This window comes from Moschus berezovskii, chromosome 24, assembly GCF_049115385.1.
Source record: "Moschus berezovskii isolate FMDL1 chromosome 24, NW_MosBer_1.0, whole genome shotgun sequence".
Taxonomy (NCBI): domain Eukaryota; kingdom Metazoa; phylum Chordata; class Mammalia; order Artiodactyla; family Moschidae; genus Moschus; species Moschus berezovskii.
Genome location: NC_142483.1, coordinates 807144 through 1089378, shown reverse-complemented (window position 1 = coordinate 1089378; position 282235 = coordinate 807144). Strand labels below are relative to the sequence as shown.

Here is a 282235-nt window from a genome sequence, read left to right as displayed (position 1 = left end):
GTGAGTGCTCAGTCGTGTCTGACTCTCTGGGACCCTGTGGACTACAGCCAGCCAGACTCCTCTGTCCATGGAATTCTCCAGGCAAGAATACTGGAGTGGGTCGCCATTTCCAGATCCAGGATTCTTTTCCTGACCCAGAAACTGAACCCACGGCTCCTGCATTGCAGACAGCTTCTGTACCACTGAGCCCCTGGGGAAGGCCCCCATGGAGGTCTAGTTGGGAGCCTAACTCCCACTCCTGCTCAGCAGTCACGAGGTCTTCCCCCACACTGGAGGGGTCAGTAGAGGCTGAGTATGGCACTTGCTGTAAGAAGGTTAAATCCTCACTCCCTCACCAGCAGCAGGGGAGGCTTCCTGCAAACGGGAGTGATGTAAGATCCAGAGGCTCATAACATAACAGGCAAAATGTCCAGGACACAATAAAAAACCACGAATCATTCCAAGAACCAGGAAAATGTCAACTTGAATGACAAAGGACGATCAACAGACAGCAAGACCATAATAATACAAATGTTGCAGTCTTCTGCCATGGGTTTAAGCCAGCCGCCATAAAAAACGCTTCAGTGAGCAGTTGAAAATGTGCTTGAAACAACTGAGAACATACACAGTCTCAGCAGAATGTAGAAGGCACACAGAACCAAATGAAAACACGGAACTGCAAAATACAATCAGAAAAACAAGTGGGCGGGCTAAATGGGAATGGAGAAGGCAACGACAAGAGTCTGTACACTCGGAGCTACAGGCGAGCGATTACTCAGTCTGGAGAGCAGAGAGGATGGACTGGAATAACGTGCAGACCCTGGGGCACCGGAAGATCATCCTAGGAGACCTAACGTTGTGTCTCTGAAGTTCCAGAAGGAAAGGAGGAAGAAGATGCACCTGAAGAAGCACTCAAAGAAAAGTGGCTCAAACATTTCCTAATTTGGCAAAATGCATCAGCCTACAGATCCAAGAAGCTGAGGAAACCCCTAACAGAATAAACCCAAAGAAATCCATGCCAAGATGCGTGGTTTGTGTGTGTCTGAAACAAAACCCCGAAAACTAAACATTAAAAATCTTGAAAGCAGTGAGAGACAAATGGCACCTTATCTATGTGGGAAATAATCTGAGAGTGAATTTCTCGAAAAACCCTGATGGCCCCAAAAAAAACAAAGCCATCAATACTGAATTCTATATCCAGCAAACATCTTTCAGGGAAATTAAGATATGCTCAGATGAAGGAAAACTCAGAGAATATGTTGCCAGTTAAAAAAATAGCAAGAGAGACTTCTTGAAACAGGAAGGAAAGGAAACTGGGGAGCGTCAGGAAGGAAGAGGAAACGAAACAAGGGTCAATAGGGCGAGGGCCGTAGATTCTCCTTCTCCTCTCCTTTTAGCTCTTTTCCATTTTGTTTATTCGTCTTAATTGGAGTGTAACTGCTTTACAATGTTGAGTTGGTTTCTGCCGTAAACACAGCATGAGTCAGCCGTGTGTGGACACAGATCCCTTCCTCTGCAGCCTCCCTCCCACCCTCCCTTCTCCTTTTTAGTTTCCCAAATTACGTTTGATGACTGGAAGAAAAGTTAAAACCATGTTTGATGTGGCTCCCCAATTTTGTAGGGTATATAAAATACGTAAAACAGTCGTGGACGGGGAATATGAGCAAGGTTGGGTTTCTACAGTTCACTCGAACGAGTCACGTGTCAGCACTGTAGACTGATAGCTCGTGTATATAATCTAATCCAACCACTGAAAAAGCTGATGTCAAGTGATGCACTTAAGATAGTCTAGATAGGGAACTCCTTGGCAGTCCATTGGGTAGGACTTGGTGCTTTCACTGCTGAGGGCCTGGGTTCAGTCCCTGGTTGGGGAGCTCAGATCCCATAAGCCTTGTGGTGTGGTAAAAAAAAAAAATAGCATCGATACATTTAAATGGAATTCTGGAAAACATCAGTAAGTCAGGAAAGAGAAGGTAAGAATGGAGAGGAAACCAACAGAAAACATTTCTACGCCCCAATTCCAGACTTAATCCATGGTGTACCAAAAGTATACCAAACGGAAATGGTCTAAATACAGAAGTCAACAGAGACTCAGAGGGTACATAAATACACACCCAACTGTACTGCGTCTAAGAATCTCCCTTTGACTACAAGGATGTATATAGGCTAAAACTAATTAAAGCCTGGAAAAGCATACCACGCAAACGTTAATCAAACGAAGGCAGGCGTGGCTGTACTAATATCAGATAAAGCAGACTCCAGAGCAACAACCACGAGAGACTACCACAGACAGACAGGGACATTACATAACTCAGCGAGATGAAGGAGCAGTCCCAGATGTGTCTGCACACCAACGCTAGAGTTGCAAAACACGGGAGGCAGAGACAGTAGGGCTGGAAGCGGTGAGGCTGGTTCTTCTCTGCGCGGGCGTGGCTGAGAACTCCCGAGGTTTCCAAGGATGGCTGAACTCTCAGAGCCAGACCTGGGAGGCAGCTCTAGGTCTCGTGTGCGTAGGAGGCCCTGATCTGGGAACCCCACAGGTACTACTTAGGGGAGTGCTTCTTGCCCACCTGAAAAGAGAAACCGTGTGCGTTGTAGTGCAGAGCCTCCCCCGTCCCGTGGTTTCTTCAGCCGTTTTCTTCTGTGTAAATTCAGAACTCTGCTCCAGCTGAACTCTGTCTTCTATCTGACTAGTCTACCAACTTCCTGACGTCTTTCTCAGAATGCATTTGGGTAAAATATGAATTATTTTTCACAGTTCAGTGTTCTGTGGAAATATGAATATCATGGTATCCTTTTTGTTATCCGTGTTTCATTGATCTAGTTAGACATTTTCATGAGTGTCATAGCTGAGAGTCAAGTCCAGAACTTTGAGAACTTCACTGTAGTTTGAAATTAGCCATCGAAGCCTTTCTCTGAATTCAACGAGGTTTGAATCATCCGTGTAATTGTCATTCATTGTGTGTCTCTGTCCACAGAATGTATTGTATGTAGTATATTATACTGTCCACAAGTATATTATAATTTGTGACTTTAGATTATGATTTATGAGTATTCCTTAAACAACCTTCATACAACCTCATCCTAAACATGTAGGAAAGGTCCAACTTGACCTCAGAAAGGAGGCCACTTTCCCTGATAAGCCGCACTCAGCACTGCCATAGTGATTGTAGGGGCCCTGACCCTCAAGCTTGAATTTTCCTTGGCAGTATTTTTCCCATTCATTTAGGGGTGCGTTTGCACTCAGTCATGTCCACCCTTTGTGACTCCATGGACTGCAGCCTGCCAGGCTTCTCTGTGCGTAGAATTCTCCAGGCAAGAATACTGGAGTGGGTTGCTATTTCCTTCTCCAGGGAATCTTCCCAAGCGGGGGTCGAACCTGCCTCTTGCGTCTCCTGCACTGGCAGGGGCATTTATTTACTCAGTATTATAGAAATAAAACTTCACACTGTGAAGAAGGCTGAGAAGTAGGAAGCAAAAGCCCTGTGGGCCCACACAGTTTTCATACCCGAAGAATTGCCAGGAACGTGTGACCGTTTCTTCCGGATCCATCCAGACGGTCGCCACTGGGTGAGCTGTATCGGTGCTGGGACTCAGGCGGGCCCCTCCTGGAGCACGAAAGGCAGGAAGGTAAGTCCATTCTGGTGGCTGGAGAACCTGGAGGTGGGTCTCGTTTTGTGTGAGGCCTGACTGGGGAGCTCAGGACTCTCACTAAGCCCCGCCTTCTCCCCCCTTTCTGCTCTGCTCTGGAGGGGGTCTCCTTCTGTCTCTTCTGTCTTGTCAGGGACCCCCTGACCCCTTATTCACATCCAGCAGGAGAGAGAGGGCCTGCTGTTTGTCCTGTGTTTACAGGAGAAGCCCAGAGATTGCTCGGAATGGACCAGCTAAGATGGCGATCCCCAAAACACTGATGACTGGACTTGTTCTCTGCAGGTATTCAGCCGCTTGTGTTTTCATTTAATGTAACTTGGACATCTTCACTGCATGCAGCTCTGAGCAGCCAGCTCTGGAACATGGAGACACAGGAGGAAACGTGCTAAGTTACACATCATGGGCCACTGGGCAGGTTACCAGGCTGGGAGCTATGGCTTCTCATTTTAAGGTTGCTCAGCTGGTGCTAGCAGTGAAGCACACACCAATGCGGGAGACGTAAGAGATGCAGGTTCAGCCCCAGGGTCGGGAAGATCCCCTGGAGGAGGGCATGGCTGCCCACGCCAGTGTTCTTGCCTGGGGAATCCCCTGGACAGAGGAGCCTGGTGGACTACGGTCCATGGGGTCACACAGAGTCGGACACGGCTGAGTGACTGAGCACGCACGCACGCTTGTACTGTTCCAGGACACTTCAAGGCTTGGCAGCTGGATTTTATCCAGCCTCCCCCATCTCGTGGACATAAATCCACTCTGGCTGTGGTGGGTATGTTTTCTCATGGACTGAAGGCTTCCTTTAGGGATAAGCTACTGCTTCTGCTGTGGCCCAGGTCCAGGTGGAGACCACTCCTGCCTAGGGAACCTCTCTTGAAAGTCAGCGACCGGGGAACTCACTTTACCAGCCAAATACTGCAGCACGTCTGTAGTGAAGACCCCACTTCCCAATGACTGAAGTGTCTTAGCACGCATGAACCTGGCAACCCTCTGTACCTTGGTTTCCCTGGCCCAAAATGAAGGGATTCCAACACAGAGTTACCTCAGAGAAGCTCATTATTAGTAAAAACTTCAGTCTCGTAGAAGAGAGAAATTATCTGGGGCATGGGCTACAGTTCACGTGTAATCATAAACTGTAATAATATGTCACACTAGACAGTGGATCTTGTCTCTATTTCACTAAAATGCAGTTTCCAATGCTCCAGATGCCCTCCTGTTAGGAGAGGGAATTCATTGCTTTCCTTTCAAGGACTGAGATGTTGTCAGAACATCTTGCTTGATATTTTGGCTCCTCTTGGGAATAATTTCTATCCTGAACTATTTTTCCTTCAGAAGCTCTGGACTCTTACCAAAGAGGAGCTGTTTTATTTACAGTCCAGGACTTAAAGCCATTGACCTGAGACTCAGCACATCTAGTAAATAGTTCTGGTTCCAACTTCTTGGGAAACTAGGCTCTTGCAATCCCTGGGACCTTTCCCCAGAGTCCCTCCTTCTTTCTCCAATTTAGGGTAATAGGGCCTGATTGCAAAAGATCTGTGCAGAGGACTCCTTCCTTCCCTGGAGGCGGAAGGGAGAGTCTCATGGGTCCAGGAGAAGAACGGTGGTTCTGACTCCCAAAGGGCTAGGAATCAGTTTTAAAGGAAGTCCATGCTCATTAAGGATCAGTTCCGTTCAGTTGCTCAGTCGTGTCTGACTCTTTGCGACCCCATGGACTGTAGCATGCCAGGCCTCCCTGTCCGTCACCAACTCATGGAACTTGCTCAAACTCATGTCCATCGAGTCGGTGATGCCGTCCAACTATCTCGTCTTCTGTCATCCCCTCCTCCTCCCGCCTTCAATCTTTCCTAGTGTCGGGGTCTTTTCTAGTAAGTCAGTTCTTCACATCTGGTGGCCAAAGTATTGGAGCCTCAGCATCAGTCCTTCCGATGAATATTCATGACTGATTTCCTTTAGGAAGGACTGGTTGGATCTCCTTGCAGTCCAAGGGACTCTCAAGAGTCTTCTCCAGCACCACAGTTCAAAAGCATCAATTCTTCGGTGCTCAGCTTTCTTTATAGTCCAACTCTCACATCCATACATGACCATTGGAAAAACCATGCCTTGACTAGACAGACCTTTGTTGACAAGGTAATGTCTCTGCTTTTTAATGTGCTGTCTAGGTTGGTCACAGCTTTCTTCAAGGAGCAAGTGTCTTTCAATTTCATGGCTTCAGTCACCGTCTGCAGTGATTTTTGAGCCCAAGAAAATAAAGTCATCCACTGTTTCCACTGTTTTCCCGCCTATTTGCCGTGAAGTGATGGGACCGGACGCCATGATCTTGCTTTTAGAATGCTGAGTTTTAAGCCAGCTTTTCCCTCTTTCGCTTTCATCAGAGGCTCTCTAGTGCCTCTTCACTTTGTGCCATAAGAGTGGTGGCATCTGAGTAACAGGTTATTGATATTTCTCCCGGCAATCTTGATTCCAGCTGTGCTTCATCCAGCCTGCGTTTCGCATGATGTACTCTGCGTGTAAGTTAAATAGGTAGTGACTGTATACAGCCTTGATATACTCCTTTCCCAATTTGGAACCAGTCTGTTGTTCCATGTCCAGTTCTAACTGTTCCCTCTTGACCTGCATACAGGTTTCTCAGGAGGCAGGTCAGGTGGTCTGGTATTCCCATCTCTTTCAGAATTTTCCACAGTTTGTTGTGATCCACAGAGTCAAGGCATTAGTGTAGTCAATGAAGCAGAAGTAGATGTTTTTCTGAAACTCTCTTGTTTTTTTCTATGGATGTTGGCAATTTGATCTCTGGTTCCTCTGCCTTTTCTAAATCCAGCCTGAACGTCTGGAAGTTCATAGTTCGTGTACTGCTGAAGCCTGCCTTGGGGAATTTTGAGGATTATTTTGCTAGCATGAGAAATGAGTACAATTGTGTGGTAGTTTGAGTATTCTTTGGCATTGTCCTTCTTTGGGATTGGAATGAAAACTGACCCTTTCCAGTCCTGTGGCCATTGCTGAGTTTTCAGTATTTGCTTGCATATTGAGTGCAGCACTTTCACAGCATCATCTTTTAGGATTTGAAATAGCTCAGCTGAAATTTAGGATTTGAAATAGCTCAGCTGGAACATCTCCACTAGCTTTGTTTGTAGTGATGCTTCCTGAGGCCCACTTGACTTCACGCTCCAGAATGTCTGGCTCTAGGTGAGTGATCACACCATGGAGGTTATCTGGGTCATTGAGATCTTTTATGTACAGTTCTTCTGTTTATTCTTGCCACCTCTTCTTAATATCTTCTACTTCTGTTAGTTCCATACCGTGATGCTACGCTAAGTCACTTTAGTCTTGTCCAGCTCTGTGTGACCCCATGGACGGCAGCCTACCAGGCTCCCCTGTCCCTGGGATCCTCCAGGCAAGATTACTGGAGTGGGTTGCCATTGCCTTCTCCGCCATACCGTGATACTTATAATCAATTGTTCCAGTCTCAAGTGTTTGTATTAACTTTCTGAGAATTTTCTTTACACGCTATATGTAAAACCTCAAAGCCTGAATTTGTGTGTGCTTATGGTGATGTATTGAGAAGCCTCATTTCATGCATTAAGCCTTGTGTGTGTGTTCCCAGGTGGCGCTAGCGGTACAGAATCCTCCCGCCAACGCAGGAGACAGGAGAATATGGGTTCGATCCCCGGGTCGGGAAGATCCCCTGGAGAAGGACATGGCACCCACTCCAGTGTTCTTGCCTGGAGAAGCCCCTTGGACAGAGGAGCCTGGCGGGCTAGTCCATGGGGTTGCAAAGTTAGATATGACCAAACTTAGCAGCATATATGTGTGTGTAGACACACACACACACATTCGTATGTTTTCTGAAATATAAATCAGTTAGACATGCTTGGCTGCAGTTAACAGAAAACCTAACGTGGATTTGTTTAAACAAGAAGGACATGTGAGGGTTCCGATCCCTGGAGGTCCAGGTTTACACCCGACTCTGGAGTGGGGAAATGGCAACCCACTGCAGTATTCTGGCCAGGAGAATCCTGTAGACAGAGGAGCCTGGTGGGCTGCTGTCCATAGGGTCGCATAGGGTCGGGCATGACTGAAGCAACGTAGCAGCAGCTGGAGTGGGGTCCCTGTGCGGTCCACCCTCATGTCACTGTTGGTCCCCACTGCATGTGCCGGTTCCCACCAATATTCAGAGGAAGAGCGGGCGTCTCGTCTGGGACGTCTTCCTGCTGGTCCACAGCGACCACCGCCCCCTTGTGCTGTGGGTTTGGCTCCGTCCCTGCACCCGTGGGGGAGGCGGTGGCGAGGCGACTGACCAGTCGCATGGCCCTTCCTGCACCCTGGCTGCAACCTGGGAATGCCAGGCCCCGACTGGCTCGGGCACAGGGCACAGGGTGAGCCTGGCCACCTCCTGGGGACGGCGGCCCCTGTCGGACCCAGATGAAGCTGGAGGCAGGCTCTGAGAGAGGCCAGGCCTGCGAGGCAGGGCAGGGAGGGGTGCTTGGAGCCCACCGCGTCCCCCCCAGTCAAGGGTCCCAGCGGAAGCCAGGTGCCTGCAGGAAGCAGCACGTAGAGGGGTTCTCTGCTTCGAGCTGCTGGCAAATGGCCAGCGCGTCTGTCCTTGCGAATTGTAGCAAAAATAAAAATCTATTTCTGATTGAGTTGGGTCACTGCATTGTGTCATCTGTTCATTTTGCTGAGCCTGACTGTGCGGGTCTCTGGTTTGAGCCCCCCGGGACCCTGGCTGCTGTGGGGCACTGGCTCCCTGTGCCAGCAGCCGCTTGGACTGTGGCCCCGTTTGTGGGAGGCTCCCAGCCACAGTGGCCCCCACTCAGTTGGGACCAGCTGCTGGGTGCTAAGCAACACCCCCCCCCCCCCTCACCAGCTCTGTGACTCTGGGCAAGTCGCTCGACCTCTGTGTGTGTCTCTCCGTTTTGTGTGTCTAGATAGATGTATGTATACACTCAGAAAACTAAAAGCACCTTCTTCATGAGGGTGTGGTGATTAAATGTGTTAATACATGTGTTTGGAACAGCGAGCGATATTAGCAAGTGTTCCTGATGTGTCTGCTGTTTTTCTCATTGTTGTTTTATCATAATTAGTGAAGGGATTCTTTACCTATGAGACCAAGATGTCTGGTTTTAGCAGTGGTTGGAGAACTGTGTGTGGAGAATGGGGAGTGGGGCACGTGACCCTCTTTCTGTCCCCCGTAAAATTCCTCCTCGTGTTGATGGGACAGTGTATTTCTCTCTTTTTACTGTGCTAAATACACATAACATAGAAATTACCCTTTTAACCATTTTAAAGTCTCCAATTCCGTGTCTTTACATACGTTCACAACGTTGTCTAGTCATCACCTCCATCGTCTCCAGAACCTTCTCATCTTCCCGGAAGGCATCTCCTTCCGTCAGACACTGACTCCCCTCCCCCACCCCTAACCGCTCATCTACTTCCTATCTATGAAGTCGCCTATTCTGAGTTATCCATGTGCGTGGAATCCTACAGCATTTGTCCTCTGGCATCTGACTTGCCGCTTAAGCACAGTGTCTTCTGCATCATCCACGCGGTCGTAGGGGTCAGAGCCCTGTTCCTGTTGGACTGGGTTGGACACACACACGGTCTGCAGTGCAGACTACATTTCGTTTCTGGTGGTCTGTGGGTGGAAACTCATTTCTGCACTTCGGCTCTTGTGACCAGTGCTGCAGTGTACACAGGAGCAGATACCTGTCCCCGCAGAAACCCAGCGCTCCCCTTTCAAAGCTGTACCCATTTCTTGCAGCACATCCAAAAGTAGGCTGGCGTTTTCAGAAAGACCTCATTAAATATCGAGGAGAAGAGAAGAGCAAACCATGACATGTGAGAAGCAAGCGACGGGTTCCGCTCCCACGAGACCGTGGTGACCTTGGTGGGGACACGGGTCCCGTGTGGTCCCTGCTTCCCTGCAGGCCCCCGGGGGCTGGCCCCACCAGACGGGCCCGCGTCCCTGCGGAAGCCACTGCCCACGGCCCACGACTCATCCTCACGCACGTGATGTGTTACCCGTTGCCTGGCCAAGACTGATTCTGCTTCGTCCGCCTCTGAGCTGGGTCCATGTAGCTCTTGTTCGGGGACAGACTCGTCTCAGGCCCCAGGTGGCAGGTAAAACTTCAATAATCATGGCTGTCCTCATGTAAGAGCTGGCCCGAGGGACTCAGGTCCGACAGGTGCCAGCATCCACTGGAGGAGCAGTGAGCTCGTCGCGATGGTGGGCCCGCCTGCAAGCATCTGGTGCAGACGTGAGCCAGGATGTCCCCCCGCTGGTCTCTGACGTTGCTTCACAGGGTGACAGACCACCCTGAGGCAGCAGTCTGAAAAGGAGCCCCTGTCCATTGTGCCCAGGAGTCTGGGCTTTGACTGAGTCAGCTGGGCAGTCCTTGCTTGGGGTCTCTCGTAAGGTGAAAGGCGGCGGGTGACTGGCTGGGCTATCTGAAAGTCTCACTTGTCACGTGTCTGGCACATGGACGGTCGAGCAGCCGGGGCCCCGTGGACATCTCCACCTCCATCTGTCGTCTTTCCATGAGTGTCTCTCCAGCGTGGCCAGGCTTCTTATGTAGCCTCCTTCGACTAGAGGCTTGCAAGCCTCTGCATTTCCTGTTCCACTTCAGCCTCGGGGATGAAGAACTGCTGATGCTCAGATACACATATGGTCTTTGATCAAGGCCATAGCAGTTTAAAAATCTATATAGGCAGAAAGAGAAACTTCAGCAAGCCCCACTGTGTGTCCGATGCAGACAGTCCCGACCGTCTCAGGCTTCTGACGTCCACTGTCTGCTTGTGAGCCAGGAGCCCGTGCTGCCTCCTGGCAGGGCTGGAAGGAGGGTCTGAACCTCCTGGGTCCTGGGAGCTGGTGGTGACCCCCACGGGAGGCAGGAGGGCAAGGCAGGGACCTGGGCTCCGGCGGCCTGAACTTAACTCCAGCTCCACCATGTCTGTAGTGGCAACTTTCTCAAGCCCTCTGACCGCCTCACCATCTTCTGGAAAGGGAGAATCCTAGTGGTACCACCTTGTGACTGGCATGAAGATGAGATTAGCCATTTTTTGTTTTTACCAAAAGCCCTGAGAAACTGGTCTGTCCCTGAGTAATGCTCAGAAAAGCCATTAGCTAGTCTTACCATTCACACGAGATCTTAGAATGTTCACCATGAAGCAGAGCATTTTTATTGACAAGATTTTGGCCCAGAAAACGTTGACGCGTGTATACATGAGTAGACCCAAATAGAAAGAGGAATAAAAATGTTCCGATGGGTTGGACACAAAGGCAGCCCTCCTTGGGCAATTATGAGGCTATAAAAAGGATGAAAGCAGTGCGTCCCCTCAACCCGTTCCCAGAACAACTTGGCTTGGGGGCAAATTACAGTACAGATGAGCACTGAGTACCCTGGGAGCTCCTTTGCTCAGCCCCATGGAGGTTTTGGGGCTGAATGCATTTGTTTTTTTGGCAGCAAGAAAATCTGTCAAGCAGGAGTGTGAAAATGGGGATCGCCAAGACTGAAATGAAAAGCAAACACATTTCACCGTTTTGAGAAGGCATCAAGGCTGGACCCTACAGCTGTTGTCCTCAATGAGAGAGAATAGATGCCCCGGCTGGGAAAAAAATGGAACGTAATGATGTTATGATGAGCTGGGAGAGGGCGGCGAGGAGCAATTGCAATGCAGAGCATGACGGATGCTGTTCTGTCGGTCGGAACTGCCGGAACGCGCTGGACGGTGGAGCCGCACAATGGCTTGCTTTCTCCCTTCCAATTTGGCAAGCAGAGACGCGGCAGCACACCATGCCTTTTGTTTTGCATTTTTTTCCCCCCTTGACATAATTATGTCAGGTTTGTAGAACAGCTTGGAAGTAAAGTGGACGAACCCCTTGGAGGCGCAGAGCTGTACTTCTATCCAGGAGAGGTTTCCTCTTGCTGACTTATACTTGGCAAATCACATTGGAGTCTTCTCTTGGGGTCGTTGACATGATGGCCAACTATTCGTCTCTGCCAACATGGCTTCCAGGAAGTGTGGATTTTGTTTACATCATTGCTAATCACATTTTATGGAGAAGGAAATGGCAACCCACTCCAGTGTTCTTGCTGGAGAATCCCAGGGACGGGGGACCCTGGTGGGCTTCTGTCTATGGGGTCACACAGAGTCGGACACGACTGAAGTGACGCAGCAGCAGCAGCAATCACATTTTAAATCAGGATTTATGTCACAGGCAGGAAGATTCGACTCAGATCATCCATCAAGGAGACTCAATTTGCTGTTGGCTTCTTCTGCAGTCTAGAGGCTTGGTCTGGTGGGAAGTTAATGTTCTTCACGGAGGCAGGAGTTGTATTCTATCTTCCTGCCATCTTTTAATGTCATATCCTTTCAAATTCGATAATTTTGTAGCTGAGAAAAATGAGTGGTGATTCAGATGTCTCAAGCAAACTATTCAAAGCATATTCTTTTATTTACTGGGAAATTAATAACCTCTAACTTAACAGAACTATCATGGATATGTGGAGAATGTACTCTGCCATACCATATGAAAGAAAAGCGACGTGTAAGAAACATTTTGTTTAGCAGAAATGACAAGTATTATGACACACGCAGGTGTATGCTTTTAAAAGTAATGTTGGAGTCCAGCATGTGGGTTGAACTGGCAGCTGAAGACCTGGGTGAGCAAAGACCAGCTTGGATATTATTACAGCGGCCCAGCGAGGAGGTGAGCAGCACCCGGCCCCAGGAAGAGTGGCCAGCTGGGGGCAAGGGCACCACTCTGATGGACGAAATGGAGAGACTCCCGAGTAGAGGGGTGATGAGTGTCGGAACAAGTCAAGGGACAGCGTGTTTTACACAGGACGGCAGTCAGACTGAAATCTTGTTTCCAGGATCACTTTATTTTCCACTGAAAGTTGCTGTGTGATGCGTGTGTGCTCAGTCGTGTCCAACTCTTTGCCACCCTTTGGACTGTAGCCCGCCAGGCTCCTCTGTCTGTGGGATTCTCCAGGCAAGAAGACTGGCGTGGGTTGCCATTGCCTCCTCCGGGGGGTCTTCCCAACCCAGGGATCGAACCCAGGTCTCTTGAGTCTGCTGCATTGGCAGGCAGGTTCTTTACCGCTGTACCACCTAGGAAGCTCTGAAAGGGTTGCTGCTGTACTTGAGTCAAGTCACCGATTTGACAGAACTGAGAGCCCTGACTGTCCAGTTGCTCTCATGCATGCAGTGTTCACTGTGTGCTTTTCCCACTTGGTGACAGACCTTTCGTCAGTTCATTGAGAACGCCAGCATTTTTAAAAATCATACAGATATAGTTTCCTTGACTATTTGCATAAAAGCATTCACATTTTATGTGTATGTGAAATGTATTTGCATATAAAACACTGCAAGGAGAAATAAAGATCTAAGTGGAGAAATATACTCAACTTATAAACAGGAAGACTTGATTTAGCTAAAATGTAAAATCTCCCTCCAGTTAATCTACAGATTTAATGTGATTCTAATCAAAAGTGCAGCAGACCCTTGGCAAAAATTGATAAATTCTCAAAACAATCTTGAAAAAACTCAGCAAAGCTGAAGACTCACGCAGGATGATTTCATAGCTTACCACAGAGCTAAAGAGATCAAAAGGCAGCATTCTACGGCCATAAACATGGACCAGTGGGTCACTGGAAGAGACCAGGCAATCCAGAAATAGACTCGTACATAGTCAGTTGATTTTTCATCAAATGTTGCTGGCAGATACTTCCTAAAGAAGAATTCAAATAGCCAACAAGCACGTGAAGAGATGCTCACATCTTCATCATCCGAGAAATGCTATTTAAAACCAAAATGAGACCCTGTTGTTTACCCACAGAACGGCTAACGTTAAGACAGTGTCAAGTGTTGGCAGAGATGAGGCACAGCTGGACGACCCTCCATTTCTTGTGGGAGTATACAGTGGCACAGCAGCTTTGGACAACTGGTGTTTTCCTACGAAGTTGAGTACGCACCTGCCAGAGATTCCACCTCTGAGTTCTACCCAAATGAAACAAAAATGTTTGTTCACAAGAAGACACATAAAAAAAATGGTTAAAACCTGGAAATAGCATAAAGGTCTAGCAAAAAGAGAATAAACGACTTGCAATGTATGCATGCCACAGAATACTGATCAGTAATGAAAAGGCAGAAACTAGCGATGCACACAACAGCACAGAAATGATGAGCCAGAGGCCAAAACCAAAGAGCCTGACTGCGCGATTCCTTTCACAGGGAGCTCCAAACAGGCAGAGTGTCTGCAATGAAAGTCAGAGCAGTAGCTGCTTGGAATGGGAGGGAGGAGCAGAGGAGCGTACAAGGGAACTTTCTGGGGATTCTAGAGAGGTTCTATATCTTGGTTGTTGGTTACGTGGGTGGAGACATTTTTTGACATGTATTGAATTGCATTCTAAGATCTGTGCAGTTCACTGTATGTAAATTTTACTTCAATTAAAAAATGCAAAATCCCCAATGAATAATAGTTTTATCTAATATTTACATATGAAAGGTCTTTAGAAGTCTTCTGATGTAGATTCCACATGAATAATTTAGCAAGCCCCGATAATAACAATTCCACATATCAAGACTAAGAAAACATGGGTGTGATGCAAACTGTTTCAAGGAAAGCCTGTAACTTGTTACTGAACGTTCACAGCTCTGTGTCGGTACAGTTGACAGTGCTGTATGCCCAGTGAATGCCCGCCCCCCCCCCCCGCCCCGTCTTCCTGTGGCTGGTAAGAAAACTGGAAACCTGCTTTCCCAGCCGACATTTTCAGGGCTTAATACGGGGACTAAGCCTCTTGATCATTCCTGCCTTTAAGACGTCTGCCGGTTTTCTGATCTGTGTTCTGGACTTCGCTTCCTTTGTTTCACTGCTGGTTTCTTTTTCTTGGACACTCCCCATAACACCATAGCTTCCCTGATGGCTCAGTTGGTAATGAATCCGCCTACAATGCAGGAGACCCCAGTTCAATTCCTGGGTCAGGAAGACCCTCTGGAGAAGGGATAGGCTACCCACTCCAGTATTCTTGGGCTTTCCTTGTGGCTCAGCTGGTAAAGAATCCCCTTGCAATGTGGGACACTGGGCTCAATCCCTAGGTTGGGAAGATCCCCTGGAGAAGGGAATGGCTCCCCACCCCAGTATTCTGACCTGGAGAATTCCAGGGACTGTATAGTCCATGGGGTCACAAAGAGTCAGACACGACTGAGCGACTTTCGCTTTCATAACACCAGCAGAATATTGTCGTTCTAAGTACCGCTGATTCAAGGTTGCGTCTCAACCCTATTTGGGATTTTGAAGCCTTGGAGTAAGTAGTTCAATATCGCAACACAGCACATCAAATGATAAATAGGCTCCGTTGGATCTTTTACTGGTCATTTTCTACATTTTGTATCCAGTATCTGGCCGTGTAGCCAGGCTCTCCCCTTTCTGCTTTTAGTATCTTGTCATCTTGTCCTTAGCTGGCTGCAGTCCCCAGCTCCCTGTTGCGGAGTCTTTCTTATCAATCTATGCTTGGTTCTGAGGTCCAACTTCTGACATGTCAAATGGTCCACTAAAATGTTTTACTGAAATCCCCCCAGAGGTACTTGAAACGATGAATATCCTCTGCTTCACCTCCTCCCACAGAAAGAAGTGTAGAAAATTTCACAAACACCCTCCAATTGGAAGGAAAATGGATGGAGTGGTAGCTAGGAAGCCCTGGGGAGGAGAGGATGGAAACCTTACAAGTGGGAAATGATACGAATCACCCCCAGGTTACAGAGAGGCCACTGTCTCAGAGAAACGGCTCAAAGCCCCCAGGAGGGAGGGAGGGTGTTTCAGAGTCAAGACCCCAGATGAATGCTCAGGAGACAGCCAGCGCCCTGACAAGGGCTGCTAACAACTCCAGCTGACTCTGCACGGACCCCATCCACACCACGTGCCCTCAAGTCACACAAAATGCAACATAAACTGAGTCTTGGGAAGAATATCAAGGAGAACTTATCCACACGATAGCAGAGCAAATAGAAGTTCTGGGCAGAAGGGTACCATCATAAGAGTGTGCGAGATGAAGGGAACGGCTCGCAGCTAGGCAAGTTTACAACAAGATGCGCGAAAGACTGCTAGAAGTCTCAAAGAGCCCAGTCTGGAGGAAGGCGTCGTCTAAGGAACGGGAGAATACTTCCAGGTGTGCTTCCTGACACGGAGCAACTAGAGAGGATATGAACTCAGTAAAACCCAGCTCAGAGTTGAGGTGATAAAACAGATGAAAGACGAGACTCCACACTGTCACAGATCTAATACACAATTTGGAAAGAGCCAGAAGTCAGATTCCTGTATAGAACCTCTGAGATAACACAGTAATTTCAGAAGGAAAATACAAAGAGGCCGTATCGGTTAAGGTGATGGATTTGAAGGGATGATCGAATGAGCCAACGTGAGGATAACCGGAGTAGCTCAAAATCAGAACCCAAGACACTGGACGGAAAGAGTGTTCATGAATACAACAGTCAAGGAGCCCTGTGATGAAGAAACCGTTAAGTCTTTGGCTCAAAGGAACACATAGTGTTTTGGGGGAAATTTATACAGAAGAATCAATACCTTCACTGTAGTTGCTGTTCAGTTCAATTCAGTTCAGTCGCTCAGTCGTGTCCGACTCTCCACGACCCCATGAATCACAGCACGCCAGGCCTCCCTGTCCATCACCAACTCCCAGAGTTCACTCAAACGCATGTCCACAGAGTTGGTGATGCCATCCAGCCATCTCATTCTCCGTCGTCCCCTTCTCCTCCCGCCCCCAACCTTTCCCAGCATCAGAGTCTTTTCCAGTGAGTCAACGCGTAGCATAGTTGCTGAGTCGGGTCTAAATCTCTGTGACCCCATGGACTGTAGCCCGCCGGCTCCCCTGTCCATGGGATTCTCCAGGCAAGAACACTGGAGTGGGTTGCCACTGCCTCCTCCAGGGGGTCTTCCCGACCCAGGGTCGTACCCACATCCCCTGCATTGGCAGGTTCTTCATCAGCAAGCCGCCAGTGGAGCCCCTGACTCTGAGTTTCTATTCTGCCTGTGCGCTCACTGGCACTGCTTGTCAGTTGCACCTGACTGATGCCACACAGCGTCATGCAGGCCTCTTCTCCACTCTTGGCTGCCCTAAACCCAGGGCAGTGCTTGGCGTGGAGGTGACAAAGCGTTACCAGTAGACAGCGGGGTCACTCCCAGGAAAGCCATCAGTGTTGCCTCCCAGTGGGCAGTCGTGACCGCTGAGTGTAGGCTGCAGCGTATGAGCAGGGCTCTTGAGGAGGGGAGGGGGGCGCAGGGACAGAGGGTGGGCGAGGTGTCCTCTGAGCTCCCGAAGCTGGGTTGGAGGGGAAGGAGGGTTATGGTGACCAGACTCCCTTTGTCCTGAAATGGGCGACCTGACCCTGAATCCCACATACTTGTCCACTGCTGGGAGCTGATAATTGGAAGACACACCCTCCCTGTGCCTCAAATTCCTCCCTAGAAATGGTCCGTCTGCTGCCTGGAGACGGCCCTGTGTCCCCCACGCTGTTACCACCCCAGACTCCACCCCAGCCCTGTCCTCCTTAGCTGCACTCATGAGGCGCTTTCTCCAGTGTGAGCCCTCTGATGACCAAAGAAACCTGATCTGCTACTAAAAGATTTCCCACATTCACTGCACTCAAAGGCCTTGCTCCAGTGTGGATTCTCTGATGATCAAAAAGACTGGATTTATTAATAAAAGATATCCTGCATTCACTGCACTCCTAAGGCCTTTCTCCCCCGTGAATTCTCTGTTGATACTGAAGGCCAGAGCCAGCAGTAAGAGATTTCCCACGTTCACTGCACTCATAAGGCTTTTCTCTAGTGTGCATTTTCCCACTGGAACCGAGGGGGTGCATTTGATTAAAGGTGGTGCGTTTGATTGAATACCTTAGACCTTGTTAAATTATTGAAACTTAAGACTGAACACAAAATCCTTCCAGCATCTAGGTGGATAAAGAAGTCATTTATCAGGGAGGAGATCAGCAGCATTTGTGACCAGTAAACATTGGGGGCAGGGGGCTTCCCTTGTAGCTCAGTTGATAAAGAGACTGCCCCCAGTGCAGGAGACCTGGGTTCAATTCCTGGGTTGAGAAGATCCCCTGGAGAAGGGAATGGGAACCCACTGCAGTATTCTTGCTTGGAGAATCCCATGGACAGAGGAACCTGGCAGGTTACAGTCCATGGCGTTGCAAAAATTGGACACAACTTAGCGACTAAACCACCACCGCCAAACATTGTGGCGGGGGGGCAATATTAGTAATGTTTGGGGGAAGAAAGTGGGACCCTGGATGCTTGTCACCAGCCAAGAAAGGAAACAGGAAGCCACACAGCAGCATATGGCACTTCTTGTAAAAAAAAAAAAAAAATGACAAGAAATAGAACCAATGATGAGAAGAAAATATTATAAAAATTTTTATGCAGTAAAGAAAGAGAAAAGGTCAGTGTTATGTGTTAAATTCATATAAACACAGATTAAAACTACTCAACTGGAGAAATGTTTGTAAGCTAAACGTGTTATAACACTCGCCGAAGTGAAATGAGAATATAAGTGACAAAGCACGAGTGGAGAAAGAAGTTTAAGAACACAAGCCTCCTTCTGCACAGCAAGGAGCCCACAGCTTATCTGAAACAGACGTGTTGGTACCAGCATATAATAAATTCAAGTTTCTAATTGTTTTATAACCTCACAGAAGTACTTTAGGGACATCTTATTTTTAAAAGCCCCTTTTTTCTGAAGTTCAGAGATTTTTTTCAGTTTCACACAAGTTTTCGTTCTTCTCTTATGGTTAAAAATTCAACAAAATCCTTTGATTTGTATACAGCTTTAGACATATGTTTGGAATGATATTCATCCCATATTTAACACTATTTTCTTTCCTGCTTGGTAGCATTTTGGGTCATTTATTTAGACTTCCTTTTATAAGATTTTCTTTCTTTCTTATTTAATTTTTAGTTTTTTGCTTTCAATTTAAAGAAACTAATAATGTTTTAAAGAATACAGAAATGGACAATACAACTTGGAAAGGGCAGTGGTGAAGAGAACTGACTTGACTGATCAAATATTGAAACATTAATTTTTCAACAGAGAACATTTTTATTCATTTAATTGATAATATTAATTAATTTCAGTAGAGAAAGTAAAACAGTGTATTACTGAAAGAAAAATAGGTACTATTTCACTGGGAATGGATGTAGTCCATAAACTGCCTCATGTTTATGTGGGAATTTGGTATCTACAGAAAAATCATGTCTAACAAGAAAACTCTGTCTGTATCAATGTGTGAAGATCTCCAGGGCCATGTGACTAAATGAGAAAAAAAAAAGAAAGCAGGACAGTATTACAGTGTTGTGGGTTAAATTTTGTCTTCCTCCAAATTTGCGTGTTGACATGGCCAAAAATAGAATAATAAAAAATTTAAAAAGAGGTGGCCAAGTGACAGTGAGGTTGTTCAGGGGCCCTAACCCAGGATGACTTGCGCCCTTAGAGAGGGTGGACACGTGGACGCAGCCGGGTGTGCCGGGCGGCTGGGCTGCCTGCCGGCCGAGGGGCGGCTCCTGGAGCGGAGTCCAGCCTGGCCTCAGGCAGAGCCTATTCTGCTGGTACCCTGATGCCAAACCTCCAGCCTCCAGACCCGCCCAGCGTGCAGTGCTCTGTTACAGCAGCCCAGGTGAGCTCACACACACAGCCCGCCATGCTCCATGCAAGCCAGGCAGGGAGATTCGGAGATGCCCGTATACCTGCCTGCAGTTTCACAAGAAACTGACACGCGTGGTCGCCTGGTGGGTGGGGAGGGACGAGGCTGAGGGGCAAAGTGGGGGTGAGGCTTCTGAAGGCGGTGTCTGTCTCCCTTTGATTTGTGAATTGTGCTGGTACAGATTTTTTAAATAAAAGACTAAAGCGAAATTAAAAGTTAAAATTAATGTAAGGATTAATTTAGGGACTTCCTTGTGGCTCAGACGGTAAAGCATCTGCCTCCAATGTGGGAGACCTGGGTTCCATCCCTGGGTTGGGAAGATCCCCTGGAGAAGGAAATGGCAACCCACTCCAGTACTCTTGCCTGGAGAATCCCATGGATGGAGGAGCCTGGTGGGCTACGGTCCATGGGGTCGCAAAAATCAGACACAGCCGAGCAACGTCACTGGATCACTTAAGTGGTCTAGAGGCTGAAACTTGCGCTCCCAAGGCTCAGGGGCTCAGGTTTGATCTGGTCGGGGAACTAGATCCCACATGCCACGACCAAGCACCAGCACAGCTGAATAAATGCGTTAATTTATTTTAATTAATTGATTAACATATTAATTTAACATAAGCTGACATAGTTTAAAAGAAACCAAACAAAGTTCAAGGTGTTTATTTCTCCTTTGGCGTCACTGAATCGTCTCCGATGCTTTGGCGTCCTGAGGCGTCTCCGATGCTTTGACGTCTCCGATGCTTTGGCGTCTCCGACGCTTTGGCGTCCTGAGTCGTGTCCGATGCTTTGACGTCACTGAGGCGTCTCCGACGCTTTGGCGTCACTGACCTGCTTCCAGTTTCTTTCGGTCTTTGTGGTGGCGGTCGAGGTTGTTCAGTCACGTGGTCGAGGTTGTTCAGTCACGCGGTCGCGTCCAGCCCTCTGGGACCCCACGGACTGTAACCCACCATGGGATTCTCCGGGCCAGAATACTGGAGTGGGTGCCGTTCCCTCCTCTGGAGGGTCTTCCCGACCCAGGGATGGAACCCGGGCCTCCCGCGTTGGCCGGCAGGTTCTTTACCGCTTGGCCACCGGGGAAGGCCAGACTTGCTGCTGGTCTCACTCTTGGGCACCAGGTGCGTTTGTCAAGGAAGCGCTGTCCTGCTCAGCGCCGGGCCCTCTGCTGTGGCCTCTGCCCCCCAGTGCCGCCCCCGGCCCCCGTGGAGGCCGCTGCGTGTGAAGGGGGAGGCCCCCTGCAGGATTCAGCTCCCTGTGCTGACTGCAGGCCTCCCCCAGCCCCAGGCACCGTGGCAGGAAGCCTGTGTCCCTGGCAGCCCTGCCCTTGGCTGAGCCCCGTCCTCCATATGTCTCCCTGTGCTCTGCTCTGCCTCTGCGCCGAGGACCTCCGCTGGGGCCTGCCCGCCCTCGCTGCCGGGGGCTGTGTCTGCAGAGGACGGAAGACCCCACTCCATCTGGAGGCAACTGCACACCGCCAGGGGCTCCAGCTCCCTGCACCTGGGGAGCCCAGCAAAGACGCCTCAGGGCTTCCTTATGAGCGTCAGCTTCATCCTCTGCCCTGGCTCCTCCGCTGTGCTCTTCCTTCCTGGCACTCCTCTACATTTCTGGTCTGCAGGGGGCACCCTCTTGTGTTTTCTAACTCCACAGCTCACGAAACTACAAGTGTTAGTCGCTCAGTTGTGTCCAACTCTGCAACCCCATGGACTGTAACCTGCCAGGCCCCTCTGTCCATGGGATTCTCCAGGCAAGAATGCTGGAGTGGGTTGCCATGACCTTCTCCAGGGGATCTTTCCAACCCAGGGATCAAACCCAGATCTCCTTCATTGCAGGCAGAATCTTTACCATGTAAGCCATAAAGGAAGCCCCGTTTATAGCTCATAAACAATTTTTTTTTCTCATCCCATCATTACAAAGTGATCCTGTGAAGCAGAGCTGGCAGGGGCATGTGCCCTTTCAATGGGTCTCAAGGACCTCACCGTTACAGCACTGTGATGAACTTTGGACATCAAGTCAAGGATACACATGTCATTAAATTCATTTGAGAAGGCAGGAAAATGTTACATATTTAAGTAAGATGGCAGAATCAGTCAGCACTCAAGGAAAAAGGTGATCTGTATATTTTAAGAGAAGGACTTTAAGAAAGGAAACTAGTTTTCAACTAAGGCCGGAAGGGGTGCCTCAGGAGGGTCATAAGGGGTGAGCTCTTGGTGCCCAGACAGCAGGGGGTAAATGGAGATGCTGCCCCACCCCATCCGTCCACATGCCATCTGGGAGCATCTTTAGCATGTGGGTCCATGAGCACCTCCCACTGGAAAGACCCAGCTGGAGCCCCACTGTTAGGGACGAATGCTTCCATCCCATAAGGAGAGAAAAAAGGATTACATTGAAAGACCAAAAAGGACAGACTCACCTGAAGCAACACAGTTCCCTATGGAATTAACAGCAAGACATCTCGAGCGGATTGCTTTGTGGGTTCAGGAACAGCCCAGCAGCCAGACGGCTGGGCTCAGACTTCGCCTCTTAGCACTGCAGGCACTTCTGCGCCGAGCTCTTCGCTGGAGCAGGGAGCCTCTTGGGGTTGTTAGGGGATGTGAGTTAACACAGACTCGGATTTTGCAGCTGAGCTTAGAATGTCCACTCTTCGGTGCTTTGTCAATAGCTGGGCATTCAGAGAGAACATCCAGTTTAAAGAGTTTCTTCTCGTTTGGTGGAACTTGCCTTTTTGAGGGATATTTTGATACTCATTAATTTAATAGGTCATATTTTCAAACTCCGTAAAGCCCTAGGAAGTTTCTGTCCGCAGAGACCCACGTGAAATGTACATGACAGAATTATCCCATGGACCTTGAGTTTTAACCACTTTGAGTTATTTTTCCTCAAACATTTTTCCTACAAAACCTTTAAAATAATAGAAATGTTTAACATTGTAACTTTAATTCTTATTTATACCTTCTCTCAAGAAAAGTAAAATACTATGGATTAAGGAAAAAGAGAGTGGTGAAGGGCGTGTGACAGTCAAGTTATGTGTAGAACGAAGCTCCGAGTCTCAGCCTTTGCTGTTCTCTGTTCATGAACTGCTGAAGCCCAGCCTGAAGGCTTTTGAGCACAACTGTGCGGTAGTTTGAGCATTCTTCGGCATTGCCCTTCTTTGGGATTGAAATGAAAACTGACCTTTCCCACTCCTGGGGCCACTGCTGCATCTTCCAGATTTGCTGGCACATTGAGTGCAGCACTTTAACAGCATCATCTTTTAGGATTTGAAACAGCTCCGCTGGAATTCCATCACCTCCTCTCGCTTTGCTCATAGTTTCAGCCTCACTTTCTCCTAGTAATGGCTGTGTGACTCCAACTCACTTAGCGTAGTTTGGTTTTGTCGGCTTTCACGATGAATTGAGGGGGTTTGGACCAAGAGATCCCTACAGCTCTCCTAGTCAGGTTAGGCTGTGGCTCTGTGTTAAACTATTACATCTTTACACAGAGACTGAATTGATTCAACTGTGAGTTACAGCCGCATGTGTGTGCATGCTCACTTAAAGACCACTGGAGGGTCAGGGGTCTTGATGTGAGTCTCAGACTCGCTGCTGGTACAGACGTTACCCCCTCGTCGTTTTCTGGCTCTGGACCACACCATCTCCTGACCTGAACCCTCCACTGTTGGGAACTGTCTGTGAACGGGGTGAGTTTTGTAATTAGTTAGTATGTTTCCCTTTAAAGCAAGTATAGCATACATTTGCAAATCTTAAATTTTTTAAAAAGTAAAAACTGATTTTCAATGTAAAATAATCTTCATCTCCAGAAGATCTCCCGTGTAAATGTTTTGAGTCAGCACGTCCTGCTTCCCTGCTGTTGCTCGGTCACTGACTTGTGTCTGACTCCTTGAGACCCCGTGGACTGCAGGACGCCAGGCTCCTCCCTCCTCCACTGTCTCCCATAGTTTGCGCAAAGCCGGGTCCTGTGAGTCCAGAATGCCGTCCAAGCACCTCATCCTCTGTCGTCCCCTTCTCCTCCTGCCCGCTTTCCCAGCTTCACGGTCTTTTCCAGTGAGTTGACTCTTCGCATCAGGTGGCCAAAGTACTGGAGCTTCAGCGTCAGTCCTTCCAGTGAATATTCAGGACTGATCTCCTTTAGGATTGTCTGGTTGGATCTCCTTGCAGTCCAAGGGACTCTCAAGAGTCGTCTCCAACGCCGCTGTTCAAAAGCATCAATTCTCCAGTTTTCAGCCTTATTTAAGATCCAGCTCTCACAACAGTACATGACTACTGGAAGAACCAAAACTTTGACTATAAGGGCCTTTGTCAGCAAAGTGCTGTCTCTGCTTTTCAATATGCTGTCTAGGTTGGTCACAACTTTCCTTCCAAGGAGCCAGCATCTTTTAATTTCATGGCTGCAGTCACTGTTCATGGTCATTTTGGAGCCCAAGAAAATAAAATCTGTCACTGTTTCCACCTTTTACCCATCTATTTGCCATGAAGTGATGGGACTGGATGCCGTGATCTTAGTTTTCTGAAAGCTGAGTTTTAAGCCAGCTTTTTACTCTCCTCTTTCATACTCATCAAGAAGTTCTTTAGTTCCCCTTCACTTTCTGCCATTAGAGTGGTGTCATCTGCATATCTGAGGTTGTTGCTATTTCTCCCGGCAATCTTGATTCCAGCTTGTGCTTCTTCCAGCCCAGCGTTCCTCATGATGTGCTCTGCATGTAAGTTAAATAAGCCGGGTGACAACATACAGGCTTGACGCACTCCTTTTCCTGTTTTGGGCCAGTCTGTTGCTCCATGTCTGGCTCTGGCTGTTGCCGCCTGGCCTGCACACACGTCTCTCAGGAGGCAGGCCAGGCGGTCTGGTGTCCCCACCTCTTTCAGAACTCCCAGTTTGTGCCTGTGATCCACACCGTGACAGGCATTAGTGTAGTCAGTGAAGCAGAGGTAGGTGTTTTTCTGGAATTCCCTTGATTTCTCTATGATCCAATAGATGCTGGCAATTTCATCTCTGGTTTCTCTGCCTTTTCTAAACCCAGCTTGTACATCTGGAAGTTCTTGATTCGTGTACTGTTGAACCCTGGTTGGAAGAATTTTGAGCATTGCCTTGCTAGCATGTGAAATGAACACAACTGTGCGGTCGTTTGAGCATTCTTTGGCTTTGCCCTTCTTTGGGATTGGAATGAAAACTGACCTTTTCCAGTCCTGTTGCCACTGCTGAGTTTTCCACTTTCACAGCATCGTCTTTTAGGATTTTAAATAGCTCAGCTCGAATTCCATCACCCCCACTAGCTTTGCTCATCGTGATACTTCCCAGCGCCCTTGACTTCACACTCCAGGAAGCCTGTCTCTAGGTGAGTGACCATGCCATCGCGGTTATTCGGGTCATTAAGGTCTTTTTTGCGCAGTTGTTCCATGCATTCTTGCTGTCTCTTCTCAATCTCTTCTTCTTCTGTTAGGTCCATGCTGTTTCTGCCCTTTATCGTGACCATCCTCGCATGAGATGTTCCCTTGATAACTCCAGTGTTCTTGGAAGGGTCTCTAGTCTTTCCTGCTCTGTTGTTTTCCTCTACTTCTTCGCATTGTTCGTTTAAGAAGGCTTTCTTATCTCTCCTTGCTAGTCTCTGGAACTCTGCGTTCAGTAGGATCTACCTTTCCCTGACTTTCACTTCATGAATTGACCCAAGTTTATACTGAAGATGTTTGTTAGTAATAGCCTTCCTGAGATGTAATTCGCACGCCACGCGGTCCACCTGTGTAAAGTACGCAGTTCAGAGGTTTTAGTGTATTCGCAGAGCCGTGCAGTCATTGCCACCATCTCTGTGTTCCAGAGCGCTTGCATCACCTCACAAGAAATCTCGCACCCACTGGCCATCGCCTCCCCTGCCCGCCCCAGCTCCTGGCACTTTCTCACCTACTTTCTGACTGTTGCTGTGCCTGTGTTAGATGTTTCACACATTGTTTTTTAAATTTCAAAATCTTTGGGCATTTTGGTAAAATGTTTGAAATGTGATAGGACTTATACCCAACTTTTCAGGAGGGCTCAGAGAGCTCTGTAGCTTTTAGAACAGAACTCAAACCTCTTAGCAGCTGTAGGAGATGAGATCAGGATCCAGCCCCTGCTCTCCATCCTTACCCCTCCACCCCTCCCCCACGTCCAGAGCCTCCCATCCGGCCCCTAAGGCATCCCTAAGGACCCTTTCTTAAGGACCCTCCGCACCCCACTGTCAGCACCCAGTATCAGCGATGTCTGTTAACGTGCGTCTCAACTCTGCTGTGACTTGGACAAACAGATGTCCCCAGAGAGAGCTGTCTTCACGGGACAGAGGGCTTAGGAAGACTGTGGGTGTCGCCAAGGGCTGCCAGGCACCTTGGCCTGGGCGGGTGGCTTCAGGGAGAGGTGCCCCAGGCTGCGCGGGGGCAGCGTGACCCGGGGGGGGGAGGGAAGCATGTCAGACTGGCTGCAGGTGTGAGGGCCCGAGCCACCGACACCCGGCCAGGAGCTGGGGCAGCAGGGCCCAGGGTGAGGTCCTGGGAACTCCTGCCCACGCCGATGCGGTTTTATCAGCAGATCTTTCCTCAGCGTGTCATTATGCAGAGGTTTACAGAAAAGATGAATGTTACAGCCAGCTCCTATTTACCTGTCACCTGGATCCTGTAATATTGCTGGATGCTTGCTTCTCACCCATCTGTCTATCTTTCCATTCCTGTAACCAAGTCCAGTTTATAAGGATGTCTTTCAAAGTGGGTCACAGACATCAGGGCTTCACCCCTAAACGCTTCAGCATGAATATCGTTAAGTAGAGTTCCATGTTCACTTACTTTTTTCTGTGGAGGTAACATTTGCTTGGGCTTTCCTGGTGGCTCAGAGGTAAAGAATCTGCCTGCAATGCAGGAGACACAGGTTTGATCCCTGGGTGGGGAGGATCCCCTGGAGAAGGAAATGGCAACCTGCTCTAGTACTCTTGCTTGGAAAATCCCACGGATAGAAGAACCTGATGGGTTACAGTCTATGGGGTTGCAAAGAATCAGACACCACTTAGCAACCAAGCATCAGCAACATTTACTTATAATGATGTGACCCAATTTCAAGCTCATGATGTGTCATTTCTGACAAGCACACAGACCTGTGTAGCCCGGACCCTTTTCAGGACACCCTAACCTAGAGAGTCAAGACGTACAGCCGTTCAGCTCTAAAGGACAAACGAATCCTGGGAGTGGAAGGTGCAGCGTGGCGGCAGTAGTCGATCATTCTGGGTTGTGTGTATGTGTTTAAACATTTATCTGTGTGTTTGGCTGTATCAGCTCTTAGCTGCAGCACTAAGGATCCTTGTTGCGTCATGGGGGGCCGTTGCGGTCCAGACTCTCTAGTTGGGATGCAAGGGCTTACTTGCTCCTTGGCACGTGGGTTCTTAGTTCGCTGACCAGGGATGGAACCCGAGACCCCTGCATTGCAAGGCAGATGCTTAACCACTGGACTGCCAGGGAAGTCCCTGCACTGTGTGTCTGAAAGCTGTTGAGAGTAGATCTTGAAAGTTCTCATCACAAGAAGAAACTTCTGTAGCTGGACAATGACACGTGTTGACTAGTCTTATTATGGTGATCATTTCACAGTATATTCAACTATCTGGCCATTGCGGCGTATGCCTGGGACTAACATGATATTTCATGTCGATTATGCCTTGTGGTTCTGACCACCCACCCAGACGGCATATTGAAAGCAGAGATGTTACTTTGCCAACAAAGACCCGTCTAGTCAAGGCTGGTTTTTCCAGTGGTCATGTATGGATGTGAGAGTTGGACTGTGAAGAAAGCTGATCGCCGAAGAATTGATGCTTTTGAACTGTGGTGTTGGAGAAGACTCTTGAGAGTCCCTTGGACTGCAAGGAGATCCAACCAGCCCATCCTAAAGGAAATCAATCCCAAATATTCATTGGAAGGACTGATGCTGAGGCCAATACTTTTCCAATACTTTGGGCACCTCATGTGAAGAGCTGACTCACTGGAAAAGACTCTGATGCTGGGAGGGATTGGGGGCAGGAGGAGATGGGGACGACAGAGAATGAGATGGCTGCATGGCATCACCGACTCTGTGGACATGAGTTTGAGTGAACTCCGGGAGTTGGTGATGGACAGGGAGGCCTGCAGTGCTGCGGTTCATGGGGTCGCAAAGAGTCAGACACGACTGAGCGACTAAACTCCACTGAACTGATACCTCTGTAGAGAAAAAGGTAGCGTCACCCCAGAGATTCCTTGCCATCTGCTCACAGTCCGGAGGCAAGCAGTGTTCTGATTTCCCTGCACAGTTTAGTTTTGCCTGTCCTAGAACAGCTTTAGAGGGACTCGCAGTGCTTGCCTGCTCACGGCTTGTTTCTCTGGCCGTCGCGTGAGGTTCACCCACACTCCTGTGCGTGTTGGCAGTCCTCGCCGCGCGGTACTACCTTGCACAAGGGGCAGCCCAGGGGTGCGCATCCAGTCACTGGCCCAGAGACACATGGGTGGTTTCCAGCTTGGGGCGAGTAAGGGTGGAGCTGCTGTGAACATTCTTGCACAAGTCACTGTGTGGCCATGTTTTCATTTCTCTTGAGCAAAGCTGCAGGTGTGATATTTCCAGGTGGGAGGTGGAGCGCATGTTTCGTTTTGTAAGGATCTGATACTGACCAGCCTTCTTCGCCTGATCCAGTCAGTGGAAACTGACCAGAGGCCAGACAAGAAATTCAGGACAGGCTTTGCTGGGGTCCCTCCTGCCTTGGCGGCAGTGAGAACGGGCACCAGGTCCCCTTACCTGCCAGCTTCCTGAGACAGGGCAAGCTTGTTCCTTATACGGGCTGAGAATAGGGTCGTGTCCAGGGGTCAGGCCGGAAGGGCAGCTTCGGTTGTCTGCCCACCACTCCAGTGGTTTTGTGGGCAGGGGGCATGCACAGTACCCTGCTTTTGCTCCTGGTATCCTGTGTTTTAAATTATTTTATTAACTCCTTGTTTTGTTATTTGCTTTTGGCCGTGCTGGGTCTTTACCGCCGTGTGGGCTTTGCTCGGTTATGGCCAGTGGGGGCAGCGTGCTGGCGTCTCATCGCAGGGGCATCTCTTTTGTGGCGCATGGGCTCAGGCACTTGGGCTTCAGTCGCTGTGGCCCACGGGTTTAGTTGCTCTGCAGCATGTGGGATCTTCCCAGACCAGGGATCAAACCTGTGTCCCCTGCATCGGCAGGTGGATTCTTTACCACTGAGCTTCAGGGAAGCCCCCAACATCCTGCTTTTGCTTTTGGCTCTTCAGAAGTGGCAGTGGGGCTTCTCAGTATCTTTTCCCCAGAATTTGCCCTAACTGTGTATGCATGCGGTTGTCTTTAGCCCCAGATGGTTCCTTTGTATTTTGCTGCTGGGAGAGACCTTTGTCCGGGTGCAAGCATTGCAGCGAGGTGTCCCAGATTGCAATCTGTCTCAGAGCCATCAGATATTTTTTCCAAGTGAAAGGTGAAAGCATTAGTCGCTCAATCATATCCGACTCTTTGGGACCCCATGGACTGTATACCCATCAGGCTCCTCTGTCCATGGAATTCTTCAGGCAAGAATACTGGAGTGGGTTGCCATTTCCTCCTCCCAGGATCGTCCTGACCCAGGGATCGAACCTGGGTCTCCCACATTGCAAGCAGATTCTTAACTGTTTGAGTAGTTGTGCGGTTTACACTCTAACCAACACTTAGGGAGAGTCCCATTCATCCTGTGCCCTGACTGGCACTGTGTGCTGTCTGTCCGTTAAATCTCAACCGTTCTGGTAGACAGGCCTGTAGGTTTGGGACAAGACAATGTCTGGAAGGTTCTGGGGGAGAAGACGAGGCAGCTGGGTTGGGCGTGCGCTCTTGGGCAGCTCAAGTAAACAGCTGTTTCCTAACTGATGCGGTAGGACTGACCCTCTAACAATCTTGGGGTGCCCATGCCCGGGGGTCTGCCCCAGCTTCAGATCAGGTCCCTCTGAGTCGAGGGACCCCCGATCATCCTTACCCCGCCACCAACTTGGGGTGTCACCTTGAGACTTCCTTCTGACATGTGAGGGGATAGACAATTTCCAAGGTTCCCCTCTGCTTTAACTCCCATGAGATGAAGTCAGAGGTGGTGGGGTGCAGACTCGCCGCTCAGCAGGATTCTGGGGGGTTGCACATCCAGGTGCCCCGCCCACCTCCACAGACACTCGTGGTCACCGGCATGGATCACATCTCCTCTGACTGAGAGTTGAATAAATACTACGGAATGCAAATCTTTGGTCCCGGCACTTCTTATATTATTGAAGTTGCAGATCTGGACACTTACATTTTACAAGGAGCAAACTAGGAAGTATATTGTTGAACTTTATGGGGTAAAGTTTGCCTTTAATTCACTGGTTAGCATTAATTTTATTTACTATTTTTGTTGTTTTTGTTTTAGTTGCTAAGTCGTGTCCAACTCTTTTTTTTTTAATTTTTTTATTGAAGGATAATTGCTTTACAGAATTTTGTTGTTTTCTCTTTGCAACCCCAGCAATAGCCTGCCAGACTGCTCTGTCCGTGGGATTTCCCAGGCAGGAATACTGGAGTGGGTTGCCATTTCCTTCTCCAGGGAATCTAGACAACCTACGTATTAGGCAATCTTCTCTTTTCCCAATGAAAGGATAAAAATAAGAAGCTTCGTTTTTGCTACTTTGAATATGCAAACTTTCAGGCAGGAATACAGAGTAAATAATCAGTGGCCTAATTATACTATTTATGGCTTCAGTTGCACACTTAAAATTACATATTGTGCAAGATATTAATTTGAAATGCTCCTATTTTCCTACTCTCTCATCTTATGAAAACAGTTTTTTTTTCAAACTTTTCACATGCACCGCTGACTTCATCTCTGCTCTAAAGTTGCTTATGTCACCCAAAGCAGATTTCCAGAAATATGCCATCCTTCATAGGCTGTGTGAATAGCTCTTCCTGAGCGCATGCAGTGAGCTGTGACTAGAACACCTTCAATCGTTTCAGAAACTTCTATTTGGGAAGATTTTGAACATATATAAAAGAACAGAGAGTAAAAAGTGACTGGCTTCATGAATTATTAATTAATGGTCTGTTTTGTTCTACCTGTCCCTCTTCCACCTTGCAGTAATAACTTTAGTATTCCCATTGAAGGATAGTTGATTTACAGTGCTGTGCCAATCTCTGCTATACAGCGAAGTGACTCAGTTATACACGTATACACATTCTTCTGAGATATTCGTTTCCATCACGGTTTCTCCCAGGAGACTGGGTGTCGTTCCCCGTGCTGTGCAGGAGGCGCTTGTAGCTTAACCGTTCTGTCTGCAGCGCTTTGCGCCAGCTGATCCCACACCCCAGCCCTCCCCTCCCCCGTGGCAGCCGCAAGTCTGACCTCTGTGTCTGCGAGCTCGCTTCCGCTCCGTCCTTAGGCTCCTTTGTGTGGCATTTTAGATCCCACACGCAAGTGGCGTCAGATGGGGTCTGTCTTTCTCCGTCTTAGTACAGTCGTCTCTGAGTCCATCCACATTGCTGCAAATGGCGTTACTGAGTTCTTTCTCGTGGCCGAGTCGTATTCCGCTGCGTGGGTGTATTCCATCGTCATCCATTGCTCTGTCGGCGGACGTTCAGGTTGCTTCCACGTCTTGGATATTGTAACTAGTGTGGTGGCGATCATTGGCTGGGTGTCTCTTGTTGAACCATGTTTTCCTCTGGATATGCGCCCAGGAGAGAGGTTGCTCAGTCACATGGCAGTTCTGTGTTTAGCTTTTGAGGAGCCACACTGTTCTCCACAGTGGCTGCACCAGTTTTCATCCCTTTTCTCCACACCCTCTCCAGCATTTGACACTTGGAGACTTTTCAGTGGTGGCCACTCTGACCATGTGAGGTGGTGCAGTAATGTTTTTGAAGTGAGTCTCAAGCGTCCGTCAGTCACTTAATCCATCAACATCATCACCACTCCACGTTCCTTTCCCCTCACTGACTCGTAAGCGGTTTTCATGGCTCGTTCATGTGACTCAGGATCCAGATTTCTGTGTTGCATTTGGTTGTTCAGTTCAGTTCAGTCGCTCGATGGGTCCTTAAATCTCTTAATTTATGGATTCTCCCTCTGCCTTTCCATCTTTTTCTCGGAGTTTACTTAGTGAGGAAATCAGCTCTCTTGTCCTGCAGAGTTTCCCACGTCGTGTGCTTTGCTGAGTCCAGCATGTTCTTTCATCACCTTCACGTCTGGTCAGCCAGTGTTTCGACCACGAGGACTCGGATGGGCAGCCTGGTCCATTGTGTCCACCACTGGCCAGTGGCCTTCTGGGTTCAGGAGCTGCGATGATCTTTGCCCAGATCCATTGTGTGACAAGGAGGCAAAACGGCAAAGTTCTAATTCTGTCCTTCTTTTTATTTACTGGATATTTTTTCCCCGCAAGAAGATTTTTCTCTCTTTGATTGTATAATTATTCTAGGGCAGAGTTCCTTCGATGTCTGATTTTTTTCCTTCATGTTTACCAGTTTTCAGAATAATAATTAGTTTCTAAACATCCTCCAGAGACGACAGAGAAGACTTTTAGTTTTAGCTTCACTTTGAACCTGTGGGTGAGGGGCTCCAATTCCCTGCAGTTCCTCCTTCTGACGATCAAACTGCCTCATCTGCGGCTTGTCTGAGCCCCTTTCAGTTTCCTCTTGAGTCCTTTTGACGTAACCCTAGGAAGGATAGGTGTTTCAGGCTTACCTTCTGTGTTTCCTGCCCAATATCTGGAATTAACTGCATTCCGTGGACCTTGGTGGCCTCTTAGCAGGACAGGCCCTTAAAAACCACAACCTGGGTGCTGGGGTGCTCGTAGCTCCTGGGTCCACTGTGGTTTCTAGATGTTGCTGGGAAATAGTTTATTCTTCTGAAGAGTGTGCTGACGTTATATTGGTATTTTTCGTTCAAATGAAGGCTGACAGAGTTTTCCTTCAATTGTTAGATTTTACATTTCTTCAGCAGTAACAGCAAAAAGCTCTGTTCCTGGTGGTATGTGTTGCCTACTTCTTACTTGCTATGTGTGTGTGTGTTTCAGAACTACACTGTCAGTACCCACCGTGCATGATTATTGAAAACGCTTTAAGATTTCCTAGCATTTCTCTGGTCTTTAGAGCACCTCTCGCAGGGGGTGCAAATGACTCTTTCTAAGTCAAATCTCAAAACCCTCTGTGTGTCTAACTTCCCTTCCTGTCCCTTCCAACTCATCCTGTCTCGGCTTCACCGGGACCCTGTTGCAGGGGTGTCCCTGCTGCCTCTGTGGGAATGGGCTGGAGAGTTTGCGCTCTGTCTTCTCGTCTCCCTGCGAACAAGTCCCCCATGTGCTCCAAGCTGTGACTCCCCTCTTAAGCTGCATCCATCCCCCCTGACAAGGCACCTTTCAGGGCACCCCCCACTGTCCCTCTGCACCCCCTTCTCGGCCATGTCTGTGTCTCATTGCTCACGAGTTCCGGGAGCCCAGGTGTGCTGCTCTGGCATGCTCGAGTCTCCCACAGCATCTGGGGGAGGGGGACCAGGGGCTTCCTGCCAGCCGAACAGGGACTGACGGGTCACAGATACGGATTGTCTGGGGAAGGGCCTGCCCAGTGAGAGCTTCATTTCAGGGGCCTGCATGTTGCCCTGAGCTGTGTGAATATGCGCTAATATAGCACGTTATCAACCTGCTGGAACGTCGCACATGAGGTGGTGCTGCTGGTGGAGTTCAGTCACTCAGTCGTGCTCAACTCCTTGTGACCCCAAGGACTGCAGCACACCAGGCTCCTCTGTCCTCCACTGTCTCCTGGAGCTTGCTCAAACTCACGTCCATCGAGTCCGTGATGCCATCCAACCATCTCATCCTCCATCGTCCCCTTCTCCTCCTGCCTTCAGTCTTTCCCAGCATCAGGGTCTTTTCCAATGAGTCAGCTCTTCGCATCAGGAGTTTTAGCTTTAGCACCAGTCCTTCCAATGAATATTCAGGACTGATTTCCTTTCAGATTGACTGGCTTGATCTCCTTGCAGTCCGTGGGGTATTATAACATCGTATTATTATAGAGGAGGTGAGGAGTACACGGGTCAGAAATCTGGTCTGTATGGAACACGGCAGCTCCTCAGCATGTGCCAGCCGTGCGCCAGGGTGGTGGGCCTCTCCAGGACCCCGAGAGCCCTGGTCTGGGCAGGAGTGGCTGCACTGTAACACAGCACCTTCTCGCCTTCCCACCGGGGCTCGCTCTCCTGAGAACCCAGGCTCGCCAGGGACAGCTCTGCGTTTGTTTCTCAAGCTGCCTTTGCTGGGAGGAAGACTTGGCAACTCACTGGCGTGAACCCTGCAGTACTCTTCACGCTTGCGCTTAGAGTTTTTTTTTTTAAAGAGGGCTTATTTTTTCAATTATAAAAATGATACATGCTTATAACAAAAAATTGGGCAGTATTAAAAAACTAGAAAGGAGGAGATAATTATCCATGATTTCCCTGCCTGGAACCCCCGCTGTTAGCACCCTAGTGGATTTCCTTCAGTCATTTTCCATGAATATTTATGTAGCGGGATTCAGTTTCTGGGTACGCTCTTTTCTCTTGCACTTTTAACTTAGAGTTGCAACCTGACTGTTTCTCTGTTATAGATACATATTGCAGCTATTTACTACCTAGCTCTTGAACTCTTTATAAACATCAGTAAAATTAAATGTGTGTGCATTTTTCTGTTGACCATAGCCATAATTCAGGGCTTCCCTGGTGGCTCAGACAATAAAGAGTCCGCCTGCAATGCAGGATTCCTGGATTTGACCTGGGTCAGAAAGATCCCTTGGAGAAGGAAATGGAAACCCACTCCAGTACTCTTGCCTGGAGAATTCCATGGACAGAGGAGCCTGGAGAGCTACGGTCCCTGTGGTCGCAAAGAGTCGGACACGACTGAGCAGCTGTCACTTTCTTTCATAAGCATAGCTAATTGTAGTGAGATTGTCAGAGGGGGCCGGCGGGCGTGGTCTGGAGAGAAACATCTCCTTCAGCCCGTCCTCTGTCAGTCAGCCAGCCTCCTTGTTTCCTGTGCCTGTGTTAACATTTGTTTATGTATGTGGGCATGCAACTTTGTTTTGTATCGGGGTAGAGCTGATTAACAATGCTGTGATAGTTCCAGGTGAACAGCGGAGGGACTCAGCCATACATGTACTTGTATCCATTCCCCCTCAAACTCCCCTCCCATCAGGCCCCCACATAACCCTGAGCAGAGTTCGCTGTTGGTTTTCCGTTTGAAGCAGAGCAGCGTGCACACAGGCACTTTTGCGATCTTTATTCTTAATCAGAGCTCTGTGCAGTCACCACGGAAGGTGAGGCTGCAGAGTGAGCTGTGGACGTCTTCTGTGCCCAGCCTCAGCCCCGTCCCAGAGCAGTAACCGTGAGGACTCGGGGTCTTCTGGCTCTTTCCCGGGTGGCCTGTGGTCGGGTGTGTTCATCTTCGCTCTGCTGGCAGCTCTTGTGCTGGAGGACAGAAGCCAGTTCCGGTGACAGAGGCAGTGTGACCTTCCCGTCGGTGTGACCTTCCCGTCGGCGTGACCTTCCCCGTCTCTGTGCCCTTCCCGTCAGTGTGACCTTCCCCATCGGTGTGACCTTCCCCATCGGTGTGACCTTCCCCGTCTGTTACCTGTCACCATGGTACTTTGCTTGACAAAGGGGCTTTGCAGATGGGATTAAGGTTGCTAATCAGTGGATCTTAAAATAAGGTCCCGGGGTCGTCTGGGTGGGCCCTTAAAACCAGAAGAGGGAAGCAGGCCGAGCAGAAGCGCACGAGGCCTTGAGCTTAGAGGGGCCACCGAGCAGGAAGGGGGCCCTTGGTCCTACAAGCGCCAGGACCCAGAAGCTGCCAGCTTGGGGGGGCAGCTTCTTCCCCAGGGTCTTCAGGCAAGGAGGAGCCCCCTGGCACCTTGATTTCTGCACGTGAGCAGCAAGCAGAGAATTCAGCCAACCTGTGCCAGGTTCTGACCTACAGACCTGACGGCTAAGAAATGGTGTTGAGTCACCACATTTGTGACTATCTGCTATTCGGCCAGAAAATGAATCCAGAGGAGGCCTGTACGGCTAGCTCTTTGCAGGAAAGGCTTGCTGGCCCTGTAGCCGGCCGTCCCCATTTCTCTTTCTCACCCAAACGTCTCTCCACCTTCACTTGTCGCCTCCCTGGTGGCTCAGTGGTAAAGAATTCACCTGCCAATGCAGGAGACATGGGTTTGATTCCTGGGTTGGGAAGATCCCCTAAAGAAGGAAATGGCAACTCATCTAGTATTCTTGGCTGGAAAATCCCATGGACAGAGGAGCCAGGTGGGGGTCGCAAAGAGTCGGACAGGACGTAGTGACTAAACCCCTAAAAACTCCGTCCCGTTTTTCAGTTTTTCTCCGTATCTCTGATCGTCACTCAAGCTTGAGGCTGGCCCTGTTTCCCACTCCAGCCCTGCTCACTCACCCCACCATGGTTGTTTTAGGTTGGTTTTGGCAAACCAGATGATTAATACCCACATTTTCAGGGCTAGGAAATACTGTTTGCAGCTATGAAACTGCCAAAAGTAGTAACCGATGGTTCAGCTTTCTTTTCCTGCACAACCTTTGTTTCCCTTGGAGTAAATCACTGCTTTTACACTCATGTGCCTGGCTCTCTGTGAGCTCACAGTTAGCTCAGGTGCAGACTGCTCACCCGTCATCCGTACGCACGCACGGTAAGCTCACATGCATCGCACAGCGTCGGTGCATCTTCCCCAGGGAGCAACTCTGGACCTTCTGAGCCCCTCGACTCTGGGCGGCCCTGCCCTGTCCCCCTGCAGTGTGTCTTCAGCACTTTTGCCAACACCGTTTCTCCCCGCTCCTGCACTGACACTTTCCTGTAAGCCCAGCGCCTTCTCATGCTTGGTTGAGTCATTTGTTTGAGAACATCCTCCAGGAGTTTCTTGAGAGAGAATGTGTGGGACGTGAATCTTTTGAGAGTTTACTTTGGATAATGTCTTCATTTTACCCTCCCACTTGATTGATAGTTTGGTGGAGGAGAGAAAGCAGAAAGTGATTTTGGTGCTAAGTGGAGTGGGGTGCTGGCTGCCAGCTGTGTTCCAGGCTGCTCTTCAGACATCCAGTGCTGGCTGGGGCACCAAATAACTCCTCTGCCCCTAGAGATGCACAGTCGTAATCCTGGAGCCTGTGAACGTGTTGCTTTGCATGACAGAAGGGGCTCTGCAGGCGGGACTGTGTTACGGTTGTTGGAATAGGGGGACTCTCCTTGTGGGCTGAATGGAGTCGCACGGGTCCTTATAAGTGGGAGGCAGCAGGGTCAGAGTTGCAGGAGCTGGGAGAATGCAAGTAGAGTTGGGGGGTGGTTGGCAGGTGAAGGGGAAAAGAGACACTTGAAAATGCTGGCTTTGAAGCTAGAGGGGCCACAAGTCAAAGAGCGTGGTGATCCCCAGAAGCTGGAAAAGGCAGAGAAGCAGACTGTCCCATCAGAGTCTCCAAAAAACAGATAGCTGAGCCTACAGCCTTGACCTCAGCCCTGTACGGCCCACGTGGCATTTCTGACCGCAGATGCTGACTGTGCGCTGTTGTTAGCTGTTGCATTTGTGGTCGTTATTTACAATAGCGACGAGAAACGAATAAAAGGCCAGCCCATCCGTCTGATTCTTGCTCCTTTCTTCTTGGTCATTCTCGGTCTCTGAAAGCCTGTGCTGGCTTTTCTTTTTTTTTTTTTAAGTAATTAATTTATTTTTTATTGGAGGCAAATTATTTTACAATATTATATTGGTTGGTTTTGCCATACATTGACATGAATTCGCCCCGGGTTTACATAAGTTCCCCCTCCTGAACCCCCCTCCCACCTCCCTCTTCCCTTTATCCTCCCTCTGGGTCATCCCCGCACGCCAGCCCCGAGCATCCTATAACATGCATCGACCCTGAACTAGTGATTCGTTTCACATATGACAACATACGTGTTTCAATGCCATTCTCCCAAATCATCCCACCCTCACCCTCTCCCACAGAGTCCCAAAGACTGTTCTATACATCTGTGTCTCTTTTGCTGTCTCGTATACAGGGTTATCATTTGCATTTTTCTAAATTCCATATATATGCGTTAGTATACTGTATTGGTGTTTTTCTTTCTGGCTTACTTTACTCTGTATAATAGGCTCCAGTTTCATCCACCTCATTAGAACTGATTCAAATGTATTCTTTTTAATGGCTGAATAATACTCCATTGTGTATATGTACCAAAGCTTTCTTATCCATCCGTCTGCAGATGGACATCTAGGTTGCTTCCATGTCCTGGCTATTATAAACAGTGCTGCGATGAACATTGAAGTACATGTGTCTCTTTCAATTCTGGTTTTGTGCTGGCTTTTCTGTCTCCAGTGTTTTGAGGGTTCGTGGTTGTGTGCCCCGGTGGGCACTTGGTGGGCCTTTGCAGCAGGGCAACCTGTCTTCCGGGGAGGCTTTTAGACACCCTCCCCGATCTGTCCCCACCTACCCTTTATTTGATTCTTGTTTCTCTGAAACTCTTCTTACTTGAATTCTGAACTTCGTGGACCAGTCCTTAAATTTTCTTAATTTTTCTCCTTTATTTTCCAACTCTTTATCTCATTGTCAACTTTCTGTTCTCACGTTCATCTCCTAAACCTTCTCCTGAGCGTTCTGTTTCCACTGTCATGATCTTAATTACCGAAATTATTCTTTTGCTCTCTGAATGCTAACTTTTATTGCAGCCCGTCTGTTTCATGATCACAGTATCATCTTTCTGAGGACACTGCTGCTGCTGCTGCTGCTGCTAAGTCACTTCAGTCGTGTCCGACTCTGTGTGACCCCATAGATGGAAGCCCACCAGGCTACCCCGTCCCTGGGATTCTCCAGGCAAGAACACTGGAGTGGGTTGCCATTTCCTTCTCCAATGTGTGAAAGTGAAAAGAGAAAGTGAAGTCGCTCAGTCTGTTCAACCCTTAGCGACCCCATGGACTGCAGCCTACCAGGCTCCTCCATCCATGGGATTTTCTAGGCAAGAGTACTGGAGTGGCTTGCCATTGCCTTCAGTGATCTTTTTTAAGCTTTCTTCTCTTGCAAAATCCCCGTTTTCTCCACGTTGCTGCTGTTCCCATCTTGGTGCATCTGCATTTTGGTCCCCGTCTTTCTGGTCAGAACCTCTCCTCCGATGTCTGCTGACCCTTGGTCTCTTAATGTTCAAGAATGGGAAACTAAGTGTCGACTGGAAACCGAGGGGTGAGTTTGAACTTTGGTGCAGGGGTGGTGTGGCCGGCTCATTTGGTTGGAACATCCCGATGGGATTCCTCAGATTCCATCTGGAAAACTCCTCCAGTCTCCTGACTCAAGGGGGAGACTCCTGGAGACTGAGCTGAGGAGAGGTCTGGGGTGTTCACCATCCAGGACACACACACGTTCTTGCTGTTTCAGTATCACAGCACTGACCTCAATTGTGCCTCAAGTCCCCCAGTCCAGAGACTCACTTTCATATCCCCCTGAATAAATCTCATCTTCTGCTAGGCTGGGGGAGGGGCGGCCGCCGGTCACGCAGAGGGGGAAGGGGTCCTCAAGGCACCCCAGCCTCTAGAGGCCCCTGGCGCCTCTCAGCCTGCATGCTTGGGGCTCTGCGGGGCGAGTCTGGTTGGTGCTCCAGCTTCCAACCCCACCGTGCACTCCCCTCCCCTCCTGCCACCTCTGAGAGCAGATGACATCTTTAAAGCAACCCTTGTGTTTATCTTAAAGGGTTTTGGGGGTGAAAGAGTTGTGTGGGCTCACTCTGCTGTGTCCACCTGGCACACCTAACATATCTGGCACCACAAGAGGACACTTTGTTAAACATCTTGTCTCTTACACAACAAAATTCTTTACAATAATCATGAAATAATAATAATGAAGAAGGAGGTTGTCTAGAGGAGACAGACTGATCCTCGTCCGTTGCGGATCCCCTTCCTTGAGCTTTGTATTTATAATCACGTGAGTGAATAAAAACACGCAGATGTACACACATGTCTGGAAAGGAACAGCAATGGATTACAATTTTAATTACACTAATTTTCAAGAGGGAGATCTATCCTGCATTCACATTTGATTTCAAGGTTTTAAATTTTCAACAGAAGTAGAAAACCCCAAGTCGTCATGTAAATCAACAGAAATTTAAAAAGAGAAGAATTAATGGATCTGAAGCAACTCAGGTTCCCTCTGTTCCTCTGTGAGGTCAGTGTGCCGTTATTTCTTTATGCTGAATCTGCTGTTTGGAAACAGGAGCATGCAGTGTCCATGCCAGACACAGGCTGGAGACAGGAGCCCCCAGAGAGCAAGACGAGTGCGAACACGGTGGACACGCAGGACGGGCCCTCCTGCGTGGGGAGCCAGCTGTGCGTCCGGGATTCTCCATGCTAACTGGGCAAGCTGTGCCCCCCACAGTGCCTGTACGATGTGCGTTCCATCTTGGAAGTTTCTCAGTTGCTTTTAACGTGAAGTTTATTGGATGCCTACTGCACTCCAGGAACAGCTGGGAGCATTCGCCTGTTTCCTCCTGATACGCATTCTTTTTCTTAAACTTTTTATTTTGTGTTGGGATGTAACTAGTTAATGTTGAGATAGTTTCAGGTGAACAGGGAAGGGACTCAGCCGTACATGTATCCATGCTCCCAACTCCCCTCCCATCCAGGCTGCCCCATGGCACTGAGCAGAGTCCCCTGTGCTGGACAGTAGGCCCTTGTGGGCTGTCCAGTTTAAATACAGCAGAGTGCACACGTCCACCCCAAACTCCCTGGCTCTCCCTTCCCCCTCCCTCCCGCAGCCCAGGCCCCACCGACCGTGAGTTCAGTCTGTGAGTCCCCTTCTGTCTCGTAAGTTCATTTGTCCTGATGAACAAATGATGATGTACATCCTTAGCCAAGTCCTCTTCCAGGTCCTGCAGGCCACGCTCCCTGCTGCCGGCTAGGCCGTTCCCTTCAGCCGTGCCCCTGACCCCCTGAGACGGCAAGTCCTGCTCTAAGGAGATGGAGTTACTCCACCTTCCCACTGCTTGAGAGCAAACCATTTCTACAAACGCCTGCGAAAATAGGGGGAGGGATTCCAAGTGTCCCCAGACGCCTTTGCATTCCTCGGTTCTACCCCATCCCCCCACAGCCAGAATCCCCAACTTGTTAATAAGCTTCTGTTCTCGGCTTAACGTGCCAGCTGCCGCTTGATGGGTTTTGATCTAGTGTGGAATTCATGTCTGTGTGAATATGTCTTACAAGACAGTCATCCCCTTTCCTGCCCCAGTAGGTGACAAGATTTCATGTGTTGTTACCAGTGGCAACGTGATGAAGCCCCAGAGGGTGGGGAGAAGCCCTGTGTCCATCCGGCTTCACCCGCTGTCCACTGACCGTGCTGGGCCTGCCCTGCGCCGGAGACCCCTGTGTTGGGGCGGAACGCTTGTGTCTCCCCAGATCCGTGTGTTAGAACCTAACTGCCAGGGCGACAGGACTAGGAGGTGGGGCCTTTGGGAGGTGATTGGCTGATGAGGGTGGGGCGCCATGGCTGGGGTTAGTGCCCCAGGGGGAACCCCAGAGGCGAGTCCGTGCTCTCTCCACCTCTGGCAGCACAGGACATTATCATCTGAAACCCAGAAAAGGGCTCTCCCCCTCCTGACCTCAGCCTCGCAGCCTCCAGCTGCTGCTGCTGCTAAGTCGCTTCAGTCGTGTCCGACTCTGTGCGACCCCATAGATGGCAGCCTACCAGGCTCCCGCATTCCTGGGATTCTCCAGGCAAGAGTACTGGAGTGGGTTGCCATTTCCTTCTCCAATGCAGGAAAGTGAAAAGTGAAAGTGAAGTCGCTCAGTCGTGTCCGACTCTTCATGACCCCATGGACTGCAGCCCACCAGGCTCCTCCGTCCATGGGATTCTCCAGGCAAGAGTACTGGAACGGGGTGCCATTGCCTTCTCCAGCAGCCTCCAGAGATGCAAGAAATAACTTTCTGTTGCTTCTAAGCCACCTAGCCTGTAGTTACTCTGTTATGGTGGCCTTAATGGACGACACAACTTGCTGTTTTTTAAATGTAAATATTTTATTATTTTTTACATTGTCCCTGGTAGAAGCAATAGGCCAGTAGAGTAAGAATTTCTCTTCACCTTTTTTATATGATTGAGATTTGTTTCCTTCACAGCACCTTATTTTTCTTCTCCAACTTTGACTTGAAAATTTTCAAAGCCACCCACAACGTTAAAAGAATAGCAGAGTGAGAAATTATGCAGCCTGTCCCCACTCGCTGACTGCTAACATTTTGCTGGGTTTTGTCTTACATTTTCTGCCTTTCTCCACATGCACTTACAGACCCACACTCACATTTTAAAAATCATTTGAAAGTAGATTTCAGTCACCATGCTGCTGCACCTTTAAATAAATCTACATTTATTTCCTAAGAGGAAGAGCATTCCCCTGCTTAACCAACGCAACAGTCTCTCGGTCAACGAATGTTACATTGAGACGCATTATTACTCATTATGTAGTTTACGTTCAATGTTCCCCAATTGCTCCAACAGTATCTTTACGGGGTTTTGTGATTTATTTATTAAGATTCATTCAGACGTGTGTTCGTTCGTTCTGCTTCTTCACCTCCTTTGCTGCTGCTGAGTCGCTTCAGTCGTGTCAGACTCTGCGACCCCATAGACGGCAGCCCACCAGGCTCGCCCGTCCCTGGGATTCTCCAGGCAAGAACACTGGAGTGGGCTGCCATTTCCCTCTCCTGTGTGTGCCCGCTGGCACACGCTCTGTAACACTGAGGCTTTTGCGTACACTTTCTCAAATGTTCCTCGATCTAGCTTTGTCTGCATTTCTTTATAATTAGCCTCAGATCACGCGTTCTTGGAAGGAACGTGGTAGAGCTGATGCTGCGTCCCCGGTGCGACACAGAAGGACGTGATGTCACAGGGTGTCACTGCCCTTTTGTGTCTGTTAGGACTCATCACCCAGCTAACGCATCACTAGATACGTGTCCTCGACTCTTTACAAGAAACCAGGCTTTTACGTCCTTTCTTGGAGTGTGGTTTCCGGTGCCGCAGTGCGGCCTCTGTTCACCAGAGCCGAGCAGAAGTGCGGGGACAGAGTTTGGGTGAAACAGCAAAGAGGCACTTCTGTTGCGTTGCCAGGTCCAGGGGCCACAGTGGGCTTGTGCCCTCAGGACTGTGGGTCCCACCTAGGGGGGGTAGCGAGGAGCTTTATGGGGTTCAAGGAGCAGGCTGTGGTCAGCTTGTGGACAGCTCTTGGACTGGTTGTCATCAAGGTGACATTCTGAGCATCTTAACTTTCTGGTTTCGATGTCTGGGCTCTGCCTGCTTGCCATCAGCGGCTTTTGTCTGAGGGGGAGTCTGCTTCCTGAAACCCAGCTTAGGCACACGCGTCAGGGCTTTATTGCGTCCTTTAGGGAACCAGGAGTTCGATGATTCTGCTCTATGGCAGAATCATTGTCTAAAGCGCTACCAGTTTCTCAGCCCAGCAGCTGTTCCTTGTTGTTAAGTTGCTAAGTTGTCTCTCTTTGTGGCCCTGTGGACGGCAGCACACCAGGCTCCTCTGTCCACCACTGTCTCCTCGAGTTTGCTCAAACTCATGTCCATTGAGTCAGTGATGCTGTCTAACCATCTCATTCTCTGCTGCCCACTTCTCCTTTAACCTTCAATCCTGCCCAGCATCAGGGTCCTTTCCAAGGAGTCGGCTCTTCGCATCAGGTGGCCAAAGTATTAGAACCTCAGCTTCAGCATCAGTCCTACCAATGAATATTCAGGACTGGTCTCCTTTAGGATGGACTGGTTGTATTTCCCTGCTGTCCAAGGGACTCTCAACAGTCTTCTCCAACACCACAGTTCAAAAGCCTCAATTCTTCAGTGCTCAGCCTTATTTATGGTCCAGCTCCCACATCCATACTGAACAAACCGTAGCTTGGACAGACCTTTTTGGTGAAGTGATGTCTCTGCTTTCTAATCCCCTGTGCAGGTTTGTCACAGCTTTATTCTTTGTTTCTGTATCTTCTCATTTCCCGATCATTAACTCTTGAGCCAGCCTTTTATTTCAGAAGACCAAGACACAGGAGCTCACAGCGTTTCCTGTCTACCCCCGCCCTCTGCACACGGCTGATGCCCTGAGTGAGAAGGAAGTGGTTGTTCGTTGCGCTGCCTCTGAGGGTTGTGTAATACCTCATTCTGGCCGAATAGAGTCACCATCGACCCCATTTTGCAGATGAGGTCGTCGAGGCCAAGAAAAGTGAATGATTTGTCCCAAGCAGCACTTCGAGTGGTCCGCTGGGATTCTGACCCAAGACCAGAAAGCTGACTCCCGCCTCATTTCCCTGGCCTGTGTCCTTGGTCTGGGCACTCGTCCTCTGGACTTGTTCCTACAAACCCGGGCAGTGGATCCACACCTGAGGTTCAGCAGTGTGCTCAGAAATGGTGTCTGAATCCGTGCCTCCTCAGCACGTGTGCGGGGGTCAGGGCTCATTCATTACTGTCTGGTGTTGAGTTGCCGCTCACATCTTGACAGGTCTAGTTTTGAGGATTTGAAAGATCACGACTGAGCCAGCACGTCAGAATAAATCAAGCAGAAAACGCCAGGCTGTTGCATCTGTTTCTCCAGGCAGCTTACTGCAGAGATTGCTGGTACCGCTTGCAAAGCAGAACCTGCTGATGGGGCCCCGGCAGGCTCCTTACCCCCCTTGGTTCCCCTGGAAACAGGGTGTCCCACAATTAACCTGGCCCGCGGCCGCCCAGAGCAAGGACTGCGTTTCCCTGGCTTCCATGGGGTTCTCCATGTGAGCGCCAAGTGCAGTTTCCAGGTTGCCCCAAGAGGGAAGTGGTTTGTTTTCTCCTTCCCGCTTCCAGCCAGAATGTAGAAGGGGAGCATATAAAAGCAATACGGGTGAATTTGGGATGTGCTGTGAACATCCGAGTGGTAGGGGTGGATAGGGCCTGCGTGGAGCGTGAGCTGTCACTTCAGCCATGGCGAAGACGGGGTGCAGGGGTGTGGGTGAGCCTTGCTGGGCCATGTGGACGAGGGCCATTAGTTTGCATTTTAGAAAGGTTTCTGTTTACAGAAAGTTTGGGGAGGTAGTTCAGAGAGTTCCCATATGCTGGCACTGGCCGCCCTCTTACTAGCATCTCAGGCTAGAAATAGCGCGTTTGTTACAATGCGTCAGTGGTGCCCTGCTCACTCAAGCGCATCCTTGATGCCGCTGGTCCTGTTCTCTGGACCACAGTACCTTCAGTCAGCTCCCCGTGTGACAGCTCCTCAGACTCTCTTTGAGCAAAGTCTTTACTTGGGTTTAAAATGTGTGTCTTTGTTTTCGGCGGTACTGAGTCTTCGTTGCTGTCTCTAAGCAGGGCCCCCTGTCTAGCTGGGCTGCGCGGGCTTCTCGGGGGCGGCTTCTCTCCTTCTGGAGCGTGGTCCCTCCGGCCTGAGGGCTTCAGGAGCTGCGGGGCACAGGCTAAGTCTCTCCATACGCGGACTCTTCCCAGACCAGGGATGGAATCTGTGTCCCCTGCAATGGCAGGTGGATTCTTAACCACTGGGCCACCAGAAAGTCCTTTAGAAAAGACAACTTTCTGTTTAAAGCCACAGCTATTTAGGGACATTTTTATGACGGCAGCTGAACCCACGTCCACACCGACCCCTAGGCCACAGTCGGCTTCCCCTCCCCGCTGTCCTCGCTCTGTCTGCACGGAAGCCTTTAAGGCCCCTCGGAGCTTCCCCAGCGCTCATCCACCAGCACACCCCTCCTCACCCTACAATGCTCCTCTCAGACACCCTCTCCTCCACGAGCCCCCGGACACTGTCTTCCTCTAGGCAGGGGCCATCATCTCTCTTCTTCAAGCCCACAGGAACGTGTTCAAACCTCTGTTGCACTCACCTCATGGAGCCCTAATTATCTGCTCACACGTGGATCTCTTGAACCTAGACTGTGGTTTTCTTGAAGTCAGGGGCCATATTTTATTCATTTTTGTGTCCCCAAAACCAAATTTGCAAGAGGCACTTCAAGATCTTTGGTGAAAGGATGAATGAACTCAGATGAGGTAATTACATATAGGCCCATAAATCCTCATCTTAAAAGACTTGTTTCCTTTCTGACTAAGACATCGCTTGTGAATAGTACAGCCGTCCCTCCTACAGAAATTCATTGAGCTTCAGTACATAATTCATAAAGCGGGGCCCGAACGCACTCTGCCTGAAAGCCGACATCACCGATTCATCAGGCCTCCTTTGCTGAGCAACTCTGCAAATGGGCTCCCTGCCTTGGGGCTGGGGTGGCTGCAGAATGTTAAATCAGCACCCTGCCTCCTTTCAGCTCAGAGCTGGGTTTTCTGGGCTGAAGTACTGGCAGTTTCCAGAAGGTGCTGGGGTGTGCTCAGAGCCTTTCCTGCCCTGGAGCACAGTGGAGTTCAGGTCTTTTTCAGGCGAGCGAGCTCAGTGCCAACGAGTGTCGTGGTCTGCTTCCCTTTCATCCTTTGCCGAGTCTCACAGCCACACTAACAAGTCTGCAGGTGCAGCTGGTACTACTTTTGTACTAACGCTAACACTGGTGTTAAAATGATTTTTCCCTCTCTAGAAATGCAGCTTTAGCATTTTCTAGGCTTCAGTATGCCCCATGTGTGACAGTCTTGGAGCTGTCCTGTATGAGTGACACTCAGCCAGCGATAAATTCTCCTTCCACCGTGTTCTGAAATCTTGCCTGGCGTTTATTTGTGCAGAGATTTATCTTAAATATCCTTAGTTTGTGAAGTCGTAAAATTATTTGCTCTTGTTCAGTTCCCGAGTCGTGTACAACGCTTCATGAACCCATGGACTGCAGCACGCCTGGCCTCCCCATCCCTCACCATGTCCTGGAGTTTGCCCAAGTTCGTGTCCATTGAGTCAGTGATGCCATCCAACCGTCTCATCCCCTTCTGCCCTCTTCTCCTCCTGCCTTCAGTCTTTCCCAGCACCAGGGTCTTTTCCAGTGAGTTGGCTGTTTGCGTTACCTAAAATTATACCCTGAAACAACCAGTTCAGTTCAGTTCTGCTCAGTCACTCAGCCTTGCCCGACTCTGCGACCCCATGGACTGCAGCACGCCAGGCTTCCCTGTCCATCACCAACTCCCAGAGCTTGCTCAAACTCACGTCCATCGAGTCGCTGATGCCATCCAGCCAGCTCATCCTCTGTCGCCCCCTTCTCCTCCCGCCTTCAGTCTTTCCCAGCATCAGGGTCTTTTCCAATGAGTCAGTTCTTCACATCAGGTGGCCACAGTATTGGAGCTTCATCAGTCCTTCCAATGAATATTCACGGTTGATCTCCTTTAGGATGGACTGGTTGGATCTCCTTGCAGTCCAAGGGACTTTGAAGAGTCTTCTCCAACACCACAGTTCAAAAGCATCAATTCTTCGGTGCTCAGCTTTTTTTGTGATCCAACTCTCACAGCCATAACATGACTACTGGGAAAACATAGCTTTGACAAGACGGACCTGTGTTGACAAAGTAATGTCACTGGTTTTTAATATGCTGTCTAGATGGTCACAGTTTTTCTTCCAAGGAGCAAGCATCTTTTCATTTCATGGCTGCAGTCACCATCTGCAGTGATTTTGGAGCCTGAGAAAATAAAATCTGTCATTGTTTCCATTGTTTCCCCATCTATTTGCCATGAAATGATGGAACTGGATCCCATGATCTTAGCTTTTTGAATGTTGAGTTTTAGGCCAACTTTTTCACTCTCCTCTTTCCCTTTCAACAAGAGGCTCTTTACTTCTTATTTGCTTTCTGCCATAAGGGTGGTGTCATCTGCATAGGTTATTGATATTTCTCGCAGCAAACTTGATTCCAGCTTGTCCGGCAATTCGCATGATGTACTCTGCATATAAATTAAATAAGCAGGGTGACAATATACAGCCTTGACGTACTCCTTTCCTGATTTGGAACCAGCCTGTTGTTCCATGTCCAGTTCTGACTGTTGCTTCTTGACCTGCACACAGGTTTCTCAGGAGACAGGTCAGGTGGTCTGGTGTTCCCATCTCTTTCAGAATTTCCTGCCATTTGTTGTGATCCACAAGGCCAAAGGCTCTGGCACAGTCAATGCAGCAGAAGCAGATGTTTCTCTGAAACTCCCTTGCTTTTCTGTGATTCAGTGGATTTTGCCAGTTTGATCTCTGGTGCCTCTGCCTTTTCTAAATCCAGTTTGTACATTTGGGAGTTCTTGGTTCACGTACTATTAAAGCCTGGCTTGGAGAATTTTGAGCATTACTTTGCTAGTGAGTGAGATGAGTGCAATTGTGCGGTAGTTTGAGCATTCTTTGGCATTGCCCTTCTTTGGGATTGGAGTGAAAACTGACCTTTTCCAGTCCTGTGGCCGCTGCTGAGTTTTCCAAATTTGCTGACATATTGAGTGCAGCAGTTTAGCAGCAGCTTCTTCTAGGATTTGAAATAACTCAGCTGGAGTTCCTCTGAAACTATGCTACTGCCCAACTTTATGCATTACATTGTGGGATTTTGAAATTGCATTGAGAGCATGGCTTCCGTTCTCTGAGTGTACAGTGATGAAGTGTATCGAATACACATATATTTACGTGCTAATTTGTTCATTTTCTGTCTCCGTCACACAAAATATAGGCTCCAGCAAGAGCCCCTGTGTGTTTTATTGTGGCGGTGTCCCCGGTGCTGGTGCTTAGGACGTGCTCAGTGATTCTGTGGAGTGACTTCAGTAGGTCGCGTCTCTCCTTACATAGATGTCTTTGCTGCCCTGAGCGGGACCCGCCTGCCCGGGGCTGGGGGGGCGGAGGCTGGTCCTCAGTGCCTGTCCCCTCCTGGCCTCACCGCCAAGGACACTCCTTTCCTGCTCGGGCGTCTGCACCTCTCTGACGGCCGGCCGGCCGGCTCTCGAAGCCACGGCCCGCACATCTCCCGAGGGTGATGCATTTCTCTGTTTTTCTTTCCCTTTCTTCCAGGTGTTCTTTCAGGGTAATTACATTCATTTATCCACAAGACGGGCTCTTCAAAATGCAGTGCCTCTTCTGGAAAAGAATGAAGGCTCTTTTCAGAAGATGGTGTTTTAAAAACACGTTTTAAGACCTAACCAAGAAGGAAGCACATCGGGACGGGGCTCAGTTAAGCAGACGTGGAAGGGTGTTCACGTCCTGTGTGACACTGGGGGTCAGGGATTGCCAGAGATACTGAGGGTGGAGGGGTCGGATGCGGTGACCGCAGGGTCCTGCTCACCGCTGGCTGCCCTGCCTGACCTGTGCACCGGGTGCCCTGCTGGACGCCAGGACAAGACAAAGTCCATGCTCTCCTGGGGTGTTCATCCTACACGGGAACGTGACGGAAATCACAAACGCAAACCACATATGGAAGTTAAAATGTCCTGTAGACACATCGGCAAAGTGTTATTAAATGAAGTAAATGAAATTAATTTCAGTACTACATTGTGGGTAGTATCTTGAGTTAATCCGAAACATACTGTTTCAACATGTAATCAACACAAAAATTACTAGTGAGATCCTTTACCTTCTCTTTTGATGCTCAGTCTTCTAAATCCAGCTTGCATTTGACCTTTGCTGCTGTTTAGCCTCTCAGTTGTGTCCAGCTCTTTGTGACCCCAGAGACTGCAGCACCCCAGACCTCCCTGTCCTTCACTGTCTCCGGGAGTCTGCTCAGACTCACGTCCATCGAGTCGGTGATGCCATCCAGCCATCTCGTCCTCCGTCATCCCCTTCTCCTCTTGTCTTCAATCTTTCCCAGCATCAGGGTCTTTGCCAATGAGTCAGTGCTTTGCGTGTCGTGGCCAAAGTATTGGAGCTTCAGCATCAGTCCGTCCAATGAGTATTGAGGGTTGATGCTTGCAGAACTCCTCAGTTCAGGCTGACTGTACCCCAAGTGCAGCTCGGGGCTGCCATGCTGGACCATAGCACCCCGGACAATTAGCCAGTGAAGGAACAGATTTAACGTGTACTGAGTCCGTTCATAAATAACGTAACTTCGGCATCGAGCATCGCGAGCCATTAGGAAGGGCTCAGAATATCGAGGGAGTCGCGAAGGAACCCGAAAGAGCTCAGGCGGGAAGGGAGGGGGCTGCTTGGTGGCGGGGGGCGCGGCTGTCTGGAGCTGACCCCTGGGCAGAGCCGGAGGGGGCGAGGGCCAGTCCTCCTGACGCTGCTCACGGGGTCTCTGGTGCAGCACGGCCCTGAGGCGGGCACGCGGGGCGTGTTCAAGGTGGGGGTGGATGGGGGCAGCGGAAGGGTGAGGATGGGGTGGACACTGCAGAGCCTCACCAGCCGGGCGAGGAGCTTGTTTCTGCAGGAGGTGAATCGCGCTCCTAGGTGCTCAGCCCTCTGCCTTGTCACAGGCTGCTGTCTGGGACATCGACCTTCAATGCAGCTGCTAGCGTGTCTTGCTGTCAGCGTCCCTGGTGTTTGTGTGGCGCCTGCTGTGAATCCTCTGTGCCGGGATGTGAGGTCTGGGGTCCGAGGGGTTCGGGTGCCAGCACCCCCATGAGAAGGCATTTTGTCCCTGCGGGTGTCGCAAGTCACCAGCACGCCCTTTGAACGTACGTATTCCACGCGTGTCATGGCCATGCTTCTGAAGGGTTATGGGTGCATGCCAGCCTTTCTCTAGGACCAGATGTTTGGAGGGGGTTTCCTTCCCCTGGATGGAGGGAGCCAGCCTGCCCCGTCCTGGGAGTCAGGCTGAGCCCTATGCTCTGAATGCGCAGTGGTGTCGGGGTCCTGGGGGCTGGACCACGCATCCCCACGAGGCTGACCATTCGCTCCCTCTGCAGCCTGCCGTCGCTTCAATCATCTCCAACTCCTTGAGACCCCAGGGACTGTAGCCTGCCAGGCTCCTCTGTCCATGGGATTCTCCAGGCAAGAACACTGGAGTGGGCTGCCATGCCCTCCTCCAGGGGATCTTCCCGACCTGGGGACCTAACCTGTGTCTTTTACATCTCTTGCATTGGCAGGTGGGTTCTTTACCACTGGTGCCACGTGGGAAGCCCCCTCCAGAACCCCCCGTCCCCTGGTATTAGATACCCTCCCCTTTCCCAGCCCCTCCCTGCCAGGCCCAGAGGCTCCTTCTCTGGGGTTGGAGGCCAGTTGTGGGCCGTGGGGAGTCAGCCAAGTCAAGCTTGTCACTCTCGGAGGGTGATTTAAGATCTCGCTGGGCCGTGTGCGTCCCTGTTCCTGTTGCAGCAGGTGTGGGGTGGCTGGCTTTCTGAAAACGGCTCCTTTGGGCCCTGTTAGAGACGTTCTGAATGGTGCTGCTCCCAGAATAGCCTGGCCTGCCTGGGGGCCCCCTTCTCACCCAGACCACAAGCTCCCAGGTCTGACGTGGCCGTGTTTCTCCAGCTCAGCACCCCATGGGGGCTGTGGTGATGATGGTTAATTTTCAAACAAGCTCCGGAGCATTTTCACTTAGAGAGAAAGTCACGTGTTATCTCCGACAGTTTTGACCTTGGTCCTCATGGTCTGGTTCAGGGGTGTCTGGGAAGTGTTTGGCGGGTACCGTGGGCTGGAGCTCAGGTAACCTCCACACAGTGTGTCTGTAAGACCCCCGTGCCTCACAGCTACGCGGTGGGCGGGCCCGGTGGTCCAAAAAGCACAGCGCACGTAAGTGTTCTCGCGGGGACCCTCTGCCTTCAGTTCCCTTGCTGAGGAGTTGAAATCGCAGCCTCTGAGAGCCGGGAGGGACCGCAGGATCCTGGTTTTCTGGTGGCTCTGTTTTTAACGCCTGGATCTCTGACCCATTTGGAATTTGTTCCCATGCAAGGTATGCGCTGTAGAGCTAAGGTTGTTTTTTCCCAGATAACTAATCTCTTGTTTGTTATCAAGTCCATCCTGCCCCAGTGACTTGAGATGCCACCTTTATCAAACGCCAAATTCCTCTGTCTGCCTGCGGCTATTTTTGGACTTTCCATGGGTTCCTCTGACGTTTCCATGCCAGTACCGTGCTGCCTGTAAAGGTGGCTTTGGTGTCTGGCCAGGCCTTCTTGCCTCTCAGATATTAAATTCGACTCTTGCATTTTTAAGCTTAAGATCTTTGAAGTGAAGTGAAGTTGCTCAGTTGTGTCCGACTCTTTGCGACCACGTGGACTGTAGCCTACCATGCTCCTCTGTCCACAGGAATTTCCAGGCAAGAGTACTGGAGTGGGTTGCCATTTCCTTCTCCAGGGGATCTTCCCAAGAGCTTTAGTATTAGCATATTATTGACAGGGGGATTTTTGCAAAAACTATTGCCTGTGACTGGTGATTTGTTATGTAAGTGAATTTTGAAACACTCCGGTCCATAACATTCGGGTAACAGGAGATACATTAACACGTCTCTGGTTGATAAGTTGTTAATAATCTAACTTCACAAGGAAGCTTGTTGCTATTTTTACTGGGATCGTTTAAACTTCATAAATTGATTTAAGGAAAACTGGGAGCTGTACGATGATGTCATTCTAAGAAGCAAGAATGTCTTTGCATTTGTTCGCATATATTTACTGTGTCTTCCAAAGGTGTTTACTGTAGGTTTTGCATACTTATTATTAAGTTTATCCCCAAATATCTTCTTTGCTTTTATCATACAAGGGATTTCATTTTCCTGATGTCCTCTGAGATATATTTTTAAGGCTGTTTATTTCTGTATGCCGATTTTACCGTTTGTTCCTTTGCTTTATTGCAGACTAGTGTTTATAGTAAAATTCTATATTATTATAGTAATATAGTAATATTCTATATTCCATATTATTGATTCATAGTTAGAATGACATGAACAAAGCAGACACAGCCTCACCAAGTCTTCTCTGGCTAAGCAGTGGCAGCGTGTGCCGATTTTCAAGCCTGTCTTACAGTCAGAAAAAACCACAAAAGCCACTGTTTTCCACCTGTGAAGTTTGTCAGAGCCACCTAAGAAATGTCTTCAAGTAGAGGGGCTGACACTCCCTCCCCGTCCAAGGTTGTGGAGGCGGTCAGAGGGGGACGTCCTGGGGGCCCTCCGCCCCTCTGGTCAAGACCCAGAGTGTGAGCACTCAGATGGATGAGTCAGGCCATGGGGCTGGCTCAGCAGTGGGTTCACCCCCCGCAAGGGACGGCATTTTCCCGGGAAGCCGCAGACTGCGCCCCCTCTCCGCGGGGGAGCAGGGTGTCCGCCTGCAGCCCACGGCCGGGAAGGACCTGGTGGCCGGGGCTCCTGCGGGTCGGAGCCACGGAGGCCATGGAGTGAGCCCCATTGTTCCTTATTGACACGTTTGCTTCTGGCCTTCCCGAGCAGGGGTGGGGGTGGGCGTGGGCTGGGACTGCCCCTGGGACTCCCGCTCATTTAATGCTACTCGGCGCGGGGCTCTTTCCTCTTTCATCTCGGTTGTGCGTTTCCTCCTTATCTGACTGCTTGCTCTCTATTTCCGTTGGTTTTCTCACTTAACATTTTCTGCATCTCCAAATCCCTGTCCCTGTTCTTCCGAGCAAACGCGCCTTTTCCCTCCTGGACGACTCGTGACTGTGCTGTGTTCAGGCTGCCTATGTTTTCAAGTACACGGGGATGGAAGTGTGTGACAGGTTTGTTCTGTCTTCCACTTTGGTCATGAAGCGCTCAGCAGGCTCACCTGTTCTTTTGGGGGGTGTCTGGCCATCGCTTTGCGATTCTGATGACTTTTCAGGGTGCGTCCACACTGCCCCAGCAATGGCCACTCAGGGCGCATGACGGCTGCCCCCAAAGGACCGTGGTGTCCCCCCTGGAGCTCTGTGAGAACGGGACCAGGAGGTGCTGGCCAGGCCTGCACGGCCGTCCGCTGCCCCCAGCCGGGCACAGCTCTCCACAGCCCCTCCCTGCCCGCAGCCTTCCCGCGTCGGCCCGCAGGCTGCTCGGGCTTGTCCAGAGCACGGTGTCAGCACTGTTTGGCTGCACGTTTCTCTGATCACTGAGTGTCTCTTCAATATACTTTCTGGTCCTCTGGCCTTCTGTTTCTGTTATAAATTCCCCATCTATATTCTCTGCCCATTTTTCCCCTTGGGGGTCAGCTGACTTTTTCTTGTTGATTTTCAGGAGTTCCTTGTGCCTTTGATGAATGAGCCCCTGATTTGTCTTTGGTGAACAGCTCCACCTTCTCCTCGTTTCCCTGTTTATCTTTGGCATCCTTTGTTGAAAGGAAATCCTGAAATTTGACGTAATCAAATTCCTGTTTTGTTTTGTTTTTTCCTTTTTTCGTCTTATGGTCTCTGTGTGTGTGTGTTTACTTTTGTTTATCTGCCTGAGCTGGGTCTTCATTTCTGCTCCGGCTTCTCTCTAGCTGTGAGTAGCTGGGGGCTCCTCTTTGTTGAGGTATGCGGGCTTCTCATCACAGGGCCTTCCCTTCTCATGCAGGGCAGGCTCTAGGCGTGTGGGCTCCAGTGGTTACAGTTCCCAGGCTCTAGAGCACTGACTGGGTAGTGATGGCGTGTGGGCTTAGTTGGCCCACGGCATGCTGGGTCTTCCGAGACCAGGGACCAAAACTGTGTCTCCTGTGTTGGCAGGTGGAGTCTTTGTCACTGAGCCAAAGTGAAGCCCCCCTGATTCGTGGCTTTTAAAATTTAAGCTGTCTTCTCTCCACCTGGGTAACAAAGACATTCTGCAGCACCTTTTAAAGTCTGTCTTTTACCTTTGGGTCTATAAAATTGTGAGGTATCAGGTAGAAATTCATCTTTATTTTCCCAACAGTTCAGTTCAGTTCAGTCGCTCAGTCGGGTCCGACTCTTTGCGACCCCATGAACCACAGCACGCCAGGCCTCCCTGTCCATCACCAACTCTCAGAGTTCACTCAAACTCATGTCCATTGAGTCGGTGATGCCATCCAGCCATCTCATCCTCTGTCATCCCCTTCTCCTGCCTTCAATCTTTCCAGCATCAGAGTCTTTTCCAGTGAGTCAGCTCTTTGCATCAGGTGGCCGAAGTATTGGAGTTTCAGCTTCAGCATCAGTCCTTCCAGGGAACACCCAGGACTTCACTAAACCCCCTGCCACTTCTCTGGCTCAGATGGTAAACAATCCACCTGCAGTGTGGGAGATTTGGTTCCGATGCCTGGGTTGGAAGGTCCCTTGGAGAAGAGGGTGGCAGCCCCCTGCAGTATGCTGGCCTGGAGAACCCCATGGGCAGACGGCCTGGCGGCCGCAGCCCTCAAACCACACGGAGTCGGATGCGACTGAGCAAGTCACACTGTCACCTTCACTGCCACCTCTTTTGTGGGGAGAAACTGGTGATTCGCCGACATTCATTTCTGTGTTAAAAATAGTTCAATTATCCTCATGTCCCTTTATTTAAGCCTCTCATTCTGCTCTTTTGGTGGTTCTTAATGAATCCTTTGTATTAATAGTTTCAAGCCCTTTTAAATGTTGAGAGTTAACTGGATCCTGGTAGCCTGGAGTTGTCAGATTTATACAAATAGAAACACAGCATGCCCAGTTCCATTTGAGTTTCAGACAGGCAATGGATAAAACTGTGCCATAACCATGTCTCAAATATTACATGGGACACAGTCATACTGAAAATTAATCCATTCTTTACTGAAAGTGTTAAACTATTTGACTGTGCCGTATGGCTTGCAGGATCTTAGTTCCCCAACCAGGGACGGAATGTGTGCCCCATGCAGTGGAAGCGTGGGGTCCTTAGGACTGCCAGGGAAATCCCCATCGGAATTTTTTTTATAATTTTATTATTCATTTTCATTTTGGGCTGTACCGGGTCTGCACTGCTGCGTGCGGGCTGTCTCCAGCTGGGACCGGTGGGGACTGCTCTCAGCTGCGGGGCGTGGCCTTCTCACAGTGGAGGCTTTTCTCGCCCTGGAGCACAGGCTCTAGGCAGCCAGGCTCAGTAGAGGTGTTGCAGGAAGGGGGACCCCTTCCAGGCCCCGAAACCGGGCTCTTGTCTAACACTTGGAAATGAATTGTCAGAGGAGACACACGTGCTGACAGAGAAAGAGACTTTATTGGGAAAGGTGCCGGGTGGAGAGCAGCAGGGTGAGGGAACCCAGGAGGACCGCTCTGTGGTCTCCGGGTTTATGGTGATGGGATTAGCTTCCCGGTCGTCTCAGCCAATCTCCTGACTCAGAGCCCTTCCTGGTGGTGCACGCCCTGTTCGGCCAAGGTGGATGCCGGAGAGGATTCTGGGAGGTGGGCGGACACACGGTGTCTCCTTTTGATCTTTCCTGAGCGCTTCCGGTTAGTGGTGGCTCGTTAGTTCCGTGTTCCTCACCAGGACCTCCTGTGGTAAAGTGACTCATGCAGGTGGTTACCCCGGTGCCTGGCCAGGGTGGGCGGTTTCAGTGTGTGCTCCCCAGGCTGAGAAGACAGGCTCAGTAGCAGTGGTGCGGGGGTCTAGTTGCCCCGTGGGCATGTGAGAGCTTCCTGGACCAGGCGCTTTACCACTGAGCCACCAGGGAAGCCCACCCCTCTGCTCATCTGGAGTTTAAATGGAGCCTGACGTATGCATCTCAGCAGGCGGCCCTCTGCTGCATCTATCCCTCGGGCACTTGTCTGGACGAAACCTTGCCCCATCCGCCACCCTTCTGCACGGTCCCCACAGGTAGCAAGGACGCCGGTCACTCACTGCTGACCCATCCTTCCAGATAACCTGCTCGTAGGTGAAAGTCTCAGGGCCTCCCCTAAGGGTTTTACTAGACTGGTGCTTCTCAAGGGTCCACATGCTCGGGAATCACCTGCGAACCTTCTTAGAAAGCAGACTGTGGTTCTGAGGGTCTGGGTCAGGGCCTGGAATTCTGCGTTTCTAACAGGCTCCCAAGAGAGGATGCGGCTGCTCCCTGGACCATGTTTTGGTCCCCTGGGGCCTGGGTGCCACTGTCAGGCCTTTGGGAGCAGAGCGAAGCCCACCTTGGCCCAGCCACGCTCCTTCCGTCCATGTGAGAGCTGCGGGGGGATGAGTTGGAGGAAAGAGAAAGAGCAGGTCGTGCTCTATTTATAGGAGCGCTCCTGGGTCTTCCTGCATCTTCCTCCACCTGTTGAAGACGTGCTTCCATCACGTGATTGCTCATCAGCTCAGTTCAGCCGCTCAGTCGTGTCCGACTCTCCGCGACCCCATGAATCACAGCACGCCAGGCCTCCCTGTCCATCACCAACTCCCGGAGTTCACTCAAACTCATGTCCACAGAGTCGGTGATGCCATCCAGCCATCTCATTCTCCGTCGTCCCCTTCTCCTCCCGCCCCCAACCTTTCCCAGCATCAGAGTCTTTTCCAGTGAGTCAACTCTTCGCATGAGGTGGCCAAAGTATTGCAGTTTCAGCTTTAGCATCAGTCCTTCCAATGAACACCCAGGACTGATCTCCTTTAGGATGGACTGGTTGGATCTCCTTGCAGTATAAGGGACTCTCAAGAGTCTTCTCCAGCACCACAGTTCAAAAGCATCGATTCTTCGGCGATCAGCTTTCTTCACAGTCCAACTCTCACATCCATACATGACCACAGGAAAAACCATAGCCTTGACTAGACGGACCTTGGTTGGCAAAGTAATGTCTCTGATTTTTAATATACTATCAAGGTTGGTCATAACTTTCCTTCCAAGGAGTAAGCGTCTTTTAATTTCATGGCTGCAATTAGCATCCAGAGTGATTTTGGAGCCCAAAAAAATAAAGTCTGACACTGTTTCCACTGTTTTTCCATCTATTTCCCATGAAGTGATGGGACCAGATGCCATGATCTTAATTTTCTGAATGTTGAGCTTCAAGCCAACCTTTTCACTCTCCTCTTTCACTTTCATCAAGAGGCTTTTGAGTTCCTCTTCACTTTCTGCCATAAGGGTAGTGTCATCTGCATATCTGAGGTTATTGATATTTCTCCCAGCAATCTTGATTCCAGCTTGTGCTTCTTCCAGCCCAGCGTTTTTTACAATGTACTCTGCATATAAGTTAAATAAGCAGGGTGACAGTATACAGCCTTGACGTACTCCTTTTCCTATTTGGAACCAGTCTGTTGTTCCATGACCGGTTCTAACTGTTGCTTCCTGACCTGCATACAGGTTTCTCAAGAGGCAGGTCAGGTGGTCTGGGATTCCCATCTCTTTCAGAATGTTCCACAGTTGATTGTGATCCACACAGTCAAAGGCTTTGGCATAGTCAATGAAGCAGAAATAGATGTTTTTCTGGAACTCTCTTGCTTTCTCCATGATCCAGCGGATGTTGGCAATTTGATCTCTGGTGCCTCTGCCTTTTCTAAAACGTGCTTGAACCTCTGGGAGTTCACGGTTCACATATTGCTGAAGCCTGGCTTGGAGAATTTTGAGCATCACTTTACTAGCGTGTGAGATGAGTGCAATTGTGCGGTAGTTTGAGCATTCTTTGGCATTGCCTTTCTTTGGGATTGGAATGAAGACTGACCTTTTCCAGTCCTGTGGCCACTGCTGAGTTTTCCAAATTTGCTGGCATATTGAGTGCAGCACTTTCACAGCGTCATCTTTCAGGATTTGAACTAGCTCCACTGGAATTCCATCACCTCCACTAGCTTTGTTCGTTGTGATGCTCTCTGAGGCCACTTGAGGAACCATTAAAGTTGGCCTTCCTTATCCTCAGGGTTTTGCGTCTGCAGATTCAACCAGCCGCAGATGGGACACATGTATGTTTTTCGTTCCGGGAAGTTCCAAAAGCAAAACTTGCATTTGCTGCACAGTGGAAACTATTTGCATAGCATTTGCAATGTTTTCATCACTATTTACATAACATTTACATTGTATTTACAGCCGTTTGCATGGCATTTATATTTATGATTATTTGCATAGAATTTACACCTATTTACATAGCACTTCGGAGAAGGCAATGGCAAGCCACTCCAGTACTATTGCCTAGAAAATCCCATGAATGGAGGAGCCTGGTAGGCTGCAGTCCATGGGGTTGCTAAGGGTTGGACACGACTGATCGACTTCACTTTTCAGTTTCACACATTGGAGAAGGAAATGGCAACCCACTCCAGTGTTCTTGCCTGGAGAATCCCAGGGACGGGGGAGCCTGGTGGGCTTCCGTCTATGGGGTCACACAGAGTCGGACACGACTGAAGTGACTTAGCAGCAGCAGCAGCAGCAACATAGCACTTGCATTCTATTTAGTATTATAAGTAACCTAGAGATGATTGAAAGCACCTGGGAAAATGCGTGCTTCGCAACTACTACGCCTTTTTTGTGTGAGACTTGAACATCCGTGCGTGTTGGTATCAACAGGGCTCGGGAGCCAATCCTAGCTGACGGGGGAGCGGGGGGCGGGGGGGTGGCTGTCCCTTGTCCTTTGTACCCTACCCCCAGGTGTGCCCTGCCCCGGCTGTGATCGTGGGGTTCCTCGTCTGTCTGTCTGTCTGCTTCTCTCTGGCCCTTCACCATGTGAGGGGAGGGTGGCGGTGTTTAGCACCGTACCCCGGCACTGGGCCCTGCGTCCACTCACAAATGCAAGTAGAATGAAAGAAAGCAGTGAGTACCAACTTCCGATCATCGAGACTGTCCTTGAAACGGCGTTGATTTCGCTTCAAAGGGCCCCTACACAGGACTGCGTAGCTGTGGCCGTGGGTGGACTTTGGCTTTCCTGGGAGAGGATCGCGTCCTGGAACTTTTCTGCCCCAGGTTCTCACTGTGTCCGTCTCCAGGTTTGCCAGCCAGAGCGTGCTGCCTGCCTTGCCCACTCTTGGGGACTAAACACACAGAACTCTTGCCCTGATGTAATTCCTTGTTCCCAGTCTCCCGCTGCCAGCCTGCTCTGTGCTGGGCTGAAGGGGTAGCTCAGTTGAACCGCTCTCAACCCTCCTCCCCTCCTCCCCAGGGTCCTCATCTAGAGCACACCCCCTCCTCCCATCTCCATGGGCCAACCACCCTTCTGCCTGTCCAGAGTTGCACCAAGCAGTTCAGTCAACAGGTTAGGTCATCAGCAGGTTAAGACGGGTCGGCAGGCTAAGTCGTCTCTATCAAGCTTGTTTGATCACAAACAATGGGAATCAAAGCTGGCTGACTTGAGCCAAAGGGGCGTGGCTTGGAGACCTGTTGGATCACTCCTGGGGCGCCCCAGAGCCTGGAAGGCAGGGCTTGGAAACAGCAGATCAGGGCCCAGGATGCTCACTGGGCTTCCTGCAGCAGGGACACGCTCTGCCCACTGCCTTGCCACACACACACACAAACACACACACTGGATGCCCGGAGTGTATTGGTGTGAGTGAGCTCTACAAGTGCCTTCCCTCTGTGTCACTCTGTGCAAGGGTCAGGGAGGGTCTGGCGGCCTTCCTTGGGCCCTGGGCCAGCCCCTGGCTGGAGGGAGGCACATGCTTTGATTGACAGTTGCCTGAAGAATTCACCCAGTGCTGGAGAATTCCTTAAAAGGAAATACAGGTGTTGCTTAGGAAAGAGGAAGTATTGCCTGGTGGTCAAACATTAAATCAGGGAAAACACCCGTCCACAGAGACCTCTTGTGGATTTGAAGGAAGCAAGGGGAAAGTCCGACACAAGCCAGCAGCAGCCTGTGTGTGCGGGACCCCGGACACCCTCGTCCCTGGTTCCCAGTTGCTTTTCTTGCCTGAACCACTGAGAGGCCCCTGGGGCTGAAATCAGATGATATCAGTGATTTCCAAGGTGCAAAAGGAGGGGCCCAGGCCCTTTTCGGATTCACACTTTACGGCCACCTCGCTGCGCAGCCTTGGACAAGTTATCTCACCTCTCTGGTCTCAGTAATTTCAGGCAAAAATGGAGGCTTTTGCTTGATGTACAGGGAGATATTCTCAAGGCAAGGATGCTGAAGTGGTTTGCCGTTCCCTTCCCCAGGGGACCGTGTTTTGTCGGAAGTCTCCACCGTGACCCGTCCGTCTTGGGTGCCCTGTGCCGTGTGGCTCATAGTCTCATTAAGTTACACGAAGCTGGGACCCATGTGGTCAGTTTGGTTAGTTTTCTGTGACTGTGGCTTTAATTCTGTCTGCTCTCTGATGGAGAAGGGTAAGAGGCTTGTGCGGGCTTCCCGAGGGGAGGGACTGGCTGTGGGGAAAACTGGGTCTTGCTCTAGTGGGCAGGGCCTTGCTCAGTGAATCCTTAATCCAATTTTCTGCTGATGGGTGGGGCTACACTCACACCCTGTAGTTTGGCCTGAGGCCGAACGGTGGTGGGGTATTGGTGACTTCCTCCAAAAGGACTTATGCCAGCATGCCGCGCCTCCTAGAACTGCTGCTGCCACTGCCCCGACCCCGCAGCAGACCACTTTGCCAACAGAGGTCCGTCTGCTCAGGGCTGCGGTTCTTCCAGTCGTCGTGTTCGGATGTGCGAGTTGCACCATAAAGAAGGCTGAGCGCCGAAGAATAGTGAGTGTTAGAAAGTGTTAGTTGCTCAGTCGTGCCCGACTCTTTGAGACCCCATGGACTGCAGCCCACCAGGCTTCTCTGTCCACGAGATTTTCTGCTTTTGAACTGTGGTGTTGGAGAAGACTCTTGAGAGTCCCTTGGACAGCAAGGAAATAAAGCCAGTCAATCGTAAAGGAGATCAACCATGAATATTCATTGGAAAGACTGATGATGAAGCTGAAACTCCAGTACTGTGGCCACCTGATGCAAAGAGCTGACTCATTGGAAAAGACCCTGATGCTGGGAAAGATTGAGGTCAGGAGAAGGGGACAACAGGATGAGCTGGTTGGATGGCATCACTGACTCAATGGATGTGAATTTGAGCAAACTCTGGGAGACAGTGAAGGACAGGGAAGCCTGGTGTTATGCAGTCCATGGGGTCGCAAAGAGTCAGACACGACTGAGCGACTGAACAGCAGCAGCAGTAGGGAAATGTACATTTAACAACGTGGATGGTAACACGATTTCATGAGACACGGGTTCTCAGGCATGTGGTATTTACAAAGGCAATTTGGGGGATTTCCCTGGTGATCCAGGGGCTAAGACGCAATGTCCCCATGCAGGGGACCCTGGTTCAATCCCTGATTGGGGGCCTAGATCACACATGCCACAACTAAAAATCCTGCATATAAGACCCGGAGCAGCTAAATAAACAAATATTAAAACAACAACAACTAAAGAAACGCAAAGGGATTTGGAGAGCAGAGTTTATGCTGTTTTATGAGTGAAAGTCACTCTACACAGTCCACGGGATTCTCCAGCCAGAACACTGGAGCGGGCAGCCTTCCCTTCTCCAGGGGATCCTCCCAACCCGGGATCGAACCCAGGTCTCCCGCACTGCAGGCGGATTCTTTACCAGCTGAGCCCCCAAGGGAAATTGTTTTATGAATAATAGTAATACTGGGTCTCACACATAAAGCATTTACTGTATGTCTAGCATTGGTGGGTCAGCACTTGCACGTGTCAGTCCATGTAACCTTCACAGTCCTTCTATGAAGCACAAAGTTATCACCTCCCTGTTACTGGTGATGAAGCTGAAGCGCAGCGAGGTCAAGCAACTTGCTCAAGAACACAGAGCCTGCAGTCCAAGAGCTGAGTCAGACCCCAGGGTATGTGCCCTTCACAAGCCTCTCTGACTAAAACCAACCAGTTAAAAACCGACCAGGAAACAAAATGCTATGGCTTTAGAAGAGCTGAGAGCTGTGACCCTGCTCCACCGCCCACCTCCCGCAGACTGCCTGGAAATGTCACACACACGCAGGACTTTCTGCAGTTACTCAGCCATTACTGGGTTTTCCCAGCCTGAGCACAGCTGAGACTGCATCTGCCTTCAGAGTCCAAGTTCAGTGCTAGGGCGGTGGCATCTATTTCAAGAGAAGTTGAAAAAAAAATTTTTTTTTAAATTTAAATAAAGATGTACTTGTGTGACCCGCCGCGGTTCCTGGCTGGCAGAGTCCGTTTCAGTTGTGCTGAGAGTGGCCCCAGTGGAATGTTTTTCAGTGTGCACATCTTTAACTGCTCCATTAACCAGATTAGTCCGTGGGAGCGTTCTCCTTCACCGCTGAGTGCAAATCTCATTACAGCGATTGGGCCCAGTTACTAATTGCTGACATTCTGGACCTGCCAGATGCATTTGAAGGGGGGTGGCATGTGGGTGGGAACCTGTATGCTCATCTTAGTGGATTGGATTGTACCTAATGGCCTTTCCCAGTAGGCCTGCCCTGGTTCCTGAATACATAGCAAAAAGAGCCCTCCACAGAATGACTTTCTGAGGATGACCTTGGAGACCATCTGGGCCCACTGTTACCCGGACCCGCAGGCTGGTGTGGAGGGGACTGGAGCCAGGATGCGCTGTCGGCAGGCTGGAGCCAGGCAACCCCCCACCCGGATCCTCCGTGGGCGTCCCTGATTGAGCTACGGCCACGCCACTGACACTGCAACTTCACCGTGTCTATGGAACACGTGCTCTGTATTGAATGTCTTTCTTGACAATGACCTGTGTTTTAAACTTCATTTATTTTCAAGGCTTCTCTAAATAGAAGATGAACGGTGGGCTGTGCTTAGTCGCTCCATCATGTCCAGCTCTTTGGGACCCCGTGCACGGTAGCCCACCAGGCTCCACTGTCCATTGGATTCTCCAGGCAAGAACACTGGAGTGGGTTGCCATACCTTCCTCCAGGAGATCTTCCTGACCCAGGGATCGAACCCAGGTCTCCCGTGCTGCAGGCGGATTCTTTACCATCTGAGCCACCAGGGAATGAACACTTGCCATGGAGTTGAGGGAACCCTGCAAATAAAATGGATGACAACAAAGCCAAGGGGCTAAATTCCAGATGTGTGGTTGCCTTTATCAGAAAGGAAGATGGGTGACGATGGAGAGACCCAAACGCGTGGAGGCCTGACGCGTTTTCCGCAGAAAGACGAAGACCTGAAGGGGCGCTCCCACAGGGCAGCTGAGCGGCACGCAGTCTGTGAACACCCACGTCCATCCTCCCCAGGACCCTCTGGCCGTGCCAGCCTGCAGGAGAGGAGAGGGTAAGGGGCATGGACAGGCGAGGCCCAGGGTCTGCCTCTGCCTCCCCGCCGTGGATGCGGGAAATGGGCTGGTTTCCTCAGCTGTGACATCGCACCTGTTAATTCACCTCCCTTGATCCCAGCTGATGCAACTTCTGGGGGAACCACACTAAAGGGATTAAAATTCCACTGTTTTTTCTTCCTTCGTGACTCCTAGTCAAGAAAAGGAAGGGACGTGCCTTGACCATCACACCACCCTGCTGGTATTAGCACCTCCAGCAACATCGACAGCAGTGTCCTTGTGGAGGGTCGCGGAGGCTGAGGCACCTCAGCAGCCCTTCTGTGCCCACACACGTCCTAGGACTTGGACGTACATTTAACACGCAGCAGCCCTCTCTCAGGGCTTCCCTTGTAGCTCAGTTGGTAAAGAATCTGCCTGCAGTGCAGAAGACCTGGGTTGGGAAGATTCCCTGGAGAAGGAAATGGCAACCCACTCCAGTATCCTTGCCTGCAAAGTCTCAAGGACACAGGAGCCTGGTGGGCTGCAGTCCGTGGGGTCACAGAGTCGGGCACGACTGAGCGACTAACACTTTCTCAACACCAGTGAGTGTTCATGGCCCCATGTCTCCTATGAACAAAGAATTTATGAAGAAGGAACTTCAGACCATGGGAAAAATAAAGAAAGGCGGCCAAGGCAGAAATGATGTGAGGAAATTTTAAAAGACATTTCCATAAGACAGAACAGAACCAGCATCCCCTGTCATAGCAAGAGCAGGAATACTTAACGACACTTTTAGTTACAGCGTTGGGTAACTCATGTAACTGTTTTAGTTATATCCTGTCAACCTGTTCTGTCATTTGTAGTTTTTTCCACAGAGAGCATGTACAGTAGAAAATGTTGCCTTTCCCTCCCTCCGTCTGCATTCCCAGTGATTTTAAGAAGGTTTAGGCTTCCAGTTCAAGATGGCGAAGTGGAAGCAAGGGCACCCATCCCCTCCTGTGAGAGCACCAAAGCTGCAGCTAGCTGTTGAAGAGCCATCGACAGGAGGATGCTGGAACCCACCAAAAGCAGACACCCCACATCCAAGCTGCAACAAGACAGTAGGATGGGTGCGATAAAATCAAATCCCTGTGGAGGCGTGGGTCGGCAGAGGGTCCCCAAAGGGGAGGACGCTGGCAGCAGCAGTCCTGGAGGGTCCTCTTTGGTGTAAGTCCTCTGGAGGTCACCATGAACCCTACCATAGAGGCTGTGGACCCTAGGGCTGGGTCAGACAACCAACAGGGAGGGAGTGCAACCCCACCCATCAGCAGGTGATTGGGTTAAAGCTTCAGGGACCAAGGCCCTGCCCACCAGAGCAAGACCCAGGTTTTCCCATCAGGAAGCTCCTAGCCTCTTGGCCTCCTCCATCAGAGGGCAGACAGAAGCAGCAAGAAGAAACACAATCGCACAGCGGCTAAAACAAAAGCCACGTTGGAAAGAGTTCCTTACGATGAAGAAGCAAACAGTCATGTTCCAGATGAAGGGACAAGACAAAACCCCCAAAACAACTAAATGAAGTGGAGATAAGCAACCTTCCAGGAAAAGAATTCAGAATAACAATCGTGAAGGATCTGGGGAAAACAATGGAGAAGATGCAAGAAATGTGTATCAAAAACTTAGGAGAACCAAAGAGCAAACAAACAGAGATGAATCATACACTGGACGATCAATAGCAGAAGAACAGATAAATGACCTGGAGGACACAATGGGTGCAATCCCCGCCACAGAACGGATTCAGAAAAAGGAGCGAAAAGAGACAAAAGCGGCCTGAGACTCAGAAAGACCTCTGGGACAACACTACATCCAGCAGTGTCCACAGAGCGGTCTCAGAGGAGAAGAAAGAGCCTGAGAAAAGCTGTGGAGAGGTCACAGCTGAAAACTTCCCTAACACGGGAGAGGAAATAGTCAACCAAGTCCAGGAAGCAGAGAGTCCCAGGCAGGGTAGACCCAAGGAGGAGCACCCCGAGACCCATAGTGATCAGAGGGACAAAAACTAAAGACAAACAAAAAAAACTAAAAGCAACAAAGGGAAAAGGACAGATACACACAAGGGAACGCCCATCAGGCCATCAGCTGATTTCTCAACAGAAACGCTACAAGTCAGAAGGAAATGGCATGATATATCTAAAGTGATGAAAGGGAAAAACCTACAACCAAGAATACTCAACCCAGCAAGACTCCTTCAGAGTCGATGGAGAAATCAAAAACCTTCCAGACAAGCAAAAGTCAACAGAATTCAGCACCACCAAACCAGCTTCACAACAAATACTAAAGGGACTTCTCTAGGCAGGAAACACAAGAGAAGGAAAAGACCTACAGAAAAGAAACCCAAAATAGTTAAGAAAATGGTAATAGGATCATATATATTGATAATTACCTTAAATGTAAATGGATTAAATTCACCAACCAAAAATCATAGACTGGCGGATGAAAACATGTGCAAGTATGCTCTCCAGCTTACCACATCACTCTGCTTCACCCCCAAATTGTATGTAATTATTTTATATTGTTAGGTTTATCACATTCCCATTATGGTTTGCAACTATAATTATCTCCTATTTTTTTGTTTGGCTTTTGATTGAGAAAACTGATAAACATCTTTTACTATTGTGATTTTGTAGCTGTTACTCACTTAATACCCTTGTATCATGATTGGTCAACAGAAATCTACATCACCAAAACTCTGATTTAATAGATAATCACTTTTTAATATTTAGGTGCATATCAGAATTATCTTGGAAGTTTTTGAAAAATGCAAATACCCAGGTATTGCTTTTTTTCCTCCAGAGCTCCAGATCTGTTTCTAATGACCAGCCATGTTTAAAAACACCTGGACTATATGATCATCTTTTACTTTTATCTGGTTTGTTTCACTTTTTCTATTTTATATTCAGTGGTCCTATAATTTGTTTTCTGATTTCTCCATCTCTTTTTTTTTATGTTCTTGCTCAAGCTTTTATCAAGCATAGTAGAAAACCTTTTGTATACATGTACATAAATAGTACGTATAATATATATATTATAGAAAACTTAAGAATTTTTACCTAACTAAAAAATTTATGACATTTTGATTCCACTTGTTTGACTTAGTATGACTAGAATGCTAAATTTTTAATTTAAAGAAATAGATACAAAGACGCAACAAAGGTTTATAGCCCAAGGAACTATAGTCAATGTCTTGTAATGACCTATAATGGAAAAGAACCTCAAAAATAATAAATGTCACCTTCAGTTCAGTTCAGTCAGTTCATTGACTCAGTCATGACCAACTCTTTGCGACCCCATGAATCACAGCACGTCAGGCCTCCCTGTCCATCGCCAAATCCCGGAGTTCACTCAAACTCATGTCCACAGAGTCGGTGATGCCATCCAGCCATCTCATTCTCTGTCATCCCCTTCTCCTTCCGCCCCCAGTCCTTCCCAGCATCAGAGTCTTTTCCAGTGAGTCAACTCGTCGCATGAGGTGGCCAAAGTATTGGAGTTTCAGCTTCAGCATCAGTCCTCCCAATGAACATCCAGGACTGATCTCCTTTAGAATGGACTGGTTGGATCTCCTTGCAGTCCAAGGGACTCTCAAGAGTCTTCTCCAGCACCACAGTTCAAAAGCATCAATTCTTTGGTGATCAGCTTTCTTCACAGTCCAACTCTCAGGTCCATACATGACCACGGGAAAAAACCATAGCCTTGACTAGATGGACCTTACTGTGCACCTAAAACACTGTGAGTCAACTACACTTCATAAGATATGTATCTATTAAGGAAAATACTTTAAATAGAGAAAAAATAAAAGAGGTTTAGACTTGGAACCATTGAACCCATGTTTCAGGCTCCACTGTGTTGAAAGAGAAAGGAACCTGTGAGAGTGGAAGAGGCAGATATAATGGGGAACCAGTTGTATCACAGAATTTATGTCACCCCAGAACTTATGGCGTAAAGCAGCTGCCAGTCACTGAGCTTGGGACTCCGGACTGTCCCAGCCAGGCTCCCGCAGGCATATAGCCAACCGCAGGTCAGCAGGGCGCAGCTGCCGGTGAGCTGGCAGCCGCCTCCCCACGCCTCGTCCTCCCTGCTCTGTGGCCCTTCCCCTGGAGCTGCCCGAGCTGGTTGACACAGCAGTGGGAAGCGAGAAGGAGGGGAAGGGTGCCTGGCCCCTTGGAGCGGGCACAGCGCTCTATCCACCCCATTCTATTGGGCGGAGCAGCTCGTGGAGCCGGTCCAATCCAGGGCAGGGGAGCAGGGCTGCGTGCGTCCTCAGAAGAGCTGCGGTCACAGTGCAGATGGCGTGGGCACCGAGCGGCCCCCACCAGGGCTGTTGGTGCCACAAACCCTCATGCACACCGAGGACAAGTTTCTTGGGCTGTGTCCTGGGCAACCACACCAGGCAGTTGGTCCTACTTCTTTAAGGAGCCCCTAGAGAGTCGGTTACTCTCAATCCCCTTTGGCACCCCGCCTGCTTCCTCCCTTCCTCCGGCAGATGTTTCCAGCCTTTCCGCCCTCCTCAGACCTCAGGGGTGTCACACAGGACACACAGGAGCCTGCCGGGCGGTTACCTCTGGGGGCAAAAGTGGGAAGGAGGCTTGCCCTTCCCTGATAACTTGTTGGTTCTCATCAGCATTTTTGAAGCAGTTTTATGCATCATTTTTGGCTGTGCGGGGTCTTCGTGGCCGTGCGGGCTTCTCTCTGGCTGTGGTTGGAGGCCTCTCCTCGTGGGGGCTTCTCTCGTTGTGGAGTACAGGCTCAGAGGCTGTACAGGCTTTGTTGTCCCACAGCATGTGCGATCTTCCCAGATCAGGGACTGAACCCAGGTCTCCTGCACTGGCGGGCAGTCTCTATCCCTGAGCCACCAGGGAAGCCCATGCTGGCATTTTCCACACATGAACCTGTGCGCCTTAACTTGGAAATGGTGAGATATGAGAGTGGAAGGTGCTGCCCTGAGTCCTTGCTCCGTTCAGCCCCCAGCCCCTGCCCCAAGTCGTGAGCTCCGAGTCCAGGCTGTCAGGCCCCCAATCCATCGACTTCACCCCTGCTCCACGGCCTCTGGTTCTGAAAATATCCAGAAACTTTTCTCCACCTGCCACCTCACTCATGTTCCACTCACTTCCTAGCTCAGCTCAGGCTGTCTTCTGCCCGGTTACCGTGACCTGGGTTCTCTCCAGGGGCACACATGGCTGCCTTGTCGTCAGGGCTGTTGGTCACACCTCAGGCCTCTTGGTTGGCTCCTGGACGGTGGTGTTAGGCTGTCGGTCCTCTCTTCTCCCAGAACCTTTGGATTCCCTTGAGATGATCCAGGTCCTCTGTCTCCATCATCTTTGCAAACGGTCCCGCCACCCCCGTCGTGTTTCCCTCTGGCCCACGTCTCCTGGCAGTGAGCTCCATTCTCACGGACGCGGTCGCTTCTAGATGTCTGAGACACATTCTGCACCTGCCACTGCCCGTCGGGCCTCTTCCTGGACGTCCCAGAGGACTCAAAGTGGCTAGAATTGCCACCCCACCATCAAGACCTGCCTTCCCTTCTTTCTGTTCCAACCCAGCAACACAGACCCCGAAACCTCAGGACTGGCTCTTCTGGAGGCAGGCGTGGCAGAGGGGCTGGCCACAGGGCAGATACTTGCATCACGTGAAATAAAACACCCAAGAGATGGGTTCAAAGGCAGAATGGAAGCGATAGAGGAAGAGAATCAGTGAAGTGGGAGACAGCACACTAGAAATTATCCAGTCTGGACAACAAGAGAGAAACTGTGCTGGGAAAGAGCGAGCAGTCTCTGGAGCTACTCTGGGGCCTATGGAGCTGTAATGAGAAACCCAGCATTCATAGGGCTTCCCGGGAGGCTCGGTGGTTGCAGGGATGCTGGCTTAGTCCCTGGGTTGGGAAGGCCCCCTCTGGCAGCCCACGCCAGTGCTCTTGCCTGGAGAGTCGCACAGGCAGAGGAAGCTGGCGGGCTACAGTCCATGGGGTCGCGAAGAGTGGGACACGACTGAGCGACTGAACCACAAGATTCAGGTCATCGGGGCCCCAAAGAGGGAGGAGAGAAGACGTTGCAGTTAAAGAAGCCAAAGGCTGAAAGCTCACTGGATTCCCCGAGGGACATAAAGGGACACGCCCAAGAAGCTGGACACACTTCGGATGATACATACTTGGGGAAAGCCAGGCTAAGACACTTTTCCACCAAACTTCTAAGAACTAAAGACAGAAGTCCTGCAAGCAGTGACGGAGAAATGATGTGTGGCGTGTAAGAGAAACAGCTCGAGCGGCAGTGGGTGTCTCCTCAGACTCCACGCGGACACGGGAGAGCGGAAAACCCGTTTCAGGTGCTGCGAGAGAAGAACTGTGAGCCAGAATCTGACTCCCAGCAAACATACCCTTCAGGAATGAAGGAGAAGCGAGACATTCTCAAATGAAGGGATGTAGATGGAATTCTTTCCCCAGAAGACCTATTCTCAAAGAATGGCTAAAGGAAGTTCTCCAAACAGAAACAAAATGATAAAACAAAATGATCCTTGGACTACCAGGAAGGAATAAAGAATGTGGTGAGCAAAAATATGAGGAAATAAAGTAGGTTTTGCTCGAGTTTTCTAAATTACATCTGACGAGCAAAGCAAAAATCCTAACAATCTGATGTGGTTCTCAATGTATGTAGAGGGAATATTTGACAATTGTAGTATAAATGGGGGAGAGTGAATGGACATAAGGAGATATTAGGTTTTTATATTTCACTAAAACTGGCAAATGACGTCAGTCAGCCTGGATCTGTGTGTGTGTGAGTGTGTGTAGATGTGTATCCAGTCTCGGGGCGACTGCTGAAAGTTTGTACAGAGACACTCAAACACAGTATAGACAAATAAACACAATTATACAACGGTCCTGTCCAGTAACCCACAGGAGGGCACAAGAAGACACAGAAAAATGAAAAACAGAGGTAACGGGAAACAAGCAAAGCGGTTGCTTAAGCCTAACGGTCATTCAGGAAAGGCACTAAGCTCAGCAGTTAGAAAACAGAGACTAGCAGACTTCTTTGCTGTTGCTCTTGTTGGCCACGTGGCGTTTGGGGTCTTAACTCCCTGACCAGGGTTTGAACCTGCACCAGCTGCATTGGGAGGGCAGAGTCTTAACCACTGGACGACCAGTGAAGCAGCGGCTGACTTTACTTTCCTGGGCTCCAAAGTCACTGCAGATGGTGCCTGCAGCCATGAGATTAAAAGATGCTTGCTCCCTGGAAGAAACGCTATGACAGACCTAGACAGTGCGTTAAAAAGCAGAGACATTGCTGACAAAGGTCCGTCTAGGCAAAGCTTTAGTTTTCCGGTAGTCATTTATAGCTATGAGGGTTGGATCATAAAGGAGGCTGAGCACCCAAGAATTGATTCTTCCAAACTGTGGTGTTGGAGAAGATCCTCGAGAGTCCCTTGGACTGCAAGGAGATCCAACCTGTCAGTCCTAAAGGAGATCAACCCTGAATATTCATTCGGGGGACTGATGATGAAGCTCCAGTACTTTGGCCACCTGATACAAAGAGCCGACTCATTGGGAAAGACTCTGATGCTGGGAAAGATTGAAGGCAGGAGAAGGGGACAACAGAGGATGAGATGGTTGGATGGCATCGCTGACTGAATGGCCATGAGTTTGAGCAAGCTCCAGGAGATGGTGGGGGTCAGGGAGGCCTGGCGCGCTGTGGTCCACGGGGTCGCAGAGAGTCGGACACGACCGAGAGACTGAACAGAAACAGCCAGGGGAGTTCCCAGAATGATTTATTTTTAAGCGACTCAGCTCTGCTGCTATAAGAGACTCACTCAAGGTGTGATGCCAGTCCACAGGGACAATCCCAAGAAAGCTACAAAAACAAACAGCAACAAACACCTCCTGAATCTAATGAGTGATTTCAGCAAGGCCACAGGATGCAAAATCAACATTCGAAAGTCAGCTGTATTTCCAGTCACCGGAAGTGAACACACAGAACCAAAATTTAAAATACATTTAATTTTAATACATTTACAGAGAAACCCAAATAAGACGGTAGGTATTGCTAGGGGGCACCAGAGGGCAGACAAACTGAAATCATAATCACGGGAAACTAGCCGATCTGATCACATGGACCACAGCCGAATGTGGTCCACTGGAGAAGGGAATGGCAAACCACTTCAGTATACTTGCCTTGAGAACCCCATGAACAGTATCAAAAGGCAAAATGATAGGATACTGAAAGAGGAATTCCCCAGGTCGGTAGGTGCCCAGTATGCTACTGGAGCTCAGTGGAGAAGTAACTCTAGAAGGAATGAAGGGATGGAGCAAAAGCAAAACCAATACCCAGTTGTGGATGTGACCAGTGATAGAAGCAAGGTCCGGTGCTGTAAAGAGCAGTATTGCATAGGAACCTGGAATGTTAGGTCCATGAATCAAGGCAAATTGGAAGTGGTCAAACAGGAGATGGCAAGAGTGAACATAGACATTCTAGGAATCAGTGAATTAAAATGGACTGGAATGGGTGAATTTAACTCGGATGACCATTATATCTACTATTGTGGGCAGGAATCCCTTAGAAGAAATGGAGTAGCCATCATGGTCAACAAAAGAGTCCGAAATGCAGTACTTGGATGCAATCTTAAAAATGACAGGATGATTTCTGTTCGTTTCCAAGGCAAACCATTCAATATTACAGTAATCCAGGTCTATGCTCCAACCAGTAATGCTGAAGAAGCCGAAGTTAATCGGTTCTATGAAGACCTACAAGACCTTTTAGAACTAACACCCAAAAAAGATGTCCTTTTCATTATAGGGGACTGGAATGCAAAAGTAGGAGGTCAAGAAACACCTGGAGTAACTGGCAAATTTGGCCTTGGAGCACGGAATGAAGCAGGGCAAAGGCTAATAGAGTTTTGTCAAGAGAACGCACTGGTCATAGCAAACACCCTCTTCCAACAACACAAGAGAAGACTCTACACATGGACATCACCAGATGGTCAACACCGAAATCAGATTGATTATATTCTTTGCAACCAAAGATGGAGAAGCTGTATACAGTTAGCGAAAACAAGACCAGGAGCTGACTGTGGCTCAGATCATGAACTCCTTATTGCGAAGTTCAGACTTAAATTGAAGAAAGTAGGGAAAACCACTAGACCATTCAGATATGACCTCAATCAAATCCCTTATGATTATACAGTGGAAGTGAGAAATAGATTTAAGGGACTAGATCTGATTGATAGAGTGCCTGATGAACTCTGGACAGAGGTTCATGACATTGTACAGGAGACAGGGACCAAGACCATCCCCATGGAAAAGAAATGCAAAAGAGCGAAATGGCTGTCTGAGGAGGCCTTACAAATAGCTGTGAAAAGAAGAGAGGCGAAAAGCAAAGGAGAAAAGGAAAGATATAAGCATCTGAATGCAGAGTTCCAAAGAATAGCAAGGAGAGATAAGAAAGCCTTCCTCAGTGATCAATGCAAAGAAATAGAGGAAAACAACAGAATAGGAAAAACAAGAGACCTCTTCAAGAAAATTAGAGATTCCAAGGGAACATTTCATGCAAAGATGGGCTCGATAAAGGACAGAAATGGTATGGACCTAACAGAAGCAGAAGATATTAAGAAGAGGTGGCAAGAATACACAGAAGAACTGTACAAAAAAGATCTTCACGACCAAGATAGTCACGATAATGTGATCACTGACCTAGAGCCAGACATTTTGGAATGTGAAGTCAAGTGGGCCTTAGAAAGCATCACTACGAACAAAGCTAGTGGAGGTGATGGAATTCCAGTTGAGCTATTTCAAGTCTTGAAAGATGATGCTGTGAAAGTGCTGCACTCAATATGCCAGCAGATTTGGAAAACTCAGCAGTGGCCACAGGACTGGAAGAGGTCAGTCTTCATTCCAATCCCAAAGAAAGGCAATGCCAAAGAATGCTCAAACTACGGCACAATTGCACTCATCTCACACGCTAGTAAAGTCATGCTCAAAATTCTCCAAGCCAGGCTTCAGCAGTATGTAAACCGTGAACTCCCAGATGTTCAAGCAGGTTTTAGAAAAGGCAAAGGCACCAGAGATCAAATTGCCAACATCCGCTGGATCATGGAGAAAGCAAGAGAGTTCCAGAAGAGCATCTATTTCTGCTTCATTGACTATGCCAAAGCCTTTGACTGTGTCAATCACAATAAACTGTGGAACATTCTGAAAGAGATGGGAATCCCAGACCACCTCACCTGCCTCTTGAGAAACCTGTATGCAGGTCAGGAAGCAACTGTTAGAACTGTACATGGAACAACAGACTGGTTCCAAATAGGAAAAGGTGTACGTCAAGGTTGTATATTGTCACCTTGCTTATTTAACTTATATGCAGAGTACATCATGAGGAACGCTGGGCTGGAAGAGGCACAAGCTGGAATCAAGATTGCTGGGAGAAATATCAATAACCTCAGATATGCAGATGACACTACCCTTATGGCAGAAAGTGAAGAGGAACTCAAAAACCTCTTGATGAAAGTGAAAGAGGAGAGTGAAAAGGTTGGCTTGAAGCTCAACATTCAGAAAACAAAGATCATGGCATCTGGTCCCATCACTTCATGGGAAATAGATGGAAAAACAGTGGAAACAGTGTCAGACTTTATTTTTTTGGGCTCCAAAATCACTGCAGATGCTGATTGCAGCCATGAAATTAAAAGACGCTTGCTCCTTGGAAGGAAAGTTATGACCAACCTTGATAGTATATTAAAAAGCAGAGACATTACTTTGCCAACCAAGGTCCGTCTAGTCAAGGCAATGGTTTTTCCCGTGGTCATGTATGGATGTGAGAGTTGGACTGTGAAGAAGGCTGATCGCCGAAGAATCGATGCTTTTGAACTGTGGTGTTGGAGAAGACTCTTGAGAGTCCCTTATACTGCAAGGAGATCCAACCAGTCCATTCTAAAGGAGATCAACCCTGGATGTTCATTGGAGGGACTGATGCTAAAGCTGAAACTGCAATACTTTGGCCACCTCATGCGACGAGTTGACTCACTGGAAAAGACTCTGATGCTGGGAAAGGTTGGGGGCGGGAGGAGAAGGGGACGACGGAGAATGAGATGGCTGGATGGCATCACCGACTCTGTGGACATGAGTTTGAGTGTACTCCGGGGGTTGGTGATGGACAGGGAGGCCTGGCGTGCTGTGATTCATGGGGTCGCGGAGAGTCGGACACGACTGAGCGACTGAACTGAACTGAACTGAACAGTTATTTGAAAAAAGAAAGGTGTAAATCTGACAAAGCATGTAACCCCTCGTCTACTGAGAACCTCGCAACAGTGAGAGGGACAGACATGAATGGGGCGACAGGCCACGGTCATGAGCTGCCCCGGCGGCTTGGATGGCGGAGCGTCTGCCTGCAAGGCGGAAGGCCCGGGTTCAGTCCCTGGGTCAGGAAGATCCCCTGGAGGAGGGCGCGGCAACACACTCCAGTACTCTTGCCTGGAGAATCCCATGGACAGAGGAGCCTGGTGGGCTACAGTCCACGGGGTCGCAAAGAGTCGGACACGAATGAGCGACTTCACTTTCACCATGTTCATGGAGTAAAGGAATCGACATCATAAAAATATCAATCACCAGGAAACTGACATACATGTTTAACACAGTTCCTATCAAAATCGTGCCAAGATTTTTTACAGATATAGTCAAGATTGTTCAAAAATTTACATTGAAAGGTAAAGGAACTTATCTTTAGCTTAAAAAATTATAAATAAGCAGAAAGTGGGAGGAATCAATTTAATACTTAAGGAATCAATAGATACAATATTGATGACTGCTGCTGCTGCTAAGTCACTTCAGTCGTGTCCGACTCTGTGTGACCCCATAGACGGAAGCCCACCAGGCTCCCCCTTCCCTGGGATTCTCCAGGCAAGAACACTGGAATGGGTTGCCATTTCCTTCTCCAGTGTGTGAAAGTGAAAAGTGAAAGTGAAGTCGCTCAGTCGTGTCCGACCCTTAGCGACCCCACGGACTGCAGCCCACCAGGCTCCTCCATCCATGGGGTTTTCTAGGCAAGAGTACTGAAGTGGGTGCCATTGCCTCCTCAGCCATATTGATGACTAGGAGGTGCTGATAAAGAAATGGACACGGACCCCTGGGCCAGAATAGAGAATTCAGAAATAGATCTAACAGGTTTGGCAAACTGAATCTTGACAAGGACACAAAACAATTCAAAGCTTCTGGGGGAGGCAGCCTATTCTGCAAACTGTGCTGGAGCAGTTGGACAACAGAAAAAAAACCAAAAACACTCTGATCTTCATCTCACACCTCATACAACAGCCCAGACGAGATGAGGACTGAAATGTGAAACATGAGGGAGGAACAGAAGCCCTTCAGAGGCGGTCCTCGGCAAAGGGCTTTTAGCCTTGACACCAAAAGCACATCCCATAAAATAAAACACTTATACGTTGTATTTTATAAAAATGAAAAACTTTTACTTCGTGATAGACCATGCTGACGAATGAAAAGACAAGCCACAAGTGAAAATAGTTGCAAATCACATATCCAACAGAGGATTAGTATCTAAAATATATAAAGAACTCTCAGGACTCAACAGTAAAAACAAAAAGTCCAATTAGAAAACGGTCAAAAGCCAAAAAGAAGCATTTCAATAAACTGGATACATAGATGGCAAATAAGTATACAGAAGAAAATCAGCGATGCGAGCCATTTGCTGCTGGCGTTTAGTCACTAATTCACGTCTGACTCTTTGCGACCCCATGGCCTGTAGCCCGCCAGGCTCCTCTGTCCACAGCATTCTCCAGGCCAGAATACTGGAGTGGGTTGCCATGCCCTCCTCCAGGGGATCTTCCCGACCCAGGGACCAAACCTGCATCTCCTGCTTTGGCAGGTGGATTCCTTACCACTGAGCCTCCTGGGAAGCCCACCACGAGCCATCAGACAAGTGCAAATTAAAACCACAATGAGATACCACTGCATATCTAACAGAGACACTGCGTGCTGATGGAGGAGCCTGAGAGACCAAATCTCAAGCGTGTTTCTGGCAGGAATAAGAAATGGCGCAACCATTTCTGCTCTGGAACCCATTTCAGAGCAATCGCTTACAAAACCCAACAGGCAACTTCCATAGGGCCCAGGAGTGTAAGTCCTGGGCTTATCCCAGAGAAATAAAGATTTACATTCATGCATGAATATTTACAGAAGTTTCATTCGTAGCAGCCAGACACTGAAACAACCCAGATGTCGTTCACCTGCTCAATAGCGTGGTCTGTCCGTACCGTCGGATACTACATGGCAGCCTGGGAATGCTGAAAGAAAAGGGAATCCTAAGAGTCGGACACGACCGAGCGACTGAACTGAAGAGGCTACACAATCTGCAATTCAACTGATAAAACTTCTTGAAATCACAAAACTTTACAGTTGGAGAGCGTCTTAAAGTGGCTGCCAGGGGTTATGGAGGGAATCGGGGCAGGAGAGGAGAGGGTGTGGCCATGAGGGATCTTTGTGGGGTTGGAAGGTTATGTGGTTTGTCAACACCCACATCCCACTTGCGCTGTTGCCCTAGAGTTTTGCAAGACTTTGCCACTGGAGCAAAGGGCACACTCCGTCTCTATTATTTCTGAATCGAATCTACGTTTATATAGTTGAATATGAGTCTGCAACCTTCTCAGAATAAAAGGTTTAATTAAAAAAGCCAGTACAGAAGAGCACAACCTCACCGGTCCCCCAGAGCCCCACCCCCCAACCACCCCCCACGCCCTCCCAGATGTTGGTAAGCAAACTAGGAGAAACTAGTCTAGAACATAGCATTCTTATTTTTCTTGATCTTTGACTGTCCCGGGCCTTTGTTGCTGCGTGGGTTTTCTCCGGCCGTGGCGAGGGGGCTTCTCATTGCAGCGGCTTCTCTTGTCGCAGGGCTCATGGGCACATGGGCTTCAGTGGTTGCGACAGCCAGGCTCAGTAGCTGTGGCGCATGGGCTTAGCTCCTTAGACATGGGACCTTCCTAGCCCAGGAAGGTGGACTCTTCTCCACTAAGCCACCCGGGAAGCCCTCTCCAAGCCCTGAACCCGCATTTCCGCTGGAGTTCTGTGAACAACTGTCCCCCAGACCTCCACACTGTGTATTTAAAGTCCTGAAATGCTGGAGCTGGCAAACTCTGAAACAGCTATAATAAAAGGGGGCTTGCCTGGTAGCCCAGCTGGTAAAGAATCCGCCTGTAAAGCCTGAGACCCCGGTTCAATCCCTGGATTGGGAAGATCAGCTGGAGAAGGGATAGGCTACCCACTCCAGTATTCTTGGGCTTCCCTGGTGGCTCAGCTGGTAAAGAATCCGCCTGCAATGCGGGAGACGTGGTTTGATCCCTGGGTTGGGAAGATCCACTGGAGAAGGGAAAGGCTACCCATTCCAGTATTCTGGCCTGGAGAATTCCATGGGCAGAGGAGTCTGGTGGGCTACAGTCCATGGGGTCAGAGTTGGACACAACTGAGCAACTTTCACTTGACTTCATATTAAAGGGGGCTTGGTGTGCTTTGGGGTCCCTCACAACATCCCTTGGACCCCAACCTGGCTCTGGAATGAATTCCAGTCTTGTGCCAGCCCCTGGCTCCCTGGTTGGACACGGCTGCCTCCAGGACTGGCCTTGCCTGGGGCCTGTCGCTTGGCCAGCCCCGCTCCATCAGAGGCCTGTGACCTGCCACCAGGCAGGGCTCACACCCCAGCTGTTGTTTGCTTTAAGTTAGCTCGTAGGCCTTAAGCAGCCGGGGCCTCTCCCCACACACGGGCCGTGTGACTCTGGAGGACAGTGGCTCTTTTCAGCACTGCTGTGGTGTCAACTTGTTTGTGACCGAGGGAAGGACGCGGGGAGGTCACTGTGAGCAGGGGACACCTGCCCGTCCTGGGGGCGGAGGTCCTGTCCTGGGCTGCCAGTGAGGAGAAAGGCTCCCAGGGTGAGCGCAGGAGCTGGTGCTGGGCCCCCGGGGGTTCTAGGCTCTGGTCCAGACGCCCCCACCCCCGCCCGCCACATGGACAGCTGCACCCAAGGGTGTTCAGACCGTCCTGCACCTGACCGTGAGGTTTTGTGTGACCCCAGGGAGGGTCTCTGGGGCCAGGCCTGCCCTTGTCAGCCTGGCCCCCACCTCCTGGAAACTGTACACACGTCCCCCCGCCGCGCCCCAGCTTTTCATGTGTGTCTGACTGTGTGCTGTGTGTGTCTGCGCCAGGCGCCTCTCCGTGTTCTGCGTGTACCGAGTGTGTGCGCGGTGTCCACGTGTGCGATCCTGGAGGGGGGCCGCCCGGGCGCCTGTGTCGCTCCTGCATGCGTGTCTGTGCGGCGGGTGTGCGCGCGTGGGTGTGGCGTGTCCTCCCGCAGCGCGGCTCGCTCGGGCGCGCAGTCCCCGGGCGCCACCCCGGGGCGCGGCCGCCGGCGGGGAGGAGCGCGCGGCGGGCCAGCCGGCCGCACACGTGGGCCCGGCGCCGCCCCCCGCGGCCCACCCCCGCGCCCCCGCCGGGAGGGAGCCGGGATAAGTGGCGGCGCGGACGCCGCGCCCTGTCTCCGGAGCGGCGGCGCGCAGCTCTCCGCCCCGGCTGCAGACGAGGACTCGGCGCTCGCGGCAGGTAACTGCCTGCGTCCCCGCCCCAGCCGGCCCTGACCCCCGGGCGCGGCCGCCCCGCGGCCCGCGGTCCCCGCGTCCCCGCCTCGGCGTGGGCTCCCGCGCCCCTGTGCGCGTGTGCACGAGCGCGCGTGTCTGCGTGTGCCCGGCGCGTGCGCCCCGCTCCCTGGCGCGGCCCCGAACCAACTTGCCGCCGCCGTCAACTCCGTGTCCGCGTGTCCGTCCCCCGCTGGCAGCCCTGCCGGCGGGGTGCGCTCCCGGCGCCGGCGGACGCGGGCCGGCGGCAAAGTTTTTTGGGGAGCCTGGCTGACTTTCCTGGGGTTCCCGCGCTCGTGCGTGTCCGGGGCTGGGGGTCGGGGCGCGCGGAGCTGGTGCCCGGCCTCCCGGGAACCCTTCTCCCAGCCGCGGGGGTTTGTTTAGGAAGGGCGATGGGGGGCTAGCGCTGGGTGGCTCCGCCCGCAGACGGCGGCAGCCCTGGGCTCCGGGCCGCCGAAGCCAGGCAGGGTCTGGGGCCGGGCGCTGGCTGGGAAGCTGGGGGCCGCGTGGGGGGCGCCCCCCGCCTGGATGAGGGGGCTGCCGGGGCGGGCCTGGCGCTGACGCTCGGGGCTGTGTGCTGGCGGACCGCAGAAGCCCGGACGTGATGCAGACAGGTTTGTGGCGGCACCTTTAGAATTTCGGGCAGGAGGAATTAACCAGAGCGTCATCCGCCCGGTGCCGCGCCCCTGTGAAACTTCCTTGGGGGTTTTAGCGTGGATGGGTGTTTCGCAGCTGGGTCTTTATGCCCACAGAGCTATCATCCCCACTTGATTACAGCTAAAATAGTCTTTAAGATGAAGTTTCCTGAAATGATTTAAAATAAACACAGATGGGAAGGGAGGGGGAGAAAGCTGTGACGAGGGACTTAAAAGATAAAGTGAGCATTTTTCTTAAGAACAAATGGGGTTTTCAGTCTTAAGAAATATATGTATCTGTAAAATTTTTGAAGTGGAAGGGTTTTGTTTAAAAAAAAAAAACTTTAAAAAAATGTTAGTGACTCTGAACAAGGTTTCCCTCCTGATGTCTCTGTGCTGTGCCATCTCTCTGACCTTCCACCATTCCCTTTTTCCTTCCCAGCACCTGAAGATCCTTTCAGAATGCCAGAGGAACGTTCCCCCAGGCTGACCCCACAGAACATTCCCTACCAGGACCTCCCTCACCTGGTCAACGCTGACGGACAGTACCTCTTCTGCCGGTACTGGAAACCCTCGGGCGCGCCCAGGTCAGTCCGCCCCCTCCCAGTGGTGCTGAGGTTGGCCCCCAGGGGCGTGGGGGGCCGTGCCCCTCCGCCTTCCAACGCAGCCCCTGCGAGGGCGCTTTCTCCATGACCTACTTCACAAGCCGTGCTAACGTCGAGCCCAGCAGGCTAGCAGAGCTGAGGGCTTATGCTTCGTTCTGTTTAAAATTAAGAAGCAGGAGTTCTGTTTCCAATATGACAAGTAGGATGTGAGTTCTACTGTGTGGCAGTTTTCACAGGACTTTATTTTTTGTGCTGGAGTTGATTTCGTGTTGTGTAGGCATGCCTTTAAAAGCCAACCCAACAGTGAACGAAAACCACCTGATCAGATAAAATCAAAATGATGTGTATATATAGTAACTTTTGTTCTCTGTCCAGTTTGACCGTGAGCCTCAGAGGGTGTCGTTCGTGTGTCATAGAAGGAAGGGGCCTGCCTGTCTCCTGAATTCTTGCCAGCTCAGTTACTTGGTACATTTCCCATCAAGGATTATGTCTTGCTGTTAGAAACAGGCATTGGGACAACACACAATAAGACAGCTGGTCTCCTGCTACTTACCTCCGCGCGTATGAAATGGGGAAAACCCTGCTTGTTTGTGTTGTTCAGGGAAGGAAACAATTTGGGGTAGCCAGCTGGCCTAGCGGCCAGTGAACATCTCCTGTTCCGTGGACGTGTTACCTGTTCCAACAGGCCTCTGGTCCCCCGAGGCCCACGTGCGGTGTGGGGTGTGGGGTGGGTTGTAGGATTATGTCTCTCCTATTTCAGTCGTTACCCAACCCGAGCACAGGTATAAAATTTCTCCTACGGTTTCAGCAAGGTGTGTATAATCCAGGTAGCTGCACGTTCAAGACAAGAAAAGCAACAGCAAAAAAGCAGAGACGTGAACTGTAAAGGCCTGGTTTAGAATCACAGCTTCAGGGCAGCCGGGTAAACTGGCTCTTAAGGGGCGGTTAATAGTCCTAAGGCCTGGTGTTGTCTTTCCTAAAGCTCTCTGGAGGAGAGCGCTGGAGGGGGCGCAGGTGGGTGTCAGATGGGGCGTGTGGGGTCGTCACATGTCCTCAGCTCCCACTTCTGGCTTGCTGTGGCCCACTGTGGCTTTAATCTCTAACCACCCTGTGGTGTGCGGCATGTTTATTTGCTCAGTGTGCACGAAGAGGACGAAACTGGAGTGCACTTGGTGATTTTGAGCCTCAGACTTCGGGGGCTTCCTTCGTGGGTCGGGAGGCTGTCCTCACTGGAGGTCAGTGGGACAGAGAGCCTGCAGGCTTCCGACGGGGCGTGGCCGCCCTTCCCTGAGCTGCGCTGGTCTCACAGTCCCCACCCTCGTGGCCCTGGGCCCGCTTCCTTGCTTTTGCTCCAGTTAGAGATGGCAACCTCCCCCCCCACCTCCGCCAGTTGTGTTTAAATCTCTTGGGGCCAGTATTTATCTCCTGCTGGGAATGAGAATGGGGTGGGTGGGGGCTGCACTGGGGTTCCGGGCTTTGCCAGAGAGGACCACCCCCCGCCTGCCTGCTCACCACCCCCTCAGATGACGCAGGTTCATGAGCTCCCCCAGGTTGGAGGACCTTTAAAACCCATCCTCACCAGCCCTGACTCCTGTGGTGACAGACGCTGCTGCATCCTGGGGTCCCGGAGGGATCAAGCCAGGCTGAGTGGGGGTGGGCCAGGGGGGTTCTTGGGGCAGAATCTGTGCCCACTGGTGGGGCCGCATCTCCGTGCCTGGACCCAGCCGCTCTGTCAGACTGACCGCCCTGCCCTCCTGTGGGTGGGCGACAGGCCTGCTGCCTCCGGGAGCGGAGCAGCCTGCTGGGCTCAGCCCACCCTTCCAGGGAACATCCTCCAGGGTCTTACCCCCGGGTAGCTCAGAGTCTTCTGTGCTCCGATCCTCGGGGAAAATACCACCAAATGTCCCTTCTCTCCTCTCCTTTTTAAAAATGTTTCCCGTGGAGGCCCTTGGGACCTCAGAAGCCCCTGCCTTGTAGACAGTGGCTGATAGAGGGGTCTTATTCGTCGTGAGTCCGAGGCTGAAAGCCCACTCTTGGTTTTTGCAGAGGCCGTTTTGTGCTTGTCTGGTGGCAGAGCTTTGCGGTGACGGCGGATACTGACCGTCCTTAGGATGCAGCAGAATGGTCTCCCGTGAAGGGGTCTCGGCCTGCTCTGGCCTCTGGACGGATCTCTTAGACGTGATCGTAGTTTTATCTTCCATCAGCCCGCGAGGCAGGTGCTGACCCTGTGGACCCTTTCAGAAGCTGGTCCAGCTGCATTTTGTCCACATTCCTCTGGCTCTAGTGAGCACAACAAGACTTCTGTCTGAGGACTGTCTTCCTGATAGATGTGCGTGTTTTTGTTAGGATGAAGGCCACTCCTTTCGGAAAGGAGTGATAGCAGCTTTCATTGTGATCGTGCTCAGTCGTGTCCCCGTGGACGGTAGCCCTCCAGGCTCCTCTGTCCATGAGCTTCTCCAGGCAAGAACACTGGAGTGGGTTGCCATTTCCTCCTCCAGGAAATCATCCCCACCCGGGGATCAAAGCCTCATCTCCTGCATTGGCAGGAGGATTCTTAACCACTGAGCCACTTGGGAAGCCAACAGGATCATTATTCTTACTAATTGTTTGCTGGCAGTAGGTTAAAATATGATCTGTTCTGAAACCCCAAACCTTCATATGCCTCTGGGGACTGGCTGCCTTATCAAGACCCGGAACTTTGGAATTTTTAAAATCCTGGTTCTGTGGCAGAGTTCCCCGACGGTGTTCTCGGGGCATGGAACCGGATGGGTGGGACGTGAGCTGCCCTGTCATGGCTTTCGGGCTCTGGGATGGTATTCCACACCTTTGGATTCAGGTTACCACTCAGTCCACCTAAAGAGAAGCTTTGAATTACCTTCTGAACTTACTCAGCCATCCTGGCCCCGGAGGATGGCTGACAGGTCAGCAGCATTGGGGCCCCGAGGGGCTGATGGACGCAGCACCCAGTTGGATGGTTTGGCTCCGAGGAAGTCCTCCCGTGGTTCTGCCAAATGAGGAGGGCTGCAGCCCGCCTGGGTGTTCAGGGCCCGGTGTGGACGCGTCACGCCTATCTGCCTGGGGCTGACCGGGCAGTCTGAAGCAGACCCTTATGGGATAAAGGCCTGGATGCCCTGCGACTCCCCTCAGAGCAGGGGGCTTCCTCGTGCCCAGCCCACGCTCCGTCTCTGGGGAGCCTCCCACCCCAACACCGTGGAGCTGAGCAGGCTCTGTTCCTGTCACTTCATTGTCGCGACAGCTGGGGTCCCTGGGGGGCCGCTTCAAAGAGCGCTGTTCCTCCGCTGGCCGGGGGCCTGATGCAGACACCCGGTGACTCCCTGTTGAGAAAGTTCCAGATCCGGGTCCTCTGCAGGGACCCCCCCACCCCCAGGCCAGGACCCTGAAGCCCCTTCCCCTTTCCTGCCTCCTCTCGGGGGCTGGCCTTCCTCCGAAGGAGGGTGGCACAGCATCCTTTCTGGGCTCAGAGGCTTGGCCGCTGTTGGTGGGCCTGGAGTCCACAAGCCGAGGCCACCGCCTCTTCCCTCTCCGACATGCCCTGCTCTGCCCTGGGTCACGTTGAGCCGCGTCTCCATGAGGCCCTTGGTGTCTGCCTTGGGAGTTGCGGCCAGAGCTGTCTCAGGACGCTTCCTCCCACCTATGCAAATTTACCTGAAGAACAAGCAGCACTTGCCAGGCGCTGGGATATATTTAAAGGCTGGAGAACACCCTCCCTTCCTGCCGCCCTCGTACCGTCCTCCCATCAGCCACCAGCCCCTTGGGTCTGGCACCTGGGCCTCTGGAGATGGAGCTTGTCCTGGCCAACTGGGTGCAGACTGTAGAATGCAGAGCCTCCGCCATCTGGCCAGACCCCACTGCCCTCTGAGATCCCTTTCCCCTGGGTCAGCTCGTCTCTGAGTCCTTCCCTCTGCCTCCAGTTTGCTCGCCGGGTTGTGTGCCCCCTGTGTAGGGTGTGGGCACCGTGCTCTGGGCGGCGCTCCCCGGGGTTCTGTGTGTCCGGGGGGGGTCTGCCTCCCTGGGGCCCCTGCTGCTCCCTGTCCTTCATGGCCCTCCCCCCGAACTCCTACCACCTGTGTGACTAGGCGTGACCACATCGCTACCTTTGGTTGGCGTGTCCCCAGGGCCAACCAAATTCCACCCCTTGTTGTTCAGTCGCTCAGTAGTGTCTGACTCTGTGTGACCCCATGAGCCGCAGCACGCCAGGCCTCCCTGTCCATCACCAACTCCCGGAGTCCACCCAAACCCATGTCCATGGAGTCGGTGATGCCATCCAGCCATCTCATCCCCTGTCGTCCCCTTCTCCTCCTGCCTTCAGTCTTTCCCAACATCGGGGTCTTTTCTAATGAGTCAGCTCTCCAAATCAGGTGGCCAAACTACTGGGGCTTCAGCTTCAGCCTCCGTCCTTCCAGTGAACACTCAGGGCTGATCTCCCTTAGGATGGACTGGCTGGATCTCCGTGCAGTCAGGGGTGTCCCACCCCTCAGGTCCCACCCCTTACTCTTCCCTGAAAGTGGCCCTGGGCGCCCAGTTCTGGGTGTGTCCACTCTTCCCACTCAGCTGTGGTCACACTTCCGCCCAAAAAGCCAGTCAGGAGACACTTGTTTACTGATGCCGGGGAGCTGGCACCAGGGTGGGGAGACAGTGGTGAAGACCTCTGCGTCTGAGGAAGAGGGGGTGGTTACCGTACAATGGGGAGGTACCTCAGGACTGGGGAGGAGGTGGCTCCCTGGTGGCTCAGTGGTCAAGAATCCACCTGTGATGCCAGAGACCTGGGTTTCATCCCTGGGTCGGGAAGATCCCCTGGAGAAGGGAATGGCAACCCACTCCAGTATTTTTGCCTAGAGAATCGCATGGACAGAGGAGCCTGGTGGGCTACAGTCCATGGAGTTGCAAAGAATCAGACACGACTGAACGACTGAACGACACTGACCTAGGGACGGGACGACTGCCAGGCATGGTGCAAATTAGAAAAAGGGTTGCCTGCGGGAGACACGGCCCCTCAGGCGGGAGGCTTGGTGAGCAGAGCCCAGGCTCCCACTCACCCTTCCAGCCAGCACCCTTGAACGAACAGTATCGCCCTGGTGAGAAGGCTGCGCAGGGCCGGGAACCACGGGAAGCTGCAGACGGGGGAGAGGCCAGGCCCTGGGGTCCTGCTGGCCAGGCTACGGGCTTGAGTTTGTGCCTTGGTGGGTGGGCAGCCATGGACCGGCTTCAGGCCCAAAGGTCATGCAGTTGGGCTTGGGGCTTGAGCTCAGCTGGCGGGAGCTGTTTGCCGTGATGCGGGGTGCAGGCGAAGGGGCTGAGTCAGCCCTTGAGGTGCTGGGGCCGGATCTTGCCGGGTGGCGATGGAGGGTTCCCAGGGGTTTCCCCGGATGCACGGGGAACGTGGGGTCCCCTGCATAGCACACCTTCAGCTCACTCCCCTCCAGAGACGCCGGGGCTGCTCTCTGATGGGCGAGGACCTGCAGACCACCAGGCTGTGGGGCCTCCCGCTGGAGCGTTCCCGAGACGCCAGTGGGGAAGCAAGGGGCGGCAGGGCGGCTGCGAACCTCCCCAGTGAAATCCTGGCGCGGGGGCGGCCAGTTTCCCAAAGGCGAGAGAGGAATCCTGTCTCCCTTTGTCTCCCCACCACACGAATCAGGAAGGGCCTTAGACGTCTCTGCGTGGGTTCCTGAAATGTCCACCTGAACGCAGAGACTGCGGTCCTTACTCTGCGTTGCATGGCAGTGACATGGTTTTCATTCCCACCGCTGCCTTCCGGGCCCACCTCAGCTTTCTCTTGCCTATTTTAAGAATTTCCCAAAGTTCCTTCCCCGTGGATGGAGCCGCTGGCCCCCCGCCTGGTGCTTCCGCCTTTGTTGCAGCAAACTGCCTGATTTTTAAATAGGGCATCTCTTCTGGGCTTTTTTTTTTAGACTCTTCGAATAGCAGAGATCTTTCTGACGGCAAGAGGAAAGGCCACTGCTGTTCTTGCGGCACTCTTGCAGTTGATCTTTCCAACAGCTTCGTTAAGGCATAATTTTTTCCAGTTGCTATAAGAATGTTCTGTGGATACAAGTTGGGCTTTGTTTTCAGTGGAGTTGAAGAAAAAAAATTGCAAAATAAGCGGCTCCCTGAAAGGCGGCCATTGTCCACCGTTGTGCGTTGCTCAGCACCTTTTAGGTGGAGATGCCCATCCAGGCGCACTTTGTTCCCGAGCACCAACCAAACGGCGGCTCTCCTGTCAACGACCCTTCGTGTGTGACTCTGCAGCTGAGATTGCACTGTGACCCTTGTCCCACATTTAGGGTCGGCCAAGTCTTCCTCTGGGGGTGGCGCTTTCATTTTACACAGGCCTACTTGCGGGGGTGGAGGTGGGGAGGCGGATTCAGTTCAGTTCAGTCGCTCAGTCGTGTCCGACTCTTTGCGACCCCATGGACCGCAGCACGCCAGGCCTCCCTGTCCATCACCAGCTCCTGGAGCTTGCTCAAACTCATGTCCACCCAGTTGGTGATGCCATCCAACCATCTCATCCTCTGTCGTCCCCTTCTCCTCCTGTGTTCAACCTTTCCCAGCATCAGGGTCTTTTCCAGTGAGTCAGTTCTTCGCATCAGGTGGCCAAAGGATTGGAGTTTCAGCTTCAGCATCAGTCCTTCCAGTGAACATTCAGGACTAATCTCCTTTAGGATGGACTGGTTGGCTGCCTTACCTTCTGCAAAAAGGCTCAGAGGCGCTCCTATCGTGGAGTCGCCGCTCTGTCAGCGCTGGGAAGGAAGAGGGCAGGACGGTGGACGGGAGGGCGGAGCAGAAGGAAAGAGAGAGGGTTTGGGAGCTGCCTCCTCAGGGGACGTTAGGGTGAAGGGGAATTGGACCTCCCTTCCCTTGAGCAGAGTCCGGAGACGGCTCCACGGGCAGGATGGACACACAGAAGGGACCCCCTGCGCCCTTCAGGGCTCTCATGTCCGCGGTCGTGGGGCGCAGCCCCTGGAGAGCAGTCTCGGGGGGCTGACCAGAGGAGGGCCTGGGTCTCTGAGCTCTGGGAGTGCTTGGGCCCCCTGTACACACGCGTGTCGCTGGTGCCGAGATCTGGGCCGCCCTCGGTGGGAGCTCAGAACCGTGCGTCCCCCGGGGGCCTGGGCGTCTGAGCATGTGGCTGGCGGGGCTGAGCGTAAGGGGACCCTCGGAGGCAGCAGCCCTCTCCAGCTGCCGGGGCTTCCTGGGGGAGGTGGAGGCTTTGGGGGGTGGGCTCTGTGGACCTTGGAGCGTCATGGGACGTGAATGTCCCCCCTGCCTCGGAAAGCATGGTGGGTCACCCACTCCCCAGACTCTCAAGGCGGGGGCAGCCCAGGACCCCAACGCTCAGTGCCAACCGCATCTCCTACAGTGGGAAGATGGTGTCAGAGGGTGAGCACACCCCCAGGGGCTGGCATGGGGCTGCAGGGGCATCCCCAGGGCTAGCAGCCTTCGTCCCCGCACCTCCCCCTGTGGGTGTAGACCGCGGGGCAGCTTTCCCAGGAGGCATTCAAGCAGACATCCTGCCCGGGACTGGGCTCTCAGAGGGCCTCGCTGGTCCCCGCTTCCCTCAGAGGCCCGCCTCCTGTGTCTCCATCTGGGCAGTCATGTTTTCAGTGGTGTGAAGCATGTGGGCACCTCTGCAAAGACCAGGGAGGCTGAGGACCAGGGAAGCCCGACCTCAGGAAGATGCAGGAGACTGACGTAGGACCTGGGGGCACAGTGGGGCCCAGGGAGGCCGAGAAGGCCTCGAGAAACAGAAGCAGCAGAGGGTGTGGGGTGGGAGTGCTCCCCGTGGAGGGGGAGGAGGGACGAGGGGATGGGGCGGGGAGGACCCGGAGCAGGGAGCCGGGGCAGGCTGGCCTGGTCTGAGCAGGGCGGTTTGCCCCGGGCCGTCCGTGTGGCTGGGTTAGAGGTGAGAGGGCCCTGCTTGAGAAACCGGCCTTTAGCTGTTCTGGGTGCTTCGCTGTGTTTGTGCTGTTCAGTCTGTCGTGCCGAGATATTTTTCAGGGGAGACTGGTGTCTTGGGGACGCACGGCAGGATGGTGCCGTGGACAGTGGTGGACCTTGGCAATGGTAAAGCAAATGGCAGGCCTTGGAGGTAGACCCAGAACCAGCCTGAGTCCACACGGTTGGGGTGGGGCTGGAGGCTGTCCCTGGGCCCTAGAGTCAGTCTTCTTGTGCTTAAGCAGGGGCTGCTTTCACCTGGGGGTCGTTGAGTCAGATGCTGGGTGTCCGTGGGGTCAGTGCCTGGCACCCGTCACGAGATGCGAGCATGTGGGTCGTCTTGGGCTTCCCCACCGTCCACCCGGTGGGCTCTGGGGACCACCGTGGGCTCGTCTGTCACCCACCATGCTCACTCCAACTTCCCCACCAGCATCAGTCACAGGCACCCCGCGTGCGGGTGATGACCTTCCTGCCGTCCGTCTTGACCTCCCCCCCCCCACTCCGTGATGCAGGCTGTGTGCTTTCCCCAGCCTCCGGGCTAGTTACTTAGCAGTTCGAGCCACTTCTGTGAGATCTCAGACACCGCGAAACCATCCATTCTACGGGTGCTCGGTTTACAAAGTCACGGGGAAGCCGTGGGCTGTGCAGTTTTCTCTGAGGTAACACGCAGTTAGCAAACTCGATGCTTCGTTCAATGTCGCGTGAAGACCTCTGTGCCCATGTTGGAGCTGTGACCCTGACCCGCTGGACCCGAGTGACCCTTAGGGAGGGGACCTGGGGGTCAGCCCCAGGGGTCTACCTCTAAGGCCCGCCATTTGGTTTACCATTGTCTGCAGCGGCCTCAGTGCTTGGCGTCTGTTTTCTTCCCAGGCCCTGATGGCGTGCTCGGGTGTGTGGAGGTGCTGGCGCTTGGGCTGGGCTCGTGCTGCGAGGGCCGCCCCGGCCCCTGGCACATCTGCAAGGGCAGCATATCCGGGCGTCAGGAGGTCTCTGGTTGGCAGCCTGTGCTGGGCTCCGCGGCTGTCTCTGTGCGTCTCTGGTCAGCTGCTTCCCCTGCAGGGCAGGCGGCCGGCCGGGGCCTGCTGGCCTCGAGCGTCTGCCCTGGCAGGCTGTTGGTCTGTTTTTCCCCACTTCCCCTGGGGCATCAGGGTGGCAGTGTTTCAAGGGCAATGAGAGAGCAGCAACACGCTTTCCAAGTCTCTGCTTGGGTCAAGTTTGCAAGTGTTCCACGGGCAAAGTGAGTCAGCCCAGAGGTGTTGGAGGCCCGTCCACTGAGCAAGGGCGGGGGAGGATGTTTCGTGGCCGTTTTTGACTCCGTTGCTGGGAAGAGACTTTGGTGCTGAGAGCTGGGACACCAGGGTTGGAATTTTGTTTCTGCCTCTGAGTGGCTGTAGATAAGATGCCATCAGGTAGGCTTTCCAGCGGGTTCCCAGAGTTTGTGATGTTATATGACTTTGGGGCAGTTTGCATCTCACGCTGGTGACACAACCTGAGCTTCTCCAGGGCAGAACTCACGCTTCACGTTATCCTGTCTTCCTCGGCTCTCAGCCCTGGTAGAGTTTCATGCCTAGGACAAACCCAGAGATCCGAACATGTTTGTTAATTGAACGAGTGAACTTCCTGTGTTTATAGGGTAAGACAGTTGGGCGGGTTGGTTCTCAAAAGTCCCAGCCAGCGCGGTTTTCTAGGCAAGGAACAGCATTTCCACCGAGTGTAGACTCTGTGCAGGAGTCAGGGTGCCTAGAGTTCAGAAGCAGCCGTGAAGGGAGTTAGCAACAGCTGAGAAGAGAACACTCCCTGCCGGCAGGGAGCCCCCTGACTACTGGGTGGCTGGGCTTAACCACTTTAACTTTGAAGTAACATTTGAAAACGCCCGCGAGTGGGAACTGCAGGACGGCAGAGGGTGTTTTCTGTTAGTGCAGAGGTCAGCACGGGCGCCAGAATCTGTGGTGGGGTCAGCTTCCTCTTAAGTGCGGCCGGTTCAGCAGGTGCTAACTGAGCTGCAGGTGTAACTCAGCACCAGGGTGGAAAGCGGTGGGGTCCTCCGCGCGGCCTGAAGACTCGGGGTCGGCTTGACCGCAGACCCCGCTCGCGTGAGCTCTTTGTGAGCGTCTGGTGCGTGCCGGGCCTCATTCCGGTGTGGAGACCCCGAGGTGGTTCAGCACCCCCTCTGCCTTGCAAGGCCGCTCCCCTCGGGTCAGGGAGTCCGCGCCAAGCACCGTAGCAGTTTGCTTGTGAGGGCCATGCATGCTGAGGAGGTGGGGGCGGGCGTTCAGGGAAGAGTTTCGGTGACTTTAAACCGACCCTTGAAGGTGTTGAAGGTGACTGGCAGAACCACTTTCGCATGCGCAGGGAGGCGTGTTCTGAAACAACAGGAAGTCTTCGGTCTGACGGCTGCGGTGCATGGCGGGAGATGCGTTCGGAACGGCTGGTCCTGGAGCTGGGATTCAGACGGCCATCGTGTTAGCCTGCTGCAAAGTGCCACAGACCTGCTGGCTTAACAACAGAAACCTTTCTCCTGGTGCTGAGGGCTGAGGCCCGGGTCCGGGAGCCGGCGGGTTGGCGTCCAGTGAGAGCTGTGTCCAGTCCTCACTGCGTGTCCGTGTGACCTGTCTGCCGTCTTTCCTCCGACGGGGTAAATGCTCCGTGGCTGGACGAGCCCCCTGACTTTTCACGCTTCTGCTTCTCTGTGGTTTCATGGCAGACGCCCCAGCCCGTCTGAAGTTGCTGTGGGTTTAGCCCTTGCCTTGGTGTCTTGTGTCTTAAGACCACCTGCTGTCAGCAAGCCGCACTGGCTGCTGGCCTGAGGCAGGCTCAGCCATGAGAGTGGGCGATGCCAAGGGTCAGCTCTGTCCGCGCCCTGTAGACCCAGCAGCCGCCTGCTCTGTAGCCATTCCTCCGCCTTCCTTACTAACTTTTGTCCCTCGGGGTACCACTCATGGTTGTTTTTAACCAGGTGTGAATATTCCCTTTTCCCAGGAGCTGCAAATAATAGTCTATTATGAAAAGACTGTTAAAATAAGAGTCTTCAACAAATGGTGCTGGAACAGTTGGATGCGTGTGTGTGTTGCTCAGTCATGTCTGACTCTTTGCAACACCGTGGACTGTAACCCACCAGGCTCCTCTGTCCATCGGCTTCTCCAGGCAAGAATACTGGGGTGGGTTGCCATTTCCTCCTCCAGTCTTCCCAACCCAGAGACTGAACCCGTGTCTCTTATGCCTCCTGCATTGGCAGGTGGGTTCTTTACCACTGGCGCCACCTGGGAGGCCCTGGAACAGTTGCATATCTACATACAAAAGGATGAAGGTGGACCGCTTCCGCACAGCAGGCACGTCAGTAACAAAGGGCCTAAATGCAAAGGCTAGGACTGTAAGACTCTCAGAAGAAAACAGGAGTGAACGTGCACAACCTTGGATCTGACCGTGGTTTCTTAGATATGACCCCAAGGACAAGCAACGAAAGAAAACAAAAATGACATCGTGGGCTTCATCAGAATGAAAAATGTTTGTGCTTTAAAGGACACTTTGAAGAAAACGAGACGATGGTTCACAGAATGGGAGCGAACGCTTGCAGAACATCCGTGTGATAAGGGAGTCGTATCTGGGATGTGAAGGGAATGCTCGTAATTCAGTGATAGAAAGATAGCATCCCTGGAAAAATGGGCAAGAGACTCGAGTAACATTTCCCCAGACGAGACATACTGATGGCTGACGAGCATATGAAAAGATGCTCAGCATTAGCTGTCATCGGGAGATGATGACCTACCAGAGCCACGATGAGGTTCCAATTCCCAGCCACGCGGATGGCTGTGATAAGGACAGGTGACGAGACGGTGGGATGTGGAGACGTCTGGGCCCTCGTGGCCTGCTGAGGGGATTTAAAGTGGCGGAGCCGCCTGGGAAAGCAGGCTGACAGTTACTCAGAGGTTAAACACTGTTACCCCACGACCCTTCGGTTCCATCCCTGTATGTATTGAAAGCAACTGGGGACTAACAGATCATACTAGTACATTTAAAACAGGTAAACAGGGGCCTGTGTTGTTTGCTGGGGAACCTTAGTCAACGTGTTTTAATCACCCATCATGGAAAAGAACCTGGAAAGGATACGTGTCACTGAATCGCTTTGCTCTACACCTGAAACACTGAATGGTTTATGCTTCAATTTTTTAAACACTGAACACATGTCCACACACTTGTACACAAATGTTCGTGACAGTGTTATTCCTAATAGTCAAAGTGTGGGAGCAAGCCAGATGCCCATAACCGGTGAATGGATGAATGTGGCATGTCCATACAGAGGGATATTTGGCCATAAAAACGACGGAAATACTCGTACATTGATGGACCCGAAACAGCTATGCTGAGCGAAGCGAGTCACGAAAGACGGCCTGTTAATGTGACCCCCTTTTCGTGGTGTGTCCAGCCTAGGCCAGTCTTTGGAGAAGGAAGGCGTATTCATGGTTTTCGTGAGCTGGGGTGGAGGTTGAGACAGTTGAGGGTGACAGCTAACAGTAGGGGTTTCTTTTCAGGGTGATGGAAATGCTCCACATTGATTACGGGGTTGGTTATACTACTCTGTAAATACGTGAAAAACCACTGAATTGTGTAGTTTAACAGAGCAGATTATATAATCTATGAATTATATCCCATGAAAGCTCTTACGAAAAAAACCCACAGATACGTAAGCAAATGAGTTAAGAGGCATCAGGCAAACGTTTTTAATGATGTTTACCAAAGAAACCTAGTGACACAGAGTTACTTAGGATATGATGCTGCAAGGGAAAAACAGGGTGTAAGGCGGTGATCTCAGTCGTATTAAAGGTACAGTCATGGAAAAGAGATTAGAAATATGACTATAAAAATGGAATGCATATCCTCAAGCCTTGCACCATCTTCGGAAAGGCCCACGCTCAAGTCTGACACCTCGCTGGATCCCTCCTGGGCTTCACCTCCATGAATCTCACACCATCACATGAGGCTGACGTCATGCTTGCTGTTTCACTGACGTGGAAACTGGCCCCAGAGAATCACGTGCTAATGAACGCGGAGCCGGGATCTGAACTCGCGTCTCTGCTCTAAAGGCACTGCTCTCTCCAGCACCCACCTCTGCCTTGTAAACACGTACAGAGCTGTCCGTAGTGCCCGGATGTGTGTACAGGGGCCCTGTAAATCCCCCCGACGGATGGGAAGACTGAGGCTCGGCCAGGGGCTCCGACCAGGGGCCTGGGTGGAGCAACAAGGAGTGGAGAGAGCCCATGGTGCCAGGTCCCTCCCCTCCAACCCACGTCCAGCTCCAGCAGCTCTGAGGACACTCGCCTGGCTGGCGCTGCCCAGCAAGGTCTCAGCAGAGCTCCGAGGCCTGAGCTCTGTCCCCACAGAGTGGCGAGCCTGCCCCTAAGCTCATCTCTCTGCTCCTCTTCCCTCTCCTGCATTCTCAATAAATTCCCGATTGTTTATTGCCATCCGCTTGGCATTTCACCACCCAGAAGGACTTGGAGCCATCTGCAGATTTGGAAAGTTCATGCTGTTCTCCTTCCAGGAAAAAAAAAAAAAAAAGACTGTTACATAAGATGGGGCCGAGCACATTCTTGCAGAAGGTTGGGAGCTGCTTGTCAGACCGCAGGCCCCCACTCTCTCCACCGTGCTGCCTCATCGAGGTGCAAAGTCACACGCCGCTGTCAGAACCCCTCGCAGGGCCGTCAAGCAGGATCCAAGTGTCGCCCGACGTCCACGAACAACTTCAGGTGCCCCTTCGGGTCTGAGGAGAGGTTCCTCCTGGGAACATGCAGGCCTTCCTCTTGGGGTGTGTGTCAGTCACCCTGTTCTGTGCCCTTCCAGCAGGGAGGGGGGTCATCTCCGGGGCAGGGGTCCCCGTGGACCCGCCCCACCTCCCCCCAGCATCTTTCCAGCTGCAGCCATCTCTGCTTCAGCCTCCAGGCTCTCCCCTGCTCGCTCACCTTGGGTCTTTGAATTTTGTTGTCGTAAATGAAATTTGCTGTTTTTGCGTGAGCATGTTCATGGCAAGACACTGAGAAATGAAGGGAAAGCAGGGAGCTTGGACGACTGACCCCACCCCCAGGACGGGCCTTGGCGACACTCTCGGACTCTGAGGAATTGGAAACCGCTGTGCAGATAGATGGTCAGTCTCCTGGCTCTGCAGATGGGGGGCACAGAGGAGCTGGGACTGTTCGCTCCCTCGCAGGGATGGGATGGCTGGGGCAGGACCCGGAGATCTGAGCCTAGTGAGAGGCGAAGGCCCACCTGCAAGGAGCCAGGTGGCCGAGGCAGTGAGGGACGGGTGACCGGTGGCACAGGGTGTTAGCTCACCCTGCCGGACCGGCTCTGAGCCGAGGTGACCTTGGCCTGGTCTGGACGGAAGCCTGCTGTCCGGGGAGGAGGCAGCATGCACCCGCCTGCCATCCACACCCTCCTGCTCTCAGCCACTCTCTTGCTGGCCTCCCTGGAAATGGGGCTTTCTTTTATAAAAAAATCTTGTTCACTTTTGGCTGCGCGGGCTTTTCTCTAGTCGCAGAGGCGGTTCCGCGGCTGTGGTGCACAGGCTCCTCCGTGGAGAGCCTTCTCTTGTTGCCGACCACCGGCTCCAGAGCATGTGGGCCCGTAGCAGTTGGGTGCACGGGCTTAGTTGCTCCGTTGCGTGTGGCATCTTCCTGGCTCGGGGATCAGACCCGCGTCTCCACACTGGCAGGCGGGTTCTTCACTGCTGAGCCGCCAGGGAGGCCCACGCTGGGGCTTTCCTTACCCCCCAGGTCCACTTGGAGGTTGGCCTCCTAACTGACCACCTCTTACAGGGGTCTCCTCTGTCTGCGGCCTCGCTCCTCTGGGTGAGTCTTCAGACGTCCAGTGGTGAGCGGGGCCTGGTGACCCCCGCCCATCGGGGGAAGGACCCCGGGGAACTGCATTCCAGTTCTGTGCAGGCCACGTGTGTGGTGTTGGCCGCAGCGTCCAACTTGAGAGTCCTGTCTTCGCTGTTCTCTTGGACTGGACCTTCTTTTTCATTGCATGTCCATTTTGAGCGGAAAGTTTCTTCTAACTTGGGGGCTGGAGAGCCAGTCTGAGATGCCCTCAGCAGAAGGGGAGCACGGGGCACAGGAACACCCCCAGGCTGTGTGTCAGCTCCGGCTTCTCTCGGCCCAGAAACTGGAGCTGGCTTGTGCTGGGGAGCTGTTTCAGACAGACCAGCACCTCGCTGAGGCCTCCCTACCCACCCAGAGGACGTGATGGGGGGATTAGGTGATCCTAATGACCCAGTGTCCATCACTTAACGCCGGGCCTCCAGCATTGGGCCCGGGCGCCCGTCTGCGTGGGAGCCCGTGAGACAGGAGTGCCCGCCCTGTGACATGTCGCACTGCCCGGGGAGCGCTGAGGTTTCTCCTGTCCCTTCCAGAGACCAATGGTCTGGCTTCTGCAATGTGCACACGCCTGCAATCACAAATCCTCCCCGCTGCCTGTCCCCTGCCGAGAGCCTGCCGCTCTGTTCTTTGTGGGACGGGACACCACGTCCCAGCACCCCGACGACGCGGACCCGCAGCGTCCCTGCTGCTGTGTGTCCAGCTGAGACCCTGGGAAGTGGCGGAGGCCGGAGCACTCCCTGGGGCCTCTGACGGGCAGGCGGCCCATGGCTGGGAACCAGAGCCCACGCAGGTCCTTCTCTGTGCAGAGAGGAGGGTACCTGGGCTTGGGACGGAGCCCAGAGCTCTCCTGAGAGAAGCCGGTCCGTCAGCCCAACCCCTGGCCTCGGTTTTCCTCATCACAGACGCTGGTGCAGCTATAATGCTCGCCATTAACGGACCATCCTGAACATCAGGCTGTGTGCTTCTGTGGGCAGGCCGTTAGTGATTTCCCTGAGGGCCGGTTCCAAATATTGATTGGACTCCAGCCCCTTTGGTGTGAGGACCTTTTCAGGGCGGCAGGCGGGCGGTGGCTGCAAGGAGACACCTCTGAAGACATCACACTCTTGGTGTCAACGAAGGGCCGTGTTTTCCTGGCCGCTTACACACAGACTGCTTTGCCATGGAACATAAACCACTCCCCGAGGCCACACCCCAAAAGCACAGGAAATCCTTTTCGGGAAGGAGCTGTCTTGATGGAGGAGTGCGTTTCCGTGTGCATTTCCTGCTTGGTTTACGGGAGGCAGGTATGTGCCTCTCATCCCTGGAGTTCTCGTGTGTTCTTCACGCCCAGCTGATCCTGGGGGCCTGGTCGAGCGTGGCCCGGGCCTCCAGACCCGCTTGCTCATCGCATTTTGAGCACGAGCGCTGCTGGCAGCAGTGCAGAAAGGCCCCCTCTGTCCACACCCTCTCCAGCGCTTGTTGTTTGTGGACTCTGGCGATGGTCACTCTGCACGAGGTGGCACCCCATGGTAGTTTCGATTTGCGCTTCCCTGGTGGCTAGTGGCGTGGACCATCTTTTCACGTGCCTGTTGCCCATTCGTGCGTCTTCTTTGGAGAATCCTGACCCCGACCTCAACCTGGGTCTAGAGGGCCTGGGGCTGCAGGAAGCAACTCCACGCTGGGGGAGGGGGGCGCGGCATCCCTTGGCCCCCTAGTCCTGACCGTTCTCTCCACGGCGCTTCACGGGGCCTGACATGTATTCACTTACTGATTATTCTGGCTCCGGCCAGGGACGTGAAGCTCCATCAGGGTAGGGACTCTGTCTAATTCAGGTGTGTCCTCAGAGCCTAAGCCAGACCCCGAACTCAGTCAGCCTCTGTCACTGAAGGAACTAGTGGGCCGTGGCAGGCGGTCCCGCCACAGGTGTGTGTCCCGTCGTGTGACCGTGGGGTCTGAGCAGCCTCCCGGGAGAAACAGGTCTGTGTCTATGTCTGTATCTGTCTGCGTGTAGGCGGACGACGGATGGGTGGATAGATAGATGCGTGCATGCATGCTCAGTCCTGTCCGGCTCTTTGCAACCCCATGGACTGTAGCCCACAGGCTGCTCTGCCCATGGGATTCTACAGGCAAGAATACTGGAGTGGGTTGCCATGCCCTCCTCCAGGGGATCTTCCCAACCCCGAGAGGGAACCTGAGCCTTCAGCAGGAGGATTCTTTACCACTGAGCCACTGGGAAGGCCAGATGAATACATAGGATTGGATAAGCAGTGTTTTTCTTTCTTAATAAAGCAGGTGTTCTTAGAAACTCGCCGGAGCCTTGCAGCATCGGAACTAAGCGCCGCAGGTCTCGCCGCCCTGCTTGTTAGGAGCTTGCCTTAGCGTGGACGTGAGGGCAGAAGCATCAGTTGTGGCAGAAAGATAGTGGCAAACCACACGGGCCTCACATAGCACCTGCTTCCTGCTGCCAAGAATGACCGACGGGGCCGTGCGGCAAGAGGCGTTGTGTAGCACGCTCCGTGTCGGCCTCACGGCTGGCCCTGTGTGGTTCCCGCTTCCCAGGAAAGGAAACGGGATTCAGCAATGGGCCACGGGCACGGTTAAGGAACCACAGAGGTGGGTCTGCACCCACACCCTCTGGCCTCTGCCTGCGTGACGGGCTTGTCCATGAGGGTCCATGGTCGTTACGGTTCAGCCTGAGCTTTGTGAACAAGAAACCCCACAGCGTGATGCTCATGTGAGACCTATGTCTGGGTCTGTCTCCTGCACCAGTCCAGGGGGCCATGTGGTCAGGCGGGTGCCCAGCCCCTTCCACCTTGTTGCCCCCCACCCCGAGGGTTGGGCTAGTGACCACAGCCAGGTCCTTGGTGTCCGGGCTGCAGGGCGTGGGGAGGAGGAAGAAAGAGCCAGTGCGATGCGGGTGTCGTGGAGACCGTACACGGCAGTTGTGTCCATGCCCATGGTCACGTGGCCACGCCTCGCTGTGGGACGCGGGCTCTGTGGCCTCCGCCTGGCGCCGTGTGTGCGGGTGAAGCTCCCGGGAGCGGGGGTGGAGCCTGGGGCCAAGCAGGGGACGCGCTGTCTGCCCGTCACTATGCTGTGATCGCTTGTTCATTTCACAGCAACTGTTAACCTGTCTGGGGGCTGCCAAGAAGCCCGGTGACGTGGCTGGGAGAGGAGCCGTTGGCTGTGGAACGGGGACGAGCCTGGGGCTGGGCCACAGTTTCTCGTGACTGCCGCTCCCGTCCGTTTGCCCCATGGCCCCCAAGACAGGGCGTGAGGCGGGGAACTGCAGAGAGGGTGGGTGGGTTCACCGTGGGTGAGGCTGGAGCCAGGAGCGGAAGCTGGGCCCCCGGGTCCTGGTGGGAGGGGCGGTCGCTGGGTACCAGTTCTACTTGCACCTCTTCTGATGGCGTGTGTGTGACCTCAGCCCTGTCAGGCTCGGTTTAGTCATCTTTATGTTACAGGGCTCCTGGGCAGGGCCCGCTGGGGTAACAGGTCCGGTTTGGGGTGATGGATGCTCCCAGCTGTGTCTCCCATCCCTCCGGCCGCTTCCCTTGGGCCCCTGCTCCCTGATAATTAGTCCTGGGTGTTGGATGGTGTCCGACCTGGCCCTGCCTGCCCCCCACCCTCGTGGGAACTCTGCCGCCCCTCATCCTGAGCCTTGTTACCTGTGACCCCAAGCTGCTTCCCTGCTTCCCGGCTCAGCTGGGTCATCTGTGGTCTCTGCCGCCCTGACCACCCGCACCCTCCAGAGACCTTCGTGGCCTGACGGCTCTGGGGGAGCCTGAGCGCAGAGCCTCAGGACAGGCAGGGGTGTGGAGCATGTGCCGGACGGCCTGGCAGGGAGGGAGGGGGGGCCCGGGAGGTGTGGGGCTGAGAGCAAGTCAGCTGCCGGAGCATCGCGGGGACGACTCTTGGCGTCAGCAGGATGGGAAGCTGCACAGATTGGAGTGGGAGGGGCTGGGGGCGGGGTGTGGAGCCGGGAGGCTGTTGCGATCCTCAGGTCCCGGGTAGCGGGGGCTGGGGGCGGCAGCAGACGGGTGCAGGGGACGCACGTGAGTGGCGCGGCCTTCTGGGGAGCGGGCCCCGGGCTCCGTGTCCAGAAGCTGCAGGCTGGGCCGCAGTGGTGGACCTGGGGCTGCCTGCAACGCAGCTGGAGGCTCCGAGCTGGTGAGGAGCCCTGCCTGTCCTATCACGCACATCCTCACGTCCCGCCCAAGACCAGAGTGCTCTCTGCTGGGAGGAAAAGTTTTCCTGCAAACCCCACGAACCCATCAACCCACTGAGCAGCCTGGTGTCTGCTGGGCGAGGTTCCGGGCGATAGAGACTGCAAGGTGTCACTTAACTGCCTGAAAAGCAAAGAAGCAGGTTTTTCTAGCCCAGGGTGACCAGGGCCTGTCACACAACCACGCCCGGAGACTGGGAACCCAGGAGGAAGTGTGACTGATGCTGGCTGGGGTTCGGTGTGGCTCGGGCGCCACCAGAGGGGCAGGAGCCCCCCGGACAGGTGGGAGGTGGGCGCGGGTCGTGGCACACAAACATGGCCCGGAAGGCTCACGGTGGATGAAGCCACCGCCCTACCGATGATCAGGGCAATGGGAATAAAAGCCACAGTGAGGTTCTTTCTCCCAGCCGTTCAGCTGGCGGATCTGAATGCTGATGTTGCTATGTGTGCAGAGGAGGGCTGAGCGCTGTCGGTGAGAAGGTGAGCCGGGCCTGCCTGGTGGAGCTGACGGTCCTCACCCGCCGGGCCGTGACTCTGCCACCAGACAGGGACACCCTGGCCCATGAGTGCCAGGGGCCTCACACAACAACGGCCAGGGCAGGACTCGCCGCATCCGCCGGTGGAGCCAGTCCAGACGCCTGTCCGCAGGGGACTCTGCTGTGTCTCTGCCACGTCCCCGTGGCTGAAGCCCCACAGCTCCAAAGCCAAAGAAACAAGACCAGAAAAACCGTGAGGATGGGTCTGTTCAGTATGAGTTGGGACATACTTGGAACAGACTGGTGTTTACGCAGCACGCACGTGGTTACGTGACGAAGAGGAGGAGCCGTGGGGGCCGCAGGAGTGAGGGCAAGCGGTGCCCCCGGGGTCAGAGACACACGCTCTGGCCTTCGGCTTTCCGTCGTGTGCCCGCTGCACCGTGTGTGCTTACCCGCCCAGGGCAGCTCACAGCGAGGGGCCACAGGGCCTCGCTGACCTTGGCACGGCCCACGCTGAGGCTGGGGTCAGCCGAGGACGAGGCTGGGTGCTCTCGGGAGGCTCTCCTGGGCGCGTGTTGCTGTTCTTGCTCAGTTGGGTCTGACTCTTTGCGACCCCATGGGCTGGGCACGCCAGGCCTCCCTGTCCTTTCCTGTCTCCCGGAGTTTACTCAGACTCAAGTCTGTTGAGTCAGTGTTGCCATCCAGCCATCTCATCCTCTGTCATCCCCTTCTTCTCCTGTCTTCAATCTTTCCCAGCATCAGGGTCTCTTCCAGTGAGTCAGTTTTTCCCATCAGGTGGCCACAGTGTTGGAGCTTCGACTTCAGCATCAGTCCTTCCAATGAATATTCAGGACTGATTTCCTTTGTATTGACTGGTTGGATCTCCCTGCAGTCCACGGGACTCTCAAGAGTCTTCTCCAGCACCACAGTTCAAAAGCATCAATTTGTAGGTGCTCAGCCTTCTTTATGGTCCCGACTCTCATATCCATACATGACCACTGGAAAAACCATAGCTTTGACTAGACGGATTTTTGTTGGCAAACTAACGTCTCTGCTTTTTAATCTGCTGTCTAGGTTGGTCATCGCTGTTCTTCCAAGGAGCAAGCGTCTTTTAGTTTCCTGGCTGCAGTCACCATCTGCAGGGATTTTGGAGCCCAGGGAAATAGCGCCTGTCCCTGTTTCCACTGTTTCCCTCTATTTGCAAGCAGTGCATGAGGAGCTTCAGTTTGTATTGTTGTCAGTTCTACTTTGTTTTCCAAGCCGGCATATCTTAGGAAATCAGTGGTGTTCAGAATACACGCAGTCTGAGGCGTCTGAGCAGGGAGTGAAGACAGTCACGGTGGAAAGGGCGGTGCGGGGCTCGTTCTTTCTGCCCCAGTTCTGCTCCAGAGGGCTTCCGGCTCAGAGAATGGCCGTATACTGAGCCAGACCAGATCAAGGCTTGGCAGGCCGGGGGGCAGTCCCTCTGTGGGCCGAGACAGCCCCGTGCACTGAGGACGCTTTTCTTTGCCTGCAGACGCCATGGCTGTGGGCTGGGGAAGAGCCTCGGCCTTGCTGTGGGCCCAGTCTTCCTGGGGATGGCCACGTGGGGTGGGGGGTGGTGGGGGGCGAGCCAGAGAAGCTGGCAGAGACCCAGGAGTGCGGTGCACCGGCCGGTCCAGCCCCCTCTGCTTGCAGCTGGTTGCTGCTGAACTGCTTTTGCGTGTTTGTATAGAAACACACCTTCGCTGTGGCCTGTGGTTTCCTGGTGGACGGCTTGCATCATCCCTGCACAGGGAGGCTGTGCTGCATGCGGCTCAGGGCTGGTAGACCAGGCGTCCTGTGACACCTCCCCACTGGGGCCCCATGGGCCTCTGTGTGTCTTGAGGGCTGTGTGACAGCTTCCCTTTGATGGCCCAGGAGTCAAGGAGGCCTGGGCTCAGACTGGAGCTGCCCTATCCCTGCCACATCCATGTCCCTCACCTGCTGGTTTCCCAGAGGGCGTGAGGCCACGCACGGTGGCTCCTCGGTGCTCACTGGTGAAGGGTCAGCTGTGGTCCCCTGAGTGCCCGAGCCTCGATACTCCACGTGCAAGTGACCTTGTCCTGAGGTGTGGAGCTGGGGATGGAAGCGGATCAGCACCAGCCTTTTCTAACCTGCCGCCCAGCGTGAATGCAGTGTGAATCCAGAGTGTGGGGCTGGGAAGGGTCAGGCCTCCTGGGCTGGTGACGTCTGCTCTGTGTGCAGCAGGCGTGTGTGTCCCCCGCACCATTTCTGGGGCGCCTCCTGGTGCAGGGGCTCTGCTCGGGCGTTCCGTCCGCTCACCCACCACAGCTCTGAAGCAGGCGGTGCTGGCCTGCTCCTCCAGTGGGAAACTCTTCCTGGAAAGAGGTCAGTGAATCCAAAGAAGGACCTCAGATGAAGCATTAGGTGTGGTTACAGTTGTAAGCTGTGGTTATAAGTTCATAATTAAAGTGTAAGTCGTAACAAACTGAATTTAGTGCATTTGGAAGGAAACCCCGCGGCCCCGGCAGCGGCCCTGGGTGGGGCGCTTACATGCAGGTTTTAGTTTTTCTTGATGCCTGTCTGCGTTTTTCCCTTTTCCAGAAGGAGCCGTATTCCTTCTTCAGACTTTCATGAGTGAGGTGTGGGCCTGAGCGTTTTCGTGTCGTACCTGTGGAGGTTCGGTGACCTGCTTTGTCACTTCCTAAGTTCACCAGGAGCCTTAATCACTGTTGCCCCAGGAGTCCTGGTGACGTCCTGGGGGCCATCCCGTGCCTTCTGCTGCATCAGGACTGTGGGATCTGGGCAGACCCTCAGTCACCTCTAAGTCCCTCAAACTAGACACATCTTGACTTCCAAAAAAGATGAGCGGAAGATGAAAATCACCAGAATTTCAAAAGAGTTTTAGCAGCCCCACCAGAGGACATAGTTCTGAGGACTCAAGAAAACATCTCATTAGGAGATAGCTTTGCTACAAGAACTTTGGGAACTTTCCAATAACTTCAATAGGGTTTGAGAAGACTTATCTATAGAATGTTCTATAAAGAACAGGCCCTTACGAAGAAGGAGCAAATTGACATCTGAAAAGAGTCCCTGAGATCCAGAGCTTTTCCAGCCTAGGGGACACAGTGCAGAGCCCAGCACACAGGCTCTCAAAGCATGCCAATCTCAGAATTTTTTAGATAGAATTACATTTGTGTTTGGCTTCCCTGGTGGCTCAGAGGGTAAAGAATCCACTTGCAATGCAGGAGACCTGGGTTCTATCCCTGTGTTGGGAAGATCCCCTGGAGGAGGGCACGGCAACCCACTCCAGTGTTCTTGCCTGGAGAATCCCACGGACAGAGGAGCCTGGAGGGCTACTGTCCACGGGGTGGCAGAGAGTCGGACGGGACTGAGCGACTTCACTTCACTCACTTTGCGTTTGTGTCATAACCTGCACACACAGCCCTGGTTTTTCTGATATCTCAGTGCCGTTGGCTTGTGAAGAGTTAGCTTAGTGGGGTTTTGAAACCGTCCAGGTTGTGCAAGCCTGCCAGGCCAGGCCTTCTCCTTCCGGTGGACACACAGGTTGCAGCAGAGACTCAGAGGGGCCGGGGCAGACCCCAGCTGAGGTGCAGGGTGGCCATCGTCCTGCTCAGTACCTGCTTCCGCTCCGACTCCCTTACTTCTGCGGTGGGAGCCGTTGTGGTCAGCCTGTGGAGCCAGGGGACACGCAGGGAATTCCTGCGGACTTGGGCAGGCTGCTGGCCAGCTGCAGTGCTCCTGAGTGAAAGTCTGTTTCTGGTACAGGGGGCCTGCTTGCGTGTGTAAAAACCCAGATACAAAGACCCGAAGGCGAGGTGGTGCCTGGGCTCGTAACCATTTGGCTGAGTGCAGCAGTCCTTCCCCGCACACGCACGCGTGTTCTCAGCTGAGTTGATCTACCCAGTCCTGACGCAGGCTTCCCGGGGCCAGGAAGCCACATGCCGTGGGCCGGGCACTTGGAGAACACGGTCGCTTACTCCTCACGATGCCCCCGTGAGGCCAGATGGGTCTTCCTCTTTTACACCTGCCTACCTGAGTCCGGGAGTGACTTCCTCAGATGCCAGAAGTGGGGTCTCAATCCGGGGAGAACCGATTTTTAAAGCATGCCCCTTTTTGGCAACTCTTAAGTTTTTTTCTGTGCCTCTTCCCATCAAGTCTTAAGATGTTTGTGGGCCATCGCATGTTGTCAAGGTGAATGAATGCGTTGATCTCATTCAAGTGCCTTAAAGCCAGATCCACGGTTGTCGGTCTCCGTGGAGAGAGAGGCGTGGGCTTGGACCCACGCGTGGCCCTGGGCACAATGCCTGAGAAAGGTCGGGGATCCTGACTCTCCCTCCCACGGGGACAAAGCATCAGTGACGGGAGCCGCTTGCAGAATTTCCGTGCAAGGGAGGTGGACGGTCCTGGCCTCGGAGTTCACAGGTGGGATGAGTGGCCCCAGGGTGTCTTGGGGGGGCAGTGGCCAAGTAGCTTATTGAGCGGGATGAGGCACCCTCGCTCAGCAGATCGGAATCTGTCCACGTCCACCGGCCAGGGCAGCTCGGGGACGTGAACATGGTTGTGGCCGCCTGCCACTGTGTGGGGTGATCGGCGTGGATGTGGCTGCCGTGGGGGCTGCAAGGTGTGAACCAGGCGGGTGGGCTGGGCAGCTGTGTGGGGATGAACTTGGAATGGATCTGCCCTTGCAGACGCCGCAGGAGCAGGCTCCTGACGAGGGCTGCAGCGCGGAACATGGGGAGTGGGGGAGCCCAGTGGTCTCTCTGCTCAGCTGTCCTCTGTTTTGGGGTGCCTCTCGACTTTGGGTGGGAGACGTGCCCCTCGCTGAGAGGAGGCGGGAGAGGGCCTCCGGGGGCCTGGCAGCCACGCCCTCAGCAGGCAGTCTGGGGGCGCCGGCCACGCTGTGCCGCCATGCAGGGAAGAGTGGGCAGCCACGAGGACCAGGGCCTTGCCTGGCTGGGTCCCAGCAGAGCAGGAGGCCATGTCCTCATCCCCACGGGGGCCCCGGGGCAGGTGGGCCGTGGGACCTGGTGCGGGAGGAGGCAGCCAGGCGTCCCCTGGGAGTGGGCCTCCCCAGGAGGGACGTGGAGCAGCACCCGGGTCGTTCATGGGACCGCCCCTGCCCCCCGGCCGAGTTTGCATTGGAGAGCCCAGTGACCACTGCAGGGTGGAGGTGCTCGGGCAGAGATTTCAGGTCATGGACTCAGAGCCGACCTCTGTGGAGGACCTCAGGCTCCAGCTGCTTCCTGGGGTGAGGGCTTCTGGGACGCCGCCTGACCGCTCCCCGGGGCATGGCCATGCAGGATGTCTCCCCCTTACCACGTGGCCCCACGTGGCCCAGAGTTCACGACCTCCAGCCGGGCGACCCCCAGGAACGCGGGTTGGCTCCCTCTGGGCCCACACTGGCCATGCCCACCTCCAGGCCACTGTGAGTGCCTGGCAAGCTGGTGCCCAGCACGCTTGGGCCGGAATCTGGGCCGCAACAAGTACCAGCTGCCAGTCCTGGTTGTTATGTAACGGCTCACTGCCCCCAGCGTCCCTCTGGGTTATTTTCCATAAATTCTCTCAATCAGGCCTCACGAGGCCCAGGAGATGGGCAGTTATCTGTCTGTTTTACAAATGAGAGGTCTATTTCGAGCTCCCTCTGAGATTTTTAGACCCCTCACCAGCTCTGTTCTATTCTCATCCCCGTTGCACGCTGTTGGTGCCTTGGGAGCCCCGCCAGGGAGGGATGCGCCGGTCCTCGGCTCTGGGAGGTGGCCAGGCACTGGGTTTGTGTCCTGCCGGGCCTGGCGCGCTCCGCTTACCGGAGGGGGCCCCAGCCACCCTCACAGTCCCACTTTCGGGTCTGATGGCAGATGCGCCAGGGAGGCGGGGCATGGATTTTTTTCAAGTCACGCAATTCCGCAAGTTAGGAGCAGGGTGGATGCGGACGATGCTGTAACCAGCTGGTTTCCTGAGGGGGAGGCCTTGGAAATAAGCAAGCGCAGCTCCCCAGGAGGCAGGCGAACCCCATCCCCTGCCTCACTGGAGGACCCTACAGGGGTTGGTGGGGCTGGCGTCCACGATGGCTGCTGCCTTCTGGGTCAGCGGACCCCCCAGCCCCTGCCCCGAGCTGCTCCTGCTGATCCCTCCCACCAGACTTGTCATCCTTGGTCTTTCTGACTTTTTCTGATGACACGAGTGCTCAGATTTCCTGTGATGAGGCGGGGCGGCCAGGAAAGGGTGAGCGGGGAGGGACTGGCGCTGTCTCCCCTGGCCGGGCCTCGCCGAGTATCTCAGTCTGCCCTCTTGGTCTCCCGACAGCCACTTGCCTCCCCCGCAGGTGTGCAGACAGATGTGGGAGCGGGTCCCAGCCGAGGCCAGAGGCCTGCCAGTGACGTGGGGGTAAACGCTGTGCCCCCCATCCCTGGTCTGTGTCTCGGAAGCAGGTGGCCCACCCTTCCAGGGGTCCCTGGGCAGTGTGGGTCCAGGAGGGGATCACCATCCAGTGCGTGACGGTCAGTAGAGCAGGTGGCGGGAGCCGCAGACCATCCACGACGGATTGTGTGTCAGTTCTCTCCTTTCATCCCCAAACCCTGTCGAGGGGCGCAGTGGTCCTTTTCACAGGTGGAGAAACTGAGGCCCACAGAGCTGTAGGAACCTGTTTAAGGGGGTGGCGGAGGCTGCACGTGGACCCCCCTGTGCCGCCGAAATAGCAGGCTCTCCTGGGACAGCCAGGGAAGACCTCGAACCCCGTCCACACCTGTCTCCCTGTTTACCTCATGAAGCCTCTGTGCTCGGTGGTTTTAGGACTGTCCCCATTTTACAGGTGAGCACACTGAGACCCAGAGAGGTCTGTCCCACGGATAAACAAGACTGAAGAGAATCGGTTTGTTGGGTGGAGGGGAGTCCTGCTCCGTCAGACCTGGGCTCAGAGGCGGCTTGTGACTCTGAGTGTGCATGTCGAGGGTGGCATATGTTTCCCCGGGAGCAGCCCCACCTCCCTGGGGCTGCGTGCCAGGCCGGCCATCTGCTCTGGAGCCGGGCCTCCCCTCCAATAGTCACCTTGTCCCAGAACGACCGGCTCCCAGCGGGCTGCAGCCGGTGAAGAAGCTGCAGGAAGCAGCCCTGCCAGCCCCTCCTGCAACCTGCTTTGTGCCTTGTCTGCGTGAACAGCCTGCTGGGTTTCTGCAGCCGTTCCTCCTGGGAGTGTGCGGGCCAGGGGAGGCGGGAGTGCATGGCTGTCCTGGACTCCTGCTGAGGGTCTGGCCACTGGGGCTCCTGGGCAGACCCTGTCCCCTGCATCCCGCTCTGTTACAGCAGCCCCTGGGGCTTCAGGAGGTCAGACCAGATCACTGCCCAGCTTGCCTCTCCTCTGCGTGGACCCCCCCCCACTGCTCAGGACTGGCCCCCCTTCTTGCTGGCCAGGGGTGGGCAGGGCCCCGCACAGGACGGCCCTCCTCGCCCCCGTGCGAGTCTCGTTCTCAGCCTGCCTTCCTGTCTGCTCCCTGCACTCCCGCCCCATGGCCCCCACTCTGTTCCCGGCGCTTCTTGTAACTCGCGCCGACAGCCGTGTTCTCTGCCGGGGCCTGTCTCCCCCGTGGATGGTCGGCTCTGCAAGGGCAGGGCGGGGCTGGGTGTCCCTCTCCCGCTCCTCGCGTTGGTATTTCTGGATGATCCCAGTGGAAGGACTGCCGTCCCCGCACCCTGAGAGTGCCTGGGACTTTGCCCAGGTGTCGTGCCTGGTGATGCCGGGGCTCCTGCCGCGTTGGCCCGGCCTCACCTTTGCTCACTGTCCTCAGCTTCCCAGCTTCGCTGGTGTTTGCTTACTGGCCCTCTTGGGTGCTGTTCCCAGAGCCGAAATGGTGTCTTGTGAAACCCTAGGCCAACAGGGCTGCGGGCGGGCAGCAGGCGGGGAGAATGTTCCAGGGGCTGGGGTGGTGTGCCCTTTTCCCAGAAGACACAGGGTACACACTCAGGCCAGGAACGGCTGGATGTGTGTGTGTGTGTGTGAACAGGGTGGGGGCCTGGGAGGGCAGGGGGACGGCTGGGCCTCAGATGTGGCCCTCGGATGGACCGGTGAGCAGAGGCTCCACCCACAGCAGGTGTGGGGAGACGGGAGAGGCTGCCTGTGGAGGTGGTGCCCCAACGGGCGGGTGGGAGTAGGGGAGCCCCACCCTGGGCCGAAGGTCTGAGCCTGGGGTCTGCGGTGGGTGGAGGGATCATATAGTCTGCCCTTCCCAGGCTCCTGCTATGTGTCGGCATCTAACTCAGCTGAGCGCATCCTTGGAGACGAGACCCACAGACCCACGAGGCTTCTGCCCTGGAGGGACCTTCCAGTCGAGGGAGGAGGAACAGGGCTGACTGTGGATGAGCCGTTTGGGCGGCAACGCGCACTGAAGGCCCTATCCCGGGGGCAGTTAGAAGCAGCCTGAGACCCAGGGCATAGCCAAGCAGGGTCAGGAACGGGTGCCCATGTGGCCTGCCCTCAGGAGCTGACTGTGTGCACCCCTCCCTTGGGCCCTGTCCCCTGGTATCATGTTAGTAACTTGAAATCTGTTGTGTTGACAGCATTTACACCATGGAAATTGGCAGACAGTACAAATCAGGTCCATCTAGTGCGGTTATTAAATGCTTAGCAGCACACCACCGTCCATATATCTCAGCACTGAGAAGGGGAACCCTCGGCTGAGGAGGGAAGGATGAGGACGTGATCATGGGGCAGCAGCAGCTTCGTTGTGATGCAGTGGAAAGAGCAGAGGGCTCTGTGGCTTGGGTCCAGGGAACAGTAAATGTGGGAGCCCTTGGGGGAGCTGATGCATCAGGATTGGGGTTCAGGTAAGAGCTGGATCCAGGAGCCAAGGACACCCCCCACACATACACACACAGCGGCGGCAGCTCAGATCCAGACAAGGCCAGTGCAGAGCACGTGTCTATGGAGAAGCCTGACCTGGGCCGGGGGAGGTGAGCCTGCAGGTGCGTCCACCTATGGGGAGAGGGCTGCAGAGCCTGAGCTTCCCGCAGTGGATGGCCGCGTGGGTCTGCTTTGTTTCCGAAAGGGTGGCGACAGCACGCCCCAGAAGCTTCCACGTCAGTTCAGAGGAGCCTGTGGTTTCCCCAGCACATCCCCCTGGGAGTCTAGTGGCTCCACAGTGGCTGCAAGTCTCCACCCCCAAAGGGCAGCCTTCCCGCCCCTGGAATCCCACACGACTTCTGAGCAGCATTGCTCCCGATGGAGGTACCTCTCCACCTTGGCCGCCCTGTGGGACCTCTGGGCCCTCCCTGACCATTATCCACCCGTTAACCAGAGGTGCGTCTGGGGTGGGACGTGCCCAGGCATGGTCGAAAGCTCCCCGGGTGACTCCCAGAGAGAGAGCCGCCGGATGAGACGTCCTTCTGGCCTAAGAGCAGTGTCTTTCACACTGCTGGCTCCGGGGTGGGCTGTCTTAGCAGGCTGTTCCAGGCAGCAGTGCGGAGCACCACTCCCGGGGACGTGAACGGAGCCCCTGAGGTCCTCGTGTGCCCCGTGGGCCCCGACCGCAGGGAGAGGCTGGCTGTCGTGTGACCGGGCTTGTCCACCTGCATTAACCACGGGCTGAATTAATTCAGCTGCTGCCACGCTCCCCAAGGACTGGAAAGTGCTTCAGCTGCTCGTTCTGGGAGCGCAGCCCCTGGTGCAGCTGGAGGTGACGGCTCCAACACACGCCGGGGGAGCTGAGACAATCCCGTCCGCTGACCCCGAGGGCTGGGGGGCAGGTGAATCGGCCCAGACCGATGTCCGATCAAGCGGAGGGTGCTGGATGTGGTGTGCTGCAGTAAAGAGGGTGGAAGATGTCTCCTGTATTTTAGGAGAAGGGCGGGGAGGACAGATGACAGAGTCAGGTGAGGTCCGCAGTGCTGCTTCATGCGCTGCTCAGAGCGGAACATCCGCATCCTGGCAGATGGGCGCTGCAGAGGGAACACAGGAGCCGGGTCACCTGCCACATACATACACGCTGGCTGCTGCAGAGCGCCGCTAGGCTGGCACAGCTCGGGGTTCTGCTGGCAACGTGATGGGCAAGGCTCCTGGCCTGTCGAGCTGACCTCAGGGGGGAGGAGGGAGACAGGAAGCAAGCCCACAAGTGAGTAGCAAAGCAGTGCGAGCTGAGGTGAGCCCGGAGGGCTCAGTGCAACCTGTGAAGTCGGTGAGGGCCCAGAGCAGGTCAGAAAGGCCCAAGGTGGGGAGGCTGTCGCAGGGAGGTCTGCAGTGCGCCCAAGCATGAGGAGCAACCAGGGGAGATCCAGGAGACAGTGCTCTGGGGAGAGGGGACCAAAGGCCCTGAGCCGGGATGAGCTGCTGCTGCTGAGGAGCCTGGAAGCCCCGCGTGAGGACGGGTTAGGAGCCGGGAGGCGCTGGAGGTCTGGAGAGACGGGGTGGGAGCAGGTGACTTGTCCTCTCAGCCCCTGGAGGCCCACTGGAGACCTGAGAGCCGGGCCGGGGGCACTCTGATCCGCATTGTGCCAGCTTGCCGTGTGGCTTCCCCGGTTTGTCTTGGCTGTGAAGAAGGTCAAGTGTAGGGTGATAACGAGGATCCGAAATCCTGTGTGTGGGCTTAAGGGAGGGACCCACACTTAGTGCTCAGCGGGACGGCAGCTGCTGTCCCGCTCCCTTCCCTCGTCCCCTGCCCCTCCCAGTTCATCTCAGCGTCCCCCTCCCCGTCCCCCTTCTCTTGCTGGCTCCTGTGAGTCCCTGCCTTGCCTGGAGGGGAGTCTAGTTGCACAGTCCAGCATCTGAGCGCCCCCTGTAACCCCCTCCCCACACTGGGTGACTCTGGGGCCCCATGTGGCCCCGGATGGGCTCACCACGTCGCAGGCTTTCGGGCGGGCTGGGTGCTCTGCTGCCAGTCCCGTGGCTTCCTCTGCCTGGGCTTTGGGTGCAGGCTGCCCGTTTATTTCAGAGCCTCACACCTTCCTCCTTGCTTCCTTCATTCGAGCCCCGTTCGCAGTGTGCCCAGCACAGCTCAGAGCTGTGCCAGGCGCAGAGGAGCAGAGAGAGAGTGCGTGTGTCCTCAGGGAGGCTGTGGGGGTGGGGACGGGCGTGCTCGTGTGGAATGAACCGAGGCACGCGACCTGGGGGGGTGGTGTCTGTGTGCAAGTGACAGGCCGCCCCGTGTCCCCACCACTCAGCCAGCGCAGGGCCAGGAGCTGTGGCTTCAGGGCCCAAACGGCAGCCTTAGGCCTGGGGTCCCCCATCCATGCAGCTCTCCTCTCTGGGGTCACCTGCCCTCTAGGGCCGGCTCCCCTGGGTCTGGAGGCTCGGCTGGGGTCCCCTGACCACAGTGCTCCGCTTGCCTCCGACCCGGGAGGCGCCCTCAGAGGCCGTGCCGGCCCGCAGCCTGGGACCCCTCCAGGCCTCCCTCACCGCCGTCTCTCGTCCCACAGGGCGCTGGTGTTCATGTCCCACGGAGCCGGTGAGCATTGCGGCCGCTACGACGAGCTCGCGCAGATGCTGGTGGGGCTGGGCCTGCTGGTCTTCGCCCACGACCACAGTGAGTACCGGCCCACCCCGGGCCCCGTCCGCCTCATCCCTCCCTGCTCCCTCCTTGGGCACTCCGCTCTGCTTCCTGCCCTGAGACCAGAGAAAGGCGTTCTCCATGGGCTGTTTTTAAGTGACAAACCGTTCTGTAAGCAGAAAAAAAAAGTGTCTGGCCCGCAGTTTCTTTTACGCCGGGACTGAATGCAGGCTGATTGGAAGTCTCCGCTGAAAAGCCCCAGGGTCGGGATACCTTTGTGCGCGAGCTCGTCCCAGGCCACGTCGCCCTCTCTGCCTCCGTGAAAGTCGGGCCCTGGTTTCCCCCAGGGGGCTGCGGACGGCGCTGCACTCAGTGCAAGCCGGCTCCAGGCCCCCTGGGGCCTCCAGGCATGTCCAGGGCGCTGCAGACCAGGGGCACAGTCAGGGTCTCGAGGGCCATGCGGGCCTGAGAGAGCCCACAACACGGGGCTCGTTCACACGCACACACAGCCGCACATGCGCACGGCCGCAGGCCAAGCCTTTAATTCTTTCTCAGTGATGAAATTCACAGTGACCATCAAAGCGCAGCGTCTGTTACCGGAGTCTGTCTGTAGCTCCTGCTCTGGTCGGGCGCTGTTCTCCGTGTCTGGGACGGCCCCCAGCCGAGATCTTTCTTTGCCTGAAAATATTAAGATGGAAGAGTTCTCGTGAGAGAAGGTGGTTATTTCTGTGCCCCTGCAAGGCAGAAATCTATCATTGTCGTCCAGATGCAGAAGCCTTGCTTCTGTTCCATCCGGCCTGGAAGTGATGAGTGAAGAGGGGTGGGAGGCAGTGCCGGGCCTGGGGTGACGGGGGAGCTTCGGGCGCTCTGTGTATAAGGAGCTACAGCTTGGTTTGTGGTTCAGTCTGACTCTTTGCGACCCCGTGGACGGCAGCACGCCAGGCTCCCCCGCTCAAACTCATGTCCGTCAAGTGGTGATGCCGTCCCATCTTCTGTCGTCCCCTTCTCCTCCCGCCTTCAATCCCTCCCAGCATCAGGGTCTTTTCCAGTGAGTCAGCTCTTCGCATCAGATGGCCGAAGGATTGGAGTTCCGGCTTCAGCATCCGTCCTTCCAAAGGATATTCAGGACTGCTTTCCTTCAGGATGGACTCGTTGGCTCTCCTTTTTTTTATTTATTTATTTATTTATTTATTTTTTTTATTTCTAAAAAAGAATTTTATTAAAAAAGCACAAATGCAAAGAAATGAACAGAGGAAAATGTATGCGTCGAACCTGGACTGGTCACTTATGATAATATACATGCTACAATTCCATGCTCCCCAATCATTCCACCTTCACCCTCTCCCACAGAGTCCCAAAGACTGTTCTAAATGCCTATGTCTCTTTGCAGTCTCTTATACAGGGTTCAGGTTACCATTTTTCTAAATTCCATATATATGCGTTAATATACGGTATTGATGTTCTTCTTTCTGGCTTACCTCACTCTGTATAATTGGCTCCAATTTCATCCACCTCATTAAAACCGATTCAAATGCATTCTTTTTGATGGCTGAGAAATACTCCATTGTGTATATGTACCAAAGCTTTCTTATCCATTCGTCTGCAGATGGACATCTAGGTTGCTTCCATGTCCTGGCTATTATAAACAGTGCTGCAATGAACACTGGAGTACATGTGTCTCTTTCAATTCTGGTTTCCTCGGTGTGTATGCCCAGGAGTGCGATCGCTGGATCATATGGCAGTTCTATTTCCAGTTTTCTGAGGAATCTCCACACTGTTCTCCATAGTGGCTGTACTAGTTTGCATTCCCACCAACAGTGTAAGAGGGTTCCCTTCTCTCCACACCCTCTCCAGCATTTATTGCATGTAGACTTTTGGATAGCAGCCATTCTGACTGGTGTGAAATGGTATCTCATTGTGGTTTTGATTTGCATTTCTCTGATGATGAGGGATGTTGAGCATTTTTTCATGTGTTTATTAGCCATCTTTATGTCTTCTTTGGAGAAATGTCTGTTTAGTTCTTTGGCCCATTTTTTGATTGGGTCACTTAGTTTTCTGGAATTAAGCTGCAGGAGCTGCTTGTATAATTTGGAGATTAATCCTTTATCAGTTGCTTCATTTGCTGTTATTTTCTCCCATTCTGAAGGCTGTCTTTTCAGCTTGCTTAGAGTTTCCTTTGCTGTGCAGAAGCTTTTGATTTTAATTAGGTCCCATTTGTTTATTTTTGCTTTTATTTCCAATATTCTTGGAGGTGGGTCTTGGAGGATCCTGCTGTGATTTATGTCGGAGAGTGTTTTGCCTACGTTCTCCTCTAGGAGTTTTATAGTTTCTGGTCTTACATTTAGATCTTTAATCCATTTTGAGTTTATTTTTGTGTATGGTGTTAGGAAGTGTTCTAGTTTCATTCTTTTACAAGTGGCTGACCAGTTTTCCCAGCACCACTTGTTAAAGAGACTGTCTTTTCTCCATTTTATATTCTTGCCTCCTTTGTCGAAGATAAGGTGTCCATAGGAGCGTGGGTTTATCTCTGGGCTTTCTATTTTGTTCCATTGATCTATATTTCTGTCTTTATGCCAGTACCATACTGTCTTGATGACTGTGGCTTTGTAATAGAGCCTGAAGTCCGGCAGGTTAATTCCCCCAGTTCCATTCTTCTTCCTCAAGATTGCTTTGGCTATTCGAGGTTTTTTGTATTTCCATACAAATTGTGAGATTATTTGTTCTAGTTCTGTGAAAAATATTGTTGGTAGCTTGATAGGGATTGCATTGAATGTATAAATTACTTTGGGTAGTATACTCATTTTTACAATATTTATTCTTCCAATCCACGAACACGGTATATTTCTCCATCTATTCGTGTCCTCTTTGATTACTTTCACTAGTGTTTTATAGTTTTCTATGTACAAGTCTTTTGTTTCCTTAGGTAGATATATTCCTAAGTATTTAATTGTTTTCATTGCAACAGTGAATGGAATAGTTTCCTTAATTTCTCTTTCTATTTTCTCATTATTAGTGTATAGGAATGCAAGGGATTTCTGTGTGTTGATTTTATATCCTGCAACTTTACTGTAATCATTGATTAGCTCTAGTAGTTTTCTGGTAGAGTCTTTAGGGTTTTCTGTGTAGAGGATCATGTCATCAGCGAACAGTGAAAGCTTTACTTCTTCTTTTCCAATTTGTATTCCTTTTATGTCTTTTTCTGCTCTGATTGCTGTGGCCAAAACTTCCAGAACTATGTTGAATAGTAGTGGTGAGAGTGGGCACCCTTGTCTTGTTCCTGACTTTAGGGGAAATGCTTTCAGTTTTTCACCATTGAGGATAATGTTTGCTGTGGGTTTGTCATATATAGCTTTTATTATGTTGAGGTATGTCCCTTCAATTCCCACTTTCTGGAGGGTTTTTATCAAAAATGGATGTTGAATTTTGTCGAAGGCTTTCTCTGCATCTATTGAGATAATCATATGATTTTTATTTTTCAGTTTGTTAATGTGGTGTATTACGTTGATTGATTTGCGGATATTGAAGAATCCTTGCATTCCTGGGATAAAGCCCACTTGGTCATGATGTATGATCTTCTTAATGTGTTGTTGGATTCTGATTGCTAGAATTTTGTTAAGGATTTTTGCATCTATGTTCATCAGTGATATTGGCCTATAGTTTTCTTTTTTTGTGGGGTCTTTACCAGGTTTTGGGATTAGGGTGATGGTGGCCTCATAGAATGAGTTTGGAAGTTTCCCTTCCTCAGCTATTTTCTGGAAGAGTTTGAGTAGAATAGGTGTTAGCTCTTCTCTAAATTTTTGGTAGAATTCAGCTGTGAAGCCGTCTGGACCTGGGCTTTTGTTTGCTGGGAGATTTTTGATTACAGTTTCAATTTCCGTGCTTGTGATGGGTTTGTTCAGATTTTCTATTTCTTCCTGGTTCAGTTTTGGAAAGTTGTACTTTTCTAGGAATCTGTCCATTTCTTCCAGGTTATTCATTTTATTGCCATATAATTGCTGATAGTATTCTCTAATGATCCTTTGTATTTCTGTGTTGTCAGTTGTGATCTCTCCATTTTCATTTCTAATTTTATTGATTTGGTTCTTCTCCCTTTGTTTCTTGATAAGTCTGGCTGGTGGTTTGTCAATTTTATTTACCTTCTCAAAGAACCAGCTTTTGGCTTTGTTGATTTTTGCTATGGTCTCTTTTGTTTCTTTTGCATTTATCTCTGCCCTAATTTTTATGATTTCTTTCCTTCTACTGACCCTGGGGTTCTTCATTTCTTCCTTTTCTAGTTGCTTTAGATGTAGAATTAGGTTATCTAGTTGACTTTTTTCTTGTTTCTTGAGGTGTGCCTGTATTGCTATGAACTTCCCCCTTAGCACTGCTTTTCCAGTGTCCCAGAGGTTTTGGGTTGTTGTGTTTTCATTTTCATTCATTTCTATGCATATTTTGATTTCTCTTTTGATTTCTTCTATGATTAGTTCATTATTCAGCAGCGTGTTGTTCAGCCTCCATATGTTGGCATTTTTAATAGTTTTTCTCCCGTAATTGAGATCTAATCTTACTGCATTGTGGTCAGAAAAGATGCTTGGAATGATTTCAATTTTTTTGAATTTACCAAGGCTAGATTTATGTCCCAGGATGTGATCTATCCTGGAAAAGGTTCCGTGTGCGCTTGAGAAAAAGGTGAAATTCATTGTTTTGGGGTGAAATGTCCTATAGATATCTATTAGGTCTAACTGGTCTATTATATCATTTAAAGATTGTGTTTCCTTGTTAATTTTCTGTTTAGTTGATCTATCCATAGATGTAAGTGGGGTGTTAAAATCTCCCACTATTATTGTGTTATTGTTAATTTCCCCTTTCATACTTGTTAGTAATTGTCTTACATATTGCGGTGCTCCTATGTTAGGTGCATAAATATTTATAATTATTATATCTTCTTCTTGGATTGATCCTTTGATCATTATGTAGTTTCCTTCTTTGTCTCGTTTCACAGCCTTTGTTTTAAAGTCTATTTTATCTGATATGAGTATTGCTACTCCTGCTTTCTTTTGGTCTCTATTTGCATGGACTATCTTTTTCCAGCCCTTCACTTTCCGTTGGCTCTCCTTTTGAGTTGCGGTGCTGGAGAAGACTCTTGAGAGTCCCTTGGACAGCGACCTGGTTACCAAGAGCCCTTTTCCAGCTGGATTCACACAAGGGTCCTGTCCTGAGAATGTTGTCCAGGGACTTGCTTGCTGTGGGCATCATGTTCTCTTGTCCTTTGCAGACATTCCCAGTGATCTTTGTGAGGCCATTTAAGAGGTAACATTCAAGGATTAGCCTGAATTTCATGGTGGGACTCTCATTATTTACTCTGGTACTTTCCACATTGTTAGGCCCGGGTGGGAATGACTTATTTTCTATCACATTTGTCTCCGGTAACGTTTGTTACAAGGAGCTGAACAACACGGGGGGCATTCTGAGAGCACAGAGCGTCTGTGCCAGGCAGACACGGAGCACCTCCAGCGGAGTTTCAAGATAATATGGTTTTGTCCTTGGCATCAACCACCCTCTTATCAGCTGCCCTTGGCCAGACCCGTGGGAGCGGGTGGCTGTGTCACGCCTTGTTTATGTGTGTGATCGTGGAACGCTGAAGAACAATTGGAAGGGCTTTTTTTAAGAGTAAAGAGAGAAGAGAGACAACCCGCCTTTTGATGTTGCCAGTGGCCTCTGAGACTGAGGCCGGACTCTCCCGACTGCTAAGTACAGCTGCCGCGAACCTCGCTTGATTGGACGGTTTCTTGCAGTGACTCGTGGGCGGTCTCTCTGGCAAGTACCTGATGGAGGTACTTTACTCAAGATGTGAGCGCGTGACCGTCCTCGTCTAGTGCTGAGAGTGGCCGAGGCTCCCTTTGCGGGAGAAGCGGGGTGCTGGGGTCCTGTGCTGGCTGAGAAGGCAGCTGCTGGTGGTTAGCGCCCAGAGCCCCCTTATCTCTCGTGGAGAGGCGGGGCTGGGAGTCCTGGAGGCGCTGGAGCCCAGGCCTCTGGCGCTTCCTCTCTCCATGCCGCCGCCCCGTCCACACCAGGCTGACCCCTATGAAGGGGAGCTTCGTTCTTTCCCGCTTAGCTGTTAAATGCAAGCGGGCCTCTGTGGGAAGAGTGTCAGAGCACTGACGCGGCCAGTTGCAGGGAGAGGGCCCGGGGCCTGGCAGACGCCACCTCCCTGTCTCTAGTCTCTGCACTCGCTTGTCACCCCTCTGCCCCGGGGACCTGCCCCCCCGCCCCCCGCCCTGAGGCAGACACACCTGCGCCCAGCCACCTGGACTGCGATCCCAGCCGTGAACCTCAGACTTCCAGCCATTTCCAGCCTCAGTTTTCTCATCTGCCAAATGGGCAGGTGGTGTGCTACTAGAATGACAGGCACGTTCGGGGGCCAGCAGAGGGTGGTGGTGCCTCCTCTTCACTCTGCCGGTTGCAGGACCCCCTCCAGCCCCCTTGCAGAGCAGCAGGTGCACCTGGACGCGGGACGCCGAGGCCAGAGCGGGAGTGCTGGGTCCTTGGGTCCCCTTTCCGGCCACAGAGGCTCCGGGGAGATTGGCTGAAAGACAGACAGTGCTTCTCAAAGCGAACAGACCTACCAAGGGTGGTTTCAAGGCTGGTTCCTGGGACATGATCCATAGAAACACGGCTTTCTGCAAATCCTATGCTGACTTGATTTTAGGTTAAATCTCGTTGCTTAACTGAGCTCCAGGATTTTCTTGTTCAGACGGAAACCTGGAGACACCAGGGGTGGGTGGTCTGGCCACTTCTCCCCACGCCCAGTGGCCTGCAAACAGAAGGTGCTCAGCTGACGTCTCGCTTAACTGTTTTGTTTGACCTTAGAATTTTATAGACGACCTCATGGACACAGAGGACTTTTCCAGAAATAGAAACTTTATTCCTGTCGTTATTACGTGCCAGCTGCGTGCCAGGCTGTGGCCGGGGCCCTTCTCATATATTATCTCCAAGCCTCATAACACTTGAGTCCATCACCCGTTTCAGAGGTGAGGGTCTGAGGCCCTCCTCGTCACAGGGCACACGTACCAGCGTCAGACCCCTGATCTTGATAGATTATTTCAAATGAGGGGTTGTTTTTCTCCCAGGACAAGCAGAGCCCGAGGTGAGTTCAGGACACTGCCGTGCTGTCGGGCCCAAGGCTGCATCTGCAGCTTTGCTCAGCTGCTCCTAGCACATGGCTTTCATGCCCACGGGTACCAGCTCCAGCCTGCGGTCTTGCAGGAAGACGATGCCGAAAGCGGTGGAGAGGCCGGGCTGGGCTCCTGCCGGGAAAGCAGACCTGTCTCAGCGCTCCCGCTGAGTTCCAGCCACACCGTGTGTGCAGGACCGGCGCCAGGTGACTGCGTCCAGCGATGAGGGGGGTGGTGTCCAGTTTGTTCGCTGCGTGTTTGCTGATCGAGACCAAACCGGGCTCTGTTAGGAAGGACAGCATGGACACTCCAAGCACCCTCTCCTCCTCTGCTGGCCACACTGCGGGCTCATTGTTTAAGAGAGCTTTTCTCAGCCGTCTCCACCCTGCGTACTTTCTGAGCCATGTTGGCTCACGGCGTCCCCTATCTCACCTGGCCCCGTCGGCTTTCCGAAGCTCCAGCGTGGAGGGTGTTGCCGGGGTCACCGGTGCCCGGCGTTCTGATGTGGTGAACGTTTCAATCGGTGGGTGTTCCTGATCGTGTGTTCGCCCTGGGTCAGGTGCTGCACGAGGGGGAACGCGTGGACAGGCGCCCTGCCCCTGGACACATTCCCCGTGAAGAGCCCAGCCTTGTCAGGTTCTCACTGTCCGTGGAGGAAACGTGCCCTTCTGCTGACGGCAGGTGGAGACGATCATCCCGCCCTTGGTCCCACAGCCTTCTCCTCGCTGAGCCGAGTGCGGAAGCGTGACCAGGGTGTGTGGAGCGAAAGGAGCGAACGGCCCAGAGGAGACGAGACCAGAGACGCCGTGAGCGGCAGCAAACGCCCGCGCGCGAGTGTCCGTGTCCGCAGGGTGGGGAGGACCCCGTGGCAGGGCCAGCACTCTGGGCTCTGGCGGCCAAGGCTGGGGCAGAGGAGCCCCGAGGCCCGTAACTCAGGTGCTCAGGTGGGCTCGGCCTCTTGCAAGTACACAGCCTCCCAGCACCAGGGGCCGGCGGGATGCTGGGTTTTGTGGGATGAGTAGGAGCTTGAGAGGAGGGGAAGGGTGTGGAGCCAGCGCCAGTCTCTGAGAGCTGTGGTTCTCATCGGGGCACCCCCAAAACACGGGGGAGTCTTCCCCAGGGCCCCTCGTTCCACAGAGACTGATCTCTTGGGTGTGGCCAGGCGTGTTGGGACCCTTGAGACACCCTCCGCGTGAGTCTGATGAGCAGCTGTGGTTTGAGAACCGCTGTTCCAGGTAGGGGAGCCCATGTGAGTGAAACCCAGTTACACGGGGTCGCGGGCTCGCATCCTTCTGGGGGGAGTACCGGCCTGGACCCTGGGGTTTAGCGTTAGGAGCGGAGGGGGAGCGAGACCCTGGCCTGCAATGCGTCGGGCTCCGAGGTGAGACGCTGTGGACCTTGGGGCTCAGGAAGGGACCCTCAGCAGAGCGTGACCACCCAGGGAGACGAGGTCCAGGGCTCAGCCGTGCGGGGTGGGGGGCGGTACTGGCGGGGGCGGGGGGCTCCAGGGGGTCAGAGAGGTGGAATCACCGGGTGGGAGTTTCTGTGCTGTTCCAAATGTGGCGCCGAGAAACCCGGGCTCGCGTTCATGCCGTCCCCGGTCACCAGCTGCTCTCGATGGCTCACTGGAAACCCCTCGAGCAGGAGCGGGGGGCGGGCGGCCCCCGATCCACCTGCTGTGGGCGGGATGCAGGCGGCGGGTGCCCTTCCGTCTCCAGGACCCCGAGGCTCTGGGCCCTTCCTGTGGGCAGCACCCTGACTCTGCGCCCAGGGCGTCCCGGACTCCACCGGGGCGGGGGTGGGACCCGGGCTGCCCCGTCTTTCGTGACCGTTTTTCACTGATGAGCAGTGAACTCATGATCTGCAGATATTTAGGGAAAGTGTTTGAGGCAGTTGGTCTGTGTTTCTTTTTAAAGAACTCAGCCAGGGGCGGGGCGTCTCTGAAGAGGAAGTCCTGGGGGAGGTTCTGCCTGGCCCCCTGGGTGGGGCCCTGCCCAGGCAGAAGCCAGGTTTTGGAAATTCTGGGGAAAGTGGTGCGGGCGTGGCCTCCAGGCGGGGGAGTTGTGACCCGGCCCCTTGCTGGGTCAGTTCTGTACTTCTGTCAGTGGCACTCATGCGTTTTGTTTGTAGCGTTTGACTCGTGTGCTCCTTTTTCTTGCCTTACTTAGTAAATACGAAAGTGAGACTGATGCCTGAACAGTCGCGGGGCCCAGCCCCGGCGGACCCGCTGCCAGCCTGCCAGGGGAGGGGGCCCAGCCGCCTCCACGTGGCGTCCAGATCTTCGAGGTTCCCCCTGCTCCGTCCACAGTCACGTCCCACGTCCCTGACCTGCCAGCTCGGATGTCAAGTCTTTGCCATGAGTCTCTTTGGTCACTTGCCTTTTTCTTGCATAAAGCCAAACTCTGTGAACCTCTGTTTGAGGTGAAAGTTGCTCAGTCATGTCTGACTCTTTACGACCCCGTAACTATACAGTCCTTGGAATTCTCCAGGCCAGAATACTGGAGTGGGTAGCCTTTCCCTTCTCCAGGGAGTCTTCCCAACCCAGGGATTGAACCCAGGTCTCCTGCATTGCAGGCGGACTCTTTACCAGCTGAGCCCCAAGGGAACCTCTGTTTGCTCATCAGTGAAGTGGAGCTGATGGTGGTAAAAACCACAGGGAGGTTGCCCATGGCCGTGGGATGGATGGACAGAGGGCAGGTTCATGTCGCTTGCAGAGGGTCCTGGGAGGCCGGTGGAAACACAGAGGCTGGCCAGTGCCCAGATTTTCAGATTCGACTGGGCAGGTTCCAGGAGGGCACCCAGGTCACCGCTGGACTCTTAGCTGTGGCCTGTGGGATCTGGTTCCCGGAGGAGGGACCGACCCTGCATTGAGAGTGTGGGGTCTTAGCCACTGGACCTCCAGGGAAGTTCCTCAGATTTACTTTAAATAAGGCCCAGCATCGACGTTGTTAGCACTGGACGTGTAATACCTGTGCAGGAGGCAGATCAGGCGTCTACAGCAGACGTGGTCTGAAAGCCTCCCACTGAGGTCTCTGCTGGGCTGTGGGCTGTGGAAAGGACAGGGACCTTCCCTGGGGCAGCAGGTCCCCCAGGGTCTGATGCACCTGTCCCTGGGGTCGAGGGGGGTGGTCTTCACCCTGGGGGTTCATCATGGGGAGAAGCGTCAGAGGACACGACTGGAAACCTCGGATTGGGCGCGAGCCCTCCGCGAGCCTCCTGTGACTCACAGTATCTACCTGGTGAGGGAACGCGGTGCGGTAGCTGCCACTCACACGACGGATGCTCAGTGAACATCCACACTGCGCCCGCCCCGGAGACCCCAGCCCTCTCCACCCAGACGTGACCTTCAGGAACAGAGCCTCCTGGTCCAGCCCCCAGGCCAGGTGGCCAGTTTCCATCTTCTCTGCCACAGGCGGCTCACCCTCCCTGCTTTATTTAATCCAAACTCCCTGTCACCCTTGATGGGGTGTCCCTGTCACCGAGCAGCCTCTTCGTCCGGATCTGGAGGCTTCCTTTTGTTGTTCGGTCACTCAGTCGTGTCCAACTCTTTGCGACCCCATGGACTGCAGCACGCCAGGCCTCCCTGTCCATCATAGGCTCCCAGAGTTCACTCAAACTCAAGTCCATCGAGTCGGTGATGCCATCCAGCCATCTCACCCTCTGTCGTCCCCGTCTCCTCCCGCCTTCAATCTTTCCCAGCATCAGGGTCTTTTCCAGGAGTCAGTTCTTCGCATCAGGTGGACAAAATACAGGAGTTTCAGCTTCAGCATCAGTCCTTCCAGTGAATGTTCAGGACTGATCTCCTTTAGGATGGACTGGATGGATCTTCTTGCAGCCCAAGGGACTCTCAGGAGTCTTCCTCCAGCAGCACAGTTTGAAAGCATCAACCCTGCCTTTACCCACCGCGGGCTCCATCTCTAGAGACGCTTAGGCAGTGCTCACTGGGGGAGGTGCCGCTGTCTACTCACGCACAGAAGCAGGAGACGAGCGCAGCTGGAGACGCAAGCTGGCAGCCTTTCTGAGGGTTAGAGGCAAGTTCCGTTCTGAGTCCGGAGCAGGGCTCCGCGTGAGGGGCTGTGGCTGCCGCACGGGATGCTCTGGAAGCTCAGTCTTTTCTCCTCTCAGGGTGGGAACTGCCTGATAACCTGCCACCCGGTTACCTTTCAAGAGGAATTTCCCCCGAGGGACCGAGAACCACTCACATGGCCCGAGATGGAAATACCGGAGACTTTCTGATAAGGAGGAGGCGGACCTCACTCCTTGTCTCGGAGGAAGCGGTTTCCGGGGTGTTCCGGTGAGTCACTTGTTGGAAGAGGAAAAAGTCGAGTTGCCTGCAGGTGATGCTGTGTTAGAAACGAAGAGTGGGTGATCCAGGGAAGGAAGTTCTTCTCAGCCCCTGGATGCTCTGTGCACAGTCCAGGAACTGGGGAAACAGGGACCTGATGATAACGTGTACATAACGGAAGTCACGTTTGACCTGGTGTCTGCAAGACCGGCATTCAAGTCAGTTCACGTCACAACACCCGTGGTCACCGGGTCACCTTCTAAGCAGTTTGAGTTTTTTAATGACTGGACTGGGCTGGGCTCTTTGCTGTTGCTGCATGTGGGTTTTCTGTAGTTGAGCGGCGGCTGCTCTCTGGCTGTGGTCCGCCAGCTTCTCATTTGGGGGCTTCAGCAGTTGCGGCGTGCAGGCTCAAGCGCCTGGCCTTTGTAGCTGTGGTTTGCAGCCTTGGTTGCCCCGTGGCACGTGGGATCTTCCCGGACCAGGGATCGAACCCGTGTCCCCTGCCTTGGCAGTCGGGTTCTTAACCCCTGGACCAGCAGGGAGGCCCCCAGACGCCTTCTGCCTTGGCACAGGCTGCAGCCGGCTTGTTGTTCAGCCACCCAGTCGTGTCTGCCATGCTCCTGGCTTTAGTCACATTTACTCTGGGTTGTTTTTTCCCACCTGCGTACTGAGTTTTTCCTGAAGACGTTCGGGCCGGGTGGGCCGGCATGTGTCCCCAGTTGGTGCTGGTGACCCGGCAGGCTCCTCCTGCACATGTGAGACCAGGGCCCTGCAGTGGCCTGGAGGGAGCGCCCGGGCCCAGGCCCCAGCCTCTCATCGCAGCAGATGGTGTAGTCAGGGTCCCAGGCCCCGGTCCTCATGAGCTGGGGCTGCAGAGGGTGGTGCCTGGTGCAGGGTGCCCGTGATTCCCACCCGAGGGCACTGAGGGCGCGCGGGGCCCGGGGCCGCCGGGCAGGATTTCCTCCCCTGAAGGCTCATGGCTGAAGCTGAAGGAGGGGTTGTAGCCACTGGGCTTTGGGTCCCCGACAAAGCTGCAGCCGCAGTGGACCCGTCTCCCCCTTCCGGGCGTGCAGGTATGGGTTCAGGGTCTCACCCTGATCTGCAGATTGACACTGAGACCCCAGGTTCCCAGGACTGGGTCCCCCACACGTCCCCGCCCGCTGACCTTTTAGTGAATTAACAGTAGAAATGGTTCTGGCTGCAGACGGCCCGGGGAAGGGAGCTTCTGAAAGAAATTTGCAAGCTCAGGGGGCCAGTTGGCGGCATTGCAGCTCGTCCCCCAGGGAGTGGGCAAGGGGAGGCTGCAGCACATGCCCCACAGCGGGGGCAGGGGCCCGGGGGACGGACATCGCCTCTGCCCCTGAGGTGTAGCCTTTCTGAAGTGCCAGCTCAAGCGGCATGTGACCAGCTGCCTGCCGCCAGAAGCTAAAAATAACTCACTGTGATGCTTCCAGGGCCGGGGCGGGAGGAGGAGGGGACAGCTGGCACCCCCTGCACCGCAGGAAGGGACCCCTGCAGCAGGCAGGAGGCCGCGCAGGCCTGTCGCCAGCCTGCAATGATAAATGCCCAGCTGCACGCGCCTCCCCCTGCCCGGGGGTCTCTGTGGCCTTTGCTGGGTTTTGCTCCGCACGTTGCTTCCACGGTTGCTTCATCCCACAGTCAGCCGGGCAGGGCCTCCCTAGAGTGCTGTCCTGTGAGTGGCGAAAGGGAGCAATCAGAGGCCGCTGGGGACCTCGGGGTAGACTCAGGCCAAGAACATCTCGTGATCAAGCCCCTGGGGCCTCGTGCGATTGGGACCTGCCTGGACATTCACGGAGGAGGCCCGGCCTAGGAGGGCAGGCGAGTCCACACAGGAGAGCTGGGCTCTCAGAGGCCATGCCCGAGAAGCGCGTTCGCAGGCTGCACGGGCTGGGGGCGGAGGCGGCCAGGGGCCGCACCCGCTCTCGGCCTGGATGGGCTATGTGCTGCCTCTCTCAGGGCCTCTGTTTCCTCATCTGCAAAAACCGAGACCAGCACGGCCTGCAGCGTGGGCTGCATCCACGCAGACCAAGCCTGCCACCAGGCGTGGAAGTCGGGGTGCAGTCTGCGACCCGGCCACACCACGCAGCAGCTTCCCTGGGAGCTGCATGGACTCCTGCCCTGGTTCTGGAAGCAGAGGGTGGGCAGCAGGGGCCCTGCCTGCTGGAGACAGAGGCCCCCAGCCTCTTATCCTTCCCCGATCCAAGCCAGCCAACCAACCCAGCGCCCCAAACGAGACACAGCATCGGGGAGGAAGGGCGTTGCCTGGGGCACCCCAGGAAGCAGGCAGGCTGGTCATCGCCCGGGTGGGGATGCCCCCCTACTGCAGGCCCCCTCTCAGTGAGGTCAGCCTCAGACGTGCCCCCCAACTCTAAGCACTCAGGCAAACAGTGGCCAATGACCGACCCAGGCTTCCTGACTCCTGCTTAGAACATTGCACCTAGCAAGGTCTCCGAATGTCTGCTGAATTCCGAGGCATCTGATGGAAAAACCATGGTTTCTGTGGGTTTGCCCAAGTTCAGACTGGTGAATCATGTACATGTTTACGAATTTGGGCTGGAAGTCGCCTCAGGCTTTCCTGCTGGGGGAGAATCCGTCATCTCCGTGCTAGTAATGTTTTCCACGCTCGCTCCTGGTTGACTCCTTGCAGCAGGGTGGTGACAGCAGCCAGCGTGCCTGCAGGCTGGCTCAGAGACGGAGAGTAACCTGCCCAAGGCTGCACAGCCTCGTGCGGGGGACGGAGCCGGATCAAGCCCACGTGTTCTTGCCCTTGCCAAGGTCTTGACTTCCAGAGACCTGCTTTGGGGTGGGGGCTGGGGACTCCACCCCCCGCCACCCCTCCCAGGGGTCTGTTGGGAGAGGCTTGACTCCTCCAGTGGCACCAGGCTCCCCCCAGGGACCGACAGTGTCAGAGTCAGTCCTGGGAGTAGAAACACGGTTCTCCCACCCCCGAGTCCTCAGACAGCGTTGCTGCATTTCCAATCCCTGAGCGCCATGGGGCGGGGGGCCGGGGGTGTTGTCAGTGGCGGCGTGAGCCCGGCCAGGGCGAGCTCTGTGCGACGCCCTTGGACGGAGGCAGACCATGTTTCTGTCAGTGTGGCCAGGATGAGTCAGTTCACCTGCCGGAACCTCAGTCTTCCCATCTGAGCAATGGGCTCGTCTGAGCGATGGCCCGAGACATCCCCTGGAAACCATCCATCATCGCGCCGGTGCAGACTCTGTGCATTAAGTGGGTGGCTCCTCCACTCCCCTCCACTCCGCTCTGCGTGGAGGCCGTGACGGCCCCCGCTCCACTGTGCAGGGACCGTCAGCGTGGGAGCGAGGGGGGCCCGGCTCTCCTTCCCCCCGAGTTCCCGGAGTCCTGGAGAGGGGCCGGATCCTTCTGCCACCATGATAGTAATTATTTCTTTTCCTGGCTGTTGTGCAGATGTCACCAGATCGGAAAAATCGCTTAGAGGGTTTATTCGGTGGAAACTGTGTCTTTTACCCAAAAAAAAACAAAAGGAAAGGAATCATGTGTGCTGCTGCATTTCATGGTCAAGGGAAGCCCAGGGTCCCTGAGAGAGCGGCTGAGGGCCAGGCTGCTCAGGGGCCGGCCAGGCCCCCGCCTCATGCACGAGCTCGAAGCGTTTGGTGAAGTGTTTGGCCCTGTTCCTGTGAACTGCAGTCTGCAGGCAGGAGCAGCCCGTGCTGAGACTTCTAAGTGACCTAGGTGGACACAGACGTCCCTCTCGAGCTCGAGACCTACAGGGGGTCAGCTGACTCTCACTGGACACGCGGTGTGCGGGGCGCAATGCTGAGGCTCTGTCTCACGTCTGTGTGGGGACAGGTTTGGACGCTGTCCAGACGTGGGCTGGTCTCAGTGGCAGGATGGCAGCATTGGGACCCCTGACCCCAGATGTTCCCCTGCAGCTGCTGCATCTGCCCACTTCCAAGAGTGACGTTTCCCCTTTCGCGGTGGCTCGTCATCATTGTGGTAAAACCACTGGCTCCCCCATCAAATGCATCCGACTTTAAGGCCCCCTTTAAAGAGTGGGCGAGAAGAGAAACTCGTCAGCGCTGTCTCTGCTCTCCTTGCTCCAGCGACAGAGCTGCGGAGAGAGGCGGCGGGCTCTGAGTCCAGCGGCAGGGGTGGGGCTCGGGAGGGCTGGCATTGAGGGTTGGTGTGTGCAGAGGACCTCGGCCATTGCCTCCTCACGCCGAGCCGCCCTCCCTCTTCGGTTCAGCCCAGCACTGCCACTCCGGGTTCATACCGGCTCTGCCCTGTCAGGCCCTACATGGAAATGAGTGACGTCAGAGCATGTAACGGGGAGGGGGAGAAAATTGGCTGGGGTGGGCGGTGGGCCCGGGGCGGCTGGCCTCACCGAGGTGGTGACAGCTGAGCAGAGGGCAGGGGACCTTGAGGGCGGCAGGAGCCTGGGCTACTCGAGAGAGGGGTGAGGAAGCTAAAACACCGGTAAAGGGGCCAGCTCGGGCCCCTGTCTGTCCAGTCGCTCAGTCGTGTCCAGCTCTATGCCCCCACAGACTGCAGCTCTCGAGGCTCCTCTGTCCTCCACTGTCTCCCGGAGCTTGCTCAAACTCACGTCCATCGAGTCAGTGATGCCATCCAACCGTCGCATCCTCTGCTGTCCCCTTCTCCTCCTGCCCTCAGACTTTCTCAGCATCAGGGGCTTTTCCAAGGAGTCAGCTCTTTGTATCAACTGGCCAAAGTATTGGAGCTTCAGCTTCAGTACTGAGGGAGCAGGACGTGCCTAGACCACTGGCAATGGAGGGTAAGTTGGATGGCATCACTGACTCAAGGGACATGAGTCTGAGCAAACTCTGGGAGACAGTGAAGGACAGGGAAGTCTGGCGTGCTACAGTCCACGGGGTGGCAAAGAATTGACCCGACTCAGTGACAGAACAGCAATCCACCCTGGAATGATGGCTCCATTGTGTCATGCTTCTGTTCTGCCAGAGAGACGTGCATCCAGCCTCAAGTGTCCCTCCTGGCCCACAGTGGTAGCTGGAACTCCAGCCATCACATCATGTGTATATTTCAGACATTAGAAATGCTGCTGCCGTCCCTCTCTGTGGCCTCATCCATTGGTTTCCTCTTACTGCTCAATGCCTAGAACTCAGTCAGGGGCTTCCCTTGTGGCTCAGCTGGTAGAGAATCCACTTTCTATGCGGGAGACCTGGGTTCAGTCCCTGGGTTGGGCAGCTCCCCTGGAGAAGGGAAAGGCTACCCACTCCAGTATCCTGGCCTGGAGAATTCCATGAACTGTGTAGCCCTTGGGGTCACAAAGAGTCGGACACGACTGAGCGGCTTTCGCTTCACAGAACTTAGTCTTCCCACACCCGTTGCAAAGCTGCTAGCGAGGCTGTGGGTAAGAGCACGTTAGCTGGTTTCACAGCTGATCCGAATAAAAGCAGGGTTGAAAAAAGTGAAAGTCATAGTGACTCAGCCTGTCCATCTCTTTGTGACCCCGTGAACTGTGGCGCCAGGCTTCTCTGTCCACGGAGATTCTCCAGGCCAGAACACTGCAGTGGGTGGCTCTTCCCTTCTCCAGGAGTTAGGTCACCACCCAGAAGGGAGGGAGTGGGTCCTGGGCAGGCGGCCCCTCTCGGTTTCCAGGAAGGGACCGGCTTTCCATTAACAGTGGTGAGAGCTGTGACTCCCCGTGTAAAGAAGTCGTTGGGTAAACATTAGCTCGGTCGGTTCATGGGCAGTGTATGATCCTGTACTGGGGGGCAGTGCCGGCGATGCAGCTGGGTGACCCTGCCTCCGTGGAGAGGTCTGGGCTCACAGGAGGCTTGCGGGGGAGCCTTGCTCTGGAAGTAGTGACACTTGCCCCACACGTCTGCCGGCACCCAGCTGTACTGAGTGCCGGCTGGCGGCTGCCCCCCTGACCAAGCACCGCGTCCTGGGTTCCCACGTGTGCCGCCTTCTTGCGTTGGCACCTGCCCTTTGCGCATCCTCTGAGCCATGCCTGGCCGTCGTGTGACTGTGTGTGGGCAGGGGGCTGAGACGCGGGGCGGGGGGCCAGGACAGCGCCCTGTGCTGCGTGGGGCTGCACTCGCATACGTCCACCCCCAGTTTTGCTCAGTGGCCATCTCCCTGTCTCAGAGAACAGAGCACAGCTCACGTGAGCCCGTCGCTGACTCTGGGCTTTCCCCCGCTCCCGGGTCACGATGGCTCATGGGAAGTGAAATTGTCTGAATTCGGGTTTTACCTTCTGCTTTTCTTGCTGAGGTTGAGCAATGTGGTTGGGGCAGACCCCTGGGAGCGGCTGGGGTCTGACCAGGGTCTGATGGCCCTCGTGTGGTGCAGCCCACCGACCCCCCTGGAGGCTGGGGGTGCCAGGGGACGCTTGTGAACACCCAGCACCCTGTCCACCCAGCATTCCTCCTGCACAGGCGCTCCCGTGGGCTCCGGCGAGTTTTGGGACAGAAAGCGAGTCGTCGGGGCTGTTCTGGTTTAAAGTGCACGCGGCGTGTAAACACGAGTGCAGGTCCACATGTGTGAAAGTCTCCAGACAAGGCTGCCCAGAAACCCCTTTCCTTTTCCAGTCCCTCCCTTTGGTCTCCTCCAGGGCCGAGGAGGACTTGGGAAATGAGAGCAAGAGCCCCTGTCCCAGGACCCCGTCTCAGGACCCCATCCCAGGACCCACTGGGGAATCCCCTCCCCAGGCCTGTAGGGTGAACCCACTTTGGTGACCCCCCTAAGGTGGCAGAGTGCAGCCAGCCAGCTGTGACCGGATGCTGTGATCTCCTCTCCCGGGCCAGGTTGCTGGGGGGTGGGGGTTTTGGGGGTGACGGGGGGAAGCCCTGGTGATGTGCGTGGAGAGCGGAGACCCCAGGGTGGATGCACCGTGTTTCTAGGTAGCCTTCCCTCCCCACAGCACGAGATTTAAGGACGCTCGCCTAATGGTTGAGGGCGCTGGAGCAGAAGTGAAGTGTTTCTTGCGATCATGGTACGCATCTGTTTGGAGCTTTTTTATGCTTTTTTTTTTTTGATTCTTCCTTATCTTGCCTTTTATGGCTGTGAGGGTGCCAGCAAGACTGATTCCCTAAACCGGACAGCTTGTTTCCCTTAGTCTGGGCGCCTCTCCTTTTGAGGGGATCTCAGGAGCTCAGCAGGAACCGGGCAGGGCTGTGCGCGGGGCCTGGAGTCAGAGGTCACTGCCGGGCTGAGTTCCTGGGGGGAGTGCAAGACGAGGAAGCGCAGAGGAGTGGGGTGAAGCCGGGGCATGGGGGAGGGGCAGGTGTGCCCCCACTCCTACCCCAGCGGCCAAAATGGCCACAAACAGAGCTCTAGCCTGTGGGGCACGGGACCTGCGGACCCAGGAGGCCGGTGCCAAGTGCACAGCTGGGCAGCGCCCCAGAGACTGCGATGCAGTTGTGATAGGAATGCTGCCTCCGGGAGCACAGGGCCTGGCCGGTGCTGGCTGGTCCAGACTCATCCAGGCCGGCCCGCCCCATCCTCGAGGACAGGGTGTTGGGGGCCTGTGGGCGTGGTGAGCCCTGCGCCTGGGGGTGGGCTCCTCAGTGCCCTGACGCACGTGGCCCCGTGTCGTCAATGGCTCCAGAGCCACCTCTTGTTTGCAGGAGGAACACTCCTGCCCCGGACCGCACGCCTCCAGCACGGAGGGCGGCGTCAAAGAGCTGACAGCGTTGGCCCAGGCTCCCGGGCGGCAGAGTGAGACCCCAGGCCCTGCGGCGTCTGAGCCCGGCTCACTGAGCTGCGGGCGCTGAGCCTGGCCACTGACCCGCTTGGGTCACACAGCCCAAGAATCCAGGGACTGTGCCTGGAAACAGGGATCCATTCCAGCTGGGAGAGCCCTGGGTCCCGGGCCTTCGTGTGGACTCAGGCTTGACTGCCAGGCCGTCCCCCAGAGCAGGAAGAGGGTGTGGAAGCGAGTCCACCTTCCTGGGCCTGGGCTTGCTGCTCAGGAGGGGCTCCCTGCCACCTCACGATCCTGCTTCTGTTTTGTGTGTCTTTTTTGTCTTTTCTGATCTGTCTGGGTTCCTTTTGCACTTACTTCTGTGAACAGCGAGTCTTCCATTTTTGTACTGATTCTTTTCCTGCTGGTGGGAATCTGATGTTTATTTTATTATGCAAGAGTAGGGAACCTCTTTTTTTTTTTTTTTAATACAAGGCCTTTGACTCAGAAAAATCAATCAGGGGTACAGGAACAAGTAAATGGAAGGAGATTTTTTTCCTCTTGGATAAAAATAGCAGCCTCAGCATGAGTGCTTTTTAGATTAAGACGAGAAAGGTAAAACTGTTTGACAGTCCCATGTTCTGCAGGTTTATGGATGTGGAGGGAGGGAGGAAGAAACCTCCTCCTTGCAAGCCTGCTCTATAGCGAAGAGGCAGGAACAGTCCTGGCGCTGTCCCAGAGGGGTGGCTGGTCCAGACCTGGGCACATGCAGACCCCCTAAAAGGAAGGAAAGAGATCTGTAATTCTAGCTTTGGACAGGCCTCCAAGGCATATTGATAAGGGAAACAAACAGAGTCCTGTTTATGGACAGAAAGAGCTCAACACAGACTTATCTGGAGGTGGAGACCTGCGTGCGTCTGTAGGGAAAGGTCTGGCAAGTACCCCTGCCCCCGGAGTGGGGTGAGCAGGGCCGAGGCTTTGTTCACGTTGTCTGCTGCTATTCAGTCGCTGAGTCATGTCCGACTCTGCGCCCCCGTGGACTGCAGCACGCCAGGCCTCCCTGTCCTTCACCGTCTCCTGGAGCTTGCTCAAACTCATGTCCATCGAGTGGGTGATGCCATCCAACCATCTCGTCCTCTGTGGTCCCCTTCTCCCCCCGCCTTCAGTCTCTCCTGGCGTCAGGGGCTTTTCCTGTGAGTCGGCGCCGTTGTTCGCGTGCTTTGTAATTTACAGTGAATAACTTGAGGGCTTGTTGACTGGCTGTCACGTGTGGCTGTGCCACAGTGTGGCACCTGGCATGGCCCGGGGGCGGGCTGGGACATCCAGCGTCCACCTCAGGAGAATGAGCCTCCGGCCAGGGCCCCGCCGTGTCTGAGGGCAGGTGTCGACTGACAAGGTTCCCCCCCCGGGCCAGCGTGACACGGCCAGTCAGCCACTCAGCTGTCCTGGTGACTCCATGCCTGCTGTTCGTCTAGCTGGTGGTCCCTGAGTCTGGGCAGCAGGCATTAGGCTGGGAAGGAGTCCACTGGTCTCTGGCCAGCAGGGTTTCTGGAAGCTGTGAGACCTCTGGAGCCTGGGAGCAGACCCGGCTAGGTGTCACCTGGGCTGCGTTTGGTCAAAGTAAGTCGTGAGCCGGGATCCAGTCCCGAGCAGGGTTGGGTCCCTCCAGGAGGAGCGGGGAGCTGCTTCTGGGGGACAGGGGGGTGCAGCCATTTCCCCGCCAGCCCAGAAGGGACCAGGGCAAGCCCACAGGTGTGTTTCCAAGAGGCAGAGACGGCAGAATGAAATACAAAGCTGCTCGTGGAGCGGCTTCTGATAATTGCTTTTTCTGTCTCAGTGGCGCTCAGGGGATTGTGCTGATGGCCCTGGGCAGGCCTCGGCCGCCTTGTGGCTCCATGAAGGGCCCTTCAGCCCGACTGTCATTCCCTCCTCACCCCCCACTGGCTCCTCGTCTCCAAGCCTGCGACACCTCGCCCCCCGCTTTCACGCCCGAACACGCCAGCTCCAATTACAGGCGCTTCTCGGGAGCAGATATGATTGCAGGCTGATTGCAGAGCTGTTGGCTTTATTTTCAGGCTTTATGTATCTGTACTGATGGCCGAGTGTGATTTTTCAAAAAATGATAAAACAGCCTTAACTACCCTCCCCCCGCGGTATGACAGAAATACCAGTTCACTGCAGACATTCTGAAGCATACAGAAGGACAAAAGAACAAAAATAACCGCAATCTGATTCCAAGAGAGAACCTCAGTCTATGGCGTGTCCTTGCAGCGGTGTGCGTGGTGTGTCTCTGTGTGTGGCACTGTGCGCGTGACTGGTGTGTGTGTGTGCCGGGGGGTGTGTGGTATTGCGTGTATGTATCGTGTTTGAGTATGTGTGGTGTGTATGTGGTGTTACGTGAGTGTGCCTGTGTGTATATGAGTGTGCGTGTGTGGTATTCTCTGTGTGTCTCTGTCTGTCCGTGTATGTGCAGATAACCGAGCCCAGAGTGGGCAGCTGTCCCCGCCGCGACCCTGGGCCCCCGGGGCGGGCTCTGTGCTTTCGGTGTTCGCTCTGCCCCCTGCTTTTCCCCGACTTGCTTCTGCAGGTGTGAAGTGTGAGCACGGCGAGTGGAAGCTGATGGGGGCCGTGTCCCCGTGTCCTGGGCTGCACCAGGGAAGGGGCCGAGCCCAGACAGGGCGAGCATTCTGCTCGGGGCTGCCCGGCAGGCCGGGGCCTGGACTCCTAGACAGGGCCCAGCTCACCTTGCTGGCTCCCGTGTCTCGGAGGCCTTCTCCATGGCAAAGCCCTGCTGTGGGCCTGCTGGTTGCCCTGGGGGGAGCCCCTCGTCAGCGACCCTGACCTCTGGCCCGCCGCGGTCCCCGCTTCCCTGAGGTGCGGCTGGCACTCGAGGCTCTGGCCCCCCCAGCCCGTCTCTGGGGTGCGGCCCTGCGGGTGAGGCTGTCAGAGCATCGTCGTGTACCGATGCCGGTCCCAGGGTCCCAGGGAGAAGTCAGGTGGCCTCCTGGGGGGTGCACAGGACGAAGGAGGGCTGAGCGTCATGGTGGGGCGGGGAGAGATCCCGATGGGGTGTGTGTGGAGCCTGGAACCGGGGAGGATGGAGCGCGGGGGCCTGGGAACGCAGCCGCAGTGTGGCCTCGGCCTGGGCTGTCAGAGGGAGGCGCCCGGGGGCCCCAGGAGGAGCGGCAGGACCCGCCCACACCCCGAGGTCACTCGCTCCTGGGGCTGGCTCCGTCAGGTTGGGGAGCAGGCCCCTCAGGTTTGCAGACCCCTCCCAGGAGGAATGAAGAGGCAGGGCAGGGGCAGGTGCGTGTTCCCCGCAGACCCGGCCGATGGCGTGCAGACCCCTGCGCTAGAAGAGGCCCAGGGCTAGAACATGTGCAGTCAGGGAGCCCGAGGGCTGCTCGGGGAGGAGTGCGGGGCTGGGGTCTGACTCCCTGGCAGGGCTGTGCAGGAAGGGCAGGGCGGGTGGCTGGTCCCGCCAGCTGCACAGGTGAGGGGTGCCGTGGGGAGAGGGCATGCTGGGACCCAGGCATCCCTGGACAGCCCTTCTGTTCCTGGAGTCGCCACCGTGAGGTCGAAGCACGGGGCGTGGGGGAAGAGGAGCGGTGTTTGCTGGCCGACGGTGCAGCTGCCACTGGGATCTGCTTCCGCATTCGCTCGTCCAGCAGCGCCCGCTGGAATCCAGGCGATTTCCCCCAAGGGGAGAACAGGACCACGGCCGTGAGGCAGGTCCACGTCCAAGCTCACGGCCAGACGCAGCCGGATCCAAACCCAGGCCAGGCGCCTGTTCTTCCTCCAGAAAACTCTGCCAGTCGAGGGTTCACAGAGCCGGGAACACGCACCAGAACAATAGCCTGTCTCATCCGCCATCTAACAAAAGTGAAGACTGTCCCAAGGACACGGAGTTTAAAAGCGGAGTATCTGTGGAAACCAGGTCAGGCTGGGACTCTGCCTGACCTGACCGGTGGATGCCCGCCCCTTGGACCTTCTATGAGATTTTGTGTTTCCAACGTTAAACCTTTTCCTGAGGTTTCACGCCCCCGGGACTGCTGGCCTGGCAGCGTTTGCTCCCTGTGCTGTTGGGAATTGGCCGCGCATCCTGTTTCTCTGTGAGGACGTTTATCTCCTGATCTCATCGCATCCTGGAATTTGTGTTGCCAACGCCTGTCCCGCCCTGCAGCTGCTGCCTGTTTGTGAACCTCAGGCTCTTTCTCTGTGTGTGTGTTCAGCCTCCATCAAGATCTGGGGGAAAGGCCTGGCCTTTCTGGGTGACTCTGGCTCACCCGGCATCACCCAGAGCCCCGCCTGCTCGTGAGATGGAAAAGGAACGTGACCCCGGGGAGGGGCAGCTGATCCCGGGAGGACGCGGCTCCGTCCAGCCATCCTGCCGCTGATGCGAAAGGGAGACCGTCTCGCTAGATGCCGAGAACCGCCGTTATGACACTTCTTGTCACACTGTTTCCTCTTATTTATGCAGTGGAGAGGAGGATGTTTTCAAATAAGCCCTCTAAATATGAAATCCTGAGAATGCATTATTTCTGAAATGCTACACCGTTAACCGCCTCTTAGCTGGTTACGTTATGAAGCGCGTTGTTGTAACAGCTCAAGAGAAAAAGAAAAGTTCCGAGCCGAGATGTGTCTCCATAGCCCGTATGCTGAATCCTGGCACCCTCTGCCTTTTTTCACGCTGTTGTCAATTAGGGGAGAAACTAATTTCTGTCTCGACACCCTCCATGCCTTCAAGTCTGCGCGTAGATGCTGCGGGAGCCCGTTTCTCCTGCCGTCGAGGGGCGCTCGTGCGGCGGGCACTGGGGGACAAAAGCGCGCCGCTCCAAGTGTCCGTGATGGAAGCCTGGACCATCCGCAGAGAGAAGAGGGAAAAGTGGCTGTGTTGAGGGGAACAAACTGTGTTCCAGGCCAGCAGGCTACAACCTCGGCCTCTCTGCCATCTGCACATTTTCTACAGAGAGGGCGAGAGACGGAAGCGGAACCTCCGATCACACAGTGCTTACTCCCTGTCCGGCCGGGGACGGATGCCCGCCAGCGGGGCAGCCCCAGGCTCTGTCCGGCCTGTTCTGCTTGCCGTGGCCTCTGCCCTGGGCCCCTCACAGTCCTCTGTCCCGCGCTGGCTGCTTTGAAACTAAGAAGGGCGTTTCTAGCATTTGTGTGTCGGCTGTCATGACCGATCACGGTGGCCTCTTAGCTTAAGGGTACAATTCTTCTGCTTTTAAATTGTCTTTGATCTCCTGTTCTTACCCTTCAGCGTAGAAGACGGTTGTGTGTGGGGTTTCTGCTGTTAGATGTCTCGGAAGTGCAGAAAACAAGCCAGACCTTTATTCGAAATGAATGGCTTTGAAAGAAAGGGTTCGTCGCTCAGTCGTGTCCGACTCTTTGTGACCCCCATAGACAGTAGCCCACCAGGCTCCTCTGTCCGTGGGACTCTCCAGGCAAGAATACTGGCATGGGTGGCCATTTCCTTCTCCAGGGGATCTTCTCCACCCAGGGATTGAACCTGGGTCTCCTGTGTTGGCAGACGGATTCTTCCCTGGGGAAGTTCGATCCCCGGGGAATATCCCCTGAAAATGGGCTTTGAAACCATGATGCTGAGTTCTGAACAGCAGGATCACACTGCAGCCTGAAGTCGGGAGGGTCTGTGGAGAAACTGGCTTCCTCTTTCCCACAGAGCAACGAGGGGAGACGGGAGGCAGGAGGTGCAGAACGGTCTGGGGGGAGCCTGCCGGCCCCGGGACGTGAAGCTTTCTGTCTGGGGGAGCCTGCCGGCCCCGGGACGTGAAGCTTTCTGTCTGGGGGGAACCTGCCGGCCCCGGGACGTGAAGCTTTCTGTCTGGGGGAGCCTGCCGGCCCCGGGACGTGAAGCTTTCTGTCTGGGGGGAACCTGCCGGCCCCGGGACGTGAAGCTTTCTGTCTGGGGGAGCCTGCCGGCCCCGGGACGTGAAGCTTTCTGTCTGGGGGAGCCTGCCGGCCCCGGGACGTGAAGCTTTCTGTCTGGGGGAGCCTGCCGGCCCCGGGACGTGAAGCTTTCTGTCTGGGGGAGCCTGCCGGCCCCGGGACGTGAAGCTTTCTGTCTGGGGGAGCCTGCCGGCCCCGGGACGTGAAGCTTTCTGTCTGGGGGAGCCTGCCGGCCCCGGGACGTGAAGCTTTCTGTCTGGGGGAGCCTGCCGGCCCCGGGACGTGAAGCTTTCTGTCTGGGGGAGCCTGCCGGCCCCGGGACGTGAAGCTTTCTGTCTGGGGGAGCCTGCCGGCCCCGGGACGTGAAGTTTCTGTCTGGGGGAGCCTGCCGGCCCCGGGACGTGAAGCTTTCTGTCTGGGGGAGCCTGCCGGCCCCGGGACGTGAAGCTTTCTGTCTGGGGGAGCCTGCCGGCCCCGGGACGTGAAGCTTTCTGTCTGGGGGAGCCTGCCGGCCCCGGGACGTGAAGCTTTCTGTCTGGGGGAGCCTGCCGGCCCCGGGACGTGAAGCTTTCTGTCTGGGGGAGCCTGCCGGCCCCGGGACGTGAAGCTTTCTGTCTGGGGGAGCCTGCCGGCCCCGGGACGTGAAGCTTTCTGTCTGGGGGAGCCTGCCGGCCCCGGGACGTGAAGCTTTCTGTCTGGGGGAACCTGCCGGCCCCGGGACGTGAAGTTTTCTGTCTGGGGGAACCTGCCGGCCCCGGGACGTGAAGTTTTCTGTCTGGGGGAGCCTGCCGGCCCCGGGACGTGAAGTTTTCTGTCTGGGAGGAGCCTGCCGGCCCCGGGACGTGAAGTTTTCTGTCTGGGAGGAGCCTGCCGGCCCCGGGACGTGAAGCTTTCTGTCTGGGGGAGCCTGCCGGCCCCAGGACGTGAAGCTTTCTGTCTGGGGGGAGCCTGCCGGCCCCGGGACGTGAAGTTTTCTGTCACGCCTCCTTTGGGTGCGCCTGACGTGGTTCGAGCTTTCACACACGTCCTGCCAGCAGTCAGGACTCCCAACTCGCTCAGCCTCGGCTACCTTATGAACCGTGGTTCGGGTCAGGCATGTGTTCTGTGGCTGTCTCCCTACCAAAGGCAGACAAATGAGTTGCCCTAGAAAAAGGAGAGAAAAACATTTGATTGCACGTTCTCCAGCCCCAAACGGTAGCTTTCTGTAGGGTTTTTACCTGGAAGCAAAGCACCCAAATGGGGAGAACGTGGGTTTGTGACGCCTCCTGAAATAAAGACAGAGCTGTAATTCCCTGTGCTGACAAGGATGTGATGGAATCCACGTTTCCGTGCTTGGCTGGGGACCACGGAAATTCTCGAGTTGGAGAGCATTGTCAAGTCTATAAATGAGGACTCCCCGAAATAGTCGTATCTTTCAATCTAGAAATCCCGATTTGGTAAGTTTATCCTAACAATTCTATAAGCATCTGTGAAAAGTTGTTCATCTCAGTGTTATTTAGAATAGCAAAGATTGTCGACGACCTCAGTGCCCTGCCATTGAGAGTAATGTGAGCTCTGATTTGATCCCCTGATGGGGTATCATGCAGTGGAAATCACAGTTACAAATTGTATGTCAGTGTGGGGGAAATAATTCATGTATTCTATGTGTTAAGTGCAAAATCACTTCCCCCTCCCCCCGCAAAGCCTAGCCAAGACGGGACACCTAGCAGGCAAGTGGGACGTGTTTGGCCAATCGAAATGGTCAGCTTCTGCCCTGTTCCTGCAGTGGCCCCTGAGAGGACGCTTGTCAGCTTCAGGACTGTCTTTCTCCCCAGCTCCGTCCTAACACATAAGGAGATGAGGGTGTTGACTGAGCAAGGAGTCTGGTCACACTCCCTGACTGCCCTGGCCAGGGGACGCCTGTGGCCACCTCCCCCAGGACCTTCTGCCCCTCTGCGAGGCCCCTGGGGGCCCCGCATAAGTCTCCTGCCAGCAGAGAACAGTCACTGCCGAGCACGTGGCTTTGTCTTGACTGGGAGAACTCGGACTGGCCAAGAGCCAGGCGCCCATGCCAGCTGAGACAGCGGCACAGACAGGACAGGGGGCCCCTGGGGGCCTCGGGAGGAGCCGCGTGGGTGTGTGGGTCATCAAAGACATCAGGGGTGACAGTGAAGGCGTCCCTCAGAACTCGAGCTCTTTTCTTCCAAGGACATGTCCTGGAGGGTGTCGCAGGGCAGCTGGTACTGTTCCCTTTGGCCATCACGGAAATGAGACCAGACCTGCACTGTGTTTACTCCTGCTTGGTGAGGGCAGGGCTGGTTTGCTGCTTTTTTATGTAAAACATTCTTGTAAGTAATTGGAAATCACTTGTTTGGCTGTGCCAGGCCTTGGTTGCAGCACGCAGGACCCAGTCGTTCCCCGACCAGGGACTTTGGTAACACAGACTCCCAGCCACTGGACCACAGGGAAGCTCCTGTTGCTTTGAAAAAGATAATTTTTTGGTCGTCTCCACAACTAATACTTGCTGTCCACTTTGTGCAACACCCAGACCTGGGCACTCGACGCGGTGGCCTCGGTTCATCTTGCCCACAGTCCGAGGAGGGCATGCCCGCTCTGCGGGGGACCCGGGGGGTGTCGAAACACTGCAGGAGGCCTCACCTGTGGGCCCGGGTTCGGTCCAGGGTGCCCGATCCGGAGCTGTCCCTGGGCCCATGCCCGCCTCCACTGACACCTCCCTGGCTTTTCCAGGTAACCCGCCGTGACCAAGGGCAGCTTCTGTAACCGGAGCAAGGACGCAGGGCTCTGCTGTTTCAGTCAGGTTTTAAGTTCAGGCCAGCAGGGCCAGGTCTTTTGTTCCTTCCACACGGCGCTGCCCCAGAACTTGTCTCCAGCACCGCCTTGTGGAACTTTGCGTGCTAGGGCGGGTTTTGCGTAATTTTCACCTCGGTGTGTTTACATCCTCGCCACCCGGCTGCGGCCACCACCAGCTCTGTGGTCAGCCTGCCCCCACGGCCTCGGGGCTCAGCTCCCTTGGCAGGGTTCCCGCCACCACCCACCTGCCTGGTCCCCCCGGGACTGGGCTCGGACCTCTGCTGGGAACTGAGCGGCACGGCCCCAGAGCCTGTCTCTGACCGTTCACGGCGGGCCCACAGTCAGGGCCAGCTGGACGCCCGCCTCTGGCAGGTGGCTTCTACCCAAGGCCTCCCCTGCCTTGGGCGTTGCTCTGTCCACACCGGTCGGGGGAGGACACAGAGGCCGGATTCCAGTCTCTGCCCCCGCTCCCCTTCCTGGCATCGTAGCTGAGTTTGAACTTGCAGGAGCGTTGGTTCAGTACCCACGTGTGGGAGGGCATCCCCCTGCCCCAGGGCCCTGCCTCGGCCTCAGCGTGCAGAGCTGGCCCCGGTCCAGAGCAGAGGAGCCGTTTCTCGTGTGCACTCGACCTGCCATCACTTCCGTTGGCTCCCTGTGGGTGAGAAACTCCTGCCTTTTCTGGAGTGGGTTGTGGCTGGAGCTGGTGTTAGTCGCCGATGTCTCCAAAGCTTTGAGAGGCCGCTTCCTAAACATTAACTGCCCGGCGTCTCCCGTCTTGAGCGAGGGATCTGGGCTCTTCTTTCTTGTGAAGTGATTCAGCCCCCAGGTCTCAGTTGCGGCTCGTGGCTCCAGGTCCCTGACTGGGGGCGGAACGCGAGCCCCCGTGGAGTGTGGAGTCAGCCACCAGGGAGGCCTTGTTCTCTTCTCTAAGGCAGTTCACTTCACCGTGGCCACCTTTGCTGTTTGCCTTTGGCCGTGCTGGCTCCTCATTCCAGTCACCTCACGTGCTGCGGAGAACGAGCTCTGGAGCACACAGGCTTCCGCAGTCACGGGCTCTGGAGCACAGGCTTAGTGCTTGTGGCGCATGGGCTTCGCTGGGCTTCCCTGGTAGCCTGGATGGTGAAGAATCCGCCTGCAATGCAGGAGATCCGGGTTCAACCCCTGGTCAGGGAGACCCCCTGGAGGAGGCATGGCCACCCACTGCAGCGTTCTTGCCTGGAGAATCCCACGGGCAGAGAAGCCTGGCGGCTGCCGTCCACAGGGCTACAAAGAATCGGACATGACTGAGGGAATGTGCAGGCGCCAAGGAAGTCCCCTCTTTCGCTCTTTAAAAGCGCGCGTCTGTTACCGTTTCAGTGGAGGCCAGACTTGGGTTGCCCAGGTTCTGCATTTCTCCGTGGATTACGGAAGCTCTACACACCTCTCAGCTACCACGTGGGAGCTTCGGTCCTCTGGTGGGGACACAACAGACCAGCTTACTGTTTCGAAGGAAAAAGGGTCTGCTAGATGCTAAACTTACTTTCAGTTGGAAAGAAAACCATGGTTGTGCAGAGGATGCTGGCAAGGAGAAATGCAGATTAGACATGCAGACGGGCGTCCGAGGGGAGGGTCACGAATGCGAAGACAACCTGGGGGCTCTCTCCCCGAGACTGCACGTGGAGAGGAGGAGGAGGCTGGCGGGGCGGAGACCCCCGCGCGCTGGGCGTGCCGTGCTGGCTCTCGTACCCCACCAGCTTTGTGAGGCGGCGACGGGACGTCCCCAGTTTTACCGACGGACTAGTGGCCAGTGCCCAACGAGCATCTGAAACTCTGTGTTTCATTTCCTTGCTTGTTTCTTTTTTAATGCAAATGCTTTTTTCTTTTTGATTTTAGCTACGCTGGGCCTTAGTTGCAGCATGTGCAATCTAGTTCCCTGACTGGGGGTTGAACCCAGGCCCCCCTGCACTGGCTAAACTCGAACACCTTACTTGCCTTTTCCAGTTTGTGTTTCATTTCTAAGGTTCGTTCGTGTTGCTGCATGTTGCTGTTCGATCACTCAGTCATGTCTGACTCTTGTGACCCCGTGGCCTGCAGCACGCCAGGCCTCCCTGTCCATCAACTCCCGGAGCTTGCTCAAACTCACGTCCATTGAATTGGTGATGCCATCCAGCCATTTCATCCTCTGTCGTCCCCTTCACCTCCCGCCTTCAATCTTTCCCAGCATCAGGGTCTTATTGTTCCAGTGAGTCAACTCTTCACATGAGGTGGCCAAATTTTGGAGTTTCAGCTTCAGCATCAGTCCTTCCAATGAACATCCAGGACTGATTTCTTTTAGGATGGACTGGCTGGATCTCCTTGCTGTCCAAGGGACTCTCAAGAGTCTTTTCCAACACCATAGTTCAAAAGCATCCATTTTTCTGCGCTCAGCTTTCTTTAGGGTCCAACTCTCAGATCCATTCATGACCACTGGAAAAACCATAGCCTTGACTAGACAGACCTTTGTCGGCAAATTGATGTCTCTGCTTTTTAATCTGCTGTCCAGGTTGGGCGTAGCTTTTCTTCCAAGGAGTGAGCATCTCTTAATTTCGTGGCTGCAGTCTGCCAGCAGCATGCAGTTGCTACCTGAGACTTTCCGTCCTCGTTATCCTGCTGCTGTGGAGTGACCCCTTTGCTGCAGAGTGCCCATTCCCCAGCAGCGACAGTAGGCTTTGGGGAACAGTGTTTCCCTGTCTCCTGCTGCCGCCCAGGACTCTCTCCTGGGTGTGTGACCTCCTGGGGATGGAACCACTGGCTGCAAAGGATGGAATTTCAAACCTGTGAGATGCAGGCTGTCTTCTGGTGTCCCCGGGTGACGTAGATGGGCTAGTGACTCCCTTTAGATTTGGACCGGGGCTCAGTGGGGTCCCCTGCCTGCCCCTCACCGGGCTGGGCTGCACTGGCGCTCTACCGAGTAGCTGCATTCCCCTCTGGGTCCAAGTAGCTGTGACCCCTATGCGAGGCTCCTCCCGTCTGGTCCTGTGGTCCTCGAGGCCAGAGGGGCCACAGTGACCATCTATCTCGCTGCTGAGCCATATGTCCTTCAAGAGGCCCACGCCTTCTTCCTGCTGGCCTCCTGTAGGCCGGCCAGGAGCGCGGGCCTGCAGCCTTGCTGGGGTGGACGGGAGTCCGTCCTCTTCCTGGTCAGACGTTCCCAGGGCCTGGGTCCATCCAGCAAATTCCGTCTGTGTGGAGTGTCTGGAGGAGCAGAGGTGAGCAGTGGGGAGAGAATTCAGCTTGTGCAGACCCTCCAGTGCGGCGTATGGTCAGCCATCGGTCCTGCTGCGGACCCTCGCCAGAGATGTGTGCGGTGCGCCCCTGTGAGGGAGAATGGTGAAGCTGGGAGCCCGTGCGCCAACGTCCAGTGGGGACAGCACGTCCCTCGGGCTTGCCCTGCCGGCCTGTGTTTTCCATCACAGGTGCATCTTGCCCTGATGGTAACAGTAGGAGCATCCGAGTCGATTTGGGGGAGCAGGGGGGACCCAGAGGCACCGTGCTGGTCCCCACCGTGCAGCAGGCACGGGGCTGTGGCAGCCTCTGGGGCTGTGCATCCCTGCGGCAGCCCCGCCCGAGGACAGCAGAAGCTGAGATTTGGGGTCTGAACCCAGCGCTCAAGTCCGTGGCCACCCTCTAACTCATCGTGGGGCGAGCTCCCGCCAGTCTGTCTGCAGGTCAGTTTTCTCAGCCAGAAAATGGGGGAGAATTCACAGGTAACTCGCGGAGTGCTGAGGATCATGAGCCCTGGGAACAGGGCTGTGCGGATTACAGCCCGCTGCGTCCACACTGGGTCTTGTCACGACTGGCTTTCTACACTTCATCTCTCTCCTTCCTCAGGGCTGTGTTTCACCAGCTCTTCTGTCTGTAAGAGAAGGGGTCCCAAGTAGAACCGGCTCCCTGAGAAGAGGGGAGTTGGATGCTCGTCTCCTCCGGTCCCAGGGTTAACGGGAGCCCCGCCTTTCGGGATGGGTCCTCGGTCTTTAGCACGTGGTGCCACCAGATCACTTGGCGGGAGAACTGTTTTGTCTGAGACAGAGGCAGGGACTGCTGAAACGTTCCCCGCAGGCGTAAGTACTTACCGTGTGTGCAATACAACGCCAGCGTGCTTTACGGGGACATGGGCAGGGTTTCCATCAGGTGTGGAATCTGGTTTTGTGGAGTCAAAATCTGACCAGGCTTGATCAGGAGACACATGGAAATGACCTCCAGGAGGCAGTTTATTGTACTCAAAGATCCCCAGAACCAGGAGCATGACCACCACTCGGGGAGGCCCCGGGCCTGGACCGCAGGCAGGGGGAGGTGGGGAGGGGTGTGGACGGGGTCCTTACTCCAGTTTCTTTGAGAAGGAGCGGTGAGGATGGGCTGCTTTGGGTACCGTCAGTGGGCTGAAGGGTCTGGGGGCCGCCCCTGGTTGTCTGGTCCGTGGGCCTGGGTGACAGGACAGTGAGTGGCCCAGGGAGGTGGGCTCTGGACTGGTTGGTTTGCGTGTGACGGGCCAGCTCACAAGTCGGTTCTTTCCCATGTCCGGAGATTCACTAACCTTGGGAGCAGCAGTCCTTCCAGGGTCAGCTTCAACCAGATGATTAAGCGTCAAAATACAGAGGACTTAACAAAAACATAGAACACAGCAGAATCAGGGTAAACAACGCCAGACATATGTTGGATCAAGGCCCGTGGTAAGGTGCTTTCTCTTCAAACATACGAGGAAGAGAATGTTAATTTCAGACACAGCCCTGCCGCTCCATCCACGCGGTTGGAATGGAAACGCCTCGTCAGGTGAACTGGCCGCAGTGATGGTGGCCGTCGTGGAAACAGGCTGCAGTTCATTTTGGCAGCTGTAAAGCTGGCACCTGCCCTGGCCAGGCCGTCACAAGGAGCCAGAGGAGCGTGCAGACCAATGAAAGGGACCCTGGGTCTGAAGACGGCCTGGCTTGCAGGCACGTTCGTGCCCAGCCTCCTGCTGAGGTCCCAGGCCGACTGTGCCGTTGGCTCACAGTGCAGCCCCCAGCAGAGCCGTGCCCCCCCAGCTCACGGCGTCCTCGGTCCACGGGGAAGGGGCGGTGCTGGGGGAGGGGGGAGCCCTAATCAGCGCACCTCAGGCAGAGACCTGACCCGTGTGGGGTGCACGGGGGAAGCTCGTGGCTGTGTGGCAGGGACTGGCTCCGGCAGCGCCAGGACTGCTCGTGGGTCTCGGGGCTCCCTCCAGGCCTGAGAACCTGGCGGGGTGGGCGCAGGCCGCCGTGCTTCTCCGTGGGGCTGGCCTATGTGTAGGCCCACCAGCAGGACGGCGCAGAAAGCTAGAGACAGGCCAGACTCACACGGAAAAGGCAGCTTCCTGTGAATGGCGTCACCGTCGGTGCAGGGACCAAGGGCGTCTTCGTGAATGCTGCCAAGACAGTTTAGGCGCGTCTGCAGTTCGGAACTTGGTCCGGGCTGTTGGACGGCACTGGGAATGTACAACTTGCCCCAAGTCAGCTGACTCTACAGTGGTCACTGGTCGGTGGTATGAACGTCACCTCGGTTTTAAGAAGGAAAGAACCCCCAGGCAAGGGAGCCGTGTCTCAAACCATGTACCCCGACGAGCTGCGGCTGGATCAGGATGTGCGTGTGGAGAGGGAAGCCGCATCCGGGGACAGTGTTGGTCAGCTGCCCAGCTCTGTGAATGTGCCTGCCGGCTCTGAGCGATGCTCTCATAGGGGGCTGCTGCGAACTTTATGCTGTGTGTGTTACCCCACCAAGAAATGGAACCAGAAAAGACCTCAGAAAAAGTGCAGAGTTCCTTGACGCCCCTGCAGTAGAGAAGGCCTTTATAACTGAAAATCAAAATTCAGAAGCCAAAGAAAGAAAAGACTGACGATTTTCTCAAAAATCTTCCATAGCTAAACACGACGTCAAGTTGAAGGACAGATGACCAGCTCATGTACACAGAGCTCTTAAATATCAAGAAATGCAAAACCCTGATAGAAAACAAACAAACAGCAAAGACAGGAATTGTCAGGAAAGAAACACAAGTCACTCTTAAAACATGAGAAGCCATTCGACTGGCACATTCTCCTCTGTCATACGGGCGAGAATCCAAACACAGAGTGATATGCTCTGTTGGGAGGCTGGTAGATTCAACCCCGCACGCCCCCCGTGGACGACGCCAACCCACCGGAACGGCATCTGCGGGCACCTTTCGGCCAAGCAGACCTGCCCCTGGCTGTGTGCCCCAGAGGCGCACGGTCACGAAGGTAGAAGAGTCGTCACCAGTGATGCAGTACAGACAGCGGTTTGGTGAGCAGGGATCGGATGCCACACACACGGTTTTGGCAAGAGATGGCTGGAGTGAACCGTGGTTCACCCACCTGAGGAGCCCCAAGACAGAGGGAGAGCTGGGTCTGTGTGCCATCTGAAGTCATCTCCAGACTACGTTAAAGCTGAAAAAAACTGGTTTAGAATAGGGTGGCTCTGTATCATGCTGCTGCTGCTGCTAAGTCACTTCAGTCGTGTCCGACTCTGTGTGACCCCACAGACGGCAGCCCACCAGGCTCCCCCGCCCCTGGGATTCTCCAGGCAAGAACACTGGAGTGGGTTGCCATTTCCTTCTCCAATGTGTGAAAGTGAAAAGTGAAAGTGAAGTCGCTCAGTCATGTCTGACTCGTAGTGACCCCATGGACTGCAGCCCACCAGGCTCCTCCATCAATGGGATTTTCTAGGCAAGAGTACTGGAGTGGCTTGCCATTGCCTTCTCCCTGTATCATGCTACTTTTCATGTAAAAGGAAAACAAAGGGGGAAATACGGACAGGTAGAGAGATATTTTCTTATTTTTGCAAAAAGAAATGCTTTGAGAGAAGACACAGAAAATAATAAGATCATCAGCCACGGGGAACAAGAGGGGCCAGGAGCAGAAGTGAGCCATCGCCGAGTGGATGCTTTTTAATGTTTCTAACTGTTGCACCAGGCAAATGTCCACATAATCAGAGAAGAGAATTAAACTGGAAATGATACAGCAAGATTTATAGTTGCAAAGAAGTTTATTTTGAAATTAATCTAATCGTGTATCAATTAGTAGCATAGGCACACAGAGAAAATAATTGTGTTTACAATACTTTGGATTTTAAACGTAATACTCGGGCCACATCATTATTGAACTATATTCTCAGGTCCGGGGAGTGAGCTGGGGATTATTGTTTAGCAGGTACACTGGGCGGCTGAGTGATGTTAAGGGTAGGAATTTATGTCCTGAGCGTTCTGGAGGCTGGAAATCCCAGATGAAGCTGTCGACCCGGCTGGTTCCTCCTAAGGCCTGTCTCCTGGGTGTGCAGACGGCCGTCTCCTGCCCACGCCGCCACTCGTGGTGGGACAGTCCCCGCTGTCCCCGTGTGTCCGTGTCTTACCCTCTTCTTACAAGGACACCAGGCCGAGGGTTCTGTTACTTGCTCAGTCGTGCCCGACTCTGCGACCCCACGGACGACAGCCCACCAGGCTCCTCGGCCCGTGGGCTTTTCCAGGCAAGGATATTGCAGTGGGCTGCTGTTGGTTGGGGGCAGCTTAATCACCTCTTGAAAGACCGTGTGTGCAAATCCAGCCACCTCCTGCGCTGTGGGTGTGGGGTGTCAGCGTGTGAGTTGGGGCAGGGGCCCAGCCCACAGCAGATGGCACACGGTTTCAGTTTGGGGTTGATGGAAAGGCTCTGGGGGGACGCAGCGACGGTCGCATGGAATCTGTGCAGAAACGTGTGCAAACGTGTGCTGCAGTGCGGTGATGATGGCGCGTTTTGCCTCCGTCAGGAGTAAAAAGTGAGCCTAAGGGGCTGGATCTGTGCCGAAAAGGCGACAGGAAGCTCCGGACTGCACATTCAGAGGCATTGGAGGCGGCTGGGTTGGGGGGCGGTGGGCGGACACACGTGGGGGACGGAGCAGAGAACAGGCTGCGGTCTGGCCTCACAGAAGGTTTCCGAGTCAGGGTCTGGGCGGCCCAGCTTCCAGCCGCTGCGAGCCGTGCTTTCCGTCCGAGGGGTGGGGGGCTCGGTCACAGCCCCTCCGGGCAGAGGCGGCCGAGGGGCTCCAGGCAGGCGTGCCCGATGTGCATCCCTGTGCTGAGGAGCACCTTCTCTGCGCTTTGCAAACGCTCACGGCACCCGGTTTCCATAGCAACCGGCATCCCTCAGAGAGGGGAGCGTGGCAGGGCCCTCAGAAAGGACACGGGGAAAGGAACAGCTCGGATCCGGGCGGAGGGTAACACGCAGGAGGGAAGCAGCGCGGCCTAGTCCCGCTGCGTCTCGCGGAGCGCGTTTCTGGCACCCTAGGCTGGTGCAAGTCTGTCCCCTCCTCGTCCCCAGAAGGTAGGGAGGAGGGGACGGGGTGCGGCTTTCACCCGGTGACACGCTGGAGCGCAGATGCACACCCTGGTGTTCGCGGGGCTGGGGGCGCCCAGTGGGACTTGGACTCTGTGTGCCCGTCCTGCTTTCCTCCTGGGAAGCGGCCACCGGGAAGGCCTCCTGGCTGCATGGACAGGCTCTGCTGCATTTACCTCCTGGCTCATCACTTCCTGGCTGTGTGATCTTGGGCATGTTCCTTAACCTGTCTGTGCTTCCATTTCATAATCTGTAAAATGGGTTTGGGGGCGGTGGAGAATCTCCACACTTGAGAGCGTGCTTGGCAGGGTCGGGGGGCCTCCCGGGACAGTGGTGATCATTGTGCGAGGAGGCGGCTGGGCTCGGCAGGGGCGCCAGCCTCTGCTGACCGGTTCTGACCGGTTCTGTGCCCCGTCCCCCTTCCAGTCGGCCACGGGCAGAGCGAGGGCGAGCGGATGGTGGTGTCCGACTTCCATGTCTTCGTCAGGGACGTGCTGCAGCACGTGGATGCCATGCAGAGGGACCACCCGGGGCTGCCCATCTTCCTCCTGGGCCACTCCATGGTGAGTAGACCACGGGGGCCCCCGGGCCCAGCGTCCCCCGGCTGGGCATGGAGGGGGGTCGCCCTCTGCCCAGCCGGCGCGGCCCCTCTGCACACGCACATGGGGCTCCCAGGAAGTGTTTGCTCAGGAAACAAGGTGGGGTTGGCGTCCTGGCGGCGGCCCCAGAGGAGGGCTCCTCCACCCGTCCCTTCCCGTCAGGGCCCAAGGGTCCCCTTTTCGGGGTGGGACCCCTCGGTTCCCGCTAGGACAGGGTCCCCAGGAAAGCAGTCCTTAAAGGTCATTCCTAATCCCTTTTGCCTTTTAAATACACAGACTCCTCTCAGAATCTTTAAATTATCTGTGAACTTTACATCATCTGTGGTCTTTAAATCGAGTCTCCTCAAACCGGCAGCACCCAGTTCAGGCCTGCCTGCAGGCGCCCAGGCTCGCGGGCCAGCAGAGGACTTTGAGCTGCTGGGCTCTGCACCCTGGGGGACCGTCCCCTCTCCCCCCAGCCCGGCCCTGTCCCTGCCAGCCTCTCCCCGGCCTGGCCCTCGTGAGCATCTGGATTTCAGCCCCTGGTTCAGCTCAGTCAGTAGGCACGGCCACCTGCCTTCAGCACCGCTCATGTCCACTAAGTATTTCTCTTGGAACCTGGATTCCTGGGCCCTTTAACTGAACCAGGAAAAAAAACACTGTAGCAATCTCTTATTATCCTCAGATTTTTTTTTTTTAATCTCATTTTAAGCCTGACGGACTGCATGAGTTGGGGGTCTGCCAGCTTTTGGCTTGAAATGAAATAGAAATGTGTCATCACGGCACTTAAAGCCAAGCGGGAACCTTGTTTACATCCCCTGAAACGTTCGTGCTTGGAAAACCCTAGGGAAACACGTGTACTAGGGTGATCGCGGGTCCAGTTCACCCAGCACTAGAGGGCGCCTGTTCCAAGGTAGCGGCTCTGGGCCTGGGGAACCTGAGACGGCGCCCCTGCCCACCTCACGGCCCCACTTCCCGCAGGGCGGCGCGATCTCCATCCTCACGGCTGCCGAGAGGCCGGGCCACTTCTCGGGCATGGTTCTCATCTCCCCGCTGGTCGTCGCCAATCCAGACTCGGTGACACTTTTCAAGGTAAGTGGACCTCCTGTTCTGTGAGCCCCGGCAAGCCTCCCTGGCCCTGAGCGTGTGCTCACAGCTCGCGTCCGGGGCAAAGGGTCTTCCCCCACTGTCATCACAAGGTTTGGACACAGCGAGCATTGTTGTGGCCGGAATTTGGTCATTTCTCAAGTCAGGTGTGGTTTTTCCCCCCCAGACAAACAAACAAAAAAATTGGCTTCCCGTCTGTGCATGTTTCTCAGCGAACATTCAGAGGAGGAAAGGTCTCGCAGCTGTCCACGGCTGAGCGCACTCACCTCCGACCCACGTGGCTCCTCGGGGGTGTTTTTCTGGCCGTGACGGTCCGCGTGGCGCTCCCAGCAGGTTGTAGGCTGGGCTGAGCTTTGCCCCCTGAGGAAGCAGCGGACACCATGGCCTGGGAGCAGCCAGATCATGGATGTGGGATGCTGACCCAATCTGGGCCCAGGTTTCAGAGCCTTGAGACCCAGTGAGGGTGGAAGACATGGAGCCCGTGTCTCCCTGATCACTGGTCAGTCTCTCCCTGACACGGGGGCGGACGGACAGCTGCTCCCCCCGAGCCAGTGCTCAGGACTCTCAGAGGAGCAGGAGGGGGCAGTGAGGTGGGGCCACCCCCGCAGGCACTGCACCAAGCCCCACCTCGCTGTCAGTGACGGGGCAGAGGGGCCCTGCCGCGATGCCTTAGTGGGCCCCTGAGGACCCAGCACTGGGGTGCTTCTTCCAGCCCAGGGCCACAGCCGTGATCCCGACCCTGGACGTGGAAACAGAGTCTCAGCAATTTGAATCGGGGCTGGACCGAGCCAAGGAGAAAGCAGGGCCTCTCTGAGGGCTTAAGTAGAGAACACCTCTTTACTCGATTCTCCGAAGGGGCAAGACAGCTAGCTCCTCTGAGTTTTACTCCTGTCTAAGGAAATCACCCCTGACTTGTTGAAATCGGCTCCAGTGAATTTCAGTGCCTAGCGGAGGTGGGACTGCCTGGAAGGATGGGTTCATTCACAAACTCCCAGGGGAGGCTCCAGGGGGCTTAGTCTCCTGGCCCCCTCCCCTCCTGGTTGTGATCACGTAACGTGCAGCTGGACCACCCGAGGGTCCTGGTCAGAGAAGAGAGTGAGCAGGACCGGAGTCCCGGGTGGAGCCCCCACGGCGCTCCGCGGGCTCTGTTCGTGACGTGTTTGCACAGCATGTGCCCGGCTCACGTGTGAATCTTGCCCCCAGCTCCCGCCTTCACCCAGGGATGGGGAGGTCACTGGCTGCGGTTACACTCGGGACCCCGGGGCTTGGAAAGGACCCTCTGCTCCCCAGGTCCGCCCCCCATCCTCCAGGGCTGTCCACTCCCCCGCAAGGGCGTCTCCCCAGAGGGGAAGGACGGTGTATGTTTTCTGCAGTGACGGGCCGCCCCGCCCCAAGAAAAGCCCAGGACTCTGGGGGTTTTCAGATGAAGGACACAGAGGCGGGGCATGGGGCACAGCTGGGCTGCAATGGGGAGCCCACCTGGTGCCCCCTCCAGTCTCGGACACACTGGGGGCTCCTGGGCAAGGCCTTTGTCAGGACCTCTCCCAGCCGGCGCTAACAGATGTCCTGTGGGCAGGGGAACGCGGGTCCCGGTTGTTAACCAGGATTCACGAGCGTCCCCATGGCCCCTAGGCCTGGGGGGCGTCCGCTCCCCTCTGTGAGGCCTGTCACTGCCCTGGGGCTGGGGGGTCAGGCAGTCCTGACCCACAGAGTCTGCGTCGCGTCTGCCACACGGGAGCCCGGAGTCACTCTCTGGCCTCGCCTCGCCTGAGCAGCTTCGGAAGGAAATCTCAGACTCGTGGGCTCTGGGTGATGCCTGTGGACGCAAGAGGGGTCCTGCAGCGGCAGGGGCGAGGCAGAGGGCGCGAGCCCAGCTCCCCCTGTTGGCCACGGCTGGGCAGCGGGCGTGTGCGTCTCCAAGGGCCACGCGTCCGGGCAGGGGCGTGCCGTCTGTCCTTCCTGCCACTGTGCCTGCCTCCCCACCTGGCCTTTGGGTTTCCAGTGGTTCGGTCTTCAGGACCCCAGAGGCAGGTTCCTAGAGACTCCCGTTCTGGCTGAGGTGGACGGTGGGGTAGGGGGCTTCCCTGGGCCCCAAGACTATTGGGTGCAGTGCGCAGAGCTGCGTTCTGGTCCGTGACTCCTGTTGCAGAGCGTGGCTCCTGGACAGGTCAGAGGTGTGTCCACAGCGGCCGGTTCCCCATGGGTTTCCCTAGTGACTCAAACAGTAAAGAACCCGCCTGCAATGCAGGAGACACGGCTTCAATCCCTGGGTTGGGAAGATCCCCTGGAAAGGGCACAGCTACCCACTCTGGTATTCTTGCCTGGGGAATCCCCTGGACAGAGGAGCCTGGCGGGCCACAGTCCATGGGGTCACAGAGTCAGACGCAGTGGAGCGACTGACTCTTTGCTCTGTTTTGTTGTCCCGATGGAGACATTTCACAAAGCAGCAGGAAGCACCGGGGCCTCGGAGCACAGACGGGCATGTGGAGGGTGGTAGCCCCCTGCCCCCAGCCCCAGCACAGCTGGTTCCCGCCCCACTTCCAGCCAGCTGGGGTATGTGCAGCCCGGGGACAAGACTGGGAGAACCCCATCTGCGCTCAGATCCGGGTGGAAGCAGGAGTTTGTAGACACAGCAAGCCTGGACCCCAGGACAAGTGTCAGGGTCAGCGGGACGCTCCCTGGAGACGCCGCAGCGCGGCCGCCCCGGGGACATGGGGACCCCCGCCACCCCCTTGGTGCTGCACCACGAACCCCTGGGATGACACGCGGGCGGGGCTGCAGGGTGACCCGTCCTTTCTCCGGGAAAACCTGGTGTCGCCCTGGACATCTACCCCGAGTGAGGGCTGGGTTGGTCCTCCAGGTGACCCTGTCTGCCCTTGGCTGGAGGCTGTCCCCGGGGTCCCGGGTGGAGATGCGAGAGCAGCCCTGTGCTCCCAGATGCCCCCCTGGAGGCGCCAGGGGCCGTGCACGTATGCCAGACACGCCCGGGTGACTTCCCCTCCGTCACTGCCCTGTGCGTGGTTCACGGACGGGAAATGAGGCCACGGTCTCACTGAAGGTCAGAGTGCACCCTGGCTCGGCCAGTGGGTGTGGCAGGACGTCCTTTCCCCCCCAAAACCACCAGGGATCAGCTTCCCATCTGGGTGTTGCTCTTCTGCTTTTAGTCCCCGGAGTCCGGAAGGCCCTGGAGCCAGGGCGCTGGAGGGGACATGGGAGGAGTCCCAGGAAGGGCCGGTCATCAAGCTCAGATACAGTTAGACCGGGAGCCGGGGCGTGGCTGGGTTGGGACCTGGCCCTGACAGCGGCCGCCGCGAGCACCCTAAAGCACACAGGCTCCCTGTTGTCCGCCTGGGGGTGCGCTCACCACCCCCCGTCCCCAGGAAGCCTCCGGGCTCTGTCGCAGCTGTGCCTCCCTCCCCGTGCCCAGGTCAGCCGGCTGCACCACTGTGGAAGCGAGCAGCTGTGTGATCACCTTCCTCGTGTTAAGCCTTTCAGTTGCAGAAGCTTTAAAGTGGGCTTGCAGAGCCATTAGAACCTTTGGAATCAATAAAGGCGCTTGTGCAGGTCCCTGGCACTTAAAGGGGTGGGCCTGCCGTTAACCCAGGGGCAGGCCAGGGAGACTTGCTCACTCGCTCACTCGTCGGGCGTGGCCCTGGCCTTCTTCGAGGATGAGATTGTTGGGGTTCCCCCTGCCCCCTGGAGTCCCCACTCAGCAGCACGGGGTTTGCTCGGTCTCCCCAGGCACACAGGGGGCCCCTCTGGGGGCCATTAGGGTGCTCCTTGGAGGATTCAGGTGTCAGGCCACCTCCCGGCAGCCCTTCAAGCTCCATTTCGTTGTCCGTACTTTTGTGTTGTTATTGAGTCCCTAAGCCATGTCCTACTCTTGCGACCCCATGGACTGCAGCACACCAGGCCTCCCTGTCCATCACCAACTCCCAGAGTTCATTCAAACTCATGTCCATCGAGTCGGTGACGCCATCCAACCATCTCATCCTCTGTCATCCCCTTCTCCTCCTGCCTTCAATCTTTCCCAGGATCAGGGTCTTTTCCAGTGAGTCAGTTCTTTTCATCAGGTGGCCAAAGCATTGGAGTTTCAGCTTCACCATCAGTCCTTCCAGTGAATATTCAGGGCTGATTTCCTTTAGGATTGATTGGTTGGAGCTCCTTGCAGTCCAAGGGACTCTCAAGAGTCTTCTCCAACACCACAGTTCAAAAGCATCGATTCTTCGGCGCTCAGCTTTCTTTATGGTCCAACTCTCACATCCAGATGTGATGACTAGAAAAACCACAGCTTTGACTACATGGTCCTTTGTCGGCAAAGAGATGTCTCTGGTTTCTAATATGTTGTCTAGGTTGGTCATAACTTTTCTTCCAAACAGAAACTGAGGACCACAGACTCTCTTGGTTCCGAACCAGAGGTCAGACGCAAGCCTGCCCAGCTCCGAGTCTCCACTGCCTCCTTCTCTGGGGCTGGGGTCTCAGCTCCCAGGCTGTCCTCAGGCCACGAGCGCTGAGGTGCCCTGGGGGGCTCTGCGGCTGCACGGACCTGCCTTAGCCCGCTGGCCTCATGATGAGGGTGGGGGTCTCCTCCCAGGGTCATGGCCGGGTCACTCCTTCCTGAGCGGGATCCGGGGCTCTCTCCACGCGCCCGCAGGATCCTCCAAAAAGTCTGCAAGAAGTGTTCCAGTTGACAGTAAGAACCGTTGTGTCCTGGATGCCAGCTTCTCTGTGGGTGAGCCGCTGCCGCGCCCCTCCTCCCCATGGCCGTGGGCTCTCTTGGTGGACGGCGCTGGGGCAAAGGCCGGCGGCAGGCAGCAGGGACCTGGACAAATCAATCCTCCCCACCTGGGGTCTGCGGGCTCTCTCTGCCCCCCGCCTCCCTGCTCGCCTTGGACCTCGGGGCCCCGCCTCAACCCCAGCTTCCTTGATCGCCAGCCAGCCACTCTCTCGCTTCTTCCTAATGAAAAGGCTACAGAAACGAGCCCACCCGTAAAGAGCGTGTGCTGGGCAGCAGTTCCGAGCTTCTCCCCCTCTGAGACGGCGTCTCCCCTTCTCTGGTTTTGTGGGGAGCAGGCAAAGAGGCACCCAGGTGTTTTTTTTTTAGCTACGACCTCCCTGCCATCAGAGATTCGTCTCTGTCCGATTGAGTCTTGTTAGAGACGTGGCCAGAACACATTCCGCTGGTTTAGAAGAGCTCAGGGTCTGGGTGGCATCCACCTCTCTCACCCTGGGTTCCTTGGAAAGGGCAGCGTGCGGGTCAGGTGTGGCCCTGTCCCTGGTCCTGCCCGTGGGGGTCAGAGACGATGCCCCACATGGAGCCGTGCTGCGGACTGTCACTAAGGGAGGGGCCCGATGGGGGGAGCCGTGCCCAGTGCAGCAGCCAGGTAGGAGGAGCAGGGCTTGGGCGGAGACCTCGGGGCTCCTGGGGAGACCGGGAGCTCCGGGCGGCAGAGTCCTCGCCAGGACTCAGCCGGGTGTCCCGGGAGGGAAGGTGAAGGGGCAGTTGAACTGAAAAGCCATGCTGCACGAGGCAGTGAGACATGCCCAGGGCAGCCGGCCTGGTCCCGTCACACGCGGGGGCCCAGATGTGATGGGGCCACGCGCAGAGTCAGCCCACAGTCCCTGCGTCCGGGGAGCCGTGGCGGGTCGTCAACAACAGCAGGAAGCCTCGGAGCCGCTCGGCAGACTCTGGGCCCCACGTGACGTCCCCCCATGACTCCCTGGGGCCCCTGTTGCTGGAGGGGGCGTGCCCCGAAAGCCCACCCTCCGTGGGGCGGGGCCGGTGAAGGCAGGGTGGCCGGGCTGTCCCCTCTCTGCGCCTGGAGCACTGAACCTCCGTGTTTCCGCCTCGTTCACACTCTGGCCTTTGGAGGCACAGATCTCAGCTCCTGGGCTCAGGCTCGCAAAGGAGCCCCCAGTCCAGGAGCCCACAGATCGTCCTGTCTGCTCAGAAGCAGCCAGTCCGTTCCCTCCTGGAATTCGAGCCCTCCCCGGCCTGTACTCGTCCCTGGGGCTGGCCCACCCCAGCCTGACCCCTGACCCTGCCAGATGGGTCCTGTCCAGCCCCTGACACTTCAGCGGGTGTGGGAGATTCAAGGCCTGATGTGGGTTGGATCCAGGTTGGATCATGGGTGTTCGGGGCCGGGTGGGCGAACGCCTGGCACATGGAGGCCGCTGGTCCACACGCGTGAGGATGGACCCAAGCGTGGGGTTGCGGTGAGGTCAGAGGTCGCCCCTATGGGTCCCCGGCTGTCTGGGGCCCAGCTGTGTGCGAGGTCATGAGGCTCCTGATGGCCGAGGAAGAGAGCTTTCGGGGGACAGGGGTGCTGGGGGGACAGCAAGTGAGTGCAGGCCTCTTGATCACCAGGAACAGGGGCGGCCCACCCCAGGCCTCTGTCCGCCCCATCCATCGGCTGCGGGCAGTGGCGCTGAGCCTGTGTAGTCTCTTAAAGGACAGTCAGCCCTCCCCACAGGGTATTCGTGTCAAGATCCCAAGACGGGGAGCCCCCAGGACCATGCGACACCTTGTGGTCACTGGGTGCCAAGGGGCAGACCCCCTGTCGGCCCTGTGATGGCCACACAGACCCGGGACTCACTGTCCCCTGCTTTCCGAGCGAGTCTAATCTCAGCATTTCACAGCTCACCTTCCCTGGGTGTCTGCAGAAACAGAAATGGCCTGCCCCCGCAGCCGACGCGTGAGAGCCGGTTGACATGTCTCCTGGATAAACACCAGCTCATGGTGGGGGGGGCGGCCTGGACCTCAGTCCAGATCACGTTGGGGCAGCGTGTATTAAGCACCTTCTGCGTGGCGGCGCCTTGGCACACAGTGACCCCATGGGCAGCTGAGGGACAGGCCAGTGGTGTGCAAGCCCCCGATGCACACACACGCCAGGAGCCAGGCCCGTGCCCCACCACCACCTCGCATCTGCCTGGCCTGGCGGTGGTTTCTGCCCCGAGACAGTCAGCGGTGCCTTCTGATCAGGGTGCTTCCTGCCTCAGCTCGGGTGCCTGGGTGCTTCTGCTCCCACAGAGAATTCTAGATCACCGCCCGGAGTGGTCCAGGAGGTGGCCGCAAACATCGGGAGCAGCAAGGAAGCAGATGGCCGCTGCTGTCCCTGCCCGACTGACCCCACCCAGCCCGGGAGGCCATCTGGGCGGGGCGAGCAGGGGTCCTTGGCTGCCCGGCCTGGGATCGGGCCCGGCTGACGCCCCGTCCAGGTGTCCCTCTCCTTAGTGGAACGTAGGCAGCCCGTGGGGTGGCCGGCCAGGGTCCCACGGCGCTGACCGTAGCTTCCCCTGCATCCAGGTCTTCGCTGCGAAAGTTCTCAACCTTGTCCTGCCGAACATGTCCCTGGGCCGGATCGACTCCAGTGTGCTCTCGAGGAATAAGACGGAGGTGAGTCTTTCTGAGGAACTGGGGGCAACTGGGGCTGGTGGGGGGAGCCGGCCATGGCCCAGGCCTGGGGGGAATCCGGGCGTTGGCCTCGCCGCGGCTGTCTGCTGCCGTTCCACCGAGGCTCTGCATCAGGTGGCGGGGACATGGAGGGATGTGAAGCGCCGTCTGGCTTCACGGTCTGGCGGGTGGTTCTCCGAGCTGTGCCCACGTGCGCGGAGTACCTGACCGGGTAGAGCTGTGTGTGTGCCAGCCAGGTCTCATTAGCTTGTGAGTGACCACAGCCCAGTTCAGAATGACTTCAGCGGAAAGAGGGGTTTGCTGGAGAATGTTCGGGCGGCTTCAGGCACAGCTGGATCCAGGGGCTCAGTGTGTCACCAGTGTTGCTCTGCCCCTACCTCGTGTGCCCCTGGTTTGGCCTTATTCCCAACCAGATTCCCCGAGTGGAGGTGAAGCTGGCCACCAGCAGCTTTACGTGAGCAACCAGTGGAGAGGCAGCACAGCCTTCCAACAGCAGCTCTGAAACCACGTACCTCAGACTGGGACTCGAACCCAGCCAGAACCCACAGTACCAGGTTTCAGGACCTCATGAGGCGCAGGTTCTTGATGTCTCATTGCATAAAGAATTCGGGAGAGACACAGTGACAGGCAGGAAGTGGGTCTCTCCAGACACAGGGAGAAGCAGCCTCCACAGGCAGAGTGTGGGCCATCGCAGAGGGTGAGTGTGGCCCCCAGATGTGGCGCGGTCAGAGATTATAGGCTGGGTCATTTCATCTGCGAATGAGTGGGACGGGTACTCCAGCTATTTGGGGGCAGGGGTGGGGACTTCGCCCCCTCCCTGGTCTTTTGCCAGCAGAACTGTCATAGCGCCTCCGGGTGTGTCATCCCTTTGCTGCTGAGGGTTGAGGTCTAGTCTTGTCTGCCACCTTGCTCCCATCTGATTTGAATCGGGTTGTGGTGTGTCCTTGGGCTACGTCACTCTTTCAGAAGCTGTGCCCTATCCCAGGGCTGGTTCTTACCCCTAGACAGTCGGTTGTTTGTCCCGGAAAGGGGGCGGCGTCACCCTGCCCAAGCTCGTGGCCTGAGAGCAGAGGAGGACAGTTGTCCTGTGGGGCTAGGGGAGCGTGCGGCCAGGCTGGAGGGTGCACCAGGGGTACCGGCCAGGCCAGCATCCGTGTCCACGGGCCAGGCCGGTGCTGTGTGTCCCCGGGTCAGGCCGGTGCTGTGTGTCCACGGGTCAGGCTGGTTCCTGTGTCCATGGGTCCCTGTGGAAGCCAGGGTGGTCCGTGACAGTGCGGTCAGGGCACCACACCCCCACCCCTCTGATAAAGGGCTAGCGCCCTGTCCCCTGCCTGCAAGGACGGGCCGTCGAGCTCCAGGCCAGGTGGCTGGCTCTGGCTTGTCCTCACCCACCCACAGTGGCCCGTGTTGCAGGGGCAGACAGATGCTCCCCAGGTGCCGGGGCCTGCCCGGGGTCGCCTGCCTGAGAGCTCTGTCTGGGGGGCAGGACCCCGCAGGCTCAGGGCCGGTGAACAGGTGGTGCCCTGGACAACGGGAGCATACCACCGAGTCATCTCCTGCCTCAGTGTCCCGTCTTTTGTCAGGACTTTGAGCCAGGCAGCCCTGGCTTCCTTGGGGTCTGGCATCGTGATGGAATGTGGCCTCTTGATCCTCTGAGCCACTCAGCTGGATGGGAGTCATCCCAGGCATGTAGGCAGGGATGTTCCGGCCACAGCTCCAGCTCCCCGGCCTTGAGAGCCTGCTGTTGCTAAGTCTGGTTTGTGCGGGACTCCGGAGGGAGCCAGTCCGCCCAGTCATCCACACCCCATTTGAATTAGAATTTAATTTTAAGAGCAGTCCCTCCCAAACCCCATCTTGGAGCCACATTTGACCCACCAGGGTCAAGAATATTTGAGTAAAGAAAGATGTTCATCCCAAGAGGCAGACCTGTGTGCTGTGAAGCACAGCGTTAGAGCCAGTCCTGACAGGAGAGGGGCCGACATTAGCCCCATTTCACAGATGAGGCGACTGAGGTTTGGAGGGTAAATGTCTTGCCCAAGGTTGCAAGCCAGTCGGGGCACAGCTGCGACACAGAGCCTCTGATTTCAAAGTCCATGCTTGGCGTGTCCTTTCAGCTGGGGTTTCCGAGCATGGAGCTCCTGACTTGTACTTCCTGGTCCATGCGGCCCACGTGGCGGCGGGGGTGCTGGGGACCATCGCTCCGTGTGCAGGGTCAGTGCGGGGCGAGGCCTGCGGGCAGAGCCTCCTCCACCTGCCGCAGGCAAAGGATGACTGTTTCAAATGTGCCGTTTCCAGGAAAACCACCGATTTCTGCAGCAGCCTTTTCATACTGTTCTTGGGCTTCTCGAGGCAAGAACGCTGAAGTGGTTTGCCATTCCCTTCTCCAGGGGACCACGCTTTGTCAGACCTCTCCACCGTGACCCGTCCGCCTTGGGGGCCCCACACAGCATGGCTCACAGTGTCACAGAGTCAGGCGAGGCTGTGTCCACGGGATCAGCTTGGCTGGTTTTCTGTGACTGTGGCTTTCATTCTGCCTGCCCTCTGATGGAGAAGGATAAGAGGCTTGTGCGGGCTTCCCGAGGGGAGGGACTGGCTGTGGGGGAATCTGGCTCTTGCTCTGATGGCCGGGCCCTTGCTCAGTAAATCTTTCATCCAGCTGTCTGCTGATGGGTGGGGTGCCCTCCCAGTCCTGGAGTCCACAGGCCCTGACCTCCTCCAGGAGGACGTCTGCGGATATACCGCTCCTCCAGGACTGCTGCTGCTAGTGGCCCTGACCCCGGGGCAGGCCACTGCCGACCCACGCCTCTGCCAGAGACCCCCCACAGGCAAGTCTGGCTCCATCTCTTCTGGGGATCACTGCTCCTTCCTCCTGGTTCCTGGTACACACAGAGAGAATTCCAGGAAAACATCCACTTTTGCTTCATTGACTATATTAAAGCCTTGGACTGTGTCAATCACAGTTAACTGTGGATAATTCTTCAAGAGACGGGAATACCAGACCACCTTACCCACCTCCCTAGAAATCTGTATGCAGGTCAAGAAGCAACAGTTAGAACTGGACATGGAACAACGAATTGGTTTAAAATTGAGAAAGGAGTGCATCAAGGCTGGATAGTGTTACCATGATTATTTAACTTCTGTGCAGAGTACATCATGAGAAATGCCGGGCTGGATGAAGCACAAGCTGGAATTACCAATAACCTCAGATACGCAGATGACACCACCCTTTTGGCAGAAAGTGAAGAGGAACTAAAGAGCCTCTTGATGAAAGTGAAAGAGGAATGAAAAACCTGGTTTAAAACTCAAACATTCAGAAAATGAAGACCATGGCATCTGGCTCCATCTCTTCATGGCAAACACATGGGGAAACAGTGGAAACAGTGAGGCTTCATTTTTGGGCTCCAGAATCACTGCAGATCACCACAGGCCATGAAATTAAAAGACGCTTGCTCCTTGGAAGAAAAGCTATGACCAAACTAGGCAGCATATTAAGAATCAGAGACATTGCTTTACCAAGCAAGGTGTGTGTAGTCAAAGGTATCGTTTTTCCAGTAGTCACGAATGGATGTGAGAATTGGACCATAAAGAAAGCTGAGCACCGAAGAATCAATGCTTTTAAACTGTGGTGCTGGAGAAGACTCTTGAAGAGTCCCTTGGACTGCAAGGAGACCCAGCCTAAAGGAAATCAACTGTGAATATTCATTGGAGGGATTGATGCAGAAGCTGAAACTCCAATCCTTTGGCCCCCTGATGCAGAGCCAACTCACTGGAAAAGACCCTGATGCTGGGAAAGACTGAAGGCAGAAGGGGACGACAGAGGATGAGCTGATTGGATGGCATCACTGACTCGATGGACATGAATTTGAGCGAACTCCGGGAGTGGGTGATGGACAGGGGAGCCTGGCGTGCTGTGGTCCATGGGCTCACAGAGAGTCGGACACAGCTGAGCCACTGAACAGCAGCAAGTGCAGTTGCTGTGCTGGGCAGCCTGGGCTGTGGGCGAGGGACCGTGGCCCTTTGAGAGCTCAGAGTGGAGACGTTCGGTTCTCTCACCACCTGCAAGTTCCTGGGCAAAAGAGGAGGAGAAAAAGATCATGAGCTGATTCCAAACACTCTGAGTTTGAAAGGAGCAGATTTCAGAGCTTCTGTCTCCTTTGTGAAATCACGAGCATGTCCCCAAAGGCCTCACACCACGCAGAAGCGTCTGGTGAATGCCTCGCGGGCGGGCTTCCCTTAGCGGTCCGTCGCCACGTCCCCATCCACGGTCACACAGCATCATGTGTCCACGGGGGGACTCTCCAGAAACACTGCTCAGTTTCCCTGCTGGGCAGACTTGCAGCCTGAGCTCCGGTTGGATTAAGTAGGGAGCAGAGAAGATTAGCTCCTGCCAGCGGGCGCTGGGAACTGTCCTTTCCACATTCTGCCGAGCTTTAAAAATAGCAGTGCCAAGGGGTGGGTGAGGGAAATGGGCGGAACAGACATCTCGAGGACCCAGAGTCGGCTTCTAAGGCTTGCCTTCCATGGGGATGTCTCCCCTGGAGTCCGGTGGCCCTGAGGCCAGAGGATGGCACTGACGGCCCGTCGAGCTTGCTGAAGCGGGACTTGGAGTGGCTGCAGGCTGGCACGGACGCAGGCTCCCTGGCGGGCTCCCGTCCTGGGTTCGCTGCGGCAGCCAGAACAAGCGGTGTGACAGCCCCACTTGACAGCCCGGGCCCCGCAGACGCACACAGGCCCCCAGCAGGGAAGGAGAGGCAGGGGCCCCCGGCGTGATCTCAGTACCGCCCGCTGCACTGTGTCTTGTTGCCCTGCTTCTCGCCACAGCTCCAGAACATCCATCTCCTGAAACTTCGGCCCAGAGAGGCCAAGTCCCTTCCGCAGGGACTCACAGCTGTTCTGTAAGGATTTGAACCTACGTCAGGTTTCGTGGTGAAGAATCCAGCTGCCAGTACAGCAGACGCAGGTTCGATGCCTGGGTCAGGAAGGTCCCCAGTGAAGGAGATGGCAATCCAACCCTTCTAATCTTGCCTGGGGAATCCCACTGACAGAGGAGCCTGGCAGGCTACAGTCCATTGGGTCGCTAAGAATTGGACGCAACTGGAGCAACTAAACCACTCTCGCCTCCAGGCTCGTGGCACTGAGGTCCTGGAAACGGCAGCCGCCGCTCAGCCTTTTCCGTGTTTGTCCTCACATTTCGAGCCCCACTGACATGCTGAGCATCCCACCCCCGACCACGGGTGCTCAGAATGCCGTGAGGCCCTCCCACTCGGAAAAGCCGTGGATGTTCTACATAGTCCTTTGGCCAAGGCCGCCTGCAGGGCAGGCAAGGAGGAGGGGCCGTGGGGAGCCCCTGGCGCCCACCAACCTTGACTGCTCCCGGCAGGGGCCCCCCCAGCCCCACTCTGGCTCTGCTGCCAGGAGCACCCCCAGCCCTGTGCCGAGGTGGTCTGCATTCCAGAACGTAGACCATGTTCTCTTGTCGCTACACCAGGACGCCCTCCAAGCACCTCCTGGCTGGTTGGCACGCACACTGGCTGGCCGTATGGCGAGTTCCGGGCACCCAGGGGGCTGAGGAGGGGCTGGCCCTGCTCCCCCTGACACCTGCTGGGGGCTCCGCTCCAGGTGCCCCCCCCGCCACCTAACGTTTCCGGCGTGCCTGCGTTGAGGGTCGGGCCACCACTCCTGTGGCCTTCGTGGCTTCCGCCCACGTGGCCGGGAGGCCACCCACCTGCAGCCTGGGGGGCTTGGCCACCCCAAGGCGTTGGACTCATTGCAACCAGGGCTGCAGACAGGCCCGGCCTGCCCCGCCACCCCTCCAGACCCAGCTGTCACTTCCCTGCGGGCCAGTCCTGCTCTGCAACTTGACCCCACACAGCTTATCCGCACAGACTTGTCTATTTCCCGCAGCCGGGAATCTGCCAGTGCCTTACAAATAAGCCTCGAGCCACAGGAGCCTCTCTTGGCATGGACCTCTGCGCAGAAGCGACCATGAGGGCCTGGCTCAGCCGGTGCCCCGTGTAGAGGTCTGCTCACCCTCTCCCTATCCCCGTGTTCCCCGCTCCCTGCCCCCACCCCCTGCAACTCCGGCGGGAACATCTCTGAGCCCCAGAGAGGCTGGTCCTGCAGCGGCTGCAGAACAGCCAGGGCCTCTGTGCTTCCCCGACAGCTCAGCCGGTAAAGATTCCACCTGTAATGCAGGAGACCCCAGTTCCATTCCTGGGTTGGGAAGATCCCCTGGAGAAGGGAAAGGCTACCCACTCCAGTATTCTTGGGCTTCCCTGGTGGCTTAGCTGGTAAAGAATCTGCCTACGTTGCTGGAGACCCCGGTTCCATTCCTGGATCAGGAAGATCCGCTGGAGGAGGAAAAACCTACTCACTCTGGTGTTCTGACCTGGAGAATCCCATGGACTGTGTGGTCCGTGGGGTCGCAGAGAGTGGGACACAACTGAGCAACCTTCACTTTCTGAGCAGGCAGGCAGAGCCCGTGTGCCTCTGCCCGCATCCCCTCCTGCAGGACCACAGGGCTACAGCAGCCAGGATGCCTGTGTGCATGTCAGGCTGGCCCCCCAGAGACCCGTGTTGCTGCTGTGTAGCCCCCCTTGAGGCCTGACCCTCTGATGGTCACTGGAAGAGGGTCACAGGGATGCGGTCCCCCAGGAAGGCCTCTCTGGGGTTTCGGGTGGGTGCTGGCTGCTCAGGTGCTGCGGGCCTGGCCTTGGCGGGGGAGGTCCCCATCCGCCTCCTGCCTGGGTTGCAGAACACTGAACCTCTGGTGGGTTTAGGTCTTAAGACCTCAGAAAGCAGAGGCCGCCGGATCGGGCGGGCTGGTTACCTGAGGGGGGGGCTTGACCCTCTGAGCCTGCTGCCTTGTGCAGGGGTGCAGGGTCTGCGCTCCCCCGACACCCAGGTCTCAACCCCTCAGCCTGTACACGGGGCTCGGTGCATACACGGGGCCGGTCAGCATGTACACAGGGCCGGTCAGCCTGTACACGGGGCTCGGTGCATACACAGGGCCGGTCAGCCTGTACACGGGGCTCGGTGTATACACGGGGCCGGTCAGCATGTACACGGGGCTGGTCAGCATGTACACAGGGCTCAGTGCATACACGGGGCCGGTCAGCCTGTACACGGGGCCGGTCAGCATGTACACGGGGCTCAGTGCATACACGGGGCCGGGTGAGCCTGTACACAGGGCCAGTCAGCATGTACATGGGGCCGGTCAACATGTACACGGGGCTCAGTGCATACACGGGGCCAGTCAGCCTGTACACGGGGCCGGTCAGCATGTACACGGGGCTCAGTGCATACACGGGGCCGGGTCAGCCTGTACACGGGGCCGGTCAGCCTGTACACGGGGCCGGGTCAGCCTGTACACGGGGCTGGGTCAGCCTGTACACGGGGCCGGTCAGCATGTACACGGGGCCGGTCAGCATGTACACGGGGCTCGGTGCATACACGGGGCCGGTCAGCATGTACACGGGGCTCAGTGCATACACGGGGCCGGGTCAGCATGTACACAGGGCCGGTCAGCCTGTACATGGGGCCGGGTCAGCCTGTACACGGGGCCGGGTCAGCCTGTACACGGGGCTCAGTGCATACACGGGGCCGGTCAGCCTGTACACGGGGCTGGGTCAGCATGTACACGGGGCCGGTCAGCATGTACACGGGGCTGGTCAGTGTGTACACAGGGCCTCCATGCCCCAGGCATGGGAAAGGGGCCCGGGGCAGGAAGTCACTTGGGCTGTCAAAGCAGTTAACCTAGAGCCGCGTCCCCAAGGGGCTTGGCGGCCAGTCAGTGGGCAGGTGCCAAGCCCCTCAGGCAGGATGCGGTCTGGTGGACGCCTGCCCCGTCTCTGCAGCGAGCAGGCCCCTCACTGTCCCCTTGGGGGTGAGCAGGGTGTCGCCAGAGACAAGGGCAGGGCCGGGGAGCCCCCCAGGGCTGGCTCAGATCCAGAGCTGCAGGCAGAGCTAGTGCTGGAGGGGGTCCTGGAAGGCAGATGGCTCAGGAGGGTGGACCTGGCTGCCCAGCGTGTCCGGCAGAGGGGCGGCCGTGGCCTTGGTTGGGTACACGGGGCAGTGGACCGGCCTCTTGGGACAGCAGGTGGCTGCTGCGTGAAGCCCAAGGCCGCCATGCGCCCCCATCGCTGCACTGACCGACCCCCAGCGACTCAGCAGGTTCACCCCAGCGACCCTGTGTCAGGGGAGACAGACTCAGACGCAGACCCATGCCAACCACGGTATCGCCACGTGACACCATCAACGCCAGCCTACGACGTGCTCACGGGAAGGGGTGCAGACTGAGGCTGAGCCCGTCTGGGGGCCCTAGGCCTGGACAGAAGGCGCAGGGCTGGCTGGCAGGAAGCTGAGGCACCCAGGGCCATGCGGGGGGTGGCTCTCCGGGGACTGACGGACGCCCCTCTCCCCGCAGGTGGACATCTACAACGCGGACCCCCTGGTCTGCCGGGAAGGGGTCAAAGTCTGCTTCGGCGTCCAGCTGCTCAACGCAGTGTCGCGGGTGGAGCGGGCGCTGCCCGGGCTGACGCTGCCTTTCCTGCTGCTGCAGGGTTCTGCCGACCGCCTCTGCGACAGCAGGGGCGCCTACCTGCTCATGGAGTCGGCCAAGAGCCAGGACAAGACGCTCAAGGTGAGTGGCTGCCACCACCCCGCATCAGGGAGGGCGGGGGGCCTGCGCTTGGGAGGCGCGTCCCCGGTGCTGGAGAGGCATCAGCTGGTCGTTCATTCCCCGGGGAACGTCCGTGTGTCGGACACAACAGGACGGAAAAGTGTCGTTTCCAGTGGGGGAGCCCCCCGAGCATCTTCCCTCTAGACCAAGAAGCTGGCCGGCTGGAGGGACGGGGAGAGAGCGGACCCATGGGCCGTGTCCGCACTGAGTGGCGGCCGAGCCTGAAGGTGGCTCTGGGCAGTCGGTGGGGCAGACAAGCCTCAGGTGCGTGGCTCCCACCCCCGGCGGCCTCCCCATGGGCACAGCCGCGTGGATGCCTGGTCTGGGGCCGCCTGCTCGGTCATGGGCACTCAGGCGGTCCCCGCAGTGTCATGCCTGCCACAGGGGCCGGGGTTGCAGCTCAGCTCTGCCTCGAGTCCTCTGCCCGCCCGCCCCCTCCCCAGCTCCGCTCCGAGGGTCAGCCCTGGCCAGCCGTTGGGCAGAAGGGGACTCAGATGAGCCTGGCACGGGGTCGGGCTGGAAAGAAAGAGACGGTACCTGGGGGAGGCGGCCCTGGGGACTGCGAGTCCCGTTCTGACGCGCCTGAAACCGGGACAGAGGACCGAAAGCGGGCACTCAGAGGTCTACACCCCCGTGGTCACGGCAGCCCCAAGATGGACACGGGCCCAACATTCCCCCAGGGAACGAGCAAAGTCATTGCAATAGACAGCAGAGGGAATTCGCTGTGGCCCCGTGGTTTGGACTCGGTGCTTTCAACTGCCGGGGCCCTGGTCGCAGAACTGAGATCTCGTAAGCCATGTAGCTTGGCCAGAAAAAAGAAAGTAGCGAAGCAGGGCATGGAGTGGGCGTGTAGCGGGGCCAGGGTTTCAGCTGTCAGGAGAGTGCTGTAGAGCCACTTGACAGGGCTCCTGAGCTGCACGCTCAGCGGGGGTTAAGGTGGCCAGTTTTCTGTCACATGATTTCAGTGCGGGCAGTGACAGAAATCTGGAGACTTGTTAGATTGCTGGGAACGGCGAGGCTGCTGGTTACACACATGCAGAGTCCGGAGGGAGGTCGGGCTGGAGACACAGATTCTGAGGCATCCACCATGGGTGGTTCCTACAGCCTGGGGCCTGGACGGGGTTCTGGGGGGCCGTGGAGGGAGGAAGCCAGAGCCCCCACCACCCCACGGCCACACCAGCCTGCAGCTCGGGGGGGGGTTCCGCGTGCTGTCAGGACCACCATGTGGGCGGGGGGCGTGCAGATCCGGAGGCTGGGGTCCTGCAGGGAGAGGCGCATGGACAGGGTGGGGTGGCGGCGGGGGGCGGTGTTCAAGGCCTGCGACCACGGAGGGGCGTCCGTCTGCAGACTGCCCGCTGACCAGGCGTGGGCGCAGAGCGGGGGTCCTCTCTGGCGGCCTCGTCACCCGCTGTGGTCCTGACTGCCCGTCTCTCCCGGTTGCAGATTTACGAAGGTGCCTACCACATCCTCCACAAAGAGCTTCCCGAGGTGACCGGCTCCGTCTTCCGGGAGATAAACGCGTGGGTCTCGCAGAGGACAGCGGTGGCGGGAACGGGGTGCCCGCCCTGAGCCCTGGCCAGCCACGGGGCCACCGTCAGGGAGCGGGCAGAGGACGGGCGGGGGCTGGCTTCTCAGGCTGGGAAACATACACACCACAGATTGGAGGAATCCCTAGCACAACTGACTCAGTCTTGTCACCTGTCAGGCTGTCCACCACTGGATCTGCCTTAAACGGTGGACGCTTTATGCAAAAACTGGAGGTCAGGGGCACTTTCCAGAGAATATGCTGGAAGGCCTGAGGCCACACGGAGCCCTGCCCCGCCTCTCCTGCCCTGCAGGGTCCCAGGACCACCCCCCCACCCCAGCAATAACTGGAGGGCACCCTCCCACTGACCCGCACCCTGTCTGTGCCCCTCTGGCCATGGGACGCGGGGCGGTGTCCACTGCCCAGGCTGACTTGAGGGCCGCCGAGGCCCAGAAATGCCCGCGGGCCCACCCTGGCCTGCGTCAGCTCTGTGAGCCCTGGGGCTGGGCTGGGCCAGGGGGCGGGGTCCTGGGCGAGGGAAGGGGACCACCCCCCCCGCCCCTCCCTGACGGCTCACCCACAGCTTGGAGGGCCTCTGTGCTGGATGCTGTTGGGACGCGGAGGCCGTGGGCGGGAAGCAGGGGTCTTGATGGTGCCATGCTGCACAGCTACTTCCCGTGGCTGGAGCAGGTCCCAGGCGGTGCCCCGCCCAAGGCCTCAGCAGGAAGGGCGATGGGGCCCCGACAGCCGCCCCTTACTGGTGCCCTGCCCGCGCCCCCTGGCCCTCCCTGCTCTAGCCGGTGCCCAGGGGGTGCTTTCGCTGTCTGTGTGAGCGTGGTAGGGGCACTGCGCCCCGGGAGGGGAAGGCGTGGCCCCTGGATGTGGGGCCGGGTGGGGCTCGCCCCAGTCCTCGCGTGGCGGGAGCTGCTGCCCCACTGCGCCCTGCTCTTCTGGGGAGGCCCCCCACTTCCATTCCAGGGCCCCCCAGCCAAGGAGCCGCATGGGCTTGTGGGGGGACCTTTGGAGGAAAAAAACATAGAAAGTGCCCTGGGGGCTCCACCCGCTGTCCTCCTGGGCCGAGGAGCCATAGAGACGCCACGCACCAGCCCACACCCGGCCACCTCCGCGCCTCATGTGGAAACATGTCACCTCGGCGGCCCGCTTCCCAAGCCAGGCACGTGGTCTGACCAGGAGTCTTTCGATGCATGGACTTATTTTCTTTGAAAGCTTTCAGAGATGCACATTCAGCCACATTCTGCCATCTGGTCAAAGAATCGCCCATATCAGAAAGATGCTCCTCGGATCCGAGACTGTTTTCCTCACTGGGGTGGGCCAGGGCATGCCCTCCATGGCCAGGGTGTGGGCAGCCGTGTCTGGGGCCCCATCCTGGCAGTACCCGGTGAGTCCTGAATCACGGTCACCCGCCACACTGAACCCGGAGCCCCTGGGCCGTGCCCTCCCGGCCCTCGGTGGCACAGGGGAGCTGGGTGTGTGTAGGCAGCAAGGCCGCACAGGCCTGGCCCTGAGGTGGGCGGGGTGCTGAGGCCAGGGAGGGGCGGGTGGCTGAGCCTGTGTGGACCCGTCACTCAGGCTGCCTGGGCCACGGGAGGTGGTTCTGTGCGGACGGGCTTTCCAGAATAGGCTTCCCGCGGCCACTGGAGATCCCGGCCCTGCTGGGCCCGCTCCTGGTGGGGACGGGGTGCTGACCACGGCGTCCCTCGGCCCCTGGTGCTCGGACCCCCCCTGCAGGACCCTGTCCCCGCTCACCGACCGCCAGCACCCACCCTTAGGCGGTTTCCCAGTTTGCTGTCATCCCCACGGCTCAGCCACCTCCCTTCACGCCTGCTGCTGGGGGCCCCGTGTATCGGGAAAGTGCAGGACCGATGTAGCTAGCCCTAATAAACCACCGTTTCTGACGCCGTCTGCCTGGCTGTCTGATCGACTCCGCTACGCCCTGCAGAGACAGGTGGCCTCCTGGCTGACCACGCTTTGTGGGCCCCCGACTCCTGACAGGTTAGGAAGGCGCCCTGGTCCCCCGACCTGGGGCTGCCCCGCCGCCTCGCCCACCCCAGCTCCCCCGTGGCTGAGGCAGTGATCTGCACGCCCGCCTGCACCCCGCCCCCCGAGCCCGTCAGTTCCCAAGCGTGTCTGGTGATTCGGACAGTGGCTCTTCCGGCCCCAACCCTCCAAGCCTGTCGGCCTGCAGCCCGCCTTTGGGGGACCCTCGGAGACCTGTGCCCTCTGGAACCGAGCAGCAGGAACTGGGTCTTCATCAGAACGGTCTGGTCCCCGGGTCCAGGGCCAATGTGTGAGGGACAGGGAGAGGTGCTGTCTGGGCTGGGCCGGAACCCAATGCTGGGGTCATGGGTGCAGGCCCACTTCACGGCGGACACCCGCACCGCCACCCAAGGCCACCCCTCCAAGGGCCCTCGGGTTTAACGCGCTGCTGCTGCTGTCCTGAAATTCTCAACCACCCTGCGCGTCTTTCTGCCCTGAGTTCCGGGTCATCCCGCAGTCACCGCTCTGAACTCCCGCGGCCGGCGGCCCGTCCCGCGTCACTCGAGTCTGCTCCTGGGGTCTGTCCTGTTCATCGTCTGGGGCGCGCTCCTCTGCCGGCTCCTCCTGTCCGCGTTGCCGTTTTCTGTCTCTTGGTCCCGTTTCCCGACCTGGGCAAGGTGGGAGTGCCCTGGGTGTCCCCTCTCCCCGGGCGCTGACAGGGGCTCTGGCGGTTGGTGGGTGGCCCGGTCCCGCCCTGTGTGGTTGCTGCTGGTGAGCAGGGTCTGGTCACGTGGCAGCCGCTTCCAGAATCCTAGGGCCCCCAGCTGGTGCTGGCTCACTGGGAGCAGAGTCCGCCCAGGAGACTCAGGGCCACGCCCGCCCCCTGGAGGGGAAGCCCCGCCTGGGGTGGTGGTGCCCCTTACAGGCAGGTGGAGCTGGTCCTGGAGTGGGGGGCGTGGCTCCTGACAGTCAGGTGGGGGGCCTGGGGGATCCCGAAGCTTGTGTTGGCTGATAGTGTGCAGGGCTGGGCCCAGCGGTGGGGGCCTCTGGGTCTGGTCTGCTCAGTGTGGGCCCGGTCTGGCAGGCGCAATACTATGGTTTCCTTTTTGTAATTTTTATTTTATATAGGAACATCGGTTTGGTTCAGTTCGGTTCCGTCGCTCAGTCGTGTCCGACTCTTTGTGACCCCGTGGACTGTAGCCTAACCAGGCTTCTCCATCCATGGGATTCTCCAGGCAAGAATAGTGGGTTACTGTTTCCTTCTCCAGGGGATCTTCCCGACCCAGGGATCGAACCCGGGTCTCCCGCATTGGCGGCAGACGCTTTAACCTCTGAACCACCAGGGAAGCCCTAATAGCTTTTGCCAAAGAGCTTATCAGTTCAGTCCCTCAGTCGTGTCCGGCTCTATACTCCTTGGGGTTGCAGAGTCGGACACCACTGAGCAACTGAACTGAACTGATAGTGTTCGGGCTTCCCGGGCGGCGCTGGTGGTAAAGAACCCACCTGCCAATTCAGGAGACCTAAGAGATGTAGGTTCGATCCCTGGATCAGGAAGATCCCCTGGAGGAGGGCATGGCTACCCACTCCAGGATTCTTGCCTGGGGAATCCCCTGGACAGAGGGGTCTGGTGGGCTACAGTCCATGGGGTCGCAGAGATCAGACACGACTGAGGCGGCTTAGCACAGCACATAATTGGTTTAGTGTTGTCAGTTTCTGGCGTCCAGCTGAGTGCTTGTTTTCGATTCCGTTGCTGTACAGGTTATTACGGATACTGAGCAGCACCAGTCTAGCACCAGCAGTGGCGGCGCCCCACAGGCCTTTGTTGAGTGCTGTGTATGTAGTCATGTATATAGATGACCCCAGACTCGGAATGCACCCCTCCCCTCACCCCCGTGGATAAGCGCGGCTTTGACGCTGCGCGTCTGCTTTCTAAGTCCGCTCGTACCGTGTTGTGAAGACCTCACGTGGGCTGCTGGTGCCTTTGTGTGGCTCAGTGGTGCCTGCGTCGGCCGCGTCGCCACAACCAGCGTGACTGCTGAAGGCTGAGCAGTCCCGCTGCAGAGCGGGGTCCCGTCTCTGCCCGCTCCTCTGCTGACGCCTCGGCTCTGTGCCATGGCTGTGGTCAGCAGCGCCGAGCAGATTGGGCTGCGCGTTTCACATTATGGTTTTCTGCAGCTGTGCGCCCAGAAGCGGGGCTGCTGAGTCACATGGTGATTCTGCTTCTGGTTTTTAGGGAACTTCCGTACTGCTGTCTGTAGTGGCTGCACCAGTTTGCACCTCCACGAACAGTGGAGGGGAGCCCCCTTTTCTGCACTGTCTCCAGCACTCACTATTTCTAGACTTTCTGATGACGGCCATCCTGACGAGTGTGAGGTGGTACCTCACTGCACTTTTGATTCGCATTTCTCTAATAATCAGTGACGCTGAGCAGCTTTTCCGGTGCCTCTGGCCTGTCTGTATGTCTTCTTTGGGAAATGTCTGCATAGATCTCCTGCCCATTTTTTGGACTGGACTGTCTGCTGTTTTGATACTCAGCTGTAGGAGCTGCCTGTATATTGTGGAGACCAACCCTTGTCGGTCATACTGTTCACAAGTCTTTCCTCCCCCTCTGCGGTTGTCTGCTCCCCTTATGGGCTCCTTTTCTGTGCAAGAGCTTGTAAGTCCCGTTTATTTTTATTTTCATTACTCTAGGAAATGGATCCAAGAAGATACTGCTGTGATTTACATCAAAGGGAGTTCTGCCTAAGTTTCCCTCTAGTAGTTTTATAGTTTCCAGCCTTATATGTAGGTCTTTAATCCACTCTGAGTTTGTGTGTTTCTGTGTGTGGTGCTAGACAATGTTCTGATTTCTTTTACATGTAGCTGTCCAGTTTAGACTCTGGTTTGTGTCTGGGTGTCTCCCTCTGGTGGGCGAGGCTGGCCTAGCAGCCTCACTGGAGGGCAGGCCCAGTGCCTGCCCAGCCCCACGGGTGGATGGCGCTGCGTCCTGGCTGTCTGGTGGGCAGGGCCGTGCCCATCAGGAGGGGTCGGGGAGGGTCTCAAGGCGGCCTGTCTGCTGATGGCTGGGGCTGTGACCCCGCCCCGGGGCTGTGTGACTGAGTCTCCCGGCTCTCAGCCCAGAGGCTGTGTTCACGGGGCCAGCATGTGTCCAGGTGAGGCCCAGCTGCCCCGTCTCAGCAGGAGACGCTCCGAGGGCAGCAGGTAGGTCAGGCCCAGGCTCCTGCCTGGCTAGGCGTGCATGAGGTTTTGTGCGGCCGTGTCAGCGTTGAGTCTGTGGGTCTCAGCCTCATCGCCTTCGCAGCCAGATGCTCTGGGGGCCCCCGGGTCACACCCCGACATGGGGAGCAGTGTGGGCTCCCAGCGCTCACTCCTGGGGGACGCTCTGCAGCATCACCTCCTCCCAGGGTTGGGGGCTCCGCCGTCTAGCCGTGGTTCCTTTTTCATGTCGTCAGTGGTGGGTCGTCTCAGGGAGGCTCTGGTTTTCTTCATCGACGGCCAGCGTGCTCGTGGGAGGAGGTGGGCTTGGGCTGGGCTTGGGCTGTCTCTACTCTGCAAACTTCGCTGCTCTGAGATGACGTCTGATGCCATTCTCGCCATGGGATAGGCCCCGTGGGGGGCCAGAGCTGGCCTTGCCCCTGGGCAGAGGCCCCCTGGGTGGCGTGTAGACCTGAAGGACGGACGACCCACTCCCCTGAGCCCGCTGGAGTGGGTCACCCTTCTGTATGGCAGTCAGGACTGAGGCAGGAGACCGGAATCAGCTGTTCCCGTTGCTTAGTTTAGTTCAGAGTGGTTTCCCCTCCCGACGTTTCTCCACGTAGCCTGCACTGGCTTCAGGCTGTATCTACTCTGGGAGATGGTGTGACCACTAATCCCTGTCTAGCATACGAGAACACTTTCCTGGGGTGTGGGTCGTGGGCAGTCTTCCTAGGCTGTCCCCGTCCCAAGGACGCTCCTGCCGAGGGCTGTCGCGTGGCCTGTGCCCCGCGGCCGTGGGGCTGCCCCCAGAACCGGGTGGGGTGACACGGCTGGCCCAAGGGCAGCAGGGCAGGAAAAGCCGATGGAGCACCAGGCAAGACCAGAGAGTCCGTCGGAGGGGCTGGGCCCTGAGGGCTGAGGTTGCAGTAGCAGCCCCTAGGATGGTGTGTGGGGGAGCGCAGCCGCCTCCACGGCCCTGGCTGGAGAGTCTGGAGTACAGACGCAGCCCCCGACAGGACAGGCTGGAGGGCGGCTGCACCTGTCTCCCCTGCCGTCAGGGTGCTGCCTGAAGCGCAGGGCTTCCTGCCCGTGGACCAAGGTGCCAGATCCTGCTCCTGCCAGGGCGTGCTCCCCCTGGCCCGCAGGGAGGGCAGAGAGGAAAGGGGGCTTTGCAGGCTCTAAACCAGAGACCTCCCCTGCGGGCCTGGCCACAGCTGCGGGCAGGGGAGCTGGGGGAGGAGCCGGGTGCCAGGTGCGCATCTGAGGCTCTGCGGCAGGGAGACCCGAGCCGCGACCACCCGGCGGAGGCCGACGCGCAGGGGAGCAGGTGGGGCCCCGACCGCGGCTGAGGTGCCAGGACAGACACTCAGAGCCCGATTGGCAGCTGCTGCGGAGACTGGGCAACCATCACCCGGGGGCAGAGGCCTCGGGAAGAGCACACGCGGGTCCGAGACCTACAGGTGGAGAGGGCTGTGCCAGGTGCTCACCTGCCGTGTTCCGCCTTCAGGAAGCGTTCCCGCCGACACTGTGGGCTGAGCCCACGCGTCACGGGGCCTGCAGGACGCACCCCAGCGTCAGGGGCTGGCAGCGCCGCCCCGCACATGCCGTAAGGACACAAGGGCACCAGGGCTGCAACCCAGGGCCCAGCTGCCGTGGCACAGGTCGCCAATGAGACTCTTGAGGCCAGGCCTCCAGAAGCTGCTTCTTTCAGACTTTACCCAGGTGAGAACTGCTGATGCCTTCAGAACTTCTGCTCCAGGAAGGCAGGCGGCCCCCAGCCCTGGGACTGCACACCCAGCCCCTCCTCAGCCTGCTGCCGGGAGATGGGGCCCTGAAAGCCAGGCAGCTTCCAGGTGGAACAAAGCCTTCATTCCTGCAGGTGGAAAGGCCGTTACAGAAGGGCTAAGAACCATCTGGGGCTTGGGGCCAGACTAGGGTGAGGCAAGCGAAGAACTTGCCTTGGGCACAAAACTTGAGAAAACCTGGGGAATCAGAATAAGCACTGTCTCAACGTCATCAGTGACCCAAATGCTGACAGTTCAAACAGGAATACGGGCCCCCGGGATGACAGAGCAGCACCCCTGCCTGCGGCCCCGGCCCCTCCTCGGGCCGTCTCCCAGGTCCACAGCTGCCCACACACGTCATGTTACCACAGCTGTTCCCTCTGTCTCTGCATCTTTCCTTGGTGGCTGGCCTACTTCCCCAAATACGAACACTGCTGGGATCCAGGCTTGGGACAGAATGCACCGATCACTTTCCCTAGTAACGTGTCTGAACACCGATTCGAACGTCTGCTTAGAAGCAGGCATGGGGAGCTGGGCCCCGGGCTGAGGTCGGACAGACAGTGGTTTCTCTCCTCAGCCCCCACGGCGGTTAAGAACAGCGGGGCTCACTAAGTGCACACCAGACCGCAATGGCTCCCCTTGTCCCCGGGGCAACAACTCCTGGCTCCTCCAAACCTGCCCTGGCCCCCGAAGGTGGGGGACAGGCTGGCCTCAGCAAGGGGAGCCTGGCTGGCAGAGGCCAGTCCTGGAAGGCAGGTCTCAGGGCCCCAGGCAACACCCTGTCTTGTCAATGAGGCCCCGTACCCCGTCCTGGCACACAGGCTCCCACAGTGAAGTCAAGCTTTATTGCCACACTGACAGTCTGGCCCCCTCGTGGCGGCTCTGTGCAAAGAAGCCAGCTCCTCCAGGAAGACATGGCAGGAGGGGTGGGGGGCTGGAGGAGGGTGGCCCTCAGAGACCCTCACCCCAGGATGCCCTGAGTAGTGCCCAGCCCCGGAGCGCAGGGGCTGGTCTGTGCTGTGAGAAAGGCCTCATCCCCAGGTGAGCCTCCCAGGGTCTCCAAGCAGACTGGAGGGAGCCTCTGAGGCCACTGGGACATCCCCAGTTCCCTGATGGCCCCATGCGCAGCAGTCAGCAGTCCAGGCCGATGGACACCAGCAGCTCTTCCAGCACCCGTAGGCGCTGCGCGGCCTGCTCCATGGCGCGGCGGGTCTGCACCAGGCTGCCCATGTGGAAGCGGATGTCATCCACCAGCGGGATGGAGTCGGTCTCCTGCCGGCCGACCACGGACGCGGCGTCCTCCCGCACGGCCTCCACGAAGTCCTCCTGCTGGGCCAGCTGCGGACAGGCCGGGTCAGCATCTGTGCCCCACCCAGGCCTGGCCGCCCGTGACCCACACTCACCTTCTCAATGACCCTGGCCATGTACTTGGTGCACTGGTCCTCCAGGCGCGCCAGGCCAAACAGCTTGGCCACGCGCCACAGCCCCACCACGCTGTCCTCATGCAGTAGCTGGGCCAGGCTGCGGCCACACAGCTGCTTCAGGCCCGGCAGCAGGTACATGTCGGCCACGCTTAGCACGTCGTAGGCCAACTCCGGTGGCAGCTGCAACGACAGAGGGTGAGGGAGGGCACCTGGAGACCGGACGGTGTCCCCGGGGCTCATGGCACAGGCCGGCTTGGCCCTGAGACCCACGCCTGCTGCTGCTGCTGGGCAGGCCCCTGCTCGGGCGTCCCCCGCTCCGGGAGTGGCCGTGACAGGAGCCTACGGAGGGTGCTCTGCCCCGCTGAGCCCTCCCAGACAGGGGCCGTCCCTGCCCTGGGCATCACCAGAGAAGGGAGAGCGAAGCCCTCCTCCTCAGCTGCTGTTTCCTGGGGTCTCTCTGACGGTGACTGCACACACCCCGGCTGCCTTCGGGGCAGCTGGAAGAGCAGTCCCCGCGGGCACACGCTCCCCTCGCGGCCCGGACGTGTGGCGCACCTCGGTGTGGTCGCTGTACACGTAGTACAGCACGTGCGTGAAGACCTCGGGCGAGACGCTGTGCAGGGTGACAGCCGGGAGGCCACCTGAGGCCTCCAGCTGCTCGCTCTCCTGGAAGTGGTCGTCCAGCAGGGCCCGGAAGTACTCGCTGCGGCCACAGAAGAAGGCCTGCGGGAGGCTGGGCTCAGGAGGGGCTGCCCCGGGAGCAGGGCTGGGCGGGCGTCTGCGGGAGAAGCCGCGTACCTTGTGACAGAGGAAGTCGTAACCGCCCACGCGGAAGCAGACGTCGGGGCAGCTGCTGAGGCCGTCGCAGGGAAAGGGCAGCTCCCCGAGATCGCCCTGGGGAGGGAGGCGGGCAGCCTCAGGGTAGGTGGGAGGGCGAGAGGCCCCGCCCCAGATTCTAGCTCACCCTGGAAGGTGACGCTGCTCCAGGGGTTGAGTTAGACACGAGAGCAGACAGAGCAAGAGCATGGCTCAGAAAAGGGAAGCACCAGGCTCTGGGTTTGACCCGCCGCCCAGGGCGGGGCCTTACCCGGAACTCAGGGGGCAGGGCACAGTCAGCCAGCAGGGCCAGGTCCTCCCGCAGCTGGGGGTCCGCCTGGGGGGGCTCGATGGTCAGCACCTTCATGCACACGCCCGGCTTGGAGGCCACTGCGGGGAAGAGCGTGCCGCTTCAGGGGGTGGGTGGCCCACAGGCACCCACCCGAGCCTGGGATGGCCCCACTCACGCCTGGCCTCCAGGCCGTCGAGCAGGCCCCACAGCTGGCACTGTCGGGCCAGGCGCTCGCAGTCACTGGCGTGCTCCACGCCGATGTCCAAGCAGCCTGGGTGAAGGGGCAGCATGAGGGGAGACTCGGGGACTGAGGAAGTCCTCAGCTGCACCCCGAACCCCCAGGAGGCGGGTGGTCCATCTGTCCAACCACTGGGCTACAGGGCCGCTGTCTGAGCTCTCAGGCCCCAGGACAGATGAGAGGGCCTCAGAACAGATGAGAGGGCCTAAGACGGTGGGTGGAAGAGCTGACCGAGGAGGCAGCTCGACCGTCCCACCGCAGCAGACGATCCCCAGAGGGAAACAGCGGCCCCAGGGCCACATCTGGAGCCGCAGCCCCTGCCCACCGAGCGCGGCTCACCTGTGTACAGGTACTGCAGCAGCGCCCCGAAGGCCACGGGGTTGATCTGTGGGCAGAGACAGGGTCAGAGACGGCCACACCACGCGAGCCCCCCCCAGCGCCCGCGGACGCACCAGGGGGTGCCTGAGGACCACCACGCTCTTGCCCTTCCACTTGGTGTCGAGCATGTGGGCGAAGTAGGTGCTGCGCGCGCCCAGGACGCCACGGTGCGCCCGGAAGGACTTGCCGTGCACCAAGAAGACCATGTCGCTGTGGAGGCCCTGCTCCAGGAGCCTGCGGGCCATGGGGGTTCAGCGATGCGCCCAGAGTCCTGTGCAGCTGGAGAGCCCTCCCCAGCGCAGGCCCACAGGGCAGCTCACCGCAGCAGGAAGCTGTAGTAGAGGTCCCGCCGCCGGAAGGAGGCCGTCACCTGCCTGTAGTCACGCAGCGCCCGGCGGATGGCGTCGCTCTGCGCACCATAGAGGCAGCGCTCGCCGTCAAAGGTGTTGGCCTCACAGCGGGCTCCTGGGGGCGGTAGAGCTGCCTGTCAGCGGGGCCTGGGGCTGCCCCCCACGGCTGGGGACCGGAAGGTGCTCACGCCCCCCGCCCCCACACAGACACACATGGGGCCCGCCCTGCCCCGGCACCCTCCCCGCCAGGCCCTGGGCACACGCCACTGAGCACGCGGACACCGTGGAGGCTGGCCTGACCTATGCTGGGCCCCGGGGACACACCAGACAGAACAGGCCCCTGACTGCAGCAAACTGGGCTTCCAGGGGCAGGACACACACAGGTTAGCAATGAGGTCAGGGGCTCTGAAGAAAACTAAAGGTGAAGGGTGGCCGTGGTGCTGCTGCCACAGGGGTGGCTGTGGAGGCGCCGGGGCAGAAAAGGAGCAGGACCTGAACCAAGCGAGCCCCTGGGAAAGAGCCGTCCGAGTAGAGGGAACGGCACGTGGCCAGGCCCCGAGGAAGAGCGGCGACGCCGGCGGGGACTGGCTGGGGACAGAGGGGCACGTTTCACAGGGCAGTTCAGACGCAGTCAGGCTCTCCAGCTCGCGGGAGGCCCTACGGGACTTCACGCCGGTCAGACTGGCCTCCTGGGCTCTGGGCAGATGCTGAGCTGGGCCCCAGAGATGGGGGTTGGGGGATGGGTGCTGAGAGCACCTCTGAGGGAGTGCAGGAATGCACTCACCGCCCACCCTGCACTCACCGTTGGCCAGCAGGTAGAGCACCAGCTCCTCGTGTCCACAAAGGCAGGCATAGTACCTGAGGGGATGGGGCGAGGGCACCATCAGGCCCGCAGGCCCAGCCGCCCCGCCCCCCCGCCCCCCCCCCACCCCGGCACTCACAGCGGGGTGCTGTCCCACTTGTCCCGCACGTTCACCTCCACATCTCGCTGCTCCACCAGGTACCTGGGCAGGGGGTGTGGGGGTCAGAGAAGACCTGCGGTAGGGGAAGGACGGACGCCTCCCCCGGGGAGAGCAGGTGAGACAGAGCAAGACAGGCGCTTAAGTCCAAGAAGCCGGGACAGGGGGTAGACGTGGGAGCGTCTGGGCATCAGGGGCCTCAGCGCTGAAGAGGCGGAGCACTGGGCTGACGGCGCTGGGGGGGCGCCCAGCAGGAGGCCTGCAGGGTCCTGGAGCTGTGGGCCTGAAGAGTGACAGACTCCAGAGGTGGGAGTCCGGAGACAGGGCGGCAGACCAGACGGGTAGGGGGGACCACCAAGGGTGCTCGAGGCCTCCTACACATGCCCAGGCACGAGGGGCCCAGTGTGTTCTGAAAAGCACCAGGCTTTGGGGGCTACCAAGTAAACCCCAAGTGGCACCCGACCTGGGGAGAAACCCAGGGAGGCAGCAGGACTCGGAAGTCCGGGACTAGCCCCGGGGAAGGGCTCCAGCGGAGGACGGTGAAGGAAGACAGTAGGCGCCTCACCTCCCGAGCAAGCCGCACCCCCTCCGGCGCAGCCGCAGTGACGGCGACGGCAGCGCCCAGGCGCTCCGACAACCGGAGCCTGACTCCGGACCCAGGCGCTCCCAGCACCGGTCCGTAGCCCATCAGAGTAGCCACGTTGGGGTCCCAGCCCCGCCCCCAGGCTCTGACCGCCGGACCCTCCCCTTCTCTCCACCCTCTGCTGCTCCGGGCGTCCGCGTCACAGTCCTAACCCTAAACCCAACGGGACCCCGGGACAAGTCAAGCCAGCACCCGCGTCCCCGCTGAATTCCTCGACCAGAAAGGCCCTGCTTTGGAGCCCGGGCGCCGGCTGGGGGCTGGGGTCCGCGCCTGGGCCGGCCCGTGCCCTCCCCCAACCCCCAGCGGGCGCTCCGCGGGCCGCCCCCGCGCCCTCCGGGGGACCACGCGTCCTCACCGCACTCGGCCCACGTCCCCCTTCCTGCAGCTGGAGAACAGATCGCAGGTATCCATGGCGCAGACGCCCAGACGCCGAGCCACCTCGGGCGGCGGCCCGCCGGGTATCAACACGCCCCGCCCCGCCCGCTCCCTAGCGGCGCCTGGCGACCGGAGGACCGAGGGGAGGCGAGGAGGGCGAGAGGCGGCGGCCCCGCGCGCAGCCCGCCCGCCCCTGCAGCCCCGCCCGGCACAAGAACGAGTCGCGCAGGGGACGCGGGCCGGCGTGCTCTCCGGACGGCTTTAATGGGGTCCCGGGGTGGCCTCGAGGGGCGTCGGGCGGGGGCGGGGACGAGGTGCGTCCTGAGTCGGGGGAGGCTGGGGGCCCTGCGCCGAGGGCCGGGCGGGGCGCAGCCCCTCACAGGTGCGTGTCCTCCTCGAACACGTCCAAGTCCTCGGGGTCGCGCTTGCCCCCCATGAGCGCGCTCCAGCCCCCCGGGCCGTTGACGGCGCCGCCGCCGTTCAGGCTGGGCTGCTTCTCCTGCATCTCCGACTGGCTGTCGCTGGCCACGTCCAGCGTGGGGTTGTCGTGGCAGCCGTTCTCCACGAAGCGCAGCTCCTCACCGTGCGACTGCGGCGGGAGGGGCCGCTGGGCGAGCGCACCGGGCCCCGCGCCCCCAACCCCGGGCCTTCGCCGGCCCTGACCCCGCGGACCCTGACGACGCAAGGCCCTCGTCCGCAGCTTCCCCAGCTCTGACCCTTTAAGATGACCACTGAGCCTCCCACCCAGCAGTCAGGGCCCGCACCCCCAGGCCCACGCCCCTCCAGCGCCTAAGGGAGGATGGCGCCCTCCGCACAAGCGCGTCCCTGCAGCTGCCCCCTCCCAGCCCGAGGACACCGCTGCAGATGCCTGGCCTGGGGCACCCCTCAGGGCGGCGCCCGCCCGCCCGCACGCGCTGCTGGCTCACCACGTGCTTGAGCTTGGGCAGCCGGCGCTGCCAGCAGTTGTAGAGCAGGCCGAGCGCGATGATGAGCACGCAGAGCGCACCGATGACCACCAGCACTACAAACAGCGTCCCGTAGTCCCCGCGCGCCCGGCCGGCCCGCGCTGCGCAGCTGCCGGTGGCCGAGTAGTTCCGGATGCCAATCTGGGGGAGGGCCGGGCCTTAGCTGGGGCCCTGAGGTGCTGGGCTCCCCCAGGGCCCATGGGGCTAGGGCTCAGGGCTGGGGCCCAGGCCTGGCGCCTGTGCTGGGAGAGGGCCCCGCCTGAGCCCACCGCCCTCACCAAGGGCCCCAGCCTCCTCCAGCAGAGCTGCCCTGGCTCTGGCCCGACTGTGGTTGGCGTAGGGCCCCACGCCCACCTGGAGGGGGCCCAATCCCCAGAGGCCGCCGTGAAGTGGCCGTTACAGCCACACTGCCCCACCCACGTGGGCACAGACAGGGCAGCTGGGGGCCTCCGCACGTTCTCCACTGTACACCTGCCCCGCCAGGCTCCGGAACCTCAGCTCCCACCCTGGGGTGGGTGTCCACGTCCTGGTCTGCCCCCAGCCTCCTCTTCCCTCTGGAATGTCACCAGTATCACTGAGCTGCCCAGCACCCCCACACTGTGGGCTGTCTCGGGTGGGCAGCCAGCCCTGGCCAAGCGGCTGCTGTGCCCACCCCGCAGCCCCTGGGCTGGGCAGACTCTCCAGTGTCTCAGGCCCAGGCAGCAGAGAAGGTGAGGGGCCATCCCCAAATGACAGGTGGCAGGGCGGCAGGGGGCCGCCTGCTGGCTGCAGAGACCTAGGGACCACTTTCTGCTGCGGGCCTCCTTTCCAAGGCTGGGAATAAGCTCTTCTTCCTGTGAATGACCTGTGCATTTCCAGTGCTTTTCCACTTTTTACGTTATCAAGATTCAGTTTCTCCTGCTGGATTCACCAGCAATGCACACGCAAAAATCTGCTCACTTGTGTACTTCCAAAAACCCAGCCCAGGGACTTTCCTGGTGGTCCAGTAGCTAAGACTCAGCACTCCCAACACCTGAGGCCTGGGTTCCACTCCTGCTCAGGGAACTAAACCCACGTCATGCCACAGCTCTAGATCCTGCACACAGCCATCAACCTCGGAGACCACAAGGGCCGCCACTAAGACCCAGCGGGGCCAAATAAATAACAAATGCAAACTTTAAAAAGGGCTCTTTGCTAAACAACAAAAAAGACCCAGCGTGCCTTTCAGTCAAGTCCATCTGAATGAAGCGTCTCGTAAAGTCAGAAGACCCAGACCCCAGGGTGGGAAGAGGCAGGAGGGCCTGTACACAAGGTGGAGCCCACCAGCCCCGGCCTGTCATGAACCCCACAGCTAACAGCCAGCCCCGCCCCCCGATGGTGCAGACACTGTGCCTCGTGGGACATCTGGGGTGGAGCCTGGCCGTGCCTGGGGTGGGGGCATCTCCTCTCTTGCTCTCATCTAGACGGGCACCAGCAGGACTCAACACGGCTTCTTCCCTGCCCACAGCCCGGGTGGCAATAAGCCGGAGTGAGAACCCAGTCTGGCCCTCAGCACCCCGTGCACTTATCGAGAAGCCGCAGACCATAAGGGGCCTCCCTGGCCCCGCCCTTCTCGGCCTGGCACGCAGGAGATAAGGGGGGGCCACGGCACGCGCACCTCAGCTCTGCCTGGACACTGCAGGCCCGTGGGTGTGACGGGGACTGATCAGGGCCTGGAGGACACGGGCTGTCCTCATGGGGGGTGATGAGTGAAGGTGCATCTGGGGCGTCTGCCAGCCTGTACCCCGAGCCCAGGTCCCAGGAGCGCGTGGTGGCCCTCCCATGCCTCTGGGAGCATGTGGCGTTCCCCTGCCCACCAGGCTCTGCAGGATTCCTTGAGCAGATGCGGCGCTTCTCCACTGCTCACCCAGGGAACGCCACCCAGCCTCCCAGCCCCCAAGGCCCCTCCGCTCCGCGCCCTCTCCTGACCACCCCTCTCCGTGGCTTGGGTCCGCACCTGCCGTGTCATGTGGCTCACAAGGCGGCTGCGGGTGGCTCCACGCCCCTCGGGGGCTGGATCAGGCCGCGCCCCGCCATGCCTCCACCACCCCGCGTTCTTACCTCCTCCAGGCTCCTGCGGATGTCGCCCAGCATGGACAGCACGTCTTGCGTGGGCACCACCCCTGTGCAGAGGGCACCGTCAGCACAGCCACGGCCGTGAGGTGCTCGGCCCCTGACCCTCAGACCCCCGCCTGTGCCGCACACAGGCCTACGGTCCTCCCAACCAGATCCGCCCTCCCCCTCTCTCCATGACCCACGCGGAGGCCCTGCCCAGCCCTGAGCCTCGCCCCGCTCACCGTGCTCGCCCACCAGCGCCATCAGCAGATGCTGCTCCTTCTCGCTGGGCTTGCTCAGGGAGATGTGCCAGGCACCATGGCGGCCGCGGCCGTGGCGGGGCAGCACGCCCTCCACCAGGGCCAGGAGCTGCAGCCCCCGGTGCCGCCGGAACGCCTCCTGAGGGCGGTGAGAAGTCTCACTCACTGGGGGTGGCGCCCCCGAGCCCCACTTCTAGGCCGGGCCCCTCCCACCTGGGAAAGGCCGTGGGGGCCGCCTAGAGGGGCTGCTCAGGGAGCCCCGGGGACCACGCGGGACAGCAGGGGCGCAAGACCCGAGTCCACCTAGTCCCGCCCTGGCCTCTTGCCCCCAGGAGGGCAAGCACGGGGCCTGCCCACAGCTCTTCGCAGGCGAGCCAGGGAACAGACGCACCCACACAGGGCCCGAGGGACCACATGCGGCATGTGACGGAGAGCTGGGATGAGCTGGAGGAGAGGGGGCAGGCGCCCGCCCCAGCCCGGCCCTCGCCTGTCACTGCAGAAAGAAGGCCCAAAGTCAGGGAGTCAGGGAGGACGTCTGTGTCCTCACGGGCTACAGCGGGAGCAGGACCAGCAGAGTGGCCACAGCGCTAGGGCTCTGGCTGGGGGCGGGGGCAAGGAGACTTCCTTCCCACCTGACACTCCTGTCCTGCTTAGGTTCCCTTCCCCTTGTGCACAGGGAATTACACAACTTAAAAACACCAAACAGGAACTCGGCAATGCAGGAGACCTCGCTCCTGGCTCCCAGCCAGTCCCTGTCCCCATGGGGCCCCCTGAGAGAGACCCTCCCCAGGCCTGGGGGTGCTCTCCAGCAGCCTCTCCCCTCTCGGACGTGGGCAGTCACAGCCCCTGGCTCCTGCCTCTCTTGAGTGCCCGGCCTCGGGGCTGCCACCCGTGTGGGCCCCGACCTTTCTGCTGGAGCCCAAGCTAAGTGGTGAGACTGTCACACCTGCAAAATGACGCGCTTCCTGCTGCCACAGCACGTCCAGGCACGGCTCCTACCAGCCTCAGGCTCGCGGCCTCACAGAAGCCGGTTCAGCTTTGTGCTCGCAAGAGGCTGGTGCCTGGAGATGCCTGAGTGAGCCAGAGGGAAGCCCCAGTCCCCAGAGCGGCTGCTGCCGTCAGCGTGTGCGTGTCCTGGGCCCCCTCACCACCTGAGCATACCCGCTATGTTCGGGGCCCACTGTCTGGCTGGCTCAAGGCCTAGACCCACAGTGTCAGCTGCGAGGAGGCCTGCTGACTCGACCTAATTTGGCGCCATGCGCCCTGCAGACGGGGACAGAGGAGGCAGCGCGGCTCGGGACCGTGTGGGTTCACAGCTTGGCCCTGCCACTTGTCAGCTCTGTGACATTCAGCAAAACACTGTTCCTCTCTGAGCCTCGGTTTCCATCTGAGAATGTGGGTGCTGGTCCTAAAACCGCGGGCTTTCTGTGAGGGTTAAAAGTACTTTTTCAACCACAGGTGCGGGGACAACTGGATGTCGCAACAGGAAAGAACGCCACACCTGGAGTCATCCTTCACACCCACACCAAAGGCACCTCAGGTACATTTTACATGGAAAGCTTTCAGGAGTAAGCGTGGCCATGCAGTGGGCAAAGATTTCTAAGCTGGACCCAAAACTACCAACCATGAAGGAAAAAGCTTGGTAAGCTGGACTGTTTTATGGTGAAGTTAAGAAAAAGGACTTCTACTTATCTGAGGGCTCTACTAAGAGGGTCAAAAGGCAGCCCAGAGTAGGGGATGCTCGCACCATATACCCAGATCGGGGGTCACACCCGTGACGCCTCAGCGACTCACAGACGTCCATCAGTGACGTCAGCGAGCCCGGTCGCTAAGTGCGCCAAAGAGCCGACGAGGCGCTTCACAGAAGAGAGGCTCAAACACTCTTGGCAGGTCCTTCAGTCTCATTGATCATCAGAGAAACGCAAAGTAAAGCTCAACGCGAGGCCAGCACCCCACACACCCTGCCACATGGTCACACTGGGAAACAGCGCTGACAACCAGCAGCCCCAGAGCGCCAGGCGCTGCCCGGAGGAACAAACTCAAACTGCTGGGCCACCGTGGGAAGTTGCTGCACAGCACCAGGCCAAGGTGACCCATGGCGCCACCCGTCAGAATGTACCCAGTGCCCACCCGCCAACATGCAGATCCCAGAGCCTCCAGAGCAGCAGACCCACAACAGCCTGGAAATGAAGCTCCTCAAAGGCCCGTCACCAGCCAGAGGGATAAAGAGAGGAGGAGCATGAACGCGCGGCAACGCTCGCGAGGACATGGAAGGCTCCGGAAAGCACGGTGCTGAAGCACGAGAAGCCAGAACAGAACACCACACTCAAGGAGTCCCCCTCTGTCAAGTTCAGAAGCATGCAGGGTTAATTCATGGCGTTACAAGTCCACACGGAGGCTCCCTGAGGAAATCTGGAAGGCGGTGTGGCGCTCCGGCTGTGCCACTCTCTCCTGACCCGACAGCCGCCCTCCCCGGCTATGCCTACAGCCTGGGGCATGAGGACGCCCCGAGCACAGACGCGGGTGTGCCCTGTGTTCCCTGCCAAGCCCTCCCGGGGCAGGGCACGCTCCCCCATGGCCACAGCAGTGCCCCAGCTACTGCCCAGGCCCTGCGCTTACACACAACTCCTCGTGGTGACTGGGGCGATGGAAAATGGTGCCGCTGCTGCATGAGACCGTATGGCAGCTCCTCCAAAAGTTACAAATAAAATCACCAGGTGATCTGCAACCCACTTCTGCGTGTAAACCAACACAATTCAAAGAGGGGTCTGGAAGAGGTTATTTGTACACCACGTTCACAGCAGCATTCTCCACAACAGCGAAAACATGTCTATCGACAAATGAACAGATAAGCAAAATGTGGTCGTTCCACACACTGGAATACTGCTCAGCCTTAAAAGGGAAGGCAGTTCTGACACCTGCTGCAACCAATATATGTCTTGAGGACGGGATGCTCAGTGAAACAAGCAAGTCACAGCAAAAGTCAATCATGTGTGACCCACTAACATGAAGGACCCCGAGCAGCCAGGTTCAGAGACCAGAAGAGAAGGCGGGCTGAGGGGGCGGGGGGACTAAGCTGCTATGGGGTCAGTTTCAGTTTTGCAAGACAGAAGAGTCCTGGAGCTCTGCTCCACAATAACGTGAACATACTTAACACAACCGTGCACTCAAAACTGATCAAGATGGTAAATTTTATGCCAGGTTTTTTTACCACAATAAAAACAAAACCCCACCATAATAATGACTAATTAGGTAGATGTCAAACATATCAATAACCTCAGATATGCAGATGACACCACTCTTACGGCAGAAAGTGAAGAGGAACTGAGAAGCCTCTTGATGAAAGTGAAAGAGGAGACTGAAAAAGTAGGTTTAAAACTCAACATTCAGAAAACTAAGATCATGTCATCTGGTCCCATCACTTCATGGCAAATAGATGGGGAAACAATGGAAACAGTGACAGACTTTATTTTCTTGGGCTCCAAAATCACTGCAGATGGTGACTGCAGCCATGAAATTAAAAGATGCTTGCTCCTTGGAAAAAACGCTATGACCAACCTAGACAGCATATTAAAAAGCAGAGACATTACTTTGCCAACAAACGTACATCTAGTCAAAGGTATGGTTTTTCCAGTGGTCATGTCTGGACGTGAGAGTTGGACTACAAAGAAAGCTGAGAGCAGAAGAATTGATGCTTTTGAACTGTGGTGTTGGAGAAGACTCTTGAGAGTCCCTTGGACTGCAGGGAGATCCAACCAGTCCATCCTAAAGGAAATCAGTCCTGAATATTCATTGGAAGGACTGATGCTGAAGCTGAAGCTCCAATCCTTTGGTCACCTGATGCGAAGAACTGACTCCTTGAGAAAGACCCTGATGCTGGGAAAGACTGAAGGCAGGAAGAGAAGGGGACAACAGAGGATGAGATGGCTGGATGGCATCACTGACTTGATGGACACGAGTCTGAGCAGGCTCCAGGAATGGGTGATGGACAGGGAGGCCTGGTGTGCTGCAGTCCATGGGATCGCAGAGTCGGACATGATAGTGACTGAACTGAACAAACATTAAATGAGAAGAATAACAAAGCAGATAAAACCAGGGAAAACAGAAAGCATTTTAATTTCTTTGTGTTGTTTGGGAAGAAAAAGAGACTAACTTTAGACTTCATTATCCAAGTATGCACACCCCAATTCCAGGGTCTCAAGGCCCCACATTGTGATCTCTAAGCACCACGTGTCCATAAACAGCAAGAAGGCTCCTTCAGTTCAGTTCAGTTCAGTTCAGTCGCTCAGTCGTGTCCGATTCTCCTCGACCCCATGAATCACAGCACGCCAGGCCTCCCTGTCCATCACCAACTCCCGGAGTTCACTCAAACTCATGTCCACAGAGTCGGTGATGCCATCCAGCCATCTCACTCTCTGTCGTCCCCTTCTCCTCCTTGGAGAATGCCAATTCTGGGTCGGAGGAAGGGAACATACAGGAAGAGGCTGGTGCATCCCGCTACCTGGAAAGCGACCCCAGGGGCCCCCTGGCGGTCCAGTGGTGAAGACTCCACCTTCCAGTGCAGGGGACACGGTGAACCCTGGCTGGGGGAACGAAGAGCCTACATACTGCACAGCAGCCAAGCCTGTGCCCCACAACTCCTGAGCCCTCGCACTCTGGAGGCTGCGCTCCACAGCAATAGGCCTGCAGGACCCAAGGCCACCACTGAGACCCAACACAGTCAAGTAAATAAATAAAAAGGGAATCAGGGGATGATCACACATGGACAGACTGGTCAGAAAGACTCAGGAGCCAACTCAAAGAGGCTTTCACTGGCCAAACAGGTGCAGACAAAGCAGACTGCCCGCCGCTCAGTCCACAAGGATCAACTCACTGTCCACTGGCATCGCTGGCATACAAAAACCCTCTGAAAGGAAAGCAGGATGGAGCATGCTGCATTCTGGACACCTGGGCCCCTGGAGAGGCAACATGTACACTAAGGAAGAACGTCGCTGGCCCCAGATCCCCACTCCGTCCCACATGCAGCAAAGCACAGCTGTCACGAACTGTAAGATCCTCGAGGCCAGCGGCAGCCTTCCCCCGAGACCCCGGCTGCAAGCAGCTCCTTCACCGAAATTCACGTCATCCCAGCTCAGTGTCCACCTCTCCGAGCAGCTCCTCAGGGACTCCAAGAGGCTGCCTCCCAGGGCCCTGTGCTCAGAGACCAAATAAACTCGACCCACAACCCTCGCGTTGTGCAGTTTATCCAGTTAACAGAGTGAGCATACATGAGATTAACAACTGCCCTGGGTTAAAGCACACCCGTGATGCCACGTCTACCTCGTTTACAAAGATGCTCGGAAGAAGTGCCGACCTCACTGGTCACTTCCAGATTAACTACGTGCATGTACTTTCACTACCCTGCCCCAAACCCACTAAAGAGAAGGAGGGTTGTTTCTTAAGGTCTGAAACCACAAAGACAAGGCCACAATGAAACAACAGAGGAGACGAAAACCAACACCTGGGCACCGGAAGTAGACGGATGGCGGGTCGGTTTCCCAATTTAGCGAGCCCAGAGAACAGGTCCTGAGCCAGCCTGGGCAGAGCTGAGATGCAGTCACACCGACGCGTCCACTCCTTGAGTGCTCAGGGCGCGCAGCGCCGGCGAGCTCCAGGGGACGACGGGAGCTCCAGGACAGTGCTGGAGCAAGGCAACTCTGAGTCTGCTTGAGAAGCACTTTATTCCTAGGTGACCCCCCTCCGCCCCCCACCCAGCAGGGTAGAGCTGACAAACATCCCTTCTCCCTGCCCAAGACTGAAAGTTCATCTTCAGTGATGGTAAAACACAGGGTCTCTGACCCTGAGGACAGCAGGCCCAACTGTGGGAGAGGCTCAAGCGACAAATGAGCGCAGTGAATGAACTTCCTGTCAGGCGCGCCTGTGCTGACAGACACACAGCCCTCTCGCACCTGCTCCAGAACGCTGGCGACCAGCCCCACGCCAAAAGGCAGGACAAAGTCCCTCTTTCCCAGATCCTAATCACCCAGGAAGAAGGACCAAAGACACTGACATAAGACAGTCTCAGATGAAACAGCCCAGCCAGACCACCCTCCGGAGAAGCTCAGTGCAGCCCACCAGCAGGCTGCACCGGCCCTCCTGAAAACAGCTCCAAACTACCGCCAGCAGACACCCGAGAGAGGATGCGTGTGGAAAACTGACCAAAATGACACACGGGAAAAGCAACCTGCAAAGACACGACACTATCCATGAAATCACCAACAGAGGAGGCGCGCGCATGGAGCCCTGGGGATTTAACACCGGGGAGCCCTCTTCTCAGGCCTTGGTGAGGGCAGCCCGCCCCCCGCAGCCCCCACAGGGCCGCCCGCCCGCGGGCACTCACACAGTCTGCGTTCTCAGTCATGCTCAGGACGACGTAGCTCTTCCCCGCCAGATCGCTCCAGTCCTTGCAGATCACCTGTGCAGCGACACAGAGGGCGTCTGAATGGAAACTCGGGAGACGCGAGCGGGCGAGGCCGGGGGTGGCTGTGCCGCCAGGGGCAGACCAGCTGACTGACGGCCCCCGGCCTGGCCCACAACCTGCTCTCTCGGGGACAGGAGGCCCCGCGCAGAGGCTCCAGGGCAGAGGGAGCTGGAACGCTCCAAAGGGCGGACAGTGCGCCTGTGGGCGGACACCCAGGCTGACGGCCCAGGACCAGCCCTTTTCTTCTGGGGCCTGGGGTGGGCCGGGCTGGGGGTGTGAGTGACGCCTGGGGTGGGGAGGAGGGCAGGGCAGTGGCACACGAGGGGGGCTGTGGGGGGGAGGGGGGATGGCGGGAGTGCCCCCCAGCAGCTGTGACAGGCAGGGGACCCTGACCCGGCGGGGGCGGGGGTGAGGCTGGGGGGGCGGACACTGAGCCTCCGCGGGTCAGGGTGGGCGGGACGCCACTGCTGGGCCGTGAGCAGTGCCCTGGAACCTGCTGCCCGCCCGCCCGTGCCCGCCCCGCACGGCCACTCTACCTGCGTGGAGTCCCAGGGCCTTCTGGACGGAGCCGCCCCGGCTGGCCCTTCCTGGGGCTCCTGCCTGAGATCATCTCGCCCCAGAGTCACAGAAGAAGGTGTCAGCTCTGTGCCTCCAGGGGCCAGCGGGAGAGAGGCTGAGGCTCCGGGCTGCAGGGTGTCTCTGCCGGGGCCCTCAGCCCCACCAGGAGCCACCGTCTGAGGGAAGGAGGCGGGGGATGGCCCCACGCCTGGCTGGCCGGCCAAGCCCACAGCTGCAGCAGCAGCCTCCGCACCAGGCTCCAGAGGGACCTCAGACTCGCTGCCGCGCCCCGTGGCCGGCAGCACCGTGGGCCCCGCCCCACGGCTGGCCACGTCCTGACCCCTCAGGGTCACTGGGCTCAGGCTGACCCTGGGCGGGGACAGGCCGGGCTCCATGCTGCTGCCTGCCTCCCCGCCTGAGGCAGCCTGGTCCCCTGACTCCTCGGGCCGGTGTTCAGGGGGCCCTGGGACCCGACTGCTGCCTGTCGGCGGGAAGCCAGGGGCCTGCCTTTGGGCATCCTCCTGGGGTCTCGTCACCGGCAGCAGCTGCTCCTCCTCCTCCTCCTCCTCTCCGGGGGCTACGTGCCAAGGCGGCCCCACCAGGTCCACCCCGGGCAGTGGGGAGGGGAGACTTGGTGTCTCTTGACTCTGGCCCATGTTGTCCGTGGGACTCGACTTCTCAGTCAGGTCCGGAAAAACATAATCTGTGGACAGAGAGGGAGATTTCATTCCTGAGCTTCACTGTTCATGGATTTGCTGAGCAGATGATAAAAACAACCAGGAGAGCCTCAGGGGGATGGCGGGGAGGTCGGTGGACAGTGGGTCACGTGGGAAAGGCGTGGGAAACAGGCTGGACTGGAGGGGACAGACAGGGCTGGGGGACGAGCCCCAGGCTGGCCCTCACTTCCTTCATGGGAGCGATGTGGCACGACCCTGCCACGTACAAGCCCCACAGACCCGAGATGGCAGGCCGTCTGCGCCACGCCCAGGCAGCCGGCTCTCTGCATCTCTCTGGCTCCTCATCTGCGCTCTCCCCTGAAAACCCATCACAACCCTTCACCCCTTTCCTAACAGGCTGGGGTGGGGGTCTTGAGGACCCTCTCAGCACAGGTGATGACCACCGTCCCTGATCGGCACTCCTGCTCTGAACTGAACGATGCCGGGGGCAGAGGGCAGAGGCTGAGCCCTGGTGTCTGGAGCCTTCCCGTGCTCTCAGCGCCACGCCGGCGGGGAAGGAGCGCTTCCTCACCCGCCAGCCCCCGAGAACGGAGGGCTCCTGGAGACTGGGACATCTGTCTTCTCAATGAGTGGGAAAAGCACAGGCCAGTTTGTTTGGAAACACATTCAAAATGTCAGAGTCTACATCTAGATAGCAACAGATACTGGCGGCCCCACTTTGTTTCAGAATGATAAACATCACCGACATTGAAACTCCAACTAAAAATCTTAATTTATCTACTTAAAAAAAGAAATTTTATGGAAGCTAAAAGTAATAATAATAATAAACATCAAAGTTCTGAAACACCATAGAACCGGGGCTGGGAATGGTCTATGGGCGTGACTGAGCTGCTCAGTCTCCTCCTCCCAAACTTCTGACAAGAGAGAGAATTGTTTTACACCATCAGAATAAAAGTCTAAAAACACAGATAAATTTCTGGTAACATGGAAAGCAGATGAGCTCAGAGAATCAGATAACCTCTCAACCAAAACAAAGAGGAAAAGTCAGCAGTGGAGGAGGGAAGTTCTTACCATCAGAGTCAAGGAGAGAGAAGTACTGTGGGCTGAGTGAGGGCACAGAACACAAAACTCAGGGAACAGAAGATAACGTTTCACGCTGTCCTAAGCGTCTCAGAAAGACACAAACACACTGCTGTCCCTAAAGTGAGGACAGGGTAACAGAATCAAGCAGCCTTTTAAAAAGAAAAGGTCTGGGGTTTATCTGCAGGGCAGCAATGGAGAGGCAGACTTGGAGAACTATTGAGGACTGTGGGCGTGGGGGGAGGGAGCAGAGGGCGCGGTGCGCGGCCAGAGTGGCGTGGAGGCTTACAGCACCGTGTGTAAACCAGAGAGCCAGCGAGACGTGCTGCATGTCACAGGGAACTCAAACAGGGGCTCTGAAGCAACCTGGAGGGGTGGGATCAGGAGGGGGACGGGAGGGAGGTTCAAAAGGGAGGGGACGTATGCAGACCTATGGCTGATTCAGGTTGAGGTTTAACAGAAAACAGCAAAATTCTGTAAAGCAATTATCCTTCAATTAAAGTATAAATTAAGTAAAAGAAAAGTTCTTAGAAACTAAAAGTCATTTCAATGTATGTGAAATTTTGATAGAACACCTTGAAGAAAAGTCATCAGAGAAAAAGCAAAAGGAAAAATGAGCTAAGGGGTAAAGGCAATCGGTGTAGGCAGTGTCTAGTTAATGTGACCTTCAACAAGACAGAAACATCCCAAGTCCAGGCCTCACAGAAGGAACCCTCAGGCTAGAAGGGACGTGAACAGGGAACAGTGGCAGGCTCACACCTAGCCTCACTCTCAGGACACGTCAGCTCTCAGAGGACAAACGGGCTACCTACAAAGGAACAAGGAACAGACTATCATCACACCATCATCAAGCTTCTAAGCAACAACACTGCAAGAAGGAAAAGCGTGCTCAAAATTCTGAGGGGAGCTTACTCTGAACTGGGAATTTTATACCCAACCAAACTATCATGTAAATGTGATTACAAAATAAAGACTTTTCATATACACAAAGTCTTAAAGGTTTTACTATCCACAGATTCGGAGAGAATTACATATGGAAAAAAGTTCTCCAAGAAATCCAAAAAGAAGACACAGGAAATCAAGAAACTATGAGAAATGTCATGAAAATAAATCTCTGGACAGAACTGTACAGCAGGCCTACAGAGCAAGCATTCAAATGAGAACAAAGATCCAGAGGGCTCTAAGAATTACTGTTTTCACAAGAAAAATTTTTATGTTTTAGAAGCTGAATGATCACTGAAAGTTCACTATAAGATTTACACGAGTAAGTAAAGCCACCTACCCACCCCTTTGTTAACTGTACTCTCTGGAGCGGCAGAGACTTAGTAATTTAAGATCTACCCCTGCACATTCTGCAAGGAAGCTGACCTGCTCCCGGTGCAGAGCAGCCAGGGAACCCACACCAGCCTGTAAGACTGAGCAGCCTAGCACCCCCTCCACGAACACTGAGGAACAGTCACGGTTCACAGGCCACAGGAGCAAAGCCAGGCTCAGGAAGGAGCGTGACCGAGACAGCAAAGCAACTGTCCTCCCAGAGAAGGGCGACTCCAGTGCACAGCGGAGCGCTCGGGAGGAGGGATCAGCGTCCTCAGAGACAGAGAGACGGCCGCCAGCAAAGCAACTGTCCTCCCAGAGAAGGGCGAATCCAGTGCACAGGGGAGTGCTCGGGAAGAGGGATCAGCGTCCTCAGAGACAGAGAGACGGCCGCCAGCAAAGCAACTGTCCTCCAAGAGAAGGGCGACTCCAGTGCACAGCGGAGTGCTCGGGAGGAGGGATCAGCGTCCTTAGAGACAGAGAGACGGCCGCCAGCAAAGCAACTGTCCTCCCAGAGAAGGGCGACTCCAGTGCACAGCGGAGCGCTCGGGAGGAGGGATCAGCGTCCTCAGAGACAGAGAGATGGCCGCCTCTGTGAGACCAGCGCGCCTGCGTGCTGAGTCGCCTCAGTGTGTCCAAGTCTGCAAGCCTATGGACTGCAGTTCGCCAGGCTCCTCTGTCCGTGGGAGTCCTACAGGCAAGAACACTGGAGTGGGTTGCCATGCATTCCTACGGGGGATCTTTCCGACCCAGGGATCAAACCCAGGTCCCTTACATCTCCTGCACTAGCACCACCTGGAAAGCCCCAAATCAAGGAAACAGAAGAATAGAACTGTCTAACCTCAATCTAAGTATGAATTTTATGACTGACCTGTTTAAAACAAAAATGGAACACAAAAACATGACTGAGATGGGCTGGTTGACCACTTGGCAGGAATCTGTACAACAGAATGTCAGATGGGTGCCTGGGCATAAAACATATAAAACCGCTTCCAATTGTGAGGTCTCATTTCTACCCGGGAAGGAAATGGCACCCACTCCAGTACTCTTGCCTGGGAAATCCCATGGACAGAGGAGCCTGGTAAGCTAGTCCATGAGGTCGCGAAGAGTTGGACATGACTGAGCGACTTCACTTTCACTTTTCATTTTTATGCACTGGAGAAAGAAATGGCAACCCACTCCAGCATTCTTGCCTGGAGAATCCCAGGGACAGGAGCCTGGTGGGCTGCCGTCTATGGGGTCACACGTCGGACACGACTGACGTGACTGAGCAGCAGCAGCAGCATTTCTACCCTGAGAGCGAAGCACAGGAATTAGATGAAGGAGGGGACCAAAGAGCACAGATTCCAGGGCTTTGCCACAGTGGCTCAGGAGAGACGGAGCCGACGGGAGTGGAGCGGTGAGACAGGGCCGGGTGCGAGAGGCGGCCCAGGGCAGGACGACTGCCCACAGGAGGGTCAGCACGGCAGGAGGAGGGGCTGACTGTGGAGGGAGCCACGCCATTAACAGGAGCGGTGACATCAGAGGCAAAGAGCGCTGGAAGCAGCCAGCAGCGCGGACAGGGCCTGACAGGGGCAGGTCAGCGAGGCGCGGCCCTGCAGAGCCCCGCTGGGCAGGGCGTCCCCAAGGGGAGGCCTGAGCTGACACACCCTCTACTGTCCAGCACTGACATGCTTGTCCAAGTAACAGTGGGGCCCTTGGCTGCCCCAGGCTTCAGTTTTTCCTGTGACAAGAGAGGATGCCGAGACCTAGGATTTCTAAGGTTCTTTCTAGCCTGGAGACTCTAAGCTTTGTTGAGAGTTCTGATCAATGTGTCTTAACCAGCAGCATTAAAAGCAACTCTACTGTCTAAAACAAGAAAGATACAGGATTTGCCAGGTTTCAAGCTACCGTGGACAAGCAGGGCAACCTTCTCCACTCTGCATCCCCAGCACCCGACACAAAGCCCACAGAGGGACAGCGGCGCAGCCCGCCTGCTGAGCCCCTGATGCCAGCCTCCTGCGCCCAGGAAGCCCCACGGAGGGATCAGACTTCCAAGCACGATGCAGTCTCCTCTGCAAGCTGCGTCAGCTCCTCCCCTCTCCCTAAAGCTCTCACTTTCAGATCGTCAATCCTGACGCATCATTTCTGGATTTCTTTCTCAGTGAGTTGACTGTTTCTGAAGGCTTTATCTACTTCCTCAACACAAAAGGCTCCCAAACTGACATCTCCCACCAAGCCTCCAGCCTCTTCCAGCCCCTCATCTCCGGTGACCTGACGCATCACTGACACTCACTTGTCCTTGACATCGGCAGAATCCTCTTTTCCTCCTTCTTTACCACCTCTCGGCATCCAAAATTATTCCTTCCCCTTGCTCTGTGTAATTTCATCTCCACTGAGTATGAACTGCATGGCTGTGGACACGGTACTTAACCTCCACATGTCTCCATTCCCTCATCCGTAAACTAAGAGCAGTATGCAGCACACAGGTCTGTGGCCTGGGCACCACTGACAGCACCAACACTCCGCAGCTGTGGCTGTTCCACGACCCACGTCAGAGGAGTGATCACTGCTCACATCGCAACAGGGAGAAGGCAGCATCGTGGACGTGTGCTCCCCAGGATGAGGAGAATGTAAGCGTCCGAGTGATGGTCAGAACCCCGCACAGAAGGCCGGGAAGCACAGGACCGAGTGTACTGACAAGACTGCATATGACCTGAGACGGGGAAGTGCCCCTCACGCCAGAAGGGAGGATTAATGGGAGGCACACCGGGGTACAGACTCCAGACCAGAAATAAGACAGGCGGTAACACATGAGCCGGAGAAGGCAACGGCACCCCACTCCAGTGCTCTTGCCTGGAAAATCCCAGGGACGGAGGAGCCTGGTGGGCTGCAGTCCATGGGGTCGCTAAGGGTCGGACACGACTAAGCGACTTCACTTTCACTTTTCACTTTCATGCACTGGAGAAGGAAATGGCAACCCACTCCAGTGTTCTTGCCTGGAGAATCCCAGGGACAGGAGAGCCTGGTGGGCTGCAGTCCATGGGGTCACACAGAGTCGGACACGACTGAAGTGACTTAGCAGCAGCAGCCACACATGAGCAGCTGGGGGGACAGGCCCTGGTGGGGTAAAAATGGGGGATGGGGCAGTGACACTGGATCGAAACGTGAGTGCAGACTAGCAAAGAAACCAAGCTTTACCTAGGAGTAACTGGGTCTGATTAACGGAGGATGATGAGACGAGCATGACATTCCCACCAAAAACAGTCAGCCTGAATCTGCTTAAGGGGAAACACGAGATAAACCAAACCCAAGAAGGGGTCTACAAAATAACTGACCTGTCTCCTTAAAAAAAAAATCAAAATCAAAATCATGAGAGGCCTGAGTGTTCCAGAATAAAAGAAACAAAACACAGAGGACTAAACACAGTCCATGACCCTGGACTAGACAGTGAGCCGGAAAAGTTCATTATTTTTCGTGGGCTACTGGAAAAGTCTGAATACACTTTGTAGTTACATAGTGTTGTATCAGGCTTCCCTGATGGCTCAGCAGGTCAAGAATCCGCCTGCAGTATAGGAGTTGCAGGTTCGATTCCTGGGTTGGAAAGACCCCTTGGAAGGGGGCTTGGCAACCCACTCCAGTATTCTTGCCTGGAAAATCCCGTGGACAGAGGAGCCTGGTGGGCTATAGCCGACAGAGGTACAAAGAGCTGGACACCACTGCTTGCATGGCACAGGTTGTATCCATGTCTGTTTCCTGCTTCTGATTAACACACTATGGTGTGACCAGAGAACGTCTTTGTTAGAAACACACGCCGAAGTATTTAAGGGGCAAATGGGAATTTTGTCTGCAACGTACTGTCAAGGGCTTATGGAAGAAGCACTCTGTCACTATGTCTATAGAACATACACAGAATAACACAGCAAATGCAGAAATATATTAACAATGAGGAATCCAAGTGTAGAGTATGTGGAATGTTTCTTGTTGTCTGCAAATACAAGGTCAGCCCCCAGAGGAAAAAGGGCAGGGGGCAGGAGAGGCCGTCTGGACTGCGAGTTTCAGAACTCCAGGAGCAAAGAGAGCAAAAGGGACATGAGACAGGCGAACGGTTCCCGTGGGAGGAAAGGGAGCATGCCTTCCACCCAGGAGGCCACCAGAGGGACTAGGGCCAGCAAGCTGAGAGCAGCAGGGAGGCCAGAGCAGGCATCCTGCAGGGAGAGAGGGGCAAAACGGCAGCAGAGAAAGAGAGGCAAGGAATGGGGGGGAGCGGAGACGGGGAGGAGGGTCGGCAGGAGGAGGGGAGAGGAGGACAGAGGAAAGTGGGGGGATCAGCAGAGGAGAGGACAGGACTCAGGGAGGGGAGGACTCAGGAGGGGAGGACCCAGGGAGGGGAGGACTCAGGGAGGGGAGGACTCAGGAGGGGAGGACTCAGGGAAGGGAGGACCCAGGGAGGGGAGGACTCAGGGAGGACAGGACTCAGGGAGGGGAGGACAGGACTCAGGGAGGGGAGGACTCAGGAGGGGAGGACTCAGGGAAGGGAGGACTCAGGAGGGGAGGACTCAGGAGGGGAGGACCCAGGGAGGGGAGGACTCAGGAGGGGAGGACTCAGGGAAGGGAGGACCCAGGGAGGGGAGGACTCAGGGAGGACAGGACTCAGGGAGGGGAGGACAGGACTCAGGGAGGGGAGGACTCAGGAGGGGAGGACTCAGGGAAGGGAGGACTCAGGAGGGGAGGACTCGGGAGGGGAGGACCCAGGGAGGACAGGACTCAGGGAGGGGAGGACTCAGGAGGGGAGGACTCAGGAGGGGAGGACTCAGGGAGGATGGGACAGAGGGAGGGGAGGACTCAGGGAGGGGAGGACTCAGGGAGGGAAGGACTCAGGAGGGGAGGACTCAGGGAAGGGTGGACCCAGGGAGGGGAGGACTCAGGGAGGATGGGACTCAGGGAGGGGAGGACAGGACTCAGGGAGGGAAGGACTCAGGGAGGGAAGGACTCAGGAGGGGAGGACTCAGGGAAGGGAGGACCCAGGGAGGGGAGGACCCAGGGAGGACAGGACTCAGGGAGGGAAGGACTCAGGGAAGGGAGGACTCAGGAGGGGAGGACTCAGGGAGGGGAGGACCCAGGGAGGGGAGGACCCAGGGAGGACAGGACTCAGGGAGGGAAGGACTCAGGGAAGGGAGGACTCAGGAGGGGAGGACCCAGGGAGGGGAGGACCCAGGGAGGGGAGGACCCAGGGAGGACAGGACTCAGGGAGGGAAGGACTCAGGGAAGGGAGGACTCAGGAGGGGAGGACTCAGGGAGGGGAGGACTCAGGGAGGGGAGGACCCAGGGAGGGGAGGACCCAGGGAGGACAGGACTCAGGGAGGGGAGGACAGGACTCAGGGAGGGAAGGACTCAGGGAGGGGAGGACTCAGGGAGGGGAGGACAGGACTCAGGGAGGGGAGGACTCAGGAGGGAAGGACTCAGGGAGGGGAGGACTCAGGAGGGGAGGACTCAGGGAAGGGAGGACCCAGGGAGGGGAGGACCCAGGGAGGACAGGACTCAGGGAGGGGAGGACAGGACTCAGGGAGGGAAGGACTCAGGGAGGGGAGGACTCAGGACGGGAGGACTCAGGGAAGGGAGGACCCAGGGAGGGGAGGACTCAGGATGGGACACAGGGAGGGGAGGACTCAGGGAGGGAAGGACTCAGGGAGGATGGGACTCAGGGAGGGGAGGACTCAGGGAGGGGAGGACTCAGGGAGGGGAGGACTCAGGAGGGGAGGACTCAGGGAAGGGAGGACAGGACTCAGGGAGGGGAGGACAGGACTCAGGGAGGGAAGGACTCAGGGAGGGGAGGACTCAGGAGGGGAGGACTCAGGGAAGGGAGGACCCAGGGAGGGGAGGACTCAGGGAGGATGGGACACAGGGAGGGGAGGACTCAGGGAGGATGGGACTCAGGGAGGGGAGGACTCAGGGAGGGGAGGACTCAGGGAGGGGAGACTCAGGGAGGATGGGACTCAGGGAGGGGACGACTCAGGGAAGGGAGGACAGGGCTCAGGGAGGGGAGGACCCAGGGAGGACAGGGCTCAGGGAGGGGAGGACTCAGGGAGGATGGGACACAGGGAGGGGAGAACTCAGGGAGGGGACGACTCAGGGAGGGGACGACTCAGGGAAGGGAGGACTCAGGGAGGATGGGACACAGGGAGGGGAGGACTCAGGGAGGGGAGGACGGGACTCAGGGAGGGGAGGACTGGCAGGAGGAGAGGAAGAGGGAGAGCAATTAGAGGGGAGAGGGCTGGGAAATGAAGGTGAACAAGAGCACCAATAAAAACAGCAAGAGGTGGGAGAATGGACTCAGCCTCAGACATGTCTCACGGGTGGACAGACTCCCAGAGCACCAGTCTCCTGGGCACACTGACTCCTGGGCACCACCATCTCCTGAGCACCACTAACCAGTGGACTATAACACCTGCTGGAGCATCACAGTCTCCTGGACACCACAGTCTCCTGGACACCACGGTCTCCAGGACATCACTGTCTCCTGGAAACAAGGCTCCTAAGCACCACTGTGTGCTGGACACCACTGTCTCCTGTGCGCCATCCTGGACACTACTGACCATGGAACAAGTTCTCTCCAACACACCACTCTTACCTGGACAGCACATTCTCCTGGTCACCGATGTCTCCTGAGCCCCAGCATCTTCTAGAGTACAACGGTCTCCTGGAGACCTCCCTCGCCGGCAGCACAACTGTCTCCTGGATGTCAGTGTCTCCTGAGCAGCAGAATCTTCCAGACGGCATTGTCCACTAAGTACGGCTGTCTCCTGGACCACAGTCTGCCCTGAATGCCACTGTCTGCTGGGCACCACTGTCCAGGAAGCACCATTGTTTCCCAGACACCACCACTGCCTGGAGCAGCACTGGCTCATGCAGAACACAGTCTCCAGGACACCACTGTCTCCAGAGCATCCCTGTCACCTGGGCACCATGTTTACTGAGCACCGCTGTCTCCCGGAGCCCACCATCTCCTGAGTCCACTGTCTCAGGTGGCAGCGTTTCTGGAGAACCATGGTCTCCTTTCCAGCACCATCTCCTTGAACACCAAGCCCTCTGGACACCACATCCATCTAGAGCAACGCTGTCTCCCAAGCGCCAGCGTCACCAGGAGTGCCGTGTCTACTGACACCACTGTCTCCTGAATAGCACTGGCCCCTGAACACCACCGTCTCCTGGAGTATCACATTCTCCTGGATATCACCAATTCCTGGAGCACTGTCTCTCTTGGAAAAAAACTATTTCCTGGAGCACCACCATCTCGTGGGAGACTGCAGTCTGCTAGACCTGCTTTCTCCTGGAGGGCCACGGTCTCCTGGACACCACGGTCTGCAGAGCACTGCCGTCACCTGGGTACCATGCCTATGGAGCACCACTGTCGCCTGGTCCCCCCCATCTGCTGGGCCCCACTGTCTCCTCTGTCCTTTCTCTCCTGGAGCCACAAGCTTTCTGCAGCATAAGACACTCCTGGAGCACCACCCTCCCGTGAAACACCAGTCTTCTAGGCACCACTTTTTCTACAGCAGCACTGTCTCCTAGAAACCATGGTCTACTGGAAACCACGGTCTCCTGACACCACGGTCTCCTGACACCACGGTCTCCTGGAAACCACGGCCTCCTGGAAACCACGGCCTCATGGACACCACGGTCTCCTGACACCACGGTCTCCTGGAAACCACGGCCTCATGGACACCACGGTCTCCTGGAAACCACGGTCTCCTGGAAACCACGGTCTCCTGACACCACGGTCTCCTGGAAACCACGGTCTCATGGACACCACTGTCTCCTGGAAACCACGGTCTCATGGAAACCACGGTCTCATGGACACCACTGTCTCCTGGAAACCACGGTCTCATGGAAACCACGGTCTCCTGACACCACGGTCTCCTGACACCACGGTCTCCTGGAAACCACGGTCTCCTGACACCACGGTCTCCTGACACCACGGTCTCCTGGAAACCACGGTCTCCTGGACACCACGGTCTCCTGACACCACGGTCTCCTGGAAACCACGGTCTCCTGACACCACGGTCTCCTGGAAACCACGGTCTCCTGGACACCACGGTCTCCTGACACCACGGTCTCCTGGACACCACGGTCTCCTGACACCACGGTCTCCTGGACACCACGGTCTCCTGACACCACGGTCTCCTGGAAACCACGGTCTCCTGACACCACGGTCTCCTGGAAACCACGGTCTCCTGACACCACGGTCTCCTGACACCACTGTCTCCTCTACGCCATCTCCTGGATATCACCGTCTCCTCAGCATCACAGACTCATGGACACCACCATCTCCTGGGAACCCCTGTCTCCTGGGAACCACAGGCTCCCGCACCACCACTGCCTCCTGGAGCAGCATGTCTTGTGGACACAGCGTCTCCTGGAGACAGTCCTGGAGGCCGCTGTCTGCTTTGCAGCAGATGGAGACCATCTGAGCACTACCGTCTCCTGGACACAGTAGTTTCTTCAGCACCACTGTCTCCTGGACACACCAGCTCCTGGAGCAATATGTCTCCTGGACTCAACTGTCTCCTGAGAATCACCGTCTCCTGGAGCACCGTAGACTGCTTGCCTCCCCTGTCTCGTCAGCAGCACGGCGTCCTGAACACCACCGTCCCCTGAGTAGCACCCTCTCCTGAGCTCTCCCATCTCCTGGAGTACCAAAGTCTCCTGGACAATGCCACCCCCTGAGCAGTATAGTCCCTTGGGCACTGCCACCCCCTGAGCACCTGTCCACTGAGCCACCAAGCTCTCTGGGACACCGCTGTCTTCTGGACACCTCGGTCTCCTGGGCAGCGCCGCCTCCTGCACACTGTTCCCTCCTGAAGCACAGTCTCCTTCCCACCACCATCGTCTCCTGGAACACCACCCAGTCCTGAGCACCATCATCTCCTGCACCACCATTTTACCTGGAGCACCACAACACTTTTTTTTCCCCTGGACACGACCATCTCCCGGACCCCACTTCCCCTGGAGCATCACCTTTCCTGAAGCACCATTCTTCCAAGACACCACAATTTCCCTGAGCACCACCATCTCCTGGAACAACACTGTCTGCTGGACACCTGACTCCCATACACGGCCGTCTCCCAGAGCTGGATCGTGTCCTGGAACACCATCGCAGGACTGCACAACGCCGCAGAGCATGAAGACCTGACCTGAGACCTGTCCACTGACAGCCCTGTGGCCACGGAGAGCGGGGCTCCACCCTGCTTGTTACTCCAGTTTCTGTCTTCCCGTTCCATCCACTTCAGGGGTCTGGGGTCAGGTCCCACAAGCCCCAAGTCTGTCAAAGACAAACATACTCCTCACCTGGACACAGATTTGAACAAGCAGAGATGCCCAGGAGGCCCTTTCAAGTCAGCGAATAAGGACCTCAAAGCCTGTCCGTGTGCCCTGGACAGGCATCACAACTCGGGCACCTCACAGCCCATGCCACCTAGGGGGGGCTGCAGCTAGGTCTCAGTGTATGAAGGTCAAGGGATGGCTAAGCTGCCCAGGGCTCGGCCAGCCAGCCAGGTCTCCTCACTGTCCCTGAGACACGAGAGGCCCACCTGGGAACTCATTCGATCCCCGGCCCCGTCAGCGTCCCTGCCCGATGCACTGGCTGACATGCTGAGGAGTGGCAGCGCCCCCAGGTGGCGGTTGTTGGAAACGACATCTCCCCTGAGCTATGGGGAACATCAGGCCTGCACATCCCAACCAGTGCCTACCCACAGCCCTCCTGTAAGGGATGCAGAAACAAAGCTCGGAGGAGGGAGGGCACTTTCTCTGTGTCGTGAGGCCAGACCCATCGCAGCATAAGGCTGCCAATCTCAGGCTCCTGTGTAGGCAAAGCCAGTCTCTGAAAACATATTCCCAGCCAGCCAGGCAGGGCCAGAAGGGGCTTCATAAACCACAGGGGCCAGCTGATGCTGCAGCATCACCCCCGTGGTCCTGACCCCTTTGAAACTGGGCTCCTTCGCCAGCTAGCTGCCTTATAATAGCCAAGGTCAAGCTTCAGAGTTCTGCAGGCGGATTTTAAATCTGGTGACCAGTCCCAGGGCTCAGCACAGCCACCTCTCTGGGATGTGAGGCTGAAACGAATGACATAAGGGGTGCACAACCCCAGGCCCAGAGAGGCGCTAAGCCTCCCCCAGAGTCACCTGCAGGTCCTGCACCCCCTGAGCTCAAAGCACAGCCAGACTGTGGGTGGTATGCTCAGGTGTGGCTGTGGCAGGACCCCAAGGAGTCCTGGGCCTGGCCAGCAGAAGGACCTGGGAGGGTCCCTTGGCCTAAGGCCTGACGGCTGTGATGCTGTGAGCTACCTCAACGGCGGCTCAATAAAGCTTATTTCTTATGGATCCTACTTCAATACGAAACTGCACAGACTATACATGCCTGAATGATGCATGTGCACTAAAAAGCAGAGACATTACTTTGCCAACCAAGGTCCGTCTAGTCAAGGCATGTATGGACGTGGTCGTGTATGGACCTGAGAGCTGGACTGTGAAGAAGGCTGAGCGCTGAAGAATCGATGCTTTTGAACTGTGGTGCTGGAGAAGACTCTAAAGAGTCCCTTGGACTGCAAGGACATCCAACCAGTCCATTCTAGAGGAAATCAGTCCTGGGTGTTCATTGGAAGGACTGATGCTAAAGCTGAAACTCCAATACTTTGGCCACCTCATGCGAGGAGTTGACTCACTGGAAAAGAGTCTGATGCTAGGAGGGGTTGGGGGCAGGAGGAGACGGGGACGCCAGAGAATGAGATGGCTGGATGGCATCACTGACTCAATGGACATGAGTTTGAGTGAACTCCGGGAGTTGGTGATGGACAGGGAGGCCTGGCGTGCTGTGATTCATGGGGTCACAGAGAGTCGGACACGACTGAGCGACTGAACTGAACCAAAGGGTAAACTGACTCAGCAGAGAGTTTCTAGAAAATGTCTACAATGATGGGCTGCAGTCCTCTTCAAGATCACGTTTGGCCTCCTTAAGGAGGCATTTCTGGGTCGTTGGCTTTTTTTTTCCTCCCCAATTTCCTTAAACCCACTGGGATGGCTCACTCACAGCCTGAGCTGGTCTCTGTGTCCTCCCCGAGAGGGGAGCACGGGGAGCAGCTCCCTCAGGGGGGTCTACACGTCCGTCCTCTTAGCGCCCAGCTTGCCTTTCTCTCCTGCGGCTAAAACCGTAACTGTCCCTTATTCTCAATCCGTCCCGCTGTCACTTGCATTCTCTTGTGAAGACTCTGGGTTCGCCAGTTTTAAGAGCTCTCACACAAGACAGCAGAGCACAGGACACGCTCTTCTCAGGACAGCACCGAAACCACGACTCCCTGCTGAGTAACTGTCCATAGGAGACACTGGAGCCACCGAGCAAGACACGCCACAGCCAGAGATGAAGGGGAAGTGGCAATGAGCGGGTGGCAGGGGGCCATCACAGCAAAATTAAACCCCGCATCCACCGGAGGGGCAACCCACAAAGTGGAGAACAAGTATACACAGTCTTCCACTGGAGGGAAGGTTCTCAGCCTCACGTTAGGCTTCCCAACCTAGGGGCCCAGGAACAGAAGTAGGAATCCTCAGAGAATCTGACTTTGAAGGCCAGTGGGATTTGATTGCAGACTTTCACCAGACTGGCAGAAACAGAGATTCCACCCTGGAGGTTACACACAAAGTCTTGGCACACCAGTGACAGGGATAGATTGGGAAAGTTACACATGTCGTTGTAGAAATCCCAGTTGTTGTTTGGTCGCTTGCGACCCCATGGACTGTAGCCTGTCAGGCTCCTCTGTCCATGGGATTTCCCAGGCAAGGATACTGAAGTGGGTTGTCATTTCCTTCGCCAGGTATCTTTCCAATCCCCGGGATTGAACCTGAGTCTCCTGCATTAGCAGCCAGACTCTTTAGCACTGAGCCATTGGGGAAGCCTAGTAGAAGGACTATAAAAAAGTCCTAGTAGGGGTCTACAGATAAGAGGAAAACCTAGGAATCTTTAGGAGGTGACTGTAAGTTAATTGTTGCTTAACAATAAAGCAATAAACAAAGGCAGGAAATATGCCCCAGGCCATTAGGTGGACCGAAATGTCACTACCCTTCTACTTGAAGAAGGTGGTCTTTTCTCCTCCCACTTTCCACTATAAAATGGTAGCCCCCTTAATCCTTGGGCAGAGCTCCCTCGCCTGCCCACGCTTGTTACAAGTGTCCTATGTGAATAAATCTGTTTCTTGCCTATCAGTTTGCCTCTCACTGATTTCCTTCTGTGCTGAGATACAAAGAACCTGAGCCTCAGTAAGCAGGGTTTTGACCAGGTTCAAGTCCCAAGCAGGATTTTGGCCAGGTCTGAGTCCCAGCTGCTGCTGCTGCTGCTGCTAAGTCACTTCACTCGTGTCTGACTCTGTGTGACCCCACAGACAGCAGCCCACCAGGCTCCCCCGTCCCTGGGATTCTCCAGGCAAGAACACTGGAGTGGCTTGCCACTGCCTTCTCCGCTGAGTCCCAGAACATGGGTTCAAATTCCAATCTGACGTGAATGGTTTCAGTTGGCATTACAAAGGGACAGCAGTAAGGTAAGAAAAGATTTAAAATTAGGTCTTTGTCCTGAAGAGGCCCGTGAGATGCCTTGAGTCCGCTATACTGGGGAAGACACTCAGCTGATGTCTGCTTCACTGACTACGATAAAGTCTGACTGTGTGGATCACAACAAACTGTGGAAAATTCTTAAAGAGATGGGAATACCAGACCACCTGACCTGCCTCCTGAGAAATCTGTATGCAGATCAAGAAGCAACAGTTAGAACCAGACATGGAACAATGGACTGGTTCCAAGTTGGGAAAGGAGTACGTCAACGCTGTATATCGTCACCCTGCTTATTTAACGCCCATGCAGAGTACATCATGCGAATTGCCAGGTGGGATGAAGCACAAGCTGGAACCAAGACTGCCGGGAGAAATATCAGTAACTTCAGATGTGCAGATGACACCACCCTTATGGCAGAAGGCGAAGAGCTAGAGAGCCTCTTGAGGAAGGTGAAAGAGGAGAGTGAAGAAGGAGGCCTAAAACTCAACATTCAGAAAACCAAGATCACTGCATCCAGCTCAATCACTTCATGGCAAATAGATGGGGAAACAACAGAAACAGTGACAAACTTTCTTGTCTTCGGCTCCAAAATCACTGTGGATGGTGACTGCAGTCATGAGATTAAAAGACACCTACTCCTTGGATAAAAAGCTATGACAAACCTATAAAGCATATTAAGAAGCAGAGACATCACTTTGCCAACAAAGGTCCATATACTCAAAGCGATGGTTTTTCCAGCAGTCATGTATGGATGTGAGAGTTGGACCATAAAGAAGGTTGAGCGCAGAAGAATTGATGCTTTTGAACTATGGTGTTGGAGAAGACTCTTGACAGTCCCTTGGAGATCAAACCAGTCAATCCGAAAGGAAATCAACCCTGAACATTCATTGTCCAAGAGGTCACAAAGAGTCAGAAACGACTGAGCAGCCAAACAACAGGATGGAGTTACTCTGCAATATGCAGAGGACTTTTCACTAAAAGTTTTTCAAAAAAGGAATAGGATGAGAACACTTTTAAGACTCTAACTCACTTCTGGAAAAAGGGTTACTGGGTGTCTAAAGCTTAGATATAGATTTCTGAATAGAGGGTTCGGTATCTGGGATGTATGCTTACCCCAGGAAAGAGGTTTACATCTGCTGATAAAATGGTGTTAATTCAAAGATTAAAGTCATGAAAAACAGTAAACCAGCTTAAGGCCTGCTTGTGGATAACTGGATATTGCTGGACTTGGATTCCTGGTTATGAGCCAGATGTCCAATTGCTGCAGGAGCTCCTAAAACAAAACACAGCAAGTGGACCATTAAATTGGAGGGGATACAGGAGAACAAGTCTTCCAAACTCTAAAAGGAAAATTATTAGGCCCCCCTTGCTCTGGGATTGCCTAATTTAGAAAAACCATTTTTTCTCTTTGTGACTAAAGAAGAGGGTATGGCCCTTGGTGTGTTAACCCAGCATTTAGGACCTACAGATCAACCTGCTGCATATCTATTTAAGGGTCTGGACCAGACAGCAGCAGGATGGCCAGCCTGCCCGTGAGCAGTGACAGCAACTGCCTTATTAGTATTCGGCAGCTGACACTAAGCTGACACTGGGCTGAAGGATAACAGTGCTCACAGCCCATCCGGTGGCCAGCTTTAACCGCAAAGGGACGCCACTGGCCAGAGAACACATTAAGACCAAATACTCTGCTTTAATTTCAGATAATTCTGCTAATGTTTCTCAACTACTGAGTCACATGCACGAAGAGACAGAGGCCGTAAATGACCCTCTCCCAGATTTAGCACGATTGTGGGAAAACGGTTTGGGTCTTCAAGATCATAGCTGAAATTCTGGAACAGGAACTAGAGGCCTCTGTGTTTGTATATGTGTGTTATTCAATTCAGTTCAGTTGCTCAGTCGTGTCCAACTCTTTGTGACCCCATGGACTGCAGCACACCAGGCCTCCCTGTCCACCATCAACTCCCAGAGATTACTCAAACTTATGTCCATCGAGTTGGTGATGCCATCCAACCATCTCATCCTCTGTCGTCCCCTTCTCCTCCTGCCCTCAACCTTTCCCAGCATCAGGGTCTTTTCCAATGAGTTGGCTCTTTGAATCAGGTGGGCAAAGTATTAGAGTTTCAGCTTTACCATCAGTCCTTCCAATGAATATTCAGGACTGATTTCCTTTAGGATGGACTAGCTGGATCTCCAAGGGATTCTCAAGAGTCTTCTCCAGCACCACAGTTCAAAAGCATCAACTCTTGGGTGCTTAGCTTTCTTTAGAGTCCAAGTCTCACATCCATACATGACCACTGGAAAAACCATAGCCTTGACTAGACGGACCTTTGTTGGCAAAGTAATGTCTCTGCTTTTTAATATGCTATCTAGGTTGGTCATAACTTTTCTTCCAAGGAGCAAGCGTCTTTTAATTTCATGGCTGCAGTCACCATCCACAGTGATTTTGGAGCCCAGGAAAATAAAGTCTGTCACTGTTTCCATTGTTTCCCCATCTATTTGCCATGAAATGATGGGACCGGATGCCATGATCTTAGTTTTCTGAATGTTGAGTTTTAAGCCAGGTTTTTCACTCTCCTCTTTCACTTTCATCAAGAGGCTCTTTAGTTTTTCTTCGCTTTCTGCCATAAGGGTGGTAGCATCTGTGTATCTGAGGTTATTGATATTTATCCCGGCAATCTTGATTCCAACTTGTGCTTCATCCAGCCTGGCATTAGGCATGATGTACTCTGCATATAAGTTTAATAAGCAGGGTGACAATATACAGCCTTGACATACTCCTTTCCTGATTTGGAACCAGTCTGTTGTTCCATGTCCAGTTCTAACTGTTGCTTCTTGACCTGCATACAGATTTCTCAGGAGACAGGTCATTAATTAATTCATGAAAGAGCTCTATTTAATTGACTTAAATTAAGCACTAATATAAATACTCAGAAATACAAAATAATCTGGCCAAAATGAATTTCAGGTTCATGTTACCTGGCAAATATTTAGGACTTCAGGACAAAACTTATACTTGGTATTGAGGGTAGCTTAAACTTGTTGGCTTGAGTCATACAGACATTCTAAAAATAAAACAAGGTTTCTAAAATTTGGATATATCCTCATATGATGGTATAGTTCTAGCGGTTATCTTAAAATCTGTATGTCACAACAGTAATCAGGCTTCTTCATGGGTTGCACTATAATCAGATGTTTAACTGTGCCATGTAAATATTTTGTCACTTACAGGTATTTTTATGCTCTGGTGCTTAGGAAGAGTGCTCCATCATCAAGGAGGTTCATCAAGAAAGGGCAAGGAAAAGGAGCGGGGGCAGTTACAGCCCCACACCAAGAGAGCAGCTCTGAGAGGACTCCTGCCCATACTGGTCCAGAACAAGCAGCTGTCCTGCCCCCGGGCCCTGGATCTTCCCTTCCTGACAGGCGAGGTCAGCAGCCTTACTCAGCCTTGACACAGCTGCAGAAGACAGAGCATCGGCCTTGTGCTTCCCGTAAGATCACGGGAGTAAAACCTGGAGAATGAGACAGGAGGGAGGGGGCGGGGACAACCTCCAAAGAGTGACGTGTCCTGAGGGCACAGCATAGACTGATTGGAATCAAATGAGTCCAAAATGGCAGACCCGCCAGCCAGACCTTGATCCTAAGTATGCGCTCCCTGTAACACATCAGACAAATGATACACGCAGAGGCGCCATGACAGTTCCAAGGCCAACCACCAAAGACCAAAAAGTGGGCAGTGACCCAATCCCTGGAAATCTCCACCCCTTCCCCAAAACAGCCGGAATAATTCCCCCACTCATCAGCCCATAAAAGCTTAATGCACCACAGCCCAAGGCAACATGTGCCCCCTGAGGTGGCCCACACTCGTCTGCAGAGTGTGTTTCTCCCAAGGCTGTTCTGCCCCCTGAGATGGCCCATGTTCTGTGGAGTGCATCTCTAAATTTCCTTTATTCATCTATTTCTCTAAGTAAATCCACTTCTTACCTATCACCTCTCACAGAATGCTTTTTGCAATGACACATGAAGAACCTAAGCTTCATTAGGTCCTGAAACCAGGTTGGTGATCTCAGCTGGAAAACCGTGGGTTCTGACTGGGTTCAGTCCCAGCCACGTTGGTTCAAATACAAGCAGAGTTTCGGCTGGGTCTGAGTCCCAGTCTCATGAGTACAAATCTCAAAGTGACTTTGGCTGAGTCCCAGCACATGAGTTCAAGTTTCCCAGCCTGCGGTGAACTGTTTCACCAGGACCCAGGGGAAAGGAGCAGGGACCTCGCAGGACACTGTGCCCAACCTGCCTGCTAGTGCTAGAGGGTCTCCTGCGGAGGTGGAGGCCAAGTGTAGGTCAACAAGGGGACAACGGCACTGGTGCCAGCAGTTCTGGCAAGCGCCCACTAAGCCATCATCAGCTCCACCAGACAGCCTGCAGGCTCCAGTGCTGGGTCAGTTCAGTCCAGTCACTCAGGCGTGTCCGACTCTCCCTGACCCCATGGACTGCAGCACACCAGGCCTCCCAGTCCATCACCAACTCTCGGAGTTTATGCAAACTCATGGCCACTGAGTCAGTGATGCCACACAACCATCTCATCCTGTTGTCCCCTTCTTCTCCTGCCTTCAATCTTTCCCAGCATCAGGGTCTTTTCCAATGAGTCAGTTCTTTGCATCCGGTGGCCAAAGGATTGGAGTTTCAGCTTCAGCATCAGTCCTTTCAGTGAACATTCAGGACTGCTTTCCTTTAGGATGGACTGGTTGGATCTCCTTGCAGTCCAAGGGACTCTCAAGAGTCTTCTCCAACACCACAGTTCAAAAGCATCAATTCTTCGGTGCTCAGCTTTCTTTATAGTCCAACTCTCACATCCATACATTACTACTGGAAAAACCATAGCTTTGACTAGACAGACCTCTGTCGGCAAAGTAATGTCTCTGCTTTTTAATATGCTGTCTAGGTTGGTCATAACTTTTTTTCCAAGGAGCAAGCGCCTTTTAATTTCATGGCCGCAGTCACCATCTGCAATGATGGTGCATTGCATCTGCATCTCTCACTGTTTCCACTGTTTCCTGATCTATTTGCCATGAAGTGATGGGACTGGATGCCATGATCTTAGTTTTCTGAATGCTGAGTTTTAAGCCAGCTTTTTCACTCTCCTCTTTCACTTTCATCAAGAGGTTCTTTAGTTCTTCTTCACTTTCTGCCATAAGGGTGATGTCATCTGTGTATCTGAGGTTATTGATATTTCTCCAGGTAATCTTGATTCCAGCTTGTGCTTCACCCAGCCCAGCATTCCTCATGATGTACTCTACACAGAAGTTAAACAAGCAGGGTGACAATATGCAGCCTTGACGTACTCCTTTCCCAATTTGGAACCAGTCTGTTGTTCCATGTCTAGTTCTAACCGTTGCTTAAGTGCTGGGTCACTTTATGCCAAACAACTGACAGAGAGGGAACACAGCCTCACCCATTAGCAGACAAGGAGATTCAAGTTTTACTGAGCCCTGCCCATCAGAGCAAGACCCAGTCCCTCCCATCAGGATGCTTGCACAAGCCTCTTAAGACAGCCTCATCAACCACAGGGCATACAGCAGAAGCAAAAAGAACTACAGCCTGCAGAAAGAAAGCTGCAATCACAAAAGTTACACAAAATGAAAAGGCAGAAAATTATGTCATAAATGAAGAAACTAGATAAAACCCCAAGAAAACAACTAAATGAAGTGGAGATTGGCAACCTTCTAGAAAAAAATTCAGAATAACGACACTGAAGATGACGAAGGTCTCGGAAAAAGAACAGGGACAAAGGCTGAGAAGATACAAGAACGATTTAACAAAGACCAAGAAGAACGCAACAAGAGCCAGAGACGAAGGGTACAGTCACTGAAACAAAAAACATGCCAGAGGAATCGACAGCAGAATAACTGAGGCAAGGACTTGCCTGGCGACCCAACGGGTGAGACGCTGGGATTCCGTCACAGGGGCAGAGTCAATCCCCGGTCAGGGAAGTAGGATTCCACACGCCGTGCAGTGTAGCAAAGTAAAAACAAAAAAAAAGAACAACTGAGGCAAAAGAATGGGTAAGTGACTTGGAAGACAGAATGACGGGCATCACGGCAATGGGACAGAATAAAGAAAGAAGAATGAGAGCTTCCCTGGTGGTCCGCTGGCTAAGATTCCATGCTCCCAGTGTAGGGGGCTCAGGTTCAGTCCCTGGTCAGGCAACAAGATCCTACATGCTGTAACTAAGAGTTTGTACGCTGCAACTATCACACGTGCTACAACTAAAAGATCTTGCAGGCCACAACAAAGACTCAGCACAGCCAGATAAATAAATAATTATTTAAAAAATTTTTTAAAGAATGAGAAGAAGAGAAGACAGTCCAAGAAACCTCTGGGACAACATTAAGTGCATCCAGATTCACATTATAGAGATCCCAGAAGGAAAAGATAAACAAAAAGGACCCAAGAAAATATCTGCAGAGGTAAGAGCTGAAAACTTCCCTAACGTGGGAAAGGAAACTGTCAGTCAAGTCCCGGAAGTACAGTCTTAGGCACAATAAACCCAAGGAGGGACACACTGAGACACACACTAATCAAAGTGACAAACGTCAAAGGCAGAGACAGATACAAAAGCAAGAGAAAAGGAACGGGTAACATACAAGGGGAATCCCGCCGATTTCTCAACAGACACTCTGCAAGTAAGAAGAGAATGGCACGACACATTTCAAGTGATGAAAGAGAAGAACCTACAACCAAGGATACTCTAGCCAGCAAGACTTTCGATAAGATTCAATGGAGAGATCAAGCTTTCCAGACAAGCAAAAGTTAACAGAACTCACCACCGCTAAACCAATTTTACAACAAATGCTAAAGGAACTTCTCTAGGCAGGAAATGCAAGAGAAGGAAAAGATCTAAAAAAATAAACCCAAAACAATTAACAAAATGGTAATAGGATCATACATATGGATAATTACCTTAATTGTAAATGGTTAAAGGTACCAACCAAAGACATAGGCTGGCTGGGTGAATACAAAAACAAAACCCATATATATATATACACACAGAAGAACTGTACAAAAAATATCTTCCCGACCCAGATAATCATGATGGTGTAATCACTCACCTAGAGCCAGACATCCTGGAATGTGAAGTCAAGTGGGCCTTAGAAAGCATCATTACGAACAAAGCTAGTGGAGGTGATGGAATTCCAGTTGAGCTATTTCAAATCCTAAAAGATGATGCTGTGAAAGTGCTGCACTCAATATGCCAGCAAATTTGGAAATCTCAGCAGTGGCCACAGGACTGGAAAAGGTGAGTCTTCATTCCAATCCCAAAGAAAGGCAATGCCAAAGAATGTTCAAACTACCGCAAAATTGCACTCATCTCACACGCTAGCAAAGTCATGCTCAAAATTCTCCAAGCCAGGCTTAAACAATACGTGAACCGTGAACTTCCAGATGTTCAAGCTGGTTTTAGAAAATGCAGAGGAACGAGAGATCAAATTGCCAACATCCACTGGATCATGGAAAAAGCAAGAGAGTTCCAGAAAAACATCTATTTCTGCTTTATTGACTATGCCAAAGCCTTTGACTGTGCGGATCACAATAAACTGTGGAAAATTCTGAAAGAGATGGGAATACCAGACCTGCATCTTGAGAAACCTATATGCAGGTCAGGAAGCAACAGTTAGAACTGGACATGGAACAACAGACTGGTTCCAAATAGGAAAAGGAATACATCAAGGCTGTATATTGTCACCCTGCTTATTTAACTTCTATGCAGAGTACATTATGAGAAACGCTGGGCTGGGTGAAGCACAAGCTGGAATCAAGATTGCTGGGAGAAATATCAATAACCTCAGATATGCAGATGACACCACCCTTATGGCAGAAAGTGAAGAGGAACTAAAAGTCTCTTGATGAAAGTGAAAGAGGAGAGTGAAAAAGTTGGCTTAAAACTCAACATTCAGAAAACTAAGATCATGGCATCTGGTCCCATCACTTCACGGGAAATAGGTGCAGAAACAGTGGTAACAGTGTCAGACTGTATTTTGGGGGTCTCCAAAATCACTGCAGATGGTGATTGCAGCCATGAAATTAAGACGCTTACTCCTTGGAAGTAAAGTTATGACCAACCTAGATAGCATATTAAAAAGCAGAGACATTACTTTGCCAACAAAGGTTCGTCGAGTCAAGGCTATGATTCTTCCAGTGGTCATGTATAGATGTGAGATTTGGGCTGTGAAGAAAGCTGATTGCCGAAGAATTGATGCTTTTGAACTGTGGTGTTGGAGAAGACTCTTGAGAGTCCCTTGGACTGCAAGGAGATCCAACCAGTCCATCCTAAAGGAGATCAGTCCTGGGTGTTCACTGGAAGGACTGATGCTGAAGCTGAAACCCCAATCCTTTGGCCACCTCATGTGACGAGTTGACTCATTGGAAAAGACCCTGACTCTGGGAGGGACTGGGGGCAGGAGGAGAAGGGGACGACAGAGGATGAGATGGCTGGATGGCATCACTGACTTGATGGACATGAGGTTGGGTAAACTCTAAGAGTTAGTGATGGACAGGAAGGCCTGGCATGCTGCGATTCATGGGGTCGCAGAGAGTCGGACACGACTGAGCGACTTATCTGAACTGACTGAACTGATACGTATATGCTGCTGCTGCTGCTGCTAAGTCACTTCAGTCGTGTCCGACTCTGTGTGACCCCATAGACGGAAGCCCACCAGGCTCCCCCGTCCCTGGGATTCTCCAGGCAAGAACACTGGAGTGGGTTGCCATTTCCTTCTCCAATGTGTGAAAGTGGAAAGTGAAAAGTGAAAGTGAAGTCGCTCAGCCGTGTCCAACCCTGAGCGACCCCACGTACATAGATACACATTTATAGATACATATATATAATCAACTAGAGACCCACCTTAGACGTGCAGACATTTACAGTCTGAAGGTCAGGGATGGGAGAAGGTATTCCAGACAAATGGAAATCATAAGAAAGCTGGAGAGGCGATTCTCATATCAGATAAAATAGACTTTAAGTCAAAGACTGTTATAAGAGGCAGAGAGAGACACTACATAATGATCAAGGGTTCAATCCAAGGAGAAAACATAACTAATAGAAACATGCGTACACCCCACACAGGAACAGCGCAACGTGTAAGGCAAGCACTAGCAGACAAAAAGCGGGAGAGCGACAACGACACGATGACTGCGAGGGAGCTTCTAACACTCCGGTTTCATCAGCGGACAGACCATCCAGACAGAGAACCAGTAAGGGACCGCGTTTACAGAGCATTCTAACACCCCGGTTTCATCAGCGGACAGACCATCCAGACAGAGAACCAGTAAGGGACCGCGTTTACAGAGCATTCTAACACCCCGGTTTCATCAGCGGACAGGCCATCCAGACAGAGAACCAGTAAGGGACCGCATTTACAGAGCATTCTAACACCCCGGTTTCATCAGCGGACAGGCCATCCAGACAGAGAACCAGTAAGGGACCGCATTTACAGAGCATTCTAACACCCCGGTTTCATCAGCGGACAGGCCATCCAGACAGAGAACCAGTAAGGGACCGCATTTACAGAGCATTCTAACACCCCGGTTTCATCAGCGGACAGGCCATCCAGACAGAGAACCAGTAAGGGACCGCATTTACAGAGCATTCTAACACCCCGGTTTCATCAGCGGACAGGCCATCCAGACAGAGAACCAGTAAGGGACCGCGTTTACAGAGCATTCTAACACCCCGGTTTCATCAGCGGACAGGCCATCCAGACAGAGAACCAGTAAGGGACCGCGTTTACAGAGCATTCTAACACCCCGGTTTCATCAGCGGACAGGCCATCCAGACAGAGAACCAGTAAGGGACCGCGTTTACAGAGCATTCTAACACCCCGGTTTCATCAGCGGACAGGCCATCCAGACAGAGAACCAGTAAGGGACCGCGTTTACAGAGCATTCTAACACCCCGGTTTCATCAGCGGACAGGCCATCCAGACAGAGAACCAGTAAGGGACCGCGTTTACAGAGCATTCTAACACCCCGGTTTCATCAGCGGACAGACCATCCAGACAGAGAACCAGTAAGGGACCGCGTTTACAGAGCATTCTAACACCCCGGTTTCATCAGCGGACAGACCATCCAGACAGAGAACCAGTAAGGGACCGCGTTTACAGAGCATTCTAACACCCCGGTTTCATCAGCGGACAGACCATCCAGACACAGAACCAGTAAGGGACCGCGTTTACAGAGCATTCTAACACCCCGGTTTCATCAGCGGACAGACCATCCAGACACAGAACCAGTAAGGGACCGCGTTTACAGAGCATTCTAACACCCCGGTTTCATCAGCGGACAGACCATCCAGACAGAGAACCAGTAAGGGACCGCGTTTACAGAGCATTCTAACACCCCGGTTTCATCAGCGGACAGGCCATCCAGACAGAGAACCAGTAAGGGACCGCGTTTACAGAGCATTCTAACACCCCGGTTTCATCAGCGGACAGGCCATCCAGACAGAGAACCAGTAAGGGACCGCGTTTACAGAGCATTCTAACACCCCGGTTTCATCAGCGGACAGACCATCCAGACAGAGAACCAGTAAGGGACCGCGTTTACAGAGCATTCTAACACCCCGGTTTCATCAGCGGACAGACCATCCAGACAGAGAACCAGTAAGGGACCGCGTTTACAGAGCATTCTAACACCCCGGTTTCATCAGCGGACAGACCATCCAGACACAGAACCAGTAAGGGACCGCGTTTACAGAGCATTCTAACACCCCGGTTTCATCAGCGGACAGACCATCCAGACACAGAACCAGTAAGGGACCGCGTTTACAGAGCATTCTAACACCCCGGTTTCATCAGCGGACAGGCCATCGAGACAGAGAATCAGTAAGGGACCGCGTTTACAGAGCATTCTAACACCCCGGTTTCATCAGCGGACAGACCATCCAGACAGAGAATCAGTAAGGGACCGCGTTTACAGAGCATTCTAACACCCCGGTTTCATCAGCGGACAGACCATCCAGACAGAGAACCAGTAAGGGACCGCGTTTACAGAGCATTCTAACACCCCGGTTTCATCAGCGGACAGACCATCCAGACAGAGAACCAGTAAGGGACCGCGTTTACAGAGCATTCTAACACCCCGGTTTCATCAGCGGACAGACCATCCAGACAGAGAACCAGTAAGGGACCGCGTTTACAGAGCATTCTAACACCCCGGTTTCATCAGCGGACAGACCATCCAGACAGAGAACCAGTAAGGCACCGCGTTTACAGAGCATTCTAACACCCCGGTTTCATCCAGACAGAGAACCAGTAAGGGGCCGCGTTTACAGAGCATTCTAACACCCCGGTTTCATCAGCGGACAGACCATCCAGACAGAGAACCAGTAAGGGACCGCGTTTACAGAGCATTCTAACACCCCGGTTTCATCAGCGGACAGACCATCCAGACAGAGAACCAGTAAGGGACCGCGTTTACAGAGCATTCTAACACCCCGGTTTCATCAGCGGACAGACCATCCAGACAGAGAACCAGTAAGGGACCGCGTTTACAGAGCATTCTAACACCCCGGTTTCATCAGCGGACAGACCATCCAGACAGAGAACCAGTAAGGGACCGCGTTTACAGAGCATTCTAACACCCCGGTTTCATCAGCGGACAGACCATCCAGACAGAGAACCAGTAAGGGACCGCGTTTACAGAGCATTCTAACACCCCGGTTTCATCAGCGGACAGACCATCCAGACAGAGAACCAGTAAGGGACCGCGTTTACAGAGCATTCTAACACCCCGGTTTCATCAGCGGACAGACCATCCAGACAGAGAACCAGTAAGGGACCGCGTTTACAGAGCATTCTAACACCCCGGTTTCATCAGCGGACAGACCATCCAGACAGAGAACCAGTAAGGGACCGCGTTTACAGAGCATTCTAACACCCCGGTTTCATCAGCGGACAGACCATCCAGACAGAGAACCAGTAAGGGACCGCGTTTACAGAGCATTCTAACACCCCGGTTTCATCAGCGGACAGACCATCCAGACAGAGAACCAGTAAGGGACCGCGTTTACAGAGCATTCTAACACCCCGGTTTCATCAGCGGACAGACCATCCAGACAGAGAACCAGTAAGGGACCGCGTTTACAGAGCATTCTAACACCCCGGTTTCATCAGCGGACAGACCATCCAGACAGAGAACCAGTAAGGGACCGCGTTTACAGAGCATTCTAACACCCCGGTTTCATCAGCGGACAGACCATCCAGACAGAGAACCAGTAAGGGACCGCGTTTACAGAGCATTCTAACACCCCGGTTTCATCAGCGGACAGACCATCCAGACAGAGAACCAGTAAGGGACCGCGTTTACAGAGCATTCTAACACCCCGGTTTCATCCAGACAGAGAACCAGTAAGGGACCGCGTTTACAGAGCATTCTAACACCCCGGTTTCATCCAGACAGAGAACCAGTAAGGGACCGCGTTTACAGAGCATTCTAACACCCCGGTTTCATCCAGACAGAGAACCAGTAAGGGACCGCGTTTACAGAGCATTCTAACACCCCGGTTTCATCAGCGGACAGACCATCCAGACAGAGAACCAGTAAGGGACCGCGTTTACAGAGCATTCTAACACCCCGGTTTCATCAGCGGACAGACCATCCAGACAGAGAACCAGTAAGGGACCGCGTTTACAGAGCATTCTAACACCCCGGTTTCATCAGCGGACAGACCATCCAGACAGAGAACCAGTAAGGGACCGCGTTTACAGAGCATTCTAACACCCCGGTTTCATCAGCGGACAGACCATCCAGACAGAGAACAGTAAGGGACCGCGTTTACAGAGCATTCTAACAGCCCGGTTTCATGCAGACAGAGAACAGTAAGGGGCCGCGCTTACAGAGCATTCTAACACCCCGGTTTCATCAGCGGACAGACCATCCAGACAGAGAACCAGTAAGGGACCGCGTTTACAGAGCATTCTAACACCCCGGTTTCATCAGCGGACAGACCATCCAGACACAGAACCAGTAAGGGACCGCGTTTACAGAGCATTCTAACACCCCGGTTTCATCCAGACAGAGAACCAGTAAGGGACCGCGTTTACAGAGCATTCTAACACCCCGGTTTCATCCAGACAGAGAACCAGTAAGGGACCGCGTTTACAGAGCATTCTAACACCCCGGTTTCATCCAGACAGAGAACCAGTAAGGGACCGCGTTTACAGAGCATTCTAACACCCCGGTTTCATCAGCGGACAGGCCATCCAGACAGAGAACCAGTAAGGGACCGCGTTTACAGAGCATTCTAACACCCCGGTTTCATCAGCGGACAGACCATCCAGACAGAGAACCAGTAAGGGACCGCGTTTACAGAGCATTCTAACACCCCGGTTTCATCAGCGGACAGACCATCCAGACAGAGAACCAGTAAGGGACCGCGTTTACACAGCATTCTAACACCCCGGTTTCATCCATACAGAGAACCAGTAAGGGACCGCGTTTACAGAGCATTCTAACACCCCGGTTTCATCCAGACAGAGAACCAGTAAGGGACCGCGTTTACAGAGCATTCTAACACCCCGGTTTCATCCAGACAGAGAACCAGTAAGGGACCGCGTTTACAGAGCATTCTAACACCCCGGTTTCATCCAGACAGAGAACCAGTAAGGGGCCGCGTTTACAGAGCATTCTAACACCCCGGTTTCATCAGCGGACAGACCATCCAGACAGAGAACAGTAAGGGACCGCGTTTACAGAGCATTCTAACAGCCCGGTTTCATCAGCGGACAGACCATCCAGACAGAGAACCAGTAAGGGGCCGCGCTTACAGAGCATTCTAACAGCCCGGTTTCATCAGCGGACAGACCATCCAGACAGAGAACAGTAAGGGGCCGCGCTTACAGAGCATTCTAACAGCCCGGTTTCATGCAGACAGAGAACAGTAAGGGGCCGCGCTTACAGAGCATTCCACCCAGAAGCAACAGAGCACACACTCTTCTCAAGTGTACATGACACAGTCTCTGGGGCTGACCACATGCTGGGCCACCAGGAAGCCTCGGTAAATTTAAGAAAGCTGAAATCATACCAAGCATCTATTCCAGTCAGAATGCTATGAGATTAGGAATAAACTATAAGGAAAAAAACTACAAAAAAATGAGACAATTCATATAATCCATAACCTATGGATGTAGCAAAAGCGGTTCTGAGAGGGAAGTTTATAGCAATACAATCTTACCTTCAGTTCAGTTCGGTCGCTCAGTCGTGTCCGACTCTCCGCGACCCCATGAATCACAGCACGCCAGGCCTCCCTGTCCATCACCAACTCCCAGAGTTCACTCAAACTCATGTCCGTCGAGTTGGTGATGCCATCCAGCCATCTCATTCTCGGTCGTCCCCGTCTCCTCCCACCCCCAATCCCTCCCAGCATCAGAGTCTTTTCCAGTGAATCAACTCGTCGCATGAGGTGGCCAAAGTATTGGAGTTTCAGCTTTAGCATCAGTCCTTCCAGTGAACACCCAGGATTGATCTCCTTTTTTTTTTTTTTTGGCTGAAAAAAGTAGCTCTTTGATCTCCTTTAGAATGGACTGGTTGGATCTCCTTGCAGTCCAAGGGACTCGCAAGAGTCTTCTCCAGCACCACAGTTCAAAAGCATCAATTCTTCGGCGATCAGCTTTCTTCATAGTCCAACTCTCACATCCATACACGACCACGGGAAAAACCATAGCCTTGACTAGACGGACCTTGGTTGGCAAAGTAATGTCTCTGCTTTTTAATATGCTGTCTGGGTTGGTCATAACTTTCCTTCCAAGGAGTAAGCGTCTTTTAATTTCATGGCTGCAATCAGCATCTGCAGTGATTCTGGAGCCCAAAAAAAGAAAGTCTGACACTGTTTCCACTGTTTCCCCATCTATTTCCCATGAAGTGATGGGACCGGATACCATGATCTTAGTTTTCTGAATGCTGAGCTCCAAGCCAAATCAACGTAGTGCAGGGAAAAACACTTGTTCTACAACCAGCAGGAGGCAGAAAATGCTTTCCAAAAGTTCATTGAATCCTGAGGCACAGATTTTTATGCTACAGGAATAAACAAACATGTCTCACTGGCAAAAATGTGTTGACTGTAATTGTTCCTATTTTCATTAATAAAGATGGATTTGAGACTAGTTATCATAATTTAAAAGTCACAGTCTAAAAGTGCAATTACTTCTGCATGACTCTAATAAAGGAATCCAAAGTAGAAAAGAAGTTAAACTGTCACTGTTTAGAGATGACATGATATTATACATAAAAAATCCTAAAGAAGCTACCAGAAAACTACTGGAGCTCATCAATGATTTTGTAAAGTTGCAGGTTAGAAAATACACAGCAATCTGCTGCATTTCTGTATACTAAGAACATAGATCAGAAAGAGAAATTCAAGAAACAATCCATCTGCTACTGCATCAAAAAACTAAACTGCCTAGAAATAAATTACCTACGGAGACAAAACAACCTGTACTCTGAAAACCGTAAGCTGCTGATGGAAGAAACCAAAGATGCAAACGGATGGAAAGACACGCCGTGTCTGTGGGTCTGAAGAATCAATGCTGTCAAAACGGCTACATCACACAAGGCAGTCTACAGACTCAAGGCAAGCCCTATCAAATCACCAACGTCAACTTTCACAAAATTAGAACGACAACACCCTTAAAATCTATATAGGACACAAGGAGCCTGAAGACGCAAAGCAACCTGGGGAAAGAAAAACAGAGCTGGAGGAAATTAGGGTCCTTGACTTCAGAAAAGCCACAGTCTTCAAAGCGGTACGGATGGGACTGCCCTGATGGTCCAGTGGTTAAGAATCCACTTGCCAATTCAGGAGACACGCACTTGGTCCCTGGTCTGCGAATTCCCCACGTTCCACAGGGCAACGAGGCCTACACGCCACGACTGCTGAGCCCGCGAGCTCCAACGACTGAAGCCTGCTTGCCGAGAGCCCACGCTGCCAGAGCAGCCACAGCAATGAGAAGACCATGCGGTACATTAGAGCAGCCGCCGCTCGCCACAGCTAGAGAGAGCCCACACAGCAACAAAGACCCAGCGCAGCCAAAACCACGCAGATGAAGAGCACATTTTCCAGAACCAGCGTGGACTGGACCGGGACTGGTGATCAGTCTCACATATGATAATATTCATGTCTCAATGCTATAAATCATCCCACCCTCGCCCTTCCCCACAGAGTCCAAAAGACTGTTCTACACATCTGTGTCTCTTTTGCTGTCTTGCATATAGGGTTATCGTTACCATCTTTCTAAATTCCATATACATGCATTAGTCAGGGTTGGTGCACTGGGATGACCCAGAGGGATGGGATTGGGAGGGACATGGGAGGGGGGTTCAGGATGGAGAACACATGTACACTCATGGCTGATTCATGTCAATGTATGGCAAAACCACTACAATAGTGTAAAGTAATTAGCCTCCAATTAAAATAAATAAATTAAAAAAAAACTAGCATGGGACTGGCATAAAAATAGAAATATTGACGAATGGAACAAAATGGAAAGCTCAGAAGTAAACCCATGCATTTATGGTCAATTAATGCATGACATTATTTGTCATGTGGAAACAGTGTCAGACTTTATTTTTTTGGGCTCCAAAATCACTGCAGATGCTGACTGCAGCCATGAAATTAAAAGACGCTTACTCCTTGGAAGGAAAGTTATGACCAACCTTGATAATATATTTAAAAGCAGAGACATTACTTTGCCAACAAAGGTCCGTCTCGTCGAGGCTATGGTTTTTCCCGTGGTCATGTATGGATGTGAGAGTTGGACTGTGAAGAAAGCTGATCGCCGAAAAATGGATGCTTTTGAACTGTGGTGTTGGAGAAGACTCTTGAGAGTCCCTTGGACTGCAAGGAGATCCAACCAGTCCATTCTAAAGGAGATCAATCCTGGGTGTTCATTGGAAGGACTGATGCTAAAGGTGAAACTCCAATACTTTGGCCACCTCATGCGACGAGTTGACTCACTGGAAAAGACTCTGATGCTGGGAAAGGTTGGGGGCGGGAGGAGAAGGGGACGACGGAGAATGAGATGGCTGGATGGCATCGCCGACTCGATGGACATGAGTTTGAGGGAACTCCGGGAGTTGGTGATGGACAGGGAGGCCTGGAGTGCTGTGACTCATGGGGTCGCGGAGAGTCGGACACGACTGAGCGACTGAACTGAACTGAAGTGAATGCATGACAAAGGAGGCAACGCTGTACCAGTCTCTTCAACAAAAAGTGCTGGGAAAACTGGACAGCTGTACATGAAAATATACATACATACATACATACACAATTACATCATTGTTTAACAGTATACACGAAAAAGAAGCTCAAAATGGACTAAAGACCTAAATGTGAGACCAGACACTACCACGCCTAGAGGAAAACAGAGACATAACCCTCTCCGACATAAATCTTAACAATGTCTTTTCCAATCTGGCTCCCAGAATAATGGAAACAAAAACAAAAATAAACAAGTGGGACCTCATTAAGCTCAAAAGCATCTGCACGGCAGAGGAAACCATAAACAAAACAACAGACAACCCACAGAATGGGACAAAACAATCGCAAATGACACGACCGGCCCGGGGTTGGTCTCCAGCACTGACAAACAGTCCGTGAGGCTGAACATCATCCAAACAAACAACCCAAGCAAACAACGGTCAGGAGACCGAAATGGACGTTCTCCAAACAAGACATACAGATGGTCGAGGAAAAGAGGCTCAACACTGATGTTAGAGAAACGCAAATCAAAACTCAAAACGAGGCATCACCTCGCACCACTCAGACTGATTATCATCAAAAAACCCACAAGCAGGAGACTTCCCTGGTGACCCAGGGGTTAAGAATATGCCTGCCAATGCAAGGGACACGGGCTCCATTCCTGATCTGGGAAATAAGACCCCACGTGTTGTGGGGCCATGGAGCCTGTGTGCCACAGCCATGGAGCCCACGCCGGGGAGCCCCTGAGCTGCAACCACTGCAGCCCACGTGCAGCAATGAAGACGCAGTGCAGTCGCAACAAATAAATGAATTTAAACCAAAGAAGAAGAATAAAGATGCACTGATTCTCACAGGTCACCCTATGTACAGGGATGCCAAAACCACCAGATAAACATGCTTGCTCAAACCTTTTCTTGAATTGCACTGAATTCTAAGTGGAACTTTGTAAACTGATAAATGATTTCTGACAAGCTTTCAAACACTCTTAAAAGACAACCCACAGAGAAATGCTGGAGAGGATGTGAAGAGATGAGAACCCCCCTCCTACAATGGTACAGCCACTATGGAGATTCCTTAATAAAAATTAAAAACAGAGCTACCATATGACCCTGCCACCCCGCTCCTGGGAACATACCCAGAGAAGAACACGACCTGAAAGGACACGTGCACCCCAGCGTTCACTGCAGCACTGTTAAAAACAGCCATGACATGGAAGTACCCTAAACGTCCATTGACGGAGGACAGGACAAAGAACACGTGGTTCACATATGCAAACGGAATATTACTCGGCCCAAAAAGAATAGAGTAATGCCGTCTGCAGCAACATGGACGGACCCAGAGACTGTCATACTGAGAAACATCATGATATCTCTCACATTCAGAATCTAAACAGAAATGATACAAGCAGAAACATACTCACCAACTTAGAGAAGAAACTTATGGTTACCAGTGGGGAAGGATGTGGCAGGGAGGGACATCTAAGGCAGTTTGGGATGACAGGTACTCACTGCTGTGTTTAAAATGGAAAACCAATAAGGACCTACTGCAGAGTTCAGTTAGCAAAAACAAGACCAGGAGCTGACTGTGGCTCAGATCATGAACTCCTTATTGCCAAATTCAGACTTAAATTGAAGAAAGTAGGGAAAACCACTAGACCATTCAGATAAGACCTCAATCAAATCCCTTATGATTATACAGTGGAAGTGAGAAATAGATTTAAGGGACTAGATCTGATTGATAGAGTGCCTGATGAACTCTGGACGGAGGTTCGTGACATTGTACAGGAGACAGGGACCAAGACCATCCCCATGGAAAAGAAATGCAGAAGAGCGAAATGGCTGTCTGAGGAGGCCTGACAAATAGCTGTGAAAAGAAGAGAGGCAAAAAGCAAAGGAGAAAAGGAAAGATATAAGCATCTGAATGCAGAGTTCCAAAGAATAGCAAGGAGAGATAAGAAAGTCTTCCTTAGTGATCAATGCAAAGAAATAAAGGAAAACAACAGAATAGGAAAAACAAGAGATCTCTTCAAGAAAATTAGAGATTCCAAGGGAACATTTCATGCAAAGATGGGCTCGATAAAGGACAGAAATGGTATGGACCTAACAGAAGCAGAAGATATTAAGAAGAGGTGGCAGGAATACACAGAAGAACTGTACAAAAAAGATCTTCACGACCAAGATAGTCACGATAACGTGATCACTGACCTAGAGCCAGACATCTTGGAATGTGAAGTCAAGTGGGCCTTAGAAAGCATCACTACTAGCAAAGCTAGTGGAGGTGATGGAATTCCAGTTGAGCTATTTCAAGTCTTGAAAGATGATGCTGTGAAAGTGCTGCACTCAATATGCCAGCAGATTTGGAAAACTCAGCGCTGGCCACAGGACTGGAAGAGGTCAGTCTTCATTCCAATCCCAAAAAAAGGCAATGCCAAAGAATGCTCAAACTACCGCACAATTGCACTCATCTCACACGCTAGTAAAGTCATGCTCAAAATTCTCCAAGCCAGGCTTCAGCAGTATGTAAACCGTGAACTCCCAGATGTTCAAGCAGGTTTTAGAAAAGGCAGAGGCACCGGAGATCAAATTGCCAACATCCGCTGGATCATGGAGAAAGCAAGAGAGTTCCAGAAAAACATCTATTTCTGCTTCATTGACTATGCCAAAGCCTTTGACTGTGTGGATCACAATAAACTGTGGAACATTCTGAAAGAGATGGGAATCCCAGACCACCTGACCTGCCTCTTGAGAAACCTGTATGCAGGTCAGGAAGCAACAGTTAGAACTGGACATGGAACAACAGACTGGTTCCAAGTAGGAAAAGGTGTACGTCAAGGTTGTATATTGTCACCTTGCTTATTTAACTTATATGCAGAGTACATCATGAGGAACGCTGGGCTGGAAGAAGCACAAGCTGGAATCAAGATTGCTGGGAGAAATATCAATAACCTCAGATATGCAGATGACACTACCCTTATGGCAGAAAGTGAAGAGGAACTCAAAAGCCTCTTGATGAAAGTGAAAGAGGAGAGTGAAAAGGTTGGCATGAAGCTCAACATTCAGAAAACAAAGATCATGGCATCTGGTCCCATCACTTCATGGGAAATCGATGGAAAAACAGTGGAAACAGTGTCAGACTTTATTTTTTTGGGCTCCAAAATCACTGCAGATGCTGATTGCAGCCATGAAATTAAAAGACGCTTGCTCCTTGGAAGGAAAGTTATGACCAACCTTGATAGTATATTAAAAAGCAGAGACATTACTTTGCCAACCAAGGTCCGTCTAGTCAAGGCAATGGTTTTTCCCGTGGTCATGTATGGATGTGAGAGTTGGACTGTGAAGAAAGCTGATCGCCGAAGAATTGATGCTTTTGAACTGTGGTGTTGGAGAAGACTCTTGAGAGTCCCTTATACTGCAAGGAGATCCAACCAGTCCATTCTAAAGGAGATCAATCCTGGGTGTTCATTGGAGGGACTGATGCTAAAGCTGAAACTGCAATACTTTGGCCACCTCATGCGACGAGTTGACTCACTGGAAAAGACTCTGATGCTGGGAAAGGTTGGGGGCGGGAGGAGAAGGGGACGACGGAGAATGAGATGGTTGGATGGCATCACCGACTCTGTGGACATGAGTTTGAGTGTACTCCGGGAGTTGGTGATGGACAGGGAGGCCTGGCGTGCTGTGATTCATGGGGTCGCGGAGAGTCGGACACGACTGAGCGACTGAATTGAACTGAACTGAACTGTAGAGTTCAGGGAACTTTGTTCAGTGTTATGTGGCAGCCTGGATGGGAGGGGAGTTTGGGGGAGAATGGATACGTGTGTATATGACTGGGTCTTTTGCTGTCCGTCTGAAACTATCACGACATTGTTAATCAGCCACACTCTAAAATAAAAAATGCTCAAATAAAAAATAAAGAGTGCTCACAAAATCAACAGTGTAGGCACACAATAAATATTTGGTGAAAAAACTTAGAAACTGAACAAAATGCCTGATTTGGAGGCTAACTAACACAAAATGTAAAGGAAGATCTCCTGACTCACACACAGGTTGACTTTATCACAGCACATAAGCTGCATCCAGTCCTTTTCCCCTTAATCTCACTGCGGTGCTTTCCCTAAAAAGGTCATGCTGCATAATCTCCCCCTAACACTTCACCCCAGCTGTGTAGGTCTCTTTCCTGTTTATCAAGGTTGCACTGAACTTTATTTCTGCCTTCCAGGGTCAGCCATCCTCTAATGTGACCTTCAGTCTCAGCTAAAACAGTAAGGAACTGATTCCTCTGTTTAAAACAAGGAATTAAAACCAGCATCAGAGCCAGTAGCCTTGAAAGATCATTTTAAACGTCCTTTTAGGTTAATGTCAAATCACTGAAAACTGCCCCCTGAGTTATTCAATGGAGCATTAATACAGAAACGTTGACAAAACTCACAAAAGATCTGTGTAGAACAGACACGCAAGCGAAGAAGCTTTCCATATAATTAAACACGACTTTTTAATGGTCAGACTCAACAGTCATCACAGAAATGTAAATTAGCCCGGGAACAAATCTTGTGGACTGGCAACCTGACCACACAGGGGTACATTTCAGCATCACACCCGGTAACGTGTACGCGGGGCCCAGGTGCTCCACCTGACGCTGACGGGAGGGAAATCCAGCTACAGCCTGGAGGGAAAGCACGCGTGAAACCCCTTAAAGACAAGCACCCTGAGGCTATTATTTCTAGAAACAGACTGGAAGGAAACAATTATGGATGCTCATGACGCTTTGCTTACGCCACAATGCTGCTTTCACAGGGCAGGACGCTGACTGAAGCAGCCAGCCCATCCACATTCGAGGTGCTAATTCAGCCTCAAAGCTGAGGTTGAAGAGCTGGGTTTGCTGCCTTGGAAAGATGTGGGCAAGTGAAACAGCAAGATCTGTGCCCACAAACGCCATTCTTCATAGAAGCACACTTTACCTATCATCTGTAAAGGCAGAGAGTCCAGGAAGAAATGATCTGTGCCCACAAACGCCATTCTTCATAGAAGCACACTTTACCTATCATCTGTAAAGGCAGAGAGTCCAGGAAGAAATGATCTGTGCCCACAAACGCCATTCTTCATAGAAGCACACTTTACCTATCATCTGTAAAGGCAGAGAGTCCAGGAAGAAATGATCTGTGCCCACAAACGCCATTCTTCATAGAAGCACACTTTACCTATCATCTGTAAAGGCAGAGAGTCCAGGAAGAAATGCACTAAAATGTTACCGTCACTAACTCTGGGTTAATGATGGGGCTGCGGATGCTTGGTTTTTTCTTTTAACTTGTTGCATGTTTCTGATTTTCATATAAGGACACTTACTACTAGTATAAAACAAAAATATGACACTTTTTTCTTTTCCTTTCTTTTTCAGGAAACGTGCCTGATGTGTGTGCAGCTGCCAGGAAGGTCAAATCGCTGCACGGCAGACGCGGCCACCGAGACGGCTGCAGAGAAACCACCCCCAGGCCCAGCAGACAGCTGCCACGGTGACCTGGCATCCACAAGTTCACTCCAGACAGCAGCAACGGAAGCATCACGAGGAAGGAGCTGACACAAAGAAGGAGCAGGTCCTGAAGCAGAGCCCGCAGGGCTGAGCCCCTGCCACCATCACCCGCGAACCTCCCCGAGCCGCCTCCCACACGACGAGGCGGGAGACTAGTCAGGCTGCCATGAGGGGACAGAGACCTTCACGTGAAAATGCTTAGAGAGCTAGGCACTCGGGCGCCCCCAGTCAACAGCATCATTCTGTCCCCCTGTCAGTGGCACCTGGATCCTGCTTTGAGGGGCCCTCCAACCCTCTCCTACCTGACCCAGGAGTGCGGGGCCCTACGCTGGCTCTGGGGGGCTCCGGACAGATGAGGCCAGACCAAGCAGCCACCCTGCATCTTCTCGGGCTGAGCTCGCCCCACGTTGGGCTTGCTCGGTGAGAGCGGCTGGAAGCTTCGCTCAGCGACCACACAGGCTGGCCACCTAGGAGTGAGGATGAGGGAGGGACACGAACCGCGACAGGCAAGGCAGGTCCGGACGCCATCTCAGCACCCGGACCCCATGGCTGGGCCGGACACTGACGCCAGGCGCAGGGCTAACGGCCAACACACCGTCCTGGCACACTGGGTTCCAAGAACACGCCAGCCTTAGAGAGTTCTCTCCCATCCCGTGCAACGCTAATTAGCTTGCTCACTAGGAAAATTAAAGCCATGAGCAGAGAACTTCGTTAAGGAGACGAAAACGAAAGCGTGGGGCGGCGGCAGGACTGTCTGGGGTGGAGGACAATCCGGGACACTAGTCCCGGTAACGAACACAGTGCGTGAACTAACAGATCAGGCTGCGCGTGGGCTTGATTCGCTGCTAGGGCAGGGACGTACATGCTACTGTTTTTCCCTTCTTTGTTGAGACCAGTCTTTTCACCCAAAATGTCGAGAATCACAGTATTTTGGAGCTGGATAAGAGTTCAATCTATCACTCCCACGGTCTCACTCGAGGACAAAGAGGCTGAAGCCAAGGTTAGAAAGGTCACAGCCCTCATCACTGGCCAGGCTGGGACGTCAGGCCCCGAGGACACTCCTGGAGCAGGCCCAGCTCCAGCTCCTGCAGGCCCAAAAGACCAGAAACAAGGCACAGAACAGGGCCCCAGAACAAGCATGCGCTGTCCCCTCTTTGACACACCCCATCGCAGGGCTCAGGGCAGGCCTGCTCAGGAGGCCCTGACCACAGACTGGGCTCTGCTGCACACAGCCCGTCGGACCTCAGACGAGGCTCACCACCTCTCAACCTCAGCCCCGCCCAGCGTGCTGCCGCTGACCCACAGAGCGGCTGTGAAGCGCAGCGAACTACGCAAGGCGCAAGCGCTGTGAAGAAACAGTGCCAAGTCCCACAGCAGATCTAAGACATCACTGCTGGCTCTAGTCAAGTCACCGAGCTGAGACGCAGCAGGAGACAGACCCAAGGTCTGGAGTCTGACAGCGAGGGTTTGCATTCTGGTTCTTGCACTTATTAGCTGGGCAGTTACCCAGACTCCACTGGCCTCAGTTTGTCCACTGGCCAAATGGGAATAACAATAAATACTTCAATGCTTCTGTGAAGATTAAATGAGGTGACACACCACAACACCCAACTCGGTGCCTAGCAGAACTCGGAGTTGGATTCGCGGGTAGACGTCCTCAACACCGAAATAGCCCTGAGGCTGGACGGCCTGTAGCACGGCCACCAGCCACCAAGGCCGCTGCTGCACCAGCGGTCTGCGAGGCTCGCCCTGAACTCTGGGCAGACTCCCCACCCTGGCAAACCCTCCATAGGCCTCTGTGTCTCCCCAACCTGAGCAGCAACCCCATGAATGATGCCCTCCCTGCTCCCGGAGACCCTGGAGGGAAGCCTCTGACTCTCCGGGCTGGGAGCAGAGGGCGAGGGGCGTGCATACACGGTCCCACCCTGGGCCGTGCTCTTGGGGCAAGACCCACCTCGCACCAACCAGCCCCACGGCCTGAACACTCCGCGCCTGCCACGGCCTCAAGGCGTAGCCTCCTGCGCTGAGAACACAACGGCAGGCCAGGCAGGCTGACCTTAGGGCCCTCGCCAGCACAGAGATGTCCCCCCCAGGGGGAGAATTAGGAAAAGGCGCACCCTCCATGCAGCCAGGGGCCCAGCGTGGGGACACAGGCTGCACTGCAGCCCCCAGGCGAGGACACCACCAGTACGGAAAGTGGCAGAGCCCCGCCCCCTGCGGGAGCCTCTGATGAGCAGTCTCTCTGGCCAAGGACTAAGGCAGGACCCAGCCACGGGCAGTCGGAATGGAGAGGTGGGACAGGGTGAGGGCGTCACAGGCCTGGGGGTCAGGCTGGAGCCACGGTCAGTAAGCAGGCACTGACTCTCGACACAGCTCCACCACAGAGCGGCTGTGACCTTGGAAAGGCACTGAGCACCCCTGGGCGTCCTCAGTCTCACGCCCACCAAGTGGGCTGATGGCAGGATGCAGGTGCCAGACTGCAAGGGCGTCTCCTGCAGAGCGAAGACGTGCGGCCTGGATCCCACGGTCCCCTTCCTTCAGAGAGCTCCTTGGCCGTAGAGAGAAGAGACTAAGCTGGGGAAAGCGCAAGGCTGTGGGCAAGCAGAGCAACAGGGGAGGGGCAAGGACGGAGCCCTCCCTGGTCCTGGCATCTCCCCACCGTTCGGGGGAGAACAGCACAGACCAGGAGGCACACTGTGTGCAGCCGGCGGGAGGACTTGTCCCACTGAGTGACGGTCAGTTACTGAGTCCCGGGAGGAGAGAGTCCACGTGAGAGAACAGAAGGGGAGACACATGCGGGAAGGCAGGGGCAGAGCAAACCTGAGCTCATCAGCCCCCGGCCACCCCACCGCTATCCCGGGACGGTCCAGGCGCACAGCTGCTCCTTCCCAACGGACCCTCTGAGCGACTGAGCACAGCACAGCTGCTGCGGCCACAGCCCTCCACACGGACGAGCTCCACCCGCCTGCACCCCCGCCCAGACTGATGGCAGCCAGCAGACAGCTACAGGTGGAACCTAAGCTGCAAAAGAACAGAAGAAACAGCTGCATCTATCTCATACGGGGAAGGCTTTTCCAAACAAAACACGTAAGAACATTTCAAAAGAGACTGTCAAAGCTTAAAGATTTTCACCTATGTATCTCAAGTATTACTATAATGAAAAGGAAGCAAGAAATTGGAAAAAACTTTCCATTTATGTCAGACACTAAGTTTGTATCCCTTTTATATAAAGATTTGTACAGTGATAAGCAAGCCTCAAAAAAATGGAAACGTAATAATAATAGCTAACATTTTCATGTTATCTCATAACACGTTACCATGTGTTAAGAAATTCAAATATACTATTGCATTTAAACCTCACAATGCTGTGATACTATTTCCTTCCAGAGAAAACAGGCTTAGATTGCCACCAGACCAAAATCACAGGGCTGGAACTTTGGACTCTGCCTGACTCCAAAGTCTGCTCTTAATCGCATGTGCTTCAAATCAAAAAGAACGAGACTACATAACACACTCAGAGTGTGTGTGTTTTAACTTACACACACTTCAGCTACAGTCCATTGCTGTTTATAGTCACTCAGCTGTGTCCAACTCTGAGGCCTCAAGTACTCCACCAGGCTCCTCTGTCCATGGGATTTCCCAGGTAAGAACACTGGAGTGAGTTGCCATTTCCTTCTCCAGGGGATCTTCCCGACCCAGGGACTGAACCCATGTCTCTGCACCTGCACTGGCAGGAGGATTCTTTACTGCTGAGCCACCAGAGAAGCCCCACAGTAAAAACTTACTGGCCATCAGAGTTCTACGTATCAAACCAACAAAGATCTCCAAGTCAGAACTCAGTGATGGGGAGGGTCCAGAACCTGGCATTCACTCCCCGAGGGGCATGCAGACCAGAGCGCCCTTTCTGGAGGCTGCCCCGGCCACACTGACACAAGCCTGCAGAAGAGGCACGTCCACCTCAGGTCCACCCCGTCCTCTGCCGGGGACCCACCCCGTGAACCACAGCAGCCCCGCCCAGACTCCTCGACAGGCTGGGGAGGCACAGCAACAGGGGCCCCGGAGGAGCTGGAGGCACGTCCAGCTCAGGGCCACCCCGTCCTCTGCCGGGGACCCGCCCGTGAACCACAGCAGCCCCGCCTAGACTCCTCGACAGGCTGGGGAGGCACAGCAACAGGGGCTCCGGAGGAGCTGGAGGCACGTCCAGCTCAGGGCCACCCCGTCCTCTGCCGGGGACCCACCCGTGAACCACAGCAGCCCCGCCCAGACTCCTCGACAGGCTGGGGAGGCACAGCCGGCCACAGTGCCCCGGAGGAGCTGGAGCACAAACCCCCGCCCCTGTCCCCATCACCCCACTGCTGGGGTCGGGACCCCTGCTCCCCAGCCCCTCCCCACACAGGACGGGTTCCTGCCATCTGCCTGTCTCTGTCCCCTGGAGGTGGGCGCTGACCACTCTGCTGCCAGAAGCCCCGGACTCCCCGGCGTGCCACCCCGTGCTGCTCCCCTGGTGAGCCCACTGTCTATGAATGACCCTCCATGGTCTCTCTGCTTCCAGGCGCTTCAGAATGAAGACACGGGCAGGTCCAAGAACCACATCACACACACCCTGTCCCCAGCTTGGCACAGAGACAGCACTGGGAAACCCTGGTCAAGAGGCACGAATTGCTTAAGATGGTGGACCCGAGCCCCTGAGGAGCACGCACTCTGCCCAGGAGCACAGCAGGGCCTGCAGAGGGCGCAGGCCGGGAGGGCGCCTGCGGGGTTGTCGGGTCACCAGGAGCCCCAGGTCCCCACGGGCAGCAGTGCATGCCCAGGACTCACCTACCCCACTCACCTGAAGCCCGGCAATGTGCCGGCACCCACATCACCAACGGTCCCAAAGTCCCAGGCTAAGACTCGAACCAAGGCCCAGGCACCGTAGCTACGGAGGCTGCTCTGCCAAAGGCGCCCAGGCCCCCACACAGGCTGCAGAGTACAGGCCGCCGTCTGCCAGTGTGAGGACAGGAGGGCTGCTGTCTGCACAGGGCTGGTGTGCTCCTGGACACTGGTACAAATAAACCTGAGGCAGGACGTGTCCAACGACAACAACAAACCCACCAAAACGCGACCTCCTTGGATGCCTCTGTGAGCAGGCCTTTGCTTCTGGGATGCTGGGGTGCTGACTGACACATCTCTAGACCTAGCAATTTGACTCTGGAAGTTTTTCCCAAGGAACAACCAGAAAAGTGCAAAGATACAAACGGGTTTTTGCAGCATCTTCACAAGTGGAAACTAGGGCTTCTCTGGTGGTCCAGTGGTTAACAAGCCATCTGCCCATGCATGGGATACGGGTGCCACCCATGGTCTGGGATGATCCCACAAGCCAAAGAACTAAGCCTGTGTGCCACAAGTACCAAGCCTGTGCTCTTCAGCAAGAGGGGCCGCTGCAATGAGGTGCCGCACACCCCAGTGAAGACCCAGCATGGTCACAGACAAATAAACAAACAAACCGGAAACCGCTCAGTCAGCAACAGGGAGCCGCTCCACCTGAGGAGATACTACAGAGTCACTGGAAACCAGGTTATAGAAGAAAGGCTGACAACGCGGAAACAAATTTAAGAAACACCGTGAAGTGGAAAGAATGATTCCAATGTTGCAAATAAAAGCGACCAGAGGCATGTAGCCCAGACTACTAGTGTTTATCATTTTTTCTTCACGACATCACGGGGAGATTTTCTTCTTTGTATTGCTTTTGTGTTTCTCACGTTTTCTGTATTTTTCATGTATTACTTTTGTAATTAGAAAACACAAACCCAGAATACATCTATTATAAAAATAAAAAAAAACCAAAAAATTCTGTAACGCCCAGCCCCAGACTTGGGTACCAGTCTGAGCGCCCAGAGCCAGCCAAGAGCCCCGCACAGAGGTGGTGGCTGCCAGCCGGGGAGCCTTGTCTCCCCGTCATCAGCTGCAGCAGCGCGCCACTGAGCCCGGCCCAGCCCCGGGGCAGAGCCAGGGAAGGGCGCTTGGAACGCCCGGTGGGGCTCAGGGACCCAGGAGCACAGGGCACCTGCTGACCTCAGGGACCCTTCAACAGAGACCACACAGCACAGAAGAGGGCCTGAGGCCTCGGACAGACTGACGCTGGCATTACGACCGACCACCTCACCAGCTCTGTGGCGCCAGGCCCACTTTCTGCTCTCTGCGCCTCGTCTTCTTATGTTCAGAACGGGGTTGACACTCTTCATCTCACGGGCTGTCAGCAGTAACTCAGTTACATGAGCACACAGCACAGGTCACTGCACAGCCGTGAGTATTGTGCAAGGGAAAGGGGCCTCTTGGCCAGCAAGGCCCTCCAAGTCCAGAGACCTAGCTTTGAGGCTCCGGAGGGCAGCAGAGGCTGAAAGCAGGCAAGGACGGAGAAGAGGTGGGACGTGGGCAAGGAAAGGGCCATCGGGCGTCGTGCCTGGCCTCCCGGCGGCAATCAGCACACGTCCTAAGAAAGACGGGGGCCTCCCTGGCAGGCCAGTGGCGAAGAACCCACCTGCCAACGCAGGAGACGCGGGTTCCAGCCCTGGCCCGGGAGGATCCCCACATGCCGAAGGGCAACAAAGCCCAGAGGCCAGCCCGCCAGAGCCCGGGAACCACAACTGCTGAGCCCCCGTGCCGAGAGCCTGCGCTCTGCAGCGAGAGGTCACTGAAACGGGCCGTACACGGCAACCAGAAGTCGCCTAAGCACAGCAGCAAGGACCCAGCACAGCCACAATATAAACAAACTGATCTTTCAGAAAACAAGGGCGAGCGAGCACGGTACCTGCGGTGGGTCCCAGGCCCAGACTGGACTCGTTGAGTGCGTCCTCCTCCTCCCAGAAGTACTGCGGTGGCTGCAGGACACGGGACTCTTCGCTCTCCTCGCTGGGGAAGCCCGATCCAGGGGCTCCCAGGCCAGCGCCCAGGCCCACGGCCTCGCTCGGCTCCTCCGAGTCCAGCGGCTCCAGGCCCGTGGGCAGCAGGAGATCCAGCAGGGAGGTGGAGGGGAGGCCCTCTGAGCCGGGCTCCTCGGACCCGACTGCATGCATGCCCAGAGACGCTCCTGTGCAGACAGGAGAGCTGGGGGTTACGGGGGAAGAGGGCGCAGGGTGGAGACCCGCCCGTGAGGATAAAGGGCATCTCCTCCCCCTTCTCTGTCAATTCCACTCACTGCGTCCAGGAAGCAGCCCTATCTGCCCGTTTTATGATGTCAACACTAACCACAGAAGTGTCTCTAACTTGCTGTGAGTCTTCAGCCCTCAGTCCCTTCACCTGAGAAATGAGGAAGGCAGGTGAGAGGACCTCCAGATTCTCTTTTCCAAGACCAATATTCAATGATGCAAGAAAGAGGGAATTTCAGGAGTTCTTTCCTGCTCTCTGCTTGGAGTGCACTGATATGACTTGACAAAGTCCCTGGAAATGTTTAGTCACATAAGTGTCATCTGGGCTTCCCTGGGGGCTCAGATGGTAAAGAATCTGCCTGCAATGAGGGAGACCTGGGTTCAGTCCCTGAGTTGGGACGATCCCCTGGAGGAGGGCATGGCAACCCACTCCAGCATTCTTGCCTGGAGAATCCCCATGGACAGAGGAGTCTGGCAGGCTACAGAGAGTCGGACACGACTGATTAAGCACAGCACACAAGCATTATCTAAATTTTAATGCTTACAAGCACCTTATGCAATAGTAAGCCCTAAGCCCAACAAGTGGCCACTACGGAAGACAGATGTTTCAGATTCAGAAGCAACTTCTACCAGAAACCGAGAACGCGTCCAGAGAGACAGGACAGACGAGAGGCCCACAGATATGCTCGAGTCTAAGGAAAGCAGCCTGGGGTAGAGGGGAAGGGGTGGAACAAAGCAGCAAGTGTGCATGGGGGGACAACACAGGCCTTGCGATCAGACCCAGGCTGCTGCAGCAGAGCACAGCAGGCAGGGGCTCTGGCCTGTGGCTGAGTGACTCTGGGGGAGCATCTGCATCCCTGCCCCCTCTGCACCTCGGCCCGCCAACCGCACAGCAGGATGGGGAAGCCCCCAGACGCGGGGCCACCGGGTGAGGTCAGCCCCCTGCAGTGTGCAGACTGCACTCTAAAGGGCAGACTGCAGGCTACTCGTGGAAGCAGCCTCCTCCTTTATGGAGAACAGGGAAGCAGGGCATTCTTGGTCAGGAAAAGAGAACATTTAAGAGCGACAATGGTCAGGGTCTTCAAACACATTTAAACAAAAGGTTGATGTGAATAATGAAGATCAGTTATTATATGTGACTTCAAGGGAAAAAACAGGGAAGAAACAGACGCTATTAGAGTCTCAAACAGCCTCTAACCAGAAGTAGGGGATGCCCGTGATCACCTGCATCCACCCGCCTAAGCCCTCCTGCCTCCAGGCTCAGCTCCAAACAGCCGCCCCCACGACCGCCGGCTCTGCACACGCCACTGCGCTCTCCTCACTGCACTGCAGCAGGACCCCGGGCGAGCTCGGCGCTCACCGCTGTCGCGACCGGGCCTCGACAGTCTCTGAAGCATCACAGGAGCGCAGGATGTGTTTGAGTAAACGACCAAATAAATAAGACACACCCTTTCCCTATGGCTGATCATGCTGACGTTTAGTAGAAACCAAAGGGATACTGTAAAACAATTACCCTTCAACTAAAAATAAATAAATTTTTAAAATAAGAAACGGCCTTTTGTTTTACAGAAGAGATAACAGGCCTAGCAAGATTAAGGTCAAACAGCCAGGTAACTGAACTGCTGTAATGAGCCAGCTTCCCCACCAAAAACCCAAAGCACAGCGTGGCTGAGAGTGCAGGGCTCTTTCCTCCTGTCCCGGAAGACCTCAGGTCAGTGAAGTGGTCCCTACCTTCCACCAAGACGCCCCTTTGTCTACATTTCTGCCTGGACCCTGTGTCTGGAAGTAGATCATCTATCAATCCTACTGAAGTAAGACTTATTTTCTAATTTTTGCAAAGTTAATCAGAATATGCAATACTGTCAATCAGATACAATGCCAGGTAACTGGTTTCAGGTACGCTGCAGCCTCTTACTGGAGGTTAACATCTGCACTGGACTTCCACTGCTAAGAAGGAAGCAGTCCACCCGCTACCCCCCCACCCCCCGACTCAGCTCCTATTCTGTGCCACCTGTGCCAGGCCCCCTCTAGAGACACAAAGGTGAATACCAGACAGCCTCTGCCCTTGGGGGAGAAAGTGCTCTTTGGAAAATGGAATGCCGGGTTATATAAGACACCAGCTGACACAACAGGCCTACTTTCAGATGCGGCTTCCCCAGGTTTGGGGAACCAAACACCACAAGACAGTAACCTCGAAAAACTCACGCAGTCCAGGAAGAAAAAACTCGATTGGTGAGAAATGTCTGTAGTAATTAAGTAACAAAAACTGCACAGGTTCACAGGGACCACAGCAGCCTTCTCTGCCAGGTGAAGCTCTTTATCCACCTACTGAGAGAGACATTACTTCGGTGTTTTAGAAAAGCAATGGGCTCTGGTTAAGAAGCCTTGGAATTTCACCCTCCACGAAACCACCAGAGGATCAAACGTGCTGTGCCTCTCCACAACCCGAGAGCTGTCTCTCCGAGGATAACGGAGGTGAGAGGGAGAGGAGTCACGGCCGTGCAGGCCTCAGTCCTGCCGCCAGGCCAGCCCTGACAGCCAGGAGCCTGTGTCTGTCCTGTTGACTCGTGCCTCTGGGGATGAAGTCCTTTAGCCCGTGAAGCTCTCCACGCAGAGCACTGTGGTCAGAGGAATCTGCTAGGGTCTGTCGTGACCACTGCCCTGACTGAGGGGGGGGCGCCATTCTCCCAGCCTCTCCCCTCCATCTGTCACCTGTGGAGAAACCACAGTTTGTCCTTGTCTATCCTTCCCAACAGTCTGATAGGATAAACAGTGTGTGCGTGCGAGCCACTGCTTCAGTCGTGTGGGACTCTCTGTGACCCTGTGGACGGTAGCCGCCAGGCTCCTCCATCCACAGAAGTTTCAGGCAAGAGTACTCTAGTTGGTTGCCATTTCCTTCTCCAGGGATCTTTCCAACCCAGGGACTGAATCCACATCTGCATTTCCTGCCTTGCAGACAAATTCTTTCAGCACTGAGCCACTAAGAAGAGAGTCTGATTATGCTTCTGAAAAGCTGTGTTTGAAAATCTGGCTTTCGATTTCTTGTGCCGTAAACAGTTCCATTTTCTTGAAGCTATTTTTCCACACAATGGTTATTTTTCCTTTATAAAGACCTTGATATTTTCAAAAGCTTGGCAGTGGGTAATTACGAGATGTTACTTATTTTCAAACTTGCCCACCAAAATAGTAGCTGAGACCTACCGATTCCCTGTATAACTACTTTTGCACTTAATAATTAATCTGCCTGAGACTCTACTAGATTTTAACTTTCCGATATACACTGATCTTTTTTTTCCTCTAGCACCTGTAATCTTCTGTTACCTCCATCACTCTCAACCAAAAGAACAAAAAAGACAGAGCATGAAAAAGATTCCAGGGATCGGCCTCAAAAAACTGAAAACCTGACCCAAACAAATTCAGGAAAGGAGGCTCAGGAAGCAGGCTTGTAACTTAGCGGGTGAAAAGAGCAAGGTCTCCATAATCCCCATGTTTTGTCTCCCCTGCGTCTGCTCTTGATCCCCGCGTCCTTCTCTCGTTTCCCTTCCCCTAACCAGCAGCTCTGAAGTCCGAGATCCCTAAGCTCTCCGCAGACACCCATTCGGAGCTGCCCAGCAGCCATCAGTGACACGGCTCACACCTTGGACTGTCCGCTACAACAGAGATGGTCCAGCACCACCAACGCGACCGCACACGCTTGGCGCGTGTGTCAGAGAAACAGTGCCGCCCGGTGCCGGCAGGCGTGTCCCCACTACAGCTTTGTAAGGGAGACGTCCTGCTGGACACACACGCACCCCAGCGCGCGGGGGGCACTAGCGCGACCCCGGACGGAGGCGGCGGGACGAGGGGGTAACCCGCAGCGGGCAGGGCGGGGCGCGGTCCTGAGCCACGCCGCCGACCAGTTCTGGGATGGCTGCCCCTCGGAGAGGCGGCCGGCCGGCCGCGCCAGAAGCTGAGCCGCCCCCGCCCTCCAGACGGACTCGAGGCGCGGCGCGGGCAGGCGTGGGGGGCCCGGAGGCCAGGTCCTGAGCCGTGCCTGAGCCCCGCTGCGCAAGGCGGCCCCCGGCCGGGTCGGGGCGCCGGGGGTCCGCACCGCGGCGCCCAGGGCAGCGGCTGCTCTGCAGAGGGCGCCCCGCGACCCGGCCGGGGACGCCCCGCAGGCCGCCTCGGGCCGCCCGCGCCGCGCCGCGCGCACAGGTGCCCGCAGCGCCCGCGCCGCCCCGCGCCCTTCACCGCGCCCGGGCCCGGCCCTTTGTCGCAGACACGCCCGCCGCCCGTCACCGCGCCCGGGCCCGGCCCCGCCGCCCGCCGCCCGTCACCGCAGCCCCGGCGCGCGGCCCTTTGTCGCAGACACGCCCGCCCTCGGAGGCGCCCGGAGCGCTCGCGGCCGCGCGGCCCTTTGTTGGCGCGGAGCCGCCCGCGCGCCGGCCGCCGGCCGCTCACCTCCGGCCAGCAGCAGCAGCAGCAGCAGCAGCGGCGGCAGCGGCGGCAGCGGCGACCCCGCGGCCCTCGGCAGCCGGCCCATGGTGCCGCGTCGCCGCTCCGCAGCCGCCTGGGCGCCTCGGGGCCGCACGGGCGGCGGCGGCGGCGGCGGCGGCGGCGGCGCGCGCGCGCCCATTGGCCCGCGAGGCCGTCACTCGCCCCGCCCCGCCCCGCCCCGCGCGCGCCCCGCCCCCCCGCCCCGCCACCGGCCAATCGACGTCGCGGAGGTCGGGGGCGGAGCCAGCGCGCCGCGCGCGCCTCGCACCTCGGCCCTCGCGCCTCAGGCCCGCGGGCGCCCGGCGCTCGAGTCTCGCGAAGGCGGGCGAGGCCCCGGCGCTGAGGGCGGCGCTCGCGACCCTGCGCCCGACCTCGGGCTCGGCGAGGGGCTCTCCCTCGGCCGTGCGGCGGGACCCGGCCGCGTTAAGCGCTGCCCGAACCCGCTGCAGCGTGCTCGCCTGGAGAGCCCCGGGGACGCGGAGCGTGCGGGGCGGCGGCCCGCGGGGTCGCTCGGAGTCGGACACGACGGAAGCGACCCCGCGGCGGCGGCAGAACCGAGCTCACGCCTCTGCGAATAGCTCTGGAGGCCTGAGTCCCGTGACGTTATTAGTAGTTTGTTCACAAATCGAGAACACTGCGCGTCAGAACCCGCGGAGCGCAGCCGACGGGTCAGAGTTTATAGCCACAGAATCTACTGGGAGACAGTGAGAGGAAGCGAATCAAGTATCCGACCTGAGAGGCTCTGACACGCACGTACACGGGGGAATCAACGCGTTTGCTGAAAGAAGAAAACCCCAGTAGAACTGACTGCTAAAAGCCTGAGAAAGATGAAGCTGCCAAATCTTTTACCATCAAGAAAAGAAGACTTAACTATAAATACCATTAGAAATGAAAAGGAGAACAAAACTACAAATAAGATGATTTTAAAATTACAAGCAAAACGACACATAACATTTAAACTCTAATTGCGGTGTATACTTCAAATGACTGATTCAAGTAATAGAAAAAGCTAAATAAGCAACAATGGGGAAAAAATAAAAGATAATTAAAATCTCCTCCTAAATAATATATATCAAATAAACTCCAGAGCAAAGTTAGAAAGCTTCCCAATTCACTTTATGAAGTTGGAATAACAATTTAAAAAGCCCGAATGAGATGGCTGGATGGCATCACCGACTCTGTGGACATGAGTTTGAGTGAACTCTGGGAGTTGGTGATGGACAGGGAGGCCTGGTGTGCTGTGATTCATGGGGTCGCAAAAGAGTCGGACACGACTGGGCGACTGAACTGAACTAAAGCCAATCTTACGGAGCACAGATGCAACTTTCATGAAGAAATATGAGCAAGGTGAAGGCTGTAATGTACTAAATACGTTGGGCTTCCCTGGTGGCTCACTGATAAAGAATTCCCCTGCCAATGCAGGAGATGCAAGAGACATGGGTTCGATCTCTGGGTCTGGAAGATAGATCACCTGGAGAAGGAAATGGCAAGCCATTCCAGTATGCTTGCCTGGAAAATCCCATTGACAGAGAAGCCTGGGGGGCTACAGTCCAAGGGGTCGCAAAGAATCAGACACAACAGAGCAACTGAGCACATACAGGAAACAGATTCTGCATGCCTTGCAGCAGGGCCAGTTCCTCCCAATGGCATGCAATGAAACTTAGCCTCTACTCCCGATAAAAGGAACAAACAAAAACTTTAGAAGCAAGGAAAGGAAAACTCCCTTAATTCAATAAAGGATATCTCCTAGAAACCCACAGCGATCATACTTAATGAAGAAACATCAGAAGCATTCCCATTAAGTGAGGAAAAAGAAAAGGGTGCTCATTACCCCCATAAATATTGAATATTCTGTAAGAGACAATGCAATGAGGCATGATAAAGGAATAAAATGGGATAAAAATTTGGAAAAAATTATTTGCAGCCATACCTAACAAAATTCAAGACAACAGACTAACTGAAAACTAGTAAGATTTCAGCAAGATCTCTGGGTATAAAATAACATGGAAATCAGTAACGTTTTAATACGTCAGTAAACAATTAGAAGATATACTAGGGGGAAAGATCCCATTCACAACAACAGCTATTGAAAGTCAGGAATAAATAGAGATATAAAATCTAGGTGAAGAGAATACTGAAGCTTCATATACCACCAGAAGAAAGGGGGAAATGTATTTTGCTGCTGGATGGGACGACTCCATGTTGTAAAGACATCATTTAACCAGATTAAACAGCAAATCCAATGCAATGCCAATAAAAACACCTAGTAGGAGATTTTGTGGAATTTGACAAACTGATGTAAAAATTTATGTTGAAGAGAAAATACTCAAGAGCCAAGGAAATTTTTATCAAAACACTTATAGAAATTAAAATAGTAATTAAAACCACTCTACAAAGTACTATTAATAGCAAACTAGATCCAGCAACATGTAAAAGAGTTTTATACCATGGCCGGTGAGATTTATCTCAGGAACCTGTAATATATGCATAAACAATGAAATGAAACGTTCAGAAACAGACTCCTGCATACATGAAAATGTATCACGAAGGAAGCTTCGTGAGAAGATGCTCAATAAGCAGTGCTATGTCAATTATATTTGAAAATATAGTTAGATCCATAGTTCACATCATGAAAAGTGAAAGTTGCTCAGTTCAGTCGCTCAGTTGTGTTCAATTCTTTGCAACCCCATGGACTATCGAGTCCATGGACTTCTCCAGGCCAGAATACTGGAGTGGGTAGCCTTTCCCTTCTCCAGGGGAACTTCCTAACCCAGGGATGGCACCCAGGTCATCATACATACCAATTAAACTGAAATATCAAATCTAATCATTTAAAAAGCTGCTTTAAATATTGGCAAACAATATAAGTCATATATTCACCAAACAAACAAAATTAACCAAACACAAAGGGCATGAAGGCAGTCACTGGGGCGTGTGTGCGGTTCGGTCGCTCAGTTGGTCCAGCTCTGTGTGGCCCCGTGGACTGCAGCCCGCCAAGGCTCCTCTGTCCATGGGACTCTCCAGGCAAGCATACTGGAGTGGATTGCCATTCCCTTCTCCAGAGGATCTTCCTGACCCAGGGATTGAACCCTAGTCTCCTGCATCACAGGCAGATTCTTTACAGTTTGAGCTACAGGGAAGTCCTGATTGAGATATACATCTATATAAAAATAAACACCAAACATTGACAGAAAAATACCAACACTTCATAAACTCTTTCAAAAATTAGAACATCAGGGAACACTTCCAAACTCATTATATGATGCCAGTATTACCCTGAAACCAAAATCAGATATAGACATTATAAGAACTTAAAAAAAAAAAAATCATAGACCACTATCTCTTATGAACATAGACACAAAACCACTCTAATAAGTACTATTAATAGCAAACCAAATCCAGCAACGTATAAAAAAGTTTTATACCATGGCCAGCAAGATTTATCTCAGGAATACAAGGTCGTTTTAACATCTGAAAATTAATTAATGTTATACACCATATCAAAAATGGTCAAAACGCACACGATCATTTCAATAGTTGCAGAAAAAGCATTTGACATAATCCAACACCCTTTCATGATAAAAACCCTCTAGAAACTAGGAATAGAAGGGACCCTTCCTCAGCCTGATAATAGTATCTACAAAAGCCCCAATGCTAACATCATGCTTAATGGTGGGGCTGAAAGCTTTCCCCTATGACCAGGAACAAGGCAAGACTGTCCACTGTGGCCACTTCTATTCCACAAAGCACTGAAGTTCTAGCCAGACAGGTAGGCAAGAAAATGAAATAAGAGGCATCCTGAGTGGAAAGGAAGAAGCAAAGCTACGCCCATTCATAGATGATGTAATCTTACACAGAAAAAATCCTGAGTTTTCATCCACTAAAAACCTATTAGAACTAATGAATGCGTTCACCAAGGTAGCAGCATGTAAGATCAACATACAAAGTCAGTGTATTCTGCACACTGTCTGGTAAGCAGAATCATGGCCCCAGGACGTCCCTGACCTCCAGCACCTGCGAATACATTCCCTCACAGGGAGAAGGGGGACTCTGCAGGGGCCATTAAGTTAAGGACGTGGGATGGAAGACGATCCCCATCACTGAGGTGGACCCAGGGTCGTCATGAGGCTTCTCACGAAGGAAAGAGGGAGGAAGGAGAGTCAGAGTGAAGAGAAAACATGGCCCTGGAAGCAGAGCTCAGTGACGCCGTTTCTGGTTTTGAAAATGGCAGAAGGGGCCAGGAGCCGAGGGACGCAGGCACCCTCCAGAAGCTGGAAGAGGAAGCAAAGGACCTTCTACCCAGAACCCCGCTGACACCTTGATCTTAGCTCGGTGAGAGCCATTCCAGACTTCTGACCTCCAAAACTGTGAAGACAGTAAGTCTGTGTTACTTTAAGCCACTGAGCTTGTAGGAGTGGCAACCCACTACAGTATTCTTGCCTGGAGAATTCCATGGACAGAGCAGTCTGGCAGGCTAAAGTCCATGGGGTCGCAAAGCAGAAATAGGAACATATAAATTGCAGTGAAGTAAGAAAATTCCATTTATAAGACCATCAGAATATATTAAATACCTGGGAATAAGTCTATAAAATAAGTACAAAACCTCCTCTGAAAACTGCAAACATTGCTGAAACACATTAAAGAAAACCTGTGTAAGTGGATGGACAGCCCAGCCCATGGATGAGAAGACTTGAAATGGTTAAAAGAGTAATCCCCACAGTGATCTATGGATTCATGGCAATCCTCATCAAAATTCTGCTGGCTTCTTTGCAGAAACTGATAAACTGATTCCAAAATTCATATGGAAATTCAAGGGGTCCAGGTTAGCTGGAACAATCTTAGAAAGTAAAACAAAGTAAACACATCCTTGGAATAAAATGGAGAGTTCGGAAAGGAACCCTCACGTTTATGGCCATATACCTGACAGGGTTCCAAGGCAATCCATGGAGAGAGAACAGCCTCTTCCACAAACAGTCTGAGCATCTCCATGCGACGGTGAAGGACAGGGATTCCCGGCGGGCTGCAGTCCACAGGTCACAGAGAGTCAGACACAGCTTAGCAACTGAACAGCAGCGACAGGAGAGTGAGCGTTTCTCGTCAGATCTGCAGCTGGCACGCACAAGTTGGTTTAGAACACTCTCCAACACAGACTGTCTGTAAGTCTGATTAAGTGTGTCACAAGTGCATGAACCAAATGTATTCATTCCAGGATGGAATAGAATGTTACTTTGAACAGTCTGTAAAACTTACACAGAGTCTGTAATCCACTCGAGATTCAAATAATAAAACCTTTACCTGAGACTTAAAGCCTCTTGGAAAGCTGTGCCCTATCTGTGAAAACACTTCATAGGTTTCTTTTCATGATCATTTTTCACAGTGATAACACTTTTAACTCCTCAGCTGCTGATGTTATTGCCAAGATAAGCTTGCCCTCACGGGTGTGGGAGATGAAGCTGACCCACTGTGACTGCTCTCTGGCCAAATGACTCTCGCAATTTCTAACTATGTTCTACATCCATAATATTTCTTTTTATATCCATCAAAATCTACTTCTCAGATCTTCATGTACACCAAATAATAGACACACCTGGTGAGTTCAGATTATATTGAACCCTCTTTCGATAGCTTTCCCCATGTCAACTGAATCTGAACAAAGTGAAGCAGGGAGAAGAGTTGAAATTTTAAATGATTTGTGAGGAGGAACTCAAAGGCCTCTCGATGAAAGTGACAGAGGAGAGGGAAAAGGTTGGCTTGAAGCTCAACACTCAGAAAACGAAGATCATGGCATCTGGTCCCATCACTTCATGGGAAATAGATGGAAAAACAGTGGAAACAGTGTCAGACTTTATTTTTTTGGGCTCCAAAATCACTGCAGATGCTGATTGCAGCCATGAAATTAAAAGACGCTTGCTCCTTGGAAGGAAAGTTATGACCAACCTTGATAGTATATTAAAAAGCAGAGACATTACTTTGCCAACAAAGGTCTGTCTATTCAAGGCTATGGTTTTTCCCATGGTCGTGTATGGATGTGAGAGTTGGACTGTGAAGAAAGCTGATCGCCAAAGAATTGATGCTTTTGAACTGTGGTGCTGGAGAAGACTCTTCAGAGTCCCTTGGACTGCAAGGAGATCCAACCAGTCCATTCTAAAGGAGATCAATCCTGGGTGTTCATTGGAAGGACTGATGCTAAAGCTGAAACTCCAACACTTTGGCCACCTCATGCGACGAGTTGACTCACTGGAAAAGACTCTGATGCTGGGAAAGGTTGGGGGCGGGAGGAGAAGGGGAAGACCGAGAATGAGATGGCTGGATGGCATCACCGACTCTGTGGACATGAGTCTGAGTGACCTCCGGGAGCTGGTGATGGACAGGGAAGCCTGGCATGCTGTGATTCATGGGGTCGCAGAGAGTCGGACATGACTGAGTGACTGAACTGAACTGAACTTGACTGAAAAAAAAAACATTAGACAGAAATCCTTGCCTTTTCTAGTCTATAAAAAAGAATCACAAGGTGCCTTTTTCATGAAATTGCAACAATTGCAACTCTAGTTACAGTTGCAACAAGTTGGAGTTATGCTTGGAATGATTTGAGTTGAAACAGTTTGGATGTGGGCATATGAGGATAGATAGGATGATACATACTTAAGAAGGAGCAACAAGTATGAGTCCATAAATTGCAAAGGTATACTTTGTAAACAAAGATGAAACATTTAACTTGTTTTCACTCTCTGACCCTTCCAAAATTTGCCATCATCTATGGAAAAACAGTGGAAACAGTGTCAGACTTTGTTTTTTTGGGCTCCAAAATCACTGCAGATGCTGATTGCAGCCATGAAATTAAAAAACGCTTGCTCCTTGGAAGGAAAGTTATGACCAACCTTGATAGTATATTAAAAAGCAGAGACATTACTTTGCCGACCAAGGTCCGTCTAGTCAAGGCAATGGTTTTTCCCGTGGTCATGTATGGATGTGAGAGTTGGACTGTGAAGAAAGCTGATCGCCGAAGAATCGATGCTTTTGAACTGTGGTGTTGGAGAAGACTCTTGAGAGTCCCTTATACTGCAAGGAGATCCAACCAGTCCATTCTAAATGAGATCAATCCTGGATGTTCATTGGAGGGACTGATGCTAAAGCTGAAACTCCAATACTTTGGCCACCTCATGAGACGAGTTGACTCACTGGAAAAGACTCTGATGCTGGGAAAGGTTGGGGGCGGGAGGAGAAGGGGACGACAGAGAATGAGATGGCTGGATGGCATCACCGACTCTGTGGACATGAGTTTGAGTGTGCTCCGGGAGTTGGTGATGGACAGGGAGGCCTGGCGTGCTGTGATTCATGGGGTCGCGGAGAGTCGGACACGACTGAGCAACTGAACTGAACTGAACTGAACTGTGGTGTTGGTCATAACTTTCCTTCCAAGGAGTAAGAGTCTTTTAATTTCATGGCTGCAATCAGCATCTGCAGTGATTTTGGAGCCCCAAAAAATAAAGTCTGACACGGTTTCCACTGTTTTTCCATCTATTTCCCATGAAGTGATGGGACCAGATGCCATGATCTTCGTTTTCTGAACGTTGAGCTTCAAGCCAACCTTTTCACTCTCCTCTTTCACTTTCACCAAGAGGCTTTTTAGTTCCTCTTCACTTTATGCCATAAGGGTGGTGTCATCTGCATATCTGAGGTTATTGATACTTCTCCTGGCAATCTTGATTCCACCTTGTGCTTCTTCCAGCCCAGCGTTCCTCATGATGTACTCTGCGTATAAGTTAAATAAGCCAGGTGACAATATACAGCCTTGACGTACTCCTTTTCCTATTTGGAACCAGTCTGTTGTTCCATGTACAGTTCTGACTGTTACTTCCTGACCTGCATACAGGTTTCTCAAGAGACAGGTCAGGTGGTCTGGTATTCCTTGATAGTATATTAAAAAGCAGAGACATTACTTTGCCAACAAAGGTCTCTCTAGTCAAGGCAATGGTTTTTCCCGTGGTCATGTATGAATGTGAGAGTTGGACTGTGAAGAAAGCTGATCGCCAAAGAATTGATGCTTTTGAACTGTGGTGTTGGAGAAGACTCTTGAGAGTCCCTTGGACTGCAAGGAGATCCAACCAGTCCATTCTAAAGGAGATCAATCCTGGGTGTTCATTGGAAGGACTGATGCTAAAGCTGAAACTGCAATACTTTGGCCACCTCATGTGACAAGTTGACTCACTGGAAAAGACTCTGATGCTGGGAAAGGTTGGGGGCGGGAGAAGGGGACGACAGAGAATGAGATGGCTGGATGGCATCACCGACTCTGTGGACATGAGTTTGAGTGAACTCCGGGGGTTGGTGATGGACAGGAAGGCCTGGCGTGCTGTGATTCATGGGGTCGCAGAGAGTCGGACACGACTGAGCGACTGAACTGAACTGAAATGAACTGACTCCCCTTGTAGACTTGGTTTATCACCACCAGATTAAAACTAGTTAAATGAATCGTGGTTAGATTTGTTCTCCTTATTTTGAAATTGTTTATGTTTCTCTCTCCTAGTATGATCTGATAAATGCCACTATCTATATCACTTAATTTGTCTATAAGGTTGTCTCTTGCATTTTCCACTGTATATAAATATTTATATGTCTATGTATATAGATATTTATGTCTCTATATATTGAAGTATTTATATATCTGTGCATACAGACATTTATATATCTATGTACCTAGACACTGGAGAGTCGGACACGACTGAGCGAATGAACTGAACTGAACTGAACTGATGTATACACAAATAGATGTTTTACCAGTGTAACAGGGTCTGGCGAAAAGGGAACGCTCCTACAAAAAGAATCAGACATGACTTGGAAATTGAACACCAACCACAAAATAGAAAATACATCCGGTTCACCTGCCACCAACAACACATAGTTTATCAATGCTACTACAATAAAAAATAAAGATTAATTAAAAAAAATAATGCTCGGGGGACTTCCCTGCAGTCCAGTGATTAAGATTCTGTGTTTCCAAAGCAGGGGGTGAGGGTTCGATCCTTGGTCAGGGAATTAAGATCCCACAAGCTGCATGGCACGGCCAGTAAATAAATAAAATTATTAAAATAAAGAAGAATGTTCAGGAAGAACACACAAGCTTTTGGGTGTTTTTTCAAGTACATTCCATATTAAATTACAGTCCTGAGTTAAAACTCAAAAGCTTTCATTTCCAAGGTAATCACAACTGGGCATGAAAAAATCCTGCCGCCTGTGGCCATACCCTGCAATAGCAACCTTAAGAGTCTTGCTTGTGAATACCTCTTTGTCCTTCAGTCCCCAGGTCGTGTCCCACACTCTGTGACCCCACGGACTGCAGCGCACCAGGCCTCCCTGTCCATCACCGTCTCCCAGAGTTTGCTCAGACTCGTATCCATTGAGTCGGTGACGCCATCCAGCCAGCTCATCCTCTGTCGTCCCCTCTCCTCTTCCCTTCGGTTCAGTTCAGTCGCTCTGTCGTGTCCGACTCTTCGCTTACCACACCTCAATCCACAGTGGGGCTGAGGCTGACCGCACAGCTCACCCTGCGATGAGGTTGACCCTGACCTCACCCCATGGTGGAGCTGGAGCTGATCCCACTACTAACCCCATGGTGGGGCTGACCTGACACCTCACCCCACGGTGGTCCTGGGGCTGACCCCAAACCTCTCCTTACAGCGGGGTTGACCCGACACCCCAACCCATGGTGGGGCTGGGCTTGACCCAACACCTCACCCCACGGCAGAGCTGGGGCTGAACCCACACCTCACCCCACGGCAGAGCTGGGGCTGAACCCACACCTCAACCCATGGTGGGGCTTACCCCGTAGCTCAGCCCTTGGTGCAGCTGGGGCTGACACCACAGCTCAACCTACGGAAGAGATGCGGATTGACCCCACACCTCACACTACAGTGGATCTGGGGCTGACCCCACACGTCACTCCATGGTGGGAATGACACGACACCTCACCCCATGGAGCTGCTAGGGCTGACCCCAACCTCAGACCACAGTGGAGCTGGGGCTGAACCCGCACCGCACCCCTCGGTGAATTTGGTTCAGACCTGGCACCTAAGTCCACGGTAGAGCTTGGGTTGACACCACACTGCACCCCAGAGTGGGGTTGGGACTGACTCCACACCTCACCCCATGGTGGAGTTGGGGGAGGAACCCACACCTCACAACACGGAAGGGTTTGGGGTGGACTTCACACCTCAAACCACAGTGGAGCTGGAGGCTGACCCCAGAACGCACCCCACGGTGGAGCTGGGGAGGACACCACACTTCACCCCATGGAGATCTGAAGCTGACCCCACACCTCACCCCACGGTGGAGTTGGGTGGACCCCAGGCCTCAGCCCACTGCAGAGCTGGGGCTACCCCACACCTCACCCTGTGGTGGAGACGAGCTGACCCTGCACCTCCACTCAGTTTCCACCTAGAGATGACCCTCTGCATCCCTCAGGTGGAAAATGGATGGACTTCACGACGAGTCTCAGAGAGCCTGGCTCTGAGCCCACGTCTCACCTCAAGAGTAACCGTGCTTGTTCCCACACTTGTTCTTTGGCCGCTGAGAGTCATCCTGCAGCCCATCAGCACTGGGTGGAGCTGAAGAAGATCCCAGGGTGGATCTAGGGTGGACCCCACACATCACCTCAGTTTACACTGGAGTTTTTACCCCGTCACCTCAGGTTAACGTGCAGCGGATCTCCCATCTCACCTTGTGCAGAGCGGCAACTGATCCCACCCCAGTCACGTCTGTCTCAGCAGCTGACTGACAGGAAGTCCAAACGGGCTCACCCCTTAGCATTGCTGTTCAGCCACGAAGTCACGTCTGACTCTTTGGGACCCCATGGATTGCAGCGCATCGCATCAGGCTTGCCTGTCCTCCACTATCTCTCGGAGTTTGCTTACACTCAAGTCCATTCGGTCAGTGATGCCATCTAACCATCTCTTCCCCTAACCCTTATCACTTCCTGGTTTGAGTGACAATGAGCGGAGACTGAGTTTGTTGCTGTGTCCGCCTCCCGAGACAGGCCTGGAGGCGCCCAAGCGACACTGCTTTTATTTCAGGTGAGTCCGAAGGCACAGCGTGGGCGGTGAGGGGCCCGTGCTGGCGTGCAGGCTCCGCCTCTGCTCCCCACGCCTCCGTCTGCTTCTGTTCAGCCAGCGGGAGGCCCGCACGCTCCGTGAAGAACAGCGGCTCCTCCCTGTCCCTGTCCATCAGCTTGTGCTCGGACTGCTCCGTGGTCTTCAGAGCGGGTGGCCGGGATCGGCACACTAGCCTCCTGCCCCGCTGCAGGGAGGGGACGCCGTGAGCCTGCACCCCGGCCTCACTGCACCTGGGCTGAGGCTGGACACCTGCCCTGAGCGCACGGGAGCCTGGGGCCCAGGCCCAGCCCAGCCTTTCTGGTGGCTGAGGTCATGTGTGGTCTGCGGACAGGCCAGGGCCTCCGAGAGGGCCGGGGTAGGGAAATCTATGTGGCCTGCACGCCAGGGTGCTGGCCCTGGGTGAGTCGGGGCAGGGGAGGAAGGAGGCACCCGGAAACTCGGGAGACGCCAGGCTAAAGGGACATCTCTCTCGCCACGAGGATCAGGAGAGACTCCGTGGGGTCCACGGAGTCAGGGTCAGGGTCAGGATCGGGACTCTTTAGGGACCGCAAGTCCAGCAGGCCAGTGGCTACTCCGGCCTGTACTCTGTGGGTGGGGGACGCAGTGGCTGGGGGACCCTCAATGAGTGAGGGGTGATGGCCTTGGCCTGGGGTCTGGCTGGAATGTAGGTGGGACCCCAGGGAGGCACTGAGCTGTGGGCACCAGTGCTCCTAGGGAGGGTTGGGAGGTTGCCCGGAGAAGTAGGTCCTCAGGGGCAGGTGGGGGGGAGCAGGCCTGAGATGGGGTCCCTGGCTCCACCCTGACATTGCTCTGGTGACCCGTCTCCCCACAGGACCCCAGCAAGTGTGTCTACAAAAGTGGGCGAGACCTGGCGGGTCTGCAGCCACGAGCCCTCCTGGCCACGCCCCCCAAAACCACCACCCCCCCTCAACACCGCCAAGCCCCGGGCCAGCCTCCTCGGGGCCTCGCTTACCTTCTTCTTGACATCGGCCTGGGCTCGCGCCTGTGCGCGCAGCAGTCACTCCTCCTGCAGCTGTTTCTGCAGCTTCGCCTTCTCTTCCAGGAGTCTGGGTGCAGGAAGGGCGAGGTTACCGACCAGAGGCCGGGAGAAGTCCACCAGCTCCTCCCCACGCAGCCTCAGGCCTCGGCGCCGCTCTGCCCCACCTCCTTGCTGGCTCTGGCCCTGGTTGCTTGGGAGGGCCTGGCTCGAGGCTCATCTCCCCCCGGAAGGCCCAGGTTCCTGGCTTCCCCTCCCTGGTCACTGATGCATTGCCACCTTGAAAGCCCAGGCCCCAGCAAGATCAGCAGTCCCGAGTCCTCCTGTCTGTACTTGAGGCCACCAAACCTTGTCCAGTGCCTGCCTGAGCAGGGTCTGGGGACCCAGGAGGAGAGCCCTTGTGTGGGAAAGACATGGCTGATCGCAGATGGCCGTGCCTCAGGACTCTGCTGGGACCGAATGACCCAGGTGGCCGGGAACTGGCCTGCACCCCATCGGGCCCACGGGGCACACCCTTCCTTGACTCCCCTTCGGCGGCTCTCAGGCCGGCCCTTTCCCTCCCCGGGCTCGGGCAGTATAGCTCTTTGCCCGCAAAGTGCCTCTCACTGTCCCTTCTCCTCGGCGGCTGGGTGCGGGAAGTGGGGGTTTGCCCATCACTTTGCTCCCGGGGTCCCTAAGGCCACCACATGCCTCTCCCAATGGAGGGACCTTTCCCACTGGGCTGAGCCTGTGGGGTGTGAGCCAGACACCCCCTCCCAGCGGGGAGCCCCAGGGTGTGCCCCTGTCCTCAGGGCCAGTCCAGAGCTGGTGGGGATGTGCAGGACCCCCCACGCACCGGAGGCGCCTCTCCTTCTCCTTGGCTTTCTCGGCCCGCTCGATGTGGGCTGGGGGCATGCGCTCCAGGTTCTCAAGCAGTTCGTCCAGCTGGTGCTCGATGGTGGCCAGCATCTGCACGGTGTCCAGGCTGGACTCCTGCTGGCCACCCACACAGTGCCCGTAGACGTCCAGCACCTTGCACTTCAGACTCTCCAGCAGCTTGTCCTGTGAGGTGGGCAGGCCTCCCTCCAGCAGGGCCGCATGGGCCCAGGCTGCCCCCATGCCTCAGCCAGCTACCTCCCGGGGCTCTGCCGAGCCGGCAGGGGGTGCTCGGGAAGTCAGGGGGCACAGAGCTAGACAGTCGGGCTTCTCTTGGGCAGAGGGCCACGCCCTGGGCCTCTGTGGTCAGCCAGATCCCAGGTCCCAGTGCCTACTGGGGCTCCTGCCTGGACACGGGGTGCCCACTGAGGCCCCGTGACCTACTCTGCCCCTGCCTTGCCCTCAGCTCCCCCCGGGACCACGTTCTGTGGCCTGCTTTCTGTAGTGCTGGGCTAGACGACCCCTCTCAGCCTGTTCTGATGTTCAGAAGACACAACACCCCTGTCCCCTGGGGTGGCTAAGAGGGAGGGGAGGGGGGCAGGGGGCACAGGGCACAGCTGATGCCCGGTAGTCTGGGGGTAGATGCCCGGCCCGCTCTCGGGGCTCCGGGTACTTGGCCCGGAAGGCAGGAGGCTCTCAACAGCAATCGAATGAACTAGGAAGCTGGGTGCAGGCCCTGGGCCCCTGGGCTCCGTGCTCTGAGTCCTCTCACCCTCCCGGCCTGGCTGGGGACGTGCCTGCCTGCCTCCCTGCAGGGTCACTTCCAGACGCACTGAGTGTTTAGGAAGCAGATGAGTTCACGGAAGGAAGGAGGGATGGAGGAGGGGTGGTGCGGAGCTGCCCATTCATGGGGCGTGAACACACGGCTGGTTCTGATCTGGGGCCAAGGGCCATGTCCAGTGGTGCCCGTGGGTCAAGCCCAGAGCCTGGCGAGTGGCAAGGACCACGGCAGCCGCGGAGAACTATGTACCTCCGGGCTGGCTCTCCCGCAGTGTAGGCCCCTCTGGCGGGGATGACTCCACCCTCCACTGGGGCTATGGCCACGTGCCCACCACTGCCATCTGCCCATCCAGGGTCCCTACCTCCTGATCACGCTTGAACTCGCCAAAATGGAAGACGCGGGCTTTGAGCTCCAGCTACGGCCATCTCCTTCTCCTTGGCAATGAACGTCATCAGCGTGGCGATCCACTGCTTCAGCTGGTTCACCTCCTGGTCCCTGAAGGGCAGCAGCACCGCTGAGCCTGCTGGCCCTGCCACATGCTGAGGGCCAAGAGCCCCAGCCTCAGAGGCCCTGGTGAGACACAGGGGAAATCTAACATCTTTAACAATCCACGCTAAAAAAAAAAAAAGGGAAAACCCAAACCTGCCTTATTGAGGTATAGAATTCACCATAAAATTCTTTCGAAATGTCCAATTTTTTTCATGACCATCGTAATCTAATTTCAGGACAGTGTCATTACCTGGAGAGAAGCCCCCGGTCACTCTCGCCCACCCCCTCCACTCCGTCTCTCCTGGACGTAAACACGGAGCCCCGTGGCGTCTGTCCCTCTGTGTCTGGCTCTTTCACCCGGCACTGTGTTTTCAGGTCTGTCTCTCCTGTTAACATGCCTGGTCAGAGCCTCGTTTCTTCTTACAACCACTGTGGTCCACCACGTGGGAGACCAGGCTTTGCCAGAGTCATTCTTCAGTGGACATTAGGCAGTTTCTACCTTTAATCTCTTGGGAACAATGCTGCTGTGGACGTTCACTGGACAGGGTTTTCCGAGCCCAAGTTTTTAATCCTCTTAGGGGCTTCCCTGGTGGCTAAACTGGTAAAGAGTCCGCCTGCAATGCGGGAGACCTGGGTTTAGTCCCTGGGTTGGGAAGATCCCCTAGAGAAGGGAAAGGCTACCCACTCCAGTATTCTGGCCTAGAGAATTCCATGGACTGTGTAGTCTATGGGGTTGCAAAGAGTCAGACATGACTGAGTGACTTTCACTTTCACTAGGAATAGGATTGCAACAATCACCTTTTATATGAAACATATTAATTTTTTCTTAAGTCTGTCATGGCAGACATGCATTGTCTGCTGGGGTTTCTGGAGCAGAAACCCTGGCTCTTATAATTGGCATGGGTCTGGCCAGTGTGGGCAGCGGCATGCCAGTCCTGACCAGAGTGAGCAGGACACTAGTCGCTCAGCCAGCTGTGCCTGTAGGGTCTAGAGGTGCCCCTTTCCCTACGGTGGCTCTGAGGCTCCGCCCAGGTGAACAGAACCACCGACATTTTCCTGTGTTTAGGCAAAGTGCCACGGTAGCGGCTCCTTTGCCCTCTGTCATGAGCACAAGTGCCGGGGTATAGGCCTCCGCCCCCTGGCAGCCCTCCAGGATGCAGACCCATGGCTGTGGGGCTGAGGCCAGGAGCCTGAGTGTGAGGGGGGCGGAGATGGTCCAGCCAGCCCTCCCAGGCTTTCAGAGGCGGGTGGCCAGGTGGACTACCTGCAGCTCACACACACCCTCCCTCAAGGCCTGGGCCCTTATGGGAGGCAAGCAGGGCACCCAGGATAAGAACAGAGGCTGGACCTCCCCTCAACCCTGAGTGTCCGCTGCAGAGTCAGTGGCGCATCTCCCAGTGGTGCATGACTGCCAAGAGTCCAGCCTGCTCCTTAGAGCTTCCTCTGCGTCCAGTGCCTGGACACGAGTGACCCTGCAGCCAGCGCCCATTTTACATGGACCAGATGGGGGGGGGGGCAGGTAATTGTGTTCTTCTATTTCTTTCCCAGGTGTTTGGGATAAAAAGACACCTTTTCCCCACTGTGTGTGCGCTCAGTCACACCCGACTATTTTTGACCCCAGTCCAGTCTTTTGGACTGGAGCCTGCAAGGCTGCTCTGTCCATGGGACTCTCCAGGCAAGAACACTGGAGTGGGTACCTGTTCCCTTCTCCAGGGGCTCTTCCCGACTCAGAGATCGAACCCGAGTCTGTTGTACCTCCTGCACTGGCAGGAAACACAGTCTTTCCTGAGACCTCGTGTTTCAGCATTATTCTGGAGACTCTTGGTAGGAAATTATCCAAGGCAGGATGTTGGTCAACAGAACGTGAGCACACAAGCGGTCAGAGCTGTGAGCTGGCTCCACCTCAGGACCTTTGCATGCGGTTCCCTCTTCCCCCAAGATTCCCTGTGGTGTCCCATCACTCAGGAAGTTCATGGCTGAAAGGCCACCCTCCCTGGGAGCCTCCCCTGCTCTCTCCCATCTGCCGCCAACCTCCACTTCAACCTCCTCCTCATAGGACCCTTTACCCCTAGCATGTGTTACTACCCACAAGGCAAATTTGCGTGCCTCGAAGTCGGCTCCCCTGGGCTGCCAGCTCATGGGGCAGGGTTTACCTTATTTATGAAGGGCCCAGACCCCGGCCTGACCCAGAGTGGGTGCTTACTCAAGGTTCGGGAGTAAAGCGGTGATCCCCTGCTCCCAGCTGGCCTCACCTGGAGGCAGACGCTGCCCAAACAGGCTAATAAAACTGACGCCCCTTTCTGTTCCAGAAAACTTACTCTGAGCCAACGATGGGCAGGAAACACTACATGACGAAGGCTGGAGAGTCAAGTATCTTGGATCATACTACTACTATTAAATAACAAGTAACAATGCCAATCATTATAATCATTAGTAAAATAAATGCGCGTGTGCTCAGTCGCTTCAGTCATGTTGGACTCTACAACCCCATGGACCGTAGCCCACCAGGCTCCTCTGTCCATGGGATTCTCCAGGTAAGAATACTGGAGTGGGTTGCCATTTCCTCCTCCAGGGGATCTTCCCGACCCAGGGATGGAACCCGCAGCTCTTGCATTGCAGGCAGATTCTTTACTGCTGAGCCAATAAGATAATCATTACAGAACCACCTTGGGCGGTGTCCGTGGAGAGGCCCCCTTCCGACTGCAGGCTGCTCCAGGGTGGGGAGAGGTCAGTCCCTCAGGGTTCCACCCACCTGGCCCACTCTGAACCTCAGCTCCAGGCCCAAGAGTACACAGCCTCTCCCCAGAGCCGGCAGTGCCAGCACCATGGACAGGGCAGGGTGGGCCACCCGGCCGCGGAGCCCTGCCTGAGACCTACATGCAGGTTTGGGTGTTCTTCAGAGTGAAGCTCAGCTCCTCCAGGGCCTCCTCCATCTCCTGGGTGTTCTGGACCAGGAACAGGTTCTGCTCCTCCAGCTTTGTGAAGACGTCGAGGAGCTGCTGCGGGTCTGTGAAGCATAGCTCCAGCTCCTGCAAGCAGAGCCGGGTGAGGCCCCGGGTCAGCGGGCTCCGCCCCGCAGCCCCGTGGGAGCAGGCACTCACCTCCCCATCATCGCTGTCGAGGTCGTCCTCCACAGGGAGGGTGGAGCTGGACCTGCGGGGACACGGGGTCGGGGCCTGGGGCACCTTCCCAACCAGCCCTCATCCCATCCTCTGTCCCCCCGGCAGCCGAGGCCATGGCCTCAGCCTCCTGTGGCCCCGGTCACACCACGCCCGGTCAGTCCCTCTCACTCTGGTTAGAATAAAGCGCGGCTCCCGCCTTGAGGCTGCCAGCCCCAGAAGCTCCTTCCTGAGATCCAGGAGCCAACCCGACCTCAGACCCACGGCTCCCACTGCCAGGCCCCTCCCTGGTCCCCGCTCTTTCCCTCCCACCTGGGCCTTCCCTGCCCCGCTCCCTCCTTAGCATGTGTCATCGCTGGCCCCTCTCACAGCTGCTGTGACACACCACACGTCAGGGACCTTGCTGGACATGCACGGCCCAGTGGCCACAGGGAAGGCTGTGAGGGCTGCAAGCACTGGGGGACCTGGCCAACCTCAGTCCTGCATCCGTCATGCCTCCCAGCCTGCACCCTGTATGGGCACGCAGGCTCTGCCGCCCCCGGAGCTGGTGAGGCCGGCTTGCAGCTGCAGGAGGCTGGGCCGAGACCTCCGAGACCCCAGCTCAGCCTTCCTGGAGCGCAGAGCTGGCGTCACAGGGCCCCGCCGACGGCGAGGACACCGCCAGGCCTGTGCCTCAGCCTGTGTGCACGCCGACTTTACTCTGCGACCCCGTGGACTAGAGCCCACCAGGCTCCTCTGTCCGTGGGATTTCTCAGGCAAGGAGCTGGTGAGGCCGGCCTGCAGCTGCAGGAGGCTGGGCAGAGACCTCCGAGGCCCCAGCTCAGCCTTCCTGGAGCGCAGAGCTGGCATCACAGGGCCCCGCCGATGGTGAGGACACCGCCAGGGCTGTGCCTCAGCCTGTGTGCACGCTGACTTTACTGTGCGACCCCGTGGACTAGAGCCCACCAGGCTCCTCTGTCCGTGGGATTTCTCAGGCAAGAATACTGCGGTGGGTTGCCGTTTCCTCCTCCAGGGGATCTTCCCAGAACAGGCACTGAACCTGCATCTCCTGCCCTGGCGGGCGGATTTCCCATCTGAGCCACCAGGGGGCCCCACGCACACAGATGCCACCGAATCGGCACACGAGAGCCCTGCCGTCAGAAAGCCAGTCACCTGCCCAAGGTCACTCTTGGCCTGGAAGGCACCCTTCTGAGACTCCTTCTTCCAAGAGGACACAGCCTGGGGCCAGGCTGGACTCTACCTCTGACTCGCCCTCCCAGCCAAGTGCCTTGTGCGGCCCGCGACCTGCCCAGATGTGCACGGTGGCCGTGGTCACGGGGCTGGCAGGCAGAGGGCCCAGACCTCTGCTTCCAGGGACTTTCCCTGCTGCCAGGAGCTCCAAGGCTGAGGGCACCTCGCCAGAGGAGGCACACACATCCGATCCCGGAGCTGGAGACCACAGCCCGGCATGGAGGGGTTACGGGGACCAAAGCTGACCTCTGCACGTGCCTGTCCTGTGCGCTTGGTGACCCGCCACATGCACCACAAAATCAGAGAAAAAGGTACAAGACCCAGGTCTGATTGTGTCGGCATCCTGCCGAAACTCCCTGGCCTCTGCAGCCCCGGACCCCAGGGCGGGGACTTGAGGCAAGGCCAGGGTCAGCCCTGCCTGGCTGCCAGGCACCCCCGCCCCTCCGCACCTTGTGGGGTGCCCACCCGGAGAGGCTGGGGTGCACAATGACTGTGCTGGACGGGCAGGGGGCCCCGGAGGCGGCGGTGGGGCAGGCGTGTCCTGCGGTCAGTCATCACGGCGTGTGTGTGTGTGTGGGCGCGGGGGGGGGGTGTCAGGGAATCACAGGAAGACATTCAGGACAGGGCCCAGGGCGGCTCGGTGGTCCCCGAGGGGGTCTTGCAGGGGGCTACGGGGTGAGTCACCAGAGCTGGATCTGGTCGGTTGGTCTGTCCCTTACCGTGTTTTGCATAAGACTTGAAAATAACTGTCATAATTAAAGTTTGGGATATTTTATATGAAAATCCAGACACTTCCTGCTTCCCTTTCAAGGTTCAGAGGCTCTGCCAGCCCCCTGGCCAGCACTCTGGACTCTGAGAGTCCGGGCAGGTGGGTCCTCTCCGGCTGCCTCCGCCATGCACCTTTGACTGTCCCAGCAGCACCCGTGTGGGTCACCCCAAGCTCAAGTTCACCAAATCACACGAACGTGTCTGCTCAGGAAACACCTCGATTTTCAGGCTTACGTTTAACTCTAGACCCTCCAGGCTGGACACAGCCCTTCCTCAGCCTCTTCCCTGTTCCAGGCACTCTGAGCTGGTGCCACTGGGGGCCGCTCCCCAGCAGGCCAGTCTCCTCCATCACCCCTTCCCCATGCCCACTCACCTTTTGGACTCCACCCCGCGGGGCACGCTGGGCAGGGTGCCCTGCTGCTGGCTGACGGTCATGGACAGTGCCTGGCACAGCCGCATCACTTGCAGGAGCCTGGCAGGCTTCTTGGGGCTCTGCCCCTCTGGTGGAAGCAGAGGGGGGCTGTCCACCTGCCCATCCCCACAGCCCAGAGTGGGGCCCCTCCAGCCAGGGGCCTCCACATACCTCTGGAGCTCAGCTTCCCCCTGGTCTCCAGTCATGTGGGAAGCCAGGAGAGGCTCAGAGGTCCCAGGCACTTGCCCGTGGTCTCCCCAAGCGGTAGGGCTGCTCGGAGAGCTGGCTGACGACCTAACAGAGTGTGTGGGCTGAGCAGTGGGGGTTGGGGGGGCTCTGGGGGATGGAGAGACCTGGGGGGGGTGGGGGGGTCTGGGGGATGGAGAGGCCTGGGGGGTGGGGGGCTCTGGGGAATAAGAGGCCTGACCCGGGGGTGGATACTCTGGAGAATGGGGAGGCCTGGAGGGGTGTGGGGCTCTGGGGGATGGGGAGACCTAGGTGGGTGGGGGGCTCTAGGGGATGAGAGGCCTGACCCGGGGTGGATACTCTGGGGGATGGGGAGGCCTGGAGGTGGGGGGGGCTCTGGGGGATGGGGAGACCTAGGGGGGTGGGGGGCTCTGGGGGATGAGAGGCCTGACCCAGGGGTGGATACTCTGGGGGATGGGGAGGCCTGGAGGGTTGTGGGGCTCTGGGGGACTGGGAGACCTAGGGGGGTGGGGGTCTCTGGGGGATGAGAGGCCTAACTCGGGGGTGGATACTCTGGGGGACGGGGAGGCCTGGAGGGGTGTGGGGCTCTGGGGGATGGGGAGACCTAGGGGGGTGGGGGGCTCTGGGGGATGAGAGGCCTGACCCGGGGGTGGATACTCTGGGGGATGGGGAGGCCTGGAGGGGTGTGGGGCTCTGGGGGATGGGGAGACCTAGGCGGGTGGGGGGCTCTGGGGGATGAGAGGCCTAACTCAGGGGTGGATACTCTGGGGGACTGGGAGGCCTGGAGGGGTGTGGGGCTCTGGGGGATGGGGAGACCTAGGGGGGTGGTTGGCTCTGCGGGATGAGAGGCCTGACCCGGGGGTGGATACTCTGGGGGATGGGGAGGCCTGGAGGGGTGTGGGGCTCTGGGGGATGGGGAGACCTAGGGGGGTGGGGGGCTCTGGGGGATGAGAGGCCTAAATCGGTGGTGGATACTCTGGGGGACAGGGGAGGCCTGGAGGGGTGTGGGGCTCTGGGGGATGGGGAGACCTAGGGGGGTGGGGGGCTCTGGGGGATGAGAGGCCTGACCCGGGGGTGGGGCTCTGGGGGATGGGGAGGCCTGGAGGTGCGGGGGCTCTGGGGGATGGAGAGGCCTTGGGGGGGTTCTGGGGGGATGGAGAGGCCTGGGGGGGTGTGGGGCTCTGGGGGATGAGAGGCCTGACCCGGGGGTGGATACTCTGGGTGATGGGGAGGCCTGGGGGGAGGCTCTGGGAGATGGAGAGGCCGGGCCAGTGGACACGGCTACACCCGCCCCTCCCTGCTCCCTTTGTCCCCCACTGAGGGCAGCCCCAGGCTCTCGAAGGCCTCCACTGCCTCCGTGGCCTGTTTCAGAGCCGAGCGCTCCTCCTCCTGCTCCTCCAGCCGCTCCCGGGTGACACTTCCGGCTCGTACAGGAAGTCCTTGTGGACCTTGTGGTGACACTTCCGGCTTGTACCGGAAGTCCTGTGTCAGAGCCGAGCGCTCCTCCTCCTGCTCCTCCAGCCGCTCCCGGGTGACACTTCCGGCTCGTACAGGAAGTCCTTGTGGGCCTTGTGCTGCTGCAGCGCGTCCTCAGATTCGGAGATTCCGCTGCACCCGGGAGGGGACAGGCGAGGTCAGGCTCCATCCCTGGGCCCCTCGGAGGGGAGGCAACCCGGACCCTGCACGCAGGAGAGAGGGCCGGCCTGCGGGGCAGCACCGCTCAGTCCCCAGGTCACCGCCACTCCCGGGGCAGAAAGGCCTCGGGGTGAGCCCTGCCCCGTGTCCTGGCCTCGGTCACCCGCAGGGCCTGGGCTCCTGGACATGATCGGGGTGCAGAGCGGTGTGCTGCACGGAGTTTCCTGGGCTCTGGGAGACATGGCGGGGCCCGTGCGCCCCCTGAACTCACCTCTTGATGTTCATGATCTGGGTGGTCAGCTCATGAATCTCCAGGATCTTCTCCATCTTGGCTTTGGACTCCTTGTCAGCCCTGGGGGCTGGGGGCGGAGGGGAAGGGGCTCAGGGGAGTGTCCACACTGCCTTCGGTCAGGGCTGCAAGCGGGGGAGCTGCCAAGCAGGGGCCTGAACTGAGGGCAGGGGTCCGTCCACGGCCGCTGCAGGTGGGCTGGGGGAGTGGTGGGCATGCAGGCCTGGGCCAGGCCCGAGCGGGGGGCTCACGTTTGCAGCGCCTGCACAGACCTGCGGTCGTTCTTCCTGAGAAACTCGTCGAACAGGGCTGCGTCCTTCTCCAGGAACATCTCTGCCCGCTGCGACTCAGCTTCCTCCTGGGCCGCCAGCCTCTCCAGTCGCTGGCTCTCGCTCCGCTTCATATCCAGGGCATACTGAGGGCAGGAGTGGCATCATGCGGGCCCCACGGGGACAGGGCGCGGGGCCCACGGGGCAGCCGGCCTACCTGGATGAGAAGCATCTGCCGGTTCCGGTCCATGTAGCTGTTGATGTCGTTGGGCTCCAGCTTCTTTTCTGCAGCGAAAGGCATGAGGCATCTGGGGGTGGGCGGGCAGTGGGAGCAACCCCCCCAGGCAGTGGCTGGGGACCCGCGAGCCAGGCGGTCCTGAGGCCTGGGTCACAACAGGGACCGCGACGGAGCAAGCTCCGCCTCCAGGCTGTGCAGATACAGAGCAGTCTCCATGGCTGGAGTCTGGCCAGGTGGGAAGTCCTTCCTTGCATCTGACTTGAGTTGCTGTTGCTTGTAGCACCCTTCTCCCTAGAATGAGGCTCTGGACAGCCCACCCTGGAAGTTTCACCTGGCTGGATGTCATGGTGAAAGGTCTATTGGCCAGGACAGTAACAGGAAGGGGTGGTGAGAGAGAAAACAAGGCAGCAAGAGCTCTAGTTGGGGCGCCCTAAGCCTCCAGCAAGGCTTTCCAGGTGGCACTAGTGGTAAAGAATCCACCTGCCAAGGCAGGAGATGCAAGAGACACAGGTTCGATCCCTGGGTCGGGAAGATCCCTTGAAGAAGGAAATGGCACCCCACTCCAGTGTTCTTGCTGGGAAATCCCATGAACAGAGGACCCTGGTGGGCCACAGTCCATGGGGTCACGAAGAGTCGGACACAACCGAGCATCTGAGCACACGCACAAGCCTCCAGAGGCTAAGTCCATCCTGGCAGGGTTCAGCCGGGTGGGAGGAAGCTGGGGTGGGCATCAGGGCCGCCTTCTGGAACACAAGCAGCGAGGCATCGCAGTTGGGGTCAAGGCCCACGGGGCCTCTTTCCCGGCCTTTCTGAGAGCATGGGCTGGGGCGCCCCCGCTGTGGATGCAACTGTGGGCTCTTGGCCTTGTCCTTCAAACCCGCTCCTTTCCAGAAGGACATGCTATGGTCCAGGAGGCCTGATTTAAGTCGAGACGCCTGGCCTGGCCGTCCTGAGCTCCTCAAGGAAGTCAGACCTGCTGGGTCCAGTCTTGTCCACTTAGATGCCCCCTGTGGCTCCCGGGTCTTAGCAATAACAGGCGGTGGAGGCAGAGATAAGACACAGGCAGAGCTCCACAATTAACATAACAAGCCTCGGTGTCAGGGGCGGAGGCTGGGGTCTCTCCATGTTCACATTCAGGGCCCCGGTAGTCCAAGGGGTCCAGGACCCTGACCTCAACTGGTCCTTTAAGCTTATTGGTTTATAGTTCATTGGTAGAACACTGATGCATATGTTTAGTACTCTAGACTTCCTTGTTTTGTCCCTCAGTCGTGTCCGACTGTTTGTGACCCCATTGACTGTAGCCCACCCACCAGGCTCGTTTGTCCACGGGATGCTCCAGGCAAAACTACTGGAGTGGGTTGCATGCCTTCCTCCAGGGGATCTTTCCAACCCAGGAATCAAACCCGGGTCTCCTGTGTTGCAGGCAAATTCTATACCATCTGAGCCACCAGGGAAGCCCTTCAGACTTCTAACAGGTGATGAAAATAACAACAGCTCACACACACAGCTCCCTTTCACTACACGCAGTGAGTGAAGACCTGAATCCCAGGACCCACGAGGCTAGTGATCAGCAGAAGAGGCAGCAGCGGGACACGCTGACTTGCCCAGGACAGATGAGCCGAGTGAGACGCCTCATCTGACAACAGTCAAGCCTGCGCTCACGGTGCAGGTCAGCACTCTGACTGCACACAGCACCAGGGTTCAAAGGCTGCTGGTTGGCAGTGCATCTGGAACTGATCTTTGCGACCTGGGAGGCAGAGGTCGGGCATGAAGAGGACCCGTTGCCCCCCACCACACACACACACACACACACACGCCGCACCACAACCCCGCATGGCTCAAGCCCTCTAAAAGTGCTGCTCACACAGGAAGGGCGAAGGCGGGCCTGGGGACCGGGGCTGGGGACCACAGGGTGGGGTGCACCTCAGGTCATGGCGAGCTTCCAGGCCACCTGCTCGTGGAAGCTGCGCAGCTGCTCAGCCCGCTCCTCCATCTTCCTCCAGCTGCAGCTCACAGCGCAGGCTGGTGTGCTTGGCAGACACCTTGGACGAGTAGGTCATCTTCTCACGCACCCGCAGCTTCTTCTGCTCCCGGTCCTGCGGGAGGCAGGCGGGAGGGCAGGGTTGGGTGGGGATGGACAGACCGGGCCCGGCCCCTCCCCGCTGCCTGTCCCGTCAGGTGACAGGCACAGGCAGAGGCGCACACCTGGAGGGGTGTAGGGGCCTGCGCATGTGCCCTATGCAGGGGGAAGCGCTAGGGGTGACGGGCATCTCCCTGTGGAGAATGGGATGCAGGCAGGCAGGGTGCCAGAGGAACTGGGGAAGCCTGGTCAGATGCGATTCCAGTCCAGGGGTGCAGGGACATGCTCACTGCCTCATCTGTCTGAAGCTCACACTTAAAACCACATGTCTTGGGCTGTGATTTCTAAATCTGACAAACCAAGGCTCAGAGAAGCTGGATCTTCAGAGTTTCCAAGTTTGATAAGGAAGCTTGCTACTTACTGGGGGTGACCTGGGGCTGGGGGTCACTGGGGATTGCAGTACCCCAGCCCTTCACTTGGGGAGTCTCAGGTTGGGGGGGGCTTTCTTCCCGGTGGCCTAGTGCCCACCCCTCCTGCCACCCAGGCCCTGAGGATGTTGCTGGCTCGAGCCTGCATGCGGCTTCCCCTGGTCAAATCCAACATCCCACTGGTCCTGCCAGTAACAACGCCTGTTCCCCTCTAATGTGTGGTGGGCCCTGATTTGTGTGTCCTGGTGCAATAAAACTGGGAAAGTGTCACCAGCGAGGATTCCAGTGGGAAAAGGTCTGCAGTTTGAAGGCACTGGGAGGCTCCTCAGTGTGAGCAGGCTGGGGCTGTGCTGCGGGGGCGGGGTGGGAAGGGCGGGCAGGGGGCCCTGAAGGAAGGCAGAGGGTCCCTGAGGCCAGTCCAGGCTGGGAGAAGGAAGTCCAGGCTGCGCCGCTGCTGGATGAAGGGGAAGTGTGTCAGTGGGGGGGTGAGTGTGTGCATGTATGAGTGTGTGAGTGTACACGTGTGTGAGTGTGTGCATGTGTGTGGGTGTGCATGTATGAGTGTGTGCATGTGTACACGTGTGTGTGCATGTGCGTGGGTGTGCTTGTATGGGTATGTACATGTGTGTGAATTGCGTGTGTAAGCATGTATGAGGGTGTGTGTGTGCATGTTTCTGGGTGAGCATGGATGAGTGTGTGTCTGCATGAATGTGTGTGAGTGTACACGTGTGTGTGCACATGTGTGCGGGTGTGCATGAATGTGTGTACGTGTGTGAGTGTGTGTGGGTGAGCATGGATGAGTGTGTGTGAGTGTGTGCGCTCATGTGTGGGGGTGTGCACACATATCTGTGTGTTTAAGAGTGTGTGAGCATGACAGTGTGTGTGCACGCGTGTGTGGATGCACTGCCTCAAGCACCTCTCAGACTGGCTCAGGGTCTGCCGCCCCTCCATCCAGGCGGGAGGTGGGAGCATGACTGGCACCCCGTGGAATCCTGATCAGGTCTGGGGTAGAGCCGGAGGGCCTACCTGTTCCCGAGTGTCCTTGGTTCTGGTCTGGGTGGCAGAGGCAGCCTCTGCCTGAGGAATCTCAGAGGCTGAGCCCTGAGCTGGGGGTACACAGGCAGCCCCTGAGGGAGCCCGGGACACTGGCCACGCCTGTGCCTCTGACCACGTGTCCCAGAAACATGGCCCACTGGGTGAGTCCCCTCAGCCTGGAGGGGTGAGGTCCGTCATGCTGCAGGGCAGTGGAGGGGTGGACTAGCTGGGCACATGGGGGTGCAAGAGACTCTGCTAGCGTGCAGACACAGCGTGTGCTGGGGGACAGGGCTGATCCTGGGCCTCCTAAGCACTGCAGAGACACAGCTGTGTGTGCACACACGCAGTGTGTGCACATGTGTGTGCATGTGTCTGGCCCCCAAGAAGTCCAGTGAGAGAGGACTGTGCAAGGTTAGAGCATTCGGGGTCTCCTAGGGCCTGGGGGTCAGGGAGGGTGTCGGGAGGGGATGGCGTCTATACCAGGTTCCGCAGAAGATAAGACACGCTGGCTAAGGCTCTGGGACAGACACTCCCTGGGGGCCCCCGTGACAAAAGCCCAGGAATGGCGGTGGTGAAACTGGTACAAGAGTAGGATGAGAGACCTGAGGCCAGGCGGAGTTGAGGAGGCTTCCCAGGCGGTGTGAGCCATCGGCTGTCCTAGAGCCAGAGTGCCGGGGAACCAGCGCTCTGGCCGAGGCAGGCAGGCTCCCCCCAGATACTCACCGAGAGAGACTTGTTCCGCTCCTGTTCTCTGAGCAAGAAGAAGTCCACGTCCCCAGACATGTGGAAAGGATTCGCTGGCTGGTCAGGAACATTCTTGGACGCTGGGGAGGGAGAGGTCCCGTTGGAGAACCAGGGGCGATCTGTGCCTCCAGGGTCCCGGTGTCCCCGCTGCCCAGCAAAGGAGCGCCCGCGAAAGCAGACGCGAACGGCAGACGCTCTCTCGGATCCAGCTGTGCCTGCAGTCCGAGCCTGGACCTCCCAGCTCTAAAACTTCCCTGCCTGGTTTAGCCTGTTTAGCTTCTGTCCCTGGCATCTGAGAGACCGTGTGAACACAGACCTCCCTGTGTCTCAGATATTGCTACACTCCTGGCCCTCTGTCCTCGCGTTTAGTCTCAGGAACCCTGAGGCCATAAGGAAGAGAAGTTCCGCCTGCCCTTTGTAAGCGATGCAACCGGCTGACCCTGGCGGGTGCGGCACCCGCCTGCAGGAGGAGCCAGAGGCCAGCACAGCGGCTGTGTCCTCAGGAGCCTCCGGGAGCAGCGAGGGCAGAGCGCCTGGATGCTGGGGAGGCTGGGGCTGCCAAGAACCCCAGTCCTGTTGCCCCCACCCAGGCATAAGGGAGATGTTCCCACAGCCCAGCTCACCAGGTATCAGAGAAAATGGAACCCAGAGGGCTCTAACCTAACGGCTTAAAAATATGATTGCTTTCCTACTACCCTCGATTTAGAAGAAACAGGGTTCATCATTAAAAAAAGTATCTTCAAATTAAAAGGAAATTTGTATGTGCTCAGTCATGTCTGACTCTTTGCGACCCATGGACTCTGTCCGTGGGATTTCCCAGGCAAGAATACAGGAATAGATTGGCTGTTTCCTTCTTCAGGAGACCTTCCTGACCTAGGAATCGAATTTGCGTCTCTTGCATTAGCAGGCAGATGCTTTACCACTGAGCGGCCAGGGAAGCCCAGGAATCATTAAACTAAGGAGACAGACAACCAAGTAGAAAAGTGGGCTGAAGGCAGGTGCTTCATAGCAAAGAATCATCAATGCCTGTAAACAGAGCTCGTCCCCCTCACTGGTCACGGGGAACACGGGATGCTAACACATGCCCAGCGGCATGCCAGAAAGGTAACCCAGAAAGGAAGGGCTGGTGCCCAGGGCTGGAGCGGCGCGAAGTGACCGGAGCCCTCACACCTGGTGGTGGGCTGTGAGCTTGTACAGTCATTCTGGTAGATGTTCAGTGACAACTTCTAAAGTTTAACATCCCAGCAGCAGTTCCAGTCCTCCTGGTACGCGCGGGGGGAACAGCCTCAGAACAGCAGATGGTGGACGAGCAGGAGGACGCGGAGCCCATCTCTCCCCACAAACGCATCGGCGATGCACGTGTGCAAGGAAGGGTTGTCACAGAGCACCCGCTGGACCAGCCAGGCCCTTAGACACCTAAAAGGGTCCCACGCGGCCAGCAGGACGAAAGAAGGAAGGGAGGGGATGAGCGACAGGACCTGTGCTCTGGGGGCTGAAGGGAGGGGAGCTCCTGCCGCCAGCGAAGCCCCGTCCCCAGTGGGGGGATGAACAAGGACAGAAGGGGAGCGTCAGGGGCTCCAAGGGTGCCCGGCAGCCGGCCGGTGGCAGGCAGGCTGTGGCTTTTCCAGTGGTCACGTGTGGATGTGAGAGCTGGACTATAAAGGTGCCCAGCAGCCGGCCGGTGGCAGGCAGGCTGTGGCTTTTCCAGTGGTCATGTACGGGTGTGAGAGCTGGACTATAAAGGAATCTGAGCATGGAAGAATGGATGGTTCTGAACTGTGGTGCTGGAGAAGACTCTTGAGAGTCCCTTGGACTGCAAGGAGATCCAACCAGTCCATCCTTAAGGAATTTAGTCCTGAATATTTATTGGAAGGACTGATGCTGAAGCTGAAACTAATACTTTGGCCACCTGCTGCGAAGAACTGACTCATCTGAAAAGACCCTGATGCTGGGAAAGATTGAAGGTGGGAGGAGAAGGCAACAAGAGAGGATGGGATGGTTGGATGGCATCACCAGTTCAATGGACGTAAGTTTAAGTAAACTCCAGGAGTTGGTGATGGACAGGGAAGCCTGGTGTGCTGCAGTCCATGGGGTTGTGAAGAGTCGGACACGACTGAGTGACTGAACTGAACTGAACTGATGGGGACAGCAGACCATCATCCATCCTCGGGAGAAAGGAGGGAAACGTTCTAGATGGCAAACGGGGTGGAGGCTGTACACAGAGTTGTACACATTTATCAAAATGGATAAAACTGTAACCTGGAGGTTTGTCATTGCACTGCATCGGAATGGTACCTCAGTGAAGACAGACAGACAAGCCACAATGCAGGCCCCTGGCCCTTAATGTCACAGGAATGGTACCTCAGTGAAGACAGACAGACAAGCCACAATGCAGGGCCCTGGCCCTTAATGTCATGCTCAGCTCAATGCAAGCATCATGGGTAGAAGAAACTGGTGGGTGAACAGCTGGGGTCGGCAATGCGGGATCAGGCTGAACCCAGGGCTCCCAGGTGGCTCCCAGGGAGGCAGCTGAAGGCACACAGCCCACCGGGAAGGGGTGTGTGCACACACAGGCAGACACAGGTTCTCTCAGGCACCCTGGTTAACGCTGAGCCAGAGGAAATGCAGGACCCACAGACAGCCTCAGTGACACCTCCAGGAAGTGAACAGACGTGCTCACCACAGGGTCATGCTGTAGGGTTAGTAAGACCACGTCCCCACCAGGCAAGCACAGAGGGCGAAAGGGCACGGAGGCTGCTCTGCTCGGTTAGACAAGACTGAAGGTGCTCAGATCTCAACTGACTCTGGAGGAGAACAAGTCTTCTGTGGGAAGACGTTCCTGAGACAACCGGGAAAGTCTGACGATGGCCTGGTTATCTGCTGCTGGGCATGAGAAAGGTCCTGATATTTGAAAAATGCACACTGGAGGAATGAAATAATGTCTGGAGTTTATCCTGGCAGCATCTGTAGCAACGTGGATGCAACCAGCGATGATCACAGGAAGTGAAGTCAGAAAGAAAAAGACAGACACCTTATGCTATCCCTTAGACGTGGATGCAACCAGCGATTATCACAGGAAGTGAAGTCAGAAAGAAAAAGACAGACACCTTACGCTCTCCCTCAGACGTGGATGCAACCAGCGATGATCACAGAAGTGAAGTCAGAGAGAAAAAGACAGACACCTCACGCCGTCCCTCAGACGCGGCGCCTCACATTCGCCACAGGGGCCTCCCTGGGGTCCAGCGGCTAAGTCTCTGTGCTGCCAATGGAGGGGGCCCAGGTCTGACCCCTGGTCAGGGAACCAGATCCCACACGCCGCAACTGAGGGTTCACACGCTGCCAACTAGAGACCCCGCATGCACAATGAAGAAAAAGCTCTCGTGTGCCCAGCTAAAGCCCAGTGCAGCCAAAACAGGGCTTCCCAGGTGGCACGAGTGGTACAGAACCCACCTTACAATGCAGGAGATATAAGCGACGCAGGTTCGATCCCCGGGTCAGGAAAATCCCCTGGAGGAGGCAATGGCAACCTACTCCAGTATTCTTCCCTGGAGAATCCCATGGGCAGAGGAGCCTGGCGGGCTACAGCCCATGGGGTCGCAAAGAGTCAGATATGACTGAGTAACACTTTCACTGTACAGCACAGATAGTCAATATCCTGGGATAAACCATAATGGAAAAGAATATAAAAAAGAATGTATATATGTGTATAGCTGAGTCACTTTGCTATATAGCACAACAGAGTAAATCAACTACACTTCAAAAGAAACAACAAATTTTGAAACAGTAAAATATTCTGCCAAAGAGAAAAAAAGAAAGAAGAAGGACAGGTGAAACAAACATGGCTAAATCTCGTCTGCTTCCGATCTGGTGATGAGCACACGAGTTCACTGACCTCCAGTCTCTACTTCTAGGCAGGTTTGGGTTTTGATAAGTAACAGCAGGAGGAAGTGGGCGTGGGCAGGGTGGACGGGGAAGCCCAGCCCCAGGGTTGGGAGCTTGGCCAGAGGACAGGCTCAGGCAACATGCTCAGAGCTGCACACTTCTGCAGGAGGAGCAGACTGGCTTGTGGGGCCGGGCTGGGGGTGGGGACAGCCAAGGAACCAGGAGGGAGTCCAGGAAGCCAAGGCATGGAGGACACAGCAGGGCCCAGAGGACAAGGCATGTGCTGCCAGATGCATCCCTTTCTATCTCCTAACAGGCAGTGACCTTGCGACTCACTGAAAAGCTACATTTCTCAGCTTCCCTTGCAGATACTGATGGCCCCACAACAGATGGAGTGTGGCAAGAAACTGTTGGTGGGGCTTCTGGGGAAGATCTTTTCCCACGGATGGCTGAGTTAGCCTTTCCCTTTCCTCCTTCTCCCTGTCTGGAAGCAGATGTGATGGCTGGAGCTGCCACAGCCATTTTTTGACCAGGCAACAACCTTGTGGTTGAAAGACCCGAAAGTAAAGATGGTGTAGCAGAAAGACTTAGAACCTGGTCACCTGGAAGATTTTGTAGGACTGCTTCTGGTAGAGCTCACAGAGCCCTGGCCTGCCTCCCACACATTACTGGAGGAAAACTAAATCCTACTTTGTTGCTTGCTGCTGCTGCTAAGTCACTTCAGTCGTGTCCGACTCTGTGTGACCCCATAGACGGCAGCCAACCAGGCTCCCCCGTCCCTGGGATTCTCCAGGCAAGAACACTGGAGTGGGTTGCCATTTCCTTCTCCAATGTGTGAAAGTGAAAAGTGAAAGTGAAGTCGCTCAGTTGTGTCCAACTAGTAGCGACCCCACAGGTTTCAGTAATGCAATTTCTAATGAAACAGAACCTTTTCTCACTGTCCTTCCCACCAGAAGCTACATCTGAGGACATCTGGGGCCTGAGGGTGAGCACTTGCCTCCCACTGATGGGACGTGCACTCCCAGGTCCAGAATTACCTTTGCCTTTTTTCGCATGCTGCTTCTTTTCTTCAGTGACTGAAGAACTATTGTCCATAGATTCTGGGCCATGCTCTGGGGAGACACAAAGTGACAGCTACAGCAAAAGACTCAGCAGCTTGTGAGAGCTGTGCACATGGCATCAGGCCAGGGAGACTTCAGAGGCTCCAGCCCTGGGGTCTCACCTGCCAGATGACCCTTAGCTCCCACACCTGCGATGATTATACTGACTTTGCCAGGAAGTTTTGAGGACTGAGCAAAAAACGGGCCACAAAAGTTCCAGCGCACGTGCCTGACCCATGACGGCAGCTTGTGACTCCCGCTGGGCACCCCTCCCCTTTGCTCCTATGGACAGAGCAGGATGGTTTTTCACAGAGGCCACAGGCTCTGAGCCTCTGACACCTGCCCAGCCAACCCTTCTGCTAGGAGCCTCCTCAGGCCTCCAGGGGTGCAGCAGAAGACGCGGAGACCCTTCCCTGCCGTTCCCCTGTTGGCTGACACCACGGTGCCTCCTGAGGCGGGCAGGCAACAAAGCGAGAGCAGGTGGGTGGCTGCCGTCACCCGCCAGTCACGGGGTCTGTGGAGATGACCCCACATCAGCAATGGATTCCCTCAACGCTCCACAACTCACCACACATCCCCCAGGGGCCCTATAGAAGCCTGGAGCTCAGCCACATCGGTGCCTCGCACGTCCCCAGATGCGCAGCCAGGCCCTCCTCCTCCGCGCAGAGCCTGTCCGCAGCAGCCCCCACGGCCCCCCGGCCCTGAGCCCTGAGCCCAGCCCGCTGTGCAGGCTCCTGGTCCCTCCTCGAGGTGACTTTCTCGCCGCCATGGTGCTTGTCCACACGCCCTACCTTCATCTGGGTTCGTCCCAGCACCTCCCCCATGCCCGCCTGTCCAGGACAGCAGGAGCTCACCCCACCCAGGCCTCCCTGGGTCAGCTCTGGAGCGGTCCCCACAAGACTTGGGAGATGCTGCTGCTTCTCGGTAACCGAGGAAACTGAGACACGGGAGGTGGGCTCGGACAGCACAGGTGCGACGCCCCTCTGCCCCAAGCCCCTGGGCACTCCTGCCCTCCAGAAACTCCCATGACCCAAGTGCCACAGGAGAAAGGCGTGGGTCTGTGCTCCTCGTTGGGGCTGCTATCTGGGTTGGGTTTTCTCCAAAAATAAATCAATAAATAAAATTTGTAAGAAAAGATTTCCTAAGACTCTGGCTCCAAAGCAAGAGAAGGGGTCCCGTTTCTAAACTCCCACCAAGACGTGGCAGGGAAGTGGCTGCAGCCTCTGTGTGGCCCTTCAGCAAGCAGACAGCCCAACTTGGAGGACGATCCTTGCTGTCCACCCTGGTGTTTCCAAGTGCAACTAGCTCTGCTCGCCGCACAAGAGCCCAGTGAAACTGAGAGACGAGAGACTTGAATCAGGGAGCTGGCAGATCGAGGAGACGGTAGCTAGCGCCTCAAAATAACCATCTCGTGGGCTCTCGAGAAGACCCTGATGCTGGGAAGGCAGGAGGAGAAGGGGATGGCAGAGGTTGAGATTGTTGGATGGCATCACCCACTCGATGGACGTGAGTTTGAGCGAACTCTGGGAACCAGTGATGGACAGGGAGGCCTGGCGTGCTGCAGTCCATGGGGTTGCAGACAGTCGGACATAATTCAGTGAATGAACAACACAATGGGGTCTGGACGCCGGTTCTCTCATAGATCAGAGACGGCAGGAGATGAGGAAGCAACGTGAACAGGCCATCAATCTTGCAAACATCTCCTAGAATGGCAAGCCCCAGGCAGGGGGGTGTGTCATCCATAGGTGGACAGAGTTCTGAACAAAGGCACTTAACAGTCAGGCAGAGGGGCAGGATTCTCTGAGGCAGGCCGTTCTGTATGATTATGATAGCAAAAGTGACAGAAAGTGAGTCAAACAAACAGTTCCAACATGGAGTCAGAACTGACTTCTTCCTGCTACACTGGCACCAGCAAGCCACGCCAGGAACTCAGGCCGCCCTCCCACTGCTGCTGGACCGGAGGCTGGAGGCTGGTAGCCACACCACAAAATGCCAGAATCCCCCGAAATCCCCCCGCCTCGGCATTAACTTCTCTCCTGGAAGCTGGGGAGGTCCTGTCCCAGGTTCTGACAGCGCCTGCCTGCTGGAGAGTCGTTTTGGTGGAGAGACTCACTCCCGGGTCTTCGTGCTTGGTCATCGCCCACGACATCACCCCTTTCCTGGATATCCATTCTATTCAGTGCCATCCTGAATGGAACTGCCCCTTAGCTCCCAAGTTGGACTGTTCATGGCTGGAATATGGAAACACAACTCACGTTTGAGTATTGACCTTGTGTTCTCCTGTGCTGCTGCATTCATTAATGAGCACACAGAGCTTCCTCAGGGCTTCTCCACATACAGGATCACGTCATCTGTGATCTGCTTCTTCCGTCCCCGTCTAAACGCTCTAGCTGAACTCAGCGTGGCATTGGAAAGCAGTGGTGGAAGGTCCTGACCCTTGGGGAAAGCTTGTTGCTGCTGCTAAGTCACTTCAGTCATGTCCGACTCTGTGTGACCCCATAGACGGCAGCTGACCAGGCTCCGCCATCTCTGGGATTCTCCAGGCAAGAACACTGGAGTGGGTTGCCATTTCCTTCTCCAATGTGTGAAAGTGAAAAGTGAAAGTTAAGTCGCTCAGTCGTGTCCGACCCTTAGCAACCCCACGGACTGCAGCCCACCAGGCTCCTCCATCCATGGGGTTTTCTAGGCAAGAGTACTGGAGTGGCTTGCCATTGCCGGGGAAAGCTTGCAGCCTAACAGAATTTCATTGTGAGCTTTGGGGTTTTGGAAAAGACAGCAGCCTTACAGGCAAACAGAGAGCCCCCAGCCCTCAGGCAGATGACAGTCTAACTGCGGGGGGAAGGGGCCAGGGCGACTAGAAGATAAAGCTGGGGAAGGAGGGTGGGGAAGGTGTGGGCGCCCCAGGAAAGCCCTGGATGATGGAGCGGGGAGGTGGCTCACTGAGTAAGCTCGTGCGGGGGTGGGGGGGCACTCTGTGCAGGGACTGCCTGGTCTGTCCGAGAAGCAGAGAGGAGAGCAGCAGGTCACGCTGCCCCAAACCCTCTGAGAGCAGGCCTGAATCTGTGCCCTTGACCTCTGCACTCCAGCACAGTGCCAGGTACAGAGCAGGCGCGCCCACAGGCAGCCGCCAGCCCGGGCTTCGGACAGCCCGGTTCTGCAGCTCCCCAGACTAAGGCTGGGTCACTTAAAACCATGTTCCCTAAATCACCAAATTAAAGGACCGCATCCAGCCCCACCCCTACAGTCAGCAGTGGATGGAAGGGACCTAACCCTAACCCTAACCCTAACCGCATCCAGCCCCACCCCTACAGTCAGCAGTGGATGGGGGAAGGGACCTAACCCTAACCCTAAATCACCAAATTAAAGGACTGCATCCAGCCCCACCCCTACAGTCAGCGGTGGATGGGGGAAGGGACGCCTACATGCGGGGCGGGAGCATCCCCAGCGCGCAGGTGCAGACATGGGGGAGCACACCCCGCCCCCGACCAGCCTGCTCAGGTTAGACCCTGGCAGTGAGCTTCCTTCACCAGGAATGACCCCTCGCCCTGCCCAGTCTCGCCTTCGGGAGATACCACCATCCACTCAGTGATCACTCCCTCCCAATCCACCCCTGGACCCAAGAGGCTCAGGCGGGTTCTGGCCTGGATGTCAGGAGCCCCCAGAGACAGGGGGACCAGCCACAGGCCGAGTCTCCCAGAAGTAGGGGTGCTGCAGCCCTGCCCCCACCAGCCCTGCCTGGGAAACCTGGGTTCCACTCTGGTGTGCCCAGCCCCTCTGCCAGGCCAAGCTCCCCACCGAGGTCCTCTGCCCTCAACGCCAGGGCACGGACTAGCCATGTCTCGATGGAGCTGTGGCCATTTCTCCCCCCGATTCCCGCTCAAGGTGGGAGGAATGGTGCCCAGTCACACACTCTAGACCTGGGCTGTCTCCATCATCCCAGCAGAGCCAAACGGCCCTCCCCTTGCCCACAGGGCCCCACACACGGGCCCACAGTGGCCTCTGTCTCTTCCTCCAGCACCTCACCTCATCCCCAGCTCATGGCCCAGAACACCCTCCCCTCTGAGAATGGAGTATTTTCCGCCACATCAATAAACAAGGAAGTCACAGTCTGAAGTGACTCCTGCCCTCCAGGGCACCCAGGAAGGAGAACAATACCTGTGATCCCAGGGCGCCAGTGCCAATGGAAAAGGAAGGACACTGGCCCCAGGGAGGCGGCAGGCACGTGAAAGGAATGATTTCAGCGAGCCCAGACTCTTGCATCTCCCCACACTTGAAGCGCTAACTTCCCTAACCCGGGCTCTCCGGTTTCTTTCATTAACACTAACCTTTGGCTGTCAGGGCTCCCTAACCTGCGCCCAACCTGCAGGACTTCTGCAGCCCGCCTCCTCCCTCCCCTGCTTGTCGCAGTTCTCACTGTTTCTCCCAGGCGCGAAGTCCTACAAATTCACACTGAGCAAAACATAACTCAACTTTTGTGTGTGCTCAGTCAGGTCTGAGTCTTTGCGTCCTCGTGGGCTGTAGCCTGCCAGGCTCCTCTGTCCATGAAACTTCCCAGGCGAGTCTATTGGAGTGAGCTGCCGTTTCCTACTCCAGGTGATCTTCCGAACTCAGGGGCTGAACCCGCACCTCCTGAGTCTCCTGCGTTAGCAGGCGGTTCTTTACATAAATTTTCTGTGTGCTCAGTCAGGTCTGACTCTTTGCGTCCCCGTGGGCTGTAGCGTGCCAGGCTCCTCTGTCCATGAAACTCCCCAGGCGAGTCTATTGGAGTGAGCCGCCATTTCCTACTCCAGGGGATCTTCTGAACTCAGGGACTGAACCCGCACCTCCTGAGTCTCCTGCGTTAGCAGGCGGTTCTCTACCACGAGGAAGCCCAAGTATCCCCAGGGAATGAAACATAATTCCGAACTTGTAGGTTGTGAATACTGTTTCCGTCAACAGCACCATTATGTTGCATCGTTCTGTGTGAGCGCATTTAGAGTTATTTTGTTATCTGTAAACATTTCAAAGCTATCTTTTTTCTGGGAACCCCAGTTCAACCTTTCTGCATTTTTCAGTTTACTCCGGAGCAGAGCGGATGAGAAAGAGGGAGGGCGTAAAGCACACAGTGTAAGAGGGACAGCCATGGACAGCAGCCGTCAACAGAGACTGGTGCCCGCACAAGTGGAAGCGCCTTTGCTGGAAGCACTGGGTTTACAGGAGCTCAGGGTTTGATAGGCAGCAGTCTGCACAGCATCTGGGTTGATGGGGAAGAAGGCACAGGGAGCGTTTCTGTTGTGTGGCCATTGGTGTGAGAAAAGGACAGGCTGGATTTGTGTGGATGTGTGCAACGTGTGAGCACGGCGGGCGTCAAGCTTGGAGGGAGAGAGAACACAGCGGAGCCTCCAGGAAGGCGGAGTTTCACACGGGGGCTCTCAATGCCCTTTGGAATCGGAAGCTCAGGAACAGTAAACCAAAGCAGAGGGTGTGTGGCCAGTTCTGCCCCTCAGCCCCGCAGCCACGCCCGGGGCCACTCAGCGGGAGCCCGGGGAGGAGGTGCGGGCCTCCAGCGCGGGGGGCTGGCCAGCAGCTGAGGCTGCAGGAAGGCTGAGCGAGCCCCACCTCCACTGCAGCATCCTCCTCGAGGCCTGTCTTGGGGTGAGCTGTGTTCCCCCCTCAAATGAATGCTTTTGAAGATCTGAAGTCCCAACGCCCGGAACCATAGCATGCAACCCTGCTTGAAAAGAGAGTGGCTGCAGATGTAACTCTGGTGAGGTCACGCCGGGCGAGTGTGCACAGCCTTAACAAGAAGGGGAAATAACGGACACACACGTCGAACTCGAGGATGGAGTGAAGGTGAGGCAGAGACCAAGGCGGCGCTTCTGCCGATCACCACCAGAGGGCGGCAGCACACCACCGGAAGCTGCGCGCGCACAGGGCGCAGGGTCCCCTCCTGCCTCAGAATGGAAGCATCCCTGCCCGGGACTCGAGGTCCCGCCAGCTGTGAAACAATAAACTCTGGGGGTTAAGCCCCAGGCTGGGGTGGGGTTTGGCTAGAGCAGCCCTAGGGATTACAGCATGGAGTTTCTAGGGGAGTTGGCAAAGCCTGTGATTTCCGGTCCGTCGCCTGGCTTAGAATCGCTGTCGCCTCGACTCCAACTTGAACCCGCCGCCCCAGGTCCCCTAAGGCTGCCTCTGACGCTGCGCAAGCCCTCCCAGCCCGGCACTTACTGTTGAAAGTGACGCTCTTGGAGACCATAGGAGGCAGGATCTCCGACATCGGCGCCGAGGAGGAAGCGTGCACTGAGAAACCTGACATCGGCTCGAGGAGACTCCCGGCCTGGGGAGAGACAGGGTCTGAGGCGGGTGGGTCCAGCCCGCAGCCCGCAGCCCGCAGCCCGCCCTCCGCCGACGACCGCTGAGAACAGCGGGCACCTGCCCAAAGCTCACCAGGAGGACACTTGCAGCTCCGACCCGCAGCGCCTCCCTCCTCTGCCCCGCGTGCTTCCAGCAGCCCAGGGCTGGTGCTGCCCGCAGAGCCGCCCACCCACCGCCAGCCCGAGCCTCGGCCCCTCCCACCCTCGCCCAGCGCTCAGGCCCTCCCCTCCCCAGAAGCATCTTCCCACCACCCCATCCTCTTCCCTTTAACCAGTGTCCAAGAGCTGTGGATCCCTTTAACGACGGTCGATTACCTAATTCCCCCAGAATGTAAGCTCCCTGAGGACTGGGGGAGGCACTCACTGGCGGCTCATCAAGCGTTCCGCCCAAACGTGGCGCTTATTTTCACTATTTGCGGAGCTAGTCTGCATTCTGCAGAGGAGGAAACAAAGTGGCAAACTGTCCAAAGTCACACAGACAGGAAGGGCCGAGGCTGGGACTCCTGCCCGAGAGTCCTTGACTCCAAAGCTTGCACCCTTCCAGCCGCATGCTTGCTGCAGCCTCCACGAAAGGAATCGGGGTACTCGGCTTGTAGCAGGGCCGGGCCTCCCCACACCCACTCTGGCCCGTCCGGGCGTGTGGCGAGGGTGCATGGGCCTGGAGGGAAGAGGGGTTGCTAGACGGCTGGCTATGCGATGAGAAGGAGCAGGGAGCCTTGCGACAGGGGCTTGGAAGGGCGCGCGAGGTGTCCGCCCCGACCCCACCCGTGTCTCCCGCCCAGGCCCCGAGCGCACCCACCGGCTCCGCACGCCGGCGCTCGCTCCGAAGCCTCTGAGTTGCTGCCCCCGGGCTCCGCGAGCCCAGGCCTTTGGTTTACGTCGCCATGGCAACCATTCTCCCGGTGGGCGGGGCTGTGACATCACAAAGGCTCCGGCCTTCCCGCCGCGCCCGCGCCGCAGGGGGGCTGCGCTGGAAGCGGACTCGTCCCGCCCAGCGTGCGCGGGCTTCCTTCCTGGTCTGCACCCCTCTTGCCCTTTCCGTCATTCTCCTGATTGATTTTTTCACCTGCAGCACCTACCTGCCTCTTCCTGCCGAGCAACCTTACAGTCTAGAGGGGCGGCTCTGACAATCGTGTTCCCGGGCCGCAGCATCCCACGTGCTGGGAACTAGTTACAGAAGCAAACATTCTGCAGGACCCGGGCGGCGGACCCGGCGATCTGGGCGCCGACAAGCCCACCCGGCGAAGGTGACTTCAGTGCTGACTCGGATGGAGATCCGCCGCTCCACAGGCTGCGTAGGACGCGTGATGAAGGCAGGGTGGCACACCTGTCAGTAAGCAGGGAGGGGTCCACGCTAGATCGCCGACTCACTCCCCCCACCCCAACCCCCCAACCCCTGCAAGGTCCCCTATCCCCCAAAACAGCAGGAGACCCCTTCTTGAGATGTGACCATGGCCACCAGTTCTGCCCACACATCTCATCTCGGGGACTTATAGATTGACAAGGGTGGCTCAGACGTAGAGTCCGCCTGCAGTGCAGGTAGACCTGGGTTCCATCCCTGCGTGGGGGAGATCCGCTGGAGAAGGGAGTGGCTACCCGCTGCAGTATTCTTGCCTAGACAATCCCTTGGACAGGGTACTCTGGCAAGCTACAGTCCATGGGGCCGAAAACAACAGGACTCGGCTGAGTGACTAACACACATAAGGCATTTAGGGGCCACTGGGGGCCTCTGGACAGTCTGCAGGACAGTTCTGCGGAGCCAGTGAGTCCCAGCAACTCCCGGCTCTGCCCGAGGCAGGAGCAGTTCTTTGGTCTGTTCTGGGTCTGCCCAAAGTGGGGAGACTCTTACAGTCCCAATGATCCAGCTGCCAGCCTGAGCCTGTAGCCCTGCCTCCCTGGGGTCCACAGTCTATAGTCCAAGCTGTGTGACCAGTGACTGAGTAGGAAAGCACACGGTTCTGAGAGGGTTCATCTCAAGCACCGTGAGTTCTCTAACTAGACTTGAGGAGTCTGGAAAATATCCATCTCAAAAGGAGAAAAGCCAACCCCTTGTTAACAACATGTGAGCTGATTTCCTCCTGAAAGAAGCTGTGACACAGTTCTTGAGAATAGATACAGAAATCAACAGTAGCCAATTAAAAACGGAAAGGGCAGGGGGGCTCCCTGAGTCTGCAGTGGGTGGGAGCCAGCCACCCCCAGATGGTGGTGTCAGGAATGAGCCCAAAGCGGGCAGCAGGTGTGACCCTGGCCATGAGCGGGTCCTGATGTGTGTTTCTGACCTGCAGAACCTGGGTCACCTGCCTGCCTCCATGGCTGATAGGCAGGAGCCTGAGGGTCCCCCCTCCACCCTGACTGCAAGAGAGGCAGGAAGGAAGTGGGGGCTCCTAAGAAGGGGTCCCCAGCCCGGGGTGGGGGGGCGGGCATTGTCAGAGGCACAGGTGGTCCAGCAGGACAGGAGCTGGTATGTTTCCATGGCAGCAGGTCTCAGGTCACTCCTACAAAACCGACTCTGTGCCTGGGCTTCTATTCATCCCGTTTTTGGAATGACCTTTATTCTGATGTCAAACTCCTACTGTTAGCAAACTCAGGTTCAGCTGCAGGTTGATCAAGAAATCAATACCGAGAGACAAGTGTTAGGTAACAGGAAAGATGGTTTTATTGGGGAAACTGCAGTCTTGCGTAGAAGGTGGACTTATGTCCAAAAGACAACTCCTCACTCCCTGGGTTTTGCTTGGAGATCACGTAGGAGAGGGCTATGCCAGGGCAGAGGGTTGCAGGGGCCATGATCAGCGCATGGACAGTCTTCTGATTGTGAGGCAACCAGGGGTCAGCATCACCAACCTTTTGGTTCCATCCGGTCTGGGGTCCACATCTTGTGGGCAGCACACAGTTAAGTTCTCCCATCGGGCAGGGGTTTCGGTGTCTGCAAAACAGCTCAAGGGGTGGGGCTCAAAGTATTGTCTACAGTTCCTGGGAAGATCTAAAGGTCCCTGACTTTGTGCTGCGCTTAGTTTAATGACTAGCCTCTTACTATTTTGTCTCACGTGACTGCTTTCCTTTCTCTCTGGGTTTTCTCATTTCTCTGATCACATTTATTCTTTGGCTAACGTCTTTCTACAGACAAGAGGCAGGTGGATGACACGAGTGGGGAGGTCTGTCCCAGGAGGGCCCCAGAGGGTCCTGCTTGGTTTCACTACATTTCTCAAGACTCAGTTCGGGGCTGACCTCTTGGGAGACACCCCTGGAACAGGGCATCCTGCTGCTCTGTCCCGTCACGGCCCACATCCTCCAGGACCTTCCGCCAACACTGCGTAGCCCTGGCTCCTCTGGTGCCCGAGGGGTCTGGCGGGGGAGAGGCTGGGGGGTGGGGACACACTGGAGCCAGAGCATCTGTCCCCTCCCTCTGCTTTCAAGGGCTCCTCAGCTGTGGCCTCCTAGGCAGGCCTGCGTGGTTCCAGCCTGGCCAGGAGCCCTGGCTAATTTCCCATGGCCCCACCACTCATTCCCATTTCGGCATCTAGTTACTTCCCTCACATGTGTAACAAATTTCCTATATTCAACTTCCTCTCCTGGAAACTCCCGGAGCTTCTGTTTTCCAGATGAGAGCCTGACCCCCACCCACTGCTCAGAGACAGGAGACCTTGGTGGCCAAGGGGACAGGCTGTGGCATCAGGCCAGGTTGGGTCCATGCTGACCCTCTCTGGCTGTGTGACATCGGACAATTTACTTTAGTGCTGTAGGTCTCAATTTCTCCACCTAAAAAGTGGGACATAAGAACACCTGGGAGAGATGCTGTGTGATAGCACAGAACCCAGTACCTAGCTCAGGATGCCAGTCTGCCTCCGTCATAGTGTGGCTGGAGGGGTGTCCTGCGTCATAGTGTGGCCGGAGGGGTGTCCTGACTGGAGGTCTGCAGGGCACCCCAGCAAGGTGGTCGTCATCTCCACAAGGAAGCTGACAGACAGGAAGGTGTTTGCCCACGACCACAGACCATGAGGCAGAACTGGGACTCAAATCTGGGCCGTCTGACTGCACAGCCCAGCGTATGACCACCCCTGTGCCTCCTCCACCCCAACCACCGCCCCTGCCTGGGGAGACACGGTGCCCAGGCGGCTGGGGAGGGCCAGGTTAGGGGGTCTGCAGCTGGGGATGGACGCTGCGTGTTCTCAGCCAGGCAGGGTCCCTCCCTGTGCTTCTCGGCCTCAGGGGTCCTGATGTCTGGGCCCGTGTGAGTTTAGAACCCCTCCCCCGGGTGCCGATCTTCTCCTGCAGAATGGACGTGGAGCACGTGGGACGCCTCCGTGGCTGCCCCGGGAGCCTGGAGGCTGACAGTGGAAGCGGGAAAGAGCAGCCCCGCCGCCGGCAGGGAGCGCTCTCGGCAACTCCCACCGGGGCTGGACGGGCGCCGCGGCGCTCAGATGCCTGCCTGCCCCGGCCACTTGCATCTGGATTTCCCTTTCTCCTTTCAGGTTCAGAGGTTGCAGGACGAGGAGAAAGTCTGCCTAGCGGTGAGCCACGGCTCTCGTGGGCCATACGGACCCTGTGCACGGCTTCCACCTCGCTGGCCTGCCACGCGGGACCACCTGGCTTCAGTCCTGCTGTGGTCCACACTACTGTGGGCCCATCCAGGGAGGCCACCAGGCCCTGGAAGGGAGTATGAAGCATTTCACCTGCCCCTCAGTCTCCTCCCACCCCAGGGTCCTCACCTGTCCGGGCAGTGCTTGGGTCTGGCCTGCTCTTTCCCTCACTGTCATCGGATTGCTTGCCTGACAGCGCCAATGGGCAGGTAATTTGATTGGCACCTGGGGAGAAAACAGGGCGGCTTTTGGCATCCACATTTGGCTGCAGGAGAATGTGTTCAGAGAGCTATAGGCAAAGTGTCAGAGCCCAGGGTAGGAGTCTGGGCCGGGTTCTAGGATGCCTAGGGTCTAAACAGGGTCCTGGGAGGGCCCTGGGGGAGCAGGGATGCCGCGGAGCCTAGGGAACGGGAGTGACCCTGCGC

At 55.2% G+C, this 282235-nt stretch overlaps 4 protein-coding genes across 15 annotated transcripts; 1 reads left to right on the top strand and 3 right to left on the bottom strand.

The window, feature by feature from the left end:
• The first annotated feature begins 78541 nt into the window (after positions 1-78541).
• Positions 78542-168342, top strand: MGLL (monoglyceride lipase). 7 transcript variants are annotated; one of them, XM_055413429.2, is made up of 9 exons: positions 78542-78711; positions 79821-79965; positions 110895-111001; positions 147549-147685; positions 148682-148792; positions 153462-153539; positions 156114-156203; positions 164647-164862; positions 166345-168342. In XM_055413429.2, exons 2-9 carry the CDS (start codon positions 79841-79843, stop codon positions 166468-166470), a joined length of 990 nt encoding a protein of 329 aa, XP_055269404.1. In that variant the 5' UTR covers positions 78542-78711; positions 79821-79840; the 3' UTR covers positions 166471-168342. The 7 variants fall into 7 exon arrangements, with proteins under 7 accessions (XP_055269404.1, XP_055269402.1, XP_055269399.1 ...); XM_055413427.2 differs by lacking the exon at positions 78542-78711 and adding an exon at positions 78884-79357 and having other exon boundaries at positions 164782-164862; XM_055413424.2 differs by lacking the exon at positions 78542-78711 and adding an exon at positions 78891-79357.
• A 5887-nt stretch (positions 168343-174229) lies between these two features.
• Positions 174230-178995, bottom strand: ABTB1 (ankyrin repeat and BTB domain containing 1). Of its 3 annotated transcripts, XM_055413423.2 has the most exons (12): positions 178859-178995; positions 177843-177905; positions 177704-177759; positions 176872-177016; positions 176626-176785; positions 176513-176558; positions 176111-176206; positions 175915-176033; positions 175626-175721; positions 175383-175550; positions 174807-175007; positions 174230-174741 (listed from the first exon to the last, which is right to left on the bottom strand). In XM_055413423.2, exons 1-12 carry the CDS (start codon positions 178912-178914, stop codon positions 174535-174537), a joined length of 1413 nt encoding a protein of 470 aa, XP_055269398.1. In that variant the 5' UTR covers positions 178915-178995; the 3' UTR covers positions 174230-174534. The 3 variants fall into 3 exon arrangements, with proteins under 3 accessions (XP_055269398.1, XP_055269397.1, XP_088687861.1); XM_055413422.2 differs by having other exon boundaries at positions 175383-175721; XM_088831735.1 differs by having other exon boundaries at positions 174230-175007; positions 177878-177905; positions 178859-178924.
• Positions 178996-179007: 12 nt separating this feature from the next.
• Positions 179008-249955, bottom strand: PODXL2 (podocalyxin like 2). Of its 4 annotated transcripts, XM_088831732.1 has the most exons (10): positions 249931-249955; positions 249738-249841; positions 244135-244234; positions 234402-234680; positions 189173-189897; positions 188556-188630; positions 182159-182315; positions 181923-181984; positions 179805-179984; positions 179100-179467 (listed from the first exon to the last, which is right to left on the bottom strand). In XM_088831732.1, exons 2-10 carry the CDS (start codon positions 249801-249803, stop codon positions 179255-179257), a joined length of 1857 nt encoding a protein of 618 aa, XP_088687858.1. In that variant the 5' UTR covers positions 249804-249841; positions 249931-249955; the 3' UTR covers positions 179100-179254. The 4 variants fall into 4 exon arrangements, with proteins under 4 accessions (XP_088687860.1, XP_088687858.1, XP_055269392.1 ...); XM_088831733.1 differs by lacking the exon at positions 234402-234680 and having other exon boundaries at positions 179103-179467; XM_055413417.2 differs by lacking the exons at positions 244135-244234; positions 249738-249841; positions 249931-249955 and adding an exon at positions 239179-239295.
• A 224-nt stretch (positions 249956-250179) lies between these two features.
• On the bottom strand, positions 250180-278084 carry CFAP100 (cilia and flagella associated protein 100). Its single transcript, XM_088831737.1, is given in 21 exon segments — positions 250180-250506; positions 251296-251389; positions 252155-252360; positions 253317-253371; positions 253373-253525; positions 256322-256473; positions 256546-256597; positions 259145-259203; positions 259205-259259; positions 260463-260597; positions 260717-260788; positions 261087-261167; positions 261356-261519; positions 261591-261658; positions 263535-263602; positions 263604-263707; positions 265878-265978; positions 270818-270892; positions 277088-277196; positions 277549-277666; positions 278033-278084. Coding segments are annotated over 19 exon segments (2109 nt in total). The 5' UTR covers positions 277176-277196; positions 277549-277666; positions 278033-278084.
• Between the last annotated feature and the right edge of the window lie 4151 nt (positions 278085-282235).

Coding starts and splice junctions, on each gene's coding strand:
- ABTB1 (XM_055413422.2), bottom strand. CDS start 178,914: ATGGATACCTGCGATCTGTTCTCCAGCTGCAGGAAGGGGGACGTGGGC. Junction 176,207..176,512: donor GCTGCAGTACCTGTACACAG/GTGAGCCGCGCT, acceptor CCCTTCACCCAG/GCTGCTTGGACATCGGCGTG. Junction 175,008..175,382: donor TGTACAGCGACCACACCGAG/GTGCGCCACACG, acceptor CTGTCGTTGCAG/CTGCCACCGGAGTTGGCCTA.
- PODXL2 (XM_088831732.1), bottom strand. CDS start 249,803: ATGGGCTGCAGGATGACTCTCAGCGGCCAAAGAACAAGTGTGGGAACA. Junction 234,681..244,134: donor TTGCCTTGGAACCCTGTCAG/GTATATGGCCAT, acceptor CTGTCTGCACAG/GAGCGTCTCTGGGCATGCAT. Junction 179,468..179,804: donor TGCCCAAGCTCAAGCACGTG/GTGAGCCAGCAG, acceptor CTCCCGCCGCAG/TCGCACGGTGAGGAGCTGCG.
- MGLL (XM_055413424.2), top strand. Junction 79,966..110,894: donor AAACCCTCGGGCGCGCCCAG/GTCAGTCCGCCC, acceptor CTCGTCCCACAG/GGCGCTGGTGTTCATGTCCC. Junction 164,863..166,344: donor GCCAGGACAAGACGCTCAAG/GTGAGTGGCTGC, acceptor TCCCGGTTGCAG/ATTTACGAAGGTGCCTACCA.